The 288,358-nt window shown below is 38.9% G+C and overlaps 4 protein-coding genes across 9 annotated transcripts; 2 read left to right on the forward strand and 2 right to left on the reverse strand.

The window, feature by feature from the left end:
• The first annotated feature begins 48,941 nt into the window (after positions 1 to 48,941).
• TRIM59 (tripartite motif containing 59) lies at positions 48,942 to 61,808 on the forward strand. The gene is made up of 3 exons (XM_022573352.2): positions 48,942 to 49,126; positions 50,092 to 50,162; positions 56,839 to 61,808. Exon 3 carries the CDS (start codon positions 56,842 to 56,844, stop codon positions 58,045 to 58,047), a length of 1,206 nt encoding a protein of 401 aa, XP_022429060.1. The 5' UTR covers positions 48,942 to 49,126; positions 50,092 to 50,162; positions 56,839 to 56,841; the 3' UTR covers positions 58,048 to 61,808.
• SMC4 (structural maintenance of chromosomes 4) lies at positions 60,546 to 95,146 on the reverse strand. Of its 3 annotated transcripts, none has more exons than XM_022573380.3 (24): positions 95,023 to 95,146; positions 93,749 to 93,892; positions 92,685 to 92,863; positions 92,121 to 92,312; positions 90,379 to 90,555; positions 83,124 to 83,288; positions 82,723 to 82,850; positions 82,110 to 82,250; positions 81,301 to 81,451; positions 79,389 to 79,553; positions 77,638 to 77,871; positions 75,646 to 75,831; positions 74,526 to 74,687; positions 72,131 to 72,356; positions 71,965 to 72,044; positions 70,962 to 71,114; positions 69,478 to 69,604; positions 65,637 to 65,826; positions 64,335 to 64,479; positions 63,885 to 64,058; positions 63,267 to 63,449; positions 62,897 to 63,129; positions 62,201 to 62,384; positions 60,546 to 61,726 (listed from the first exon to the last, which is right to left on the reverse strand). In XM_022573380.3, exons 2-24 carry the CDS (start codon positions 93,885 to 93,887, stop codon positions 61,574 to 61,576), a joined length of 3,867 nt encoding a protein of 1,288 aa, XP_022429088.2. In that variant the 5' UTR covers positions 93,888 to 93,892; positions 95,023 to 95,146; the 3' UTR covers positions 60,546 to 61,573. The 3 variants fall into 3 exon arrangements, with proteins under 3 accessions (XP_022429088.2, XP_089767077.1, XP_022429097.2); XM_089910951.1 differs by lacking the exon at positions 95,023 to 95,146 and adding an exon at positions 93,532 to 93,615 and having other exon boundaries at positions 93,749 to 94,979; XM_022573389.3 differs by lacking the exon at positions 95,023 to 95,146 and adding an exon at positions 94,384 to 94,978.
• Positions 95,147 to 95,490: 344 nt separating this feature from the next.
• IFT80 (intraflagellar transport 80) lies at positions 95,491 to 202,831 on the forward strand. Of its 4 annotated transcripts, XM_089910955.1 has the most exons (21): positions 108,052 to 111,189; positions 120,437 to 120,547; positions 122,071 to 122,139; positions 131,916 to 132,025; positions 135,527 to 135,616; positions 136,579 to 136,720; positions 138,094 to 138,118; positions 144,759 to 144,768; positions 147,209 to 147,295; positions 158,314 to 158,493; positions 168,365 to 168,483; positions 172,258 to 172,332; positions 176,267 to 176,430; positions 181,554 to 181,618; positions 183,249 to 183,384; positions 183,836 to 183,983; positions 185,341 to 185,512; positions 186,440 to 186,529; positions 186,617 to 186,789; positions 195,261 to 195,384; positions 202,311 to 202,831. In XM_089910955.1, the coding sequence occupies exons 1-21, from the start codon at positions 110,667 to 110,669 to the stop codon at positions 202,419 to 202,421; spliced, it is 2,724 nt and encodes a 907-aa protein (XP_089767081.1). In that variant the 5' UTR covers positions 108,052 to 110,666; the 3' UTR covers positions 202,422 to 202,831. The 4 variants fall into 4 exon arrangements, with proteins under 4 accessions (XP_089767079.1, XP_089767081.1, XP_089767078.1 ...); XM_089910953.1 differs by lacking the exons at positions 138,094 to 138,118; positions 144,759 to 144,768; positions 147,209 to 147,295 and adding an exon at positions 95,491 to 95,642 and having other exon boundaries at positions 108,048 to 108,130; positions 110,967 to 111,189; positions 136,579 to 136,716; positions 202,311 to 202,822; XM_089910952.1 differs by lacking the exons at positions 138,094 to 138,118; positions 144,759 to 144,768; positions 147,209 to 147,295 and having other exon boundaries at positions 136,579 to 136,716; positions 202,311 to 202,822.
• An 18,704-nt stretch (positions 202,832 to 221,535) lies between these two features.
• C4H3orf80 (chromosome 4 C3orf80 homolog) lies at positions 221,536 to 224,799 on the reverse strand. Its single transcript, XM_089910957.1, has one exon. The coding sequence runs from the start codon at positions 224,738 to 224,740 to the stop codon at positions 224,003 to 224,005; it is 738 nt and encodes a 245-aa protein (XP_089767083.1). The 5' UTR covers positions 224,741 to 224,799; the 3' UTR covers positions 221,536 to 224,002.
• Positions 224,800 to 288,358: the final 63,559 nt, after the last annotated feature.

A 288,358-nucleotide genomic window follows, 5' to 3' on the forward strand; every position in this document is an offset into this window, starting at 1 on the left:
TGGGGCACGAACCCGTGTCCCCTGCATTGGCAGGTGGACTCTCAATCACTGCGCCACCAGGGAAGCCCTATAATCTCCCTTTTGATTGACCCAAAGCCAAACTGATTAGTACCTTAATTATACCTGCAACATCCCTTCCTCTTTGCCTTATACCATAGCCTAATCACAGAATGATATCCATCATATTCACGTATCCTGCCAACACTTGAGTAAAGGGGATTATAAAGGGTATGTACACCAGGGAATCTTGAGAGCCATCTTAGAGTTCCTATACCACAAAGAAATACTAGTATTTAGAGCTGGAGCAGTTTAGAAGTGATCAGTAATATATTGCAAACTTATTTTTAGATGAAGTTTACCTGTGAGAATCTATTGAGAACTTTGGACCGGCTTCCTTCCAAAATGCATATACATACAGTTTTAGGGGTTCTGTGGGAGTCTGAATTTCAGAATATGAATGAACTGTCCCAGTCCCCCGCTTCAGATGATAGAGTTGTGAAGAAGTGACTTGATCAAGGCCAGACAGCTACTAAGGGCTAGAGAAGACCCAGATTGTACCTCCCATACCATTGGAAGCTATGCTTTCAATTACTGTTCTAAAACTGAGTTCATTTAAATTTGTGAGCCAATGCAAAAAAATGTTTATGCAGCTTTTCATATCTGTATTTTGAGGAACGGCTAACACTAATTCTTATAGAAGCTTGTGAGTTTTGAAATTACAGTTGACCCTTGAACAGTATGGACTTTGCAGGCCCACTTAAATGCCAATTTTTTTTTTTCACTAAATACTACAGGGTCAACTGTACTTTAAATCATCTTTAGATTACTTGTGATACCTAATACAGTGTAAATGCCATGTAAATAATTGTTAAGTACAATCTAAGTGCTGTGTAGCTAGTCCCTTGAACAAAGCTGGGGTTAGGGGTGCCGGCCCTCTGCACAGTCAAAAATCGAAAATCCTCATATCCGTGGTTCCACATCCAAGGATTCAGCCAGCCACAGATCATGTAGTACTGTAGTGCATGTTTAGTGAAAAAAGTCCATGTATAAGTGAACCCAAGCAGTTCAAACCCATGTTGTTCAAGGGTCCACTGTATTTGATTTCTTTGAGTTTCCAAAAATTGATCTTTCATTATGGATATTAAGAAGGTGAACTACAAACAGGCCAATTTAGCTTGAATCAAAAAAAGTTACCAGTTAACTCCTGAGGTGTAATGGATTATTTACTTCTTAAACTTGACATTTTAAACATTTAAAGAGAAAATGGTTTTTCTTTTTAACAAACACATTAATGAAGTGTATACTCTTTAAAAATATAAGTAATGAAATTATGCACATATGCCTTTAAATAAAATCAAAGTGCACATTTATAGTCTTATTGTAATGAGTTAATTCCTAAGTTAAAGGAAGACGGAAAAAACGAAGATTTGTAAAGCCTATATTCCAGTGTGATCAGAAGCAACTGAACTGTAGTGTCACATTGCATATTAACTATCATGTCAGTAATATACAGGAAGGCAGATTGAATGTTTTTTCTGAAGATACAACTAAGCAGTTCCATTAATTTTGAATATTCTGAATTCAGGCCCTTTAGGTGACAAATTTGGTTCAGGATGTCCATGCCAGGATGTACTGTTTATAAAATTGACTTGGCGTATAAGAGCAGCTGAGTGTGGAGGAAAGTAAATACCGCCCTGCACATTTCTGATTTACCTCTTGCCACAGCCCTGCACTCCTGTCTTTTTTTCTTTTTTTTTAAAATTAATTAATTTATCTTTGGCTGCGTTGGGTCTTCGTTGCTGGGCGCAGGCTTTCTCTAGTTGTGGCAAGCGGGGGATACTCTTAGTTGTGGTGCGCGGGCTTCTCATTGCGGTGGCTTCTCATTGCAGAGCACGGGGTCTAGGTATGCGGGCTCAGTAGTTGTGGCATGCGGGCTCAGTAGTTGTGGCACGTGGGCTTCAGTAGTTGTGGCATGCGGGCTCAGTAGTTGTGGCACATGGGCTCAGTAGTTATGGCACGTGGGTTTCAGTAGTTGTGGCACACGGGCTCAGTAGTTGTGGCTTGTGGGCTCTAGAGCGCAGGCTCAGTAGTTGTGGCGCACGGGCCTAGTTGCTCCGCGGCATGTGGGATCTTCCTGGACCAGGGCTCAAACCCGTGTCCCCTGCATTGGCAGGTGGATTCTTAACCACTGCGCCACCAGGGAAGTCCCTGCACTCCTCTCTTGTCACTTACATTGTTGGCCCAATTTCCACCTTCTCTCCACAAGTTTTGCATCTTAGCAGCTCTAACTATGCTTATTCCAGGTTAACTTAGTTTTTCCAGACTGTCAGTTCTTCCAGTTTTATTCTTCATGAAGAAAATTTTTTATAACCTTTTCATTTCTTTCTGTTATTCTTCAAGCATGAATCCTGCTTCCATATCATTCATTCAGTGTCCCATCCTCTCTAGTCCTCTGGTTTTTGAGCATTCTGAGCCACCTTTCCCCCATACTTTCTACATGGTTACCTTTTTACTGATTTTGTAATTGGATACTATAATGCTAATATCCAACACTTGGACTCAGCTTAGGAGGGTATTTCTCTTATCTTAAAAAAAACAAAAACAGGGAAACCGCTGGCGGTCCAGTGGTTAAGACTCCACGCTTCCACTGCAGGGCGCACAGGTTCCGTTCCCAGCCGGAGCACTAAGATCCCACATGCCACACAGCCAAAAGTCATTTTGGCTCATAGTTGTGGGGTTGGGAAGAAATCGACATACCCTTAGTCTCTCCTACCTTACTGCCGTACTTCTTGTTTCTCAGGGGTTGTCCCCTCTGTTCAACTCATTAACGTAAAATTTATCTATTACCTATTACGGGTATTTTCTATCTCCAACCATTTCCCTTTGTACTTGCCAGTGTGCTCCCTCCATAAACAAATTACATACTGCCTCAAATCTAGTAGCTCCCAGTGTGATCTACAAGATGCCCAGCCTATGTAACCATATAACTGATGCAGAGAAACTGGTTTTTATCTTTTTTTTCCCCCCCTTTGAACCTGTTTAAGATGGTTATAGGAAAGCTGTTAAGGAGCTGTGAAGGTACCTAAATAGTAACTTTGTTCCAGTTTGAGTCAACTAGTGATGTACTGAAAAGTTTGTTTCCCTGTTTTCTCTATCCCCGGGTAACTCTTTTTTGCCATTCTTCCCAGCTGCAGAGAGTAAAAAAAGCTAGAGGTAGCAGATAGGAAGTGTCTTGTTTGGATCCTGAATTCTCAACGACTTTACATACCTTGAACATTCCAGATATCTGTCTCCTTCAGGAAGCCAAATATATACAGTACTGTCTACTACCCTTGCCATCCCCATTAGCTCTCACTTTGCAGTGTGTGTTTTACACCGATGGTAATTTTTCAGTCTGTAGAGTCACTGCTCTATCACATCTGCATTTTAGTCTTTCCACTAAATTGTAAGCTTCTTAAGGGCCAAAGTCAGCAAATAAACAAAGCTCTGTAAACCCCATGAAAGTGCCATGAGTTCTGTAGACAAAGGTTTGTGATTACAATACAACCTCTCACATGAACTGATAGTAGTGACTATTTCTAAAACTCTTCAATTTGGAATTTTTCAGTTTGCCTCATTGCATCTGAAGTTTAGAATGCCTTCTGTGGGAAGGCATTCATTGCCAGATGAATGCTCATTTCTTTATTTTCTTTTTTCACTTTTGATATTTACGCAATGTCAGATCTGGATATCTGACACTCACAGGAATTGCAATGCATCGTCATGTGTCTTTCAAATACCAGCCTTCCATAATATAAAGCAGGGGGTAACCTAATATATAATACTATTGATGCAATTAATTTTTGAAATGTGTGATTTATTGAAATATCTGTATCATAATAGTGTTTTTACAAAGGAAGTATCCAAACCATAAAGGTAACTGATTACTGTTTTAGTCTATAGTATGAAATTATTAGAATGCTTTTTGATTATTGATGTTGCAGTGTTCTTTGATTAAAATAATTACATAAGCTTTCTTCTACCAGACTAGTAATTATACAAATTTTTAGGTGCTAGAAATAATTAGGAACAAGCCCAAGGAACTCCCTCAGTTTTATCTAGTCCTGATCTAAACAGTTCTGATAATCACCATGGTGTTTACTCATTTTTTCCTGTTCAGTGTTGCAGAGGCTTTAAGAGCAAATTCATACAGTGGCCCCTTTGATAGAGTTTCTGGCTTCATATCCTAGCTCTGCCACTTAACTCCTATGGAACCTTGTAAAGTTACTTCAGGTGCTTCTGGTTCTTCATCTGAAAAAATGTAGTAATGCCTACCCAGTGGGTTATTTTGTGGTTTAAATGAGTTAATTCATGTAAAGCACTCAGAATAATCCTACGTAAATAATAAGCACAGCAGCTAGGAGAATTTCCCTTTAACTTTTGCTGGAAATAAAGGCAGAAGCCTTATTTTTTACATTTAACAAATACCTGAGAACCCATGTTGGGCTAGGCATTAAATCAGGAGTTAGAGTATGAAGCCAATTAAAATGTGTACTTGCCCTCAATTTAATTTACTGAGGGGAGGACAGTCAAATGGATACATTAAAAGTAGTAAGTACAGTGACAGGTGTACGTGGTACCTTTGGTAAACCCCACTGTTTGGGGACTGCATCAGAGCATTTGATGGAGCATACAAAAAATTTAGACTTACTATCTCTAAATTCATTATCTCCAACTTAAGACTTTGTTTGGCTATTCAGACTTTAATTTTTTTTCAAATCCTAACCCTCTATTTCTCCCTCATTCTTAGTAGATTACCCTTCCTATTTTAGGGGCGGGGAGGTGGCAAAGAGAAACTATATGAGAGAAACTCCCTCAGCTCACTTCCAGCTTAGAGACTTACATTAGAGGAGATAGATAGCTTTCCTCATAACTAAGGCAGTCCCATTATCTTCAATCCTATCTCCTGCTACTTCTCAGGAATCTCACACTATGAATTATGGCTTTTCTCTCCTTTGTGTTCAACTGTTCCCCTTCAGTGTGATCCTTCCCATTAACATTTGAACATGCAACAAATACTTCCCAACATAAAAATGAAAGTGGAGCCTCCCTCCCGTTCCAGCTCCATCCTCCCCTTACCACCACAGCCAAAGTTCTTTTAAGAAGTTTGCTTCTTCCAATTGCTCAAGCCTCATTCTCAAGCCATTAGTCTTTCATTTGCCCTCATCACTCCATAAAGCCCTTGAAAAATCACCAGTGCCTATATGTCACTAGATTAAATGGGCAATTGTCTGTCTTTATCTTGACTCAGAAAAACTAGACACTTGACCACTCCCGTCTAGATTTTCACAAATTCACATTATTTTTCCTCCTCTGACCATTGCTACCTCCTTCCCTCTCTCTCTCCCCTTCCCCACCAAACTCCTAGCCAGCATTTTATCTCCTTTCTAGCACATGCTTTACCCTGTCATTAAATGTTTAAGGGGTTTAACTCTCAACCCAGGGTTCTCCTCTCACACCAAGCTTCCTTTAATCTATGCAAAGATAATCACACTTCAAGAATCAGCTATGACATGCCACTGATTTCCAACTTAGTATCAGCTTTCTCTAAAATCTCCATACTGCTTCCTTGAAATTCCCACGTATATACCTGAAAGGCAACCACAACTCTAGCTTGTCCAAGCCTATGATCTTCCTCTCCTACCACCAAGCATGTCCTCTTGGATTGTTCCCTATCTCAGTGAGTATCAGCTCCTCTGAGTTCTACAAAATGGCTCTTGCATCCTTTCACTTATCCCCATTTCTACCTCCTTAGTCCAACCATCATCTCTTTTCTTGAACCATTGCAAAAGTCTATTAAAATGGTTTCCTCTGGCCACTGTGGCTCCCTTTCAATCTGATCTCTGCATTAAAGCCAAGAGTGATGTTTCTAAAATTGAAATCTGAGTGTGCCAGTGTTGTTACCTAGGACACTTCATATCTTCTCACTGCTCTTAGAATAAAAAGCAACATTCTTTTTTCTCTTGTTATTGGAAATTTTATTATTTTAAAAATTTATTTATTTATTTATGGTTGTGTTGGGTCTTTGTTGCTGCACGTGGGCTTTCTCTAGTTGCAGCAAGTGGGGGCTACCCTTCGTTGCGGTGCGCGGGTTTCTCATTGCGGTGGCTTCTCGTGGAGCATGGGCTCTAGGTGTGTGGGCTTCAGTAGTTGTGGCACACGGGCTCAGTAGTTGTGGCACACGGGCTCAGTAGTTGTGGCACACGGCTTAGTTGCTACACGGCGTGTGGGATCTTCCCGGACCAGGGCTTGAACCCATGTATCCTGCATTGGCAGGTGGATTCTTAACCAATGTGCCACGCGGGAAGTCCCAGAAATTTTAATCATGTGCAAGAGTAGAGTAAAATAATAAACCCTCATGTACCCGTCACCCAGCTTCAACCATCATCAACACATAGTCTTTTTTTTTTTTTTCTGCACCTCGCTGCTTGCAGGATCTTAGTTCAACCAGGGATCAAACCCGTGCCCCCTGCAATGGAAGTGTGGAGTCCTAACCACTGGACCGCCAGGGAAGTCCCGACACATGGTCAATCTTGTTTCATCTCTGGCCCACCAACTTTTCCTATCTCCCTTGAATTATTTTGAAGCAAATCCTAGGCATTTCATTATGTATCTCTAAAAAATTAAGAACTTCTTAACATAACCACAGCAGTATCACATCTTTAAAAAATTAACACTTCCTTCATAGTATCTAGTCCATGTTCAAATGTCCTTGACTTAGCCAAAATCATTAACATGGCCACAGCCTTTCATTTTCTGGCCCCTGCCTGTTTCTCTAGCCATTTTTTTCATGCACACCACTCTTTTCTGTGCTTTGACTCCACTGGCTTTTCAGATCCTCCTCTCGTGAGGCCTTTGATTTTGTTTTCTCTGCTAGAATATCCCCTTCCCCACTTTCCTTGTTCATCTCTTAGCTTAAGCATCACTTTCTAAGAGAAACTGGCACTTACTGCCCAACTTAAATTCCTTTATTAAAAGCTCTCATAGAACTCCATTCCTTTTGTTTAGCACACCTTGAAGTTCACAATTAAGATTCATACAATACTAGACTATAGCAGGAACCATGTAGCACATTGCCTGGAACATAGAGCACAAATTCTTCCTTCCTTCCTTCCTTCCTTCCTTCCTTCCTTCCTTCCTTCCTTCCTTCCTTCCTTTTCTTTCTCTTTTTCTTTCTCTCTCTCGCTCTCTTTCTCTCTCTCTCTCTCTCTCTCTCTGTCCCTCCTCTTTCTCTCTCTCTCTCTCTCTTCTCTCTGTCACACACACACATCTGGTCTTAGTTGCGGCACAGGCTCTTTGTTGCAGCACTTGGGGTTCTCTGTAGTTGTGGTGCATGGGCCCTAGACTGCGCAGGCTCAGTGGTTGCAGCACGTGGGCTTAGTTGCCCCGCAGCATGTGGAATCTTAGTTTCCCGACCAGGGATCGAACCAGCGTCCCCTGCATTGGAAGGCAGTCAGGGGAGGCTTCTTGGAGGAAGTAGGGCCCTCCTGACTGACTCAAGAGTTAGCCAGATGAAGTGGGGGGGCAAGGGCCTTCCCCAGTGAGCAATGTCAGGGATGGGGAAAACGGAATCATTTTTAGTCTAAAAGTTGACATCAGGGTTGGTGGGAAGGGACCAGAACAAGCAACGCATAATATGCTTTATTTAGGAGGAGAGACTTAGGGATTTTAAGTGGGAGAGTGTCATTGTCAAATTTGAACTTTTAAGTAAATCACTGTGTCAACTTTGTTGAACATGGATTTCAGGAAGATAAGAATAAAGGCAGGAAGACCAATTGGGAAGCTCTTAGAGCAATTGGGCATGAGAAAAGGAGGTACTGAACAGGGCAGTACACAGTAGAAATAGAGAAGAGGGAATGGCCTAAAAAATATTTAGAGGTATATCCGTTACCAGTTGTCTTTCAGCTCCAAGTCCACCCTTCCTTGCCCTACTTTATGACACTGCAGCTGGCTGGTGTAAATGTTTTTCCATTACCAGCTAGCACAATGTTTGGCTTTGTCAATAGAGAGCCCGGGAGTAACACCACAAGACCATTGTGGCAGGATGACACTTTTGGATGCAATTGTCCATTTTTATTATTCACCACTAGAGCCCAGAGACCCTAAGGGACCAGTTTGTGCTCTGCCTTCCGGCCATGCTCTCTCAGCATGGCAGCTGCCTCAGAGCAGCTCCAACAGGATACTTCCACAGTAGTGTATATATGTGTGTATCATACAGGAGATATGATGAAAATATATGTATAGTTGAAATTTTATCCAAAGAATAACTTTATAAGAAGTGTGCCAGATTAAGGTAAAGAAAACTTTAAATGCCACTGCAGGAAATCGATGTAATCTCAAACTGTATAAAAGCTCACAACTCAATGATAAGAAAATAACCCAATTTAAAATGAGGGGACTTCCCTGGTGGTGCAGTGGTTAAGAATCCGCCTACTAATGCAGGGGACATGGGTTCGAGCCCTGGTCCGGGAAGATCCCACATGCCGCGGAGCAACTAAGCCTGTGCGCGTAATCTGGAGCCCGCGAGCCACAACTACTGAGCCCACGTGCCTAGAGCCCCTGCTCCGCAATGTGAGGAGCCACCGCAATGAGACACCCGTGCACCGCAGCGAAGAGTAGCCCCCTCTTGCCACAACTAGTGAAAGCTCGTGCACAGCAACGAAGACCTAACGCAGCCAAAAATAAATAAATTTTAAAAAAAGGAAAAATTTGCAGACATTTCATGAAAAGTGATGTGTTTTTTAAAACATCTTTGTTGGAGTATAATTGCTTTACAATGGTGTGTTAGTTTCTGCTTTATAACAAAGTGAATCAGCTATACATATATCCCCATATCTACTCCCTATCCCACCCGTCTAGGTGGTCACAAAGCACCGAGCTGATCTCCCTGTGCTGTGCAGCTGCTTCCCACTAGCCATCTATTTTACATTTGGTAGCATATATATAAGTCCATGCCACTCTCTCACTTCATCCCAGCTTACCCTTCCCCCTCCCCGTGTCCTCAAGTCCGTTCTCTACGTCTGCGTCTTTATTCTTGTCCTGCCCCTAGGTTCTTCAGAACCTTTTTTTTTTAGATTCCATATATATGTGTTAGCATACGGTATTTGTTTTTCTTTCTGACTTACTTCACTCTGTTTGACAGACTCTAGATCCATCCACCTCACTACAAATAACTCAATTTCGTTTCTTTTTATGGCTGAGTAATATTCCATTGTATATATGTGCCACAATCTTCTTTATCCATTCATCTGTCAATGGACACTTGGGTTGCTTCAATGTCCTGGCTGTTGTAAATAGAGCTTCAATGAACATTGCAGTACATGACTCTTTGAACTATGGTTTTCTCAGGGTATATGCCCAGTAGTGGGATTGCTGGGTCGTATGGTAGTTCTATTTTTAGTTTTTTAAGGAACCTCCATACTGTTCTCCATAGTGGCTGTATCAATTTACATTCCCACCAACAGTGCAAGAAGGTTCCCTTTTCTCCACACCCTCTCCAGTATTTATTGTTTGTAGATTTTTTGATGATGGCCATTCTGACTGGTGTGAGGTGATACCTCATTGTAGTTTCGATTTGCATTTCTCTAATGATTAGTGATGTTGGGCATCCTTTCATGTGTTTGTTGGCAATCTGTATATCTTCTTTGGAGAAATGTCTATTTAGGTCTTCTGCCCATTTTTGGATTGGGTTGTTTGTTTTTTTGTTATTGAGCTGCATGAGCTGCTTGTAAATTTTGGAGACTTTGTCAGTTGCTTCATTTGCAAATATTTTCTCCCATTCTGAGGGTTGTCTTTTCATCTTGTTTATGGTTTCCTTTGCTGTGCAAAAGCTTTTAAGTTTCATTACGTCCCATTTGTTTATTTTTGTTTTTATTTCCATTTCTCTAGGAGGTGGGTCAAAAAGGATCTTGCTGTGATGTGTATGTCATAGAATGTTCTGCCTATGTTTTCCTCTAAGAGTTTTATAGTGTCTAGACTTACATTTAGGTCTTTAATCCATTTTGAGTTTATTTTTGTGTATGGTGTTAGGGAGTGTTCTAATTTCACTCTTTTACATGTAGATGTCCAGTTTTCCCAGCACCACTTATTGAAGAGGCTGACTTTTCTCCATCATATATTCTTTTTTTTTTTTTTTTTGTGGTACGCGGGCCTCTCACCATTGTGGCCTCTCCCGCCACGGAGCACAGGCTCCGGACGCGCAGGCTCAGCGGCCATGGCTCACGGGCCCAGCCGCTCCGCGGCATGTGGAATCCTCCCGGACCGGGGCACGAACCTGCGTCCCCTGCATCGGCAGGCAGACTCTCAACCACTGCGCCACCAGGGAAGCCCCATCATATATTCTTGAAAAGTGATATGTGGATAGCAAACACATGAAAAGCTGGTCAACATCATTAATAATGAGAGAAATGTAAATAAAGACTGCAAGATACCACTACACTCATATTAGAATGGTTAAAATTTAAAAAACAAAACCAAGGCCAAAAAACTGACAACACCAAATGCTGACAAGGATGCAAAGCAACTGGCGCTCTCCTGCATTCCTGGTGAGAATGCAAAATGGCCTGGTCACTTCAGAAAACCATTTGGAAGTTTCTTATAAAGTTAAACATACAATTTACCCTACAACCAGCAATCCCGCTCCTAGGTATTTACTAAAGTGAAATGAAAACTTGATTCACAGGAAAACCTGCATATGAATGTTTCTAGCTGCATTATTCATAATCACCCAGTACTGGAAACAACTCCCCAAATTCCTTCAACTGGTGAATGAATAAATGAGTACATCCATATAATGGATTATTAGTCATCAATATAAAGAAAGAAACTGTTACAACAACATGAATGAATTTCAAATGCACTATGCTAAGTGAAAGCCAGATTCAAAGGCTTATACCATCTGATTCCAATTATATGACAATCTGGAACAGGCAAACTATAAGGATAAAACATTGGGTCATTGGTTTCCCAGGACTAGGTGGGAGAGAAATTGACTATAAAGGGACACAAGAGAAATTTTGAGAGTGATGGAAAAGTGCTATATCTTGATTGTAATGGCAGTTACACAACTGTATTCATTTGTCAAAATTCATAGAACTGCCCACTAAAAAGGATGAAATTTACTCTCTATAAAATATACCTCAATTTTTTAAAAAAATGCTACTGCTTGCTGAACACAAATGGAGATTTGAATTAAAAGTCATAAATTTCTTATATAAGAATCATAAATATGTCACTCCCTCCAAGTTGATCTTTTAAAAGAAAAAAATATGAAGAGAAATATGAAAATTCTGAAACGGAGTACTTACTAGCTCTGCCAGATTGTGAAATATAAATTTTTAATTAAAACAGTATAGAACTGGCTTATTAATAATAGTTTACTAGAGACAAATTTTCTGAAAATCCAGAAATAGACCTAAACACATTTAGAACATAGTGCTATATATTAAAAGCAGTATCTCGGGGCTTCCATGGTGGCACAGTGGTTAAGAATCCACCTGCCAATGCAGGGGACACGGGTTTAGTCCCTGGTCTGAGAAGATCCTACGTGCCGCAGAGCAACTAAGCCCCTGCACCACAACTACTGATTCTGCTCTCTAGAGCCCACGAGCCACAACTAATGAGTCCGTGTGCTGCAACTACTGAAGCACGCGTGCCTAGAGCCTGTGCTCCACAACAAGAGAAGCCACCACAAGGAGAAGCCTGTGTACCACAACGAAGAGTAGCCCCCGCTCTCCACAACTAGAGAAAGCCCACGCGCATTAATGAAGACCCAACGCAGCCAAAAAATAAATGAATAAATAAAATACTTTAAAAAAAAAGCAGTATCTCAAATAAATGGGGAAAAATGAATTATTCAATAAATAGTAATAGAAAACTGAGTAACCATCCAGAAAGAAAGTTAGCTTTATATTTCACACTACATACCAGGAAAAATCCAAATGAATAAAAGTAAAAACAACTCACTATAGAAGTACTAGTGGAAAGCCATGGGAGGATTATTTTATAAATGTAAAGGGAGGATTTTTTCGAATGTAATATGAAAACTCAGAAGCACCATAAACAAGAAATTGATTAATTTACTTACATAAAAATCTCTGCAGGAAAATCTTCATAAGAAAGAAAACTTCAATAGAAAAACAACTAAGAAAAATATTTCTAATCATCTTAGAGAAAGGACCAATTTTTCTAACATGAGAAGATCCTACAAATCAGTTTTTAAATGTTCAATGGAAAATGGATAAAATACATAAAGTTTAAGAAAATATAAATGGCTCTGTTTTAACTTGAATTGTGTCCTCCTAAAATTCATATGGTGAAGTCTAACACTTAGTACCTCAGCATGTGACCTTATTTAGAGATAGGGTCTATAAAGAGGTAATTAAGGGGACTTCCCTGGTGGTCCAGTGGTTGGGACTGCACTGCAGGGGGCACAGGTTCAATCCTTGGTGGAGGAACTAGGATCCTACATGCCTTGCAGCATGGCCAGAAAAAAAAAAAAAAAAAGAAAGGTAATTAAGTTAAAATGAAGTCATTAGGGTGGGCCCTAATCCAATATGATTGGTGTCCTTGTAAAAAGAGAAAATATGGACACAGGCATGTACACAGGGAGAACACCGTGTGAAAACTAAGACAGCGATATGCTTCTCCAAGCCAAGGAACGCCGAGGATTGCCAGCAACCCACCAAAAGATAGGGGAGGTGCCTGAAACAGATCCTTCCTCACAGCCCTCAGAAGGGACAAACCCTGCTGAAACATTGATCTCAGACTACTAGTTTCCAGAATAAGACAATACATTTCTGTTGTTTACATCACCGACTCTGTGGTCTTTTGTTACAGCAGCCCTAGCAAACTAATACAGGCTGGTAAACATATGAAAATTTATTCAGTCTCACCCATAATAAGTGAAATTAAAAGTAAAACTGCAAGAAACCATTTGTGGTCTAGGTTGTTAAAGATCAAAAGAGTCTGGATAGGGCTTCCCTGGTGGCGCAGTGGTTAAGAATCTGCCTGCCAATGCAGAGGACACGGGTTCGAGCCCTGGTCTGGGAAGATCCCACATGCCGCAGAGCAACTAAGCCCATGAGCCACAAATACTGATTCTGCTCTCTAGAGTCCGCGAGCCACAACTAGAGAAAGCCTGTGCACAGCAACAAAGACCCAACGCAGCCAAAAATAAGTAAATAAATTAAAAAAAAAAGAGTCTGGATAACACCTAATATGTTGTCATTGGTGTTCAGAAAACAGTACACTCATGCCTTGCTGTTTGGAGGAGAAACTAGTACAAACTCAGTGGAGGGGAATTTGACAAAATCTCTCAAAATTATAAATACATGTACCCTTTCCAAATGTGAGAAATGCCATCATACAAATTTATTTATGGCAGCATCATGTGAAAAATCAAAAGATTAGAATTAACCATCAATCAACATTCATATAATGGAATATTTTACACCTACTAATAAAATTAAGGAAGACTCTTTGTGTATTGATATAGAAAAATCTCCAAAATATTGAAAGACTGAAAAAGCAAAATATATAACTGTATAGTATTCTTCGTGTGTGTATGTTTACATATAAATTTGTTTGCTTGAATACGCTTAAAATATCTCTGGAAGAATAGGCACAAAAAAATTAACATTGGATTCTCTATGGAGAGGAACTGGGTTTATGAAGGACACGGTTGGAGAGACACTTTTTTAACACATGATGCTTTAAAAAAATTTTTTTTGAATTTTGAACCATGTGTAAAATATATAAATATATTTCTACGTAAATACAATTTTACTTTTTTCTGCCACAAGATGGCAGTGTTAAAAAGGCTTTATGGAAGAGCACAGTATTTTGAAATTGGTCTCATGACAAATTTTTATTTGGCTTGTAATTTTCAAGGATCTAATCGAGGATTGAAAATGTATAAAATGTATTTTAAGGCAAGACAGCATATTTTGGGAGCCATGTAAATATTTTTTTCTTTAGTTCCCTAGTTTTTCATAGTCAATTTTGTTCTCTTTTTGCTTTAATCAAAGCACTATAGGCCCCTGGTACAACAAAACAAACAAACAAATAGTACAAAAGGGCTTTTAATGAAACATCACAGTCTTTCTCTCCATCCCATTTTCATTCCCCAGAGGCAGCTACCTTTTATTATAATTGGGGTTACACGCAAAACTTTGAATAATATGCATATACCTCTAGTTTTTATTTTACCAACTTTAGATAGTATGTGCTCCCTATATATGAAAGACAGACTTAACTCACTCATATTACCTCCACTTCTATTCTTTTCTTACCAGTTTTTGATAAATTATTTTTGAATGCTTCTAGTGGTTACCTTTATACTTTAAATTGTTCATTTAAGCCTCCAGTTCTTATTCTGTCGGTTTTCAACATTACCTCTTAACCACCTGATATGTTAGATAAGGGTGTTACCATCTCAACTCTTCTCTTCTCCTCTCTGCCCCTCCCGTCCACCTCCCAACTTTTGTAACCTTTACTTTTTATTTTTTTTAAAAAAAGCTTGATTGAGATATAATTTACAATCCATAAAGTTTACCCATTTAAAATGTACAATTCAATGGTTTTTTGTGTATTTAAAGAGTTGTTCAACCATCACCATAATCTAACTTTAGAACATTTTCTTTACCCCCCCAAAAACAAACCCCATTCCCATAAGCTGTCCCTCCCCAATTCTGCACAACCTTACACAACCACTAACCTGCTTTCTGTCTTCATAGATTTACCTATTCTGGACACTTCGTGGAAGTGGAATCATACAATATGTGGTCTTTTGTGACTAGCTTCTTTCACTTTGCATAATGTTTTTGAGGTTCATCGGTGTTTTAGCATGTGTTTTATTCCTTTTTATTGCCGAATAATACCTCATTGTATGGATATACCACATTTTGTTTTTTCATCTTAGGTGACACACATTTTGGTCTTTTCTACTTTTCTTTTCTTGCTATTATGAATAATGTTACTGTAAACAGTTAGATTTATTGTTCATTTTATTCTGTAACTGTATTCTATAATCATTTTTTCTGTCTTTAACCATATTTTATAATCGTCTTCTCTGTCTTGATTATGGTTTGGTTCTAAAAGTTGAAAAATACCTAATTTGATTACCTTATTGTGTACATGTTGCTCACTACAAGAGCCAAATAGTGCACTGGGATTATATTTACTTCTCTGCAAAAGTGACATCATGGTCTCCTTTTCTCCCCTGTGGCATCTCTTCCAGAGCCTTCCACTTTCTGCCCCGATGTAAACTCATCACAAGAGGTAATCTGGGGATTGATAATTCCTGGGTGGATCCCATGTCTTTCTCTTTTTTGTTGATTCCTTTTGTTTTAAGGACATTCATCCTCAGGTAACTTCCTCAGAAATAGTTCATGGAGGTAACTTTCTGACGTATTTGTACATCTGAAAATATCTTTATTTTACCTTCACATTAATTTGGCCAGGTATAAAATTCTTCATTCAAATCTAGAATTCTCAGAGCCTTGAAGAAATTACTTTATTGTCTTCTGGTACCTAATATCACTGATGATAATTCTTGTGACAATTGGGTTCTCATTCCCTTGTTGGTAGTCTGTTTATCCCCCTTCCCCCTCTGAATCTTTTTATGATCTCTTTATACTTGGTGTTCTGAAACTTCATGATGATGGTGTCTACCATGAATCTTGCTTCATTTATCACGTTAGACTCATGTCTTTCTTCAGATCTTGGAAATGTTTTGTCCTTTTTATAAAAAAATAATTTCTTCTCCATTTTCTCACTTCCCTTCTTTTTGAGGACATAAATGTTGAATCTTAGATGCTCCTTTTCATCCCTTTGTCTTTTTTTTTTTTTTTTGCTTAACATTCTAGGAGGTTTTTTGACTCTATCTACCAGTCTTTTAATTAATTTTCTTTTTTTTTTTCCGGTACGCGGGCCTCTCACCGTCGCGGCGTCTCCCGTTGCGGAGCACAGGCTCCTGACACGCAGGCCCAGCGGCCATGGCCCACGGGCCCAACTGCTCTGCGGCATGTGGAATCCTCCCGGACCAGGGCACGAACCCATGTCCCCTGCATCGGCAGCCACGTGGACTCCCAACCACTGCGCCACCAGGGGAGCCCCTAATTTTCTTTTTTAACTTCGGCAATTTTTGTTTTTAACTTTCAGCAGCTTCATTTGTATTCCTGAATGTGCCTTCTTCTTTGCATTCTATTCTTGTTTTATGGGTAACTGACTTCTTAAATCTCTCTAAGTATTAATTAGAAGGTTCTTTACCCCTCTATTCCCCAAATTATATTTGTTTTTTCTGTGATCAGGTGTTTTGCTTATCTGGACCCTTATCTTTCTTGCCACTGGTATTCATAAATGCAGTGATCCTGGGTTTTCTGTTCATCTTCAAAACTGAAGGATCAGGTTGATTGTTCTAGGTTGCTAGCTTGAGTCTTCTCTGGCATTGCATTGTAGGTCTTTTTCCCCAAGAGGCCTCTTCTTAAACTGATAAGGCTGAGAACTTTGCATGCTTTGGGTAGTTCATGTTGTCTGCAGACTGCTTTAAAGTGTGTGGACAGGATGCTGATCATCAGACTGAGAGCCTGAACATTTCAGATTATAGAAGAGGGAGCCTTAGTTCTTCCCAAGCAGATCAATTTCTTTGGGTAAGAGCCCACTTGTTTTTCTTTTCATTTTGTTGCACTCAAGATTTCAATGGTTTTACACATATATATGGGTAGGGAGGCATTTAAGGGGCCAAATGTTAAGCTTCAGTGTATCCTTGTTTTCAGAGCCCCCTCATCTCTCCATCCACCAGCCCCCTCCTGGCCTAGAACCTCCCCAGCTTTCCACCCCTAAGAGTGGCTCTCACCTCCACTTCAGTCTCTTCAGACTTGGACTATGGACTTCCTCCACTCTGATTAACCTGCTGCTGCTTCCTGAAATCACTTGACACCTCTCTTCTGATGACTCATCCTTTCATTTATTCTCCTTACCTTTAAGGGTTTATTTCTTTTCACTCTTTCACATGGTCATTTTCATTTCAGCATTTCAACAGGTTCTCATATGGGAACACACATGTTCCATTACCATATTGAACTGGAATACTCTGGTGATGGTTCTTAGTTCTGCTTTTTTTCTCTTTTCCCCAGATCGTGTGTGTGTGTGTGTGTATGTGTGTGTGTGTGTGTGTGTGTTTATAGCAGTAGTTTGCAACCCTAATACATGTCACCATATAAAATTTGGAAATATGGGAAAATGAGAAATGTCTATTGCTCACCCAATAGAAATAATTACTGTTACCATTACAGTGTATTTATTTTCAGTCTTTTCAATATGCATATGATGTATTTTTAAAAACAAACAATATTATACCAAGTAAAATTTTGTATCCTGCTCTATTCACTTATATCATGAACAATTTCTCAAGTCACAAAATCATCATCTCCGACATGATTTTTTAATGTCTACATAGTATTTCACAATAGGGATAGACCATCATTCACTTACTAATTCTCCTTTTGTTGGCCATTTTGCTTGGTCCCAGGTTTTACTTTGTTTTTGAGTTCTACCAGTTTCTCTCTCTCTCTTTTTTTTTTAATTTAATTTTATTTATTTTTTATACAGCAGGTTCTTATTAGTTATCCATTTTATACATATTAGTGTATACATGTTAATCCCAATATCCCAATTCATCCCATCACCACCACCACCCCCAGAATTCCCCCGTTGGTGTCCATACGTTTGTTCCCTACATTTGTGTCTCTATTTCTGCCCTGCAAACTGGTTCATCTGTACCATTTTCCTAGGTTCCACATATGCATTAATATATGATGTTTGTTTTTCTCTTTCTGAGTTACTTCACTCCGTATGACAGTCTCTAGCTCCATCCATATCTCTACAAATGACTCAATTTCATTCCTTTTTATGGGTGAGTAATATTCCATTATATATATGTACCACAACTTCTTTATCCATTCATCTATTGATGGGCATTTAGGTTCCTTCCATGTCCTGGCTATTGTAAATAGTGCTGTAATTAACATTGGGATGCATGTGTCTTTTTGAATTATGCTTTTCTCAGGGTATATGCCCAGTAGTGGGATTGCTGGGTCATATGATAATTCTATTTTTAGTTTTTTAGGGAACCTCCATACTGTTCTCCATAGTGGCTGTATCAATTTACATTCCCATCAACAGTGCAAGAGGGTTCCCTTTTCTCCACACCCTCTCCAGCATTTGTTGTTTGTAGATTTTCTGATGATGCCCATTCTAACTGGTGTAAGGTGATACCTCATTGTAGTTTTGATTTGCATTTCTCTAATAATTAGTGATGTTGCCCATCTGTATGTTTTCTTTGGAGAAATGTCTATTTAGTTCTTCTGCCCATTTTTGGATTGGGTGTTTGTGTTTTTAATATTGAACTTCATGAGTTGTTTATATATTTTGGAAATTAATCCTTTGTCCGTTGATTCATCTGCATATATTTTATCCCATTCTGAGGGTTGTCTTTTCGTCTTGTTTATGGTTTCCTTTGCTGTGCAAAAGCTTTTAAGTTTCGTTAGGTCCCATTTGTTTATTTCTGTTTTTATTGCCATTACTCTAGGAGGTGGATCAAAAAAGATCTTGTTGTGATTTGTGTCAAAGAGTGTTCTTCCTATGTTTTTCTCTAAGAGTTTTATAGTCTCTGGTCTTACATTTAGCTCTCTAATCCATTTTGAGTTTATTTTTGTATATGGTGTTAGGAAGTGTTCTAATTTCATTCTTTTACATGTAGCTGTCCAGTTTTCCCAGAACCACTTATTGAAGAGACTGTCTTTTCTCCATGGTATATCCTTGCCTCTTTTATCATAGATTAGTTGACCATAGGTGCATGGGTTTATCTCTGGGCTTTCTATCCTGTTCCATTGATCTATGTTTCTGTTTTTGTGCCAATACCATATTCTCTTGATTACTGTAGCTTTGTAGTATAGTCTGAAGTCAGGGAGTCTGATTCCTCCAGCTCCATTTTTTTCCCTCAAGACTGCTTTGGCTATTCGGGGTCTTTGTGTCTCTATACAAATTTTAAGATTTTTTGTTCTAGTTCCATAAAAAATGCCATTGGTAATTTGATAGGGATTGCATTGAATCTGTAGATTGCTTTGGGTAGTATAGTCATTTTCACAATATTGATTCTTCCAGCCCAAGAACATGGTATATCTCTCCAACTGTTGGTATCATCTTTAATTTCTTTCAGCAGTGCCTTATAGTTTTGTGCATACAGATCTTTAGTCTCCCTAGGTAGGTTTATTCCTAGGTATTTTCTTCTTTTTGTTGCAAAGGTAAACAGGAGTGTTTCCTTAATATCTCTTTCAGATTTTTCATCATTAGTGTATAGGAATGCAAGAGATTTCCATGCATTAATTTTGTATCCTGCTACTTTGCCAGATTCATTGATTAGCTCTAGGAGTTTTCTGGTGGCATCTTTAGGATTCTCTATGTATAGTATCATGTCATCTGCAAACAGTGACAGTTTTACTTCTTTTCCAGTTTGTATTCCTTTTATTTCTTTTTCTTCTCTGATTGCTGTGGCTAGGACTTCCAAAACTATGTTGAATAATAGTGGTGAGAGTGGACATCCTTGTCTTGTTCCTGCTCTTAGAAGAAATGCTTTCAGTTTTTCACCATTGAGAATGATGTTTGCTGTGGGTTTGTCATATATGGCCTTTATTATGTTGAGGTAGGTTCCCTCTATGCCCACTTTCTGGAGAGTTTTTATCATAACTTGGTGTTGAATTTTTTCAAAAGCTTTTCCTGCATCTATTGAGATGATCATATGGTTTTTCTTCTTAAATTTGTTAATATGGTGTATCACATTGATTGATTTGTGTATATTGAAGAATCCTTGCATCCCTGGGATAAATCCCACTTGATCATGGCGTATGATCCTTTTAATGTGTTGTTGGATTCTGTTTGCTAGTGTTTTGTTGAGGATTTTTGCATCTATATTCATCAGTAATATTGGTCTGTAATTTTCTTTTTTTTGTAGTATCTTTGTCTGGTTTTGGTATAAGGGTGATGGTGGACTCATAGAATGAGTTTGGGAGTGTTCCTTCCTCTGCAATTTTTTGGAAGAGTTTGAGAAGGATGGGTGTTAGCTCTTCTCTAACTGTTTGATAGAATTCACCTGTGAAGCCATCTGGTCCTGGACTTTGGTTTGTTGGAAGATTTTTAATCACAGTTTCAATTTCATTACTTGTGATTAGTGTGTTCATATTTTCTATTTCTTCCTGGTTCAGTCTTGGAAGTTGTACCTTTCCAAGAATTTGTCCTTTTCTTCCAGGTTGTCCATTTTATTGCCATAGAGTTGCTTGTAGTAATCTCTCATGATCCTTTGTATTTCTGTGGTGTCTCTTGTAACTTCTCCTTTTTCATTTCTAATTTTATTGATTTGAGTCCTCTCCCTCTTTTTCTTCATGAGTCTGGCTAATGGTTTATCAATTTTGTTTATCTTCTCAAAGAAACAGCTTTTAGTTTTATTGATCTTTGCTATTGTTTTCTTTGTTTCTATTTCACTTATTTCTGCTCTGATCTTTATGATTTCTTTCCTTCTACTAACTTTGGGTTTTGTTTGTTCTTCTTTCTCTAGTTCCTTTAGGTGAAAGGTTAGGTTGTTTATTTGAGATGTTTGTTGTTTCTTGAGGTAGGATTGTATTGCTATAAACTTCCCTCTTAGAATTGCTTTTGCTGCATCCCATAGGTTTTGGATTGCTGTGTTTTCATTGTCATCTGTCTGTAGGTATTTTTTGATTTCCTCTTTGATTTCTTCAGGGATCTCTTGGTTATTTAGTAATGTATTCTTTAGACTCCATGTGTTAGTGTTTTTCACGTTTTTTTCCCTGTAATTCATTTCTAATCTCATAGCATTGTAGTCAGAAAAGATGCTTGATATGATTTCAATTTTCTTAAATTTAGTGAGACTTGATTTGTGACCCAAGATGTGATCTGTCCTGGAGAATGTTCTGTGTACACTTGAGAAGAAAGTGTAATCTGCTGTTTTTGGATGGAATGTCCTATAAATATCAATTAGATCTATCTGGTCTATTGTGTCATTTAAAGCTTCTGTTTCCTTATTAACTTTCTGTTTGGATGATCTGTGCATTGGTGTAAGGGAGGTGTTAAAGTCCCCCACTATTATTGTGTTACTGTCAATTTCCTCTTTTAGAGCTGTTAGCAGTTGCCTTATGTATTGAGGTGCTCCTATTTTGGGTGCATATATATTTATAATTGTTATATCTTCTTCTTGGATTGATCCCTTTATCATTATGTAGTGTCCTTCCTTGTCTCTTGCAACATTCTTTATTTTAAAGTCTGTTGCATTGCATTTTAAAGTCTGGGTGGCTAAAGCTGAGTATTGCTACTTCAGCTTTCTTTTGATTTCCATTTGCATGGTATATCTTTTTCCATCCCCTCACATTCAGTCTGTATGTGTCCCTAGGTCTGAAGTGTGTCTCTTGTAGACAGCATGTATATGGGTCTTGTTTTTTTATCCATTCAGTGAGCCTGTGTCTTTGGTTGGAGCATTTATCCCTTCACATTTAAGGTAATTATCGATATGTATGCTCCTATTACCATTTTCTTAATCGTTTTTGGTTTGTTTTTGTAGGTCCTTTTCTTCTCTTGTGTTTCCCACTTAGAGACATTCCTTTAGCATTTGTTGTAGAGCTGGTTTGGTGGTGCTGAATTCTCTTAGCTTTTGCTTGTCTGTAAAGCTTCCAATTTCTCCATCAAATCTGAATGAGATCCTTGCTAGGTAGAGTAATCTTTGTTGTAGGTTCTTCTCTTTCATCACTTTAAATATGTCATGCCACTCCCTTCTGGCTTGTAGAGTTTCTGCTGAGAAATCAGCTGTTAACCTTATGGGAGTTCCCTTGTATGTTATTTGTCGTTTTTCCCTTGCTGCTTTCAATAATTTTTCTTTGTCTTTAATTTTTGCCAATTTGATTACTATGTGTCTCGGCGTGTTTCTCCTTGGGTTTATCCTGTATGGGACTCTCTGCACTTGCTGGACTTGGGTGGCTATTTCCTTTTCCATGTTAGGGAAGTTTTCGACTCTAATCTCTTCAAATATTTTCTCTGGTCCTTTCTCTCTTCTCCTTCTGGGACCCCTATAACGTGAATGTTGTTGCGTTTAATGTTGTCCCAGGGGTCTCTTAGGCTGTCTTCATTTCTCTTCATTCTTTTTTCTTTATTCTGTTCCACAGCTGCGAATTCCACCATTCTGTCTTCCAGGTCACTTATCCATTCTTCTGCCTCAGTTATTCTGCTATTGATTCCTTCTAATGTAGTTTTCATTTCAGTTATTGTATTGTTCATCTCTGTTTGTTTGTTCTTTAATTCTTCTAGTTCTTTGTGAAACATTTCTTGCAACTTCTCAATCTTCACCTCCATTCTTTTTCCGAGGTCCTGGATCATCTTCACTGTCTTTATTCTGAATTCTTTTTCTGGAAGGTTGCCTCTCTCCACTTCATTTAGTTGTTTTTCTGGGGTTTTATCTTGTTCCTTCATGTGGTACATAGCCCTCTGCCTTTTCATCTTATCTATCTTTCTGTGAATGTGTTTTTTTTTTTTGCACAGGCTGCAGGATTGTAGTTCTTCTTGCTTCTGCTGTCTGCCCTCTGGTGTCTGAGGCTATCTAAGAGGCTTGTGCAAGTTTCCTGATGGGAGGGACTAGTGGTGGGTAGAGCTGGCTGTTGCTCTGGTGGGCAGAGCTCAGTAAAACTTTAATCCACTTGTCTGCTGATGGGTGGGGCTGGGTTCCCTTCCTTTTGGCTATTTGGCCTAAGGCGACCCAACACTGGAACCTACCTGGTCTCTTTGATGGGGCTAATGGCAGACTCTGGGAGGGCTCACACCAAGGAGTACCTCCCAGAACTTCTGCTGCCAGTGTCCTTGTCCTCACGGTGAGACACAGCCACCCCCCGCCTCTGCTGGAGACCCTCCAACACTAGCAGGTAGGTCTGGTTCAGTCTCCTACGGGGTCACTGCTCCTTCCTCTGGGTCCCGACGTGCACACTACTTTGTGTGTGCCCTCCAAGAGTGGAGTCTCTGTTTCTCCCAGTCCTGTCGAAGTCCTGCAATCAAATCCTGCTAGCCTTCAAAGTCTGATTCTCTAGGAATTCCTCATCCCATTGCCAGATCCTCAGGTTGAGAAGCCTGACGTGGGGCTCAGAACCTTCACTCCAGTGGTTGGACTTCCGTGGTATAAGTGTTCTCCAGTTTGTGAGTCACCCACCCAGCAGTTATGGGATTTTATTTTATTGTGATTGTGCCCCTCCTACCAACTCATTGTGGCTTCTCCTTTGTCTTTGGATGTGGGGTATCTTTTTGGGTGAGTTCCAGTGTCTTCCTGTCAATGGTTGTTCAGCAGTTAGTTGTGATTCTGGTTGGTCCCAGGTTTTTTTTTTTGTTTGTTTCTTAATTTGTTGTCATAGAACATATCTATCACCTCTGGCCTTTCTTCTGTGCTTTTATACTAGTCTTTTTTTTTTTTTTTTTTTTTTTTGGCTGCACCATGTGGCATGCAGGCTATTAGTTTTGTGACCAGGGATCAAACCTGTGCCCCCTGCAATGGAAGTGCGGAGTCTTAACCACTAGACTGCCAGGGAAGTCTCTATACTAGTCGTAATGGCGGTTCAGAACTGTACTCTGTTTGTTTTACGCAATAAGGAATTTATTGAAAGGAGAGCAGATAGCCCACAAAATTACTACAAATCACCTGGAACTTATGTTTTATTAATGTGTATATGCACAAGTTCAGGTAAGGGCTTCTCTTTTCTTAGTCAGGGGGAAGAACTCATCTCCTGTTGCCTTCCTGCAGGCTCTGAGAGGTCCACTTTACCCGCTGCGTGGAGCTCACTGCACAGCATTTCTCCTAGATGTTCCCTTTTCATTCCACTCCCCTCCTTCTTCCCCTTCCCTATCCTTTCTGGTCAGACGTGCCCCTGATATTTGTCAGGCCTGGGGCAAAAGTACAAATTTGAATCAATACTATTATATCTAAATATTTAAATGTTACAAATTAACTTAAAATTAAAAAAAAAAGTTGTGTTCTATCTTCCTCCTTCACCTTCATAGTAACCTGGAAGGCTGAGTTCTAATTTAGAATTCATGTTCTGTGCCAGGATGTGATGATACAGGAAGAGCCAGCCGCTGGTCCTCAGCCTCAGGCTCTTGGTCCACCCTGCTTCTTTTCCACCTTCTACTCAATCCTTCACCTGTCTGTGGCTGCCAGGAGACGAGACCCTGGAAAGGGGCTCAGTGTTTGGCCAGAATTCTGGGGTCCCAGTACACAGAGCATGGCCCAGAAGAGGGGGATGCAATTCCCTACACTCCTCACTCTTGTTGGGAAGTGTGACCAAAGAAGGAGTGGAGGGGGTCCTTCCACACTGGGTCCAGGGTGGAGCTATTTGGTCCACCTCAGACTATAATTCTTCCTGAAGCCTCCTTTGTCTCTTAGAGTTCACAGTGACCTCACCTTTGCCTTTCATGCTCCCAGAGCATTCACCATTGATATCACTCATTTGAGCATTTAATCAGTATTCACTGTGTTGGCACTTAGCTATTTCCTTACAGTGTAGGTTTCCTGGCTCCCCAACTAAGAAGACCTGCTTTCATATAAGTGGCAAATATTTCAGTCATCACAACTGATGCTTTATAAATACTTGATAAATCAAATGGCCAAAAACAAAAACCCACCGTAGACTAAACCAATGTTAATAACTTTGTTCTCAACTTAATGTCTTATTTGATATTTCAAATGTGACCATTTATGTTTTTGCCATAATTGCAGGATTACATCTTTTGATTGTGGGAAACACACATACACATAAACACACACACCCTGGAAAAGCATCTTTTAATAGGTGGAAACTAGCATTGTGATAAAACTTTTTATATATCTAAAGTATGGGTCCAAAATGTAACTATTACACGGAAAAATTTTAAGTAAGCCAATACACTAGAATTACTGCCTTCAGTATAGGGCATGCTGAGAAAAGAGTTTCAGCATAGCATAAAATAATCAGTTAATCAGGCCACAAATATTTCCTAAACATCTTCCATTTACTAAATACTGTACAAAGTTCTAGGTCCTAGGAGTATTTGGTAGTAAATAAAATAAGACAAAGTCCCTTATCTCATGGAGCTTATATTCAAACATTATAGCAGAAGACTGTTTTATATATATATATAATTTATATATAATATTAAAATTTTATATAAAATTTATAAATGGTGTAATGATAAATGTATCAGATACATTTATCATTAGGCACTGCAGTTGCGACTCTAAACCCGAATCCAGGCCAATAAGTGTGCAGGGGTCTGAGAAAGAACTTGACAGGATCAGTGTGGAGTCATTGCTTACACAGTAGCTACATCCTTCCTGCTGTTCTGAATTTGCTATAAACACCAAGAGGATAACAGGAAGAGTGGCACCACCTCAGGACAACCTGCTCACCTCTCTTCATGTTCCATCTTCTTTCCTTAGGACTGTAGTTCCAATTTTACCAATGACTATTTAGATTACACAATGAAATTCTGTGTTGTCTTGGGTTTGATTTTGAAAACCCTAATTAAGGCTCCTTAACGTTCCTCCCTAGCAATTTGCCTAAAAGCTTTTTAGGGACCACTGAGAACAAAGTTAGTTTCCTGGCTGCTCTGAATGGTCTTTATTATTCCTGCTCTTCCCTAAATCTTTCAAGTGGAAACAGAAAGGAAATAGGAAGGAGGAGGAGGAAGGACACACAACTTTGTTCAGGCTCTTGGAAAGCACCACCTCCCAGGCTGCCCCACGCCAGCAAGGGAGCTTCTGTATCAGAGAAGTGATGCAATATGGTTACCTCAAGTTTTGCTGCCTGAGGCACCGACAGCTCCCATGGGGTGCAGACCCTGAATTGGTAGCGGAATGTTTACCCTGAGGCCCAGTGAGGCAACCCACCCAGAGGCTGGGGTAGAGAACAGGCAGAGAGACTGCAAAGAGGATATGGCAGAGACTCGGGGGTCTGCAGGCAGCAGGAGTTGGGGAAAGCCAAGCAGCCAGGGGAGCCCCATTGGGAGCACTGCCCGCTGGAAAGAGCCCAGTCACCACTCACACCAGCCTCAGACTTGAGCCACGAATTCCAGAAGCACAGAGAGGCTGAGTGGACAATGGATTTTGCACAGCTTCCAGGTACAAAACCAAAAACTGAACATGGCTCCAAGGACCTTGCCTTACCCCAACAAGTTGCACAAAATCACAGAGGAACAACTGTCTCCCCATCATCCAGACCCACCTTAAGGAGAGGAGGACCTCAAGAGACTGAGTATTACCTAAAGAAACTTTTTAAAGTATAAGATTGAACTAAGCTTTAAATTGGCATTTCTTTCTTTCTTTTTTTTTTTTTTTGCAGTATGCGGGCCTCTCACTGTTGTGGCCTCTCCCGTTGCGGAGCACAGGCTCCGGACGTACAGGCTCAGCGGCCATGACTCACGGGCCTAGCCGCTCCGCGGCATGTGGGATCTTCCCAGACCGGGGCACAAACCCGTATCCCCTGCATCGGCAGGTGGACTCTCAACCACTGCGCCACCAGGGAAGCCTGATCATATGGTTTTTATCCTTCAGTTTGTTAATATGGTGTATCCCATTAATTGATTTGTGTATATTGAAGAATCCTTGCATTACTGGGGTAAACCCCACTTGATCATGGTGTATGATCCTTTTAATGTGCTGTTGGATTCTGTTTGCTAGTATTCTGTTGAGGATTTTTGTTCTATGTTCATCAGTGATATTGGCCTGTAGTTTCCTTTCTTTGTGACATCTTTCTCTGCTTTTGGTATCAGGGTGATGGTGCCCTTGTAGAATGAGTTTGGGAGTGTTCCTCCCTCTGCTATATTTTGGAAGAGTTTGAGAAGGATAGGTGTTAGCTCTTCTCTAAATGTTTGATAGAATTTGCCTGTGAAGCCATCTGGTCCTGGAAAGCTATGGCTTTTGAGCATAGCATGGCTACCAAGAATGACCATAGTTAATCCTCTCACAAAATCCTTCTTAGCAAGCTCTGTTTCCTTTATGTCTCAAATATTACCACTAAAGTTATCTTCTGTATTTTCCATTTTTATTTCCCTTTTTAATCTCTTTCTCCTTCTTTTGGACAGCATGGGCCTTAAGGTTTTTAGGAAATTGAGCAGGGGAGAATAATTGGGCTTAAAAATCCTTCTGCATGTAGAATTACTGAAAAATAGAATATTCCTAGTTAGTTCAACTTTTTTTTTTAGTAGCTTAAAACAACACACATTTATTATCTCACAGTTTCTGTGATTCAGTCTAGCCCTGGTTTAGCTGGGTTCTCTGCTTCACGATCTCGCCAGACTACAACCAAGGTGTTAGTTAGGCTGTATTCTCATCTTGAAGTTTGACTGTGGAAGGGTCCACTTTGAGGCTCACTCAGGTTGTTGTTCCTTGAAGCTGTAGGCCCTTAGCTCCTACAGGCTACCTGCAGATCCTTGCCATGTGGGTCCCTTCACAGGCAGTTCATAGCATGGGTGTTTGCTTCTTCAAAGTCAGCAGGGGAGTGAGGGCAAGACAGCCAGCAAGATGGAATCTTATAAGCATAACATAATCATGGGAGTGACATTCATCACCTTTACCATAATCTATTGGTTTGAAGCAAGTCACAGGTCCTATCCACACTCAGGGGAGGGGATCATATGAGAGGGTGAACACCAGAAGGTGGGAATCATAGGGTCACTAGAATTTCAACTTTTAAACTTGTTCTCACAGATGATTTCCTTCCTCCCTTATGGATTCCTCAAGAATCAGTTTTTAAATTGTGAATTAATAATAATGGTTTGCCTTAAACCTTTTGTGAAATGAGATGGGATGTCCACACAGCTAAAAAGAATCAAAATAATTTGCTCTTCGTGTATTGAGGCAGCTGAGACTATTCATTCAAGGGGATGTATACTTCGAGCTATTTCTCAGTCACCTTCATGCTTTTTACTGCTGGCTTCCCTTTATCACAGGCACAGTTCAGAAGTACTATGGCTATAAAAGCAAACAAATTTCTGTATAATGAGCATCAGGTAGTTATCAACCCCCTGGCCTCTTAGTACCAAGATTTCGTTTATCCAAAATTAAATCCACAGCTATTAATATTTAGTATACTAAATATTTAGCTATACTAAAATTAAAATCCACTTGTAAACATTTATCTAGTTCACAGCTCCTTCAATACTGGCAAATAGTGTATAGACAGGAGTGATAGAATTATTCATTAGATTTTTTTCCTGCACATAAAACTACATACAGTGACTCCCTAATAACCTTGGATTTGCTTTCATGAGGAATCTAATCACTGCTTTTCTACTTGTGTGTGAAGGAAAAGGAAGAAAACATTACCTGTTAAATAAGCCAACGTGCTGCCATTAAATAACTAGAGTGATGACTAGCATGATTGTTTAGTTTTTCTAAATGTTATTCTTATAATTCTTATAATTCTCACCCGGAATGGTGAGAGAGAACTGTGAATTGAGAGTCATTTAAGGTAGATGGATCTGTCTACTCCTTCCACTGTGTATTTGTCTTAAAAGATTAGGTTTTAATATAAATGATGAATGATAGTTTATGAGACGCTAAACAACTTTTAATATTTGCCTTTGAAATAAAGTTAATTTAGAACAAAATTTCATTTAAAATAAAGATGGTTCCATTAAAAAAATCCTTTTATTCATTGGAAGATAACCTAATTTAAATAGCTCTAGGGTGCAAAAAAGCTTCCCAGGTGTATTCTGAGGCTATGTAGGTTAAAAGAAGCACAAAGAGTGTCTGAGATCTGTGTATATAAATAGAGGTTACCTGTCTCTCTCTAGGTAGAGTCAAAATATGGTGGTAGAGATATTCCTCTAGCCTGAGTCAGAAAGTTCCTTTCCATAAAAGTAAGACTTCTGTTGCACCCTAAAGGAGAAGAAGGATGGATTGTGCCAAAAATAAATGAGGGGGGGCTATTCATAGATGAAGAAGATTCTGGGCAATGCGTGGAACTAGAGAAGAGATTCTATATGAAGGTTAATCACACTGGAGATCAGAATGGTTAACTGGACCGCGTATGCAGTGATGACCAAGGGACACAAACCTGAGGTATAAAAGACTTTTGTATGAAAGCAGATGGCCACACACTGTCTCACGGAGGAGGTGGCTACCCAGCCTGCCCCCTCCACACACCCCTGCCCCCCTGCCCCCACCAAGGCCCTTACTTTGGAAAGTAATCAAGCTGTTGTGTGCTCTGTGACCTACCCTGAGAATTGCTCTCACTCTTCCCTTGTTTCCTTTCTTTTCCTCAAATTCCATAGCAGGGTGCTTCCCTGGTGGCGCAGTGGTTGAGAGTCCGCCTGCCAATGCAGGGAACACGGGTTCGTGCCCCGGTCCGGGAAGATTCCACATGCCGCGGAGCGGCTGGGCCCGTGAGCCATGGCCGCTGAGCCTGCGCGTCCGCAGCCTGTGCTCCGCAAGGGGAGAGGCCACGGCGGTGAGAGGCCAGCGTACCGCAAAAAAAAAAAAAAAATTCCAAAGCAGGAGTTGTAATGCCAACTAGTACAAATACCTAGAGACGCACTTTTTTTCCCGTGATGTTCCTCTTCCTCATTTCTCTAGTTCTTGCCACACCTGTGGGAAAGCACATTTTGAATTCCAAACAGTTTAAAAGCAAACATCTGAAATATGCCAATTTGGAAGACGAGAATTTTCTCCCTAGGCTCAAGGAACTCATATTATTATTTATTTTAGTATATCTTTATCCATCTTTTTACACCTGCATTTACTAGGTATTGAATGCATGAAAAAATAGAAAGAATTAATACACTTCCTAGTAAATACACATATATTATTCTTATTTATTTATTATTCTTATAGACCTGGGGCTATAAATTCCATCAGGACAATCACCTCACAGGTATAATATCAAGGACCCAGTTGAGAAGATTTTTTAAAAATTTTGTTTAAAGTTATTTTACAATTACTTACTTTCAAACAGAATTATAATAATTGATCTATTACCCCTTCCCAAAAAAGACTGAGGAAGAGAGAACACGCAGAAATTCAGGGCAATGTTTTACTGTTTCTAATGTTTCTGTCTTCGTCACAGTGAGTGGTTTCACTGCGACTTAATCACCGGATACATGGGGGAGATTTCTCCAGAGAGAGAAGGTGAAGGAGAGGTAACGGCTTCTGACTGACCCCAAGTAGCCAACGCAGGGTCCAGGTGGCCACGGCGATCTCTTCAGAGGTTAATCCCCTTTTTTCTCTTTTAATCAGAATGGTAATCACCTGTGATAAAAACCAAACCAACTCCACACTGCTTCCTCTCCAGCTCTACCTCTATCCGCAGTCAGCCAGAGGTTTGACTCTTCAAATAGGATGTTTGCAGTGAGACAGGCAAGAAGCCCCCAAAACTTTAACTCTCTAAATTCCTGAAGATGGGCTTTCACATGAACCGAAGGATTTTAAAGCGTGTAAGTCTTCTCCCTCCCCATTTGCCGGACACCTCAGGGCCACCCTGTTTGCAAGGGTCTGGCCAGGAAAAGCACTCATGTCCACTCTGTCCGGATGGCCATTGCTGCTGTCGTGTCTCACTGGCACTCGGCGTCTTTTTTTGAGGCTGGCCTTCCATTATCACAGGTGGTTACTGTTGTCCATTGAGTGTGCCCACAGACCAGGTGGGGCACAAGCCTGAAGTGATCCTTTTAATCAGGACTCTCCTTCCCTCAATGCCAGGCTTAGCCAAGAAGGACCCTCAGTGGGGTGAGCCCCGTGCAGGACATCCCCACCCTGGAAGCTCTATGTCACCGCTGGTCCTGGCATTCACCCCTCGGGGACCAAAACCACTGTCCCCACTCCCTCTCAGGCTGGTCAGTTTCTTCTTTCCAACTCTTGAAGCACAGGGGACTGATGACCCCACTCCCTAGGACATAGAGCTCTGGACTTATCTCCTGCAGGCAGCCACCCTGGGAGGCAGGTGTATCCAGACCGCCCTGGCATCTCTCACTCTAAAATTCAAAAAGACACATGCACCCCAATGTTCACTGCAGCACTATTTACAACAGCCAGGTCATGGAAGCAACCTAAATGCCCATTGACAGACGAATGGATAAAGAAGATGTGGTACATATATACAGTGGAATATTACTCAGCCATAAAAAGGAGCAAAATAGGGTCATTTATCAAGATGTGGATGGATCTAGAGACTGTCATACAGAGTGAAGTAAGTCAGAAAGAGAAAAACAAATATTGTTTATTAACGCATGTATGTAGAACCTAGAAAAATGGTACAGATGAACCCGTTTGCAGGGCAGAAGTTGAGACACAGATGTAGAGAACAAATGTATGGACACCAAGGGGGGAACGTGGCAGGAGGTGGGGATGGTGGTGTGCTGAATTGGGAGATTGGGGTTGTATACACTGATGTGTATAAAATTGATGACTAATAAGAACCTGCTGTATAAAAAAATAAATAAAATTAAATTAAAAAATTAAAAAAAGAAAAAAGAGTTTGATCAGAAGGGAACAGTGAGAAAAGCAGGAAGCCAGTGTAGTATAATGGATATGGAATGCGGTAAGAGAGGGACATATTTATTCCCTCAGTAGCTGGTGTGAGATTCCTCTTTTGGTGTGTGAGGTGCTTCTCTGTTCGTAGAATTACTTCAGAGGCAGATGTGGGGTAGAATTTAAGCCCTGGATCTGAGTGCAGAAGTTCTTAAACTTTAGCAGGCATCAAAACCCCTGGGGGGCTTGTTAAAACCTGGATTGCTGGGCCCCTTGCCCCAGAGTTTCTGATTTAGTAGACCTGGGGTAGGACCTGAGAGTCTGTGTTTCTAACACGTTCCTGGGTGGTGCGGTGCTGCTGTTTTGGAGACCAAATTTTGGAAACCAGTAGCTTACAAGAAACAGGAGACTGCCTGGTTAACTGAAGAGAAAGAATTTGGGGCTGGGGGAAGGGAGATCAGGAGGAAAGGAGAGAAGAGGGAGGCAAAGGAGATGGTGGAAGCCTGGGTGCTGTGTGATGCAATCCTCCAAAGTCTGCTAAAGACCTTTCAAATATAACATGTTTGGGGTGAAGAGATTTCTTGTGGAAACTGGAAATGAGGTTGAGTTCTGCATTTTGGGATGAAAATAGGGTGAAATAGAGACATCACCCATGGGCCAAGAGGACTTTAAATCCATGGCAGGTTTCAGAAATCTCAGAGGAACCCTTGAGACTCTCAGGTGTTAGAAATTGAGGGTGAGAGGTGGTTTAAAGGAATTTCATTTTAAAACTCAAGGGATGGATAAACAAAGAAATACATGAAATTCAAGGGATGGGGTGGGGGTTTTTTCACACCCCACTGACATCTACACTGCGTGTCTTCTAGGAAGTAGTACTCACTGGGGAGAAAGAAAGTTTCTGGGAGGAGACAGCGTTACACATTATCTGTCCCTGAGGAGAATGTGATAAAGACAACGTTCACAATCCATCAGCTGTTAGCAAATACATAGAACACTGGGAGAATACAGAAGCTGCTCCACTTATGAATAAGAAAGGATTCAAAAGACTTTTAACAAGGTCATGTGTTCATTAAGTCCAAGGTGACATTACTATGCAGGTGTCCACTAACTTCATCCCTTGGGGACTGGGAGGGACAATGACGTTTTTACTCTGATGCAACTTTCCCCCATATTTGTTGAAGTTTGAAAGTAGAGGCGACTTTTTACATTGTTACATTACAACTTACCACATTGTTAATAGTGGCTCTCTAAAAGGTGAGATTATTACATTTTCCACTTTCTCCATTTCTGTACCCATTTTTTAAAAAATAGGGAGTTGTATTACATTTGTGAATATTTTTAGAAAGCAGATTTATTTCATACTTTAGTCTTCAACTGTTCATGAACCTAGAGATTATTTTCTCACTTGAAAAGGGAAAAAGCATAAAACAGCTTTATCGTAATGATGTAATTGAAATAAAATTTAACTTCACCGTGTTGATACTCAACAGATATAGATGATGCCTTGCAAGTGTGTTTTCTGAAACTGAACTGAACTAACCTGTCTGGTAACAAGTTTATTTTAACAAGCTTCCGACAGAAACTTGTGATGAATGTGGCCGTGTGGGCACACAGACTGCCCTTCTAGCAGGGGATTTCACTCCACAGCCCACAGATGGACTTCCCCTCATTGGGACACAGGTCAGGGCTGACTGCTAACAAAGACTGGCATTTTAGTAACATTCAGAACTATCAATGTAGTTGAACACCAGACAGTTATCCTACACAGATCCAGTTCAAGCAGGGACTAATGCTGACTTTGCTCTTCGTATTTCCACCTCCTTCAAATTGACGTTCTCAAAGTTGTATTATAAGTCACAACATTTGTTTCATAACATATTTAGTTTCTTTATCAGAAGTCCAGATAACATCTCATTCATAGAGTAAATAGCCTTCTTTCGAGAATCACTGTTATTCATTGCATTTGTAGGATATATTTTTGTATATATATTTTTAAAAACTCAACTTTGGCAGGGCTATTGGGGCCCATCCCAGCCCACTTGAGGTAATTCTGGCTAAGAAGACATGCACAGAAGAACACTGAGGAGTTTCTGGAAGAGTTTTCTCTCCTGATAAAAGGGACAGCCATGGCTGGCACCTTCCTTCCTCCCTTCTTCCTTTTCTAAAATGCAGGCAGACATTACGTCTGGAGCCTAAGGCACCTTCCTGCCGCCCAGAGGGAGAGGCTGAGAGAACTGCTGAGAGAGGTGCCGGTACTGATATCCCTGAGATGCTGAACGAACACAGGGGATGACCACTCCCCTCAGATTTCCGGTTATGTGAGAAAACAAAACCCTTATTTGTCTAACACTTGTTTATCCTTACTGGGGAGCTGTTTTCTCTTACTTGCAACCAAAATAATTCCTTATTTATTTAGAATCCCATCTGGGTATCATGTCAGTGAGACTAGAAATGGGCAATAAATGCAGATCTAGGCAGGCTGGGCATTGGTACCAGGAGGGAGAGTAGCAGGGTGTCTGCCACAGGATGGAAGCTCAAGGGGAGTCACCAGGTAGGAAGCAGAATTTCTCTGCTGAACTGGAACCCTGATGTGTTATCAAGCCGGGGCTTCAGGGTAAAAAAAAAAAAAAAAAAAAGTGCTCATGGGCCTAATCACAGGCATAAGTTGCTAGAGTGAGAACAAGAGGAAAACTCACTTCATGACAAGATCCTGGATTCGAGTTCTCTTTAAGTTCTCCAGGACTTAGAGGAGGACTGACAGTAGATCATCAACTCTGGATAATTGGAAGAATGTAGGAGTTGACTGTTCCATTCATTAGTCAGGTCTAGTTCCTGGCCCAGGATCTGATAACCCCCAACAAACTGTTTGTGGACTGCTTAGCTACATTGTAATGATCATGGCTTAGCCATTTTCTTTCAGCAGTTCTAGTTTCTTATATTGTGTTTTGGACACGGTTGGTATTCAAGGATAAGGAGGATTATTTATGACATTTGTTACCCCACTGATTTTAGAGTTATTTTGTGTTCAGGATTCATTTGGTTGCAAGTGACAGGAACTCTACTCAGACCAGCTCAGGGGGGAAAAATAAAAGTAAAATGATTGGGTTTTGTAACTGACTGACAGACAGATAGATGCAGTTCAAGAACAGCTGGATCCAAAGATTCAAATAATGTCATTCCTTCTCTCTCCCCATCTTCCCATTCTACTTTCTTTTGTATAGATTTCATTTCTCATGGACTATCTCCAATAGAGGTAGAGAGGGCTGCATGTAGCTCAAGACTCATATCACACCAGTGGTGGGGGGATGGATAGGATTTTTTTTCTTATAGCTCTGGCACAAGGGACAAAGTCTGGGGAGGATTCTTTTTTTTTTTTTTTTTGCGGTACGCGGGCCTCTCACCGTTGTGGCCTCTCCCGCCGCAGAGCACAGGCTCCGGACGCGCAGGCTCAGCGGCCATGGCTCACGGGCCCAGCCGCTCCACGGCATGTGGGATCTTCCCGGACCAGGGCACGAACCCGAGTCCCCTGCATCGGCAGGTGGACTCTCAACCACTGCGCCACCAGGGAAGCCCAGGATTCTTTTTTTTTTTGATAAATTTATTTATTTATTTATTTTTGGCTGCGTTGGGTCTTTGTTGCTGCTCACGGGCTTTCTCTAGTTGTGAGAGCGGGGACTACTCTTCATTGCAGTGTGCGGGCTTCTCATTGTGGTGGCTTCTCTTTGCTGCAGAGCACGGGCTCTAGGCACGCGGTTTTCAGTAGTTGTGGCTTGCAGGCTCAGTAGTTGTGGATCGCGGGCTCTGGAGTGCAGGATCAGTGGCTGTGGTGCACGGGCTTAGTTGTTCCGCGGTGTGTGGGATCTTCCCGGACCAGGGCTTGAACCTGTGTCTCCTGCATTGGCAGGCAGATTCTTAACCACTGCACCACCAGGGAAGTCCTGGGGAGGATTCTGATTGAACTGACTTGGATCGTGGGCCTGTACTTGAACTAATTAGTATGATCTAAGTGACAGAGGATGGAATGCTCAGCTTGAGTAGGGCTGGGTCACAAATCTATTCTTCTAGCACAAGTGGGAGTTGCCATTTATATTAGCATTAGGAGGGAAAACAAAAACACAACTCATGGACTCACTCATTCTGTATTTAATTATGAATTGTCCTTGCTTCCATCTATTTCCTTTATCCTTTTTTTTTAGAGCTTTACTGATTCATAATTAACATACAATAAACTGCACATATTTAAAGGATACAGTTTGATAAGTTTTAACATGTATGCACCTATGAAACTAGCACCACAATCACGATAAGGAATATTAAGTTGTCCTGTCTTCTTAGTCTCCTCCAATCGGAAACAATTTCTCAGTCTTTGTTTTTCATGACGTTGACATATTTTTAACTTTTTATCTTATTTTATTTTATTTTTTGGCCATGCTGCACAGCATGTAGGATCTTAGTTCCCCAACCAGGGATTGAACCTGTGCCCCCTGCAGTGGAAGCACGGAGTCTTAACTGCTGGACTGCCAGGGAAGTCCCTAACTTTTTATTTTTGAGTTAATTTTAGACTTACAGACAAGTTGCAAATGTAGTTGAAAAAGTGTCCATATATCCCTTACCCAGCTTTTTCTCCTAATGTTAACATATTTGCATGACCATGGTACAATGATCAAAACCAGGAAACTGGAGCTTCCCTGGTGGCACAGTTGTTGGGAACCCACCTGCCAATGCAGGGGGCACAGGTTTGATCCCTTGTCCTGGAAGATCCCATGTGCCACGGAGCAGCTAAGCCCATGAGCCACAACTACTGAGCCTGCGCTCTAGAGCCCAGGAGCCACAACTACGGAGCTTGCGAGCCACAACTACTGAGCCCACATGCCTAGAGCCCCTGCTCTGTAACAAAGAGAGGCCACCGCAATGAGAAGCCTGCGCACCGCAAAAAAGAGGAGCCTCCACTCGCTGCAACTAGAGGAAGCCCGCGCGCAGCGATGAAGACCCAACACAGCCAATAAATAAATAAAATCTATTAAAAAAAGAAAACAGGAAATTAATGTGGGTATTAACTGTTAACTAAAGCCCTTATTCAAGTTTCCCCATTCTTCCCACGACTGTTCTCTTTTTGTCCCAGGATCCCACATTGCTTTCGGCCTGCCTTCTCTAATTGTTCCTCAGTCTTTCCTTATAACCTTGACTTTTGAAAAGTACAGTAGAGTTATTATGCATATTGTCTGTCAATTTGAGTTTGTCTGAAGTTTTCTCTTTTTGGCAAGATTAACACAGAGTGATGCTGTGCCCTTCTCAGTGGATTGCGTCCTGAGGGCCATCATGTTGCTATGTCTCATTACTGGTGATGTTAACTTTGATCACTGGGTTAATAATATCTGCTAGATTTCTCCACTGTAAATTTACTTTCAGACTGGAAAAATATCCTCTTTCTCATCGTATTTCCACTTGAATTTTAGCAGACCTCGATGGCTTTTGCCTGCAGCAATTTTTCCTGTGGTGTTTGCCAAATGGTGATTTTCTTTTTCCGTCATTCCTACTCCATTTATGAGTTGGAATTCTACAGTATTGAAGAGCTAGTGCTTCTTTTCTATTTACTTAATTATTCGATTGTTTTATATCAGTATGGGTATATCCCAAATATACAAAGAACTCATACAACTCAATATTAAAAATTAAAAACCTGATTTAAAAATGGGCAGAAGGGGGCTTCCCTGGTGGCGCAGTGGTTGAGAGTCCGCCTGCTGATGCAGGGGACACGGGTTCGTGCCCCGGTCTGGGAAGATCCCACATGCTGCGGAGCGGCTGGGCCCGTGAGCCATGGCCGCTGAGCCTGCGCGTCCGGAGCCTGTGCTCCGCAACGGGAGAGGCCACAGCAGTGAGAGGCCCGCGTACTGCAAAAAAGAAAAAAAAAAAAATGGGCAGAGGATCTGAATAAACATTTTTTCCTAAGAAGGCATACAGATGACCAACAGGCACATGAAAAGATGTTCAACATCACTAATCCTGAGGGAAATGCAAATCCAAACAGCAATGAGATACCACCTCACACTGTCATTATGGCTATTATCAAAAAGGCAACAAATAACAAGTATTGGCAAGGATGTGGAGAAGAGGGAACACTTGTGCACTGTTGGTGGGAATGTAGATTGGTGCAGCCTCTATGGAAAACAGTATGGAGAATCCTCAAAAAATTAAAAATAGAACTACCATATGATCCAGCAATTCCACTCCTGGGTACTATCAGTAGAAAATGAAAACACTAATTTGAAAAGATACATGTGCCCCAATATTCACTGCAGCCTTACTTACAATAGCCAAGACACAGAAGCAACCTAAGTGCCCATCAATAGATGAATGGATAGAGAAGATGTGGCATGTATATACATTGGAATATTAGCCATAAAAAGAATGAAACCTTGGCATCTGCAACAACATGGATGGACCTAGAGGGTATTATGCTGAGTGAAATAAGTCAGAGAAAGACAAATGCTGTATGGTTTCACTTACATGTGGAATCTAAAAAACAAAACAAATGAACACATATAACAAAATAGAAACAGAGAACAAACTGGTAGATGCCAGAGGGGAGAGGAAAGAAATAAGTGAGAGAGATTTAAGAGTTACAAACTTCCAGTTGCAAAATAAATGAGTCACAGGTATGAAATGTAAAGTGTGGGGAATATAGTCAATAACTATGTAATATTTTTTTAAAAATGAAGTGAAAAATATTTTGCTGAGAAAATATTTTGAAAGTTATAATAACGTTTGAGAAAATTCGAAATATTCTGGAATATTACAATGTGAACTAGGAACTGTTTCAGTAGGTAATTTTTTCCCCGTGGTAACTCTCTTGTCAATTGCAAATGATTCTTCATAATCTAGGATCACTAGACTTATAAAAATGACACTGTCAACCATTTCTGACTGAGCAGAATATTCTTCAGCTGAATAATTTTATTTTTTAAAATTTAAAAAGTTTTATTTATTTATTGGCTGCGTTGGGTCTTCATTGCTGCATGCGGGCTTTCTCTAATTGCAGCGAGCGGGGGCTACTCTTCATTGCGGTGTGCAGGCTTCTCATTGAGGTGGCTTCTCTTGCTGCAGAGCAGGGGCTCTAGGCACGTGGGCTCAGTAGTTGTGGCACACAGGCTCAGTAGTTGTGGCGCATGGGCTTAGTTGCTCCGCGGCATGTGGGATCTTCCCGGACCAGGGCTCGAACCCGTGACCCCTACATTGGCAGGCAGATTCTTAACCACTGCGCCACCTGGGAAGTCCCTGAATAATTTTAAATAATAGAAAGCTTCCCAGCTTTATGAAACATGGACCCTTGTCTTATTGGAAATGTCATCAAATAAATTAGTGTTGGTAACAGGTCACTAACCTGGCACTACCTACTTCTGTCAATCCTACAACTGGACTGAGTAAACTTTGTGAACAAGAGTTCAGAAGTTGTGAGTAAATTTGAAGCTTATAACTCCCTAATAACTGCTAGGAACCAGAAGCATTGAACTTTAGTCAAGCAAAGTCTCACCACACATGTGAATTTCATGGTTTTGACAGCTACATAATTTTTGCCTAAAAGATTATCTTTCTAAATGCACACAGCATGTTATCTTTATAAGTGCACAGCTCATTTTGGTTGCTATAAAATGGGTGTGGAATGAAAAACGTAATATCTCTTCAGTGGATGCCAGAATTGCTAGTAGAGAAAGAACGTTTTATTCGTTTTAGGAAAAATAAGTTGACCCTGTGAGTAGGGAAGTCAGAAGCTTATTAATAAGAAATGGCTAACCTGCTCTACATGGGAACGTGAATAGACTGTATTGCTGCTGGGAGAGGGCAATCAGAAGACAGGGTCCGTGAAATGAGGGAGGCAATGGTGAACAGTGGCCGTCTGCTTAAGCTGTCACAAGCTGGTACCCATCTCTGCCAACACTGTCCCACATAACAAACATCTTTTTGTTTAAGAGTAATAGATCTCCAATTGTTCATGACAGGCAGTGGAGATTGGGACTTTTGTTTTCGACGCAATATAATTGGTAATTTGAATAAGAACATGTCAGCTCCAGAGCAACTTTAATTCTGTTCTTCAATGGTTCCTTTAAAATGTACTCCATGGGGCAAGTTCTTCCCCTGATCCTGCATGAATATGCCAGGAGGCTTGACTTTTCTGGTCACTGCTGGGGAACACAACAAAGCCCCGAGGCTCCTTCAAATTGCAAAATACAGTCTCATTTCAGAAATTAGTCCCACTGTCTAAGCTTCTAAGTTCACTTGAAACTGCAGCTCCTCCCTCACTCTCAGCCAGCTACAGGAGGGCTGCCGACTCCTGGGGAAGGCACGAGGTTGGCTCATTTCTGAATTACTTCCTCCCTGCCCCCCCATCCCGACTACTTCAGTCTCTCCTGTCTCTAGTCCCTCCTGCACTGGGGCAGAAGGTGGAGAAGAAAGTTCTCACTTGACTGACGCTCTGGGAGCCTGGATGGCATTCCCTGGGCCTGGGTGATGTTCGAAGCTGATTCTCTTCTCCTGAGGCTCTTTGTGCACTTTGGGGTTCTTTCACAGGTTCTCTGGAGTCTATCCTTGGGGATGTCTCACCTGAGTTTGCTTGGGCTGGTGGATATGCTCCCCTCAGCTCCTTATTCACTCTTTCTGCAGCCTGTAGGAGGACCTGGGACACTTTCAGGGTTTCTCCACTGAAGCTTGCTTTCCCCTCTAGTTGGTTCATTTGGGCAGGGCCTTAGGGAAACCCACACTGCTCATGTGATCCTTGGAGAGCACTCATGCTTCCCCAGTGCCCACCAGCTTGGGAGAGGCAGGCCAGTCCCCATGCAGCAGCAATTCTCCTTCATTCTGGGTGTCACCTCTTAGACTTCCCATGTGTTTAGTAGATGCCAGTGCACTCAATCCCTCCAACACAGGGTAGACATAGCCGAGCCCTTCTCTCCAGGCTTGAGGTGAGGGGCAGACGCTCAGGGAGGGAGGTGGGACTGATAGTGCCCCCCACAAGCCTTTCCAGAGGGAGTCCTCCTCACAGACCCTCTCCACAACCCTGCACACCTTCCCTGAAGCTGAGAGGGAGGTAAAGACTCCGAGCCCCCGTATTCCATAACTTCCCCAGAGTGGTCTGCCTCACGGTTCACTTCAGTGTCTGATATCTTGTATCTTGAAGCTGCAACTGAAATGTCTAATACAAAAGCTATCTGAGGAAAAGTAATTTATTTGGCCTAGAGAGGAGGAAATCGGTCCAGTTCTAAGATTTAGACATAATACCGTACATATAGCAGTTGGCCACAAATAGATATAATTATGTAGCTTTCATAGCTATGTGAAGCTTAGTCTAGCTGTGAAAAAAAAAAGTTTTTCCTGGCCCTGAGATCTGAGAGAAATTTGTCACAGAGACATACGGATAATTATTATTATCATGATTCTTCGACAGATGAAAAACACTGTTAACCACACAATGACATATGTTAGTCATTCTCTGGTCATGTGAAGTGGCCTTTGGATAGGGCATCAGGGAGTTTAAGCGGGGCCTTGGATCTGTGATGCACTTGCTATGTTACCTTGAGCGAGAGGCACCTCTCCTTTGGGTGCCTCTGCATTCACCCTGCTGAAAATGAGGAGGTGATCTCTGGGATTCACTCTCTATCTAGTTCTCTGTGAGTCTGTGAAGCCCTGAACACTGTATAAGTGACAACTACAACCGTCAGAGGTCTCATTAGGAACGTACAGTGGGTTAAATGGTGGTTCCCCCCAAAGGTATGTCCACATCCCCGGACCCTGTGAACGTGACCTTATTGGCAAAGGGTCTTTGCAGATGTAGTTAAGAATCTTGGAGAAAAAAAAAAGATCTTGAAATGAGATAATTCTGGACTACCCCGGTTGACACTAAATCCAATGACAAGTGTCTTTATATGACACAGAAAAGGAGAAGGCCACGTGAAGCAGAGGATGAGATTGGAGTTATGCAGCTAGAGCTGATCTGGAAGGTCAGGCAAGGAAGTTCTGGAGCCAGAGCTGAAAGAGATGAGGACAGATTTTTATCTGGGGCCTTCAGAGGGAGTGTAACTGCTAACAACTTGATTTTAGACTTCGGTCTCCAAAACTGCAAGAGAATAAATTTCTGGTTTCAATTCACCAAATTTGTGTTGATTTCTTACAGCAACCCTAAGAAAGCAATTCAGAAGGTGTGGAAGAAAATGAAAGCGTACAGCCTGGCATGAAGAGCACCTGCTTTGGGATTAGAGAACCGCGCTGCCTAGCCCTGAGGGAGCTATTTCAACTTGCTGGCATTTAATTCCCTCCTCTGTAAAATTAGGATAAAAATAGAGACACTGTTTTTTTTATACTTCATTTAAAAGTTTAAAAAATAGTAACATTTATAGAATGGTTGTGAGGACTGAGATAATGAATTACTTAGCACAGTGCCTGGTTCATAGTAAATGATTAATAAAGGTTAGCCATTGTAATTAAGGTTATTGCATATGTGAGATGACAATCTCTTCCTCTTTCGAATGCTGTCTCTAAAACTTGCTTGGTGTTTACTCATATATTGCTAGAAGAATCTCAAAAATGAGACAGGCTACAAGAAAAATCATACCATATGCTTCTGTCTCCAAATCTGCCTAAACGTTAAAAAAAAGGGCGAATTCTGGTTATTATGAGTGTTAGGAGCATCCTCAAAAAGGAAAGAAAAGGCACTATATATTATCATCCACATAAGCTATTTCAGGGCCTTATCACACACGTGTATTCAGCATTTGCCCCCTGAATATACAGGATGACATGTACATTGTCATGTGCCAAGTAAGAGGGACTTGGTAACTAGAAAGACCCTAATCTTTCTCCTTTAAAAGAGTATGGGGCAGTGTCTCAGCAGAGGATTTAAACAACACAGGTGTTTTATTCCCCTGGCTCCAAAACTTAAAAGTTGAATGTTTCTTTCTTTCTTTTTTTTTATTGAAGCGTAGTTGATTGACAATGCTGTGCCCATCTCTGCTGTGCAGCAAAGTGACTCAGTTATACACATATAGACATTCTTTTTTAATATTCTTTTCTATTGTGGTTTATCCCAGGATATTGAATGTAGTCCCCTGTGCTATTCATTAGGACCTTGTTGCTTATCCATTCTAAATGCAATAGTTTGTATCTGCTAATCCCAAACTCCCAGTCCGTCCCTCTCCCTCTCCCCTCCCCCTTGGCAACTACAAATCTGTTCTCTGTGTCTATGAGTCTGTTTCTGTTTTGTAGGTAGGTTCATTTGTGCCATATTTTAGATTCCACATATAGGTGATATCGTATGGTATTTGTCTTTCTCTTTCTGACTTACTTCACTTAGTATGATAATCTTTAGTTGCATCCATGTTGCTGCAAATGGCATTGTTTCATTCTTTTTATGGCTGAGTAGTATTCCATTGTATATATGTACCACATCTTCTTTATCCATTCATCTGTCAATGGACATTTGTTTCCACGTTTTGGCTATTGTAAATAGTGCTGCTATGAACATAGGGGTGCATGTATCTTTTTGAATTATAGTTTTGTCCAGGTATATTCCCAGGAGTGGGATTGCTGGGTCATATGGTAATTCTATTTTTAGTTTTCTGAGGAACCTCCATACTGTTCTCCATAGTGGCTGTACCAACTTACATTCCCACCAACAGTGTAGGAGGGTTCCCTTTTCTCCACACCCTCTCCAGCATTTATTTTTTTTATTAATTATTTATTAATTTTGGCTGCATTGGGTCTTCATTGTTGTGCATGGGCTTTCTCTAGTTGCAGTGAGCAGGGGCCACTCCTCGTTGCGGTGCGCAGGCTTCTCGTTGTGGTGACCTCCCCTGTTGGGAAGCATGGGCTCTAGGGTGCGCAGGCTTCAGTAGTTGTGGCTCGCGGGCTCTAGAGAGCAGGCTCAGTAGTTGTGGCGCACAGGCTTAGTTGCTCCGCAGCATGTGGCATCCGGACCAGGGCTCGAACCCATGCCCCCTGCATTGGCAGGCTGATTCCCAACCACTGCACCACCAGAGAAGTCCCAGCATTTATTGTTTGTAGACTTTTTAATGATGGTCATTCTGACTGGGATGAGGTGATACCTCATTGTAGTTTTGATTTGCATTTCTCTAATAATTAGCGATGTTGAGCATCTTTTCATGTGCCTACTGGCCATCTGTATGTCTTCTTTGAAGAAATGTCTATTGTCTTCTGCCCATTTTTCAGTTGGGTGTTTTTTGTTGTTGTTGAGTTGTATGAGCTGTTTGTATATTTTAGAAATTAAGCCCTTGTCAGTTGCATCATTTGCAAATATTCTCTTCCATTCCGTAGGTTGTCTTTTCGTTTTGTTTTCCTTTGCTGTGCAAAATCTTGTAAGTTTGATTAGGTCCCATTTGCCTATTTTTGTTTTTATTTCTATTGCCTTGGGAGACTGACCTAAGAAAACATTGGTACGATTTATGTCACAGAATGTTTTGCCTATGCTCTCTTCTAGGAGTTTTATGGTGTCATGTCTCATGTTTAAGTCTTTAAGCCATTTTGAGTTTATTTTTGTGCATGGCGTGAGGGTGTGTTCTAACTGAACGAATGTTTCTTGATTTTTCAACTGTGATGCCAACCAGGCTTGGGAAGATATTAGCCACTCTCAGACTTGTCTTTCTTGCTGCAAATCCAACCATTCTAAATAGAGGAGATAGAGACCATAACCTGAAAATGTGGTGTAGTACAGATATGACCAATGAGGTTCTAATTTTGAGGTGGGCAGACACTCTGATTTGTATCTACTATAGAAACCTCTCTATGGACCTCAAAACAGGTGAAGGTCACCTATGTGCAGCTCCAGCTACCAGGTCACCAGTCACAGCAGTCTGGGGAATTCCACACTTCAGATCTAGACTCCTTGTCCCAGTTTGCTGTACAATCACTCTAGACTACAGTTTATCTGATATTATCATTTAAAAGTACTATATCTGAGTGTTAGCTCACTTAGAAAAGCAACTTGAGTACAGGACCTATGTTCTTTGTATCTTTCATGTTGTGCATTTATTAGGCAAAAACAAAATATTGGTTTGATGAAATAGATTAGAGAATTAAATGTATCAAAATTAAAATTCTGTGAATGACATATAAGAAAAAATTCTTGAAATTCAAAATGTTTGGATAATTAAAATAAATGTGATGATGGCATAACAGTTACACAGAATGTTCTAGAAAATTGAATATTAAGTGCCTAAATTAAGAGATCTCCAAATTTATTTAAGGTTAAAGCCACCCATAAAACTGAACATTTAAAAAAACTTGTGGCATATGATCCCACAAATTCCACTTCTGGTATTTATTTGAAGGAAACAAAAAAACTACCTTGAAAAGGTATCTGCACCCCCTTGTTCATTGCAGGATTATTTACAATAGCCAAGACATGAAAGGAACCTAAGAGTTGATTGATGGATAAATGGATAAAGAAGCCGTGATATATATAAAAAGAAGGAAATCTTGCCATTTGTGATGACATGGATGGACCTTAACAGCATTACGCTAAGTGACAGAGAAAGACAAATACTGAAAGATCTGTTATATGTGGAATCTACCCCCCTGCCAAAAAAAACGCACAAAACTCATTGATACAGAGAACAGATTGGTGGTTGCCAGAGGCAATGGCGTGGGGAGTGGTTGAAATGGGTGAAGGTTTCAAAAGGTACAAACTTCCAGTTATAAAATAAGCAAGTCACTGGGGCTGTAATGTACAGCATGATGACTATAGTTAATGATTCTGCATTATATATTTGAAAGTTGTTAAAAGAGTAGATCTTAAAAGTTCTAAACACAAGAAAAAAATTGTAACTGTGGCGATGGATGTTAACTAGACTTATTGTGGTGATCATTTTGCAATATATACAAATATCAAATCATTATGTTGTACACCTGAAACAAATATGTTATGTGTCAATTATATCTTAATAAAAAAAACAGTTAGTGGCTCCCCACTCAAAAAAAAGTTAGCAGCGGACTTCCCTGGTGGCGCAGTGGTTAAGAATCCACCTGCCAATGCAGGGGACATTGGTCCAGGAAGATCCCACATGCCGCGGAGCAACTAAGCACCACAACTACTGAGCCTGCTCTCTAGAGCCTGCGAGCCACAACTACCGAACCCATGTCTGCAACTACTGAAGCCCGCAACTACTGAAGCCCGCATGCCTAGAGCCCGTGCTCCGCAACGAGAGAAGCCACCACAACGAGAAGCCCGCGCACCACAATCAAGAGTAGCCCCCGCTCACCACAACTAGAGAAAGCCCGTGCGCAGCAATGAAGACCCAACGCAGCCAAAAAAAAAAAAAGTTAGCAGCATTTGAAATAAAATGATTCTTAAAAAAATAAATAAAATTATTCTTAATGATAGACAATAAATGAAAGGGAAACTAGTTAGGAGGCAAACTACTGTTGAACAGAAGACATCCTTTTAGTTTTCCAAGCTGCATTCAGAGATACAGCTGAAAAGGACTGTGTGAAAATAAATTCTATGTAATATATTCTAATGTTTAAAACTGTGTAGTTTATATAATTTTAGGTACTAATATCAAACTTGGGCTCAAACTCAGGTTATTTAAGGCAATGCCAACATGGTCGGTAGGCTTTTCTCTTCTGAAGATGAGGTTTTTCTAGATTGCTTCTAAGATCTCTTCCAATTCCAAATCCCTGAGTCTGTGAACTCTACTGCATCATGCTGAGTGCTTTTTTTCCCGGATAAAATGACCTTCTCAGAACTGTTAGGTAAATCCTCCTAGCTCATTGTCCCTGACTCACTGCCACTGTAATCATGGCACCAGTTGTGGCTGTGCTTTCTTTGAAGTTCTAGAGATGAACCATGGGTGCCTTATAATTTGGAAAATCGCATGTTCTCTTTACTATAATTCTGTAAGGCCAATGTGATGGGAGACAACAGAGAGGTATTTAAACTCAGTAGCTATTAAAACCCCAAATCAGAAAGTGTTTTAGCTTGCCTACAGGGCACCTCTCTGTGACTGAGGCCTCCTGTTTTGGCTCTTGAGACAGAAGTAGAGAGTCTGACCTAAGCACCAAAGTTTGTCATAAAATTCATGTTTTATTGCCTCCTCTTCGTATGATCTGTTAATAACCACAAAAAATTTCTCATCTTTTATCCTTTTCCTGTATTCCAGCAAAAGGAGATTGGTGCAAGTATACAGGCAGAGACCCAGAGCAGCTGAGCTTTCTCCCTCCTCACTTTTTTTTTTTTGGGTGGCTGAGCACCTTAGCACCTCAGAGTTTCAAGCTTATGGATTTTAAGCATGTACTTCTACATCTGAGTGTTACTCTTGTCTAGTCTTTCCAGGCCAACATTATCTTCTGGAGAGTGCATGAATCACAGTCCACGAACCCATGTATGCCAAGAGTTGACTGTTATTGCTGAGGCCGCCATTGTTTTTGTAGGCTTCTGTAGCTCTCTGCCACTTCCTGGTCATGCTGGGTTATAGAAATCTTTGGTAGAGTTGGGAATCCATGGGCCTCTAAGCCAGTCTCCCTGTGGGAACAGATGTAGCCCTTCCTTTTAGGTGTCATAGCTTCCCTCCACTAGGTCCGATTAATCTCTATTTGGGAGCTTCTCTCTTTTTACTTTTCCCAAACATTCAGCCTCTTCCCTTCAATGTTATTTATCTCAATGGATTGAGGAGATTGAGGCTTTTTGGAAAACAAATGCCAGTTAAGTCTAGTGAAAGGTACTTCTGCTTTCTTGCTACATACGTAAACTCTTTAGGTAAGGAAGTGCAGGGGGAAAACACAGGTGGGAAAAATTATAGCTCAAGGCATTATTCAGCAATATTCATGCATTCTAGAGGCAATTACACTTAAAATTAAAAAAAATATTAAGACTTTATCTTATTTTTAGAGAAATTTTAGGTTCACAGCAAAATTGAGGGGAAGGTACAGAGATTTCCCATATATTTCCTGCCCTACTCCCCATGCATAGTCTCCCACATTATCAACATCCTCCACTAGAGTGATACCTTTGTTACAAGTGATGCATCTACATGGACACATCATAATCATTCAAAGTCCATTGTTAACATCCGCCTTATACTTTTTTTTAAAAAAGAATATTTTTTAGAAGTATACTGCATTTATTGCTATGGAAAGAGTCACAACATATTGTTTTGACAGCAAGTTAAAAAACTGTTTATCAGGATGACTACAATGTTTAAATAGAAAACCTATGTGCATAATAAAATCTAAATGGATATATGCCACCGTGTTAACAGTGGATATCTTGGATATCACTGGAATCCACACATCATAAGCAAACTCTTCAGCAGCTGAATTGGTGAAGACATCTGAGATGGACTCAGGACTCATTGATATTACTTTTATTCTGTTTACTATTTTTCTGTAACTTACTGTATAAGAAACTAAGACCTGAAAGTACCGGCAATACACAGTATACAGAGGCTCATAGCTTTATTTAGCACAGCTGTAAATGACCTCTAACTCCATTTTAGACAGGGAAGCTGTGATGAAAGTGTCTTGCCATACAGCTGGATAAAGTCTCTGAAGAAAAAGAAACTGCGAAGGGACAACTGAACTGTTTGCTTTCTAATTCTAAGGGTTAAGAAGGTGAAATAGGGACTTGGAGGAAAAATTGAACTGGAAGTCAGGACTTCTTTGCAACAGTCGTTGCCAGGCAATAATTTCATAACGTGGAAAGAGGGGGCAGAGGTGGGAGGAAGAATAGGGAGAGACAGAGGGAGATAGTCCTAAATGAGTCCTAAGGTCCTAGTAGCCCGCAGAGATAGGTCTCCTTAAGTACAAGAGAATTCTCAATAATCAGAAGCCCTCTCCTCCTATGCTGAACCAATTACTCTGCTGGGTTTATGTCTCCAGATACCGTAAACAAAAGGAAACCCGGTCTTAGGGGAGGACGGCGCTTGCCCACTGGGGTGCGTTTGCGCTACAGGAAGCCTCAGGGAACCTATTAAGTCACAATGCAAGACGCTGCGCTTTAAAGTCTACAATCAGGACGTGCCGGCTTGGCTCAAGGTTAAAAAAAAAATAGCCCTACGAATCCTTTTTGTAAATATCGTCTGCCTCCGCCAGACCCCGTCTTTCCCGGGACGCCATCCCGCGGCCCCAAGAGGGACTCCAGGCCAGGGTCACGGCTGCAAGAAGCACCCCAGCACACTGAAGCGCCCCCTGCGGCGCGCCTCTGGAGCTCCGGAGCGGCAGCCCACGCCTAGTGCGCAGGCACAGAAAACTCGCCGCGGGCCTCGTGCCAAGTCCTAGAGATCACGCCCCCGCCTCGGCCCCAGGGGTCGGCGGTTTACTTTCGAACAGCGGCCCCGCGCTCTTTCTATTGGCTGATGCTACGCAGTTGAAGGTTGCCGGGAGACTGCGCCTGCGTCTTGAGGCTCTCAAGCCCCGCCTCATCTGGGAACCTGAAGGCCCTCAGGGCAGAGGAGGGAGGGCGGGAATTCGAGTAGCTCTCTGCGTCAGCCCGCAGGCTGTGGAGCTGTGTTTCTGCTGGTGGAGTTGCCTGGTTTTCCCTTCCCCACGGTGAGTTTATAAGGAGCTTCTCTTCGGTCCGACAAGGCGGCTCTTGGTCCCTCTCCTTTCCCTGTAGCGCAGGCTGGTGTACTGCGTGTGTTTGGGGCTTGGTGATGGAGAGGGCTAGCTTGGGCCCCGCGTCTTGGGTCCCTCTTGTCCCAGGTGGAGAGTTTGGGGGACCTCGTTTTCCTCCCGCCAATAAGGAACTGCATTTCCTTGAGGGAGAAGGCCCTCTGTGGTGGGGAGGCGGAGAGAAGCTGGACTCCGCCGAGCTGGGCGGCCTCGCGGCGGCTCGGAAAGGATAGCGCCGAGGCGCGTTGGGAGAGAGGCCCGGGAGGATTTGTCATAAACCTTCGGGAAGGGGAAGGGCAAGGGCACTGCTGTTTCGAGCCCCTTCTCTGGGAGGCGTTCTCATTGGACTTAACCGCGTAGGTGTAGTTATGCCCATTTTACAGATGTGAAACGTCAGTTCTGAGGGGCACTAGGTAAAACTGACCCAGGGTCTGTCAGCATTTAAATGGCAGAATTGAGAGATGAACAGACGTATTAATGGGTATAACCTAAATCAAGATTTATAATTTTAAGCTGGCAAAATATTTCACTCTCATGGGTGCTACTTGTCTTCCAGTTAACTTTCAGCAGTCTAAAATGACGGTGAATGTTTGCTCCGTTATCACGATTGTTGGCTAATATTTTCAAGAGCTCATAAGATACTTGACGCTATAAAAAGAGGTCCTTTGTGGCAATTTATTTGGTCACAGACTTGGGATTTTCAAGGTACAGGTGATACCTATCCTGCTGAACCACAGCTGTTGATATTTGTCGCTACTTTTAAAAAAACACAGTGACGCTTAGGGAAGGTAAACGTCAAAGACAGTGAAATTACCACGATATCATTCCCTATGATATCATACTTAACATACGTTTTGAGAATATAAGTCTAGAACATTAAGATAAAATTATTTTTATTTTAGAATAAAAATAAAAGAATCTGAAAAAGTTGAAGATACATATTCAATCTGCAAACCAGAAGGTCAACAAAGTGGTAAGTTCTGGGAGATTAAGTAAATACCAAAGAAATTTTCAGTAAATTTTTACTGAGCGTGTGATTTAAAATGTAAGGGGAAAGTTTTAAATCTTTTGAAAAAAGGTGTGTATGTTGGTGGTGTATAAAATTCAAACCATATAGAAGGATCATAAAGTGAAAAGTAAACAACTCCCTTATCTGACCTATATCTTAAAGTTAGTCACTGTTAACTCTTGTTTACTCTTCTAGAAATCTTACAAGGATGTGTGTATCTTAATACAGACACACACATTTAACACATACAGATCTGCAAGTTGAATTTATTAAGTTATCTGGATACCTTTTTACCATATATTTTCGTATTGGTCTGCATTCCATTTTAATGACCAAGTAGCTATCCTTTAAAGTAAGGTACCATACTTTATTCTGGCAAGACGAAATTTTAGTTTTGGGTGATATTAGTTGTTTTTTTTTTTTTTAAATAAATTTATTTATTTATTTTTGGCTGCACTGGGTCTTCATTGCTGCGTGCGGGCCTTTCTCTAGTTGCGTCGAGCGGGGGCTACTCTTCGTTGCAGTGTGTGGGCTTCTCACTGCGGTGGCTCCTCTGGTTGATGAGCATGGGCTCTAGATGGGTGGGCTTCAGTAGTTATGCCATGCAGGCTCAGTAGTTGTGGCTCACGGGCTTAGTTGCTCCACGGCATGTGGAATCTTCCTGGACCAGGGCTCGAACCCGTGTCCCCTGCATTGGCAGGCGGACTCTCAACCTCTGTGCCACCAGGGAAGTCCAGTGATGTTAGTTTTAACATTTCTTTTCAGCAAACATATTGCTGAATTTTTCCCACCAAATATATATGTATTTTTCACTTTCAAAAATATTTTAAAAAAGCAAAGAAAATCTTAACTGCTCGTATCAGTTCCTGGTTAAATTGCATTAATAGTTTCTTTTTTAGTTTGGGGAAACAGGTTGATGTCAAAATGCAGGAAAACAGTGCAAATGGGCAGAGTTAAAATCAGATCGGACCATAGGATTTTGTTTTGAAAGAGTTAGGTGATCCTTCATTATTTTTGTACATTTATATGTACAAAAGTATTTTAAAAATCTTGCCCCATATTTATAGATGGCACAAATGTAGTATTTCTAAAGTAAGTCTTGAATTGCATAAAATGTGCTTTTTATTAGGTAGGGCCACAAAGATGTGAGACCCAGCCTGGGAAGTGGCACCTCTTGAATTTTCCCAGACTTATAGCTGACTCACTCTAAGTCCTAGAGCAAGTCATCTAACTATAATGTGGCAAATTTCTCTTCAGAAGGTGTAAAATGTAATGAATGTTTTATAACCATTCATGTTTAGAGATGAAAGGCAATAATGCATTAGGGAATTAAAACTTAAAGAATAGTTTACACAGGAGAATGGGTAATGATATTTTTGGTACTGCCCAGTTCTCCATCATCTGCTGTCAGTGCTGACCATCCATAATATGCTGGTTAGACATTATGGAGTCTCCATAGGAAATCGGCCCTCTGGAGAAAGACTGCATAAAAAGTTTAGAAATTCAGTAATGTGTTTGTTTTTGACACTTAAGCACAAGAAATTTGTGAAATAATTTATACGTAGATGATTTAGCTTCAGGTTTATTTCCGAAAAGATTTCTTTTTTACGTTCATATTTCTTGGTGACTTTTTTTTTTTTTTTTTCGGTACGTGGGCCTCTCACTGTTGTGGCCTCTCCCGTTGCGGAGCACAGGCTCCGGACGCGCAGGCTCAGCGGCCATGGCTCACGGGCCCAGCTGCTCCGCAGCACGTGGCATCTCCCCGGACCAGGGCACAAACCCATGTCCCCTGCATTGGCAGGCGGACTCCCAACCACTGCGCCACCAGGGAAGCCCCATTTTAACCGTTTTAAAGTGTGTAGTCAGTGGCATTAAGCACATTCCACATTGTTGTGCAACCATCACCATCTATCTTCCGAACTTTTTCACGTTTCCAAAGTGAAACTGTGCACTCATTAAATAACAACTTTCCCAAGCCCCCTGTAGCCCCTGGCTTCTTTATTTATAAAGCCAGCTCTTGGGTTTATCAACTCTAACAATTTTCTATATTCTAATTCATGGTTTTCATCATGCATTAGAATTTTCTTCTGCTTTTCCTAGGTTCATTTTCTTTTCTCTTTTTTTTTTTTTTTAGATAAATCCTTTTTATACTACTTCTGTTTGATAATGAAAGTATATGGCTTCAGCTCTGCCATGTAGAACTTTTTTTTAAACCTGTAGATTTTGCCAAGGAGTATTTTTATTATTTCATATGGATAAATTACATCTTGGCTGGGTATAGAATTCTTAGGTCATATCCTTTTCCTTCCAGATCCTTGTGGATATTGATTGCTACATGTCTTTTAGCATTCCTAGTTACTCTGGAGGTGTTCTGGTTATCTACTGCTGTGTAACAAACGTCTGATGGTTTGGATGGCTGCATGTCCAAGATGGCTTTTTCACTCACATGTCTGGCACCTCATTGCTTCTCCTTTTGGCCTCTCTCATCAGCAGAGTAGCCTAGACTTTTCGCATAGCGAAGAGGCAGCAATCTGCTAGGCTAGCTAAGGGCTATACCCAGAACTGTCATAGTGTCATTTGTACTGTATCAGATTGGTCAGAGCAGTCACATGTCCTGTCCAGATCTTTTTTTTTTTTTTTTTTTTAACTATTTATTTATTTATTTGGCTGCATGGGGTCTTAGTTGCGGCATGCGGGATCTTCGTCGCGGCATGCAGGCTTCTCTCTAGTTGTGGTGCAGGCTCCACAGCACATGGGCTTACTTGCCCCACAGCATGTGGGATCTTAGTTCCCTGACCAGGGATCTAATCCGCCTCCTGTGCATTGGAAGGCAGATTCTTAACCACTGGACCACCAGGGAAGCCCCAAGCCCAGATCTTTTTGAGGGGAGAATAGATTTTCATCTCTTGATAGGAGAATACCAGCAAAGTCACATCACAGAACAACATGTGGGATTTAATTGTTGTGGCCATCTTTGGAAATTATAGTCTCCCAGAGAATTCTGAGACTATTATGTATTGTTTTCCTTTTTTGGGTATCTTACTTTTCTTCCTGGATGCATGTGGGATTGTCTTTATTTCTTTATTTAAAATTTTAATATTTTTACTTGAATGTTAATAGTTGAAAGTAAAACAGAACTTAGGCTTATAATGAAAAACAGCAGCCTCCTGCCCTCACTCTCCCCACTCTTGATTCCTGCTTTCCAGAAGCAGTCACTTCATTTCTTTTAAATATTTCTTTTGGTATTGCTTCTTTATTCATAAATAATTTGCTTTTAATGTGACTTCTTGATTTTTCACTTTTAGGCATGTATTGACTTCTTATAAGAGAAGATTAAGATAAGTTCTTAAACTTTGTTTCCTTCCCTTATTCCCTCCTCCCAACATAATTTTGTCAGTTTCTTAGTTTGGGCTGTTATAACAAAAATACCATAGACTAGGTGGCTTAAACAACAGTCATTTATATTTTTGCAGTTTTGGAGGCTGGGAAGTCCAGGATCAGGATGCTGGCAAAGTTGGGTTTTGGAGAAAGCTCTCTTCCTGCTTTGCAGGTGGCCATCTTCCTGCTGTGTCTTCACATGGCCAAGAGCAGAGAAAGAGAGGCAGCAAGCCCTGTATCTCTTCTTCCTATAAGGGCCTAATCTCATTCATGAGGGCTCTACTCGGATGACCTAATTACCTCCCAAAGGCTCTACCTCATTAATACCATCACATTAAGGGTTACGATTTCAACTTACGAGTTTGGGGAGACACGTTCAATCCTTAACAGTCATGCTTTTTGGTAAAATCAATATTTAATATTTAAAATATTATAACAAATAGGACAATTGAGCTATATAATGTGTTGTAGTATTTCCTCTTTTCATGATTCCATCACTTTTCCCTAAATTTAGTTTTCTCATTACCTCTCAATATGTTCAGACACGTGAAATATTGTCAGTTCCATTTATTTACTTAAAAGCATTCCTTCTGGATTTGTCTTCTTCCTCCAGACTACTATGTCTCTAGGCTTGCTGCAGTTATCCAGGACTTCATTTCATAGTTATCCTGGTGAGAATTATTGTTTTTCTTTTCTTCCTGCAGCAGCTTCTTTAGAAAGGGTGGGTGATGGGTGGTTCAGTTTTGAGACCTCTTGTGTTAAACTATCTTTAGACTATCTACAAAATTTATTTACTTTGTCTGAGTATAGAATTTTAGGTTGGAAGCCATGTTTTCCTGAGAATATTGAAGAATTGCTTCATTGTCTTCTAGTTTCCAGTGTTGTTACATACACACAGCATAGCTAAATCCAAGATGTTCATACCAGAAAATATTCATAGGAAAATTTTTTTGCTCCTTTATTCCCCCTCAGGAGTCTAGGCTGGTTATGGAAAATTTCTGATGCATAAAATTTCATACTAGTTTCTGTAAGAACTAGCCCCTAAGCATGACAGCCACCTTTGTCTTCTGTTTCTCAGGCAGCAACCAGTTAGAAAGTTCCTGGCCTTACGTAGTTATTTTCAACCAGGCTTACTTCTATTAGCCAGTTCTGACTTACAAATTTGTTGCCTAAAATCCGTTTTTCAAAAATCAGCTAGAAGAGGGTAGTCTTAGATTTGATTTCTGTATCTTCAAGTTATCTACACGTTTCTGATTAAATTTTGTTAAAAATTTTATGTGCTATGGAAGTAACTTTTGAGACCAGGATATTTGCTTCCACTTTATGTAAGTTTAAGAGATGATATTTTCTTTACAATATTGTTATTGAATATCTTCATTCTAAAGAAAGTTGAGCTTTTGGGTCCTTAAATGAGTTCCCAGGGAAAATGATTTCTAACTTTTTGACAAATATAGGACTTTGGAGGGAAAGGTTGGGTTCTGTTTTAGAGTTGATTTTTGGTACTTACATTAAATAACTCTAATATTAAATCTAAATTGAATATATGTCCAATGCTCACATTTTATTCCTTTGCAAAGTGCTATTCTGTTTATTCCTTCATTATGAATTCTGACATCACTGAAATAAACTGAGAAACGTTTTTCTTGGGTGGTTTTTCTATTTCAGAGCTCTCTGTAGGTAAAGGGTAGTCATAAGGGCTTCCCAACATGTAGGCACTTAAATTTATCTGCAGTGAATGTCGTCTTCTGTTGTCCAGTTATTTTTGTTTCCTGGAATGCCTCACAGTTCAGGCTTATTAGTCTCTCACATCTTGGCTCATTACGGTTCTTAATATTGTCAGTCTGAATGGAGTATTTTCTATTTTCTGATGGACTCTTGATAAAAGCTTTTCCTAAGCAGAGATTTTGCTATTTAAAGAAAAAAAAAAAACCCCCAAAACTAAGGTCTGGCATTTTATTAACATTGGTCTCTTAAGGGGCAGTGTTTATTCAACCAACATTGAGTGAATGCCTACTGTGTGTCAACTTCTGTGCTTAGATACAACTCCTGCCCTTATTGCAGGCTTATATTCTAATGTATTGAAAAATGTTACAAAATTCTTTATTTTTTTGACTGCGCTACGCAGCTTGTGGGATATTAGTTCCCTGACCAGGCATCGAACCCAGGCCCCGGTAGTGAAAGTGCTGAGTCCTAACCACTGGACCTGCAGGAATTCCGACAAAATTCTTTTAAATAAACTCCATCTAAGTGCTCGCTATAAAGTAGAAGTGCAGTGTTCAGTGAGATTAGGGGACCTAAGCTGGGGGAGGAGGTGGGACTCAGCTTGAGACTTGAAGAATGAATGAGTTGGGTTTTGCAATTGGTGAAGATGAGGTGCATAAGAGCTGTGAAAAAAAGTCTGAAGAGGTTTTTGTTTCTTGAAAGTACAATTAGTTATTTGTAGATACTTCTAACAGTTTTTACAGGCGAGGATTTGGTAAGCTTTAGATTTTGCATGAATGGCACGTGGAAGGCTTGTTGGAAATATCAGTAATAGCTTGCTTGCCAAGACGTCAAGTTACTTGTGTCAGAGAGGGTCTCTGAACTGTTGCTGGATTTCTTTCATGAAGGAAAGATGACTAGTGATGTTCTTTACCATTAATGCTGTAGTGGTCCGTAATTCATAATTACCACAATCAACACTTCATCTTTCAAACTTTTTTATCGCAAGGACTAATTCAGAAATATTACTCCCTTCCAAATCTTAAAATTAACATTACTTGATACTATTACACTGTGCTGATTCAGGGCTTTAAGCATACACGCTAATACTCCAAAATTCAAGAAGCTTGAAATTTATAGAACAGTTAGAAATTTAATAACTTACTTTAGAAACTGTGGTTGAGCCAACTGAGAGTGTGAATTGAAGAATGTAATTTTGTTAAGAATTAACTTTTTATTTCATAGAAATATTTAGTCTTACCTATTCATGATTTGTGTATAGTTTTGATTTTAGCATCTTAGAATGTAAAAAGTTGCACAGACTAGTTATAATCATTAAATAGACTTCAACAGAACACCCCAAAGTAAATAAGCTCTTAAAGGTGATCAATTATTCAGTGTTAGGAATTGCATTATATAGAAAGCTAATTTTAAAAATCTTACTCTTTTAAATGACAAGTACAGTATATTAACAATTTGGAGGTTAACACCTAAAACTTTACATAATATGTGCATGTGTCTTTGTTATATGTAGAATTAAAATACTTTTTTCTCTTGACAGGAAATGCACAATTTTGAGGATGAGTTAACATGTCCTATTTGTTACAGTATTTTTGAAGATCCTCGTGTACTACCATGCTCTCATACATTTTGTAGAAATTGCTTGGAAAATGTTCTACAGGCATCTGGTAACTTTTATATATGGAGACCTTTACGCATTCCACTCAAGTGCCCTAACTGCAGAAGTATTATTGAAATTGCTCCAACTGGTATTGAGTCTTTACCTGTTAATTTTGCGTTAAGGGCTATTATTGAAAAGTACCAGCAAGAAGACCATCCAGATATTGTCACCTGCCCTGAACATTACAGGCAGCCGTTAAATGTTTACTGTCTCCTGGATAAAAAATTAGTTTGTGGTCATTGCCTTACCATAGGTCAACATCATGGTCATCCTATAGATGACCTTCAAAGTGCCTATATGAAAGAAAAGGACACGCCTGAAAAACTGCTTGAACAGTTAACTGACACACACTGGACAGATCTTACTCGTCTTATTGAAAAGCTGGAAGAACAAAAATCTCTTTCAGAGAAAATGGTCCAAGGTGATAAGGAAGTTGTTCTCCAGTATTTTAAGGAGCTTAGTGATACATTAGAACAAAAAAAAAATTTTTTCCTAACTGCTCTTTGTGATGTTGGCAATCTGATTAATCTAGAATATACTCCACAAATTGAAAGAATGAAAGAAATAAGAGAGCAGCAGCGTGAATTAGTGACACTGACAACATCTTTACAAGAAGAGCCTCCACTTAAATTTCTTGAAAAAGTTGATGATGTCCGACAACGTGTGCAGGTCTTGAAACAAAGACCACTCCCTGAGGTTCAGCCTGTTGAAATTTATCCTCAAGTAAGCCAAGTACTGAAAGAAGAATGGAGCAGAACAGAAATTGGACAGATTAAGAAACTTCTCATTCCTGAAATGAAAATTTCTTCAAAAAGGATGCCATGTTCCTGGCCTGATAAGGAGGAAAAAGAAGTTGAATTTTTAAAGATTCTAAACATTGTTATAGTTACACTAATTTCAGTGATGCTGACGCTGATCCTCTTTTTTAACCAACACATAATGACCTTTTTAAATGAAATCACCTCATGTTTTTCTGAAGCCTCTCTATCTGTTTACCAAAGTTTATATAAGAATGTGCATGATTTAAAGAATATACTGTGTCACACTTTATATTTACTGAAGGAATTCATGTGGAAAATAATTTGTTGAAAATTCAAATCTGAATTGTTTAAGTAGGCTTATTCTGTACAGCAGAGACTAATCACCATTGCTAAATGGAGCAATAGGGGTAGCATGGATAAATAAAATAGCAAGCTAAAGTTTATTAGAGTTGCAACAAATATAATCCCTTTCATGCTTTTGTTGAATAGAAAATGTGTCATCAAAAGTTAGAAATGAGACAATGTCTCTCGTTTTCTGAAAACCAGAACAAAATCTAGTAATTACTTGATTTTGAGTATTATCCCATTTCTATTGGTTTGAGAGGTTGACTTAATATCACTGTGATATTTAAATATTCTTGTACCAATATTATCTTTTAGCATTATATACTGCAGTGGTTGGCTCTGCAGTTCTTTGTGTATACGTAGCTTTTAATTAAAAGATGGCAAAATCCCGAAAGGTATAAGCTTGACACTTTTGAATGGACAAATGATGGTGAGAAGAGGTTTTAAATTCAAGTAGCAAAGTCTCATAGTGAGAGTGGATTGCTTACATTAAACTATCAAATGTACATGATCCACACACAATGTGTTTTAGGTAGATTTAAGAGCTCTAAAATGTTTATATCAGCATTCACTCCTAATAAAACTATTGCTTTGGGAACGCTAAAGTGCCATTAGGGACCAAACAGTAACATTCCCTAGTACTTATTATTCTGTGGTTTGTGTAAATTTATTTTAGGATTGTATTTAACTTTTGTGTAGTCTTAGTCGTGTCAGTCAAATCAGTTCTTGGCTAAAAACTCTAAAACATGTTACTAGAATGGAATATTATTGATATATCCCACCCTCATCATATTTGAATGGCATCATGTTAACTGTTAGGTCTAAAATTGTCTAAAATTTTCTGTTGAACTTTCTCTTACGCTAATGCCAAAGTACCAATAATTTGATCTTATTTTCTTGAATTGTGTTATAAAGGGAGGCTACTTAGTCATTAAGTCAAATCCCTTTGATTTAGTTTCCTTTTTATTAACAGGGGCTGAACCGTGGTGCTTGTGGTAGGGCTCTTAGCCCTTTTGTCCTTGTAACCGTAAGTACAAGCTCACTCACTTTCCAGAAATTCCAAATTGGCTCTTGGATCACATATTTAAGGAGCCTTACTTAGTTCACACATTTTCCGGGTCAGATTAGGTCCTATAGCTGTGACTGTACTCAGGGCACTAGTTCTAAAATACTCCTTAGTGTCTTATCTACTGAGAACAAGTCTGAACACTAAGATGGCTGGCTGTATTGTCAATTTATGATCAGAATCAGAATATCAGAATCAGAATAGCACGACTAACTATTGTGTGGGCAAAGAACATCTGGAGGTGGAGGAGGTATATATTCAGCTTACCAACTAACTTTAGACTGAAGTTGCATCGACTTAAGTAATAGTTACAACACAAAAATGCCACATACTTTTTGGAATACGTGTAAATATTAGCACTGAAATGTTAGGTATGTGTCAAAATTGTAATCTCATATTTCTCGTGTGTATTAATCCTCACTTTCGTAGATTAGGAAACAGACACAAAAGTGAATTGCCCAAGGCCATGTATCTAGTATATGAGACTCCATGTATTTTCAGAGTTCATCTGTCGTGCTACCTTTTTAAAGGATTTAAGCCAAGATTTTTAAATCTGATATATGTCTATGAATCACAGCTAAAAACTGAAGCATTTTAAGTTTGACCTTAATAGTTTTTGTAACTTGCCAGTTTTTAGTAGAACTTTACTGTTGGATAAATTTTATGTAGTGTGCATGAATATAATCAAATATACAAATAACTGAGTCTTATACATGCTCTTCTTTTTGTATTTTTATCAGGATGAGACTGTAAAATTTAAAGTATGTAATCCTGAAATATTTCTAAGCTTATGTATAACAAAAGTATATATTTTAATAAACTCATTTTGATATAAGCATTGAGTGGCTTAATAGGGCAGTCAAACTCGGGAGTGGTTGCTTTGGAATTTTCATATGGACTTACGGGCACTATCTACTTTAACTCTTTAAAAGTTAGTACTGGGCGCTTCCCTTGGTGGTGCAGTGGTTAAGAATCCGCCTGCCAACGCAGGGGACACAGGTTCGAGCCCTGGTCTGGGAAGATCCCACATGCCGTGGAGCAACTAAGCCCGTGCGCCACAACTACTGAGCCTACACTCTAGATCCAGTGTGCCACAATTACTGCCCACGTGCCTAGAGCCCGTACTCCGCAACAAGCCACCGCAATGAGAAGCCTGCGCACCACAACAAAGAGTAGCCCCTGCTCTCAGCAACTAGAGAAAACCCACGTGCAGCAGTGAAGACCCAATGCAGCCCCAAATTAAATAAATGGATAAAATAAAAAGTACTAAGCTTTACTACTCCATTGGTTATTAAAATATAAAAATATTAAATTCCATTCACCTCTGTTCTCACCAATGAAAAAGCCCTTATGTTGATACTTTTTTCTAGTTACTTTTCCCTTGTATAATCTTGATTTAAAACAAATGACCATACTTGAGTTATAGATCTTGCTTTATTTAAGTCCATGCTAATGTATTTACACTTTTAATGGTTATGATACAGACTGTCTTTGTTGGGTTTTAGTACCTAAACAATACTGCATTGAACAACATGGTAATTTAATTTTAATTCCTCAGGATCAATATTCTAGAAACTGAATAGCTAGGGCAGACTTTTGATTCAATACCAAAATTTCTTTTGAAAACCAAGTGGTTGCTGGCTTCCAGTAGCATTATAATATTCTTGGGCCAATACAGTGTAACACAACAACAAAAAACCCTTGACAACTTGATGGGCAAACAGCACTCCATCTTAATTGCCATTTATACTAAGGAAATTAGTCCTTATACACTTTATTCTTTTTCTGAAGTGGGTATTTTTCCTTTTCAACTAATGAGATAGCCAAGTTATTTCAGACATATTTGCTGACCCTTTTTGCAAGTGTTTTAAACAGTCAAGCATATCAAGTTTTAGAAAAGAACACAGTATTTAAATTCTCATCCTTATAATTCAGAATGACAGTTAAAAAAAAAATGTTCCTAGTATTTGGGTAATAGTGACTATCTAAATTACTAAGTGAAATACCTTAAAAATTTTACTATAGTAGCAGTTGATAGGCTTCTCCAGCATAGGTCAAAGGTCCATGAGAGTATGCTGTGTCTTGGTAACATGATCTAGTTTAGAACTGTACTGTTCACTTTTAACTCTGCAGGTAGCAGTTTGGGGCTAAGGGTAAGTCACCTGACCCCCGCCCCCCGCCCCAGGCATCTTATTTTCTCCATAGTCTGCTGCTTATAAAGTTGTCAGTTTCTTACAATCTCCTAGAAGCAGGTATAGAGAATATTTTATTACACTTGTAACATGTCTCTTAAGTAACAGCATAAAATAGAAACTAGTTATATGATCCAGTTTAAGAATATGTATTTTATATAATTTATAACCCTTTACAAACAGAAAGTCAGTAAATACAGTACACTGAATCTGCGGTGATTCAATCTGAGCAATCTTCAGTATAAACAAGTTTAGCAAAGTCCTTTAGATGCAATTTCTTTTGGGTTTACTGCAACACTTTTTGTTATATTGTATGTCTTGTAAATTCCAATAAGTCTATCTGAAATCTCAAACATATTATTTCGAAGAGAAATTATTATGAACTGGGCATTTTTTGTTTGTTCCTAAAGAGAAAGAAAGAATAAATTAGAAAAATTATACATATATTATAAATATATAAATTATATAATAAACATCTAAGCTTTACTTCCCTGAAATATTTCTTGACAGTAAATTCAACATGACATCGATAATTAATTAACATGAATGACAACATGGATAATTCAAGAAACAGTATTTGGGTTTGAGAAGAATTCGGGTATTTGGAAGGATGGTTGCCTAGAATTCTTCTAGTAGAAAAAAGATATAGAAAAAACATTTCTAGCTGTGTTTCTGCTACTAATTTACATTATCCATTTATATTTCACTTTTCCAAAATGGAACTATTTGGCTGAAATAAAGGATGTGGTCTCCTTTAATACCATGGGATGTGGGATTAGAGAACAGGGAAAAAAGCTCAAAAGAAATAAGTCAAAGAATTTCATCTGTTAGGGAACCCATAAAATTTTCAGAATGAAAAGCTCTAAATGATTACTTACATATATATAAAATGCAACAATGGAAACATTTTTGAAATCAAGGGCTGCATCAATCTCATCCATGAAGTACAGGGGAGTGGGTTTGTAGTGGTGAAGAGCAAATACTAAAGCCAATGAACTAAGTGTTTTCTCTCCTCCTGAAAGGTTGAAGATCTTCTTCCAACTTTTCTTAGGTGGTCGGACACTGTAAGAAAATCTCGTCAGTCAAATTACTTGTAAAGCTAAATTAAGACTTCGTGATTTGTTTCCCATAACTGGCTTCTACCACCTTCCTTGGGAATCTCTAATTTCCTTTTCACGAATATCAACTTCTGAGGGGTTCTTTTATAAACATGTCATTGGAGGATGAACACATAGGAACACCTGACAAAAATTTAAGATTTAAACAGCAAGCTAATAAGTAATTCTTGGTATTTTCCCTCTGTTTCCAAAGCACTTTTTGCTTTGCAATTTTAAAATACATGTTAGATTGAAATGCCTCGAAAATCAGACAAATATTTTGTAAAATCAAGTATTTACTGTTTGCCTAGAATTTATGCTGTAAACTAATATCTAGGCAAACTAGTATTTATGAAATAAAACAAGTTGTACATCTAACCTTCACATCCCACCCCTAAAAAAAATACTGAGTTTGGAGAATATGTAGAGAGAGATAACAGAAGAATCCGAAACTCAGTATACAGCATAATTACAAACCTGAACATGATTCCTTCAGAGAAAGGATCCAAGCTGTCTACAAGCTCCAGCTCAGCATCACCTCCCAAAGTAAGCATTTGGTAATTTTCCTTTAATTTATTTGTTATTATATAAAAACCTGCCATGAATTCATTAAGCCTTTGTTTCCGAAGATCTTCATATGCCTGTCTAAAATTATCCCTTTCATAAGTAATTTTGTCCAATTCTGCTACCCGCTGTAAATATAATTCTTCCTATGAAAAGAATGAGAAAAACATCAATTCAGTTATACATTTGAGATGAGAAATAACACTGCTAATTATATAAAATAAAGGCCACAATTTAGGCTAAGGTGTAGAGACTTCCTGACTATTATACAGTTTATTTGTACCTTCTTTTTATACTCTGCAATGGCACCAAGGTTTGGTTTCATTTCATGACACTGGGCTTCCAAGAGTGCAATTTGATTTGTTATGGAATCTGGGTTCTTGATTGCTTCAAGATCTTCTGGGCTTAGAAGTGGAATCTCTTCAACAGGATTATCTTCTATGGGATGCAATGATATTTTTGAAATCTAAAAGTTAAGTTAGATCAGTGTTAGAAAAGGCATAGTATTATAATTCATTGTTAAACCTCACAAATTAATATGACAAACTGCCTATCAAAACAACATATACTAAGGAGTGGTAACTAATTTGTGTATCAACTATGTTTCAAAGGACTTCAAGAAAAATAGTTGTAGTGTTCCAGGTGTTCATGTAGCCATTTGTTAAATCTCCGTTATCAGCCCTGGGGTGAAAATGTTGACTAATTCTGACCATTATGCATATTTTTCTGTATATAATAACTCCTATATACTGTTCATTTTGCCCCTATAAACCTGAGAAGTGATTATACACCATGAAATTAAGAATCACAACATACCTCAAAAACACAAAAACATAAACCCTAACCTTTTTTCACAAAGGATATCTTAAAGTTACATTTAACTATCCATAACAATTCTCACCTCTTTTTGCCAGTATTTTATTTTAGAATTATGTTCACCAATATGACCATCTACTTGTTCAAGTTTCAACTTAATACTAAGTGCATCTTTTTGAAGAGCATGTTCATTTTCCTGAATTACTTTTAGTTCTTTAAGTAGGTTACGATGTTCTTTCTGGATCTCTGGTAAGGACTCCTAAAAACCAAGAAGAAATGCTACAGATATGATCTTCTCAAACAGAACAGGGATTTTCACATTACAAAGATGAAAAAGCAAGCAATCTCTCCCCACGCCCCTTCCACTTTAAATGAAAATTTTTATTTACAGAAAAGTTACAATACAGTACTCATTTTTACTGTACAGATGAAAGTTAATATAAGTTTAACTTATTGAGTGCTTACTAGGCAAGGTATTGACATCTATAAATCTTAATTGCTTGAAATACCATCCTCTCCCCTCTCCATGTCTTACCTCTGCAGCATTTGCATTCTTTACGACCTCTGCTGCTTTGTCTTCAAGACTTTTTAGCTCTGCTGTTAAGTCATCTACTTCTTTCTCAGTATCTTTTATTTCTTTCTCTGTGCGAAAGACAGAGTCTTGTGCTTTTTTAAGATTTCTAAACAAGCAAAATCATATATTAAAAATGTGGTAATGTGTGATTTGTTATTCTGCTTCTGAAAACCTACCAAAGAACTTTTCATGACATCAATGTAACATTTTTTTCATCATAGATTTTAAAATTTATGATTTACTAAAATCCTTGAATTGGTTTTTTATGTTTATACATACACTTGTGGGATATTGTATATTTTATTAAACTCTCAGTATAAATTAATAAAACTTCCTTATATAAGCTTTTAGACTTAGACTATGAAGCACAATTGTCCATTGGATTATTATATTCTTGTCATTTTCTTGTCAGATTGGAGATTCTTAAATCTTTACACCCATGAAGCTATACCATCAAGTAAATAAATACGCCCTGGTTCAAATCAGGGCAAACAAGTGTTTTTGGCAGGGTGGAGCGGGGAGGAAACTGGACACATGACAACACACACACACACACACACACACACACACAGAGACTACTTTTTCCCTTAATGAAGTTACTTCTATTTTGACTGATAATTGTGTTTAGGCAAAACATATGGCTTATTAGCACCTTATCTTTGAACAAAAGACATTGTAATAGCGGAATAACCAGATAATCAAATGTGACTCATGTTATAATTTTAAGACAAAAGAAACAGCTGTTTACATTTCAACATTTTTATACATATTTATTAGCTTTAATTATTTTAGAAATACTTTAATACTCTGAAAATTAATTTAAAAACAAGATCTATGTTATGAACGTATTAAAAACTTTTTGGGACAATGGAATCTAGTTAATTAAATTAATCTAGTTAATTAAAAATTTAAGTTATTAAAACAATTTTGCTAAGAAATCTCAACCTTCTTATTCTCCTAAAACCTAGATCTATTTCAGTGAATCACCCTCTACTCCCTTTAAGCCAGAGAAATGAAACTCTGACTTCTATGTCCTCACAAACTTGGGAATTATATAACCACATTTTGCCAAAGCATACCCGTTTATGTTTTTAAAAACTAGTCATATGATGTTTATTATAGGTGCCCACCAAAACTCCTATTAGGTAACAACATGTCAGAAGGGCTTAATAAGTAACAGTAACAGAAACATTTAATGGACATTAAGTTTAAATATTAATGGGATGTAGGGAAGAGGAAGACAGGGTAGTATGCATACTCTACCTGTCAGCAGTCTTGATTGCTACTTGGGCTTTAGTAATAGCAGAAGCACATTCATCTAATTGTTTGTTTATTTTATCAAGTTTATCTTGTTGGGCCTTGAGTTTATGGTTATTAATTTCTACGATAATATTGTGTAACCTTTTAACCTCAGCTTCCACTTTACCAGCTCTCTCAGCCACATTGTTATACTCTGGGAAAAAAAAAAAAAGTGAAATTAATTTGTGTTTCTACGCTAATGAGCATCACTTGTTAGATGTAAATCTCTTCAGTCAATATGACTTAACCTGATGCATGCCCAAGAAATTTTAGACATTTAAGGAAAAGTACCTCAAAAAAAAACAAACCCCAAAACACAAAACCAGAATGCCCAAGTCAAAACAAATGGTGTTATATAACAACACATGGTTAAATTCTCTGGCTCAGCTGTGAACATAACCCACTTCTCTCTTACTGGCTTCATGCCCTGAAGCTCTTTTCAAAAGTTTTTAGGGTACTTTCTTGACTATTGGTCTCATAATGATTTTTACCCTTAGATAGACTATGTGCCTGACTACTGCCCGGGGTGAAGAAAATTGTGGTTGTTTTATTCAATCAAAAAAAATTCACACAATTTGGATAGCAAACCTGATGAGTTGAGCATGTTTCTGCTGGCAGTCATGGAAAAGTCTGAATTTTCTTGGTGGTGTTAGAGGCTCTGGTGTCCTGTCAAAAGCTTTGTGAATATTGACAGGCATTGGCATTAACTTTGACAGTGTAGATTATAGTAGGTACAATGTGCTTCTGTTGTTGGCAGTTGTAGTGTCATCTTCCCAATTTGGTATTTATTTATTTATTTGGCTGTGCCAGGTCTTTAGTTACGGTATGCGAACTCTTAGTTGCGGCATGTGAGATCTAGTTCCCTGATCAGGGATCGAACCCAGGCCCCCTGCACTGGGGGCGTGGAGTCTTAGCCACTGGACCACCAGGGAAGTCCCTCATCTTCCCCATTTGAGAGATGACTTTCCAGTTGTAGAAGAGGCAGTATAGTTCCTTTCATGGTTCTACAGAGTAGCTCTGGAAATTATTCTTCATGTTCAACCTAGAATTTCTTAAGCCATCACAGTGATTCTGTAAATAATCTTTTACTCTGTTAAACACACACCCACACCCCAAATCATATCTGTACTAACCAGAGTGGATTCTGTTCTCCATATTTGAATCCTAATCACTATACAATATAGGAAGGATGAAAGGTGGCAAAAAGGTAAGGAGTTCAAGCTTTCAATATCTATGTCTAGAAAAGCAAGCAGAAACAGAGCCAACTTATGGAAGGAGACTCCCATAAAGCTCCTATGGGAGGAGTGTATCAATACATTTAGCATAGGGGAAAGGAGGTAGGATGTGCTAAGAGGAAAAGATTAGATAAAGACTTAACTGTTGTTCCTCTAGATTGTCTCTTCTCTCCTGTTAGGTAGATTGGAATTTCAATATTCTCCAAATCTCACAACTTAGTATTCATCTTTTTGTCCTACATTATCAGAGAATTCTTTAGTCTGATCTTTCAAACTCATCTAGTGAGTTTAACTCCAACCTCTATTCTTTATATTTCTGAGATCACCACTTGGCTTTTTAAAAAAACAAAGCAAAACAAAACCCTGCCCTTTTTTTGTCTTCTGAATCCCCTTAGGATACTAAAATAATGTATTTATTGAAGGAATTCTTTTGCTCAAAGTGGTGATGTTCTCTGTAGTTTAAGTTCCATTAGGCTGTCTGTATGCTTAGCTCCCTTGTGGGGTAGAGTACCAGCTGCTGTGGGGTCTGGCATCATGACTTATACTGGGGGATGGGCCAGGTATGCAACTGGGAAGGGTTCCACCCTTCAGAACATCTTCCTTATTTTCAAGTACCTAACATGCATTAAAAATTCTTTTCCCTATCTACAGTAGCATGTCTATTAGAAGTAGGAGGGGAAAACTAACATCAGATAGTCTATAATTTTGAAGTCACTATTTTATACCACCTTGCTCCCCTTACTCTATTCTCTACACAACAGCCAGAGATTTAAAAAATATAAATTAATGTAAAATAAAATATATAATCTTAAAGATATGCTTGCAGAAATGGGCTTCCATATTAGATATTAACAGAGTCTACTAATAATAGCCAGCGTTTCCATGAGAGGAAATATATATGGGGCTCCTAAAAAAGTCAAGGATTTCCTTTCAAACAAGCATACAGATTCCTGTAGTCTGTGAAAGTGCTGCTATAAATGACAAAGATACACATTTTTTGTTTTAATTGACCATTAGGTTCCATCAAAGCAAACACAACAAATATTGTAGGTATTCTGGGGAAGGAGGGGTAGGGTGAAGTCCCTGTGTCTCCAAGGACAAAATATATACCCAAAATAAATGCAAGAAAAAAAGAGTCCTGTCAGATTATATCACTTCCTTGTATATGACTTTCCAACGGCTTTTAATTTCACATGGAGGCAGGGCTTAAAAGGCTCTACATTATCTGGATTCTTCCATCGTTTAACTCTAGCCACTCTGGCTTCCTAGTGTTCCTAGAAACTTCTGGCATAGTCCTTCCTGCCCCAGGGCCTCTACTTACTCCTCTACATTCTTCCTGAAATGTTCTTCTCCCAAATATCCACATGTCCACTCATACTTCCACTGGGTCTCTGCTCAAGTATCTCTGGCAGTGGCCTGTCTAACCACTGTGTCTATCTGAATCCCCATCCCATCCTGTTTTCCTGGTTTTACTTTTATCACCTAGCACCACCTGATACAGTATGCAATGTATTTATTATCTTCCCCATCTTTTAAGTGTGAGTTCCTTGAAAAGAGGGACTTTATTTTGTTCACTGCTTGATCAACAGCACCTAAAACAAAGCTTGGCCAGTAGCAGATGCTATCTGAGTGAATGCCTCAATATTAAAAATGTAGATAAATATGACCACAAAAATTAATACAGCTATATATTAATATTCAATATGCCCAGTGGACATCTATCTGCTTACAATCTTTTTACCTCTTTTTCTTTGGGAAGAAAACTCAACCTCATTTTTTGAACATTTGGATAATTGCTCCAATTCCAGTCCATCTAGTTCTTTCAGATGAACAATCAGTATTTGCCTTCCTTTGCTCATGAACCAGACTGTAACAAGGGTCTTTCTTGAAGACATGATGAAGGCTCACTGTGTTTGTTGGTGTCCCTAAGATACTGTGTAACTCACCATTACCTCCTTGTGCAATAAGATGCACATCTACCTATGTTTAATTGAAGCCAACATGGAAATAGAAGCAGGGCTGCTCAAGTGCATGATCAGAGGATTTTAATGTCAAAGTCAATTCTGACTATGAGCCTATGAACTAATTCCCTTTCTTGCTGAAAGCTTTTGGAAGAACACTTATATGTTTATATACAAGAAGAAAAAGTTCTGGAAGGAAAAATGTGTTTTCTCTAAGCTCTCAAACAAATAAAATAACTATTATCTTGAAGGGTCCTTAGGAAGACTGGGCCAAAGTATACAAAATATAAAATTAAAAGCATGGGTATCAGAATCAGACTGCCTTGTTCCTGAATTCCTATACCACCACCATATGCTATGCGACCTTGGGCAAATTGTATAAACCATTCTGTGCCTCAGTTTTCTTATCTGTCAAATGAAGTACTTAATAGTACTTTATAACCTTCTGAGAAATAAAAACAAAAATCATAAAACAGAGTGGTCACTTGTCTATAATATATGAAATCTGCTACTTTTTATTCTACAAACTGCTATCTTAAACATTCCAAATATTACAAACCTGTTTTTGACCACACAGGGGGAAAAAAAAGTGTATATCCTTAAACATACCTGTCTTGAAAGCAGTAACATTTTCTTCTAGCAATTTCTGCTTTTTTTGGTCGGGGGCTGTAGCAAGTACATTAGCTTCAAGTTCCTTAACTTGGACATTCAAATATTCTTCTTGCTCTGATAAACGCTACAGAAATGTTTTAACATTCAAAGCTGTTAGTATTTTAAACTTATTAACAATAACATTTGCTTTAAACATTCTAAAAAAAAAAAAGGTACTTAAAATCTTTAAGAGAAAGACAAAAACAAGAAAGGGCAGAAAACACGAACAATTAATATAGAAATCGAAAATGGCCAACAAAACGCATGAAATGTATACACTCATTATGAAGATAAGTTAAAATGCTATTTTTTAGTATTTACATCAGATTAGCAAACTTACAACAAACTGAAGAGTACCTAGTGTTCAAAGACTTGGAAAAATTATTTGCATATGCTACTATTAGTAAATGAATTAGAACCGTCTTTTCGAGAACAATTTGGCATTATGCAACAAACGCTTAAAACACTGTACAGGGCTTCCCTGGTGGTGCAGTGGTTGAGAGTCCGCCTGCTGATGCAGGGGACACGGGGTCGTGCCCCGGTCCGGGAAGATCCCACATGCCGCAAAGCGGCGGGGCCCGTGAGCCATGGCCGCTGAGCCTGCGCGTCCGGAGCCTGTGTTCCGCAACGGGAGAGGCCACAGCAGTGAGAGGCCCGCGTACCACAGAAAACCCCCCCCAAAAAACCCAAAAACAACACTGTACACACATACTGGGTAATAATTATAGTTTTAGACCTCTAACCTAAGGAAATAATTGGATGAGTGTATTAAGGTGTGCCTAAGAAGGATATTTAAAACACAGCAGTGTACATAGTCAACACAGAAAAATATTTATCAAATCGTGATACGAACAAAATATGCCAATACAATTGCACACAAAATAAATGTACATTGGCTTGGAAAGAAAATCATAATTAATAAGTGAAGAAAAGTTAATAAGACTCATTAAAAATTCATATGCAAATTTAATATGTATATCAATATCTACCATATACATAAACACATACATGCAAACTAGACACACTAAAAGTTGAAAGACATACATAAAAATTTAAGGTGATAATCTTTTGAGTATTTCCTAAAAACTGTTTTCTGATTTTGTTTTTTAAAAGAGACTGGGCATGTATTGCTTTTTCATAATTAAGAAAACATTTCACTTTGAGAAGAGAATGAAATAAAGGGTCACATAGTTGCTAAGGGAAGACACATTTCTATGGAGTACAAATGGAAGCCAGAAATAGCTGTGGCTGGAGCAAACACTGTGACAGGGCGTTTATCCATTAGTACTCGGGGAAACAAAATCAACAGATGCGCCTTACACCTAGAGACCCAGCCTCCTCCTCCCCCCTTATATTTTAAAATTATAAGCAAACAGCAAAATGCTTCTGCCAAATTGCTGTTGAATTCCAATAGTTTCAGCTAATATTGATTAAAAAAGTACCTGGATGCTTGCAGTAAACTTTTCTAGTGTATTCCTCATTTCTCGTTCACTATGCCTTAACTTAACTACTGCTTCTTCCAGTTGTACTTTCTGTTCCTGAATTTGCACTGCTTTTTGAGAGTCTCTCTGCAACTGTGATTCCATTTTATTTACCTATAAAGAAGAATACCAGTGAAATAAGTTTATTCCAAGAGTCATTTCAGATTAACAGCAATTTATGAATGAAGAAAACCCAAATTTCTGATCTTAAAGACTAGAAACAAAGCAAACAACCCAGGTCCAATTCCAAAACCTAAAGCTTAGGAGATGGTCAACTAATTTCTGCATCATAGAATCAGATGAAAAGACAATTTTAAGTGTTGTATAGTCAACTACTATTACAATGAAGGTATACTACACAAATATTTAAGTGGAAAAATATAAACTATTTCAAAATATGAAAAAAAATCAAGCCACAACTCTTCAGAAAAAGTTAGGTATCCAGGACATCTAAGTACATATTTTTAAGGAAGAAAAAAGTATAGTGTTCCGAGGGTGATAATGGAACAGAGCAGTATTTCCTGAGCATTTTGACATTCCTCTTATACTTCTGGACATATAAAATTTGGAAACATGTATCAGAAGTCTTTGCTATATTTACAACTTAAAGAATTATGTCAAAATAGAAAAGCTAATTATATAATACATCAGTAACTATGTGAAGAAACAAATTAAATGTCAAACAGTAAGTAAATGGTTAAATAAATTATGATATGATCCAAATGTCATAACAGAGAAAGATATATATGTCGAGCATATATTTTTAAATTAACATACTTTTAGAACTTTAACAAGTTTCATATAAAATCCCACAGCTTATATACTAGTCATTTAGAGAAAATTCAATCTGTTAATTGAAAATTTGATTACAGTACATTTAAAATAGCAGAATTTTACAGTATGTTACTTATCAGTAAAGCTGCTTTAACAAAAATGTCTTGACCATAATTTTGTACATGCTGACCTCTTCTTCTGAGATTTCAACAACAACTGATGAACCCATCCTTCCTTTCATTACTTTGCTTCCACCACCAGTCATTGTACCTGGAGAACAGAGGAGAGAAGTCAGACTTAGATGTCTCCCCCAACAAGATTAAATAAACTCAATGGCAGAGAAAAAAAAACATTACCTGACTGTTCTATGATTTGCCCCTGTAATGTTACCACTCTCCATCTTCTATCTTTCTGATATGCTACTCTTGTGGCTTGATCTAAGTTGTCAGCTACTAAGGTATCCCGTAAGGCAAAGTAAAAAGCTTGGCGAATTTCCTCATCTTTTACTTTTACTAAATCAAATAATCGAGGAGTATTTTCAGGAGTTTGAATTTTGGTCATTTTCTTTGCCCACACTGCCATCTAAACATAAAAAAGAAAAATAATATATATATAAAGATCATTTCTGTTAGGTATAATTTATAGAATACACATGTATTAAACATAAGGACATGTATACAAAGTTCTGAGTATCTACATAATTGAGTATTACTTTACTGTTTTTTTGCCGTACGCGGGCCTCTCACTGTTGTGGCCTCTCCCTTTGCGGAGCACAGGCTCCGGACGCGCAGGCTCAGCGGCCATGGCTCACGGGCCCAGCCGCTCTGCGGCATGTGGGATCTTCCCGGACCGGGGCACGAACCCGTGTCCCCTGCATCGGCAGGCGGACTCTCAACCACTGCGCCACCAGGGAAGCCCTACTTTACTGTTATTTTAAAAAAGAAGTTATTGTAAAACTATCTCTATTCACAGATGACATGATCTTATACGTATTAAAATCCCAAGGAATCCATACATTAAAAAACTATTAGAACTAACATGAATTCAGCAAAGTTGCAGAATACAAGATCAATATGCAGAAATTAATTGTATTTCTATACACTAGCAATGAATAATCTGAAAATGAGATTAAGAAAATTCCATTTACAATATACTAAAAACAAAACAAAAACCCTAGGACACTCCTGATATTAAAGAACAAAATGAAAGGACTCCTGATTTTAAAGCTTACTACAAAGCTATAGTAATCAAGACAGTGTGATATCAGTGTAAGGACAGACACAGATAAATGAAGAGTCCAGAAATAAACCCTTACATTTATGATCAGTTGATTTTTGATAAGGGTGCCAAGAAAATTCAACAGGGAAAGAATACAAATGGTGCTGGAACAACCCGATATCCAAAAGAGTAGAGTTGGACCCCTACTTTACACTGTATTATAAAATTAACTTAATATGGATTAAAAAACTAAATTTAGAACCTAAAGCTGTAAAAGTCTTAGAAAACAGAGGTAAATCACCCTGCCATTGGATTACACAGTAGTTTCTTAGATATGACACCCAAAATACAAGGAACTAAAAATAAACTGGACTTCTATCTAAATTTTTTGCTTCAGAGGACATCATCAAGAATGTGAAAAGAGAGCCCACAGAATGGGAGAAAACATTTGCAAATTACATACCTGACAAGAGACTTGTATCCAGAATATATAAAGAATTCTTACAACTCAACAGTAAGACAAACCAATTAACAAATGGGCAAAGAATGTGAACAGATTTTTCTCCAAAGATAAACATATGGCCAATAAATAAGCACATGAAAAGATGTCGTACAAAAACCTGTGTACAGGAATGTTCATGGCAGCATTAACCATAATACCCAAAACATGGAAACAACCCAAATGTCCATCAATTGATGAATAAACAAACTGTGCTACATCATATAATGGAATATCATTTGGCAGTAAAAAGGAATGAAGTGCTGATACACATGTATTAGCCCCACCCCCTGCAAAGAGAAGAGAGGAAACTTATTTATTTATTTATTTTTTGCCACACCATGCGGCGTGCAGGATCTTAGTTCCCTGACCAGGGACTGAACACGCCCCCCACAGTGGAAGTGTGGAGTCTTAACCACTGGACCGCCAGGGAAGTCTCAACATGGATGACCTTTGAAAAGTAAGTTAAAGAAGCCATACACAAAAGGCTACATATTATATGATTTCATTTATACAAAATGTCCATAATATGTAAATCTAGAGACAAAAAGTAGATTAAAGGTTGCAGGGGGATGGAGGGGTGGGAGAACAGGGGTAGTGACTCCTAATGTGTATGGGGTTCCTCTTTTGGGGTGATGAAAATATTGTGGAATTAGACAGTGGTCATGACTAACAATCCAGACCATGTGAATGTACTAAAACCTGCTGAACTACGTATTTTAAAATAATGAATTTTATGGTTGTGAATTGTATCTCAGTAAGTGTTCCTTTTTCTTTTTTCTTTTTTTTAAAGTAGTTATTGACGATGGAAGTTAGAAATGCAAACTACCAATCACTGTAACATTGGAATGTATATTCCTTTAGGGGAGGCAGTAGAGGATTTTTTTTCACAACCATGTAACCCCAGAGCCTAATATAATCCTCAAAACCTATCAGGTGTTCACTTAAATAACTATGAAAAAAAAGCCAGGATTCAAAATCAAAAAACACTTGGCACTTAAAAAGTAAATTACAGGTAGATTATGAATACCCACCTTATCCAAACCTATAAAGGTTGCAACTCCAATATTTTGTCTTTTAAGGAAGTTTACACATTCTTGGGCCGTATCGATAGAATCAACAACAATGTAGTCTAATGCATGACAACAGGATGAAATAGCAATATCATATTTTTCATCAATTGCTCCTAAGTCCCCCTAATAATTGAGAAGAGGGGGGAAAAAATCAATGCACAATCAGCAAGGAATTAGGCACAGGATCATTTTATTAGTAATTCATATAGATTTTTCAAGTTGTGTTTAACTGAACTATACCTACGTATGGCTTTAAACAGTACAAAAAGGGTACACAGTGAAAAATTTAAGTGTTCCTCACATTCAACCTTTCTCTTCTGCAAAGGCAATCACTACTAGAATTTTTAATCTACCTTAAAAAAAAACTTATGGATATACAGAGTTTGAATTTTTAATGAGCACAAAATGAGAGAACTGTTTTCACTGCATGTAAATAAAAATGTATAGTGTGAAGATTTGAAACCTAAAAGTATTATAAGCAAAATAACTTATAGAATAATAAAACTCTGAATTATTGAAGGCCATTTAAGATTATGTAAATCTGCTTCTCAGTCTATTAATAAATAAGCTATCCCCATTTCCTTCCAGCCACCTTCTAGCTGGCCACAGCTCCCTTCCTTCTTCAGGCTCAGGAGCTCAGGCTTCAGGTACCCACTATCCCTAGCCTTGGGTTTTGACATCATCCCTTGTTGATTTTCCTAAACTCTAGCCACAACCTTTAGTATAATGGTATAAAACCCAGAATATAATTTATCAAGTTCTTATTTTTTTAAAAAAAGAAAAAAGGAGTTTGTTAAGTTTATCACTAGAGTTGGATCACTTTCTTAAAATGACTATAATTATACAAAATTAAAAAAAAAACCCAAAACTATCTGTAACATGAACAAATACATACCACAAAGAATTTTATCATGCCTGAGTGTAAGAGCAAAATGTTTAAAAATGAATGTCCTTTAAAAGAAACAAAAGTAAATGTTATTTTATGTACAGAGACACTTAATATACAGTTCTTTAAGTCAAGGTAAGAAAATTATAACATCTGAGAAAAATGTATAGTCATTTACAAATAAATTTACTTTACCAATCTTCCATATATTCCTGGAATTCTGCCAGATTTTTTTTCTTGAATTATTGCATCAAGGACTTTCCCCCTACTTCGATTCATTGCTAAGGAACTCTTCGCTTCTTCAACTTTTTGGAAAAGATCACGAACCAAACTTTTGAAATTTATTTCTTCTTGTGTAAGTTTTTGAAGTTGTTTTTCTTTCTAAAGGTGAAAATAAAGAAAATGAATCCCAGAAGGTTACACCCTATCACAGTATAGAATTAGTTGTAATACCTAAAAAAAGAAGGAAAGGCCAATAATCAACACTTGAACAAGGACTAAGCTGTCACATTGCAACCGTTGGTTTGATTTTGAAAAATATGGATGGGTTTTCTGTTTTAAAGGGGGCATAAATTATTTGGGTCAATAATAAGGAATATAAACACAATATAGACCTAGGAGCAGTGCACTGACTGCTAGAGCTAGAGGAGTTAGGGTTGTGGAAATCCCAATTTGGCACCACACAGTTAGGCATAAATGTGTCCTAATTCTTATATTCTTACACTAATCAAAAACAGACCTCAATACAGGACTCTAGTTATGGGTGACCGGGCAGGACTATGATTACACTGTGCCTTGCTTTTTAAATAAAAGGAGATTTATTATATAGTATTATATAGCATATATTATTATATCTAATTAAATAAAGGAAAACAAAGAACAAAAAAAGCATAGCTCTGAAATGAAGGAGAGCATGATGAGTGAACACTACTACTGCTAAACAAAAATGTCAGGCTGCGAAGAAGAGGAACCACACACATGCACACAAAAAGCCTAATTCTCAGTTTCTCAATCTCCAAGTTAGTGCAGCCATTTTTCTGACATTCTCCTTCACTTCCTGGCTTTAAATTATTACCTCTATTACCAGTCAAACTGGTTTAAAGTATTGATAAAAGCTCAAGTTACAGATGTAATTTATCCAAAAATAAACTGAATCATGAGGAAGATAGAAGTAGTCACTGAATATAACTTAAGTTTACATTTAAATTCTATACGGCCATTAAGTTCTCTGATGACCAAGCGGTGTGCATTTACTAAAATGAAAAAGACTTCATTTTCAGTGTAATTTCTCTCCAAGCAGCATTTTCTATTGCCATCTTGCCTAATGATGCTTTTGAGATTAAAGTTATGAAATTCCTTAGATGTCTAATTCACTCAAGGATAGCAGAGGACGTGGATGAGCTAATAAGCCAGATGTCTTGATTAGTTTAACAACTTGCAGTCCCAACAAAGAAAACTACATTCATAAATTCAAAAACAGAAAAAAATACACTAAGATAGTTGACTTGCATATCTGTTCACACACACACTTACACTTATTTGTGATTTTCCTTTACCATTGCCGAAGTTGTCTACACTTAGATTTAGGGAAACAAAAAACTTTCTTCTGTTTAAATTTTTATAATGGGAAATAATGGTGGCGGCAGTGATATTATTTGCTGTTTGACACTTGAAGGGAGAACGCAGCTTCTTGATAGTCTTGATTCGTATCAGATAGAATACTGAAATATTAACCCCATTATTTTCGGAAAGATTACACTAAACAATAACAAGAAAAATATCTATGTACCAGTCACTTAAGATGTTGAGATCAGGACTTCCCTGGTGGCGCAGTGGTTAAGAATCCGCCTGCTAATGCAGGGGACACGGGTTCGAGCCCTGGTCAGGGAAGATCCCACATGCCACGGAGCAACTAAGCCCGTGCACCACAACTACTGAAGCCCACACGCCTAGAGTCTGTGCTCCGCAACAAGAGAAGCCACTGCAATGAGAAGCCCGTGCACCGCAACGTAGAGGAGCCCCCACTCGCAGCAACTAGAGAAGGCCTGTGCGCAGCAACAAAGACTCAGTGCAGCCAAAAAGAAAAAAAAAAAGGTGTTGAGATTTAAAAAAATATATGTAAATATAAAAATAAATAAAACTAGGGTTCATAAACAATGTTCACATGAAATACAGAAGAAGATTTACCTCCTTTAGTTCATGTTCAACTTGAGGGAGTTTTGCCTGTATATCTCCAATTGCAGCTTTCCTTTCTTTGAGAGTCTCAGAAGCTGCCATTAGAGCTTCATTGGCCTTACTTAATTGAGACACTGCGGTATTATGACGACTGAGATAGATATCAAGTTCTGATTGGGCTACATCCATCTTTGAACGTGCTTCATTTACTGATTTGCTGAAATCCATAAGTTCTTTCTCTCGACTCTGTTAAAATATGATAGACCCCATTAAATCCGAAATATACGTGTTTTCAAACCTAAACTGAAATGGAAACCATACATTTTGAATTTAACTTAATAGATTCTACAAGCACAATATACAGAAATAAATCTCACAAGTGGAATGGACTAACAGTTTTTGCCTAGTTGTGAATGTTCATGGTATAGTCTTTTCCCAACTGATTTCACAAGAGCTTAACAAGGTAGATATCATACTAATATCTAATATCTCAATTTAGAGATTAAAATGACAAAGAAGGAGTGGTTGAAAGAGAACAAAAATGTGGATCTGAAATCTAGATTCCATGGTCTTTCCACATTACCTTACCTAAAATGGTAAGGTGTAAGGACTACTCAGCAGAAAGTTTCCTCAAGTATATTTATGTTGGAAATCTTTTTAAGTTTTGAGGTAAGGTGAGGTAATCCCCAACACAAGTCATAATTTGATGAGTGAGTAGAAATTTTGGACTACTGTAGTTGACTGTGTAGAAAGGACCTACTTATTAGAATAATGGAATAAGAAAAGCCCTTACAAAAGCCTAACCCTTTTATTTCACATACAAAGCATTGGCCCAGTAATATAGTATGATATTAGAACATGCCCATATTTCAAAACAGAATCAATTTAGTCCGTAAAGAAACTCCAAAACACTTCATGGAGGTATAATTAACAAAGGTCTTATGTAACTGACTTAAGTAACGTTAAGTCAATTCAACTCAATTACTGTCATCTATTAAATATCTATTTAACATGCTCAGTGTTGTCTAAAAGGCTGTGGTGAATATAAACAAAGATAGCTAAACTCTGTGCTTATACTCTTGCTGGGGAGACAAGACATATCAATGAGACAATCTCACACTCTTGCTTTAGGGAAGTGCTAACATAATGTAGTAGCTAATATTTATTAATTCCTTACTTTCTAGGCACTTTATGTAAGTAAACACACGTTTTATTTTCACAAAGATTCACAAGATGGGTAATATTTTCTTCCTCATTTTGAGGAAGATAACTTGGAGACATAACCTGAGTTCAGAGATAATAAGGGATTGACCTAGGATTTGAGCCAAGAACTGACACATGAGCCATGGTTAAAACTATTACAGAAGAGCTACAGAAGCAAAGAAAGGAGATGTCATCTATGGTTAGTGTGGTCCCAAGCATTTATATGTAGTAACGAATACATTACCAAGAAAATAATTTAAGAGAAGATGAAAAAGAAAATTTGATGATTAAGTCAATGTGTAACGAAGAACTGCACATAAAGTATTTGATGAGTATTTTCTTCTACCACTATAAGTTCTCGTTAACTTTTTTTTAAAATGAGAAAGCAAACAACAAAAAAGGGAAAGAGTCTAGGCTAACCATCTTTAGGAATGGTAGATATTAAAAGTCCAAACTTTTTCTTCTAACAGTTCATTTTTTAATATTACTATAAAAACAATCTTCAAGATTAACAAAAAAAAAGCCAGCAAAATATATGCCAACTGATAAAGAAATCTTACTTCTTTTTCTTTCTGAAGCCCTTGTGTTTCCTGTTTAAGGCTATCCATAACTTCCTTTAATTTTTTTTCTTCTTTTTCTTTTTCTTTCTCAAGGGCATTATTTCTAGTTGTTGTCTCAGTTATGATATTCTCACTCTTGGCAGGTATACTTTTAAATTCTTCAACCTAAGATTATAAAACAAATTAAAGTTACTAGAAGCATGTACCTTTAGGCTATCCAACACCATCAATATTTGGCTTATCTAAAAGCATTTCTCAGGATCTTCCAGATCTTTGCGGTTTTCACTGTAATTAAGTTTAAAGCAGCTAGTTCTAGCAAGTACTTCCTTAATCGTCTGCTGCAATTTCTATGTTCTCTCAGTCTAATGGTAAAACTAATTCTACGAATTCCTGATTCCTTATGGAGGACAACTCTTCCTCGCTGAGCAGTAGATCTTCCTTCTGCTCCAACTTTAGGCTGTAATTATCCTTCTTCACCTGTGAATATGGTCTGAGTACATGGAATTCCCTAAAGTACCCTTCAAAGTACATTACAACTTACCACAAATTACCCATACACCCCTAGTTTCCCTCAAATCTCAAGATCTTTCCTAACTTTACCCTTCCAGAGTCACCACATAGGACTAGTATTTTATTCCATTAATACCTTCCAGTAGTTATCACTTTTCCACAGTTGATTCCTAAAGGCTAATTATCTCTACTACAGTTACATTTGGCTTAATCTGCCCAATTCAGGGGTTTCTATCAAATCCATGTTATTTTGTTTATTCTGATTATCTATTACCAGAGAAATTAAACATTTCCCAAAATGGTGTCCCTCAAACACTGATTCACATAGATGTGTTACTGTACTGAGCATAAAGCATTTTGTGAACAAATGCATTCAGAAAATGCTTACAAGTTGAAGCAGAGCCTGTCTTATAATTACCATGTAATTATATGGTACAAAACTTTTTTTTTTTTTAATAAATTTATTTTATTTTTGGCTGCGTTGGGTCTTCGTTGCTGCACGTGGGCTTTCTCTAGTTGTGGCGATCGGGGGGCTACTCTTTGTTGTGGTGCGCGGGCTTCTCATTGCAGTGGCTTCTCTTGTTGCAAAGCTGGGCTCTAGGCGCGTGGGCTTCAGTAGTTGCAGCACGTGGGCTCAGTAGTTGTGGCTCACGGGCTCTAGAGCACAGGCTCAGTAGCTATGGCACACGGGCTTAGTTGTTCCACGGCATGTGGGATCTTCCTGGACCAGGGCTCGAACCCGTGTCTCCTGCACTGGCAGGCGGATTCTCAACCACTGCGCCACCAGGGAAGCCCGGTACAAAACTTTTTTGAGGGGAGAGGCTTTATGTGTCTCATCTATTAATATCTGATTAAACTATGAATATAGTTTGAAACACCCCAAATTAATTGATTTATTAGTCTGGCTCCTAGCAAGTTAGGCATTCTGGTCTAAACCTCATCTTTCTTTTTTTGAAACCTCAGTCTAGCTAATCCACCACTTGCTGTAAATTATGAACTTCCCCTTCCCTCCTTTTTAAGGGAAAACTCCTGCTGATACTCTTAACTTGATTTCTGCAGACAAAGGTACTATTTTTAAAAATCTATGATATGTAGCCAAAAACATCTCTTTAAATCATACACTCTAGGAAGAAGAAAATTGTCACCAAAACAGAATTGCTGATTTGGTAAATATTTTGCCAACAATGTATATCAGAAACATAAGCTCTAAAACTCAAAGTCAATGGATACAGGATTTCCCTTTGGGGAAAAATCAGGTTGAGATAATTCCTGAAACACTTAACATTCAGAATCCCAACTCATTCTCTTAGGTAGTATGGGCCAAGAACATTCATGAAAAATAATAAAAACTACATGTGATATTCAGACCTGAAATTTTAAGAATTTCTCCCCTATAACTTACCTTTTCTTTATCTTTTTGAAGTTGTTTTTCCAGTTTTCTGGCTTTACTTGTAGCATGCTTTAATTTTTCCCTAACTTGAACATCTTCTAAATCTAGTTTTGTAAATTTTTCTTTGTTCTCCTCAATAAATTTTGTAATTTTGTTCAGCTTCCTAGCAAAGTAAGAAAATTCAGTCACTATTTTGGATATTCTGATATTTTAAAGCCACCTTATATACCTTGCCTGGTTATAAATGTATCCAAGTTCTTATAAGGTAGGATCCTGTTTCAAGCTGACCCTCTCCTCCACCCATATTTGAAGGAGCTGTTAAAATGTGTGACTATAGGAGTTATTTTGTCCTTCTAAGCTGGATTGGAAATAATCACTATGATGTCTAGGTATAGAAAAATTTGACCATAAAAAATAAGCAAAACTCATTTTAAAGAATAAAAAAGAAAACTGCATAGGTAAGGGATATTGGTGTCATTGAGGATTAATATGAGAAAGGTAATGAGAAAACTTTAAGACAACTAACCTGTCAGGTTAAATGCTTGTTTGCTATGATGTTTTGTGTTATTATGTTCTGCCACTAGGGGGTAGCAGCCTGCATTATTTTAAGACCAGTGTTGGGCAGTCAAATCTGTGATAATCATCAACTAGATGTAAGTCAATTAAGTTTTTTGTCTGCAAAAGGAGACCATTTTATATGCTGGCAAATGTATTACACGCATGTGCTGGCAGTAAGTTTATATACAGACACACACACATACATGCAATAAAATGTAACTAAATAATCTAAATACTTTTAGTACTTTCCAAAAGATTATTACTTCTCTACATCTTTTACATCTTTATTCTTAGCTTTCATTTCGTTTGACAGTATATTGCTCTTCTCATTAATTTCTTTGGTATCTTCATGAATTTTTTCCTTTTGAGTCTCCATTTCAGCAATTCGTTTCTGCAGATCATAACTAGAGAGAGGAAAAAAAAGATATCAGAGATCCTAAAATACCATTTCTAAAATTCTCTATTTTAGTAAAATCAGCTGTTTCTAAAGTATTTTTAACCACAGTCAATTAACAATTACCTAGGATTACTGACAGGGAAGGGGGAACCAACCTAGGGTCAAGGCTAGAATTAGGAATAAAAATAGGCTCCACATAAACAAAATTAGATCTGCTATTATATGAATTCAAACGAATGTATATGTAAAACTATTAAGCATAGTAATACTTGTGAACCCACCTCCCAACTTAAAGTAGGATACTTAAAAGTCAACTTCAATACTATGGTAAACAACCCTAATTTAATGAATTCATCACATAAAGCAACTTTTAGAATTTTTTTAACTTCAGTCTTCACATTTCTCTAATATGGGAAAAGAGAAGGGCTTAGACTTACTGCCAGAAACTAATACAAAAATTGATAAATTAAGGTACTTACATGTAATATTGACAAACATGATTCTTTTTTCTAAATATTTCATTTTCCAAGGTAAGAAATTCAATGGCTATGTTTTTCTCTCCTTCTAAGGCGTCCTTTTCCTTTTCCACCATCTTAACTCTGTTTAACTACAAAAGTTAAAAGTGTAGAGATTGTTCATATGAAGTGTATTTGAGCAATTTGAATTTAAAATATGCCAACATTAGATAAAAAACATATAAACTACATTAATATAACAATGATCCTCTGAAATGCCAATAAGAAAAATATAAAATTCAACCTAAAACACTAAACTCTGCCTGAATAATTATGACTATAACTTGAATATCTAGCTCAGTAAAATTAGTTAATACAGAAAACATTCTGGTTTACAATACAACTAAAGTCTACAGAAGATTCACCTTCTCTCCTCTGTGTTCATTTAATATTTCAAATCTCCGACACAAGACTTTAATAGGTTCATTTAGCCGTCCACAACCAATTATATCTTCTAAATATTCAAGCATACCCTCATCATGTTCAGTCTGGCCTTTTGGTTTCATCATAGCAATTTGTTCAACTTCACCCTTTAAAAAAAGTAATATTTCACACTCATTGCATATGTTTAGCAACATCAACCTTAAGTGAGAACTAGAAACAATGAACAAATCCAACAGTAATGAACAACTAAATGATTTAAATCAGTGTTTAAAGACATTTCATAAAAGTAAAAATGTTCTCTCCACTGATACTCTTAAGAGTTTTAAGCAAAATTCAGCAAAGTATTCATACAATCTACAATTAAATCACTGTGGCAACACTTTCAACTATTAACAGAATTATAGCTCCTATTCTAAAACAAAGAATTTTCAAAAAGACCCTTCATGGTTAAACTGTAGGAATCCTGTCCCAAGATGGTTAGTATCATTAAGGTTTCTCTATAAACCTGGTGTTATGAGTTCCTCAGCAAGCGCTGGGCTTCGTAAGAATGTCTCAAACTTAATGCTGTAACTTTCTAAAAACAAGACCATTAAATGAAAAAGGAAATATTACTATTTCTCATGGTAATAATATTAATAGAAGAAATCCAACTGACTGGAAACTAAAGATCCTGGTACATACAACATTGGAAAACTTTTGCTTGCAATCGTTATTACAACTTTTGAACTATAATTAAAATTTTAGATTAACATTATATATTTGTATTTACGCAGTTTAATTACAAAGAGAAAAGAAGAAAAAAATTCACAATCAGTAACTTTCAAGGCTGATTGCCAGGCAGCCATTTAGTTTGATGGGGAAGAAAATTTTGTCTGAACAATGCTCAGGCAAATTGCTGCTACTTTACTTCACACCAGTAGCCTGCTTGTACTCTATATTATTGCAACAGAAGAAAAGGGACAAATAGAAAAAAAAATACCCCTTTATTTCTGCAAGATAGCAAAGACTGAAAGAAATTTTTTAAAATTATATATTAAAAAAGCATATAGTCTTTCTCAATTTAAATATCTACAATATGTATTTGTGAATGAACCTTAAAAATCTGGGGTAAAACTTGCTAATGACAAAGCATCATATTTACCAAAATCCTCAACATAATTACACAAGGTAAAAAAATTTTAAGATAAAAGAAAAGATAAAACAGCTCATTTTAAAATCTACTCATTAGGGACTTCGCTGGCGGTCCAGTGGTTAGGGTTCCACACTTCAACTGCAGGGGGCATGGGTTCGATCCCTGGTCAGGGAACTAAGATTCCGTATAAAAAAAAAAATCTACTCATTAAAGGGCATAATTTTAAACATTTTTTACAGATGATCACTTTTCTGTACTTTGACAACAGGACATGATTATAAAATACAAACTGAAATGTTATCCTAAGAGCCTGTTATTTTTTAGATTTCTCTGCAACCGTGGGTATGTATCAATTAGTTTTAACTAAATATTAGCGTTTAAAATATGTAGCTATTTATATAAAATGTTTTATTCTGCTTTCAATTATCAGTTTTTTCCAAATATTTTCATAACAATTTTAAGTTTCAGACAGGATTTAAGCCTGGAAGAGTGTCCAAAGCTTTAGATTACAACGGGGACTCCAGCCACTGAAGAAGCCAAGAGACTTATTCAGTTGTTATCTAGACAGGGTTTATCAACAGCAACATTACTGACATTTTGGGCTGAATACTCTTTGTTGTGGGGAGCTATGCTGGGTATCACAGCATGTTTAATAACATCTCTGACCTCTACCCACTAGATGTCAGCAGCATCAGGCTTCCCCCAGCTGTAACAGCCCAAACTATCTCCAGACAATGCTAAATGTACTGGGGGTGAGGATGCAAAACTACCCCCAGCTGAGAATCACTGATCTGGAGGTAGTCAGTTTAACTTTTTTGTATTAGTGTTTAACAGTCCAAATATCTGACACCTGATAGTCTAATATTCTACCAAATTCAATTTGAATATCTGAACACTTATTTTAAGAAAAATGGAAAACCATGCCAAGAGAACTTACATGTCCGAGTCAAATCACTATAAGGTATTATTTATGTATACACTTTTCAGATAGCCAGAAGTTATGATTTGGTGTAAGAATGATAAAAATATTCCTAAAGGCATCACACTTTTCCTGGCCAAATTACTTATTGAAGAGATGGATTACCACCATTAGGAGACTGCCTAGCTTTGAATAAAGCATAGTGGTTGCTTGTTTTTGGTTACTTGTTCCTCCCTTTCCAATTAAAATGAAGGATATACAGCTCTGATTTCTTTTCATTCTAACAAGGTTGCCCAGCAGAAAAAAACATTTTCAAGTGAAAGACAAGGACGTTTATGAATCAACATAGTTGCACCTCAAGTCCCATATAACATTCAGTTTTATTATATGGTATTCATTAAAAACAAAAAACAAACAAAAAACCAGTTATTATCAGATTAGCACTATTGAATCAACAGGTTATTAGAACATTTAGCCTTCTACCTGTCATGTGACAATTAGGACTGTTGTGGTATTTCAATGACAACCTGGGACCTTTCTTGTGGTTCTGTTCCTTGATGTCCTCTGCCTTACTACCTGCTACTATTTGTTTTCTTCGTTCTTTTTCCATTTTGTGTCATTTCATGTATAATCTGTGGGTAGACAGTCTGCTTAGAGGACCACTCATATTTCAGAAAATGTACCTATTCCATGTGAAATTATAGAATATAGTTTTAGGGAAATATCTTCAACACATTTCAGAAATAATTTTAAAGCATCAACCTGAATTTATAGTCACCTTACCACTCAAAGCTCCAAATCACAAGTAGTGGTAGCATGATGAGACAAAAAAAAAAAGTTTCAAGTTGCTATATGCTACCATCTGAAGCTGGCAAAGTTTTGTAGGCCCCACCACGGTTATTTCTATTTTCTGTAGCTTAAGTATACTAAACAAGGTTTTAAACAATTTTTTTCACTGTTGTTTACTAGTAACTTCCTATGTTTTAATTTATATTCACACTATATCAGAGATACTAGGCAACTGTGGAAATACCATCTGTGGTTTTGTTTTTTTAAAAAATAATTTATTTATTTTTGGCTGCATTGGGTCTTCATTGCTGTGTGCTGGCTTCTACTCTTTGTTGCAGTGCACAGGTTTCTCATTGTGGTGGCTTCTCTTCTTGTGGAGCATGGGCTCTAGGCGCGCAGGCTTCAGTAGTTGTGGCACGTAGGCTCGGTAGTTGTGGCTCGTGGGCTCTAGAGTGCAGGCTCAGTAGTTGTGGCGCACGGGCCTAGTTGCTCTGTGTCATGTGGGATCTTCCCGGACCAGGGCTCGAACCCATGTCCCCTGCATTGGCAGGTGGATTCTTAACCACTGCACCACCAGGGAAGCCCCATCTGTGGTTTTTTAAAGTAACATAAAAATAGCAAACGTATTTCAAGAGGATATTTATAACATCCAAGGCCTAATCCATACCGTATTGAAGTGGATGGCAAACCAGGGTACTGTGATTCATTTATAGCATTCCTCAATAATCTAATTTACAAGAATGCAGCTTAAAAATCTAAGAGGAGGGCTTCCCTGGTGGCGCAGTGGTTGACAGTCCGCCTGCCGATGCAGGGGACACGGGTTCGTGCCCCGGTCCAGGAAGATCCCGTATGCTGCAGAGCGGCTGGGCCCGTGAGCCATGGCTGCTGAGCCTGCGCGTCCGGAGCCTGTGCTCCGCAACGGGAGAGGCCACAACAGTGAGAGGCCTGCGTACTTCAAAAAATAAAAAATAAAAAAATAAAATAAAATCTAAGAGGAATGAATAGGTATGATGCTTTTTTATCTTTATTGAAACAGAATCCAAATTTTAGCAAGCAAGAACCACAGGACACTGAAGTATAGTATATAGCTATAACAAAGCTTTTTTCCTAATAAGACCTGAAGGTTTAAGGTAAATATGGGTGTTTGCATCAAAATTAAATGGCCCAGATTTACTAGGCTTTGAAATTTTATTTTGCCTTGGCAATATTTTTATTTTCTCCATTTTCCACTGTAATGTAAGTTATTGTTCTTTCTCTTATTCTGATAAATTTTATTCTAATTGCTCTTTGTGAACTAACAGAGGGCAAGAAACCAAATGACTGAGGTTAGTGTCTGTCTAAATTAAGTGCATAAACAGAAAGGACAATGCTTTAGGAGGTAGGCTGCTGGCTATCTATTTTGGATGCTTAGGGGTAGTTTCCTATTTTCTTTCATACAGTTGAGGCAGTTCAACAAGACACTTTTGGATAACTAAAGTACTATTGATAAAGCTAAAATTCTTTTGATATAGCACAGACTTATTTCTACAGGCTAAAAGACCAGAATCCAAATAAGTTTATATGTCATGCCAGGCTTAGAAGTATACTGAAAAGAAAAAGGGAGAGATGACTAGGTAACAACTCAGATCTCAGTTAATCCAATCTCCAAATTACTAAACAATAAGAAAAAAAATTTGGTTGTTTTAAATTTTAGTTTAGATTTTATAATATGAAGACAAAAAGCATATGAAGTTGAAAATTGTGACAAAACTAGCTACCCATGAAATGCTACACAGAGCTAAAAAAACCCTACTTGTTTACACTTATAGTTACAACAATGGGACAACAGCTCCCTAACAAGGTATATATAAACAGGGAAATGTACAAACATAAAAAGCACAACAGCCAATTATAATCTAACACTTTTGGAAGGCATGTGTATTAAGTGCCTCTAAGGACAAGAAACGGAATTCTACCATTTTTGTATCATTTATAGCATCTCAGCATAGTGACTCACTAGGAATTCATTCAAATAGTCAACGATGAAATTTTAAATGACTTCAAATACTAGAAATGCCTACTTGAAGACCCTACTATACCATTATAAATACTTAAAAAAAAAAAAGTTTACCCTTATGGACTTCTAAACTTTAGTGCTTTTTAGTCTTAAAAATAAGTTTTCACTTTAGCTGGATTTATATTACTTAGGTTGTTAATCACTACCACTGGCCAAACAGCCTATACATTTTATTCAAAGTAATCACTTATGTCTTAGATGATGATATTCTGATGTCTCCAAGTTCCCAGCCTCCCAAACCACAGCTAGTTTTTAAGATGTTATTTAGTGGGAGATAAGGTAATGAAAACTGCATTCTTACTTACCTTCAAATGCTTTAAATCTCTAGTGCAGGAGTCTAAGATTTTGATAAGGAACTAAATAAAAATCCATAGAAACCACTGCCACTTTCCCTCAAACTTTTAAATAGGGCATCATTAGTTCTATCTAGTCCAATCCCTGTTTCTTCTTCCTAACAGGTGAGTTTCTAAGGCTCTTATCTGTAAATTTAATCAAATGGAATTCAATTTGTTAACGTGGAAAGTTCATCTCAGTATTAAAAATGATTTAAACAACATAACTATTATGATGACATAAAAAGGTTGAGATTATTATGAGGACAAATGGCTTAAGCATCCTGGGCACTTAAGAAGCACATATTTAATATAAAGTTTACAATTTAAAAACTACTCTTATTTACATCTTTGGGAAGTTACTTTATTTAGCTCCCTTTATTAACTGAATTATGTATACAGAGGCAGTATCAAGGGAAAAAAAATCACCCTTTCAAGGGTTAAAATGCAGCCTATTTTGATGAGTCTATGCACAGGTGTAAAACTTTGATTACCCCTGCGTGACAGTAAATAAACAGCAAATAAGATAAACACAATGACAGGTTCCTGCAAAATGGTATCACTATCAAATTTAGTATTCTAAAGGGGCATCTTTAATCCATAATTAACCAAATCAAATCCCAGAATACAAAAAGTCCATAAAAGTTAAATCTGATTAAAACACACACACACACAGCTTTAATCCCACATTTATGTAAATTCAAATCTTATTTAGAAATATATCTGCTGATGATTTCCCAACATCCATTTTAAAATAAGTTTGGGTTATAAAAGTATTACAAATGAACTGAAGATATTAATATAAGTCATCCCAGAATATTTCTTTACCTTCTACATACACTATGTACATCTAAACGTAACATTTTTTAAAAAAAAGCAGTTGAAGAATATAGACTAAAATGGAAACAGAGGCTAACACTTTATAAGTTTCTTACTGGGAACACTCAGTCATACTAATCAAACTTTTAGTATCAAACCAAAATTCCCAAGTTAGTTTAAAATCAGTAGTACAGGACACTAAAGAATATTAGCAGCTATTTCTATATCACAATATAGTTTTCCTCTTATTATTATGCTCTTGGTGATTGTAGGTAGGACAAAGGAAAAGAAGATAGCCTCAAATCAAAAGGGAATTTTAATATGTCTGACAAAGCCATGTTTTAAACTAAGAACTTTTTTGAAAGGTAAGACATAGAGAAGATAAGGAATTTTTCTTACCAAGCAACACTGGTAGAAAATATCTTTACTCAGATAAAGAATACAGGGTTTCTAATAAAAATCAGCTTAACACCAGGTACTTCATTTTATACCCCTTTAAAAAGACTTTAAAAGTTGTGATACTTAAGAATGAAATATCAGTTACTTTCTGATCTTCCAGTATAAGTGGTTCAAGTAGGCCATTTGAAACAAAACAAAGAGCTTGAATAAGCTTTTAATTGACCATTCTAAGCATTAAAAAAAAAAAAAAGTTAAATCAGTTAGGTGCTCAGGTAAATTTGTGAAATACCAAGTATATAGTTTTTTCTTTTGAGTATATAATATTAGTAGAGATGACAAAGAACAAAAGTAAAGGAAAAGAACTATTAAAAGATAACAAATCTCATTTAAAATGTTATCTTAAAGAGAAATACAAACAGAAATGATAAATAGCTGCTATGTCCCTGTCACGCTAAAGCAGCACAATAATATTGGTGTTTAATATTTATTTTACTACGCCAATATTTACGTGCTGCTAGAGCGGAACAAGTATGTCAGTCCATCCAAACATAAAATGAGCATATGATGATGAAATTACAGTTCTGAATGAATTTCCTTAAATTTCTAGAGCAGCAAATAATGATTCGCATCTTGACTGTAGTATGTAAACCATGATGTGCTGCTACAGTACTTTAAGGCCTCAAAAATACAGGATTCATCCAATAGGGAAAAATTCCTTACACTTTATTTTAAAAAAAAAGGGGGGAAAAAAAAAGAACGAGAGAACCTCTAATATCTTTAATAAATTTACCTGTAAGATTAAAAATCTATTATGGTCCAAGTCAATTCCATGGCTTCGAAGAAGATTTCCAACATCCTTAAATGTTTTCTTCTTCCCACTTATGTGATAAACAGAAGTATTATCTCTGTATGCCGTTCTGGATACATAAAAGTTACTGTTAGGAACTACTTCATAATCATCCCCTTCCTGTTTTGAGGAAAAACAAAACCAGAAAACAATTGTTGGTATTAAGTCAGAGGTTTGCTCCAAATTTCACTCACTTCATACTGAAACCAATTCTATGGCTTAAGAACTTCAACTGAATATGCACATAAACTGACAACAGTCCTTAGAATTAATCTTAGCTAAGATTAGAAATAATTTTTCAAGTTCTTTGATTCCTTCCTCTTAGATCACAAAAACCAAAAAGTCAATGCAACCAAACAAACAAAAAAGAAAACACCCCACCTTCAAGCCTAAAAACATATTCGACTGAGAAAAGAATTGATGAAGGGGCACAAGAAACCCACTGTATCCAAAACAAACTCACCCAAATTATTAAACCATGTTGACAGATTACTAGTCCATTAAAAAAAAGCTGCAAGAGATGATTTGAGGAAAATGGAAGGGAAGTATAGTAGTTGGATGATACAGCTTAGTTTTTTTCCTTTTTTGGGTGAAGAATATGTCATTAATTGAAGGTAAAAAAAATTGCAAAGAATTGACAACTACATTCTCCTATTTTTTTAATCAAACAAATTTAAAAAATGAAGTGCAAATCTGCTTTAACATTAAAACTTGCTTTCCTTTAAAATCTATGTCATTTTGAAATCATGGTTTTTAAAATTTACACAAATCAAGTGTAATTAATAAGCAATGGAATCAAATCTGATTTACTGGCAATCTACTTTCCAACCCAAACTGTACAATAGAAAAGCACTAAGAAACAAAATTAAAATATATACCACCATGTAGATTTAAAGCTGTTTATATTAAAATTAAAAACAAAACAAAACAAAACCAAAACAAGACCTAGAGGCCAAATCACAACCTCATTTCATTATGTAATTAGTTTTCTACTGGTGATGCTTGGGTGTCATTTTTAGGTTCCAGTCAGTCATTTTTGAACCACGTATTTCAAAAGTTAATTATTAAATAGAAGAGAAAAAAAATCCCAATACCAACAGAGCCAAGTGAATAATCTAAATAGGCATTTTACCTATAATTGTCTCCTCTTCTAGAAAACAAACATGTTACCTTACCCTTTCCTGTTTTAAAAGGGTAGTTTACTTCAAACTGAAGCAAAGCTCTTTCGTACCACCTATACAGATGACTACTAGTAACATTAAATTTAATGCGAAATGAAATAAGGGAGATGGTAAACTTAGTCAAACTGTTAACATTTTCAAGTTTACGTAACTTATCTGAAAGCAATAAAAACGAATCCAAAATTTATAGTAAAAGAATGCTTACTTGGTACTCGGGATACTAAAACTGCTCAACGTTTTACACCAAAAAGGTAAGCATTATTATTAGCTACTTATAATTCATTTCCCTGGCTAAAAATTTTAATATTTTAAGTTTAACAGCCACTACCACCAATACTCAAAAAGAAAATATGGTCATGGAGGTAATGAAATAAATATTGGTTCTGCTTTAACCATATACTAATTTTTACGAGCCAATTTAAGCCAAAAATAATAAAATGTGCAACATTGAAATCCTTTGTGCTCCTTACTTGAAGTTGCAAATAATTAAACAAAGTCCCTTACCTTATCAATTATCTTTTGAAAATGAACTTCTACAGTACAATTGTGAATATCCTTGTGTTCATCAGAATTGTGTATTAGAACTGAGAGTTTTTTAGATCTTATTTTTTGTGCTCGATAGCCAAACACAAAAAGCATAGAATCAATAACATTGGATTTGCCACTGCCATTTGGCCCAATAATACAGGAAAAGCGCTGCATAAAAACAGGAAAAAAAAAAAGTTAAAGATAGCTGTTTTCATATATCATGTCTCATATCACAAGCTTCAACACTTTAAATAACACCATATTCTAATTTTAACTCAGACTTTTTACAAAATTCATTCTTAGAATTAAAGAGAAAATACTCTTTTCAAACATAAAACCCACCAATTCTATTCAGTGTGGAAAACTTTATAAAGAGAGGTACCAAAAGATAACCAAACAAAAGCTAATTTCAGTTGTTAAAAGCATAGGAAACATACCGTATTTTTAATCAATCAGCATAAATACAATAACTACAAAATTGAAACATTTTATAATAAAGACGCATTACCTTACAACAGTTATTTTAAAAAGGTCAAATACCTTATGGAAAGGTCCCAGAATTTTTTCCCCAGCATAGGATTTGAAGTTCTGGTTTACAATATGAGTTATCATAAGACGAGGAGCCCCAGCTTCATTGGTCATTGCTGGAGGTGGGGGAGGAGGGATGCTATTCAAAATCTCTTCTAAACTTCTATTATCTATTTCCTCACTTGGAGTCTCTAAGTCAGTCAAAGGAAAGGGAAAACAAGGGGAAAAAAGCCTGCATTAGTGCAATTAGTTCGGAGGACTACTGCCTGCTCATCTCTGGAGAGATGTTATTTATGAAACCTAGGAATCTGTATTTTCACTCAAATATAGTATTATCCTAAACTCACAGGGGATGAGAATCTTTTGGTTTGGTTTTATCAAAAAAGAAATTCTTGAAAGAAATGCGACCAGTCACAAAATCCTATAGAAATATACCTTTTAGGAGCCGAAACACTACATCGTCATGCAAATCTGGGAAATCCACAACCACTTGATTCCCTGCTCCCTGTCTAAACAGGTGGTTAAATCCTAAGGCTCTAGATCCAACTCTCTCCGTATCTGTGAGCACCTGGAACCTTAACTTTGGACACTCGCGAGCTCTAGAGACACTGTCACAGGGGTTTCATGTCATTCAGTTCCTGGACTCACAAAAGCTACGGTAGTTTCGAGTAAATTATCATCTTCTCTTAGCAATTTAAGACCACGAAGGTGAAGTTACAGGGTCAAGAAACTTTTCATCATTATTATTACAGCCAGGCTGACTCTGTCTGAAAAACAGTCCACTAGCTCCTGGCTGACCGTGTCGATTTCCGTGGAAATAGAAGACAATGAACAGAAATTCAGAATTGAAGCTATTTACTCGCCCCCATCCCCTCCGGCACCGTTACACCGATTGCACATTGTCTAATCTGTGAAAATCGCCAAATCGCTTTCTTGAGCGGCTCTACCTGACATTCAGATGTCAACCCCGCAGCCCCTCTTGTCCGCGCCCAAGAACACCAGCCAGTACTGGGTTGGGCGCGGATGCACCCGGGTCTCCCCCGCGCTTGCCCGCGACGTCGCGAAAGGCTACTCACCTGCGGTGGCAGGCGCGAGGCTCCCAGCGCGGCCGGGAGGCGGCTCGGGCTCCGCGTCGCTGCTGGCGCCGTCCGGGGACTGCGGCGGCCCTTGCTCTCTGCGCCGGGCGGTGGAGGGCTGGGTGCCTTTACGGGGCATGGTCGCTGGGGCCGAGGGAGAGCCGGGAGCAAGTCGGGCCGCGGGCCAGTGCCGGTACGTTCCCCCCACCCCCACTCCCGGTGAGACGGGCTCAGCTCCCCACCCCGTCCCATTCGGGGAAAACTCCGTCCACCCGTTTTCCAGAGCCCCGTCGTCAAACCCCGCTCAACGCCAGCGGGTCCTCGAGAAAGAAGGCACAAAAAACTCAAGTGCCAAGAAGGCGGGATTCTTTTTCTTAAGTCCTAAGCAAGTGGGAAAACCTAGACGTGCTTGGGGATCAAGCAAGAACAGAGCAACTGCTTAGGTTCTTTTTACTTTTTAATGGCTCCCCCGCCGTCCGCCCACAGTATAAGTGTGAAAGACTATTCTAACGTAATTTCTAAACGAAGCAATTCCCATACGCTAGCATTTGCGGACATTCCCACGCTCTCTGGGCTAGGGATGCAAGCGCACAGATTCTGAGAGACAAGAGTTCGTTTGGAGGGCTATCTATCACCTCTTCCCAGAGCAGCGAAGAACCAACTGGCGGCGAGCTGCCCACTTTCCTCTCCCCGCCATTTAGCCCTCGGCGCAGCGGACGGCCCGGGGTCTTTGAGGTCTGCTGTCTACAGTCCGGCCGGGTCCGACCACTCGCGATTTTCAAATCGGAAGCCGGCAGCGCCGGCTCCGGTTCAATAGCCTTGAGATGGCAGGGGTCTGTCTCTCCGGGGTCCGCGGCAGAATCCCGTTGGACAATAAACTACGAAAGGTCACCAGTTAAGGGCTCAGACCCGGTGGTTAGTCCCTTGCGGGAAGTGAGACGGGCAGGGGGCCACGCTACAGTCCGACCAAGACCGAGATTTCTGAGAAGAGGTCCGCGAGGCCGAGAGGCTCCCCCCAACCACCCCCCCCGGGCCCCCAGTCTCCTGAGCAACGCTTATGTAGCTCAGAGAAGTGGCGCCCGGGAGAAGCGCGCGGGAGCCTCGACTGCCGGGGAGCGGCCGAGGGGGGAGGGGTGACAGCGAGAGAAATCTCCCGGCGGCAGCCTCAGCCTAGACTTCGGCTGCTCCAACTCAAGGCCTCTACTTTCCAGGAGCCCGCGGACGGGACAGGAAGTAAGAGTGTGACAACCTGATGAGGAAAAGAAGTACTTTACCTGCCGGATAGTCCACTCAGACCAAGGTTGGAAACGGTTGCATAACCCCCCTCTCCTACCGGTGTTTCGGCTGCGGGTCCTTCACTCGAAAATGGCGCCTAAAATACAAACTCGAACGGAAATTCGTTACAAATGCGCGCAATGCTTTCTGGGAACCACTAATTTGAAAAAAATGCGGCGATTATCGCCGCCATCTTCTGGTGGCTTACGCGCATGCGCGAACTGCTGGCGGGACACAGGCGGCAGGGGACGTTTTCTATTAAGTGAATAAGAAAAGCGAAACAATGTTTTCCGTGGGCCTACGGCAATAGCACTCTTATAAAAAATATTTTTTAAAAAACCTTGAGAATTTTGAAAAAGATAAAAAAAATAGAGTGGGGCTCCGCCCACAGCTAAAGTCAAGGCTCAGTCGTCCAATGACGCCCCTTAAGGAGAGGGCGAGCTCGCTGAGGGGCGGGGTCTAGGGCCTGCTCGGGTGACGCCCGGCTGGGAAGTATCGCGGGAAGATGGAGTGAACTTAGCTCTTAGGAGTCGCTATGGTGACAAGAGAGGCCCGAGGCTTCTTGGTAACTGGTCCCACTTCTGTGAGTACGATCGCCACCGCTTTCCTGCCACTTAAGGTAAATCTCTTTACTTCTAGGCGAGAGGTTAGGAAAGGGTTTGGAAGTTGTAGCCATTACTGGATCCACCTTCCCTGCTATGAGGGTGTGTGCGGAGTGGAGCATCAGTTATTTTCCGTCTCCCTGGGGGCGGTGCGGCTCTGGACGTAGCTTTTGGGATGCAAAGGAGGAAGCCCTGAGTTTGGAGGGAGTAGAGGGGTAACAAGGAGAAGAGAAAACCTGGATTGGTGAATGATCGTGTAGTGAAAAGCAAAATAATGATTTCGAATTATTGGTGTTAGGTCATTAATGTCACTAGTGAAAGGGGGTTTCGCGTTTTTAAAATCATTTGTCTGAAAGACTCTGTAATGGAAGAAACGATTTGCTGGTGTCTGGGTATGAGAAAATTTTTGATCAGCAAATATTTCTTAAGTAGCTTTTGTATACATTGCACTGTCAGGCATAATCAGGATTATTAAGCAAGTATACCTGTTCCCAGAGAATCTAGTTTTGCTAGTAGGTTTTTAGTTTTGCTAGTAGGTTTTTAACCAGGAGTTTGTGGATCTGGTGGTAGGTGATTGGAATTCAGAGGAGTTCATACCACCTCTTCTCCACTTCCCCCGCCCCCGAAATCGTATACAAAATTCTGGGTGCTTGTGAATTTTTCTGAGGAGTTAGTTTTCCCAGAACTTTGATCAGATTCTCAAACGTGATCCTAATCCCTCACAATGTTAACCATTAATCGATTTGACTATGTCCAACAAGCATTTATTCAGCGACTCTTAAGTACTTGACATTGAGAACTGGGAGCCTCTTTTATTCCCCCTTTTAACTTTTGTAGACTTAGGACTTGGCATACTCAAGCCCCAGTATATCTGCTTTATGAATGAATTTACATTGTCATTCTAAGTAAGTAAGTATGACTCTTGCCCTGAGGAGCATATTCAGGTTCAGTGTTTCTCAAGAGGAAGTGTGGAGGACACTCCCCTCAAGTGTAAGAATTTGGTGAGGTTGGGAGACTGGTGTGATTTGAATAAACATTGACTTGATATTGTAATATACCTTTATATTTGAGATAATATAAGTTGAAAAAAATTATTGTTTTCATAAGACAAACTACAGACAATAAAGCTTAGTGCAAAAAAAATTTGGCTGGTAGGTGTACAAGAAAATGTAGCAATCAGTTCTCTTTGAAAACATCTGGAATCTTTTGGAATTTTGCAGTCTGTAAAACACTATTACAACTGAGTTGGAGAGATATTAACCATGAAAAAAGCAAAGACTAGACCAAATTGAGTTATGTATATGGGAGACAGCATGATGTAGTAGAAAGATGTAACAGATAACAAGAGTCGCAAATCTCATCATTTTTTTAGCTACATGCTTAGACAGTTTACTCAATTTATCAATCTCTGAGATTTTTTATTGTAAAACCAGCATATAATACCTACCTCATAGGATTGTTTATGATTGTCTAGCACACACACTATATGCATTTGGTACTGCTGTGTTTATGACATTGACCTTATTAGGGTATGTGCTAAGGATGAATAATGGGATGTCAAGTTAGAAGATTAGTTTATGAAGGGTTTTGAAAGCCAGGTCAAGGATGTTTTCAAAATATTAGAAAAATTTTAAGCTAAGGAATGACTTGGTAAAAAAAAAAATTAACAGTAGTTAAGTGGGATGTGTAAAAAGGGAAAGAGACTGAGATCAGGCATGACTTAGTTGGATTCTTACTGTCCAGTCCTCCATGTAGGAGGTGCCTACGCAGTAGAAAGGTAAAAATCTGGACACATTTTGGGGGAAAATCTATAGCTTTTGTAGATTTTAATGGTTAAGAGTCTGAACCCTTAAAGTTAGTCAGATTCTATTTTTTATGAATCCCTGGATTAGTGATGAGGGGATAAGAAAGATAAGTCACAAATAAATCCTAGTTTTACTGCCTTTGATGGTTGCTTTAAATAATGATTGGTCTTAGTGACTGATAAGAAATGTAATTTCAGTAAATCAATAAAGTGACCAATAGCTTTAGATTTAGTTGAACCTAACCATGCTCCACTCAGAATAAATATTTTTTAAGCAGACTTAAACCAGGTTGTATAACATAGGAAAGAAATTCATAACAAACAGCTACAGTGGAGACAAATCTAGAGTGAAAGTAGGGCACTCAGAGAAAGTGAAGAAGTGATTTGAGAAGAGATTAGGATCACAAGAAATAAAGACTTGATTGATCCCTGCCAGTACTTTGGATAAAAAGAAGCTGGTCCAATTGGGATGGACTAGGTTACAATGATCTTGGAAAGTATAACCAAGTCTCATCTTTCTGGTCCAAAATCATCTACTAACAACCATTATCTATAATTTCAGGCAGTCTGAGAAGAGAACGCTTACTTTTTATATTTCAAAAAGTTGTACCCCACAGGAAGAAATAAGAATAAGTTCAAGGGGAAAAATTGGAATAGAATTAAAATTAACATTTGCAATTCTTTAAGTGCATAGTTAGATTTTGTCATCATTATAATAATATGTGTTTTGTCTACCTTCTAATGTGGTTACAGCATTTCTGATGTGGTTACAGCATTTCATAAAGTCTGAAATTAGATTTGTGGGTAAATGTTTAAAATATTAACAAAGTTTGTAATTAATTGTGAATATTTGGATTAATTAGACATTAAATAATAGATCAAAATGAATAAACATGAATTTATGTAAGTAATGTATAAATACTTAGAGAATATTGTTCAAGGTGAATAAATTGGATATAGAGACAGGAGAGATAGTAATGAATATTCCTCTTGATAATATAAGCCCCCTAGAACACTAGTCTTGTTGAAACTCTCACCTATCTTAACATAGAAAAAAATGGGAAGTGAGGAAATGGGGCAGTTTTGGGGGATGGACTGTTTTGAAAAATGAGTTTGTTTTTATTCATATAGGTTGAGATTAGGAAGGGTATACAGTGGGCATTAGAGGTGGAGAATATAGTTCAGGAGAGAAAATAGGGTGAGATAGAGTTACAAGAATAGTTGGGACACTAAAAATAGATTAGATTTTTAAGGTTGTGAGTAGAGAGAGGATAGCACTAGAGAATGTACATTCTTAGAATATAGGAAGAAGAAATAATTATAGTAATGTCTCAGAGAGGACTTTGTAGATTACAAGTGACAGAAAATCCAATCCAAATTGTCTTGAGAAAAAAAAATTAACTTCCATAACCAAAAAGTTAGGTGAGTATAACTGGATTCAGTGTTCAAACAAAGACACTAGGATTGTGTTTCTTTCTTTGTTCTGCTTTGCATTTCCTTGTCTTGGCATTATTCTCAGGCTTCACGTAGTGGTCTCTGACACCTCCAGGCTCTCCCCTTGCCATGGTAAGGTGTTACAGTAACTCTAGCCTCAAATTTCCTAAACTTAAAGACCTGGGGGTTAAGAAGTGTCTTTCTTCCCCATCTTTTAGTTAAATAAAAGTTTCTATTGGAGATCTCTAATTGACTTAAGCCTAGGTCTCATGCTAGCTCCATTGAAGCCATATGGCTAAGAGTGAGGAAGTGGTGCTCCAAGAAGAAATTCTTTGTAGTTAGGAAAAGAGTGAATATATGCAGGGTGACAAAAACACCAATTTTCACTATAAATAGCTAACAATTATTAAGTTCTTACTATGTTTCAGGCACTCTACTGGACATTTGTAAGATGCCTTTTTTTTTTTTAACCTCATGTCTACTTTATCTCATTTAATCATCATGACCAACCTGTGAGGTAGGCATTATTAACCCCATTTTGTATACAGAAGAAAACAACGTGCAGTATTTGGAAGATCTCTAGCTGAGAGTTTCAGTAAGAAGTGGGTCAAATGCAGTAGAAACTGCGAAGAGAATGAGAATGGTATAGATATGAGAATGAGAATGTATAGATAAAATATTATGAACATGATAAAAACATCAAACAGTATAGAAACATATAAAATGAAAATTAAAAGAGTCCCTTCTCACCCCAGTGTCCCTAACCTCATGAAGGTCTCCGTTAAGTGTCTTGCATATCTTCCAAGAAGAATGTTTTAGTATCCAATAACTTGAATATATATTCCTCCCTTTTTTTAACACAAAAGGGATTGAGTTATATAATACTGCTTTATACTTTGTTTTTGTCATTTAACATATTATAGACATCTTTCTGTATGAATACATATAGATTCATCTCATTTTTTAAATAGTTGTACAGCACTCTAGTTTATCAGTTGAGTGTAATTTTTTTCTATGCTAGTTGATGAATTAAAAGGATGAATTAAAGACGACTACTTATTTTTAAATTTGTGAATAACATGGTTTATTGGCTAGAATTTATTAGGCCGTCCTGCAAAAGGATTATAAATATAACCAATGTGAATAATATTAAAGTATGGTTGGCAAGAGCTAGCTCTAATTTAGCTAAAATTGCAAGGAAATGTAAATACCACTGCATATATCAATACATACACTTCAGATACCTACAGGAAGTGGAGTGGCATGGAGGTTGGAGGTCTTTAGTAAGTGAACTATACTGCCATTCGTAAGCCTGTTCCATTGCTTGTTAGTTGTTTGAATAACCTGTCCCTGGAAATGGTGAACCTGCTGCTGCCTTCCCTGCCGTATAAGAGATCTCAGCTCTAGTCTTCAAGTGGTTTTATGATGGGACCAATGTGCATAAAAGATCTGCTTCTCTCTCCCTCCTCTCTTTACTGGAAAAGAGACACAGGAGTCTAATCAGAGCTATCAATTTGGAAAATTGTTGATAAAAATTGTACTTCTAAAAATAGGGTCTTGGGTAGTCATCAGCAAACCATTAATTTCAACTGTTAATATCAACACCCAAGGGTTAGACAATATGCAAATGACCCAAACAGAACTTGGTATAAATGCACTTGTGATCTAGCTCTTGGATTTCTTATCTCTCCTTCACATTCTTGTTTACTTCATAGGCTTTCTGCTACCTCTTATCTATAGGTATATTCTTGTTGACAAGTCATACCTTCCCTCTTTCCTGCCTAAAATTTTTCTCATTTTGTTAGTGCTTTTACGTTTTAGTTTTATTTCTTAAATCTAATTCATTTCTTTTTTCTTTTTTTGTAAACCATCTTAACCACTTTTAAGTGTACAGTTCAGTGGCATTAAGTACATTCATATTGTTGTGCTACTGTCACCTCCATCCATCTGCAGAACTCTTTTCATCTTGCAGAACTGAATCTCTGTACCCATTAGATAGAAACTCCCTGTTCCTCCTTCCATCCAGGCAACCACCATTCTACTTTTTGTATCTATGAATTTGACTACTTTATGTACTTCATATAAGGGAAATTATATAGTATCTGCCCTTTTGTGACTGACTTCTTTCATTTAGCATAATGTTAAGTCTAATCCTTAACATTAATTCTTAATTCTATTTTCTTGGTTCTAATTCTGTTCCATGTTGTAAATACTTATATCTGGAACATGCGTGTATAATCTATGATGAATATTTAAATTTCTAGTTTTTGATAGTACTGTATAGAGTTCTGTAATAAATAGGCTTGTATAGTTTGTATATGTATCTTGGTGTACATTTATATGTATATGACAAATTCCTATGACTAGGAATTCCTCCCAGGGTAGATTCCTTATATATACTTCTTTTGAATCAGTAGTTTCTAACTCAAAATATGACAGATGTGTCAGATTGGCAAAGCCTAGGTAATTTACCTATGTCCTAGCTGTAAGGAGGTCTAGAGAGGAAATAATTTGTTTTTTATTTATAAGGTAGGAAATTCCCCAAAGGTAGAAAATGTAGTCAAAAGTGTTGGTGGGGGGCGGAACAAAAGAATCAATGACCGTTAGCACCAGTTTTCCTGCTCTTCAATAATGTATGTGACTAACTCTTTCTCTGTATGCCAGGGCTGGGTTCTGGCTGGGTTTTTGTATTTGGCCACTTTGACAACAGAAAAATGGTATCTAGTTGTTTTCATTTGCATTTCTTTAATTAAAATTGAGGCTGTGACTTATTTCATGTTTTTGATTGCCCGCTGACCATCTGTATTTATGTTTCTGTGAACTGTCAATTTATATGTGTTTACAAAAAGAAGTACCCCATTATCAGTGTCCTTGATCAAATGACTTCATAGGGAACCATGCTGTCTTAGTTATCTTCTGTTTCTATAGTACTGCCAATCAATCCCTGTCCACTGGTTCCTTCTCCTTTGCCCCCAAACATACTTCTTACATAGTATGTAAGAAGAAAAACGCAGAGCCTAGTGTGCCTGGAGCAGTTTGAGTGAAAAGAGAGAGGAAACAGGAGATGAGGTCAGAGAAATGATGTTGTCTATTAGGGCTCTCCAGAGAAAGAAGAGTTAATGTTGAAGTCATTAGTCTTAGGGCTGGAAACTCAGGCAAAATTTCTGTGTTGTAGTCTGGCAGCAGAATTCCTTCTTCTTTGGGAAATCTTGGTTTTTGCTCTTAAGGCCTTCAACTGATTGGATGAGGCCCACCCAAATTATGCAGGGTGATGTGCTTTACTTACTTCAACTGATTGTCAGTTTTAATCACCTCTAAAAAATAGTTTTTGGTTTTTTTTTTTCTTTTTTGCGGTACACAGGCCTCTCACTGTTGTGGCCTCTCCTGTTGCGGAGCACAGGCTCCGGACGCGCAGGCTCAGCGGCCATGGCTCACGGGCCCAGCCACTCCGCGGCATGTGGAAATCTTCCCAGACTGGGGCACGAACCCGTGTCCCCTGCATCGGCAGGCGGACTCTCAACCACTGCGCCACCAGGGAAACCCTAAAAAATAGTTTTATAGTAACGTTTAGTCTTGTGTTTGCCCAAATAACGGCACCATCTTGCAGCCAAGCTGACACATAAGATTAACCATCGCGATACGAGTCCAGATCAATAAAGGCTTTGAACACCATTGTAAGACCTTTGTTTCAGGGGCTTCCCTGGTGGTGCAGTGGTTAAGAATCCGCCTGCCAATGCAGGGGACATGGGTTCGAGCCCTGGTCTGGGAAGATCCCACATGCCGTGGAGCAACTAAGCCCATGCGCCACAACTACTGAGCCTGCACTCTAGAGCCTGCCAGACACAACAACTGAGCCCGTGTGCCACAACTACTGAAGCCTACGTGCCTAGAGCCCGTGCTCTGCAACAAGAGAAGCCACTGCAATGAGAAGCCTGGAAACCGCAGTGAAGAATATCCCCTGCTCGCTGCAATTAGAGAAAACCTGTGCACAGCAACGAAGACCCAATGCAGCCAAAACAAAACAAAACAAAAAAACACCTTTGTTTTAACTCTGAGTGAGACAGGAAGCCATTGGAGAGTTTTGAGTGGAGAAGCACCATGACCTATTTTAAAATTCACTTTGGCTGCTATGGTGAGCATAGATTGTGAGGGGTTAGGAGGTCAACTAGGAGGCTATTATAGTTCAGGTTAACAGGTGATGGCACCTTGGACTGGAGCCATAGTAGTGGGGGTCATGAAAGTCAGGTATTTTGAAGATAGATCATACAGGTTTTGTTTTTTACAAATTGGATTTGGAATGTGAGAGAAGAGTCAGTGATGATTCCAAGGTTTTTGGCCTGTGCAACTGGAAGGATGGAATTGCCATTTACTGAGATGGGTAAGGCTGTGGGAGGAGCAAAGTTGGAGGAAAGATCAGGGGTTTGATTTGGATCTTAAGTTTTTAGGTGTCACACATTCAAATAGAGTTGTCAAATAATCAGTTAGCTAAAAAATCTGGGATTCAGTGCAGAGGTCTGAACTGGAGATATGAAATTGGGAGTTGTCACTAGGTAGTCAATAAATTTAATCTTATATTAAGCCATGAAACTGGGTGAGATCACCATGGCAGTGAGTATAGATACAGCAGAGGTACAAGGATGAGTGCACAGTTTAAGGTTAGGGAAATTAGGAGAAAAGGTTGGGGATATTTATTCCCTCTATAACTCTGCAATTCCTTTCCCTCCCTAAACTGCCTATTAAAGTAAATCCTAACAACCTTATTAGCAGGATTGAAAAGGAATTCCCACAGAGTTACATGTGGTCCTAGCAAGACTGCCCTTTCCTGTCTTATAAAACTCTTCATCAACACTACAAACCACCTAAGAGAACAGTTCAGGAAGAAGGCTACAATTTAAATTGATTATACACCTTCCTTTATTCGACGATTGGGACTATTCCATCATACCTTACAACCCTGTTTCCCTCCGTCTCTACATTCAAGGCTCTTAATTCCCTGCATTAGTTCATTATTAGATTTAGCTGTTGATGACAGTAACTTAAACATGATAAAACTTTATTTTCTATCACTTAAAAGGCTAAATAGGACTGATAGGACTCTCTACAAGGTCAAGAATCTTGGTTCCTTCTATCTTGTTGCTGCTATATATATGGTCTTGATGGCATGGCAGGGAGAGGGTTACTCTTAAATTCCAAGTTTTTATTTGCCAATAATGCTGATTTATATAACTTTTATAAGAGGTAGTAGTGTGGATTTTATAAGAGGTAACTCATTTACTTTTCATATTACCACTGTGGGTAACCAATACTGTTGGGTAGAGTTATCTACCCCCCTCAAGATATAAGTTCCAGATTGGGCCACGAGGTTGATGGTGTTGTAATATCCCCATTGGGTTTAAGAATTGTTCATGTCCTATGTGGCTACACCCAGTTTCAAGGGCAGTTGAGAAATGTAATCTTTATTCTGGATGGCCAGGTATGCAGCAAAAATTCAGATTCTTCTACCACAGAAATAGAGATGAATGAAAGAGAACAGCTGGCTGTTTTTACCATCTCCCACCATCTGTCCCAAACTCTTAGCTCTTCACCATTTAAATCCTACTACTCTACCTTTTGGAACTCACAGTATGTCATTGGCCAATTCTGTGTTCTCAACCTTTACTCTAAAACTTCGTAGTTTTACCCTTTAACTTCACAGTCTAACTTAAATCTGGTTGTTTCCTAAGGAAACTGCTTTCCTCTTGGCTGTTTCAAATGGAGGCTGTTTTGCCTTCCAGACTCCCATGTGTCAGAAGGCCTTGTTTCTCATTAGTGTTTCTGCACAACTGACTGTCTTCCCCTTTCCTCTCTACAATCCCTTAGTCCCTTTGAGATACGTCTTGTGAGATCAAACCGTTATCTACTCTACCTTTTTGTAGTCATCTACAGATCTCTTCTTTTTTCCTCGTTCAATGAATAGTATTTTAGCACCTGGGTAACTGTGTCTATCTCCACCACTATTCTTGTCATTATTCTCAGTGATTTAACATCCTGAAATCAATTCTTCTATCCCCTGGCCTCTCAGTTACCTTGACCTTGGCCACCCACTTTGACAGGCTTAACCTGCTTCATCCTTACCAATATCTATACTCTCCCCCAAAATCTGTTTTAAGCATCTCATTGTATATCTCCACTTGTCTTTCTCTAGTTTACTTCCTCTAGAAGCTTAATGCTGACAATTCTTCAGGCTTCAGTAGGACTTCTAGGCCATTGAAGCTACTACCTTTTCAAGTTCTGCTGGGTAGTCTCATCCCATGGCTTTGAACATGATCTTTGTGCTGATAACCCTCAAACTGACATCTCAATGATATCACCAGCTCTGACCTCTTGCTTGACTCCAGACTCGTATATCCAATTTCTCCTTGAATTCTTCATTTGGATATCTAATAGGCACCTTAAACTTAGCATACCCAAAACAGAATTTTTATATCATCCCTTTCAACCTGTTCCTCCCTTAGTTTTCTTCATTTCAGTAAATGGCAACTCTTTTGTACCTGTTGAAACTTTAGAGTCATTTTTGACTCCTCTTTCTCTTAAACTGAATTCATCAACAAATCCTGTGGAATCTTCTTTCAAAATATATTCAGAATATGACTGCTTCATATTATTTGCACCACTACTGCCTTCCTCATCAATCCACTTTCATTTCTCTTCTGGATCATTGAAATCCTAACTGGCCTCGCTGCTTCCAGTGTTGCTCATGTTTGCTTGTTTTTGGTCATACCATCCATAGTGTCATCCATAGTGACACTTTAAAAAATGTAAGTCAGATATTATCATTCTACTGGCTTCTCCATTCATTTAGAAGAAAAAAAATGAAGCTTTTATTGTGGTTTTCCCACCTCTATGTGATCTGTGTCCCTCCCTCCTCTTCCCCAATTTCCTGCCATCCCCTTCACTCACTCTGTATTGGCCATACTGGCCTTCGTGATCTGACTTAGCATTAATGATTTAAAAGCATAACTAGCTACTGTATTTAGAAGAGTTTGAAGGGTAAATGTAGGAACAGGAAGATCAGTTCTGGACCTACTGAAATAATTGAGGATGATGGTGGCTTTAGACTTATGATGGCGGTACTGAGAAGTGGCCAGATTTGGAGTATATTTTGGTAGTTTGGTGATCGGATTTCCTGGGCATATTTTTTCCTCTTAAGCGCCATGAATGTTAACCCACGCTGGACCAAAGACAACTTATAAATGATTTTTAGTAGCAAAGGCATAGTTGGTCCTGTCTTCTCCCTATATAAAGTTGCAAAATAGATTTTTCAATACTCTAGAAATTTTCTTTTATTCCCCCTCCCACCCCACCTACCACTGACTAGTCAGATCCTTGGTGACCAAGGCTTTTGGGCAGATAAAAACACCTCAGTGCATCCCCAGGCAGCTCTGCACTTCCCTGAATTGGCTGTGCTCTAATACTACTTCTCCTTTATTCCTCTATTCAGTCTCACATCAGAATGCCCATATCCTTCATGCAGATGATCTCAGCTAAATAGGATGTATGGGGAAGAGCTTTCTGAGCAAAAGAGAATCTTCCCAATGTTAGGATGCCAGCCTCCTCTTTCTCTGATTCCTTGGCACCACGTTTCTGAATAGTTGCGGATTACTTTCTCATGAAAAACATACTGCATTTACGACTTATATGGGATAATGATTTCTTTTGGTGAGGAATGATTCCTAATTATTATGGATTTCAGCACTTTGAGGTATTTTGATATAGGCTACATCATGCCTTTAAAGTTTCTGAATGTAGTTGTATATTCAGACTATATATATATATTTTTTCTTGTCCAGAATCAACAAGTTATCTGCCTTTATTCTTTTAAAATCCTTATAAGCTGGGTGAATTTGAATTATTGTGAAAAAGCAGCATGTATTTACCTTTTTCCCCCCTCTAATTGAAGGAGGTCTGATAGAAGGAAGGAGTTTTGAGAAAGGTGCTAAAACTCCTAAGGACGAAAAGTGAGCCTTAGAAGTGTGCCTAGGAGAAATTGTTTTCTTGCTCTGGACGCTATACACAGATTCATACTTTTAAAGTTGAACATAAATCTTGTTAAATGAACTGGAGGAGAGAGGTTTCTGACCTTAGCTGCATATTGACTGGATAGAAAACTTCAGATTTTTTTCTGTGGTCTTAACAATTTTCTCCCCATTCTCACAAATTTATGAGTACAATAAGTGAAAAAGGTGCTTTGAGATAAAGCTGTATTTAGCACCTTGCCAATCTAAAAGTCTTCTGGATTTGAGAGAATGAGAAATTATCTAAGGTAGGCCCACTGAATTCTTATCTATAACTCACACCTTCTTTGATGTAGTTAGCAGTAATTTTCTACTTGGTGAAGAGGATTTTTTTCTTTTAATTACACTTTCATTTATTTTTTTCTCTAGGCTAGTGATATTACTCAGAAAGAATCCCACAACTATAAATTGGATTCAGACAATTTAGCATTTTCTTGATTTGTATCTTTTGATAGCATGATTATTTGAGAGAGTGTTACTCTTGTTTTTCTAAATTTTTGTTTGCCATTTACATTGTGATTTTTATATAGCTTTTATAATAGGTTTATTACCTCTCTTTTAAATAACTCGCTTATTTTTCACTTTGCCACCATGGCAACCATAACTGTTGGGCAGTGTATCTACCTCCAACAGAATGTAAATCTCAGATTGGATCACTAGGTTGATGATGTCATAGTATTCCCATGTGGGTTCTATAACTAAAGCTCAAAATATGTATCTTAGCCCTCGATCAGACCTTTGGAATTTATTTTATTGTGTATCCATTCAACAGGACCAACATTGATCTGCCATTGAACAGTTCCCAGTTTAAAAAATCTTTTGATTAGGTCTCAGGACAGCCCTTGGAAATTATTTACCTGGCCAGATTTAGTGGCGTTCTGTACTTGTAGGACTGTTTTAGGCAGGTTGTAGAGGACTTCTGGCATCCAACCCAAGGCCTCCAGTCACTCACTTGCCAGAATTAGCACACTGACTAGTTTTCTTCCTCTTTCCATGTATTTGTTGCCAGCAGGATTGAAAGTGTTTTGGTGTCCTTGGGGTGCTAAGATGTTTTGTTTACTTTTAATTTTTTGTGTATATATGTTTGTTTTTAATGCAGATTCTATATTTTCCCCCTTTTATTTTTACAGTGAGTACAATCAAGTGGCATTTTAAAATTTTGCTGGAAGGTGGAGACATGAGACTGAAGATATCTCTTTTAAAAGAACCAAAGCATATCCTTTTAATACTTATAAACCTTATTGTGATCACCTTACTATAGTATTATTAAAAGTTTTCTTCTATTTTTGTAGTCTAGTTGGATAATGGATTTTTTTCATTCCTTTATTGGTAGTTTTGCTAAATTGTTTCTGAAATATTTGAGGTCTTGTTTTGCAGGTAATTCTCCAATGCAAACTATTTGCTCTAAATCTTACTTTCAAATTTTTATTGACATTTTTCTTACTCTACTTAAGTACTACTACTATACTTAAGTACATAAAAAACAGTTTTTGTTTAGTCTAATAAAATCTTAAAGAGAAGTTTTTAAAAAATCAAATAATTTATCTGTTGGTATGATCTAGTATGTTTTCATTGAGTTCTGCTCTATTTCTTCTTACTCACAATAAAGTGGAGGGTAAGCTGGGGAAATCTGAGCAGTTAGACCTTTAGTATTTCACGTGGGAAGGGGGCAATTATAAATATTTCTCAAACGTATGACCTTATATTTTGTCAGCAAGAACTCCCAGTTATGTGTCAGGAATATATGATAGGCCCCTTTACCTTCATTCTTAGTTATTTAGGCCAGTGCTTCTAAAAGTATCATCTGTGGACTTTATTGCAGGTCTGTGAAGGGATAAGTAAAGAAATTGAAGGTAAGAAGGAAGAAATTTTTGTAGCAATTTGATAGTCACAACATCCAAATATAAGATCATTTTTCTAGTAATTCATTTTTATTTTATCTTAGAAAATGTTGATCTGTAACAGATTTGAAATAAAGAAAAATAGGATCCTTCAGAGATAGAGAAGCACTGTTTTAGACATTTGATCAAACGCTTTGAATTAATATTGTCTTGTCTGCTTCTTTTACCGTTTGAGTGAAGATATAATTCCTTTTATTTCTCCTTAAATCATTTTTATTCTCTTTTAAAAGTGTGCCCCCAGGAGTTCATGCTGCTTACAATCTTTTAGATTTTGACTATGTCTATTGTCTGCTTTTACCTTTTGAAGCTGAAGAATAGCAGTCTTTTTAGACTTTCTTATTCTGACAGTCCTCTCATTTCTCCTGTAATTTTAGTTAACTTATTAGTTTGAAGACATGTCACATATGTCTGATGTGTACTTACATCAGTTTTTATGAGGATAAGCTTAGTATTTTTTGTTTTGGGGCGTGTGTGTATGTGTGTTTTCTTTCTTTCTAGATTACGCCTGACACTCTCCCTTTTTAAAGGTTTTACCTAACATTGTTTAAGCTATAGCAATTATACTGGAAGAATTTTTTTCAGTAATGGTCTAATGGGACATCCAGATCCTTTTGTTTAGATTCTACTTTGAATTCTGAGTATTCCAATGCCACTTTATTACCTATTTGTGCAGTCTCTTAAGAACTCTCCATAATTTCTTTTTTACCTTTTTGGTTATTTTGCTTAATCTATCATATTTTGAAGTATTAAAAAAAATCTTAGAACATCCCAGAATAATTTGGCACATAGTCTCTTTCTTTTTCCTTAGAGTTTACTGATTGCTTGGATGAGCCAGTAGAAAGCATTGGTGAGAAGAGAAGGCAGTAAAATGATTATATAATAACAACAAAAGAGCAAACAACCCAACCAGGATAATGTGGTAATATACAAATCCACATATAAGCAGGAGAAAGCATCTCAAAAATGACAAACTGAAGTGCCTTCTTTAGATACACAACTCTGCTAGGGTAAGCAATCTGTTCTGATGGTGGAAGTGAGGGCTACTTGAACACCTCAGTTTATAGAAATCCACTTGATAAATCAGAGACTGAAAAAATAGGTTAAAGTAAGAATTTTAGGGTTCATATCTTATCCATATTACCTTGTAGGTACAGTAAATTGTAATTGAATTACTTCCTGAATTTAATGTCAGGAAATTTGGTAGGATTTTAGTTTCAGCTGTTAAGTTGTACATTTTTTCCTAGGTGAATTATTATAATGTGTCATTTAAGCAGGTATTTTACTGTTAGATTTCAGTCTTTTTTTCTTTTTTCTTTTTTTTTATAAATTTACTTATTTATTTATTTTTGGCTGTGTTGGGTCTTCATTGCTGCTCACAGGCTTTCTCTAGTTGTGGCGAGCGGGGGCTACTCTTCATTGCAGTGTGCGGGCTTCTCATTGTGGTGGCTTCTCCCGTTGAGGAGCACAGGCTCTAGGCGTGCAGGCTTCAGTAGTTGTGGCTTGCGGGCTCTAGAGCACAGGCTCAGCAGTTGTGGCGCACGGGCTTAGTTGCTCTGCGGCATGTGGGATCTTCCCGGACCAGGGCTCGAACCCGTGTCCCCTGCACTGGGAGGCAGATTCTCAACCACTGCGCCACTAGGGAAGTCCCGTCAGTCTTATTTTAACACTTGATTTTTGAAAACTTTTATCAAAATAATACATGCTTATTCTAATAACTTAAATGAAACAGATATATGTAAATAAAAAAAGCATAGTCCCCTTTTCTCCCCACTTATTCCCCAATGGGTTAGAGTCGATCCTTTCATTCCTTTTGTTCTGTTAGATGTTTTTGTATCTTTTGCCTTGTTTATGGAATACTTTGTAACACAATTTAACATTTTTCATATAGTCAAATCTTTCTTTTTTTCTCTTTTGGCACCTGGGTTTCTTATCTTGCTTTCCATTCTTCTTACAACTGTTTTGATAGATGCTTATTTTCCTTTCCTTATATGGAAAAAATATGAAAGTCATAAAATGAAAAATAGGCTTAGAAGCTTGAAACCTTTGGCCCTATTTTATACTCTTCTTATAATCTGCATCTGCAAAATATTGTATTTATTAAGACTGAAGACTTTTGTGTGTGTTTTATATCTCCTTAACATGGTGACACATCAAGAATTAGTAAGCTGTGTGGGCTGGAATACTGCTGAAGAACTGTATTCATGTAGTGATGATCACCAGATAGTGAAGTGGAACTTGTTAACTAGTGAAACAAGTCAAATAGTAAAGCTGCCTGATGATATTTACCCAATAGATCTTCACTGGTTTCCGAAAAGTTTAGGCATAAAGAAACAAACTCAAGCAGAAACCTTTGTTCTCACAAGTTCTGATGGTAAGTTTTAAATAAACGTTATATGCTAATCTTTATACTTAAAAGACATAACATTTTAGTATGACATGTTTTGAGTTGTTTATCCATTTCCTATGTAGTCGGTTTGTCTGTGTATAGGCTATAAAACTATTGTCATAGAAGAAGGTGAATTAAACTGGCATATACTGGGATTGAATCTGAACCTCTGGCTTTACTTTTTCTGTGCTCGCAGGTATTGTTAGGCTTTTATCAGTTTTGGTTTCTAATTTTGTCAAATTTAACTGTATAACATAACCACACTAAAAATAGATGGTACAACACACACTCATTTAGTAAGCTATCAAATATAGTCTTTATTTTCTAGTACATGTTAATTTCTACTTACAGAGCTGGAGATTAATTTGACCATAGTTTTATTATTGGTGAGTAAAAAGCATGATTATTCTATTTTTTAAGGAAATGTTTTAATTTTCCTAGAAATAACTTGAACTGTTTTTCATCTGTATTACACTTTACCTACTATATCAGTTAAGAGTACATTCATCAAAAGTAACAGAAACTTACTTGGCTAACTTATTCACAGATGGAGTTTTCTGGTTTACCTAGCTCCAGAGGTAGATCTTTAAGCACAGCTGCATGAGACCCCTATTCTTTTTTTTTTTTAAATAACACATACACAACCCCTTGAGATTTTATTTATTTATTTATTTTTTATTTATTTTGCTGCATTAGGTCTTAGTTGTGGCATGTGGGATCATTGTTGCGGCACGCGGGATCTTGCGGCATGCGGGATCTTTCATTGCGGTGTGTGGGCTTCTCTCTAGTTGTGGTGTGCAGGCTCTTTAGTAGTGGCGTGCAGGCTCCAGAGTGCGCAGGCTCAGTAGTTGCAGCACGTGGGCTCTCTAGTTGTGGCGCACAGGCTCTACAGCGCGTGGGCTTAGTTGCCCCACAGCATGTGGGAACTTTGTTCCCTGACCAGGGATCAAACCCGCATCCCCTGCATTGGAAGGTGGATTCTTAACCACTGGACCACCAGGGAAGTTCCCAGGCCCCTATTCTTGCCATCTCTTGGATAGACTGGCCCCAAAAGGTGAGCATGATGGCAGCCAGCAGCCCAAGGCTTACCCTACAGGAAAAGAAAAGTCAGCAGAGAGAGTGCTTCTTCCTCAATATCACTTGCAGTCAACATGCAGAGAGGTCCTGGACAAGCTTGGGTCACGTGCCCGTCACTGAGTGAATCATTTTAGTCAAGGTACTGGGACACTGATTGACAGAGCATGGCAGGCCTTAGGCCACCGTGGAAAGGGAAAGAGAAGAGGGCTTTTGTAGCCAGAATAGGAAAGGGATGTTATGGCAAACAATCACATCAGATTCTAATTCTTTTACATGTAATTTTTAAACTTAGTTTTCTGAATATTGATTAAATGAGATACTGTGTGAAAGTATTCGGTACAGTGCCTAGCGCTTACAAGATTGACTCTGAGCACAGCTAGAATTTAGTTTACCTCTTATGATAAAATGAAGGGTTGACTTTAAAAAAAGCTTTTAATTTTATTATAATTTCACATTTATAGAAAGGTTGCAAGAATTGTACAAATAACTGCTGCATATCCTTTATCTAGATTCACTAGTTGTTAACATTTTGTCCCATATACTTTATCATTGCTGGTCTTTTCTCTCTCTTTCTCTCTTTCTCTCTCTCTCCCCCCTGCCTCCCCCCCCCCACATATACTTTTTTCTGAAACATTTGAGAGTAATTTATAGATATGCTACCTTAACCGTAAATACTTCAATGCATTTCCTAAGAATAAGGATTTTCTGTTACTTAACCACAATACATTGATCAAAATCAGGAAATTTAACATTGATGTAATACTGTTATCTAATCTACAGTTTATATTCAAATTTTAACAATTGTCCTAATGATATCTTTTATAGAAATTTGTTTTTTTCTGGTACAGAATAACACATTATTTTGTCATATCTCTCGAGCCTCCTTTAATCTGGAGCAACCCCTCAGTTTTTCTTTTATGATCTCCACTGTTTTGAAGAATACAGGCCTGTTATTTTTACAGAATGTCCTTCAATTCATGTTTGTCTGATGTTTCTTCATGATTAAATCCAGTTACACATTTTTAGCAGCAGTACTCAGGGCATCAGATTGGAAGATTCATGATGCTGATTTGACCCATTATTGGTGACTTTAACTTTGATTATTTTGAAAGGTTGTGTTCACTAAATTAATCTAGTGTAAAGTTAATGTTTTTCCCTTTTAATAAATAATTTCTGAAAGGATACTTTCAGACTATATAAAAATATTCTCTTCCTCCTCAGATTTCCTCCCACTGTCTTGGCATCTATTGATGTCTCTTGGCTGAATCATTTATTACTAAGATTGTTGCCAAATGGTGATTTTTTTTAACTCCATAATTTCTTTTATATTGATTTGTTGGTATTTTACTGCAAGGAAGAGCCTTCTGTCTCCTGCCCATTTATTTATTTGTTTACTTAGATTAGACTCATAGATTCTTATTTTATTTCTTGAGCATCCTATTACTACCATTTAAAATTTTTGATGTTACAATTGTCCCAGATTTGGCCAGTGGGAGCTCCGTGAAGCCAGCTCAAATGAATTTTCTTTTTACCTGGGGGGTATGTTTCCCCACCATCTTTTGAGCACTTCTTTGCTGGCACAAGATGTTCCAGGCTCATTTTGTGCTTTCCCAGTCCCAGCTTCCAAATCAGCTGTTTCTCCAAGGAGACTTGTTCTTTTCTGGGTGCTTAATGGTATTTAAAAGCCAAGATGAGTGTGCCAGGTATGCTTATTTCAATGGGATGTGTTTACTTCAAGGCCCTTTCACAGGACAGAGCTAAGAAATATGAATAGAAATGTGTATTAAAATATACAAATCTACAGCAATTTCTTCCTCCCTCCCTCCCTCTCTTCCTTTGCTTCCTTCCCCTTTCTCCCTTCCTTCCTTTCCATGATAAAAATCATGAGTTCATTCTGATACTGCCAATTCTAATTCAGCACCACAGGGTTAATTCTAGTCTTTTTTCCCCATACTTGGAAACAGTGAGGAAGCTTGGCTCCCATTACTCTCAATATATTTACTTACTTGTTTAATTCTACAATACACAGCAGGTTGTTTCAGAATTGCTAATCCATACTATTGCAAAAAAAAAATAGAGTTTAATATTTTACTGTTGTTTTTATCTTTACACTGAGGATATAGAGTCAAGGATATAGAGTCAAAGTCTTGTGTTCAAAGTTACTTGGCATTTCCCCCTTACTAGTGTTGTTGCTATTCATTTAAAATATAGTTAAGTGTATTTATTTCTGTTTGTTTTCCATTTAAGGTCTCATCTCCCCATCCTTGTTGATTTGATTATTTTTTAAATATGTAAAATATTACATGGATGGTTCCACAAAGTCAAAACTATATAAAAAAATATACTCAGCAATGTCACTACTCCTACCCACCCAATCCCATACACCCTATTTTTATTTATTCCCTGTATGTAACCAATCCCTTTGGTTCTGGTTTATCCTTTCTTGTTTCTTTTAGCAAAAAGAAACAAAAACATGTATATTTTCTCATTTCACCTTTTTTTTATTACATAGAAGGTGGCATACCATATATTTTCTTTTTTTTTTAACTTTTTATTTATTTTTGGCTGCGTTGGGTCTTTGTTGCTGCACGCGGGCTTTCTCTAGTTGCAGCGAGCGGGGACTATTCTTTATTGTGGTCCACGGGCTTCTTATGGTGGCTTCTCTTGTTGCAGAGCACGGGCTCTAGGCCCGCAGGCTTCAGTAGTTGCAGCATGTGGGCTCAGCAGTTGTGGCATGCAGGCCCTAGAGGACGCGGGCTTCAGTAGTTGCAGGGCATGGGCTCAGTAGTTGTGGCGCTTGGTCTCTAGGGCACGCAGACTTCAGTAGCTGTGGCGCTCAGTAGTTGTGGTGCACGGGCTTAGTTGCTCTCTGGCATGTGGGATCTTCCCGGACCAGGGATTGAACCCGTGTCCCCTGCACTGGCAGGTGGATTCTTAACCACCGAGCCACCAGGGAAGTCTACCATATATTTTCCTTTCATTTTCCTTTTTAAAGTCAATAGTGTATGAAGATTGACCTGTATCTGATGAATATGGACAGTAAATATAGTTAGTCTTGATAATTTCTGTTATCTGAGTGTTTCCCTGATTTATTAAGACTACTTAGGTACACTTAACTAAAGAATAGCTGTTTGGGTCTCTATTTCACATTGGCTTTAGGTAAAATTCTGATAGGGAAAAAAGTCTAAAGTAAGACAAATATCATTTAAAGATAAATTTGCAAGATTAAAAGTGGAAAAATATATTATGACTCTTGAGAAACTATAGTGTTTACTTTTTTTAGGTTTACTACAAAAACAAACAAACAAACAAACAAATAAGGTAACATAACATGCTACAACTAGATGTAGGAAGAAGAGAGAACCAAAGCAGGGTAGTTGAGTGTTTTCTCTTAGGCTGGGATGAGGAATATCTGGGATCTTGTGAAAGTGAAGGCAAAGGATGATAGTTCAAAGAAAAGAAGTAGAAGAGTAAGACAAGAAACAGAATCCAGAAATGTTCAAAAAAACAGAAAAAGAGGGCTTCCCTGTTGGCGCAGTGGTTGAGAGTCCGCCTGCCGATGCAGGGGACGTGGGTTCATGCCCCGGTCCGGGAAGATCCCACATGCCGCGGAGCGGCTGGGCCCCTGAGCCATGGCCACTGAGCCTGCGCGTCCGGAGCCTGTGCTCCGCAACAGGAGAGGCCACGGCAGTGAGAGGCCCGTGTACGGAAAAACAAACAAACAAAAAAACAGAAAAAGAAATGTTCAAAAAAAAAAGAAAGTGGATGCTATTGAAAGGTGGTCAGTCAAGGTGTTTCTTGCCAGATAAACATCTGAGATCATTTTATGTATCAATGCTGTATTCTCTGTTAATCAAATACTATAAAAAATATTATTTTGGTTTAAAAAATATATGAGATCCACCCTCTTAATAAATTTTTAAGTGTACAGTGCAATATTTAATAATATAATTTTTGTGTAAGCACAATATTGTATAACAGATCACTAGGACTTTTTCATTTTGTATGATGTTAACCCAGTACTTAAAAAATTCTTTTTCAAAATTTAGTTCTTTGTCTAAGAGGTTCCCTCTTCTAGTTGGCACCAACTCTCTTCTCTTGATTTTTCTCCCCCAAGGCTGGCAAAAATGGTTACGGCTTTTGAGTTTGTTCATCACTCCTCCAGTGTTCCCTTTGTCATACCCACTCCATCTTCTGTGTTAGTGGTAACATTCAAAAAAGATCCATGGGATTTGGGCACAGGTCCTGAAATACATAAAGCAGACTTTTGCCAAGTATTTTGTCTCACCAATAATTCTCTCTTCAACATTATTACTTCTTTTTGAATATTTCATGCAGCTGTATCCTACTTTTTAGAGGAGATATTTCTTTCTTTGACAATGTATTGCAAGATTTACATTTAAAAAAGAATGATTTAAAATGCATTAGGGGAGCTGCTATGTAAAGGAATTCTGGTATAAAATCTTTTGTAAAGCCAGTAGATACTCCTTAAGTTATATTTAGTGAAAGTTGAATATTTTTATACATTGTATTAGGTATCTTAAAGTAATCCTCATATTCTCTTATTAGTTAATATGTACATTTAAAATCCCACTTTAAAAAGCATTTATGTGTTCATTTCTTTCTGTCAGAAGTTAGTGGTTACCGATCTCTGGCTTTTTGCAACCATCTGCCAAAACTTTTCTGCTATTAAGCAGTCTGCAAAAGTGCTCGTGTGACCTTTTTCCTAGCACCCTATTTCAAGCCTTCTCATGTTTCCATAGACATTTCTTAAGGCATTTCTAACTTTAAGAAATGTGTTTCGTGTAATTTTAATCTACTTACTCTGTTCTTTTTCCCTTTTATAACTTTGCGGTACGCGGGCCTCTCACTGTTGTGGCCTCTCCCGTTGCGGAGCACAGGCTCCGGATGCGCAGGCTCAGCGGCCATGGCTCACGGGCCCAGCCGCTCCGCGGCATGTGGGATCTTCCCGGACCAGGGCACGAACCCGCGTCTCCTGCATCGGCAGGCGGACTCTCAACCACTGCGCCACCAGGGAAGCCCTGGTCTAGAATTTTTAAAAGGTTATAGAAAAGCTGGAGAGAAGAACCAAAATAGTTAAAAGGATAACTGTGTTTTTTAAAATTTTTGATATATTTAGTTTTATATTTATGCTTTACTCTGGGGGTGCTAGTCAAGCAATTTGTAACAATCAAACTACAAAGACCAAAGATTTATTGAGTGTCAAATCTGTGCAAAGAGTTGGCCTTAGTTGTTCCAGTATGTGTCTTCTGTGAGGTCATGGGAAGCAAGAATAATTTCAGCACTTGTCAGAAATTCAGTATTCGATGTTTTAGGATAAGAAATATCGGTGATCAAAAATACATAAAATTTCTAAAATACAAAGAAAAGAAAATTTTTCGGACCCTTCATTTCAGGTTCAGGAGCTATTTGGTTAATCTCTTTGGTGATAGATTCATTCGTTACATGCAACAATTTAGTATGTGGATGTTTTGTGCTAGGCGATATGCTAATATTTAGTGAAACAGGTTTGGATAAAGTAAATAATGGCCACTCAGTATATGTCATCTTTATAGTTTCCTCTTGAGATTTTTTCCCCTTGTATTTTCTTTCTAAAGCAATGCATTAAAAAAAGTATATCCAAATTAATTTTAGGTTAGTATCATAAAGAGTGTAATAGCACAGTTGAATTCAAAGTAATCTTGTTAGGGCTTCCCTGGTGGTGCAGTGGTTGAGAGTCCGCCTGCCGATGCAGGGGACACGGGTTCGTGCCCCGGTCTGGGAAGATCCCACATGCCGCGGAGCTGCTGGGCCCGTGAGCCATGGCCGCTGGACCTGCGCGTCCGGAGCCTGTGCTCCGCAACAGGAGAGGCCACAACAGTGAGAGGCCCACGTACCGCAAAAAAAAAATAATAATAATAATCTTGTTACATTGAAAAATAACCCAGAGGTAAATATAAAATTAAAAGGAAGATATGAGGAAAAGTAGATGGCGCTAGTGGGTGGTTAGATGAAGGAAAGGGGCAGTTTATTGATGAGGGCCTAGAAAATGAATGATGGGAAAAGACAGCTCTCAGATTGAATGAGAAAGAAAAGAATGTCAAAGTAGTCTTTTTTTTTAAGTTGCTAAGTATGGTTACTGAGTTGGTAAATTTAACAAATGCTGCTTACGTAAAGCACTATTGCAAATAAAAATATGACTAAGACATGGCCTTCTGAAAAGAATCACAGTCCAATAAAAAAATGCTGCAACAGAGCTACAAATATTGTGCAATGTGTGTAAAAAGGGAGAATGACTTTATTGATGGGAATAGGTTGGTGGTCAGTGAAATAGCCACAGGGTGCTAAGTGTAAAATATTTTAAAGCCATCTGTATTAGAGCTCTCCAGAGAAATGTTTTAAAGCCATCTAAAGCATCTGACTTATTACATATGTATTTTTAATGGATTGTTAATATTCGTCCAGAATCTTGAAAAGCCTTAAGTTAAAAATGAATTCAAACAAAATAAATCCTCTGAGGCAAAATTTGATTAAGCAAGCCACATTCTTTTGCTACAAAAAATATATACTTTTTTTTGATTTGGGGAAAAGTTTCTAATTTTACTGTACAGTTGTCCCTCTGTATCCAAGGGGGTTTGGTTCCAGGACCCCTGTAGATACTAAAATCCACAGATGCTCAAGTCCTTTATATAAAATGGCATAGTATTTGCACATAACGTACACACATCCTCCCACATATTTTAAATCATCTCTAGACTACTTATAATACCTAATACAGTATAAATGTTGTGTAAATAGTTGTAAATACAATGTAAATGCTATGTAAATAGTTGCTGGTACAGGGTAAATTCAAGTTCTGCTTTTGGAGCTTTCTGGTTTTTTGTTTTTATTTATTTATGTATTTTTTAAATCAATTAGTTGAGTCCAAGAATGCAGAACCCTTGGATGTGGAGGACCAACTGTACTTAATTATTTCATTACAAACTATATATTATTAGACTTCATGATCATTCAAAACCACACTGATTATTTTTTTGGCTTCCTGTAGCACTTATTCTTTGTACAGTTGATTTGTTCCCTTGACATCTCTTATATAGTTTGCTTAGGTCCTTTGAAGTTGTAAGCCTTTTGCTGTTTGCCTATGTATGTGTGAACTTTTTGAGAACAGCAACTAAGTAACTTGCTTCTTTTTGTCTACCTGTTGCCTGGTACAGTGTAAAATCAAATAAGGCAAGAATTTGAAAATTTGGGATTATCAGTTATTAAATTAGTTAAACAAGGAGGCCTTTAGACTTGAGGTGACTCTAATGCTGTATACCTCTGCAAACCAAAATCTAAGCCTGTAAATGAATGCTTCAAGATTATGAAATTGAAACCTAAGGGCAACCAATCACAAACAGCCAACCAGGCTTTAAGTTGTAGTCAATCAATAGTATCCTTACTTTACTTCTGCCTTTTCTCTATAGAAGTCTCTCCCTGAGCTCCTGTCAGTGGAACGTTCCTAACCACTTAAAGTTTGGCACTGCTGGATTGGAATTGATTTCTGCACAAAGTCCAGTTTTTGTTTTTGTTTTGTTTTTTTGCCAGCGTGGCTTTTGGGATCTTAGTTCCCCTACCAGGGATCGAACCTGGGCCCCCTGCAGTGGAAGAGAGGAGCCCTAACCAGTGGACCACCAGGGAATTCCCCCAAACTCAATATTTTTTAATATGCCTCAGTTTATCTTTTAACACCATTTAACTATCTTGGTTCCTCTCCTCTACACCTTTCCTAACTTTTCTATAGCCTGTTTTTAAGAAAAAAAAAAAAAAAAAGAAAGACTGCAAAGTTCTGCTTAAATAGAAGGCTTTCTTGACATTCCTCTTGGCCCTCTTTGACCATATCCCAGCAGAATTTTATTGTCCCTCTGAACTATCATAGTATCATATATATATTTCTGTCACACCACTTGTTTCAAGGTTGTATATTTTTGTTTTTGTGCCTGTTTCCCAATGGATTTGAGTGTCCCTTGAGAGTAAGAATAATTATATTATTTGCCCTGGTATCTCCCATGCCTAGCACTATGCTAACTAGTCTACTAGTAGATACTCAACAGATGTTTGTTGATTGGATAAATTAATTTAATAAAATAGATTTCTCAAGTTTAATTTCTTTTAGGCAAATTTCATCTGATTTCTAAGTTAGGAAGAGTGGAAAAAAGTGTGGAAGCTCACTGTGGAGCAGTACTTGCTGGACGATGGAATTATGAAGGAACAGCATTAGTTACAGGTAGGTTATCTGCAAAAATGACATTTAAAATGAAATTTTTAAAGAAAAATTTCCAAAGGAACAGAATATTTTCATTTAGCAATAGTGTCTTTCATTGTCTAATAGCAAATAATTGGCACAGTATTGATCTAGACTGCTATATAATGTTATCATTCAGAGTGTCATATTAGTTTTCCTATATGGCTTATGAAGAATGTTCTGTCAAGAAGGTTTTGGAATGGTCAAGTGTGGGGTAAATAAAACTTTTAATTCTTTAAAATTCTAAAATTCAAAATATTTTCATTTAACTTTACCCCCCTTCCATCTCTTTTCCATCTCCTGCCCTACTGCAGGGATTCTTATCTTCACCTATCATATTAGTTATCTATTATTATATAACAAGTTATCCCAAAAGTTAGTGACTTAAAATAGTAAACATGTATTATCTCACAGTTTCTGTGAGACAGGGAACAGTTTAGTTGGGTGGTTCTGTCTCAGAATCAAGAAGTTGGATGGGGCTGCAGTTATATGAAGCCCCATTGGGGCTGGAGGATCTGCTTCCAAGATGGCTCACTCACATGGCTGTTGGCAAGAGGTCTTACTTCCTCTATGACTGTTGCAGGAAGCCTTACTTAGCTCCTTACAACATGGGCCTCTCCATAGGGCTGCTTGAGTGTTCTAACAACGTGACAGCTGGAGCTTCTCCCTGAGTGAGTGATCCAAGAGAGAGCAAGATGGAAGACACAATATATTTTATGACCCACCATTGGAAGTCATACTCCATCATTTCCACCATATTCTATTAGAAGCAAGTCACTAAGTATAGACCAAACTGAAGGAGAAAGGAGAGAGAAGTTAAGCTTCACTTCTTAAAAGAAGGAATAACAAAGAATTTGTGGATATATTTTAAAACCACCACACCTATCCCCTGGGCCTTCTGTAGGACTTTTATCAGTGAGTTTCTCTTCTCTTGCCTGTTTTTTCGACTTCTCCTTTTCCAGTGTTTTTTTCTTTCCCTTTTTTTTTTCAGCATATAAATGTGTTCAGATGTCATTCATCTTGAAAATTGAGAAAAAAGAAATAAAAATCCCTCCTTTAACAAATAATTCTAGCTACAACTTCCTCTTTCTTTCTTTCCCATCAGGCAAACTGTTCAAAAGAGTAGTTTATTACTTCACCCCATTCAGTCCCCAACTCACTGGAATTTGGCTGTAACTCTTCTAATTACACTGAAAACACTTTTCTTAGAATTCTAGGATGGAGACGTCAGTGAAAATGAAAGCATTATTTGAATAATATACTCATAAGTCTTCTAAGATTAAAGGAAAAAATAATTTTGTCATTGAAGTCAGGCTACTTTGATAAAATTGTTTCAAAGTAATTTCAGTTAAATTTTATATTTAGGAAGCAGTGATATCTAAGTAGAGTAACTCGTGTCTGAATTTTAAATGTGCATTAGTGTAGATACTGCTGATTTTTATATGTAAATTTAATGTTTGCATTTATTTCCTATAGATAAAAAATCAATTCTTTTCTCTTTATAGTTGGAGAAGATGGACAAATAAAAATCTGGTCAAAGACTGGAATGCTAAGATCAACTTTAGCTCAGCAAGGTATGTATTATAATCAATTAAATGTCTTTGCATTTTCCTGTAAAAATAGTCTAATATAGTTAGTCTAATATAGTTCCTCAGGCTGATTTTGGTCAGGTTCAAAACCTGAAATCTCTTATTTCTATTTACACTTTTTCCTCTTACTTTCATTTTGCCTGATGGGCCATGGTAACTGTATTGTTTGAGCCAAGAAATATAAGACCCACTCAAACGCTTTTTCTTTGTTAGTGAATCTATATAAATGGAGTTATAGGCTAATGATTCTTTTTAAAATAATTCTGAAGCATCATGAGCATATCCTATCTAGAACAGGATTGGGTGTCTAGTTAAGTAAATAATAATAATAGAAAACACTGAGTATCTCCTTACTTAAAAAGTTCTAATTATATCATAATAATAGCACCCTTTCTAAATTATGTTGTACATCTATACTAATGGAGGGGAACAGATACTCTTATGATTCAAAACTTGGTAAACTACAACTACTTAGAGCAGCAGCTTGGTTTTCCATGTTCATTGGGAAGAAGTGCCCATAAAGTCAATCCAGTGGTCCTACCTGTTGGGATTTAGATGACATATGATTTTTTTCCATGTAGCAGATTTATTTTCCAAATTAGGTTTACTTAGGAACAATAAAGCAGTTTTAATGTTGTCCTGAGCCCATATCAGCTGATCTTCAGAGACAGGCTGCCAAAAAGTTTGCAGATTATTCTTCAGAAGTATATGATAAAGTCATTTTGTGAAGCATCTCTAACAACTGACTTCCAAAAATTTCCAGATTTCATTTTTTAGCTCATGTTTACTCTTAGGATATGTTAAAATAGTTACATTTCTTTAGCTACACATCAACCAAATGTTAGCAAAGGTAGCCATAAGTAATAGGTAGTGGTTATCTCCTGAGGTTAAATCTTTGGTACAGATGGTCTCCAAATAGAATATTTATCCGTGAGTGGAAAATTTAGAGTTCATAGAAACATTCATCAGTAAATTTGTTAGGGAAAGATGTCAATTTATTGTTGCTTTAGTAATGAAGTATACCTTTAGAGAATAAATTTTATTTTAATCTTCTAGTAGGCATGGGCATTTACTTTTGGCTTTAAAATTTTTGTTAGAGCTAATTATTTGGCATTCTTACCTTTTGATGTCTGATTTATGAGAAGCTACACAATTCGTTTAGAGATCATCACCACCCTCTTGGAGATGGGGCTGCAGTTCTTTTCAGCTGTTGCTGCTACTGAGACATATCCTTTTTTCCTTTCTTTTCTCTTTTGCTAAATATGTTGTCTATAGAAGACACAGATCTTCAGAGAAATTTTGAAAGCTTATCTCATTACCCATTATAATAATCTGAATTCTTGCCTAAGATCCTTCACCACTGTCCCCGTACAGCTCCTTCTCTTTCTTTAAATTCTTCCCAATCATCTCCTTCCCTTTTATTACCCCTTGGATCTACCATTTTGGACTTTACAAAGTCTAAAGTTGAAACTTAGAATAAGTTGTTTAACATAAACATTGTTAATCATAGAGGGTAGATGACATAGTGCTGTTGGTTCAGTACTATAGTTTACCTGTATAATAGGTCTGGAAACCAGATTGCTACTTATTTTACTCTTATAGAGAAAATGCATTTAGAATTCCCAAACGTGCAGAGGCAGTTTGGAAGCCCAATATATTCATAAATTAAGGACTTTTTATACATCAGAAATCACCAGATGGCCCGTGGGCTGAATCTGCCCCACTAGCATGGTGCAGGCCCAACATTAAAAATTAGGATATTTTACATACATATTTGGATTTCTGGTGTCTTGAAAAATTGGAAGAACTGGCAACATTAAGTCTGCTTTCCAGAACAAATACAGTCGGCTGGAGTTCAGTAGTGGCTGCTCCATTTTTAGTTGGATTTTAAGCTTCTCTTATTTTTCTTGCACTCTACATACTTCACTCATTTATATTACATGGTAGGACACAACATAAATCTCTGAAGGAATTTGAGTTTGCAACTCATATTTTCAATAATAGTGATCATAAAATTTTGATTGTTAGTATGTGCCTTGCAGGGAGCACTTACATCTTTTTAAGTATTAATTTTTAATAGATACTACATTCACATGGTTCAGAATTTAAAGCATAAAGAAGGGTATAAAGTTATCTATTAAATACTACCCATGTCTCTCGTATTACCCCTGTCTTCCAGCCACCCAGCAAACATTCCCAGAGGCAACTGGTGTTACCATTTTCTTGTGTAGGAAATTTCGTTTTATATGTTCTTTTTTTTCCCTTTTATAAACAAGTGGTTGCATATTGTATCTACTCTAATATGCTCCTTGCTTTTTTTCACTTGAATTGTGAACTGTCTTGGAGGTGGTTTCATATCAGTGAATTAAAATCTTCTTCAAGTTGTTTTCCAAAGTGAATATACCATTTTACATTCCCAGTAGAAATATATGAAGGTTCCAGTTTCTTCAAATCTTCAACACTTGTTACTGTCTTTTTTATTACAATCATCCTAGTGACTGTAAAGTGGTATCTCACTGTAGTTTTGGTTTGCATTTTCCTGATGACTAATAATATTGAGCCTCTTTTCATGTGCTTTTTGGCCATTTGTAGGTCTTCTTTGGAGAAATATCTGTTAAAATCCTTTGCATATTTTTTAATTGGGTTGTCTTTTTATTGTTGAGTTGTAAGAGTTCTTTATATATATTCTGGTCAATAGACTCTTATTGGATATATGATTTGCAACTTGGATATGCAACTTCCCAATTCTGTGGGTTTCCTTTTCATTTTCTTGATGATAGCTTTTGAAGCACAAAAGTTTTGATGAAATTCAGTTTATCTATTTTTTTCTTTGATTGTTTCTACTTTTGGTGTTAGATCTAAGAAACTATTGCCTAATCCAAAGTCATGGAGACTTACATCTATATTTTCTTCTAAGAGTTTTATAGTTTTAGTGCTTACGCTAAATGTGTGATCTTTTTTTGGTCTATGATCGATTTTGAGTTAGTTTTTGTTCATAGTATTTATTTTGGAGAGGGATGGGTGGTGCTCTTTTTAATTTTTTCTTCCTCTCAAATAGATGGATAAATAGGATTTTCTTAAAAGCTAAAGTACATATTATGTCTTATAAGATAGGTAATTTTATTATGTATTCATTGGATCATGTAATGGTATTTTACATCAACATTCCAAATAGCTGTAATTTCCTTAACATCAAATGGCTGTGAAACTGCTGATCATTTTTATCCTATTTGAATCTTATTCTTCTCACTCAAGGTTTATGTTAATTATGAGATTAATGAACAAAACTAAATTAGGTAGATTTTATTTTAGTTAACTTACTGGTATTTCAACTGAATAATCTGATATCTTTTTCTAGATTAAGAATTATAAATTCACTATAGAACTATGCTTTTAATTTTTGAATTTTTTAAAATGAATTCATTTTTGGTTGTGTTGGGTCTTTGTTGCTACACACGGGCTTTCTCTAGTTGCAGGGTGTGGAGGCTACTCTTTGTTGTGGTGTGCAGGCTTCTCATTGTGGTGGCTTCTCTTGTTGTGGATCACGGGCTCTAGGTGCGTGGGCTTCAGTAGTTGTGGCACATGGACCCAGTAGTTGTGGCCCGCGGGCTCTAGAGCGCAGGCTCAGTAGTTGTGGTGCATGACCTTTGTTGCTCCACAGCATGTGGGATCTTCCTGGACCAGGGCTCAAACCTGTGTCCCCGGCATTGGCAGGCGGATTCTTAACCACTGTGCCACTAGCGAAGTCCCTAATTTTGGAATTTTTGATCATTGTTGCCACCCACACTTTCCTAATAAGGCATAGATAGACTTTGCCTGTTTTATCTCTGGGAAAAATCATTAGAGAAGTTAAGTTATAATCACATTAACCCTGAAAGAAAAATCCCTAGTTATTTATAAGGTTTGATATATTATAGGCTACAAGTTTCAAGGGTGATTATAAATCTGACCTACTGAGAGCTAAATGCTAAAGGTTCAAGTAAAAAGACCAAGGGAGGTAGAGGTCGGGGACTCCTGGCTTCTTTGAGGAGAAAAACTGTAAATTTTGGCACAAAAATGAAATAACGTAAGCCTGAATTACTGTAAGACTCAGAATTATGTAAACAATGTTGAAAGCATCCTGTGATTTTTACTACATGTTTATGTTAATTGTACTTTTCCCTTGATGAGTAGAAAAATTCCCAAATTCATTTCTTGATGATTGGGGCAGATATAAAGATAGAAAAGTCATGGTCATCACCTTCTCTTCCAATACAGAAAAAGCATTAATCTTGGTTTTTTTTGAGCGGGGGGTGGGGCAGGGGGTGGAATTTGACTTTGTTTAAAAACTATTCTTACTGGTGCCTATCAGAAATTATTTTTCCTTATTAGAGAAAAATAATGTGTAAGCCGAGGATAATTATAATGAAGCCCTATCTTGTGTTACATTGTATATTTTAATTATAGGTTAAAATTGAAGAGAGTAATACTGCAAACCTTTAAGGACATTTCCCTTATACTATATTCAAATAGAAGAAGGAGATGACAAAACATGGAACCTGTTTATAATGAATTTGGTAAAGGAAATATAAATAACTGTAACACAAGGCAGAATGTACTCGTTTCTTTAAGGCATTGTGGGAGGACAGGAAAGCAGAAATGAATGCTTTGTGGGGGAGAGAAAGTATCAGAAAAGCTTCCTGGCAAATACTGCAGCATCTTTTAATTAGGCTTCGAAGGATAAAGAAATTAGGTAGGATAAATAAATGAGCTTGTTGGCAATGAAGTGGAGCTATGGAAGAAATTAGATGATCAGAGGCACAGAGGCAGAATGGCGTGAGGCGTGGAAGTCAGGTGAGCAACCCCCTTGGGCCAGGGTGTAGGCTCTGTGAGGGATGGTACTGCCAGAGGGACCAAGACACTGATATTCGCAGATGCTAAATGAAGGGGGTTGGAGTTTATTCTATAAGCATATAAAATCTTTAAAAAAAAATGAGCAGGAGGGAAGAGATAAAGTCTGCCTTTTTAGGAAGATTACCTTAGCAGTAATATGTAGGATAAATTAGAAGAGACAGAGGTTAAATTGGGGTCGCTGGTATAGAGGTTACTGAAATGTTTTATGCTATTGTGCAGTAAGACTTGAACAGAGTCAGTGATGAGGGTAGTTGAAAAAAGTGAATAGTTCTCAGTGGCCAAGAGGAATGGATAATCCTGTAAGAGGTGAAGAATTCAGAGGAAGAAGTGAGGGGATATGTGTGGAGGGATGATATATGAATATGTAGAGTTTGAAGTTCTGGCATGTCTTTGGGGCAAGTGGAAATGTGTTAGAGCTCAGAGGTAAAGGCTGAAATATTATTGTGTGTCAGTTACAGAAAGGTGAAAGGTGAAGCTATGGAGGAAGTTGAGATCCCCAAGGGAGAGCTGACTGAGGCTAGAAACTAAAGAAACAAATGCCTTCATTTCAGCTTTTTTCTCTGTATTGACCCAGTGGCATACACAACCAAAAAGTTGTTTTTTTGAGGAATAAATCCCACTCGATATTACTTATTTGTTAATACATGTCCCTACAAATAGAATGAAAGGGAAATAATTCTTTGTTTTTGAATTCTTAATGATTTGACAACCAAAATACTTGAGTGTCTACTCCCATGCACAACACAATAACAAATGGTTGCTTATTGCATTACAAAGTAGTAGTGGTAGTAGCTAACAGGTCGTGCTTATAGAGTGCCAAACTCTGCTCTAAGTTCTTTACTTATACTCACAAGGTGTAGACCTATACTGCACTCAAGGCAAAGGTAGCTAATGCTTCATTGTAATAGTGAGAGTTTGTTTCAAAATCATTCTTAAAAGCATGCAAAAACAACATTTTTTAGGGGATACCTTTTAGTATGAATGTGAAAAACATGGTATATTTGACCATGTACTTCCTTAAAACAATTGAAATACATTTTTGCCTCCTTTTCTGTGGTTTAAAATGCCTTCAACAAGTTGAAAGAATTTAGATAATTTGTTTTACAGAGAGATAAGGGTCTGACATTTAACACAACCCCAGGTGCATGTGGTTTCTTAAAAAATGTCAAAAAGGTCACATGATCTTAGTGTACAAAGTCAGAAAAACAAGATCTTTTTGAGTGTCTTAACTGAAATGGAGCATAAATAAAAATTCCCAATATAAAAAACAAGAAATTAATTATTATAAAACTACTTTTGTTTTTTGTCCATTTTTGTTAATAAAGAAATTAATAACATCTTATCATATAATTTGCTAAACTTTTTGTTGTAAAGTTTTTTAACCTGAAGGCTATATTATTATTTCCATACTGACTTTGCAAAGTGAAGTGTAGCATTGGGAGTAATTCAGTGCTTTAATAAATACGTTTTTTAAAAACATTTTAAATATTAAAGATTTGTTTCAAATGCTAGTGAGATGAATTTTTTATAATAGAAATCATTTTCTCTGTGAAGCTAATTCATCCACTTTCAATATGGCCTTCTCCAAAACCACCCAAATCAGAAGTTGTATAGCGATAAAAACATATATACAGGAGTTTCACACTTAACGTTTTATTATAAATATAAAGAATGAATATAAGGAAGAGTTCTCTTAGTTCTTGATGTTATATTCATTTATTCATTCATTCATTTATTGATTGATTGATTATTTTTGGCTGCATTGGGTCTTCATTGCTGCGCAGGCTTTCTCTAGTTGTGGTGAGTGGGGGCTACTCTTCGTTGTGGTGCATGGGTTTCTCATTGCGGTGGCTTCTCTTGTTGTGGAGCATGGGCTCTAGGTGTGCAGGCCTCAGTAGTTGTGGCGTGCGGGCTCAGTAGTTGTGACTCACGGGCTCTAGAGCGCAGGCTCAGTAGTTGTGACGTATGGGCTTATTTGCTCCACGGCATGTGGGATCTTCCCGGACCAGGGTTCGAACCTGTGTCCCCTGCACTGGCAGGCGGATTCTTAACCACTGCGCCACCAGGGAAGTCTGTTATATTCATTTTGAATATTGGTGGTTAGGAAGCTGGAACTTCTTTAGCTATTGATCTTATTTAGGATTGCTTATTTATCATAAGTAACTCTATATTTGTTTTTTGATTGAAGGAATGTGGTTAAAAACCACATGCTGTAACAAAAGAATTACTTAAATTTTCCTCTATAAGCCTATTTCATTTTATTCTATAAATTACTATACCTGTTTCTTTAACAGCATTATTATTTAAAAAATTGTTTTATAAGCAGGAAATGAATAATCTCCATGTCCTAACAGGAGAGATAAGTATTCTGAAGATTTATAAGGTTTATAAACAAGGAAATGGTGACACAGTTGACTTAATGGGGCCACAAATTCAATGTGAAAGAAGACATAAGAGTCCCTAACTCCTCATCCTATACCCCAAACCATGCCTTTTACCACAACTAAAGGACTAGAGTCACATCCTGTATAACTCAATGGGAGCTGTGTTTACTGAATTATTTCCTTGGGGGTAGATGTTTGTCATAGTTTTGTATACACTCAGGAAAGTGTTATTTTACTGAGTGTATTCATGAAGATTTGATAGTCTATAATTAAAATACATAAATTTACTTTTTTTGCACAATACTTACAACTATAATAATGGAAATAAAGAAGGCACCTATAATTCTACCACTGTATCAAGTAAGCTTTCCTCTATTATTCCCTTACTGTCCTCACCAAGAATCATGTTTGGAATATCTGAAATTTTGATTTACATTTTCTGGGGAGTTTATTAGACTTGAACTCTGTTCATTTGGAGATTTACTTTGAAGCCCAGGTCAGCTCCTGGCTACTCCCAGAGAATGTTTCAAGAGAATATACTTACTAAGTTTAGAAGAAGTACCCTCTGAGGTCAGCCATCTCATTGCTCATCTGTAGGTTCCTCTGATACAGGACAATCCTAGATGTCACCGACTGAACAGGATGTTTAGACCCAATATAATATCTAACCTACACCATGAAAGGAATGCTTCAGGAGTTTTTTGGACTAGGTGTAAATCAGATTTGTAAGTCCTGTAAACCATTGAGACTTGCTCACAGTTGAATTACGTTCTGGTTGGGAAAAAAATGGCACTAAAGGAGTAGGGTGCCACTTAAACACAGCATTTATCTTTCTGAAATTTACTCCCTGTTGATTACTGATTACTCCCTGTTGATTAGCATCAGTTGGGTTTTCCATTTAAATAAACATCTTACTGATTGCTTGTAAATCCTCAGATTCAGATTTCATTTTACTGAGAATGTAAATTACTGAAAGATTTATTCAATCATTCACATAAAGTCAACTGCTACAATTGTCTGACTTAGGAATCCTAGACAATTTTTAAAAGCTTTGTTTTATAAATATAAATAGGTTAATATTTCATAGATTAATTATATAAACTTGATTCACTTCCCTAATGAACAGGTTCTAATGAATAGGTAACTGGGTCAGACAGTGGAGCACAGATAATTTAATGCTCTCAATTGATATGATATTCATTATTTATTTAAAAAAATAATTTGTTTTTAATTTTCCCCATTTTTATTGAAGTATAATTCATGTACAGTGAAATAACAGCTCTTTTTTAAAAAATAAATTTACTTATTTTATTTTTGGCTGCATTGGATCTTAGTTGCAGCATGCAGGATCTTTTTTTATTTGCGGCATGCAGACTTCTTAGTTGCGGCATGAATGCGGGATCTAGTTACCCAACCAGGGATCAAACTCGGGCCCCCTGCATTGGGAGCACGGAGTCTTACCCACTGGACCACCAGGGAAGTCCCCAGAATAATGTCTCTTAAGAAGCCAACAAAGAAATATTCTCCAAACCAATGATAATAAAGAAGTCCAAATTTAGTTGAGGTGTACCTTTTTACCAGTTGGTTCTCAGGAGAGTTAGCTTAGTCAACCACAAGCTGAAGGCACAAAAGCAAAAGTCGAATGTTGCCGCTGGAGCACACTGCTAGGGAAGAAGACTCAAGTGTTGACCGGGTGAATGATCTTGGTGGGGCCGCTGCAGTGTTTTCACTGTTGCTGGTAAAGGGTCTTACCCTTGCAGGAAGCTAATGCCCCAGGGTCTTCAGAGACCTATTTTGATGAACAGAGTCACCTTGCTGAGGCCAGACATTCTCAGATAGTCCTCAGGATTCTGGATATTTATAGTCTAAATGTCTCCTCGCCATAGTTGCTTATTCATTTGTTCTTATTGATCAGCCGCCAGTGGCGCCCCTCAGCAGCTGAGCTACAGAGCGCTTCATCAGCAGCCTCAAATGTCCATGATGATCTCCTGACACAACACCTTCACTCTTATAGCAAAACGGCTTTCCTTATAAAAACAACTTCATTCTTAGATCAAAACAACTTCATTTTTTCGTGAACGAGTGGATTTGAAATCATATCAAATCACGACACAAGAGTTGTTGATGATGGGAAATGATAAATCATGACTTTTCTGATACCTTTTTATATCTTAACATAATGAAGTATATTTATTTTACGTTTTTCCATAGCACACTCTCGAAGTCCTAAAAGCTCCGTATTTTCTCAGCAAGGTCAAAATTAGTAAAAAATATAGTTTATCAGTTGCTCACAGTAGATTTTCAACAGTCAATCTTAACCTGGTCTATGTTTCAGTATCAGGCTTATACTGCAGTTTGGATGGGCCATTGAATGAGGAAATGAAATGACACCCCAAATTGCTTTTTTGATTTTCCTAACAATCTCCCTTTTATAAAGCATAATAATTTAAGTTTATCAGGTTTTTTTTCTTTTCCTTTTTACAGGAACACCAGTGTATTCGGTAGCATGGGGCCCTGATTCGGAAAAGGTTCTTTACACAGCAGGCAAACAGCTGATCATTAAACCTCTTCAGCCAAATGCTAAAGTTTTACAGGTACTTCTCAGGCATTTGTAAATTGTTATTGGGGTCTGCCAGACTGCTAAGTGAGAGGTCACTTTCTTAGGAGTCCCTTTTTTCTGGGTGGTCTTGTTATAGTTGAAGCTCTTAAGTGTGTGGTTTTATCGGCCTTTGTTACAGAACAGGGGATATCTGGTTATGTTTCCAACGAGGTTCACTTCCCCCTTTTTCCAACTCACATTATACCAGTAAGTCATAAATGTGTTCTGAGTTACTAAATTATCACATGATTTGGCATAATAGCCATCTTTAAATTTAAGAGAGTCAACCTAACATGTATAGATTTGAGACAAAACAGGACTAAATCATAAAACTTTAAGAGGTTGTTTAGACTGTATTTTTTATCATCACCTCTAGCGTCTTCCTCCTCATTGTTTGTTCAGTACCCTTGAGCTTTCTCTAAGACCCTAGAATTCTTTTAGTATTTTTAGAGTGGAGGGGGCGTCAATGTAATGTTTAGAACAATTGGGTATATATAATTTTACCAATTATAGGGAAGCAAAACAATAGTGGCAGTTAAGACAGGTCAGGGGAGGACAAATAAATGAAAAACCTTTAAGCCTATATCCAGGATTTTGATGTTTGATTTCAGTGCCAAGAGGCAGAATCATTTTCTTCATATTTTGATGATGACACAGTGTAGTGTGGGTAATAAGATTACAGGCTTTGGAGTTAGTCACCTGGGTTCAAATGTTCACTTACTTATATGTGACTTTAGGCAAGTTATAAAATGTCTTAGAGCCTCAGTGTTCTCATCTCTTAGATGTGATGCTAATACCTACTTGATAGGAATGTTGTGAGGATTAAATGAGTTAAATTGCAAAGTGCATGGGACAGTGCATATAATCAAAATATTGAGTGCACACAATGAAGAGTAGTTGTTGATATTGCGGTGTTATTCTATCATCTCTACCTTTTAGTCAGCCCTTAATAAATTAGAGCCATGGAGGCCAGTTAAAAGGTATAGAATGACCACGTCCTGGGTAAGGGATTTGGTGCTGGAGATTGACTGGCTACAGCAGGTATAAAAAGTGTTTTAAGAAGAAGCATTAGGTTTAACAGTGAGTAGATGTAGAATTTGGAGAGTAAGGATATAGAAATGGCTTTGAGATTCCATATTAATCACTTCTGTGTAGATTATGCTATACATATTCCACACAGTCATCATGCATTTACATTTTTACTACATGCAGAACACTCTGCTAAGAACTGTGGAACAACAGAAAGAGAAGAATTTGGGGAAGAGGAATAAGCTAGGAAAGAGGACTGGCTCTGACTGCCTTTAGTCAAAGTCCTTCTAATACCACTTATATTCTGAAAATGTGCTTTGAAATCATACAGCAAAAGCAGGCCAGATGAATCTTTTAGTTTATAGTTATGTGATTTGTTAAGATACCTGTAATTAGGCATATGTAAGTGAAACTCAGGAAGATGCTTAAATCACCATTGATAAATTATCGTTTTGTGGCTCGGTAAAACCTTTGGCCCAGGAGGTAGTGGAGGGAAAGAAAAGTATCCATTGCCAAAATTCAGCTAGAGTGGAGAAGGGGTTAAAGTATAATTAGTAACTTCGTGCAAACCTTCTATTCCTTTTGGAAAACTAAAGCTGCAGCAATTCTCCTTGGGCATAAACACATACTCAAATTTGAATTATTCACAAAAAAGAATGCTTATTTAATTCTTGTTTGTAGAATACAGTTCAAAAGTATATATTTCATTTCCTTTAAGAGCTTTAGGGACTCTTCTAGAGACCCAGAACTTGGTTTCAGAGTGAGGAGACTTCTGTTTATTTAGTCATTCAGTGGGAATGTAGTGCATACTTACTATATCCTAGGCGCTATGCTGGGGTGTAAGGTATTAAAAGTGAAACAGAACATAGTTCCTGCCTTCTGTGAGGACCTCACGATTCAAAGGAATTTTACAAAATGCCTAATACATTAAGAAATTATTGAAAAATGTCTATGCATTATATGTAATATGTGAATATATGTAATATATAATTGATATTCTAAATTATAGTATAAGGAAAATTTAAACCATATTTTGTTCCTAACTTTTGAATATGGAAAATTTTATTTTTGTAGTTTTAAAATGAAACTCTTGAGAATCTCTGCACGTGTATATCTCTATATATCTATATTTTGTTATTTTTGTCTTTGCAGTTTATTTTAGGACATTGGATTAATTTAGCAGTAAATTGTGAAAATTATTGCTTTATCAAAACATTTGTTTTTTTTTTTGTTTGGTTTTTTTTTTGCGGTACGCGGGCCTCTCACTATTGTGGCCTCTCCCGTTGCGGAGCACAGGCTCCGGACGCGCAGGCTTAGTGGCCATGGCTCACGGGCCCAGCCGCTCCGCGGCATGTGGGATCTTTCCGGACTGGGGCACGAACCCGTGTCCCCTGCATCGGCAGGTGGACTCTCAACCACTGCGCCACCAGGGAAGCCCAAAACATTTGTTTTTGATAGAGTGTATTTTTATGTATCTTGAATAAAACAAGCTATGAATTATTGCTTATTCTTAGGGCTTATTTGACCCTAATTTGATGTTTTTTTCTGTATACATTAAGAATAATAGATTTTCCCGGGAAGGCTCTGTAGAGAGAAAACCCTTAAAATCAGTCACTCTTTGAAACAAAGTTAGTTGGTTCAGACATTAAAATGTACCTTATAGTCTTCAAGAAAAATTAATTCTTTTTCAGTTATATTATTCTGCTTAAACCTAGTGAAAGATTAATGGCTTTTAATTATGTGCGTGGTTAATAGCTAAATGAGCACATAAATTATATTTAAGATCAAGAAGACATCCACGCTTAATTTCTAGATCGCCAATTTTTGGGTGACTTAGATATATACACAAATATGTACGCATTCTATATATGTGTAGAGTATATATCTGTGGGAAACCTTTTGTTATATGGTAAATGCAGCAGAATTTTCTCAGAGTAGTTAGTGACTACTCCAGGGACATGAAGGTAAAGAGAATGAAGCTTAGGGGAATGTACAGAAGAGAATGAAGAGAGTACTAAAGAGGATGTGCATGTAGTAGAAGTTTTTTTAAAAAATAAAAGAATTAGTAAACAAGAATGAAGGCAGTATCAGTAATGGGATCAACTGTGCAAAGGGAGCAAAATTTGGATTCAAGTAAGTTTTGGAGTACATAACATATTCATTCCATTATTATCACACAGATGTCAAGCTTGGAATAGTTCAACAGCAAGTGATTTTCCATCTGGAGTCCAGGCAATTGAGGAAATTAATAAGGATGTGAGTTATATAGTGGATGTCATAGTGCAAGGTGCTTTTCATTAGTTTAAATTGGAAATGAAACCAGCATAATGGTTATGAAAGGAAGATAGGAGTCTTCTCCAAGAAGAGGACAAAAGAATCATTAGAAAGAGGCAAAATGCCTTTTCTTATTTAAAAAACTTTTCAGTGCTCTTGAAGTTATAATAAATATCTTATTTTTTTCTCATAGTGGAAAGCTCATGATGGCATTATTTTAAAAGTAGACTGGAACTCAGTCAATGATTTAATTTTATCTGCTGGCGAAGACTGTAAATATAAGGTATGTAATGTTTGAATAATGTTTGAATTTATCACCTGGTTGAAAGAATCAAATTTCGGTGAAAAGTATTTAGCATATAAGAGTATTCTTTTAGTCCTTCTCTTTAGCCATATCTTTTAACTCTAATAATTTAGCAAATTGTTATTTTATAATTTTCAGTGGCATTTTGAAGTGTTGCCTTTCTAATTTGGCCTATTTCATTGACCTATAGAATTTTTTTTAATTTACCATTTTAACCATTAAAAAATATATATTTATTTGGTCACACGGGGTCTTAGTTGTGGTAGGCAGGCTCCTTAGTTGCGGCACGCATGTGGGATCTAGTTCCCTGACCAGGGATCAAACCCGGGCCCCCTGTATTGAGTGCGTGCAGTCTTATCCACTGCACCACTAGGGAAGTCCCTGACCTATAGAATTTGATTTAATGAGTAGCAACATGAAAACAACTCCTAGTTTTAGTGACTCTTTAAATCAATTTAAGTTTGTTTTTTTTTTTTTGCGGCACGCGGACCTCTCACTGTTGTGGCCTCTCCTGTTGCGGAGCACAGGCTCCGGACGCGCAGGTCCAGCGGCAATGGCTCATAGGCCCAGCTGCTCCGCGGCATGTGGGATCCTCCCAGACCGGGGCACGAACCCGTGTCCCCTGCATCGGCAGGCGGACTCTCAACCACTGCGCCACCAGGGAAGCCCTAAACTGGGTAGTTTTTATGATTAATTAAAGAGTTAGTAAACTCTGAAATTATCATGATGATACCATAACATTTTTGGGGGAGATATTTAGGTTTCCAGGAATACAGCTTCCCTACCCCCACCTTGCCTTGTTGGATAGTAAAGACATGTAATTGCTAATATTATAAAGTGATGACTTCTAAATCTTTACCTGATACTTTACTAGAAGATACAAACTTGTTTGTAATAACGTGGTGACTTATAAAAGAATTTTTAAAATTTGCTTTTTGTAGGTATGGGATAGCTACGGCCGCCCTCTGTACAGTTCACAACCTCATGAGCATCCTATTACCTCAGTTGCCTGGGCTCCAGATGGAGAATTATTTGCTGTTGGATCATTTCATACTTTACGCTTGTGTGATAAAACTGGGGTAAGTTATAGTGGTAAGCAATCACAGATGTGCTGTCATAATGCACAACACACCTGGTTCTCAATCTTTAAAAAACATTTTCAGTGATGCATTTGACTGCATCTTTCTGGTTTGTCTTCTTAATATACTGGTTCAATCAATTCCAGATTTATGGGACCATACAAGCTCTTTAAGTTCAATCTGAAGATTGGGTATGTTCTCTACTGTCTTTCTGGAAATACTTATTTTAAGCATGGTTGTGAAAGATGGTAAAGTGTTAAAATTTATGCCCAATCAATATAGAGAGTTCAGTTTTGAACCTTTTTTTTTTTTTTTTTTTTTTTGTGGTACGCGGGCTTCTCACCATTGTGGCCTCTCCTGCTGCAGAGCAGAGGTTCCTGACGCACAGGCTCAGCAGCCATGGCTCACGGGCCCAGCCGCTCCGCGGCATGTGGGATCCTCCTGGACCGGGGCACGAACCCGTGTCCCCTGCATCGGCAGGCGGACTCTCAACCACTGCACCACCAGGGAAGCCCCCTTTTTTTTAATTTTAACTGTCAATATGTTTCATACAAAAGTTTTGGTTGCATATTTTTGGTAAGGAATTGATACTAAATTTTTTAAATGGTCATTTTAAAACCAAAGAATTCATATTTGAATGTGTGTGAGATTTTTCTCTCACAAGAGAATATGCCCTCTATACAAATTCTGTTTAGAACTTAGGCAAACAGCCAAGCTCAGCAGTATTTACCCACTGTACTTGAAGAATGAATTGTTTCATCAAAGTGCTCCAGAGGTGGCAGCATTATATGAGTGGGGCTATTCCATACCGTTCCTAACTATGAGGAAATCACATAATTTTTCTGTGGCTTATTTTCCTTAAATGCAAAACAGGACAGTTAATTTAGAATTCTTAGAGCTTTTTAAATGACCTATTAAGTTTTCTGGTTGCTTGTTTTTTATCATATGAAATATAAAGTCCTCTGCCTGACTTTGAAGCTGTCTGAAACCTGGTGCCATAAAACCTCTTGTCTTTTCTCCCCATTACTCTCTAATTTGTATGTGTTCAAATCAGACTCATGAATCTTCTCTGCCCCTCACTAACGTCCTCATCTTCTCTTTTCATGGAATGCTCTCATCTCTTACACTTAATGAGTTCTTCCTATTTTTTAAGGCTCACTTCATATTTGACTTCTTTTCATGATACCTTACATAGATAAAGTTTATTTATCTATTTTTCTAACTTCCTCTCACCTAGATCTCTTTTCTTAGTTTTAACATAAGGATGTTAAGTTAGACCATCTCATTTTCATCTGATTTTCTATCAATGATTCTCAGCCTATAGAATATATATTCTCATTTTCACAGTGTATTATACTCTTATATCATCCATTTTAGTTTTATGTATATTGTTTTTGACTCCGTAGATAGTTTATAAGATCCTATAGTTTAATGATTCTCTATTATCTGTACAATGCAGTAGATATTCAGTAATTCACTAATAAGTCCATTTAAGCATAATAATTTAAGTTTGCCATTTTGATGAAAATATTTAAAGATTTTAAAATCTTGGGGCATTGAATTGATCTGAATAACTGAATTAAAGATTTACTTAATTAAACACCAAACCTATTTTTAGAATGTTAACTATTCGGGAAAAGTAAATTTTCTAAAAGAATTTTGTTCTTACCTTGTTCAACTGAATAGACTGAATATATTGTAATAATTTTTTAAGACTTGAGATTGACATTTTAAATATATTTTCTTTTATTCAATAGATATCATATATATACTAGTCATCAGAGAGTATTTTGGAAACTGGGGATGGGAAGATGTAAAGATTTTCACTCAAGTTGTTGACAGTCTAGTGGAGAATCAGACTATAAGACTGTGTAAATGCTATACATGAGGTTGCTGTGTGCAAGCACAATAGAGGAGTGGCAGAGCCTAACTCTGCCTGTGGGACACTGACTGAGAGCTGAGGCTTGAAGAATTAGTAGTTCTTCAAGGAGACATGGTGGGAGAAGAGAGTTGTAGGCAGAAGGAACCTCTTGTGCATCAAAGTATGGTGCTTTTTGTGCAATGTCAATAAGATTTTGCATGGGATGGTACCAGGAGATAATACAGAAAAGGTTCTCAGACCAGATCTGTGTTTGCCATCTAAAAGAGTCTAGATTTTACTATTTTAAAATCTAGTTATTTTATGTGGAGCCCCCTTAGGGGTTACTGTGGGGTAGAAAAGAGGTGAGGAGGTTGAGCCCCTGGTACTCCTCCACCCAGAAAAGCTCTACATGAATCAGCTTTGATATATATATATATATATATATTTTTTTTTTTGCGGTACGCGGGCCTCTCACTGTTGTGGCCTCTCCCGTTGCGGAGCAAAGGCTCCGGACGCGCAGGCTCAGCGGCCATGGCTCACGGGCCCAGCCGCTCCGCGGCGTGTGGGATCTTCCCGGACCCGGGCACGAACCCGTGTCCCCTTCATCGGCAGGCGGACTCTCAACCACTGCGCCACCAGGGAAGCCCTGTTATATAGTTATTAAAAGTGATAATCTGCTTTCATAATGCCATGAAGAGATTTTTTAAGATATATAGTCAGAAAAAAATTACAAATTTTATCTATAGGATGGTCTTATTTGTGTAAAGATATGTGTCTGTATATGAATAGAAAAACAGTCTGACAATACAACACATTTTAACAATTGTTATCCCTGGAGTTTGAAGTGATAGGTGATTTTTTTTCATAACTGCATTTTCTAAAATTTTCAAATAAAAAACATGCTTTGTATAATTTTTGAAGAGGGAAAAAACTAGATTTATCCTTTAATTTTATTTTGCCTGCAAAATTCATTGGATTCTCTAATCATGTAATTCAGTTTTCTTTCCTTTTTAAACAAATATTGAGTTTTGAAGCTATTTAATTTATATGTATATATAATTAAAACATGGAAAATTGTTTTTAAGGTGATATAGAATATATACATCTTTATTGGGAAGTAATTCTGTTCACTAAGATATAAATGCTATAAGCATTTTGAGTCAAAACCAAATTACCTACTGCACAATTACTTCCTGCACATCTTTTTTAAAAATGCCAAGCAGACATTCCCCTTGTGGAGTTTACTTTCTTGTTGCTAAGACAGGTATTAAATAATTAATTACCCACTCAGTTATTTAATTACAGTTGTAATAAATTTTACAAGGAGGTACAGGCTGTTCCTCATAATGAGAACTAATCTATTTGGAGGGTCAAGGCAAGTTCGTATGGTGAAAGGTAAGAAGGGCAATGCTTATTGAGATTCTTCACCTTTTCTACTTACTGAGTAAGTGGTGTCAAGTTAGAGCCAAAAATTTAAGTCAGCTGGTGCTGCATACTTTTCTCACACAGTTGTTTATCTGTTGAAAAAAACTTATTAAGGCTTCTTTTAAGAAGTAAGTACATGTTTTCTTCAACCTAGAAATGTCACACTTAAATGTAGCTCCTTGCTTCTTTTGTTTTCCTCAAAATCTGCAACTTAAAGCTGTATAATTAATAGTAGTAATCATTTATCCAGGGCCAGATTCTGTGGAATAATTTCAATATTAGATATTATAAAAATCTGGTCCTGAGGAAGGATTTGCTACAAATTTATCAGATTTCTATCTTGAGAGCTCTGTTTTGAGAGCTCTTCACAGATTTTTAGTTGAGTGCAGTGTTTTTAATCAACATTTTAAAAATTCTTATCTAGGCTTCCTTGACAGAAATTGGACAGTAATTTTTTAATATAAGGCTTAAAGAATGATGTTGGTGTAAACTTTCAGGTTATCTGTGAAATAATAAGCCTAGAAAAATGTGATTTTTGTAAATATTTTCTTTTAATGTTTTTCAAGAAATATTTCTAGTGGGAGAAAAAACCTCAAATGCTTGGAGGCTGTAACTAAGAGGTTTTGTTTGAATATATTCCTTACTATGCATGTATGTAAATGGACTGATGAGAAGAATATTTGAAAAAGCAGAAATTTTTATATTTTTGTATAGGTACGTTACTCCAACTCAGTTGTTATATAGTAAACCTAATATTCCCATTAACTTTCATCCTAAAATTGGAATTTTCTAAAAAGACCCTCAATAGGCTGATACAAAACTCCTGTTCCCATTTACATCTTCTATTTAAGCAGGCAAGTTACCTGTGTTGGTTCAGAACTCACATCCTGGCTCACTTTTGTGGATTGTTGTTCAAATATCAATTTCATTTTCAAAGCCATTTTAGGTGGTATTCCATAGTCCAGTTAGTTGTCATGGTTTTACTGTGTTGATTCAAGTCAGCTGTGTGAATAGACTGCTTGATGGTGTTCCAAGGGCTTTATACATAGACTTAAAGAATACCGTTCTCCAGTTCCCTCCTCTCCATAATCCTACCCCAACTCTTGTAGCGAGGGGGTTGGGTGCTGCCTCTTTGCTGTCATTAGTGCAAATCAGGCATGGTAGATGGGGGCCCCACTGGGCAGCCTTCACAGTGCTCACTGGAGAGGGCCACTGCTTTGGCATTGCAGGGCTGGAATGGTCTGAGGGGCTCTGTCTCTACAGCACCACACGGGGAGGTGGAAAGGTGCTACCTCTGCTCACTTGAGTGCAGAGCGGGAATGTTCCACAGGGCTCCATCCCACTGTTTCCGCAGCACACAGTGCCTGGTGGGACGAGTGCCATGGTTTCTTTCATGGTGTGTGTTTGGAGAAGGGTAGTTATGTCCAAAGGGTTCCGTCCTGCATTGCAACCCCTCTACCTGGCCCCTTGACCAGAGAATGAGCATTACTTGGTGCTTGTTTTGTCTCACATACTACTTGAAGTTAATATAATACCATTTCATGTAAAATATACGAACCTTGCATCCATGTTATTCCATTTACCCACCTTTCCTTTATGCTATAATTATATTACATCTATCACAATATGATACAGTTTTTGCTGTTAAAAGTCATATTCACTTTAAAGAAATTAAGGAAGAAAGAAATGTTTAGCATTTCTAGTGCTCTCATTTCTTCCTAAAGATACTAATTTCCATCTGATACAATTTTCCTTCAACCTATAAATCTTCTTTTAGGCATATCTCATAGTGTATAACTGCTGGTGATGAATTTTCTTTCTTTTTGTATATTTGAAAATGTTTTTTATTTTTCTCTTTGCTGGATTTACAATTCTGGGTTGACAGAGTTGTTTTTCCTTTCTTTCAGCACTTTAAAGATATTGTTCTACTCTCTTTTGGTCTTTATTGTTTTTCTTTGCATTTTTTTTTTTTTTTTAACCGGTATACGGGCCTCTCACTGTTGTGGCCTCTCTGTTGCGGAGCAGAGGCTCCGGACGCGCAGGCTCAGCAGCCATGGCTCACAGGCCCAGCTGCTCCGCAGTATGTGGGATCTTCCAGGACCGGGGCGCGAACCCGTGTCCCCTGCATCGGCAGGCGGACTCTCAACCACTGCACCACCAAGGAAGCCCGGTCTTTATTGTTTTTGATGAGAAATAAGTGACTGTTGGTATCATTGCTCTCCTGAATGTAAAGTGGCCTTTACCTCTGGCTGCTTTGAAGATTTTCTCTTTGTCTTTGGTTTTCAATAGTTTGATAGTGTATGACTTTCTTTGTATTTGTCTTGTTTGGGATTCTTTATACTTCTTGAATATGTAAATTTACGATTTCACCAAACTGGGGGAAATTTTGGCCATTATTTTTTCAAATTTTTTCTGCCCCATTCCCTTCCCTGCTGGAAGTCCAATTACAAATTTTTTAGACCTTTGATGTTGTCCCACAGGTCAACAAGGCTCTATTCTTATTTCTTCAGTCTTTTTTCCCCTCATTTCTATGAATTTACTCTAAAGATCATTGGACAAGTACACAAAGATGTATGCATAACAATTTCATCACAGTATTATAATGGTAAAAATCAGAAATAAAGTGTCCACAAGTGGGAGGCTGATTAGGTTAATATTCTATATATCTAAAATGGAATACCCTCAAGTCATTAAAAGTGGGGAAGAGGGATTATGTTTAATAACCTGGAAAGCTATCTATAGTAAGTTATTTAGTAAAAAGACCAGGTTTTATTCTGTGATCTCACTTGTATAAAATTGTACACTCATAACTCTAACTACCTCTAACTACTAACTATTGTGGCTAAAGGTACACCCAATACTATATTTGGGTGATCTTTTGCTTCTTTATATGATTTTGTGTAGTGTGAACCTTTTTTAATGACTGTGTATCAATGGTACAGATGCAGTAAAGGTCTTTAAAAAATTCTTCAATAAAAATAAAAAGAAGTGATGTTGCAGAAAATGGTAGAGTAGGGAGCTCCAAGAATTGGTCCCTCCACTCAAGCAGCCATTAACTGGCAAAAAAAAAAACATATCAGAATCAACTTTTTCAGCGCTCTGGAATCTAATTCAAAACTTTGTAGCCGGGCTTCCCTGGTGGCGCAGTGGTTGAGAGTCCACCTGCCGATGCAGGGGACGCGGGTTCGTGCCCTGTCTGGGAGGATCCCACATGCCGCGGAGCGGCTGGGCCCGTGAGCCATGGCTGCTGAGCCTGCGCGTCCGGAGCCTGTGCTCCACAACAGGAGAGGCCACAACAGTGAGAGGCCCGCGTACCGCAAAAAAAAAAAACAAAACTTTGTAGCAACCAGGGAAATGCTTAATGAAGAAAGAAAGAGGGTGCTAAATTTTGGTAAGAAAGCATTGTGGCGTTTTTTGCTTACCTGCCTACCATCCCCCATTCCCAGCTTGGCAGTGGCCACAGGAATGGCAGCCTGAGTTCTGATGTAGCTTGTTGGTGCCAGGGGAACAATATGGACCATGTTCTCAGAAAACTGTAGTTATGCTTTTTGGTTCCCCTGAGACACCTGCACAGAGGCTTGTCTTTGTTTTGCCTTCCTTGGAAATCTCTCAGAGCTGGAATAGCTTCCCAGGTGGCATCTGTTGAAAGCATGTAAAGGCATACTACCCATAACCACTTGGGGCAAGGGATGGTGAATGGGGCAAGCTGCAGGTAGACCAAAAAAGCCTGGGAAGGAAGAGGCTGAGGAGGAAGATGTATGGAAAAATAACGGCTTTGGAGAGCTGTCACATATACTGAGGAATTCAGTGTGCAACACACATGCTCAGGGTCAGCCACACAGTAAAGACTTTAGAGGAGTATTACTGGCAGGTCTTTGGGCTCTGCACAGGCAGGAGGTGAAGGCTAAGGCCGAATTATAGGTGGCCTGGCTAAGTGTTGAAGGAGTGCCCCAGCTCAGAGCCCATTGGCAGAGTGGGAGAGTATTTTTTTCTTTGTTTTTGGCTCTGTCAGGTTGCTAGCTGACCACTGAGATAACAGAATGAAGACTTCAGTGGCCATCCATGAAAGGAATACTGTCTTTGCAAAAATAATTTGGAAAAGTCACTAAATAAACAGATGACTGTATCCCTCAAAAAGAAACAACATCAAGCCCTGGTGAGAGGGGAATAATTTGATTTCCAGAGTTTACCACATAATAATATTCAAAACGTCCACTTTTTAACAAAAAACTACAAGTATACAAAGTATGGCCCATTCATAGGAAAAAAAGAAATAGAAACTCCCTCCAGAGCCCATCATTGGACTTACTATACAAAGACTTTAAATCAGTGGTCTTATAGAAATTATAAAAAAGAACCACATAGAAAATCTTTAACTGAAAAAAAAAATGAGCAAAGGATAAAAGAAGTGTATTGTAAATGCCTCCAGAACCCCCAAGTATGTTCAGTTTCTTCAGTAATGGGTTCATTTTTTCTAACACCATTTCCCACTCATCAGAAAATGGGAAAATGGGCCTCCTCATAAAGTGTTGAAGTACAGCTTTTCTCAAGCATAATTTGGCAAGGTCTATCAGGATCCTTGAAGTCTTTGACACAGCTATTATACTTTCAAGGAAGCTTAAAAATGCACTGCATATTCATTTGTTCATTTATTTTCATATTAATTTCTTTGCAAATGTTTATTGAGAGTCTATTATGTGCCAGGCACTTGCCCTAGGTGTTAAAGAAGCAGCAGTAAATGGGACTTCCCTGGTAGTCCCATTTGGGTCCAGTGGTAAAGAATCCGCCTTCCAATGCAGGGGACACGTGTTCGATCCCTGGTCGGGGAACTAAGATCCCACATGCCATGGGGCAACTAAGCCCACATGCCACAACTGCTGAGCTCGGGTGCCTCAATGAGAGAGCCCAAGTGCAGAGTGCTGCAAACTACAGAACCGACGTGCCCTGGAGCCTGCGTACCACAACTAGAGAGAGAAATCCCACACACCACAACTAGAGAGAAGCCCGTGCGCCTCAGTGAAGGATCCCACGTGCCGCAACTAAGACCCGACGCAGCCAAAAATAATAATAATAATGATAATAAAAAGAGGACTTCCCTGGTGGCTCAGTGGTTAAGAATCCACCTGCCAATGCAGGGGACACGGGTTCGAGCCCTGGTCCAGGAAGATCCTACATGCCTTGGAGCAACTAAGCCCGTGTGTCACAACTACTGAGCCTGTGCTCTAGAGCCTGAGAGCCACAACTACTGAAGACCACGTGCCACAACTACTGAAGCCCATGCGCCTAGAGCCCATGCTCTGTAACAAGAGAAGCCACCTCAATGAGAAGCCTGCGCACTGCAACAAAGAGTAGCCCCCACTCACTGCAACTAGAGAAAGCCCGCGCACAGCAATGAAGACCCAACGCAACCAAAAATAAATAATAAAAAGAAAAAATAATAATGAAAAGAAAAAAAAAGAAACAGCAGTAAACAAAAATAAATTCCCTGCTCTTGAGCGTTTTTATTCCAGCAGACAAAAGACTATAAACAAACAGAATGAATACATGATACGTTAAGTGGTAATAAATGCTATAAAAAAATAAAGGTAGGTATGGGAGATGGCATTATTCTAGGAGAAGTGGTCAGGGAATATCAGACAAAAACTAAAATTTTCCCCTGGATTCCATAATACATTTTATTTTTACCTTTGATTTTTTTAAATGCATGATTCAAATATGTAAGGTAAAAACTTTAAAATTAACATAGTTATTATAAATAAATACACAGAATATATTAATGAATTGCATTATATTACATTAAGTGGAACAGAATTCAAGGGAAAAGATCTGAATATATAAAGTACCTTTGGCCAGATTTTAAATTAACTGACGTCTTTCCTTTTGTTTATCAGCAGGTGGTGCTATTGCTTATGTAAGAGAGAACTTTTTTCATTTTCTCTGTTCTTGAATATCAGTTAGTCATTATAATAAAAAGTCTTCCCTCCATTCATTCTTCCATTCAGTTAAAATAATTACAATGATTCATCATCTGCAGTAGCTGGTCATACGGCTACACGTCACTTTTCATTGTCAATTATGTATGTCAACATGTAATTTAAGACAGCCTGCAATTTGCTAATTCCTGGTATATTAGAGAGAATATTGATCTTAAAAATCGTTAGTGTACCTTAAAGAAAAATAAGAAACTTTGCGTCTGTTTTCTTTTCCTCCTAAACTTAATTTGTGAATGCACAATTTCATGAATTGAATTAATCCAACTTGGCTAAAGATATGCTTTTGAGGATCCTTTTACTCTAGTGTATTTATATAGAAGTAGTAAAGAGAAGAGTGAAGTTGACATTTAGGAGGTACTTTTAAAAGTTGTTATAATCAAGTTATGTTTTTTAGTTTAAATAGCTCTCATTTCCTTGCTGGGAATTTGACAGAATACAGAGGAAAAAAATGGTATCCTAAGCAATTTGACAGAATACAGGGGAAAAAAATGGTATCCTCCCTCAAAGAGATGTAATATCCTTTAATACGTCAACAATTTGAAGACAAATTCTCAATTGTTCTCTGCATTGTGCTGTCCAGTATGATTGCTTATTTTATTTTATTTTATTTTAACGTAGGAATAGTATTGATATGTTTGTAGAGCCCTGGAGTCAAGGCTCCAGTGGTAAATTTACAAAGTTAAAGGCTTCTTCTGGACCTTCAGGTTCTTCATCTATAAAATAGATAATCTGGGCTAAGTGATCGCCTCTCTCCTTTCAACTCCACAGTTCTATGATGCCTTTTCCATGGGCACTGGACATATTGCTTGCTTCCTTTCCTGAGTAGTATTAGTGTGGTGCTTCTTTGTTTTTTAATATAAGGTTTGTAGAGGAGGAAGTAGTACTCTACATGATGTGCCAGAAGTGGGAAGAACTGAGGTAGTGCTAGAGAAGTGTGGCTGATCCTAGAACTTCAGACTTATCCTACATTTTATTATAGTTGGGTGCAAGTAACAGAAACCATTAAGCAAAAGAGAGCAATTTGCTCTATAATTACAGGGTTATCTTCTAGAAGCCAGAGCAAGGATGTAGCTAGGCCTCAGGAATCAGAAACTGAAATGCTAAGAAAACACACAAAGTGGTTCCTTTGTGCCTTTTGCCTCTGCTTTTCTCTCTGCATATCCCTCCTCTTTTTCCTTTCCCAGCAAACTGACCCCTCCCCAACCCTCCCCAGTTTACCTGCTGGAAAGTGACAAATGTCAACAGTTCTCAAGTATACATCTCTACTCAGGAGAGTAGCCAGACTGAAATAAGAATCTTAGTCCTAGTTTTAAATACCCTCAGGGAAGGGGTCACTGGCTCAACCTTGGTTAAGAACTCATGCCTGGTCAGTCAGGTTGGGGTATGTTGTATAAACATGGCCATCAGGACTCTAATGCAGTAACCATAGGGATTGCTGGGGAGGGCCAGGTCCTAGAAAATGGAGGAGGTTGCCATTTGTGTTCCAAAACCTCCTTAGCCATATTTGCCAAAAATTTTCAGTTTAATTCTCTGAGAGTTTTTCTTTCTACATGAATAAATTTCTGTCTTTATAATGAAAATTAGAATTGTATTTTCAGATTTGCTATAAAACCAACTTTGATAGAAACCATAAAATATAAACATGAAGTAAGGGAACTGGGCTGGCTTTACAGTAATAAGACCCTGTTGTCCAGAACTGAGAAACTTAGCAAGCAATACAACATCAGAGTTCTATTACAGAATTTACTTTTAATCTTTTTTAAATCAACACTTAAGGGCTTCCCTGGTGATGCAGTGGTTAAGAATCACATGACAATGCAGGGGACACGGGTTCTAGCCTTGGTCTGGGAAGATCCCGCATGCTGCAGAGCAACTAAGCCCGTGCGCCACAACTACTGAGCCCTCATGCCACAACTACTGAAGCCCACGCGCCTAGAGCCTGTGCTCTGCGACAAGAGAAGCCACAGCAATGAGAAGCCCGCGCACCACAACGAAGAGTAGCCCCTGCTCGCCGCAACTAGAGAAAGCCCGTGCACAGCAACGAAGACCCACTGCAGCCCAAAATAAAATAAATAAATTTATTTTTAAAACACCACTTAACATATAGATGTTCCATAAATGTTGCATTAAAAAAAATAATTAATTTTTTTTTGGCTGTGTTGGGTCTTCGTTGCTGCACGCAGGCTTTCTCTAGTTGCGGTGCACAGGCTTCTCATTGTGGTGGCTTCTCTTGTTGCAGAGCACAGGCTCTAGGCGTGCAGGCTTCAGTAGTTGTGGCACATGGGCTCAGTAGTTGTGGTGCACGGGCTTAGTTGTTCCACGGCATGTGGGATCTTCCCGGACCAGGGCTTGAACCCGTGTCCTCTGCATTGACAGGTGGATTCTTAACCACTGTGCTACCAAGGAAGTCCAAATGTTGCGTTTTAACGCATCATTGTACAGACAAAATATATTGTTTTGGTTTTTAATGACTTACATTAACTCAACTGATGTAACTTAATTAATGACTTCCATTGTAGCATTTTGACTAGTTTTACTAGAGTTGATCCATTTAGTCAGTTTGGTTGATGTTTTTGAGATGGCTAGTTTAAAATTTGTAAATCTTTGGCTTTTAATTTCCTCCTTGGATTTTTTTAAATTTTAAAAGTCGTGTTTGGTTGAAGTCCTGGTTAAGCTCTGGGAAGGAAGGCTTGCTTAAAGACACAGGCACATTCATTCATCCATTCAACAAATATTTGTGTGTGTTAAGTTCTGTGTGATACTCTCACTATTCAAGGAATAACATCCATACCTGTACTCGAGGAGTAGCTCACCTCTTTTGAGAGTACTAATATGTAAACAGATAATGTAATATCATACTTATTTAATGGCAAAGGTTATAATTGTGGAAGAATGAATAAAGAACAGAATAATGGTAAATTTTCAGATATGTCTGTACTTATTTCGGATGAGGCTAAATTGGTTAAAGTAAACTTCCTCTCTGGTGGAGTAACTTAAAAACATTAAAAAACCTTTTTTTAAATGAACAACAAAACATGTGTTGTTGTTTTTTTTCACCAAGAAGCACAAATATGAATTTGCTTTTTTCTGATTTTGGTACATATTGTTATTTTTTTATAAATTATTTTCACTTATCCAAGTCAAAAGTAATTTATGTATACTTTTTCATATTCTGTATTCTAAGAAAACCGTGTTAGCTACAATTTATTGCTTGGAATTATGAAAAAAAATAGAAAACCTTACCATTATTGTGTAAGCACAAATAGTAATTAGTATTAAATAGTTTAATTAAATACACAAGACAGCTTATATATTGAAGAAGTTTATGGCAAAAAACAGTATAACAAAAATAATGATAGCAAAAAATAGAAAAAATAATACCCATAACCATAGCATACAAAAAAATCAAATATTTTCATTTTCTGTGTGCCTTACAAGTCATTGAGCAGACATCTTTACATGATTATGATTACTATAAATATATATATTTTTTATATATCCTTTTTTTTTTTAGTATTGACATTTACTTATTTTAGATCAATATTATGTCTCAAAATATGAAAACAAAGTATAATTTCAGGGGCTTCCCTGGTGGCGCAATGGTTGAGAGTCCGCCTGCCGATGCAGGGGACACGGGTTCATGCCCCAGTCCGGGAAGATCCCACATGCCGCAGAGCGGCTGGGCCCGTGAGCTATGGCCACTGGGCCTGCGCGTCCGGAGCCTGTGCTCCTCAACGGGAGAGGCCACAGCAGTGAGAGGCCCGCGTACCACAAAAAAAAACAAAAAACAAAAACAAAACAAAACAAAACAAAAAAAGTATAATTTCAATAAAATAGGTTGGGGGAATGATAATGGCAGAGGCAGCATTTTTTTTTTAATTGAGATAAAACATATACAGTATCTTATGTGTACAGCTCAGTATTATTTATATATACAAGTACCAAAGAAACCATCGCCCATATTGATATAGAACATTATCAACAACCCAGAAATTTCCTTTGTGCCTCCCCCCATCAGTTACCCCTCCACAGTAATTACTATTCTGACTTCTGTCATCACAGATCAGTTTTGATTGTTTTAACCTTTATATAAATGAAATCATATGATATTTACACTTTTGTCTGACTTTTTCCATTCAACCATGTATCTGTGAGATTTATCCATGTTGTTGGGTATAGTGGCATAGTTTCTCAATCCTCTCAAATCTCCTCATAAAACAGAGAAAGGAAAAGACTATAACCAAAACCTACAGATAGCAACTTCAGCAAAAGTGGGTGGTACTCTATCCCTACAAAACCCTAAATACAAGCGATTTTCCCAGAAGTACCATTGACAGGTATACATGGTAACAGCATCTGTGTATGAGGAAGCAGAGCAAAGGTAGCCAGGTTTCTAAGACCACAAGAAAAGAACTCCCAAATCACCAACAAATACCTGAAAGTGAGACAGACCAATCTGAGAACAGCAGCTGAAACTGGAAAGAAATTTCTGTAGAATCCAATTCGGAGTAAGTGCGAGGGGATCATGACAGGATCTGACAGTGCTGGAGATGTCTGGGTCGAATGTACTCTTCAAACTAACAAATCAAGCTTCCTTTTGGGACAAAGCCCTGTACTGCAGAAATTGCTGAGATTAAAATCCAGTTTGATTAGAACAGACACAATTGAGCAAAGATGAGAATAGATCCAAATAAAATTGGAGAAGAAGCAGAGAATGCTAGTCTCAAAAAATGGAGGCTTTTTTTTTTTTTTTTTTAATCACTGTGAGAAAACAACAGAAGAGAGAGCTCTAGAGCTATCCTTCTGGAACATCCCTTCCTCCCCAAAGTACAGCAAAACCCATTTCACTTAAAAATGAGCAGAAGATCAGGATCACAGTCAAATCACATAATGTTGCCAAAGACAACAAAACCATGCCATAAACAGACAAGCACTGCAACCAGTTAATTCAAAAGAAGTTGAAGGATGTTTTAAAACCATGACAAAAACTATTAAATAACCATATAAATCAGAATTAGAAAAACTAGGAAATGAGGTGACGGGAGAATGGGAGACTTTTAAGGAGAGGTGACGGAACTCAGGAGGGAATTATTTAAAAAAGGAAAAATTATTACAGAAATGAAGACCAAACTAGAAGGAATATAAGAGCCAATGAACACAGTGGATGATGCCTTAAAATAAATAGAATGTAAAATGGAAGCAAGGAAATGGCAAAAGACATATAAAGTTTGATAGAAAGTGATAGATACAGAAGATTGGCAGAGAAAATCTGAAGTACATATAATAGGAATCTTTAAAGGAGAAGTCCAAGGCAATGAACAGAAAAATACTAAAAGCCACTATTCAAGAAAGATTTTCTCAGACCTAAGGGATCTGAAATTGATATTGAAAAGGCATACCAGATACCTAGGAAAATTGACCCAGATGGCCAACACCCAGATATACACTAATAAAACTGTAGGAGTTTAAAGAAGAAATAAGTCCTGTGGGCATCCAAGGAAAAGAACAAGTCACTCATAAAGGGGGGAAAATCAGAATGCTGTCAGATTTTAATAGTGTCACTGTACAATGCTTAACATAGGATACTACAGCTATTCTGGCTTTTAAATATAAAGGTCATAAGCATACTGGTATAAACATGCAAGAATTCAAGGAATATTATTCCCATGAGTCTTTCAAGGAGTCTACTGGAGAATTTTAGCTTCAGCTATAGCAATCTGGAAGTCACATGTATGGATATACAGAGTATGTAAAAACATATTGATCATACTATCAATAGCTATAAAAGGATATGTATATCCATATACTACAATAGATAATGTCTTCATATTGGACGTATTTGTACCACTACTCCTACGCCTTTCTTAGATAAATGCTGGTGCGTGCACACACACACAGAGACACACACACAGCTGTGCACATACACACTTAGAATGAAGGAAGATATAAGGATAAAACATAAAATTAAAAAATAATTATCAATATTGAGAAGGAGAGAATAGGAGAGAAAAGGGATAGAGGTTAGACTTCTTTGATTATACTTTGTTTTATATACTTTTTGGGTAAATTTAATTTTGATACCCTGTAAATATTTTACATAATTATAAAACAAAATTAAATTTTTAGAAAGCAATTCCTAAAACCAAAGTAAATGAAAAAAATGAACCTAATTGTGTATTCAGTCATTTGTATACCTACCCGGAGAGGAGCTAATCCAAATGACTTTAAATGATTTGATTGTCTGTTCCTTGTGCTTACAGTAGAGACTCAACAGAAAATTATCCTAAGACTTTGGAAAACATTTTGGCAGTTCCTCAAAATGTTAAACATAGAGTTACCACAGACACAGCAATTCCACTCCTAGGTATGTATACAAGAGAATTGAAAACATGTCCACACAGTAACCTATACACAGATGTTCATAGCAGCATTATTCATAATAGTAAAAAAAAGTTGAAAAACTCAAATGCCCATCAAATGATGAATGGAGAAACAAAATATGGTATATCCATACAATACTATATTACTTGACTATAAAAAATAATGACATACTGATGCATGCTACAACATGGATGAACCTTGAAAGCATTATGCTAAGTGAAAGAAGCCAGTCACAAAAGGCCACATAGTGTATTATTTCATTTACATGAAATGGCCAGAATAGAAAATGAAAGTAGATTAGTGGTTACCAGGAGCTTGGGGGTGAGGGTGGGGGGAATGGGAGTGTCTGCTAATGGGCATGTGTTTCTTTTTGTGGTGATAAACATGTTCTGAAAATAGTAGTGGTGATGGTTGCACAACTCTGACTACACTGAAAAAACTACTGAATTCTATACGTTAAAAGGGTGAATTTTGTAACGTGAAATATATCTCAATAAAGTTGTCATTTTTAAAAAAAGGGAAATAAGCTTAAGGGCAAAAGAATGAAAAAATTTTTTTAACTCTTTTGTAACTATTTGCTTGTGGTGTTGATGTTGTTATTCTGAGTATTTATATTGATGCTCTTAAGAGCTGGGATTTTTGGCTAAGTGAAAGCAGATACTGAGGTAAGATTGGAGAGGGTAAATAAAAATCCTACAGTTCCTGGATTTGAATTGGAAGTATCAGTTTGAGTTATTGAAAAAATTTCCTAGTTCTGTCTATTAAAAAGGCCTAGAAAAGGCTTTAATGATCAGCTCAGTAACAGCGAGAACCCTTAGCACTTGTGGGTTTTTTTTCAGTACCATTTTCCGTATTTCCATAAAGTGCACCATGACTCACTGAAGAAAAGACTGATGCCAGGTGTGGGTCAGGAAATATAAAAATGAGACTGGAACATTTTGTCATTGTACAAAGCCGGGGAAGTGATCAAAGACTACAGGGTTCTGTCAAAAAGATTAAAGAACCAACTGAAAGGGGATTCCACTGGCTAAAATTGGGCTAATTGGAGCACTGTATTTATAAAAACACATCAAATATGTTAAAATTAATGAGTTCTTGATACTAAACAGTAACATTTCTTGGTTACATTTGGAAGTTACAAGGGAACCAACTGGTATAATGAATCTTTATTTACCCATTACCCAATAATTATTAACTAATGGCTAATTCGTATCTCATCTATACCACCACCTACTTCTCCATGGCTCAGATCATTTAGAGCAAATCCCTGACATTACATCTTTTCATCACTAAATATTTCAGTATATATCACTAACACAAAGACTTCTTTTTTAACCTAACCTCAATACCATTATTAAACCTAAAAACAGTTAACAGTACTTTCTTAATATTATCAATTATCTACTGATAATATTGTCACTATTCAAATTTATATTTTTGAAAACTAATAATTAAGGGGAAATAATCAAGAATTTATTCTGCCTTTGATATATGAACTGTATCCCAGGGTAACCAAATAGTTGAGGAGATGTTTCTTTTTGTAGCACTATTACAGTTAGTAAATGAAGAAAGAAGGATTGGAATATTACCATTTTGCAACTGTAAGTGAATTAGTCCTCCTAGGCAATGATTATCATTTGCTAACAGCATAAGACATTCGGACATTAAACGCTTCCTGCTGGAAGTACACAACATCACTTACGAAGTTTTCTTGCCAAAAAAATCAAACCTGAATCTGATCAAGACTCTAGATCTAACTATCAATTAACAGGAAATAAAGGGGACAGACTAACATGTTAACACCATGAGAGTACAGATGGTAAAATCCAGACTATGGGAAACAACAGGACATAACCCAGTTTCTTCAACCACAGAAAATTTCAAGAGAAAAGAACGTGTAAGGGAAACTTAAAGATCAAAAGAAATCTAAGAGACTTCGCAACCAATCAAAATGATTGTACCTTATTTGTATCTTAATTCCAACAAACTGAAGACAAAAAAGGACAATTGGAAAAAATTTGAACAGTGACTAGATACTGTGATAATATTTACTAATATTTATTATAATATTTATTAACAGATAATATTTATTAACAGTTACTGTTAATTGTTTTTATGTTTAATAATGGTATTGAGGTTGGGTTAGAAAATCTTTGTGTTTTTAGTGATATATGCCGACGTATTTTGTGATGAAATGATATGATGTGAGGGACTGCTCAAAATGATCTGGGCTGTGGTGGTAGTACACATGAGATAAGAATTACCTATTAGTTGATAATTGTTGGAAACTGGGTAATGGGGCTTCATTATACCAGCCATTCTCAAAGTGTGGTTGCTGGACCAGAAGCTTGTGCACCACCTGGGAACTTGTTAGAATGCAAACACTTTGGCCCCCACCCTAGATCTACTAAATCAGAGAAACTGGAGCCCAGCCATTTATTTTAACAATCCCTCTAGGTAATTCTAATACACATTAAAGTTTGAGAACCACTGCTTTATGTTATTCTTCCTATTATACTTTATGTTTGAAATTCTAATAAAAAGTTTCAAAGAAAAAAATTAGCTTGATGAATGTAAGAAAAATTTATACATAACAAAGAGAAGCTGGATTAGTGGATAAAACAAGGGTCGTGTAATCTCAAGTGTTAGCAAATTCATTGGCTTGGTATTAACAGTGAGTCAGCAGCTAATGATAGTCTTAAAGCGAATCACAGATTTTGCTTTTCTCTTAGAACAGTGGTTCTACATTAAAATCACCTAGAGAACTTTTTTTTAAAATTAATTAATTTATTTTTGGCTGCGTTGGGTCTTCATTGCTGTACACGGGCTTTCTCTAGTTGCAGTAAGCGGGGGCTACTCTTCTTTGCCGTGCGCGGGCTTCTCATTGAGGTGGCTTTTCTTGTTGCATGGACTCTAGGCACGTGGGCTCAGTAGTTGTGGCTAATGGGCTCTAGAGCGCAGGCTCAGTAGTTGTGGCGTGCAGGCTTAGTTGCTCCATGGTACGTGGGATCTTCCCGGACCAGGGCTCGAACCCGTGTCCCCTGCATTGGCAGGTGGATTCTTAACCACTGCGCCACCAGGGAAGCCCCCAGAGAACTTTTAAGAACATATCCAGACCCCACCCCAAGAAATTCTGGATTTATTTGGTTGTATTCCTGGCTTTTGGTAATTTTTTTGAAAAAAGCTTCCCAGATGATTCTAATGTACAGAGTTGAGGACGAGTGTCCTAACTTTATGATGCTTAAGAATCTCCTGAAGAGCTCATTAAAAGTTTCCTGAACAACCTAAATGTCCATTGATAGATGAATGGATAAAGAAGATGTGGTATATATATATGCAATGGAATACTACTCAACCATAAAAAAGAACTAAGTAATGCCATTTGCAGCAACATGGATGCAACTAGAGATTATTATACTAATTGAAGTATGTCAGAAAGAGACAAATACCATATGAAATCACTTGTATGTGGAATCTAAAATACTGTATGACACAAATGAACCTATCTACGAAACAGAAATAGACTCATGGACATAGAGAACAGACTTGTGGTGGCCAAGGTGGTGGTGGCGGGGGGTTGGGGGAGGGATGGAGTGAGAGTTTGGGGTTAGCAGATGTAAGCTATTATATACAGGGTGGATAAACAGCAAGGTCCTACTGTATAGCACAGAGAACTATATTCAATATCCTATGATAAACAATAATGGAAAAGAATATTTTAAAAAATATTTATATGTATAACTGAATCACTTTCCTGTACAGCATAAATTAACACAAGATTGTAAATCAACTATACTTCAATAAAAAAATTTTTAAAAAACAACAGGCTAACAACAGCAAAACGTTTCCTGGTCCTCATCCACTAGAGGGTCAGATTCAATAGGATGGTGCGGGGCCTATTAATTTGCATTTCTAACAAGATCACAAGTGATATAGATGGTGCTGGCCTGAGCACATTTTGAGTAACACTACCTTAAACAAAGGGATAGTTTGGTCAAAGAGATTAGCATAAGTGAGAGGGATAGGTAAAAATTCATCTTCAGAGTTCTTGCTGCTAGCACCACTAAATTACATCCAGGGAGGCTGTTTCATTTCTTTCTAGTGGTTGGAAATGCAAATGTGAATCCAGTGTTCCATGGCTTATTTGGAGAAGAAAAGAGACTTGGAGCATTAAAAGTCTCTTTAAAAGCACAAATGGTAAGCACAGGGAATGTAGCCAGCATTTTATAATAACTTTAAATGGAGTATAATCTAAAAAAATTTTGAATCTCTATGTTGTACACCTGCAACTAATATAATGTCGTAAATCAACTATACCTCAATTTTAAAAAAAAGGACAAATGATAAATCTTTTTGATTTGCCAATAAAAATTATTAACTTTACTGATTGGACAAAATATAACCCTGTCCCCTCAAATTTAGCAACTATTCAAGACTCCTTCTCTGATGATTTGCTTGTGCTTGTATTTTTTTTTTTTTTATTACTAGAGTAATTGCAAAGAGGAAGAAATCATTTAATTTTTTAGAAGGTAAGAATTTAATATAACTTGGGTATCATGGTTCATGTGGACTCTGAAAGAAGTCAGAGGAATATAGGGTGATGATAATATCTAAAATTTCTTTTCATTTTCTCTTCTAGGATCAGGCATGAGTTCTTAGATAAATATTTGTATGTTTAATTTTAGTAAGATTTTTCTGGGTGATTCGGTTCTTTGGGTATTTTTAAATCATGCTTTACAGTAAATAGTTTAAAAATATGAATTTTATGTATATATATTTATGCTGCTGATGAAGCAAAGCTTACAGTTTGTTCATTACCTTCATAGTAACATTATCATAGAGCCTTTTACTTAAGCAATAGCTAGAGATTTGAAGGGGGATGGGAAGGAGTTGAAAAAAAGTGTCATTGGGTAGTAAGAGTCATACAGCCTTTTTATTGGATATGTGAACTTTTATTGGGAATTTAAAGTCTTGTTTTATAGTAGTGTGGATTAGTGAATTTTTTCTATATTTTTTCTATTTTCTCCAAATTTTATGTCAGTGAGCCCATAGCTGATAACAAATATTAAAACGAACAAATAAAAAACCAATGTACAAAAATAAATGCCCACCCAAGGGCAACAACAACAAAAAATCAAGACTTAATTTGACTGTAGTCTGTAAGGTTAAAAGAATGGAAAGAGACTATAAATAAATTTAGTCAAATAAATAAATCATCCTTCTAGTAAATATGTATGTTTCATCTGAAAGAATGAAAGAAAATGCATATAATACCATCTTTGAAAAAGTTTTTTTTTTTCTTACTGTCTTATTTGCACACACACACAAGAATCTCCTTTTTCCAGGTGTTGCTTATTGATATTGCTAGATTGCTTTCTCAAACATATAGATTCTAGAAGAGGTTAACTGCACTGTGAGAAAAAGAAAAAAGGAAACTATCTATTTACTTGTACTTTCATGGTTTAAGATATGTGTTTTAGAGGTGTTTTAGTTACATTGTGTGTTTAGTTTCAATTTTTAGTGACACTATTGAAATATTGTAACAAATTTTTAGATGTGTGGACTGTAGAGATTCTTATGAATTAATAGTAAGATGTCGGTTTTTTTCCTACATAATCTTTGTATTTACCCGTTTAGTATTAACTGCTTAAAATTAAATGATGTAAATCAAAATGGTGTGGGTGTTTTGCAGTTCTTGAGCGATTTCATTCTCTTTTATCATATTATGTATTCTACTGTATACTTTAAAAATCACATCTATATCTTCTGTTTCAGTATGCTATCATTTTATTAAGAAAAATATTTCTAAATAATTCTAAAATAAAGATACATTCTTTAAAAAAAAATCATCCTAGTATGTTAACATATGTTCAATTTGAAACTTCTTTAAAATGTTTTTGAAATAAATTGATTCTATTCTTGTTCTTTCTTCCCCAGTGGTCATATGCTTTAGAAAAGCCCAACACTGGCAGCATATTTAATATCACATGGTCAATTGATGGCACCCAGATCGCTGGAGCCTGTGGAAATGGACATGTTGTTTTTGCACATGTGGTGGAGCAACGTTGGGAGTGGAAAGATTTTCAAGTAACATTAACTAAAAGAAGGACCATGCAGGTATGATTATGTTTCAGGTTGATTAAATCTTCTTCTTTTCACATTAGTTTACAATACAGAAAATGGAATTATCTTCATTGATTATATTTAAATCAGGTTTATAAAGATTCAGTCATACTAGAAATATTTTAACTATACTATTAGTGACTTTTTCATGACATAAAATAAGAACCTTTCACTGACGTAGAATATGAGTGCCCACAGGTACTGAAATTATGGTGTTGAGCCAGGGATGAAATTGAGGCCCCCTAAGCCCGAGTTTCTCTGCCAAGTTTATGGTTAACCTCTCTATCCAAAACATTATTCGCTTTCTTGTCCCTCACCTGTTCCCCTCAAGGTTCAGGAGTATCAAAGAAAAGAGGAGATTGAAACTGAGCAGGACCCTGTGGGGCCCTCCCTGGTACAAAAGCCCATATCTTTGAGTTGTTCTACAGAAACTAGGACCCCAACCCAGCTGGAGGATGGTGACTACATGCTTGACCACAAGCATGTAGACCCCAGACTGGTTGGAACCAGAAGGTTGAGATTTCAGAAACGTCACCCTGTTACCTCACCACCAACCAATCAGAAGAAAATCACATACCCTGCAGCCCTCACCCCAAATCTTACCTTTAAAAACTCTTCCCCCAAAACTGTCAGGGAGTTTGGGCCTTTTGAGCATGAGTTGCCCTTTCTCCTTGCTTAGCCCTTGCAATAAACCTTTCTGTGCTCCAGACTTCAATGTCTTGGTTTGTTTGGCCTCACTGTGCCTCCGGCACATGAACTTGGGTTTGACAACAGGGATAGTGAAACTTGAAGCATTGAGGGAATATGTGGATTCAGTTGAGGAAGAAGGAAGGAAGCTGTAACAAGTTAGATTTAACTGCTGGAGCTGACCTCAAGGCAGACGTAATAACCTGCTGATCACTATCAGGGTTACATTATTTTATTTATTTATAATTGTATGAGTTTATTTAACCTGATTAAAAAATATTTTTTTCCCCTTTTAAGAATTACCTAAGACAAGCTAAAATGGGAAAAAGTTAGTTGATGAAAGTTAGGAGGAGTGGCCAAAGACAATGTGTTGATGGCAAACTCTCTCCCAAAGGAAAGGGAACTCTATCTTCTTTCTTTCTTTCTCCTGTCCATAGCAGTTGCCTCTATCTTCAGTATTCTGAATTCAGATGATTATAATTACTATAAAAATTTGAGGGACTTTCCTGGCAGTCCAGTGGCTAAGATTTCGCCTTCCATTGTGGGGGGGTGAGGGTTCCATCCCTGGTTGGGCGTGGGGAGCTAAGATCCCACATGCCTTGTGGCCAAAAAACCAAAACATAAAACAGAAGCAGTATTGTAACAAATTCAATAAAGATGCTAAAAATGATCCACATCAAAAAAAAAAATCTTTGAAAAAAAATTTGGAAGCATGTATCTTGTGATTTCTTGGATGTGTCTGTTCAGGTATTCTTTAGACTGAGTATCCAGATTTTCACAGACAATCTGGATAATGGTCACCAGACTGATAATAATTAGGTACCTTATACATTTTCTTTGTTCTACTTTTTTTAAAAAAAATTTTGGCGGCACCTTGTAGCATGCAGGATCTTATTTCCCCGACCAGGGATCGAACCTGGGCCCCCTGCAGTGTGCGGAGTCTTAACTACTGGCCAACCAGGGAAGTCCCTCTACTTTCTTATTTAAAAAATTTTAAACTTATTATGGATAATTTAAGCCACACAAAAAGAGACAGAATAGTATAATGAATCTCTATGTACTCATCTCCCAGCCCTAACAGCCGTCAACCCATGATCAAACCTGCCCCATCCATGTCCATATCTACTTTCCCCCTCCCCCAGTTATTTTGAAGCAAATTCAGGTATCATTTCAGCTGTGAAGTTTTCAATATATACAGCTAAAAGATAAGGACTCTTTTTAACATACCCACAATACCATTGTCATACATTAAAAATGATAATAATTCCTTAATGTTATCAAATATCCAAGAAGTGTTCAAATTTTCGATTGTTTCCGCCATGTCACATTTTTTAAAGCTTGTTTGTTTGAATCAGAATCCAGAATGGTTTACATGTTGCAATTGATTGACATATCTTTTAAGTCTCTTTTAGTCTGTAGATTCCCCTTCCATCTCTATTTTACCCCCTGCGGTTTATTTGTTGAAACCAAATTGTTTGTCCAGCCCCATAGTGTGGACATTGCTAATTGCATCCCCATGGTGTGGTTTGACATACTTCTCTGTCTTTTGTATTTCTTGTAAATGAGTGTTTGGATCTAGGTGATAGTGTATATATATACTTTTGTTAGTCAACCTGAGAACCAAAACATTATTTATAGTATTGTGTCTATGACAAAGAATGCATTGTGAGTTCTAATCAGCTGATTTGGGGACACACTTTTACTCATGTAGTGCTTGGTGGCTAGCTAATATAGTATTGCCTTAATTTTAGAAATGCCCCAAGATGAGAATATATTTAAAAAGAGAAGTTTTTCTTTCATAATAAAAAGGAATCATCCTAGAATTAGAGGATTTTTACATAAGATAAGATGAACAGTGGAGGTTTTTAAATAGCTTATCTAATCCAAATTGTCTTTATACTTAAAGTAATGTTTGCAAATAATCTTTCAAAATTTTAGGACTAGAATAGTATTTTTATTTTTGTAAAGAGGTCTTACTCTCTCAGTGATTATAAGACATTTGTATTGCATTTTTGCTAAGCTGGGTCTATTCATAGTTTTTTCTTAGAACAATTTCATTTATTCAATGCCCTACTTGCCAGGCATTGAGCTAGGCAATGGGAAGTACAGCTGTGAATAAGACAGGTTTGGTTCCTGTTCTCATGGGACCTCCTAGATTAATATGTTGAAAATCTTTTGTTTTTTCATAAAGTCATCTCAAATTAATTGAATGAAGGTAAAGAATAAAGAAACAAAAGAAATTTATTGGTCCATGTGAAGTCAAGAGGTGGGACTGATGAGGCTGTACTGGATCCAGAGGCTTAAATAAGATCAACAGGAGTTCCATCATATCTCTTCCTCAACGGTCCTTTTTTCTGTATTGGCTTCATTTTCACAAATGCTGTCTCTCTTTTGAGGCCTTGGTAGCTCCAGGCTTACATTCTACCAACTTCAAGTCCAACAGAAAGAGTGCTTTCCCCTCCAGCCCCTTAGTAATTACAGCAGAGGTCTCAGCATTGGATCTCATGTGCCAAGCCTGGGTCAAGTATGTTTCGTTGGGAGGTGGAGGGAATGATGAGTCAACCCCATGTAAACCACTTAGTCACTTAGAATAATAGGGGGAATGGTTTCCCAAAGGAAAACCAAAGCATATTTACCAGAAAAGATAGCATTTGATTCTGGGCAGACAGAAACCAACAGATATCCACTATAGTCTATCTTTTTCGGCTGTTTAGCAACCATAACTGTATTAGTTACCGATGGCTGCATAATAAATCACCTGAAAACTTAGTGACTTAAAACAGCAACATTTATTATCTCTCAGTTTCTGTGGGCCAAGAATCCAGGCGTGGCTTAGCTGGAGTTTCTGGCTCATAGTTTCTCACAAGGCTGCAATCAAGGTGTTGGCCAGGGCTTAGTGGCACCTGAAGGCTCAGCTGGGGAGGATTTGCTTCCAAGCTCACTGATAAGGTTGTTGGCAAGATTCCATTTATCAACGTCTGTTGAATTGAGGGCAGTTGACTGGAGGCCACCCTCAGTTCCTTGCATGTAGCCTCTTCACAGGGCAGCTCACAACTTGGCAGCTTTGTCAGAGCAGTTACGAAGGGCACAGAGAGTGTGAGCAAGACGTAAGTCACAGTCTTTTATAACCTGAACTCAGAAGTGTTATCTCATCATTTTAGCCTATTTCTGTTCACTGGAAGCAAGCTACAAGGTCCAGTCTACACACAGTGGAGAGACTTACATAAGGATGTGAATATGAGGATATAGAAATCACTAATCCCCTTACAATCTACTCACCACGCATACTTTCCCTTATTCACATGTATGTATAATTCAGAAATGCACTACTTAACTTTGCAGCTATTCTATATGCAACTGAAAACAAACCCATCCCCTCTCTAAAAGATGATAACCTAGACTAATCCAGTCATTCCAGCTCCAACTCTCTGGTCTGGAAAACTATAAATAAATTCGAATTTTAATATTCTTCTCTCCCCCATATTCCCAGTTTATAATGACGAAGGGAAAACAGGGCAGCTGCGATGAAAACAATTTGGAAAATGGGAGAAGGGAAAACAACGCACTGTGATTACCAGGTTCCTAGCAAAAACCCAGCTGGCCAGGAATATCTTGAGAACTCTTTTTCTTAGCAATAAAGTTAGTTGCTTGGTTAATTTGGCAACTCTAGATTGCCTTTCTGGGAAGATTTCCCACTTGGGAGGATTCCCTTACTGGGGTCCGTACATTTTAGCAGCCCACTTAACGTTGTTGTGAGGTGGAGCCACAGATTGCTATAGGGACAGCAATCACAACTTTTTGTTTGCCTGGTTTAGAGTTTTCTCAGAAGCTTGGTAGACTTGGTTGATTTGTGTTTTGTTAACTCAGAAACCAGAGATCATGTTGAGTCCTAATTATTAAATCCAGACCTTGACCTGGCAGCTGCTACCTGGCAATAGGCTTCATTGCCCTACCTGTCTCTCTGGACCTCAGCTTTTATATGATACAGTAACCTAGAGTGAGACGGTTTCTTAAGTTGTCCCTTGTCTCCAGGCTGAATCCCAGTGGATGATCCTTTCCAAAAGGGATAGTTGATGTCTTTGCTGGGAGGAAGTGCCTAGGAGGGAGAGGGTACAGGTGGAGGAGATGAGGCATTCCTCAGGTCTCAAGTTTACCGTTTTCTCTTTCCTGCCTCTCTCACTTTAGCATGGGGCACAGCTTTGGCTTTTAATCGTTGCCATAATTCAAGATTATTTGATTCTTAGTCACTCTATCTCCTGTAAAGATAAGAGTTAAAGCAAGAGTGATTTTGATGATTAAATGAGATAATGTATGTAAAGCAAAGATAAATGGTAACTATTGCTATGGCTGTATCTATGTTTAGGATTAAACGAGTATTTGGAAGTGTAGAAACAGAATTTTTGGACTTATGTTAGCCTGAGAAGTCTAAATATTGTGGTCAGATAGAAGTATTAGGTGATACAAGTATGAACAGGTTAGTCCTGAAGCTGCCCTGAGTAAATGGGTGCATTTTAAAATTCAGCACAGGACATTTCTGATGTTGGATTCACCATAGCTTTGAAATTATAACAGCAATTATCAGTGTGTCTTTTGTTTATTATCATGGCCAGGATGTTTTATTCCTGTTCTAGTGTTCCAGATTCACAAAAAATAGAATTCCCCCATGTGAAGCTTTAGGCCAATATGAATTTTAAGAAGTCTGCCTATAATTTGAGTAATGACAGAGGATTATACATCGTATTTTTTAAATATTGAATTTTCCTAAACCTGTGTTAACAGCCAGTTTATTTCACTGGGTATCATGTTGCTATAAAGAAACGACCATATAACTTCCTTTAGAAAATTCTATTTCATTCCATTAGCTTTAAAATGCTTCTGGGAGAGGATGGCATTTTGGACCTCTTAAAAAGTCTCTGGGAGCTCAGACTTCTGGTGAAAATGGTATCATAAGTTCATACTTGGAAGGATGAGACATACATTTGGCTCTAAAGAGATCAATAATTTATGAAATGCATTTTTAAAAGAGACTTATCTGGATTCAAAAATAGGATAAACATCTCTGTGGACCAGAAATGGAACAAAAATGCAGTGTGGAGGGAAGCCTCCAACCTGCTTGACTCCTGGTCCAGAAGCAGGGAGGCAAAGGCAACGCAGAGAGGGGCTCCTATAGGCTGATGGACCTGAAAGGACTTGAAGTGAGACAAGTGGCCTGATCCAGTCTCTGTCTGAAATCAGAGCATGGGGTCTGTGGTGTAGCTCTCTTCTCCCCTCCCTGAAAGACAAACCTAGAACAGCCTAGGATTTAAAGAGAGACTCACAGGTTCACCACCTACAGTCATGGTTTGCTCAATCCTAGGGGGCCCATCACTTAGACCTAGAGTTGTGCAGTGCACAACCTGCAGCATGTACCTGTGGCCTTGCAGACAGAGCTCAGCCTTATCACTGAAAGTACACTTCACATTTTTATGAAAAAAAAGTAAAAAACCTGCTGACTCCTGAGACCAGTGTTTCTCCTACAGCCTTCTTAAGTAGAGGTGTTTTTCTTCTTTATGTCAAGTATTACTGGGTCTGGGGGTCAGGTAGTTGTCTCCTTACCCCTCATTGCTGATTCCAGACCACAATAACTTCTTCTTCCCTAAAGAACTCCAGCTCCTTTGAAGCACCTGCCATCGGACTACTGCCCTTCTGCAGTCATTTCCCCCACTCTTGGAAGAATGAAGCAAACCTATCAGTGTCTTTTTCTTTACCACTAGTCCTGGCAACACTCTTTTTGATTAAGACTTAAAAAAAAAGTCTAAAAGGTAGGAACTATTTTTATTTTAACATAATCATAGTGATATTTCACATTTCTCCAGTTGTCTCCTTAGTCTGTCTACAGTAACAGGTCCCATTTCTCCCATTATTTTCCCTCTCTCTCTCTCTCTCTCTATATATATATATATATTTTTTTTTTAAACATCTTTATTGGAGTATAATTGCTTTACAATGGTGTGTTAGTTTCTGCTGTATAACAAAGTGAATCAGCTATACATATATCCCCATATCTCCTCCCTCTTGCGTCTCCCTCCCACACTCCCTATCCCACCCCTCTAGGTGGTCACAAGCCACCAAGCTGATCTCCCTGCGCTATGCGGCTGCTTCCCACTAGCCATCCATTTTACATTTGGAAGTGTGTATATGTCAATGCTACTCTCTCACTTCGTCCCAGCTTACCCTTTCCCCCTCCCCGTGTCCTCAAGTCCATTCTCTACATCTGTGTCTTTATTCCTGTCCGGCCCCTAGGTTCTTCAGAACCTTTTTTTTTTTTTTAGATTCCATATATATGTGTTAGCATACGGTATTTGTTTTTCTCTTTCTGACTTACTTCACTCTGTATGACAGACTTTAGGTCCATCCACCTCACTACAAATAACTCAATTTCGTTTCTTTTTATGGCTGAGTAATATTCCATTGTATATATGTGCCACATCTTCTTTATCCATTCATCTGTCGATGGACTCTTAGGTTGCTTCCATGTCCTGGAGATTGTAAATAGAGCTGCAATGAACATTGTGGTACATGTCAATATATATTTTTATAGTTAGTTGGTTTGTACCAGGAACAAAGTCCCATATTGCATTTAATTTGTCTCTTCAATCTTTTAAAATCTGGAACAATTCCTCCTCCTTATTTATTTATTTGTTTGTTTACAAAACCAGGTCATTTGTTCTGTTGAATTTCCTACATTTTCCTGTTTGCATCCCTGTGGTATGATTACATTTAACATGTACATCTAGCCCCTGTATTTCCTGTAGACTGCTTATTAGATATAGAGCCTTGATAAATATAAAGAATACTTTGTGGGTGATGCTGTACACTTCCTGTTGCGAGACACATGTCTGCTTATCTCTCTTTTAATGATGAGATTTATCAGTGTGTTCAGGTGTTATAAGTCTGATTCATATGTCAGATAGTTTCCCATTAGGCTTTTACTTTAATATTTTTAGCAGCCATGGATGGTACTTGTTTAAAACCATGTTTCATCAGGAGTTGCATCTTGTAATTCTATCATTCCTTCTGCATTTATTAGCTAGAATTCTGTAAAAGACTTTGCCTAATCAACTATTTGTTATTCTGAAGTGAGACAAATTCTGAATTATTTTCCTTTATTTACCAGTTTTCAAATGGCGAATTGGTTTCCTGGTATGCCCAATGAGTTTCTTTGTTGTTGTTATCATTATAAACTTGCAGATTTTAACATTTTTGATATATTTCAATCCATTGCAGTCTTTATTCTTTCTAATGCTCCAATGGTTCCATCTTTGGCCATTTGACTCCTGTGTTCTTTTGAGATGATTTCAACAGCTTGCTTGCATTTCTGACAAGATGTTCCAGGTGTCTTATATTGATACATTTCCTGTCCCAGACTTGAAATCCACCATTTTTCCAAGAAGGCCTCTTTCCTTTTGGAGGGGAATGTTATTTAGAGACCATGATCCAGGTTCTAGGTGTGCTCATTGCTACTGGTTTGATCATTACTTCTAGATAAAATGTATTTATTTTTTAAATAAAAAATAAAATGTATTTTATTAAGATAAAATGTATTTGTTTTTGACAGATAAAAATATGAGTGTATACTGAGGTTTCAAGTTCAGAATTCAAGATTATGGAATTTTACTCTTGATTTTTTTATTTGCAGTTCTTTTCTTTTACAAGAAAATTTTTGTTCTTAAAGACATTAATATATCCTAGAATATATCCTAAAATATAGTTTAAAATAACAATCTCAATATTATTCTAATAATATATTATTGAATACTGTTTTACAATTTTTGTTTTTTTAATATAAACAAATCCATATATCTTCATTTCCTTCCCTTTATAAGATAAAAGGTATAATACTATGCACACTGTTTTGCATCTTGCCTTTTTTTGTTTTACAATATATCGTAGAGGTTGCTCCATAGATCTTACTCAGTCCTCTTTATAGCTGTATATTATTCTATTTTGTGAATGTAGTTTATTCAACCTATCCCCTGTTGATAGATATTTGGGCTGTTTCCAGTCTTTTGCTGTTACCAATAGTGCTGTATGTAGTAATAGCCTGTGTATATGTTATTTCATAGTTTTGCTTGTTTATTTTGGTATAGAATTCTAGAAGTAAGATTGCTGGGTCAAGGATTAGATGTGTATATAATTCTGCTATCTCTTGTCATGGCAATAATAGTTTGGTGGGGATAGGAGTTGGGGAACAGGTAATAAAAATATAATATGCCTTGTAGGTATATTTGAAGAAGTACTTAGAAGAAGTTTGACTTTATCTTCCTCTTTTTCCTTCCATACCCTTTTATTCTTCATTAATACTATAATTGTCATGCTAATTTAGAAAGATGATAACATTTTGAGGGGAATTTAAAGAAACACTAACTTCTAAGTAAAATTAATCTCTTTTTCTCTAATTTTCACCTCTTACTATAATGTATTACCCATTCTGGTAATACATAAAAACTTCAAAAAACTTTAAAAAATAAAAACTTTATCAGTTAACAAACTTTTATAATAATTTTGACTATCATAGGCAAGTCGCCACTTGTTACTTGGTGCTTAGCTTTTTTATATATTATCCCTGTGTTTTTATGCATGGAAATACTTTCCACCCCTCTGCACACCTTGGCTTCTTCACTATGTAGTTGGTTTCTTTACTAACACCTCCTACTCCACTTTTGATTTTTAAAGTTATTATATCTCTTTCCTTAGAACTTAAATTTTAAAGTAAGATCTAACCCTAAAAACCCTAAAATTTTAAAAATATATTTCATAAATTATTGATCTCTTACTGTTTTGGGCAGAAATCATATAGTCTCTTTCCAGCTCCTATGTGCCATACTCCTTTGACTATATATCTCACTGTTACAGCAGTTTTCACCTTGTTGCTCCACTGCCACATCATACAGATTGGCTTTCATGTTAGAAATCTCTATACGTAGATCTTTTTCTACTTATTTCTAAGTTTTCTGTGTCTGTAGTTTTGTTGGATGATTTTATGCCCAAATCTTATGCCTGGTTCCTATTGAATTCTTCTTCTTTTTATGATTAGATAATCAAGAATGCATAGAAATTTTTGTGTTTGCTAACCTATCTAATTAAAATTTGATGTATTTTAATGTTGTTTGTCGGTATTTCATTTTCCCTTGTTTAGGTTCGTAATGTTCTTAATGATGCAGTGGATTTACTGGAATTCCGTGATAGAGTCATTAAAGCCTCTTTGAACTATGCACACTTAGTTGTTTCAACGTCTCTTCAGTGTTATGTGTTCTCGTAAGCATCTTGCATTTCTTTAAAATCCAGAGTTTTGTCTGTGAGGAGGAATTTATTTTCAAGCTTTCATATCAACATGGTTTGGTTTAAACTTAACTTTCTCAAAGCCTTGCCTTCTTGAACTTACTACCAACCAAGAAGTGATAAAAAGTAAGCTATGAGTAAGGAAAGTAGATCTAATAAAGTTTGTGCATCAACGGTTAATAATCACTTTTATAATACAAAATACCTTCTCCGAGATAATGTTTACTCTTACTTTACTCATAGCTCTAAGGACTTCATCGTAATTTGATTTCAAAGCCCAGAGAAGGTTAGGAGCATCTGATAAATGATGGGAAAAGGAACCACCTAACCACTGGCAGCGGGGACAGCTAGCAGCCTGACAGCAGGCTGAAAGATGTTCAGTAAGGACACAAGGAGGTGTTCAGGCTTAATATCATAGTCCAGGGTAATCATAAATGTTCCTATTGATAATCCAGAGTTGTCCAGAAATGATGAAAGAAAATATGTTCAGTATACTTTGTATTAAAAAGCAGGAAATGACTCAATACATCCAAGAAACTTGCACCTAAAACTTTAAAAACTTACTTGGTATTTTTATGTAACTCAGTGTGTGCTGACAAATATTGAACTGGCTTTCTGGAAACCAACCAACCAACCAAACAACCTGATTTGCAGTGTTAGCTCATTTCTCTTATATAAATACTTCTACCATGGCCAATTTCAAGCTACCAATATGATGTCACAGAATTAAGAAGAGATGCACAGTGGCAAACCATTATATAGAATTGCCACCATATAGATAACAATAGGTGTAAATAATCTCAAGTGCATAGATAATAGTAAAATGTAATAAAATAAACTGGAAGTGATCAGTTTGAGTATTATCTTTGTTTTGAATATAATTTGCTTAATTATGTTTATATATTTTAATTTTAAATAATGGCTTTATCTAACAGTTGGCTTGCAAAATTCCTGAAAATATAACAGTCGGTACAAACTAGCTCTAGTTTGCCACCAGTTGACTTCTCAACTATCCAGAAAACTCAAGGAACCACTATGACACTTTCAAGAGTTGTGAATAAAGATTTTTTTTTTTACATTTTGTGCTTATATTTATAACATTATGTGGTTATAGTTTAATCATTGAATAGAAAATTGAGGGTAGAGTATGTATGTGTCTTATTCACCACTGTATACCCAGTACATGTAGTAAGTACTTAAATAAATAAATATTTTGGGATGAATAAATGAATTGAAAAACATAAAGTAGACTGTTGTCTTGGTAAGCTAAAGCTCAGTAATACACAACACAAAGGTATCCTAAAATTTAATTAACAGTATCACTTGCTACAAGTATATATTACAAATTGTCACTCACTTATGTGGAAATCTGCTACTAATCAGAATCTGCAACTTAGAATAACAGCCAAGCCTGGAGTAATGAAATGGGACAAGCAAAGGAGAAAGGGCATAAAGAAATAAGCAGCTCAATTTTACATGAAATTTTTTTTCTTACGTGAAAGAGAAGGGAGGCTTTGGGTAAAGTCAAGAAAGCTACCAAGTTAAACCATTGAGGTATAGGAAAGGGACTATAGAATATGAGGAATCTCACAATCACTTAGTGCACATGGGTTTTGAATAATTTTCATGGGGTTGAGGAAAACAGAGAAGATTTCCTCAGTTTAGGGTTTGGTTGAAGAAAGGTAGGGCTCTTAACTTAACTGCCCTAAACGAGGGATTTATTCTACTAATTTTAATGGCAAGGACATAATGTTTGAATCTGTAGGATTGGTATCATTATGTGTTACTTGTATTAAAGAGGTTGCTTTTTAAAATACTTACCAAAAGTTTAGAAGCTGTTATTTAATTTTTTTGTCACTGTACCTTTCTCATACCAGGTAGTATGTGTCAAAATATTAAATTGCTTTTTTTCTTTTCTGATTTAACATTACCTCCCTTCTCTTGTTGTCAAGACATTTATGAAGGTACAAAATATTTATTAAGGTGAAATACCAGGGAGCAGTAGTGGGAATGAAGTAATGCTGAGACCCATCATACTGAAATATAGTTCATTAAATTAAAAATACCTAGTATTTTAGATAATAACAACTATTATTTACTGAGCTCTATTATACTATCTTTTATGTTCATGATCTAATTTACTCTGTGTGTTGGATATTATTATTATTATTCCCATTTTACAAAATGAAGAAACTAAAGGACGCAGAGGTAATTAAGTAACTTACCCTGGGTGAAATTACTTAACTTCTTTACTAAAGGAAGAGCTGGAATTTGAATCCAAGTTCCTAATAACTGTTGCCCCTTTTTTAGTAATAAAAATATAATTTTAAAAACAAACATGCAAGCCATATACTGGTTTATATGAAAAGAAGTTCCAGACAAAGAAAATCATATATGAGCATTCTATGTTAAATTTTCATTTGATTTTTCAAATAGTTGTATAGAAAATTCTCTTGTTCTGATTTAGGGAGTTATTATTTCCATGTCATATATATATATGTATATATATCAGTTGTCATAAACCTCAGATATTTTGTAAGGGGACATTAAAAAAACCTCATACTCACTATTCGTATCAGCTCTCTCGACAAAGAATGAACGTTAATTCTGATGACTGCATAAATGAGCACGCTGTGATATTTTTTCTAAAGTACAAAAGTACATAGCTTTATCGTACCTGTGAACCTCAGACTTACTAATTATTAGTAGTGATTTACTCACTGTTTGGCTTTATGCATGCATTTACTTATTGAAATGGGTATCAGGCTCTGCATTAGCCAAGATTAATTTCCCCCAATTTACTGCAACCTTCCCCTTCCCCCCATCTCCTGGATCAATATGAGATTTAATCTGATTTAAAGAATTGGTTCTGAGAAAGTAATTGAGAGAAATTCAGAATATATAGGAGTAATAAAACATTTTAAACTATGAAACACCTTTGATTATTTGGGGATGGGTTTTTCAGTTTGTAAATGTTCTCTCCACCCATCCTTATCTTTGAATCATATTACATCATAAAAATCATAGGAGTTATTTTTTCATTCATTCATCTGTTTATTCAGTAGGCATAGTCATAGCTTACATTAATACAGTATTTTACAGTTTACAGAATGTTTCACAGAAATCTTCATTCAGCTCAACATTTACACTGGGAGACCTGTAGGAAAAATTGTTCATCATGTTATTGTTAGTACAGTGTTTGTTTGTTCAGTATCTGCTATGCAGTAGGCAGTTAGCTAGATGCTTTAGGTAAGTCATCATTATCTCCATTTTAAAAATAAGAAAACTGTTCTTTAGGTCAAGCTTATTAAGATCATATGGCCGACAGGTGGTGAAACCAGATTTCTAATCCTGATTTGTCTAGCCAAAACCCCATCCTCTTTTCACTATACTATGCTGCTACTATTTTTCAAAAGAGAAACATTAGATGACATGCCCAATCATAGAGCTAATAAGTGACAGAACTTGAACTTATGATTCCTCAATTTGCATATTGTGGCTCCTAGAATAAACATTTATTGAGTACTTACTATGTGCCAGGTGCTAGGGACACAGAGTCCGCTTTCTAGTCAGGGATACAGACACGTTAAGTGAATAATTTCAGAACAATGCACCAAGTGCTGTAATAGAAATATATACAGAGTTACTGTGAAACTAAAGATACTTCATTTCAAATGAGTACCCATCTGCTTATTAAAAAGTATTTGGTATTTTAAGTGTTAATAAATATCCATTTTATTTGTCTTTCAGTACGAAGAACTGGAATACACCACTTATATTTGATCTCAAAGAAGGAACTGTTAGTTTAATTCTGCAGGCAGAAAGGTAATTTGTTTATCATGTTTCACTATTTAATTAGGGGTTAAAATATTTTAAACTGCAGTAAAGCACTCTTTAAATCATGCCATTTACAGAATGGTACATTTGTCACTTGGAATCAATCTGTTTCTTTATTTTAAAAGAAAAAAAAGTAAGAGAATAAGCTCTTAGGTCAGTGGTTCTGAAACTTTTTGGTCTCAGAATTTCTTTACATTCTTCTTTTTTTTTTTTTTTTTTTTTGCGGTACGCGGTCCTCTCACTGTTGTGGCCTCTCCCGTTGCGGAGCACAGGCTCCGGACGCGCAGGCTCAGCGGCCATGGCTCACAGGCCCAGCCGCTCCGCGGCATGTGGGATCCTCCCGGACTGGGGCACGAACCCGTGTCCCCTGGATCGGCAGGCGGACTCTTAACCACTGCGCCAGCAGGGAAGCCCTCTTTACATTCTTAAAAAGTTATTGAGGGCTATATGTGGGTTATATATATTGACATTTACTATACTAGAAATTAAAATTGAGAGATTTAAAAGGTCTTAATTTATTTAAAAATGATGAGAATAAACTTATTACAAGTAAACAGAGTAATGATGAGAGAATGAGTGAAACAGGCCAATTACTATAAGATGGTTTTGACCCCATTGTTCCTGTATTTTCTATTCTCTTCCGTTTTTGTTTTTAAATACTGGTTGAAACTCATTAATTTTATGAGCTACTACTAGGCTGTGATCTGAAGTTTGAAAAATAATATTCTCGACCAAGACTTTGTGTATACAGGACTAAGAAACTCTGGGTCAATTAACTGGAGTAAAGTAGGAATAGCTATTACTCAGGAACCCACACTTTTCCATGAAAGTTATCAGTCTGTCAAGTACAGTGATACCCTACTGGATCAGAGATCAGAGTTAGATAACTACAACTCAATAAAACCAGGAATAAAGTATGAAAATATAATCAGCAATTATCTAAGATAGCTACCCATGAAATCTTTTCACTAAAACAATTTACTTTATTCCTCATCCCTTTACTCACCACCTAGGCAGCTCTTAATAGCGTTATTATCAGGTTTTCTAGCCCATAGTCTTTTTTTAAAAAATAAATAAATTTGTTTATTTATTTATGGCTGTGTTGGGTCTTCGTTGCTGCACGTGGGCTTTCTCTAGTTGCGGCGAGCAGGGGCTACTGTTCGTTGCGGTTCGCAGGCTTCTCATTGTGGTGGCTTCTCTTGTTGTGGAGCACAGGCTCTAGGTGCACAGGCTTCAGTAGTTGTGGCTCGCGGGCTTAATTGTTCTGCGGCATATGGGATCTTTGTGGACCAGGGCTCGAACCCGTGTCCCATGCATAGGCAGGCGATTCTTAACCACTGTGCCACCAGGGAAGTCCCCCATAGTCTTTTATAAATAGCAAACCAGAAGAGGAATACTGGTGAGTTGTTAGAGGTTGGCACAATGACAGGAAGAAAAGTGACCGCCTGGCAAGGGAGCATGAGAAAACTAAAAGCAGAGAACCGTGTAGCTGAATAGCATAATTATTCTGATGCACCATCAGATTCTCGTGAGTATCAAAGCTATCAGTTACATAGTTACTGAAGAGTATGATCATCATATTGATGACCTTGAGTGATCAAAAAAATAATTGTGTCAAATTTTCTATCAGCTGTTTAATGAAGTTGAACCAGAGATTTATTTATTTTTGAAATTCTTTTTACTTGAAACAGTTCCAAACCAATTTATTTCTTTATGTATTATATATAAAGGTATGTTCAATATGCTCTTAATTAGTAAAGGCATATGTTAATGGCATAAATGATTAAGTAATTAAAGAATATTTTATTTACTGCTCATTGCTGGTCTTATTTGTACATTTAGAAATGTTTGCCCCTTGAAACAGTGTTTACTCACAAGGAAGTTAAAGCTTTAGTATCTTGTTTAGAAGAGAAAATGCTTTTAGTACTGAGACAAAGAAAGAATATATACTAATATGATGTGTCACTTGTCAACATTAGCAAATACTGTTTTCATACACTAATGTGTAAGGGCCAAACCCTTCAATTAAATAAGCTACACACCAATACTCAAGTATTAATTTAATTCAAGTGTACATATTTGGTATTCATTATATATTAAGTTTCTGTTTGTTTTGATGTTTATTTTCTATTTGTTTCCATAGCAAAAAAGAACAATTAGCAATTCTTGAATCAAGAAATAGTTCTGGGGAATCCCCTGGAGGTCCAGTGGTTAGGACTCTGTGCTTTCACCACCGAGGGCCCTGTTCAATCCCTGGTTGGGGAACTAAGATCCCACAAGCCACCTGGCGTGGCCAAAAAAAAAGTTCTGAATCAAGGATATTAAAGTCTTGAACATAAGATTTTAAAAAGTAATAATGTGGGGGCTTCCCTGGTGGCGCAGTGGTTGAGGGTCTGCCTGCCAATGCAGGGGACACGGGTTTGTGCCCCGGTCCAGGAGGATCCCATATGCCGCGGAGCGGCTGGGCCTGTGAGCCATGGCCGCTGAGCCTGCGCGTCCGGAGCCTGTGCTCTGCAGCGGGAGAGGCCACAACAGTGAGAGGCCCGCATACCATGAAAAAAGATAAGTAAATAAAAATAAAGTGGAAACTTTCTTTTAAAAAAAAGTAATAATGTGTCCAGCATTGAGGAAACAGGCTCTCCAATATAGCAGTAGTATGAGTGTAAATCAATACAACCTTTCAAGGGGCAGTTTAACAATATATGTTAAATTTTTAAAAGTATATGCCCTTTGATCGAATTATTGCATTTTTAGAAGTTATATTGTACTAAGGAAATAAGTAATGTAAACATACAGAGATGTGTATATACTTTAGACATTCTTTAAAGCAGTGAATAATTTGAAATAAAATAAGTGTCCATCAGGAATGAGTTAAGTAAAGTTAAGGTGTGTCCATACTTTGCCATAAGTTATCTCTATGGAAGTAGGAAGATTGCAGGAGATCTTTTGCTTTCTCTGTATTGTTTGAATTATTTTTTGCAATGTTCATAAATTTTGAAAGAAAAAAAATAGCAGCCATAAAATATTTACATTTTGACTTAATAAAAAATAAACTATACAGGACCCTATGCCTTGAATAGAGCGGTCAACACAGCAAATGAACCAAAGTCCCTGATACAAAAAATGTGTTTTTAGATATGAACACATTTACTGATGGTTACCATATTGTTTTAAAGTCAAAACATCTTATTTTAATAAATGCTGGCTCTGATGTTAATTTTTGCGTAATTTTCACTGTTTAGGACTTTAACAAGTATTTAATCTAATTTAGTACTGTAATTTAATTTTAATGATCCTTACCATAATCTTTTTTTTTTTTTTTTTTGCGGTACGCGGGCCTCTCACTATTGTGGCCTCTCCCGTTGTGGAGCACAGGCTCCGGACGCGCAGGCTCAGCGGCCATGGCTCATGGGCCTAGCCGCTCCGCGGCATGAGGGATCCTCCCGGACCGGGGCACGAACCCGCGTCCGCTGCATCGGCAGGCGGACTCTCAACCACTGCACCACCAGGGAACCCCTTTACCATAATCTTTAACTGTGAAATATGTACTAATACTGTTACATGAAACAAATAGCATCTGGCATTAAAAAAATCACTGAATTGTAAATTACATGATTTTTTTATTGCCATTGTATAGAGATGCTTCTTTAGGAAAGGAAATGAATTACAAATTATAATATTAATGGGCCTTTTCATTTTTCCTTCTCCTACCTCCATGAAAAAACAAAAACCTAGAAAACAAACCAAACAACCAATGTTGACTTTTCAGGTTGTTTTATATTTCATTCTTTATATATTTATGTTTTACTATTGTTTTAATTGTAAGATTTAGATTTTCCAAAGCATAAACTATTTTCTAATATAAAAATGAAATTATAGTAAACTCCTATTTGAAAATATATTTTTATTCTTTATTTTTTAGACATTTTCTTCTTGTAGATGGTGGTGGTATCTATTTATATTCTTATGACGGGCGCTTCCTTTCCTCTCCAAAATTTCCTGGAATGAGAACAGATATTCTAAATGCACAGACGGTCTCTCTGAGTAATGATACCATAGCAATAAAAGACAAAGCTGATGAAAAAAGTAAGTGCATTTTTATAATTTTCCATGAAATTTGTTAACACTGTAAAATTTTCATCAATTAACTTTCATTTTCTCATCTATTATTATGTTAACTTTATATGAAAGAATTATGGGCTTCCTAATTTTTCCTAAGTATGAATCGATTAAAGAACTAAAGTTGTCGTATTATTCCCAACTGATGGAACAAATAGATATTGTCACAGCATCAAAGCTTAGTTGTAAGGAATAAATCTTATATATTCAGTAGCTGTTGGTATAGAGTTTGAATTCAAGACTGTGTGTCCTAAAAATGTATGTTAATTTTTAAGTTTATTGATCTTTTAAACTATTTCATTTTTCTTTATTTAGTAACATAGTAAATATTGTGCTTCATTTTACTATTTATTTTGCTTATATATATTCATATTTTTATGTTTACATATTTTTAAACTAATGAAGTAGAAGAAAGTTATGAATAATTTTAAATTTTCATATAAAAATGTAGGCCACATTAGTGTTTATAAATAAATATGAATGTGTCAGGTGTTTTGGAATTCCATAGTAGAGTGAAACCATTTTTTTAAGGCAATGCTGTATCAGAACATGTATCCAACAAATAGTATTGAGTGCTAACTGTATGCCAAGTACTTTTCTAGAAGTTGAGGATACAATAGTGCATAAGACCACAAATCAAACAAATATAGTCAGCCACTGATACATGCTGTGAAGAAAATTAATGCAGGATGAGGGAATGGAGAATTCTAGAGGTGGGGGAGGGGAATGACCATAGGACAAGCAGGTGCAAATGGGAATTGTTGGCACATAAAAGGAACTGCCAGGGGCTTCCCTGGTGGTGCAGTGGTTAAGAATCCACCTGCCACTGCAGGGGACACAGGTTCGAGCCCTGGTCCGGGAAGATCCCACATGCCGTGGAGCAACTAAGCCCATGCGCCACAAATACTGAGCCTGCATGCCACAACTACTGAAGCCTACGTGCCTAGAGCCTGTGCTCCACAACAAGAAAAGCCACTGCAATGAGAAGCCTGCACACCGCAGTGAAGAGTAGCCCCCACTCGCTGCAACTAGAGAAAGGCCTGCATGCTGCCACGAAGACCCAATGCAGCCAAAAATAAATAAATAAATTAAATAAATTAAAAAAAAAAAAAAAAAAGGAACTGCTGGAGGGCCATGGGACTTAGGTCAACACAAGCAAAGCTGAGAGTGGTAGGAGAAGACAGAGAGATAGATAAGTAGGAACCAGATCATGTAAAGACTTGGCCATGGTAAAGATGTTGGCATGAGAGAGTGGAGGCAAGCATATTACCCTAGGGTCTTTCCTGGATGAATGAAATGAAAGATGGGGAACGAGGAAGTTTAGAGGAGGTCCACAAACCCGGAGAGTTCTGTTTTGGTCATGGTAAGTTTAAATGCTTCTTAGACATCCAAGCAGGGTTGGAGAGGAAACAACAGGATAAAGTCCAGGGCTCAGGAGAGAGTTGGGGACGAGATATAAATGTGAGAGTCATTGGTGTGTAGATGGTGCCACGATACTACATGAAATCACCTAGGAAGTGAGTATAGACAGAGAAGAGGACCAGTGACTGAGCACATCAATATTTAGAGATGGGTAAAAGGAGGAGGAGCCAATGAGGTAAGAGTGAGAGTGAGATATCCCTGAAGCCTAGTGGAAAGATAGTAAATAATTGTTATTCTCTGTTAATAAATATTGCTGAACAAACATTGTTCATTACTGTGACATGTTACAAAAAAAAAAGTCTGACCTGATTATTAATTTTGTGAGGTCATGCCATGGAAGACCTAATTCAGGAGCTAGAAAACTGTCCCACTTTTTAATTTTCAGTGCTTTCAGATAGCATCACCTCTCATACTGGTAGGAAATATAATTCTCCTAAGTAGAGCTATTCTCTCTCTTTATGCCTTAGGCTTTCTCTGAGAGAGGACATTTGGTAATTGTTTTGTTTTTAAATGACTTCCTTTCTGGCTAAATGAGAGGAAAGAGAATGAAATGAAATACAGTAGTATCTAGATAGTGGACAGATTCAAGATGGCTGTGTAATCGTTAATAATAATAATTTGGAAGTCAGATTTTTGTCTTCAGTAAACTTAAATTTGAAAATCCCAGTGATCACTATGAACTTTCTATACTTTTCTTATTCAACACCACATATTTTATTTTTATTTACTTATTTATTTAAAAAAACATTTATTTATCTATTTATTTATTTATTTGGGTTGCACCAGGTCTTAGCTGTGGCAGGCAGGCTCCTTAGTTGCAGCTCCAGGGCTCCTTAGTTGTGGGTCGCCGGCTCCTTAGTTGTGGCATGCGAACTCTTAGTTGTGGCATGTATGTGGGATCTAGTTTCCTGACCAGGGATCAAACCCGGGCCCCCTGCATTGGGAGCTCGGAGTCTTATCCACTGCGCCAGCAGGGAAGTCCCAACACCACATATTTTAGATAGAAACTATAATAAAGTATGTACGTTTCCAACTGAATATACCTTATTCTGAATTTTTCTACAGTTAATTCACATCTGAAACATATTTCATTAATATTTAATCCTTTCCTAATTCATAGAATTTTAGAACCAGAAAGAATTATGAACATTTTCAGAAATATAGATTTACCTGCAGATAAATTATGGTTTACTTACATAAACTTTGATTGTTTAACAAAATAGTTATGTAATTCCATCCTGCCATAAACAGAAAATTTTAAAAACTAAAATAAAATTATTGTAGAACTGATACAAAATGAGAAGGAAAATATTTTCCTTACGTTTAAAGAAACTGATAATTATTGAAGGCTAGGTAGAGGTATATGTTAACAATAGAAAGAACAATTGAAGTACCTGGAATCTTTAACCTGTAAAATTTTCTTTCAAGGGGACCATCCATATATGAAATTAGTGGTTCCTTCCTAACTTGGGAGTTCCTTTACAGGCAGGATTCTTTGTACCAAGCACAGTACTCTTATAATATAGTAGGTGCTCCATAAATACATGTTAAATGGATTTGAATACCCCTTACAATGATTGATTAAGTAGTAGAGGTACTGCTTTTGACTTCCTTCTTCTCCCCATCCACCTTGCACAGATGCTCTATGATGTTAGTGTGGGTGATTTGAAACAAATATCTGGGTATAGTGGGGGAGGAGAAGTCAGAGAGCAGTTACTTATGCTTAGAAGCAACTCTTTCCGCTTCCATCTCCTTAGTTGTCCTTTCTGCCAGTTTCAGTTACATATTAAAATTAAAATACAGGTTCAGCCTCCCATAGATCAGGGCCACTTACAGTTGTGGAAATTAGATAAGTTCATCCATATACCTCTGGCTCTTTATAATATGTGCAGTCAACAAAAGGACGGAAGGCTTTTATTTTTTTTTAAAGTTAGTTTATATAGCTATTAAAATAACTGGGCTTAGTCATGCCCAAAGCATTTTTTAAAATGGAAGCAAAATTTTTCTAATTTTTAATTCTATACTTAATTAAAAATTCTGTGACTATTATTCTATTTCATTTCTTTCAGCAAAATTGGCGATTTTAGAACATAACTTATTATGAAGACATGATTTCCTCTGTGAATATAGCCAGTGACCTCAAACTTAACATCCTAAGGTTTACTAACAGCTATAAATCAATATACTAAAAGTGTGATCCTCTGGAATTTAAATATCATGTTATACATATATTAGCATTTTTATGATCTGTATAAATTGTCCGATTTTTTGCTGACTACACGTGTCACTTCTGTCTTTTCAGTTTTGTAATTCTATGTGTGTGTTCAGTCATATGAAATTACTCTATTTGGCATGAATCTTGAGCTGGAGTAGTTTGGGAATTACTTAAAGAGAATCACCAAAGCACTAACAGTCTTTTCAAAAGAGCAAAGAACAGCTGGCAATATGGCTGTCATTTATGAGACTAGGAGAAGCCTTTGGTGAAACAGAGAAAGGGACAGAGACAGTTTTTGTTCCTGGCTTCTTCAATACAATATCTACTGTAATTTTTACAACTTGGCCTACTCAGAATATCTAACATGGGGTTGGAAACAGAGAACTTTGAATTATCATTTTTTAGATAATGATTGATGTCATGAAAATAATCCAGGAAAGTATATAGCATGAAAATGTGACCTAAAACAAAACCTAGGAAAAAGGATCACCAAATGAGGAGGAACTAGCAAAAGAGAATTAGGGATGGTCCAAAATAGGAGAGAATCAAGAGAAAACAGTGTTTTTTGTAGCCCACATAAGAGTTTCAAGAAGAGTTTCAAGAAAGAGGATGGTCAGGACTATCCAGTGCTGCTGGGAGGTCAAGACTAGAAGTAGATTCTTGAAGAGTGAAAATAGACTCTTTGATGAGGCAACATAGGGGTCATTGGTGATCCATGCAAGAGCCTTTGCATCAGTGTAGTGAGGCTGAACATCAAGTTGTAATAGGTCGAAGAGTGGCTACATGATTGAACTCAATTTCCAGCTCCCCTCCCATTTCAGGGAGCTGAAAGTCCAAACTCTATAATCACAGTGCTTGGTCTTTCAGGTGACCAGCCCCTATCCTGAAGCTATCTAGGGTATCACCAAGAGTCTCTCGGTTAGCATAACAAAGACACTCCTATCACTCAGAAAATTCCAAGGGTTGACGAAGACCTGTGTCAGGAACCCAGGACAAAGACCACACAAATCAGTTATTACACATTAGTGTACCGACCACAGGGAACTGAAGAGTACATAACACATTGCGTGGTGGTATGGTATGCACTCAACATATTTTTCCTTTGTAAAATGATTGTCTGGGTTGTTATGTTGGTCTAAATCAGAGTTATGAAAATTACAAACTACATCCAGATTTGGACTTGCCACTGTTGATCCTATGGTGCGGTGATGCCATACCATTAATAACAATTCTAATTAGGGAATGTATGTTTTAGGAAGACGTATTCAGTTCCACTGAGAAATATGACCTCATTACTAAGTAGGAATTTGAGTCTGCTGCTCTTCTGTGCTGATAGGTATGCTGTGGTCTGAAGAGCTAAATAATTTCTCATTAGGATTATGATAACTCCATAGAAATTTACTAATAAAAATTCTAATGTAATACATCAACTAATGCTTTACTTTTTTTCAAGTAATCTTCCTCTTTGAGGCATCAACTGGAAAACCACTGGGAGATGGGAAGTTTCTTTCTCATAAGGTAATGGATATTAGCTATTTTTAATGTAAATAGCCATTTACTTTTTTTTTAATTAATGTTTTCATTTTAAGGAGGAAAACATGGAAATTAGTTTTATATTTAAAATCAGAGTGTGTTCTATATAGAGTATTTTGCCTAAAATATCATAAAGACTAAACACGAGTAAATTCTGTAATAGAAAGCTATATTTGCAAATTAACTGAATAAAAGAATCTGACATGTTTTTTGTTCAGGCTCTTCACTGCTTTTCAATAAAATGTTCTATCTTGATTAAACTTTTAGGACCTATAGAATCAGTAAATAAAAATGTGTTTATACTTCAAAACAGCTTGTAGTTTTCCCATTAACCTGTTCTTTTTTTAAAAAAATAAATTTATTTATTTATGTATTTTTATTTGGGGCTGCATTGGATCTTCCTTGCTGAGCATGGGCTGTCTCTAGTTGCAGTGAGCGGGGGCTATTCTTCATTTTGGTTCACGGGCTTCTCATTGCGGTGGCTTCTCTTGTAGCGGAACACGGGCTCTAGGCACATGGGCTTCAGTAGTTGTGGCTCGTGGGTCTAGAGCGCAGGCTCAGTAGTTGTGGCACATGGGTTTGGTTGCTCTGCGGCATGTGGGATCTTTCTGGACCAGGGCTCGAACCTGTGTCCCCCGCATTGGCAGGCGGATTCTTAACCACTGTGCCACCACCAAGTCCCCATTGACCTGTTCTTAGCCAACATTTTCTTTAGATTTTAAGACTGTAGTTAAACTGAAAAAAAAAAATCTATAGAAATACAAAAAGACGCTGAATTGTGAACTGTTTATTGGTTTCTGATTTTTAGCCTTAAAATAAACAAATGAGCACATTTTATTGAGTTATCCTTCTAATAAATGATGTATTAGGGTTTAAAGATGCTTTTAACTTTATTGTTCAGTGCTACCAGTGAAGTGTTACCCTATCTTTTATTTTCTTCTTTTTGTAATTATTAGTTTTAAATAGTTAAATAACAAATATATTCAATGGTTCAGAAACAGAAAAGCATAAAGTGCTTTTCAAGCATAAAGTGAAAACGTATGCCTGCTATACCTGTCAATACAGTTCCTTTCCCTCAAATAAGTAACTATCACTATTAATCTCCTTATATCCTTCCAGGAATTTTTAGTGCATACACAGACAAAACTGATATATGTTCTTTTCTCCTTCTTTTACAAAATTATAACATATATATCTGCACTTTGCTTTTCTCACACAACACTCTGTTTCTGGAGATATTTTCATATCAATACATAAAGTGCTTTCCCAATCCTTTTTCTTCCCACCATATAGTATAACATTTTATGGATGTATCAGAATTTGTTTAACTTGTGCCCAAGTGATGGACGCACATGGAAATGTGTTTCAGCTTACAGAATTTCAAAATATACATTATTTTATAGTGCTTTAACAGGCATCTTTCCCTTGTAAATTAAAAAAAAAGTAACGATACTTTAGCTTTTGAATTATTAGTATATTAGCGGTTAAATTATTTAACAGGGACATTTTATCATTATGAGTAGGTAATAAACAAATGTTCTTATAATTAAACAATTAAAACAATCTAATGTCAAGCACTAAAACCAGAATTTTATTTTTTTCTTTTTAATTTTAGAATGAAATTTTGGAAATTGCTCTAGATCAAAAGGGACTTACCAATGATAGAAAAATTGCTTTCATTGATAAAAATAGAGATCTCTGTATCACTTCAGTGAAACGATTTGGGAAGGAAGAACAAATTATCAAACTTGGTAAAATAATTGTAATACATTTAAATTTTTGATTACTTTCAGTTGTCTTAGATCTACTCTGTTGTATATTATACTAAATCGCTTACTTGCTTGAATGAATCTATGAATAATGCTTTGGTCTCATAACATTTCTTACGAAATGTTACTTCATAAGTATGTTCTTATGAAATGCTACTTAATTCCATTTTAACAGCAAGTCTTTAGCTGCTACAGCTAACTTGGCATTGAAAGAAAGACATGCAGATTAAAAATATAATGGATCTGGGTAAAATATTCAAATTTATTTCCATAAATTTTTATGTGAATTTTTGTACGTTTTCACCATTATATGATCAGAAAATAGTCATACCTACAAGCAGTTAGTTAGGGTCTTGTACATCTGCTGATTTTAAAGGTGTATTTTTAATACGTAATGGAACTAATAGTACATTAACATTCTTTTTAAAATAAGGAACAATGGTGCATACTCTGGCGTGGAGTGATACATGCAACATCCTCTGTGGACTTCAAGATACTCGATTTACAGTGTGGTATTACCCCAATACGGTTTATGTGGACAGAGACATTTTGCCTAAGACATTATATGAAAGGGATGCAAGGTAACATTTTACTGCATAGGATTGTTTATTGTTGTAAATAAAACTAACAGAGTATTGTGTTTCTGCCTCTAATTTAAGTCCTGCAAGATGTCTTTCACTTTACTTAGTCAACCAAATAAAACCGTTCAGCTAGGGCTTCCCTTGTGGCACAGTGGTTGAGAGTCCGACTGCCGATGCAGGGGACACGGGTTCGTGCCCCGGTGCGGGAAGATCTCACATGCCGCGGAGTGGCTGGGCCCGTGAGCTATGGCCGCTGAGCCTGTGCATCCGGAGCCTGTGCTCCGCAACGAGAGAGGCCACAACAGTGAGAGGCCCACGTAACGCAAAAAAAAAAAGAAACAAAAAAACAAAACAAACAAACAAAAAAACTGTTCAGCTAAAACTAGTTTAATGAGATTTAAGTGATGGAATCAAGTTGAAAGGGTCAGATAATACTATTTTATTTATTTATTCCTTAAATGAATATAATTTTTCCTTATATGGATATAATTTTCAGGTTTACTGTTGTTTAAGGGTAACTCAGGTCGTTTTTTCAGTGTGGTTTAGTTATTTTAATATAGGCACTCTTAAGATTTTTCTGTGATATATGACTTTGTGACAACCTTTACTCTTTCCCAGATTATCATTGACCTTGAGACTTTCAGGAATGTATGTCTTTCTAGAATTGAATTCTTAAATTAATATTAAATATAGAAAAAATGTATACTGAAAAGCTTTTAAAATTTTTTATATTCTTCAGAAAATCAAATGCATTTGTATTCCTAAATTCTCTAAGAAATAGCAAGGAGGTCTCTCACTCTTGACAAACTAGGTATACAAAGGCTTCTCAACTCCAAATCTTAGCTTAATTTTCAAATCTATTTTGAGTTCATTTTTAATATTCAAGCTCACAACATTAGCAAAACCAGAGAGGTATCCTATAAAAAATTTTTTAACTAATGAAGAGAAGTTAGTCTCTTTAAAGTTCACCTCTTGTTATTATGAGAAAATAATCTTGGAATCAGCTTAATTTTTAATGTTTATACTTTTAAAAGCCGAAGCTAAGTGCTTTAATCATTTGTGTGATTTACCTTAAGACTTAGAAAAAATCACTTCAAATGCTTTTAGGCATAGTTCTCAAATATGTAATAATTTTTTGCCATGTTAAAATGTTTGTATATTTTGCTTTAAGTGTGTATAGCTAGTTAGATTCAAATATTTGTTTAATATACATACATTCTCCCTGGAGTTTACTTTTTTGGGAGTGCATTTTGGAGGTTGGAGATTTCATATGTATGTCAGGGGTCAACTCCCCAAATTTAATATATATGAAAAATTTTGCTCAGAATATAAATTGCACTTTTCCTTTTTTCAACAGTGAATTTAGTAAAAATCCCCATATCGTGAGTTTTGTTGGAAATCAGGTAACTATAAGAAGAGCTGATGGCTCACTGATTCACATCAGCATATCACCATATCCTGCTATTCTCCACGAATACGTAAGCAGTTCAAAATGGGAAGATGCTGTAAGACTTTGTCGTTTTGTTAAGGTACTTTACATTTCAGATCCATAGTTGTGTATATATTGTATATTAGTTTATATAATATCTTTGTGCAAAATGAGAAATGGTAAGAGCTAAGGGCGGGAAAAATTGCAAATGGGATCACATCTTTTTTTTAATAAGTGAAGACATGGGTGATACAGAGAGATAGGTGTTGTGTGATTTATTCTCTGAAGAAGCTATACTTTAAGTGAGTAGTTTCTTCTTACTGGTACATATAAAAACCTCTTATGGAACTTTTTTTTAAAAGTCAGATTCCCAAGTTCTACCTCCCACAGAGATTCTAATTTATTAGATCCAGTGAGCCTGGGCATACTTTTAAGTTCCTCAGATTATTTGTACAGCTAAGGTTAAGAACCACTCACTACTTTAGATCAGCATTTCCCAGCCTGGTTGAATCAAGTATTTTCCAAGCATATTTGACCGCAGAACTGTTTTATTTTACATTGGTTAATTCCCTTAGACTACACTTTTGTGAAGACTTTTAGATGCTTTTCCTTACAATGGGTTGTTGGTGGCAATCTGCTATAATAGCGTTGTCTGAGAAACTCACTGTTTCTCTGGTTCCCTGTAGTTGCATTCTTTGACATCTCATCAAAAAGACTGGAGGGCTTATAACCTTGAATTATGGTAAAAGTATATTGTCAGTTCAAAATAAACCTTTGATCATTAGAAATGAACATTTTCAAAAAACTTTATTCAAAACATTCTCTATGTGTTATTAATATATTTTAACAAAGTAGCCACAATGAAATTTCCACATCATTAACCTATTAAATTATTGGTTTTTCAGTGCCATGCTCAGTGATTTTTTATTTTTCATTAAAATATAACTTTATTCTATTTTAATTCACTGTTTATTTTAAGGCAGTTCAGCCCTGTAGTTGAAATAATTGTTCTCATTTTTCACTTTAGGAGCAAACCATGTGGGCTTGCCTAGCTGCTATGGCAGTCGCTAATCGAGATATGACTACTGCAGAAATAGCCTACGCAGCAATTGGTGAAGTAAATAATGTTTACTTACGTGTATGTGTTTGTGTGTTTTTCTTACCGTAATTTACTATTCACTTCAAATATTTTCCTTTTTTTTAGATTGATAAGGTTCAATACATCAATTCTATAAAAAATCTTCCATCTAAAGAATCAAAAATGGCCCACATATTAATGTTTAGTGGGAACATACAGGAGGCTGAAATGGTACTTCTTCAGGCTGGCCTTGTTTATCAAGCGATTCAGATCAATATTAATCTCTACAACTGGGAAAGGTAATAAAAATGTTTTTCATCAATTCCAAAACCTGATTGATCTTAGTGTATTCTTCTACCGACCACTTAGTAAATTACATCTTCCACTGTACTTGTTTCCTAGTATCATGTAAGAATTTATTCACATTTATATTTGTGAGTAGTTTGCCATTAAAGATTTTTGCCTTCTCTGAATCATGATTGATTAGAAGTTGTCTGTGAAGAAGAAAAGAGAGTCTAGGATGTCTCCAGAATTTCTGATTTCAGTAACTGGATAGATGGTGGTAAGAATATTAGCAGATTTGGAAGAGATGTTAGATTTGAAATATTTGTGAAGAGATAAGTGATAATAGTTGATTATTGGACCTGGAGCTCAAGAAAGATTTGAACTAGAGATGTCGATTTAGGAGTCATCAGCAAATGAATGGAAGCTAGAAGAATGGATGCAGTTGCCTGGGGAATGTGAGGAGTGAGAAGACATAAACTATTTTTATGGGATGGGTGAAAAAAAAGAGAAATCCGCTGAAAGATTGGCGTAAAGCAGTCAGACAGGCAGAGAGAGGAGCCAAGGAAGATTTGTGAAGCTAAGGAAGAGATACCAAAGGATTTGTAACGAGGAGTGGTCAGTAACCTTCCCTGCTGCCTTAGGCTTTGGGACAGGTTGCTTTCTGAGGCTGAGTGGCAGGCTGCTCTTCTCTATGACATATTAGGTTTCTCTACTCATTCTCTCAGGTATGTCTCTCTCAGTGAACAAGGTTGTAGTGCTTATATGCACCTGAAGTTACTGTGTTACAAAGCTGGCATGTTGACTTTTCCAGGTTTGAAATGTCTTTCATCATCTTCGTCTCTCTCTGTGCTCAAAAATAACCCATAAATCTTTCAATTACTGGCCCCTTACTTATAATCCCCTCAGATTAGAATTTTTATAGTCCTATCTCTATCTTCCCCTTGAATAGAAGTAACGAAATGGCTAAAAAAGTAACAAAAGGTAGTTAATTTTGTTATGGACATACTATAGTCTCTTTATTTAATTTATACATTAATTATCTACACTCTTCATACAATTCAGCCACCCTGTTTCTATCCTTTATTTTCACAAATTTGTTGTCATTGTTTGGCTATACAAAGGATCATGAAAGATGTTTTAGGCTCTACAAATATGAATAGGCCATTGTTCTTATCCTCAATTTATTCATAATTCACAAATATTAAAGTAACTATTTTGGAAAGAGACAGTATGAATAATTTTTTAAAACCCTGTATTAAAGAACTAACAGAAAATTGTATATACCATTACTAAGCCATGAGTTCCATGAGAAATAGGGAAGAATGGTGTTCACAGCATATTTTCAACTGATACTTTTGAGAAAATGTTTATGTTGATAAATGTTAGGCATTACTATTTATATAGCACTCTGAACACCATATAGTATAACAGATATTTTAAAAATCATCCTTATATTAAAAAGCTTGCAACCTACTTAGGAATTCCATTTTATTGTCATTAATAATAGTGAGGCTTCTATTTATTGAGTGCTTATCATGTGCCAAGAATTGTGTTAAACACTTTCCTTATATCATCTTATTTGGTCATCACAACATTATACAAATGAGGAAGTTGAGGGTTACTCATAAGTAGCTGGCTGATCTAGGATTTGAACCTAAGTCTTCCAGTATCAAAGAGGACCTGAATTTTCTGCTATTACCACAATAAAATATATACTGCTGATACTACTACTTACATTGTTTTATAGGATTGATGTTTACCTCTTTTGTTATTTATCTTTGTAAATTTTATGTCACCTTTCACCTTTCAGATTATACACTTCTAGGATAGAAACATTTTATCATTTTATATTATCTTTATACATAGTAGGTACTTAATATTCATGCTCTTAATCTTTATGCAATACTCTTAATCATTTTGCCTTGCACTTCCTCTACAAACATTGGGTGTAGATACATACAGTATATAAATATCAGAGCAGGTCCGTGAAGCATTTGCCTCTGATGGCTTCTATTGATGGCCTATAATACAGCCCTTTGAACATTTCTCATACCTCCTTGACCTAAGTGAAAATTACCTCTTTCCAGAGGACACTCCTTCCCTACCAGTCCTCTCAGATGGAGTCAGTTTATTCTCTCTGACTCCACATTCCTTATGTCTGGGTGTGAGTGCAGTTGGTGTCCTTTTTGCCTCCCCCATCTTTACTTCTCTTGTAAAATCTCTGATCCTTTGAGACTTAGGTCATGTGACTATACTTATTCTCTGCTAACTTCACATCTTCCCTACTATCCCTACATCCTGCTATCTGTGCCGCCTCTTCCCCTCCTCCAGTTTTCAGCAAATGACTCTGCCTTAAGATATTAGATCTCAGGGAGAGGGAAAACAAGAGGGACAAAGAGATATAATGGGGAAAGAGAACGAATGCTGGGTGCTCCTCCGTTCCCCCTATCTACCTGGCATCTCCTTTTCTTATGCTTTGTGTTTTTCATCTAAACTATAAACCAATGGGTTGGTCAAATGCTGGTAGAACTTTATGCCTGCCTGGCAAGTCAATAAACGTCAAGGAGCGTTGTTCAAGGCTCCTGATTACTATTTACACACTTAAGACTCCCAAATATGCATCTTTCTTCTAGCCCTCTGTCCTGCCCATGTTTGCTTCCAGAACCCAGTTATCCATCTGCCTATTCAGCATTTCCATTGACTGTCTCATATGTTTGAGTTCAAATTTATATTTATTCCCTCATAAACTTGGTTCTCTTCCAGAGTAATCTATCTTATCTTTTCAGTCTACCCAAAGCTGGAAATTTAGGAGTTACTTTTGACATTTTCCTTACCCTCTTTCCCCCATACTCCAATTACCAACCATTTTCCCTCTCAAATACCTCTGGCACTCATCCACTTTACTACCAGCACCCTTATCTAAGCTGATCCAAGTTTTTCTTTTTTTTTTTTTTTTTTTTTGGCCACACCGTGCGAGCATCTTAGTTCCCTGACCAGGGCTTGAATCCACACCCCATGCAGTGAAAGTGTGGAGTTTTAACCACTGGACCTCCAGGGAATTCCCTGATCCAAGTTTTTCTTAATAAAACATCATCATTGGTCTCTCTGCACCTACCTTGTCCTTTTCCTATCCATCCTTCATACTGTAGTCATAGTGATCTTTTCACAGTGGAAATCATCATGTCACTCTTGACCCCTGACTCACTTAAATGAAACCCATAGTTTCCCATCACTTTTAGCATAAATATCAAAGACTGGATAAGAATGACTTTAGATAATCAGCAGAAGTAATTTATAAGTGCTAAGAAACTCTTAAAAATCTTATGTATTGTCTTCATTTCCAAATTCTGCAGATATTTCTGAAACCAGTTGGAATATTTCTTCCTAATGCATATTCATTCATTCAGCAGACATTTATTGAATGTCTGCCATACCAGACATATTTAGATATAACATGGAGATCTGCTTAAAACAACAACAGCAGTCTTTTGGTGAAATGTCTGGTCATTTTTTTAAAAAAGTATTTATTTATGTTTTAATTTGTTTGTTTGCTCCGGCTCCTTAGTTGCAGCACGTGGGCTCCTTAGTTGCGGCATGCTAACTCTTAGTTGTGACATGCATGTGGGATCTAGTTCCCAGACCAGGGATCGAACCTGGACCCCGTGCATTGGGAGCACAGAGTCTTAACCACTGAGCCACCAGGGAAGTCCCACGTCTGGTCATTTTTAATGACTTGTTCAAAAGGACTGCTGAATGGTACAAAGACAAATGTAGTGGTTAAGAATGGGGCCTTTGAAATAAGACCTGGGTTTGATTTCTGGTTCTGCACTTACTAGTCCTGTGATCTTGGACAGATTAGTGAGGCTCTGTAAGCCTCTGTTTCCTTGTGTTTAAAATGGTGATGATAACAAAAACCACATGTTTGTTGTCGGGATTAAGTAAAATAGCATGTGAAAATCTCTTAGCATACTGCCTGATACATAGTAAGCCTTCAATAAATGGTAGCTACTATTCATTCTTTAATTATTTATTGAATGTCTCTAGTGTGCCAGGTTTTAGGCATGGGGGGATATAGCAATGAACAAAACTGACAAAGTTCTGTGATGACAATTTTGATTCTAAATGATATAGCTAATATAAAAAAATAGAGGGATAAATACTTGGATCCAATATAGGAATCAGCTTATAACAACATAATCCAAAGAATGGCTTGCTTAGAGAGTAGAATAATCCCCATCTGCGAAGGTATTCAAACATAGGACGATGATAAAATTATGTGACTGATTGATTAGTTAATAATAGACTTCTTGCATGCCTATCTATGTAGATGGTGTTCTTTTAAAAATGATCTTATTTTTTCTCCACATGTATTACCCTCTTCTGGGAGTGAGTAAATAATTGTTCTCATAAACTAAGACTTCCAGAACTGGTTTATGTTATCAAATAGTGTTTCGAGTTTTAAAAAAATTTTTGAGTGTTGTGTATATTCCAGGAAAGTCTGGCAGGGCTTTAATTTGTCTGTGTCTTTCATCAGGAGGGTAAGCCCACATTTGGTATCTGTGTAGAACCGAAGCTGTACTGGATGGTAAATTTTTGTTTTGGGGTGAGTGGGGAGGGCGGGGTGGTGACTAAGCTGTCTAACAATTTGGATTTGTTGAGTTTTAGTTACCTTTGTGTATCCAGTTCATGAGGTCCAGCAGGAGTGGGATATACAGGTGTGAAGTTGAGGGGAGGTCCTAGACATTGGGGGAAAGACACTGAGGGAATTATCAGCCTTTGGAGTAGCTGCGGCCATGAGTGTGGCTCAAGAATTTAAAGAAGGAAAAAGAAAAGAGGGCAGGGCTTCCCTGGTGGCGCAGTGGTTGAGAGTCCGCCTGCCGATGCAGGGGACACGGGTTCGTGCCCCGGTCCGCGAAGATCCCACATGCCGCGGAGCGGCTGGGCCCGTGAGCCGTGGCCGCTGAGCCTGTGCTCCGCAACGGGAGAGGCTACAACAGTGAGAGGCCCGCGTACCACAAAAAAACAAAAAAAAGAAAAGAGGGCAGCAGGCAGATTTCCCCTGAAATTCAACACTTAATGATCTGGTTGAAGAGGAGGATTCAGCGAAAGAGATCAGGACGGACCAAAAAAGATGGAATTTAAAAACTATTTATTATGGAAAATTTCAAATGTATACAAAAGTAAAGAGAATAGTGTAATAAATCTCCATGTACCCATCACTCAGCTTCAACAGTTACCAATTTGTGAATAATCTCTACTCCTCCTCTATCCCTCCCCACAATTTTTAAAAGCAAATCCCAGTCATAGTATCATTTTATCTATGAATATCTCAGTATGTATCTTAAAGATTTTTTTAATCCAGCCACAGTATCATGATCACACTTTTAAAAGTTAACAATAATTCTATTCAGTGTGCTTATTTCTCTGATTATCTCATAAATGTTTTGTTTTATGGTTTGTTTGATTCAGGATTCATAAAATATTCATACATTTTGATTGGTTGATACATTCTTAGGTTTCTTTTCATCTATAGGTTCTCCTATTTCTTTTTTGTGTTTTCTTGCTATTTTCCCAACTGGGCCTGTAGAATTCTGGAAGGATAGAATTTAAGTATTGGATGATAAATATATTAGATTGCTTTTAGGATTCCTGAATTTCTATATTTGTTTAAATCCTTTAGAAGGGAACAGATTTTACTTTGTTAATATGGGTTATTCTATTTGAGAAGCATAGTCTTGCTGCTTTGTGCTTCCGTCATTTATATTTGAACTTGAAAATTGCCTACAACCTAATAAGATGCAGCCCTTGAGGAGTAGTACATATGCAAGTTATCTATTTGACATTCACTTTGGACATTTGGTGGTAGTCTGTTTTCAAACACTGAAGTTAAGAGAGGTAGAAACTAGAAGCTCCAGGTATGCATATTGATCCTTTATGTAAGTATTAATAAAAATAGTTTTTCTACTTATACCAGTTATATAAAGTGATTTTGCTTCGTTCAAGTTATGCAAAAAAATTATATTTTGAAGTTATAACATCTTTTAATGTAACTTCCTTCTGTTTAAAATCAGAGAGGATACATGGAGTTTTTCCAGCCCCATAATCTAATGTTACATTTGTTTGGTTGCTGAATAACCATTTTAAAGCTAGAGACATACTGTTCCCATAACTCTTAGATAATTTGGAGTAAATTCCCTCCTAAATGTGGTAGAGAAACATTTTTTACCCAGTGTGTGCTTTTAGAGAACATTTAAAATAGCACATATCATTTGAATGTTTAACTTTAGCTATTGCTTTTCAATCAGATAATTAATATGTATTTTATAATAATAATAATGACTGTAATAGCAGATAAGTCTTAGCATCTAAATGCAGGATTAGAAACTTCCCTGGCGGTCCAGTGGTTAAGACTTTGCCTTCCAATGCAGGGGGTGTGGGTTCTATCCCTGTTCGGGGAGCTAAGATCCCACATGCCTCGCAGCCAAAAAACCCAGAACATAAAACAGAAGCAATATTGTAACAAATTCAATAAAGACTTTAAAAATGGTCCACATAAAAAAATCTTTAAAAAAAAATAAATGCAGGATTAGACATCATAGTCTATCCTTTCTACATAATTAAACGTGTTGATGTTCCATAACAAAGTCTCTCTTTGGAATTTTTGAAAAGCCCCAACCCAGAATAGATGCTTATGTATTCCCCACTTAGAACACCTCCAGTTTTGCAAAGTCGAGAACTCCTTCCCCCATCATGTACAATCATAAAGAAAGAATGGGAACTGGAACTTCTGAGGTGCCGGCGAGGTTGTTCACCAGAGTCTCCACTCACACATACAACACGGGAATCAGAGCCTTAGGGATGAAGAGGGGGCTGATGTGAGAGAGGGCTAGAAGAATTAAGGCATCTTTACTTCTGTTTCTCATCTTTTGAGCCTCTATAGATCGTTTCTTGCCTTCTCTTCTTTTCTACTTTTGTTCCTCTGTATCCTAATACCTCTGCATTTTTTCCATGTGTCTTTCTCTGAAAGACAGAAAGTCACAGAGGAATGAGGGAACTTTGTGAGGAGTTTGTGATGGGTAGCAAATATCCTTGGATTTAGCAATATTGTTTATGCCAATATATTTTTGTAAGAAATCATTGTACTGAACTTTGACATTATCATTTGTATTATACATGACTTACATTCATAATTTATCATATTGTCTTTAATATCTCAATTGTCTATCATTTGTCAATTAATACATACATAATATCTAAAATACTTTTTAAAGTGACAATTTAGTTTACATCAAACCAAAGCATGCTAAGAATCAAACAAATTTTCCTACTAAACAGTCACACATTGCAAAAATTCTAGTCAGTAGTCAGTTTTGTCTAAAACAACAAGTTCGTAATAGTTGGCTCTGATAAACCATCACTGGCCTATTCAGAAATCATGTGTTATATTAGAAAGCAAGAGAACTTGAGAAATATTGTACTTTGACTATTATGATGACTGTTTCCCATACTTTAAAACAGGATAACAATGAACAGTGTAGGAGAGCTATATTCTACTAGATTGTTCCTGGCTCAGCTAATATGAGTTATGCATAGGATCACGGGCTGAGTTGCTGTCCAAAACCTACAAGCAAAAATAGGCCTGGAACTGAAGAATAATCTTTTCATCTCCCTCCAAATTATCAATATATAGATTTTATGCCTTTGGTGTTATAACAGTGAATTTAGCAGTTCATTTAGCTCTTGTCTGCTATTTAAATAAAATATTACCTTAAAATAACTTGGTTACATAGATAGATATTAATTAACTTATAAAATTTAAATGGCTATTAGCTTTTTCTAAGAATCAAATGGCAAAAGGCATTTTGTCAGACTTTTATTATCCTCAAATTTTATTTTCATAATATTTTTAATTTACTGTACTAATAATAAGGATAAGTAAGGGTATCAGTATTTATTGAATATTGAACAGAATAAATTCATTACTGACTTAAAAAATGGTCAAATAGTTGAACCACTTACATTAGGGGAGTTCATTCACTTGAATTTTATTATGATTTCAATGAATTTTTCAATGAACATTTATGATACATACACTCTGTAGTACTCACCAAAGAGAAATGAAACCCAGATCTCCCTTCAATAAATGTGTAGGTTAGTGGAAGGAACAGATTCATAATAGTTACAATACACTGTAAGCAGAGCTGAAATAATAGTATGTATAAAATGTTCTGTAGCACAGATAAGATATAATGGTCATTTATTTCTACAAGGAGAGCTGGTCAGGGAGAAGAGATCATGTTTGGTCTGGACCCTGAAGTATAAGTAGGAATTTGCAAGATGGATAAGGTAGGGAATGACGTGCCTTTCATATTGAGGGAGGAGTGGAGGGATCAATATAGACTTTCCCACCCTTTCACCCCGAAACTCCACTGCCCGTAGAGGCTAACACAGCAATGCGGATAATCTGTTTTCTTTCTCATTGTAGGGCACTTGAATTAGCTGTTAAATACAAAACACATGTTGATACAGTGCTGGCCTACCGACAAAAGTTTCTGGAGACATTTGGTAAACAGGAAACTAATAAACGATACCTGCAGTATGCAGAAGGTGTAAGTATTATGCAGTATTTGATAATAATGTATATGTTTTATAAGTATGTATTATTCATCCTAATGCGACAAAATTTGAATAATTCTTACCATAATCTCTAAAAAAAAACTACTTTTTGCCTTTCAATGTTAGTCTTATTTTGACTATGTAATTATATTACTGAATATTTTTCTGGACTCTTATAGCCATGTTTTGATTAACTCAAGTCTGGTTTTATAATATTCAATTTGTGTTAAGGTTGTGTGCTAACTGATATTTTTAGATAAACTATAAATGGCAAGGATGAAGGCTTCTAGCTCCTGAATTTTGTCTTCTACCAGCTGCCCTTTCTGCTCCAGGGGACATACATAAGCACAGAGGGCACTGGCCAGAAAATGGATACTTTGCCACTTTGCAGATTCTATCTAGGGAGCTCAGTTGCACTTCAAAAGGTGCCTGGCCTGGGTAGAGTTCACCGCCTAGAACAAAAGAATGCTAACCCTTTGCCTCTCAAGTTCCTACCAGAATATAAGGTTTTATAAACCCAATTAGAAAAAAGCCATTCCAGTACATATCAGCACACAGGAGAGCCAGAACAAGGACGTTTGTCCCAGCGCCTAGAGCAGAAAAGATTGTGGCCACCTGCCCAGATCCTTCTATACTCAAATGGCAGAAATAGAGCTCACCTGTAGCCATGCAGATTCAAGAGACTTGTAATCCCAAAACAGGGCCAACCTTGCTCCCAGCTCTGTGAACTAGTTGATTCCTTTAGCCTTTTAGTCATTCATTTATTCAAAAAATGTTTATGAGTACTAACTCCAGGCCAGGCACTATGCTATGTGTTGAAACAGATATGGCTTCTGTCTTCATGGAGCTTATAGACCGTGGGAGTGCCCCTCCTTGGGGATAGAATAAAATGGAATGTTCTGATTTATCGTAGGGGGCAGAATATATAAGAGGAAGCTTGGGAAGAGGAAAGAAGATGTAGAGAGAAGGCACCTACTAAAGGCAACATTATCCATTTGCCGTATTTAGAATATTGAGTGTCATGAACCACATTTTTGGACTTCAGACCAGTTTTCAGGGTAATGAAGCCTTTGGGGCCATTTTTAGTTCTGCAGTGCAACTTTATCATCTGGATCCAGGATAGACACAAGTTGTGGGTTTCTTGGTGGAAAGGGATGTATTTTATAGAAGCTCCACGAAATTTTTTTTGTTTGATTCAGAACTGTTTACTACTGAAATGGATCCTTCGGGAGTTTGGGCTATGAGGGCTTCCCTGGGAGCTCTGAGGGCTATACTCTCAATTCACAGAATATGACAGCAGCCACCAGCACTGAGTGCTAAGCAGCCCAGAGATTCAGTAGTCACCTCATCTTTTTTGTCTCAGTTTTGAAAATATGACAGTATGTTAAAAATGAGCACCCACCTTAAATTTACTTCATTGTATAATTTTTAAGCAGATTAATACTACTCTGCTTCCTCTTCGTCATCATTACTGACAATATTATTTTCACTGTGTTCACATTAGGTGCTTTTGAGGACATAAAAAATATAGTTTTTACCCTCAAGGAAATTATATTTCAGATATTAAAAACTTAACATTCATATCTTCTTTTTCATTATATACGTATTCACCTATAACTAACATATGATACTTCAGTCACAAGAGTAGTAGAAATGTTCAAAGTGGGAGAATCAGAACAACACGGCTTTTTTTGGTATTTTGGTTTCTTTTCATCCTGAAACTATATAGGTTACTTTGAGTCTCTATGGCGCTATGTTCTAGTTTCCTACTTTTCTTCTTCACAGATGTAATTTGGAAGTTAACTAGAAATCATAAAGCAGTATTTTAAGATGAAAATTATCTTTGACTTAAAAATTATCTTAGCCAAAATTGTGATTATATAAACTCTTTATTTCAGTGCTAAGAATTGAATAGGAAAAGATCATTCTTAAAAAGAAATTTATTCTCCCTATCTGGTGAACTCAAATGGGCTCACAACGCATAGCGTAAAAGTTTATAAGAAGTGGAGTTTGACATACATTCATATTTATGAGCCCTGAAATGTTATTTGGGCCTTTCTAGTTTAAAATATGGAAATCTGAGATCCATACACGGTGTACTATCTTCTAAGAACCCCATTAGAGCCATTATACCTGCTCTACAAGGGTGTTCAGTAAGTATTTGTAAAATAATTTATGAGTCTGGCAAATAAAGTCCACTTGAGGAATGCATTCAATCTACTGAATACATACTCTGTGCAGGAAGAGAAGTAGAAGAGACAGGAAATGTTTAAAGCATTATGCTAGGAGAAAGAAAAAAAGAGGGAAAAACAGGAGAGAAAATAACGAGAGATTGTTAAGTGATAGCTCATTTGCTGGATAATTAGTTACCTTTTATTCATTCAGTATTTACTGAGCACCTCCTGCAGGCAATGTACTCTCCTTGGTGGTTGGGATATAATAGTAAACCTGGCAAACACTGACCCTCGTGAAACTTATATTCAAATGGAGGTGATAGTTAATGATACAGTTAATTGTTCATTTCAGTTGTGATAAACACCTCGAAGGTAGTGTACATAGTGCTGTAAGACTTTATGAATGACAGGCCTGACCTGGGGTGGGGGGGATCAGCAGATTTTTCTAAGCAAAGCAATTGCTATTTGAGCTGAGCTGTAAAGAATGGATAGTAGAAGCTGACTGAGGGTGTGGGGGGAGGGTGTGGCGATGGCCGTGTTCTAGGCAGAGGGAAGGCTCTGAAGTGGGAAAGAGTGACGAGCAAAAGGGAGATTGACCCGAGGGTTTCATAGGGCAAGTTCGGCATATTGGATTTACCCTAAGATTAATGTAAAGATACTGAATGGAAGTGACGTGATCACTTTTCCCTTTTAAAATCCCAGTTCCTAAGTGGAAACGGAAACTTGGAATTTTCCACCAAAGTATCCTTTTTTCCCCTTTGGAAATTGTATACTTTGTATTTGTTAGTTTTCATTTTTAAAATTTATTTATTTATTCCATGGAATTATCTTGAGTAGGATTTTGTCAGTCAGTTAAAGGATATGATAATAAGAGCAAATGCATGGGATCTTGAAAGAATGGTGCAGGAGTACAGAGTGACTGCCCTGGGTCCTGGGTGCTGGGTCCTGGGTGGCTGGAATATTGATGGGACCAGACATTAAAGAGTCTTAACACTGTGATAATAGACCTTATAATGGAGGCAGTGCAAAGACTTGGAGGTTTGTAATCAAGAAAATGACCTGAAAGATAACTTCTGATGTGGAAGATGGATTAGAGGTAAGGGCGGTGACAAGGAGACCAGTTAGGAGGTTACTGTAATAATCTCAGCAGGAGATGGAGACTGTAGGATTAATGTAAGAAAAAGTAGCAGTAAAATTAATAGAACATTGTGGTTGGGGGTGGGAGGAGAGGTGGTGAGGTAAGGCAAGACATTTGAGAACAACTTCAACATTCCTAGTTGGTGACTGGTAGAGGAACATGAGCATATATGAGATTTGGACCTTTTGAGTTTGAATACATGAAAATAGGCCATTGTTTTGAGTTTGAAGTCCCTGTGGGGTGGCCCCTATCTAGGCAGAGATGTCTAGTGGGCAGTTGGAAATACCAATGTGAACATCAAAGGGTGTTGATAAAGGAAGAATCAGGGCTAGATAAATAAATTTATGGTCATGACCATTTAGGAATAGTTGAAGCTATGAGAGTTGAGGAGATCTCCTAGGGAAAGTATGAAAAAGCTGTGGTTGGAACCCCAGTGAATACTAACAGTGAAGAGGTTACTGAGGGGAAGGATATAGGAGAAAAAGAAAAACAAAAGACTGAGGACATTTAGAAAAGAGAGCAGAAACCAGAAGAGAACAATATTGTACTGAGAGAGATATTTCAAAGAGCGGTGGTCAGCCAGGTCCAGGGGCTGCTCCTACATCAGGACCTTTTTCTTCCCTCTGTCTGTTAGTATGCTGTTCCCCAGATACACCCAGAGAGTCACTCACTCATCATCAGGTCTTCACGTCAGCTTCTCAGGGAGGCCTTCTCTGATCACTCTGTTTGAAATACAACACCCATCCCCCCCCAACTCCACCCCGGCGCTATCTCCCTCCCCTGTTTCCAAAACTTTTACCACTATTACTTGTCTTTGTTTATCTTTCTATGAAGACAGTGATTTTTATCTTTTTGTTCACTGCTAAATCCTTGCTCCTAGAGCGATCCTGGGCATAGAGTGAGCATTAAATATTCGTTGAATGAGCAATTGAGTCGTATAGAGAAGGTGTACAGGATGAGGGATTAAAACACTTAATGGTGGCGTTAGTGAAAAGCTTCTGAGGTGTAGTGGGAACACAGTCGTACTACAGTGGTCTGGGGAGAGGATGAGAGTCAGGAGTGAAAAGAAGAATGAAGGTGGTAGCTTGTAGGGAGACGGAATACAGAGGGAAGGATGATGAGGGGCAGCCAGTGAAGAGAAGGAAATTGAAATATGTAGGTAATAATTGAAGGCCGATGTCCTAGAGGAGTCAAAGAAGACGAGATCAGGGACTTATGTGAAGAGGTTGCCCTGAGACAGAAGGGAACGAGATAAGGATGGATACCCTACTTTTATGAGAGGAAGGAAATTAAGTGAATTCATGCCTGATGGCCACTATATTCTCTGTAAAGTAGGAAGCTGATTTTCGGCTGAGAGTAAGAGAGATGGGGTAGAAGATGGAGAGCCATTTGCTATGATTTTAAAATTATTATTATGTGAATAAGAAGAATTGACCAACTAGGGACTAGAATAAGAAGTGCCAAGTAGTATTAACACTCCCTAGACTAGAAAAGGATGTGTTTCAGTGTAGAAGTCACTTGACAGCTGTCATGAGTACATCCTTATCTAAAACTCACTATTAAAAATACTCTATTCCAGAGACTAAATTATCAGGAGAACATTGTTCTAAAACTGGACAAATGCCAGAGTGAAAGTGAAACGTTTATTTTCAGTAGGATAGCTGTCAACTGACACCCTCATTTGTACTATAACAAGTAACTAATATAGATGTCATCAATCTGCTTGATGCACTTCTGGTGCAGCTGAGCAACAGTTGTTGAGTGTATCATCAATACATGGTTTTATTGTGATTGATCTGAAGAACATATGTAAGTCAATTTAAGCCTGGAAGAAGGCCAAGGCATTCATCAAGTTTTGTCTTTCTCTTTGCAAATGTTTTCTTAGACGAGTTGTTTTGCCATTTAAAAACATCAAGTTCTGACCTGATTGAAAAATGAGTCTTTCAAATAACCTAACATTTGCTCTGCCTTTTGATAAGCTGTCACTTGCATCTGAGCACAGACTTTCATCTTCTATGAGTAAAGGGATTCTTTTAATTCATCAATTTTATGTATTATAGACAAGTATATGGAATGATTATCTAAAATATATCCATAAATTACTTCACAGGAATTTAGAGAAAGGATATTGGAATAAAAAAGAACCAAATACTTAATTCTACCTACTTCCAACACAAAATAAAAGAGGCGTGAAGTCCTGTTAAGGTTAAATTAGTCTCAGTTACTTAAGGTAAATCTGTTCAGGCAGCAAGTAGTAACGCAGTCTGCTTTAATACTGCTTATTCCACTCAGCTCCCCTACATGGAGGTGAAAACCTATTCACTTTGGGCTCAGTCTCAGGAGTTTGGGTTTATTTCAAAGTAAATCAGAGTTAGTTTTAGGTAGGACCCAGTTTTTCCCATGTCTTGCCTGAGAGGACACACATTCCTTAATTAGTGATCTCCAAAGTTTTAAAAATAGTAGAAGGCTTTTTCCCAAAGAAATTGTTTATTGAATTCAGAGCAGAGTCCATTCCTAACACTATGTCTGTTGATTTAGTGGAGGGGCAGGGCTGGATTTTGGGGGGGTCTGGTGGTTGGCTGAAAACAGATAAAAATATTATCACTTTTCAGTTATTCTTTTTATGTGTCTTTCAGCCTTGCTTTCCCACTTCTTCCTCTAATATCTTTTCATCATTTTCTTTTTTTCCATAAATTTATTTATTTTAATTTTGGCTGCGTTGGGTGTTCGTTGCTGTGCGCGGGCTTTCTCTAGTTGCAGTGAGCGGGGGCTACTCTTTGTTGTGGTGCGCGGGCTACTCATTGTGGTGGCTTCTCTTGTTGCGGAGCACGGGCTCTAGGCGCACGGGCTTCAGTAGTTGTGGCGTGCAGGCTCAGTAGTTGTGGCTCACGGGCTCTAGAGCACAGGCTTGGCAGTTGTGGCGCACGGGCTTAGTTGCTCTGCGGTATGTGGGATCTTCCTGGACCAGGGTTTGAACCCGTGTCCCCTGCATTGGCAGGCGGATTCTTAACCACTGCGCCACCAGGGAAGCCCTCGTCATTTTCTTACCACCAAGTCTTCATATTATTTTAAGAGTTGTGAAGGAGCCCCTTTTGCAGAGTATGCTCTGGGAAAGCAGATGCTCCCCTTTCTTTCTCCATAGGTAGGCTCCTAATGGAAACGTCAGTATAAAAGCAGTGAAGAGTTGACCCATTTGAAACATGGCCTACTGTTTCAAAAATGGAGCCCGGTCCATTCTCCCCCTTGTTTGGAGGAGAGCAGTCCATCTTCACTCGCTCCTACCCCCTCAAACCTGAGGCACCGGAGCAGAATCCCAAGGCTCCATGGGACAGTTTAGATGTGCCTTTTATAAATAGCTACAACCAGATTTTGGTCTTTGGTATCACAATGAGAGTCTTTGCTTTTTATTGTGATAATTGTTCTATTAGGTCTTATTCTTAACGCTATTTCATTTTTTGGGGAGCATTATCTCTTCTTAACTTTTCTTTCCTGCCCTCTTTTTTCTCAAATGTTTTGGAAGTCTGTTTTTGTTTACTCTTAGTTACTTTGCATTAAACAAAAATGTCTTATACTATATATGCATGTTTCTTCTTTTCTTCTACTGCAGCTTGAAATAGATTGGGAGAAAATCAAAGCCAAAATTGAGATGGAAATTACTAAAGAACGAGAGCGATCCTCAAGCAGCCAGCCCAGCAAGAATATTGGTCTTATGCACTAAATGCCATGCTTACCTTTAAGAAGTTTTACCTTTTGAAACTGATTCTGATTAACCAAGGATAAGCTTGTTTTCCTTGCTTAAAAAAAGGCAGAATCTCTAAATATAAGCGCTCGCTGTGTATTTAATACCAAAAGGATATTCAGAAAGACTAAGCACAAAATAATTGATGTAATTTCATCTTTTATATTTTTAGTCCAATAATTAGCAAAACAGCCTATATATTTACGATGCATCTATGTAGTATTGCTTACATTCCAGTTTTCTGTCCATTATTTTATCCCTGAATCTTCAGTATGAACAATATTAATGCTGATAATAAAACATTGGACTCTTTCAAATGTATGTCATCATTAATTTCTATTTGATCTCAATTGTAAAGTGCTCCAAAAGTTTATTTATACAACAACAAAAAATGAAGCTTGACTTATGAAAGTATAAAATAATACATATACTTGTATACCAATGTTCATAGCAGCAGTATTCACAATAGCAAAATGGTGGGCAAAAAAAGACGGTCATCAACAGATGAATGGATAAACAATATGCGGTATTTACACACAGTGGAATATTATCCAGCCTTTAAAGAGAATGAAATTCTGATACGTGCTACAACATGGACGAACCTTGAAAATACTATGCTAAGTGAAATAAGCCAGACACAAAAGGTCACACATTGTATGATCCCACTGACATGAGATACCAAAAATAGGCGAGTTCACTGAGTCAGAAAGGTGAATGAATAGTAGTTGCCAGGGACTGTGGGAGGGAAAATTGGGGAGCTATTGTTTAATAAGTTCAGAATTCCTGTCTGGCGTGAATGAGCTGTGGAAATGGATAGTGGTGATGGTTGCCCAACATTGGAAATGTACTTAATGCCACTGAATTATACACTTGAAAATGGTTAAAATGGTAAATTTTGTTATATATATTTACCATAATTTTAGAAATATATCTAGAATGGGCAAGAAATATTTTCCTCATTCCTTTTCTGACTCGAGAATGTTTAGGCACTAGGCCCTAGAGTCTGAATTTGTGAAAATCTCCTTAAATGATCAATCTGTTTGACTAGCCTTAATTCAGCATGTCCCCAAACTATTATTACCACAAAGCCTTTTAACGTTGACACAAATAATCCTTAGAAATTCTTCCAGGAAGCCATTTTTGGAAATGGTGTATTATAGAGTGGGCGTAGGCATATGCATGGGAAAGTGATTACCTCTCTCACCCCCATTTTAATTAACATATCTAGTTTTTTTTTAATGAAAACGTTCCTATGTTTTCAACATATTCCTTTTTCTTTCTGGAATGTTGGAATGTTCTGTTCTTCATCCAGATGCTGGGTACAAAGGTGTGTCAGTTTGTGAAATATGATTGAGCGGTTTACTTATAAGTTGTACTTATACATGTTTTCTATATTATGTTATATGACAATAGAAAGTTTAAAAAAAGATGGTCAAAAGAGTAAACTTTATATTATGTTTATTTTACTACAATTTAAAAACAATATATAAAATATAATTTTATATATAAATTTTATATATATATATAAAATATAAAACAATATATACTACATATATACATATACAATATATACTACAATATAAAAACAATATAATGAAGTGTGTCTGCATTCTACCAATTCTCTGATAACCAGCTAGGTGCCCTACCATTCAATTCAATTCTGACACTACCCAGAGTTAGTGTAGGTCGCACAAGTTAAAGGGAAAAATCCCCAGCTAGACTGCCCTTATTTCAGTTGCCAGTCGCTAGTGGGGACCCCAGGATACCCACATCTCTCCGACTTGGCTCCAAATTTGTGGGTTCTTACCACCCCCTTTAGGTTTGATAATTCACTAGAATGATTCACCAAACTCACTGAAACATTTTCTATTACAATTTTATTGTAAAAGATACAACTTAGGAACAGCCAAATGGAAGAGATGCATAGAGCAAGGTCTAGGAGGAAGGAGAGATCTGGGGGGAAGTGGGATACACAGAGCTTCCATGCCGTCTCCTCCTCGTGGAACCCCGGCACGTCATCCGCCCAGCACATCAATATGTTCACCAACTAGGAGGCTCCCTCAGGACTTGGCTGTCCTGAATTTTGTATCAAGAGTTTTATTATGTAGGCACAGTTGATTAAATCACTGGCTATGAGATTGAACTCAATGGCCAGTTCCCTTCCTCTCCCTGGAGGTCAGGTGGCTAAAAGTTTTAGCCCTCTAATCATGTGGTGACCAGCCCTCATCCTGAAGTTCTGTAGCCACCCCCACTCATTAGCATAACAAAGATACTCCTCTCACTCTGGAAATTCCAAGGGTTTAGGAAGCTCTTTACCAGCCCCCCTCCCCAAGACCAGATACATCCTTTATATACCATAGGCTACTCCCTGGTCTTTGATCATGGGATCTTTTATAGCAAAAGGAACATACCTGACTGAGCATAACAGATACAGCAACACTTGGAGGAGTCAATGTGGAGTAAGGATAGGAAGCTATTAAACTCAATTTCCCAATACATTTTTTTTTTTTTTTTTTTCGGTACGCGGGCCTCTCACTGCTGTGGCCTCTCCCGTTGCGGAGCACAGGCTCCGGACGCACAGGCTCAGCGGCCATGGCTCACGGGCCCAGCCGCTCCACGGCATGTGGGATCCTCCCGGACCGGGGCACGAACCCGTGTCCCCTGCATCGGCAGGCGGACCTCTTAACCACTGAGCCACCAGGGAAGCCCCGCTAATACATTTGATGATCAATATTGGCATTATCTTTTCAATAATGCCAGTGTTATAACACATCACATTATGGTAGATGTAACCTGAAAAATAAGAATCAAAGATACTGACACATTTACTGGAGTCTCATCCAGTCTCAGATAAGCAGCCCAATCCATCGTCATATCATATGATGGGATGTCTCAGGGTTTCCACTCCATCTTGTCAGGTTCAAAAGCAGGAGTGGTCTCAGCAATATATGACTTCACACTTTCAGGCATTTGGTATAATTGGACTTAAGAGACTATATCATTTCTTGCTCTGAGCTTCCTTCCAAGCATTACCATTGGAATTCTCTCATTGCATAACTCAGTTATTATTCATTTACCCTTGGCTACTTACTATTTCTTCTCTTTGTACCCAAACCTTTTCACCTTGGAAGGAACATTAGGTTCAGCCACTGTGCTGGTCTAGATCACAGGCAGCAGTAAGAGTCTAGCCAAACAGCATGTTCCGCTCTGTCCACTCCCATCCACGTAAGATAGGGTTACATAGGTACAGGGTTAGTGGGCTATTTCTTCCAATAGGCAATGTAACTGTATTCACTGTTAGCCCCAGTATTGCCCGATGGAACGAAAGTGCAACCCACCCCGTCAGGCCCTTAGGAAAAAAAGGATCTCGTTGCTCAGGAATCATCCCTGCTTCCAGCAACATAGTTGCATCCTTGGTCCAGGGACCACTGCCTCAAGTAGGCAGAAGAAAGGTAAGGTGATACAGGAAAGAGAGAAAGCAGTAGAGTTGTCACACCAGCACCCTCACCCACCCCCTCATCCCCACATTCAGAAAAGCAGAGGAATTTGTCCAGTGAGGACAGTCCCTCAGCCCCGCTCACGTTGACTGTGAGCACAGATTCGTGAGGACACGTAAACCAGACTTTCATGCCTTTCTCTCCTCCCATTTTTTGTTTATAAATGTCTGGGGTTTTTTTTTGCTGTTTCTTTGGTTTTTTTTCTTTATTGGCCGCACTGCTCAGCTTGTGGGATCTTAGTTCCCCGACTAGGGATCGAACCCGGGCCCCTGGCAGTGAAAGCGCCAAGTCTCAACCACTGGACCGCCAGGGAATTCCCTATCTCCCGCCTTTTAGACAATCAATGTTTTGATTGCTCATTCTAATTCTTTACCAAACTGTTACTCCGAGGAAGATATCTCTCTGCCTGTTGTTGGACACAATGGTCTGTAAATAGCGTTCCTTGGTCTGAAGAAATGTGACGCAGTGGTCCAAATCAGTGCAATATCTCTGTTCCAGTTCTTTTGCAGTACTCCGATCATTTGCATCTACCCCTGGGTAAGCAAAGCCCAGTCCAGAGTCAGAGTTATTCTTGTCAGGATCCACTTGCCGTCCCCCAGGGCTACCGGCATCAGCCTGACTTGCCAGCTTTGGGCAAGGACTCCCCCTCGGGAATCTGCCCCAGAGCCAGCTGTAGTCTCTGTGTCTCTTGTTGGCAGACAGGACGGTTCTTGTTGGCATTTTGTGACTCAGAGGATACCAGAGGAATACGTCTAGATTGAGCCCCTCTCTGCATTGCTGCAGCCCACACCCCAAGTGTCCACCCGTTTCACAGACCCAGGTGGCTACATCAAGGGAGCACACTAGGGTATCTGCTTGTCGATTCTAATCGCCTTCTGATGGCGTTGACGTGGCCTACTTTAATGCACCCCTCAAATTCCTATAATGATTTCCATAGAGCCATGCCCTGTTTCCATTGGCCTCCCAATAGGCCAATCTTCCATTGTCCTTCTGCCTGACCACATGGCCAGGTCATTGGCCACTGCCCATGAGTTGGTGAAGACCCAAGCATAAGGGTAAACAGCATGCAGTGAAGTTCACCAAGCTGATTTGTTTTTATCTTTTTCCATCAGAGTCGTGGCCTTCCAAACAGAATGTTGTCTGTTCATGTTGAAACTGCCATCCATAAACCAAGCAGCTCTTTGTTGGTCAGTTGAGAGCTGTTTATAGGGCACTGTCCAAGTGATCATAGAATCTGGCAGCTCCTCACATGGTTCCAAAGTCAGTCCTGGGGAAGAGAGTCTACCCACTCGTGGATACACTTCACACTTCATTCCCCCGTAGCATGTTCCTGTACAAACCATGTCTATTTTATTATAGAACTCTTCTGAGCACTGCCTTCTTCATTAGAGCATTTCTCTGACATCACCAGACATCATGGGTATTTCAGGTTGCAAGATTATTTTATGCCTTTCAGTCACATGGGCATTTCCAGTTAATGTCTGGTGGCAAGCTAGTAATTGCCCCTCAGATGGAAATTTTCTAGTCCACAATTCCAGTAGTCATTGCTGGGAGGTGCTTACAGGCTTTTGCCATAAACCACAGTTACACTCCACACACAGCTATTGTACAGAGGATTTGTCCAGACAAGCACTCCAGCTTCTATGAAGTGTGGGCTCGGGCAATCTTATTCATTCCCATTTAGCATGTGACTTGAAGGAAGGGTTTACATGTCTTCTGTTTTACAATACTACGTAGGGGAAATATTCCCCAGTCAGATGCAATATCCATCCCCATAATACATTCAGGTAAAAAAGTCATAACCACTTCATATAAACTCGTTCACCTGATGGGATTAAAGTACTGCATTTCGGTATCCTCTCAGTATACTTTGCCTCCCATTAGAACTTTACCAACAGATTTTGGTACTATAGTGCACAGGGCTCCCAGGTCAAGTGTCCCCGAAACCTCCCCACCTTCTAACCATTTTACTCACGTGCATAAGGCTTTTGGTCCGCAGTGAAGGGTTGAGCCAAGGGACTGAGGCCCTTTTATCAATCTTTATGTTGATTAATCTCCCTATTACTTCAGGTATTTTCAGGATGAGTTCCTCATTGTAATCTTTGCCTTGCAGTTTTACAAATTCCTCCAAATTGCGAAAAATAAAGCAGGCTTTGGGAGGACCTTTAATGTTGAAAGTCTAGCAGGAGGTCCTCCCAAATTTCAGTAGTGCTGTATTAAGACTTTTGTTTCGATTCCATCTATGTCCATTTTATTCTTCCCATTTCTTAAGAACCATGAAAAGATTTCCACCCCAATGGAGTATTTCCACGCCACTGGAGTGAGTCCCTCGATTCTCCCATCTGTCTTTCCCACTTTCTTTTTTCTTTTTTTTTTTTGCGGTACGCGGGCCTCTCACTGTTGTGGCCTCTCCCGTTGCGGAGCACAGGCTCCAGACGCGCAGGCTCAGCGGCCATGGCTCACGGGCACAGCCGCTCGGCGGCATGTGGGATCTTCCCGGACCGGGGCATGAACCCGTGTCCCCTGCATCGGCAGGCAGAGTCTCAGCCACTGCGCCACCAGGGAAGCCCGATTTCCCACTTTCTTTAATGTTTTTGGTATGTGTAAGACGCACGTGAGCAAGCTGAGGAAGCAAACCTGATAAGGCTTCTCAGACTGTTGTTCAGTTTTGCAGCAGTAAGATGACATGCAGTGGCCATGGAAAAGGGGCCCCCTTAATCACAGCATTTACCATGATGTGGGTGGATGAATAGTCCCATCATCACAAAGCCAGTTCCACACAGTTTGTATGTAAAGTATTTCAGCTGCTTTATCTGGGGTATTCTACTTGGCATTTATTTGGGAAGCTGGAAAGTCCTCCTTTTCAGGGTAAACACACTTGACAGCAGTTTTATTTAGTCCACTAGGCTGGCTGTTCCCTTGGGAATAACCTGCTGTGGGTCTGCGTCATGTATAGCCATCTATGACTGTCCCATACTGAGCTGTGGGTCCTGTATCCACCCTAATGTGCTTGTTCACTCTGCAGTATTCAAAACCAAAGATACTGCCCCTAAACTTGTCACTCTCACAATCCGTTTTAGCAAAGCTTCTGCAGGGAGCCGATGATAACTATCCACAAAATGAGAAAACTCCTTCACACCGTACCTTCAAATTTCAATAGTTTCTTGGTTTTGCCCTCCCGCTACATGGGCTACTTTCTTGGTGACCAGAGGTGTTGGAGGTACTTTCCATTGTCCCACCATAATTTTTCCTTTGGGGGCAGGTTTGAGGCTAGTGACCATAGTCCTGAGCTTGGTTCTCAATCAAGATTCACCCCAGCATTCTCTTTTATTCTCATTTTAGCAGTTACAGATAACAATACCCAAGAGATTGTATGTTTAGTATAGTTCTTTTTTTTTTTTTTTCTTTTTTGCAGTACGCGGGCCTCTCACTGTTGTGGCCTCTCCCGTTGCGGAGCACAGGCTCCGGACGCGCAGGCTCAGCGGCCATGGCTCACGGGCACAGCCGCTCCGCAGCTTGTGGGATCTTCCCGGACCGGGGCACGAACCCGTGTCCCCTGCATCAGCAGGCAGACTCTCAATCACTGCGCCACCAGGGAAGCCCCTAGTATATTTCTTATTTTGCCTTTCCTTAAGTATCCACATGTCTAGCGTTAAATGCTAGAATGTAATCAAATAGAGATTAAGTAATATTTACAATGTGCTAGAGAATTAAATTAGAATTTTTATATACCCATAATAGTAGAATCTACTGCCAATTTTCCTGTGTTTTCTCCCCTGCCTTTCAATATCTGCCATTAACATAATATTAATTTCTCTTCGTTTTCTGTGTTTTTAATGTAGATGAAAATATGCACAATGAAATGCACAAAATGTAATTTTTTTCTGTACCTGCTACCGGTTCTGATTAGCTATCTGTGTCACAAAATGTAATCCTAAACAGGATAATCTGAATGGATTCAGGACTATAATGAATTTGTCTTTGACTTAAAAGAAAATACTAGATAGTATTTGCAATGAAACTAAAATTTTTATCTTTTAAGTCCAGTGACATTATTCAGTCAAAACTGTTAGAAAAATAGTTATAATTTAAAAATTGTAATTGAGTCAACAAAATTCCTTTTTGTGGCACTTGTCTTCCCAGAATAAAAATCTTTTTTCCCCATTCTTGATGACTCCCTGCATTTTAAATGGCAAAATTCATTTATTAAACAAATCACTCTTGAGCACCTACTGTGGCCTGGGCACTGTTCTAGCTGACAGAGGCCTTGTAACAAGCAAAACAGAGAAATATTCCTGCCCTCTGGTGAAGCTGACATTTTGATGGGAAGGAGACAGACCGTAAGCAAATAAGCAAAAAACATACAGTATTTTAGATATAAATGAGTAGAGACAAAGCACAAAGGAGATAAAAATGATGGGGGGGCGGGGATGTGATTTTCAATAGAGTGTATGAGAAGGTGTCACTGAGAAGGTGCCATTTGCGCAAACACTACAAGGAAAGTGATGCTCAATTTCGATTTCTGCTAAATAACATACAGGAAAATCACCAAATAAAATTCCTATTAAATGAGCTTATGTCATCCCTCTTTAACCCAATTTAAAATGTGCTCATCGACAAAAGTAGTTCTACATGTTTTGACATTAATAGTCATCATCGCTCAGAATATGGCTTACTTGTGAATAGAATTTATTTACGTAGTCATAAAAATGTAAACACTGAATATTCATCTAACCAAATTATAATTATTCAGGTCCACAACCCCATATCTGAAACCCTTGGGCCAAATGTTTCAGAATTCAAATTTGTTTACAAAATATAGTGGCTATTAAATTTTTTTTTTTTTTTTGGTAATACAGTTCATAGATCATTTATTACAGAACAACCCCAGAAGGGTCTCAGCTAACACTTCCTAATCAAACATATTCCTGCAGTGCAGCATAGGGACATTTACATTAAACAATATGAATAAAGATTAGAAGTAGTTTCTCACCAGGTTTTGCTGCCAGATGAGTTCAGTTTGGGTCAATTATGAAACATTTTTTGGATTTAGAATTGTGGAATGAGATCGTAGATTTGTTTTGGAGGGATTGGGGTGCATATGTTGGATGGGGATAGACGAAAGGTTGAAAAAAGAACTAAATCATCATTTTTCATAGTGTAAAGGCAATAGATAGTGCTTAAAAAAAACCCAAATCAGCAAATAATAAACAGTTTATTTAGTGAGATGGCAGTAAAAACTAAAAGAGCCAGCTAAAAGGGCTGAAAGTTGTTGCTTTTGGGGAGAGGGAAATTGAGAAGGAGTCCATTCCCACTGTTTTTCACAACAAGCCTCAGAGAGCTATTTGCTTACTTAAATATGGGCATGTATCACTTTGGTAAAAACAAAAATTGACTCTTAAAAAGTGACTGAGTGGAAAAAAATACGCAAACCACATATCTGACAAAGGACTTGCACTAGAATATGTAAAGAATTGTCAAATCCGAACAGTAAAAAACAATCCAATTAGAAAATGGGCAAGAGACACGAACAGACATTTTACCAAAGAGGATATGCAGGTGGAAAATTATGCACGTGAAAAGACGTTCAAAATCTTAGCCAATAGGGAATTGCAAATTAAAGCTACAACAATCAGAATAGCTAAAATAGAAATTGGTGATAACACCAAATGCTGGCAAGGATGCAGACAAACTGGATCACTCATATATTGCCCATGGGAATGTAAAAATGGTATAGCCACTAATGAAAGGAGTATGGCAGTTTCTTGCAAAACTAATCATGCATGAACCGTACGACTCTAGTTGCGGCGAGTGGGGGATACTCTTTCTCATTGCGGTGGCTTCTCTTGTTGCGGAGAACGGGCTCTAGAGCACAGGCTCAACAGTTGTGGCACACAGGCTTAGTTGCTCTTAGGCATGTGGCATCTTCTCGGACCAGGGCTCGAACCCATGTCCCCTGCATTGGCAGGCGGATTCTTAACCACTGTGCCACCAGGGAAGTCCCTGTGGTACATTTATATCATGGAAAGCTATTCAGTTGTTAAAAGAAAACTAATGCTACACACAACTTGAGTAGATCTCTAGAGAATTATGCTAGGTGAAAAAAAAACAATCTCAAAAGGTTATATACTGTATGCTTCCATTTATATAACATTCTTTTTTTTTTTTTTTTTTTTTGCGGTACGCGGGCCTCTCACTGTTGCGGCCTCTCCCGTTGCGGAGCACAGGCTCTGGACGCGCAGGCTCAGCGGCCGTGGCTCACGCGCCCAGACGCTCCGTGGCATGTGGAATCTTCCCGGACCGGGGCACGAACCCGTGTCCCCTGCCTCGGCAGGCAGACTCTCAATCACTGTGCCACCAGGGAAGCCCTATATAACATTCTTGAAATAACAAAATACAGATATGCAGAACAGATTAACAGATGTCAGGGGTTAAGGATTAGTGAGAGGGAGGGGGTGTGTGGCTATAGGGCTATAAAGGGTGGCACCAGAAAGTTCTGAGGTGATGGCACAGTTCTCTATCTTGATTGTAGTGGTGGTTACACGAAGCCACACATGTGATAAAATTGCATAGAAACAAAAACAGTAAGCGCAAAATAGTACTATATATATATTTACTATGAATACATCTATGTGTAGTAAAAATACACAGAGAATATTCTGAAAAGATATTGGAGGAGTGAGCTGGGAATTGAGAGAGCAGGGGTGTTAGAGGGGACTTTGCCATAACATTTTCTTTTCTTTTTTAAAAAAGAACATGTATTTGTTATTACTGGAGTAACTGAACATTTAAGCAAAAAATGCTGGAAGTTTCTATACATTTGTTGGCATATCTCAGTGTAATGGCATAAAAGATGGATTTTAAAACTGAATTTCCTGGAATTCCCTGGTGGTCCAGTGGTTAGGACTTGGCGCTTTCACAGCCGGAGCCCGGGTTAGATCCCTGGTCGAGGGAGTATGATTCCACAAGCCACGTGGTGAGGCCAAAAAATAAAATATTAAGAAAAAACAAACCTGAATTTTCTCCAGTGTGTGTGTGTTTATATTATTTTATTGCTAGTTCTTTTCACTTAATGACATATATCATAAACATATGCCCATATTAATACATGTCTTATCACATCATTTTAAAGGTGGAAGAATATCTCTTTGTATGAATGGAGCATAGTTTATTTAATCAGTGTCCTACTATTGGATAATTAGGTAATTTTCAATACTTCACCATTAGACCAGTGCTTTGACGGATATCTCTGTAATCCTATTTTGCACAGGGCCTTGATTGTTTCCATGGGATAGATTCCCAGTGGGGGAATTGCCGAATCAAAGCTACGTACATTTTAGGGCTTTTGACACATTCTGGAATTCAGAGGCTCCTGAATTCTGCTAAAGGTCTGCTTCTGACACATTCTGGAATTCAGAGGCTCCTCAAAGCTCAGTGAAGAAAACTTTTTTCATGGCTGCCAAGTCAAGCTTGACCTTTCCTCTCTCTCAAATCCATTCACAGTGGTAACACCAACCACCTCATATGTAGTCTTCACTGGGTGCCAGACTCTAAGAGCTTTACCCTCTGATGTATTACTTTTAGCTTCCTTTTCAGAAGTAGAATTCGAGGGACAGAGAGGTTAAGCAATTCAGTTGGAAACACATCCCTAATAAACTTTGGATCTGGGGTCAGAAGCCTCGAGAACCTGGTCCTAGAATCTATGCCACCCACTGCTTCTTGGGAAATGCATTTTTTTCCCATTTGAAATATATTGACATATAACGTTATATTAGGTTTAGGTGTACAGCATAATGCTTTGATATCTGTATATATTGTGAAAAAATCACCACAATAAGTCTAGGTCACAGCCATCACCACACATAGCAACTTTAAATTATAAAGCACAGTATTGCTAACTATAGTCACCATGCTGTACATTAGATCCCCAGGGCTTATTTAAGTTATAAATGGAAGTTTGTATCTTTAACCACCTTCACCCACTCTACCACCCCACCCCGGCCTCTCTCTGGCAATCACCAATCTGTTCTCTGTATTGATGAGTTTGACCTTTTTAGATTCCACATATGAGTGAGAACATGCAGTATCTTTCTCTGTCATACAGTGTCTGTATTTCATTTAGCATAATGCCTTCAAGATCCATCCATATTATCACAAACAGGAAGATTTCCTTCTTTTTATGGTTGAATAATATTCCATTATATATATATATATATAAATATATATATTCCATTATATATATATAAATAAATAAATAAATGGAATATATTAATATATATTATATATATATTCCATTATATATATAATATTCCATTATATTATATATATATAAAAATATATATATATATAAATTTATAAAATATATAATAAATAAAATGGAATATATATAATATTCCATTATATATATATAAATAAATAAAATGGAATATATATAAATATATATCACAATTGTTTTATCCATTCATCTGTTTTTTGTTTTTCGGTACGCGGGCCTCTCACTGTTGTGGCCTCTTCCGTTGCGGAGCACAGGCCCCGGACGCGCAGGCTCAGCGGCCATGGCTCCCGGGCCCAGCCACTCCGCGGCATGTGGGATCTTCCCGGACCGGGGCATGAACCCGCGTCCCCTGCATCGGCAGGCGGACTCTCAACCACTGCGCCACCAGGGAAGCCCCTCTCCGTCCTCTCTTACTGCTCCCACCCAGGCTTTCACCCACAGTGTATCATCTCAACCAAAACCAGTCATTAAGACCGGCAGTTTTGTTTTTCTTTTTAAAGGTAATTTCTGTTTTTCTTTAAAATGTTTCTATACTTTTTTTTTTTTTTTTTACTGAGGACTAGTTGATTTACAATGTTTCAGATATACAGCAAAGTGATATATATGTATGTATATATTCTTTTTCAGATTCTTTTCCATTATAGGGTATTACAAGATATTGAATATAGTTCCTTGTGCTATACAGTAGGAACTTGTTTATTTACTTTATATATAGTAGTTTGTATCTGCTAATCCCAGACTCCTAATTTATCCCACATCCCCCTTCCCCTTTGGTAACCATAAGTTTGTTTTCTATGCCTGTGAGTCTGTTTCTGTTTTGTAAATAAGTTCATTTGGATCATTTTTTAGATTCCACATATAAGTGATATATGATATTTGTCTTTCTCTGTCTGACTTACTCCACTTAGTATGATCATCTCTAGCTCCATCCTAAATGTTTCCATTCTCAATTCAAATCATTAATGTCCATGATTAACTAGAAAAGTTTTTGAATTTCCACAAGTTTATCAACAACCCAGTGTCAACCAATATGTGTGCACTGGCACCTGCATACATTTTTATGGCCCAGGCACAGTGTTAAGTGCTTTCTATACATTACCTTAATATTCATTACAACCATCTCTCCCCACTTTACAGATGAGAAAATAGGCTTAGAGAAGGTAAGCAGCTTGCTCACAGTCACATAACTAGTAAATCTAGAGTCCAGCGAGTCACCCAGGCAGTCACACTCTAAACCACTGTTATTCTTCATGAAGTCTTAACAATCATACTCTACCACAAGAACACAAACAAAATCTTCATTTAGGAAGCTATTTTTGTCCCTGTTTTGATATTAGCGGGCACTGGGTACTTAGTTGTAATGTTAGCCTCTATGGTTCTCATTTTATGCTGAGCATACAAAAATCTGTTTCTTTTTCTAAATATTGGAAACAATTTACCAGCTGTTTTAAAGAAGTGTTTTTGAATTTTTAAAGTTAGTGAAGCCAGACCAGAAAGGAGGCACACTTGCCACTGAAGGAACTGGCTGAATGAAATGGAAAAAACTGGTATCTGAGTTGCTTTTGTTGACCGTTTTCAGGTTTTATCCATGAAACATTTCTGCATGCCCACAAATAATTGTTGAGTCATTAAAGATTCCCGGCCCAGATTCTACTGTATTTTTAATAATCATTCTTTTTTTTTTTTTTTTTTTTTTGCGGTACGCGGGCCTCTCACTGTTGTGGCCTCTCCCGTTGCGGAGCACAAGCTCTGGACGCGCAGGCTCAGCGGCCATGGCTCGCGGGCTCAGCCGCTCCGCGGCATGTGGGATCTTCCCGGACCGGGGCACGAACCCGTGTCCCCTGCATCGGCAGGCGGACTCTCAACCACTGCGCCACCTGGGAAGCCCCAATAATAACTCTTTTAAACAGCAAATAACAGTAGCTACTTATTCACTTGTGAAAAGAAGAAAGTGATGCCATATGATGCTATGCAGCTAAGCCATAGCTCTAACGATAAGATATTCCACAGGGTTAAGAGCATGCTGGGAAGTTTAATGGTTGAGAGTCCCAGCTCTGGAGTCAGACAGGCTGGATCTGCCCCCTGGATCTTCCACATATCAGCCATGTGACTTTGGACACACCACTCAGCCTCTCTGGGCTGCACCTTCCTCATCTGTGAAATGGAACTAATAATCCTTAGTTACTCCTTTTATGAATTTCAAATGAGATAATACACATAAAATGCCTAGCACAGTGCTTGGCATATGGAACCATTCAATGAATTACAGTTATTACTGTGATAATCATCATGATAGCAAATGAAAACTGTCACCCTCAAAGCAACTGCCAAGCTTATATCTAAAGCTGTGTACATGCTTACATTTTATTCTTTGGAAGAAAGGCTACAATGTGAATTGCTACCAAATTTTAAAACAGAGCTTGCTAGAAATAATGATATGTAACTTATCAAGATGAATTGCCGGAACTCAAACATAGCACTATAAATTTCAGGAATTAACTTATGAAATGATTAATTATAGACCGATGACAGATGTGTGTCCACAAAAAGCTTAGGTGCACTCCGGAGCAGGATCGGGAACCTCTGGAAATGCTAGCAGTCCTCAGGATACTGCTGAAAGCGCGTGAAGAAAAGGCAGAACCTGCGGAAGACTCGGCAGGTGTCCGAGAGCTCCCGCACACACCAAAAGAAACAGGGACAAATAAATAGAGGTAATGTCCACAGAAGGCTTAGGAGCACGCCAAAGCATACATTAGACCCAGCAAACACCCTCAGCATCCTCACGGGAGTGCTGAGGACATCTAAAATACAACAAGAATTCATGAAAGACCCGGCAGCTCTCAGAGGGTGCCTGTAAACACCAAAAGAACCAGAGGAATAAATAAATGGTGGTGATGTTCACAAAATGCTTAGAAACACTCCAAAGCACAAACCAGAACCAGTAGAACATCTAAGAATGTTCAGGAGACCACTGGGAACAACTGAGGGAAAATGCAGATTCCGTGGAAGAAGATCTATCTGATAGGCACCAAGAGTTTACACAAACACCAAAGGTGCAATACAACCAGAGAGTGAAAGCAACAGGAACTCCCTATCCCCCCGGTGGAAATGTAGAAAAGGTGAAAATGTCACAGGTTAAAAAAAAATAAAAAAAAAAAAGATTGTTTAGGATGCTTAAAGAAAGGGCAGAACCAGTGGAAGACCCAACAGGAACCTACAGCCCTATGAAAACTTCACAGCAAATTGTGGACCCAGAAGATAAGACAATAAGAAATTCGGGACAGTTCCCAGGGAGAAACGTGAATCAGCTGAACTCCTGATAACAATCAAGAAATTTCTGAGAACTTCTGTGGAAAAGACTGAACCCATGGAAAACCCAACAGGCACCAACAGACAAAACTCCTAAAGAAAAGGGAAACCAAGTAGAAGACTTGACAGGTGTTCTACAATTTGCAAAACTGTAATACAGTGCGACTCTTCTCACTAACCTCAGGACAACTCCAAAGCAGATATGTGAATGGACAGGTTCCATTCACAGTCTACAGGCATGTTCCATTCTACAGGCATGAAGAAAACTCCTAAGGCACATGCAGTAGAAAATCTGGCAGACATTACAATACTTAGGGAAACCCCAAATTTTAAAATCTTGTTCACAGGAAACCCTTAGGAAGGAGTCAGATATACCAGGGGAATTACAAGGAAAACCAAAACATCTGTAGGTTTTTAGATGTGAAAAATACTACTCAAGAAAACCGAGTAATAGAAAGAATATTAGAACATACAGAGTGTACATGTTTTTCAATCAAAAGAAAATGTAGAAGGCCATACAAAACTTTTTCTTAAAACACCAAAAGAGGGACTTCCCTGGTGGTCCGGTGGGTAAGACTCTGTGCTCCCAATACAGGGGGCGCGGGTTCGATCCCTGGTCAGGGAACTAGATCCCTCATGCATGCCACAACTAAGAGTCTGCATGCCACAACTAAGACCCGGTGCAGCCAAAATAAATAGATAGATAATATATTTTTTAAAAAATAATAAAACATCAAAAGAAAACCTGGAGCCAATAGTTATCAGTACTTGATTGAAAACATCAAGAAAAAAGAAAAATGCAGTTGAAGACTTCTTGGAATGCAAACACTTATGGCAGAATCCAAGCAGAAGACACGCTGTTTGGAAGTGGACTATAGTGGATTTGAAGAAATGTTTGATTCAGTGAACAAAAATAAGGCTGGACCAGGAGATCTCAGTCAAGAAAACTCCTCTTGTAAGCCTTGTGAATATGAACCTAAAACTAATGCCTCTGAAACTGAAGACATGTAGCCAAAGAACATTCAAGATAGTTAGTCAAAGAACAAGATCTATCCTATGAAACAAAAAAGATTAAAAAAAACTAAACATTTGCCTAGTCAAAAGAGAATGTACAAAGAGAGATGAATGTAAAGAAATATGAGCTTAATTTTCAAGAAAAGCTGAGTCAGGGAATGTCCCTATATCCCAGACACAGATATAGAACTGATACAGAACTCAAGTCTCAGTTGCTTATATTAACAGAAAAGATTCAGATAGGGCTTCCCTGGTGGCGCAGTGGTTGAGAACCTGCCTGCTAATGCAGGGGACACGGGTTCGAGCCCTGGTCTGGGAGGATCCCACATGCCGCGGAGCATCTAGGCCCGTGAGCCACAACTACTGAGCTTGCGCGTCTGGAGCCTGTGCTCCGTAACAAGAGAGGCCACGATAGTGAGAGGCCCGCGCACCGCGATGAAGAGTGGCCGCTGCTTGCCACAGCTAGAGAAAGCCCTTGCACAGAAACGAAGACGCAACACAGCAAAAATAAATAAATTAATTAATAAACTCCTACCCCCAACATCTTCTTAAAAAAAAAAAAAAAAAGATCCAGATAAAGAAAGATGAAAAGAATACTGTGAAGTTTCCAAGAGAAAAACTCTGAAGATGGAGCTACGAAACAAAAGACAGAGACTGTAACATCAGAGGAAGAAGTAAAACTGGTGTAAATTTACAGGAATCTGATAGCTTGGCCATTTCAACAAGGGTTATGCACGTGCTGACAAACCAGTGAAGAGTTTGCAAGAGAAAAGTGAAATCTAGAATGAAGACAAGATACTTTTAAGACCCAGGAAAATAATCAAAAATTAATTTTGATATGGTAAAATCTTTGGTCAATACAGAAGAGAAAATTCACACAAACCAAAATAAAACAGGAGCAAATCTGCAAGATTCTAATCCTTTGTCTGATGAAACAAATGTAGCCAACAAAGAGGCAGCAATAAGACAAAGAGGTAAATAAAGATTTATTGTGTTTGAAATCTGGAAAAATTAGTCTTTGCTAAAAAGATGCAAAGATTTGATCTCTGCCCCAGTGTGACAGAGAAAATTCTGTAGATGAGAACAAAGAGATATGTTTACAGTCATTTAGTGGATAAAAAGGAAAAATTACCTCATTCAAAACTGGAAAACTACAGAAGTCACATGCAAATAGAACACAAAATAAACACTTTGGAAAATACTGTTTTACCAAAAGAAGAAACTTTGTGCAAAAAGCCAAGGCATAACCAGAGTGATATTAAATTCCAGCAAAGATTAACCTGGAGTTCTAAACGATGAGTTTGGGAGAAAACATCTACTGAAAATCCAAAGCAGGATAAGAACAACACACAAAGAAAGAAAATAAGAACTAGAAGATATCAAGACAATGAAGGTGCTTAGCTAGGAGGGATAAAAAGTGATAATCTTTAGTTTAATGGCAAGCCTAAATATCCTCCATAGGATAATTTTTGCCATAAAATTAAAAGTGAATTCTGTAGGTAAAAGAGAATAAATAAATAAAATGAGGTTCTATATGTATTTAAGTATAATCAAAGTATTGGTTTTATTTGACATTTAATTATTTTATAGGCAAAATTTTAAAAACATAATGAAGACATCCTTTCTACCCCTATGGAAGAAAAGATGTCTTAATTTCTTGCAATTAGCTGGTTACTTGATTTAATCTTTGGTTGACAAAATACTTTCCCTTAGCCTACCACTTATTAGCCTTTTCACCAATGGATGAAAGGAGAGTGAATGAAAAAATAAATTGTAAACCAGTGAGGTCAGACATAAACTTGTCAAATATTCTATTATTGATTGGTTGTCTGTAACTTACACTTTTGGAGAGATGGTTACTGCTGGGTTGTTCAAAATAAAACAACTCATTGTTTCTCTTAGTGTGGAAATCCAAATTAATTATGATTCACAAAATTTTTACAAGTCAATACAGAATATAGTATAAATCTCAACACCACCTCATGTTTATAACATATCAGTTTCAGCTCTGGATTGTTTCCTTTATTAATTCCGCTTGAGAGAAACTATATACAAAAAGTACAACATTAAGATACTTACCATATTGCTTTTTAAACTGTTGAGGCCATTTCCTTAATGTTCCCTTTGGCCTTCACAATTGAATCTTGTTTTCCTTATATAGTACACCTCATGCCCTTTGGCATAATTGCCAATGCCATTTTCCATGGCTGAAGCACACCCACATTTGCAGAATGTGGCAATTAATGGCCTCTTAAAACTATCATTATATCTTAAGAAGACATTTTCCTCTTGGTTATGATACTGAACAACACCATTACAAATTGCTTTTAAGCAACTGGTGATTATATATATATACACACACGATTTAGAAAATCAATCATGTTTTCTCTCATTCCAGATGGATTCTTAACATATCCAGGGCCATTACTTCCCTACTCATGAGAAGTCAATGAAAATAAAAATGTTTGAAATGTTTTAGTACGTGAATTAGTTTGATAACTGAAAACCAGGAGCGAAAGTTCGTTAGTACTGGAGAACCTGGCATTTCCAGGTGGCTTTGTTTAAGATATGGTATGTAGCAGCCCTGCAAAAGATATCAGTCACAGACTATAAATCTATATAGATATGTCTGTATCCATATAGCTATATCTGCATTCTATACTATATATAGAATATTAAAAATAAGTAAAATCAGCATCTCATCATGATTTATTTTCAGGTGAAAGAATAAAACTATTATCTACATTTCTATTTTCTACTAGTTCTATGTAATAAATAACTTCCAGGTGAAATCTATAAAACTGACCACCAAGATATTGCCGTTAGTGCTTTAAAAATGTTTCTATCCAGGTATTCTAGTGTTGTGAACACATGGGTTCTGTGTGTATTAATATGGTATGTTACATATGTGTGTGTATTGCCTTGAGATATGTTAATTTATCACTAATAAAAATAGCTTTTCAGGATTCCGCCCCCCCCCCGACAAAATTATGCCTGAACAGAATCATGCTTGGTAAATCAATGAATTACAAGAAAAAAACCAAAGTAAACTCATTTTTTATTGAACTGGGGGATGTGAATAAAAGCTTGTGTGATGTGTAGGAAAAAAACAAGTGTAAAACTTGTTGTAACTTTAAAATTTAGTAGAATTTCATTGCATGATTGGTGTCACATTATAGACATTCTGAATTTTAGGGAGAGAAGTGTTCCATAGCTGGTACAAGGAAAACATCTTGGTTCATATTTTAAGTGTATTTTCACAAGATTTTGTTGTACACTTCTAGATGTTGGTAGTAACAACATAGAGGATATACTTTATATACTGGTACTTGGATATTCAGTTAGATGTTTCAGATATGGGTGAGTTTTTAAAAGTGTCTAAAACAGTGTACCCTCAAAGAATAAATCATTTAAAGGAATAAGGCAACTTTCCGGTTTGTCTGAACAGTGGGTGGTACTGACAGCCACATGTAATTAAAATGTAGTGTTTGAGTAACATTAACATTTGTGATTATTCAATATAATGTGATTTCATTAAATCCTGTACCATTCTCAAAAAAGTTGATATAGTCTCAACTGCTGATGCTTTCGCCAATTCACAGCTTAAAATTGCTTTTAAATGATAAAGACACACATTTCATATTTTAATACATTACCATATAGTCACACATCAAATACAATTTGCACAGAGAAAGATTTTAATGTTTCCTGTTTTAATACACTTCAAATGATTCTCTTTAATGACAGGGTCATTAGCTTTTAGAAGTTTAGAGTAAACCATTCTCTTCTCTTACAATTCAGACATCTTAAGATTTCTTAGAACTGTCAGACTTTTTCAATCAGCTTTCAAAAGTTTAAAGTAATCAAATCATTTTCTTCTAATACAATTCAGATATTTTAAGATTTCTCAGGATTGTCAGAACTTTTCAATCGTAAGAACAACTTGTCTAGATACACGTGTGAGGTCCACTGTGTAATTTTTCTCAGTGTAATACTCATCCTTCCCCAAGAGAAACCTTTTGTATTTGTTTTCCTTCTTTTTCTTTCTTGATAATCACAAACTGGAATAATTATATGATATACAATGTGTTTACTGTACACAGACGATATGCATATGTACATTATACATAATGCATTTTAATATATTACTTTATATTACCATTTGCTTAAAGGACATTTCACAGAATGGTAGAACTGATACAACGACATGTTTTTTTCTTTAGATAGGTTGAATCCTTCTGTAGTACCTTACTGCACAATTATGGCTTTAAACAAAAGTCACAAGTCACAACAAATTATGCTTTGTATAATGCTGTGAAGTGTATTCCAAATGGAAAATGGAGGGAAAAGTGCGTGACATCATGCTTCGTGGTATGGCATACATATATCAATGCTTTTTACATATAACTATGACCTTGACTACATACATAATGTATGGTTATTATAAAAAGTTATATATTATGCCACAGTACTAAAAATAAAATATATTCTTCTCAAATAGTGAAAATAAGGTATGCTTCATGTTTTTAATCACATATGTTTTCTCGTTTGACCATGCCTCTTCTTTTTCCCATTGTAAATGAAATAATGTCCAACATTTTATTAAACAGTAATGATAGAGTGTAGACAATTTCTGGGCCATTAAGGCCTAAAAAAGGTGCTAAGATGATTATCTTGTCATTAACTGTGGAGATACCCTCCGAATGCGTTTATTTAATACATGGTAAAAATATAAAAATAAAGGACAAATAAATATAAATATCTTCTCAGTTATTGAAAAATCAAAAGTTCAACTGTACCTTATTACGAGTATGGTCCTGGATATGCGTAATTGCTGCATAAGTACGGCAACTAACCGGATATCACGGCTCTCCCCCCACCAATCTGTGAACTGTGGCTATGCTTGGCCAGGAAGACACGGAAGGGTTTTCTTGGGTTCTCCGCAAGGGAGGGATTCGACCATACCCAGGTGCTGCTCTCCCAGACCCGCGCGCATCAGTCTCCAGTCATGGCTCACCTCCTCGCCCTCCGCCCATCCTGGGAGACCTTGACCTGTCCAGGCGAGAGGGAAAGGAGTGGAACTGCGTCCCTCTCGCTTCATCCCTAAAGGTTACTGCCCTTCCCCCGAAGCCCATATGTTCTCTGATTCGGGAAGCAGGCACTTACAAGTGAACTCAAGCCGAGGCGAGGCTTAGGGCGGGGACGTCCTCCAAAGTTGCGCTCTGGCCTCGTCTGCTGCTATCGCCCCCGCCGCGCTTGCCTAACGTTTCCTTGAACCGAATGAAACGTAGGGAAACTTAACATCCCGGGGGAGGCGGGGGTGGGAATGGCCCCAACCCAGTCTCCGGGCGACAGGCGGGGTCTGAGACAACTGGCGGCGGCGGCCGCGGCCACCCCGGCCTTGCGTCCCACCCGTAGCCCCCGGCCTGGTTCTGTCCGCGTGGTCCTCGCGAGGCCCCGGGCGCTCAGATGAGCGGGAAGCGGCCCTCGCCGCCGCCGTCGGACTGCCCGGCGCCTCCACCTCGCGGGCGGCCGAGCACCGACACGGGCAACACGACCTCCCCGGGACTGAACTGCTGCAGCCGCATGGACTCCTCGTAGGTTGGCAGGTACTTGACCTCCTCGTAGCTGGGCAGCTGCAGGAAGACCGGCGAGACTACGCGCAGCTCGTGCTCCGAGGCGCAGGAAGGGGCCGAGCGCCCGCCGCCTGCCCGGCCCCGGCCACCGCCTCCACTGTCCAGCAGCGAGTCTTGAGAGCCGGCGGCCGCCTCGTCCCGCAGCAGCGCGGGCGAGTCGTCGTCGCCGTCGTCGGGCGGCCCCGCGGCCCCCGGCTGCCCGGCGCCCCCCGGTGGCCCCGGCCGCGCCTGCCCGCGCGGGTACCTGCGTGGGCTGGGGCAGATGATGCGCTGCAAGAAGTAGCCGATGGCGAAGAGCACCAGCAGGATGAGCAGCCCGGAGAGCTTGCGGACGAACCAGCCCACGTTGTCGAGGAAAGCGTGCAGCGGCAGCTTGCAGCAGCGCACCGCGGTGGCGTTGGCCGCGTCGCAGCAGCGCTCCCGCTCGCCGCACGCCAGCTCCGCGCAGCCTCCGCCGCCCCGCGAGGGCGCCACCAGCGCCAGCGCCAGCAGTAGCAGCAGCGGCAGCAGCGGTGGCGGCGCCGGCGCCACCGACAGGCCCTCGGCCGTGACCCCGGGTCCCCACATGGCCCGCGCGTACCGTTGCTAAGGTCCGGGGGCGCGGGGGTATCCGTCTGTCCGCGTGTCCGTCAGTCCCTCCCCGGGCGCTCCGCTCGGGTCCCGCGCGCCGCCTGCCTTGCCTCTGCTACCTGCGGCCGGAGCAGTCCTCACTTGGCCACGCTTGGGCGGAAGGAGGAGCCCGAGGCGCGCCGAGGCTGCGGGAGGCGGCCGCTTCCCGCGCCTGAACAGCCTCCTGAGCTTCTGACCTTAACCCCGCGCGCCCAGCCGCCCAGGCCGGGCGCAGGGCGTCCGGAACCGCCCAAGATGGCAGGGGCAGCCTGCGTGGGACTGCCGTGGGCATCTTGGCCCCGGCCGGCCGCGCTCTTCCAAGCCCCCCTTGGCACCCTCCGGGGCTGGAAGGGTTAACGCTCTGCGCTAAGGCTGGGAGCCCCCTGATCTTGATTAAGTCGACCGTCTCGCTCTTCCCCGCCACTAGGGCGGGGGCTCTTGCTCGCGTAGGTGTTTCAGTTTTAAGTGATTGGATTTCCCCAGGAATGTTATTTAAATTGACTTGCGACTGGGATTCGCTTACCATCCTTCTTGTGATCTTTCTGATTAAAAATGGATGATGGCCATTAATGGCTAGCGCAGCCCCGCAGCAGTCCCAGAGCTTGGGGGGGTTGGAGACCGCCGGGTGGTTCTGCTTTCAGGCAGATCCAGGGGGCTGAAATCCGGTACCCACAGGAGACCTCCAGAACAGATAGAGAATTCTCCGGAGAGGCTAAGGTCACAACACCACGGAAGTATTCCCAGAGGGGCAGGGAGGACTCCCCCAAAGTGACCCGAGTTGACGAAGGAGAGAAGGTGTGCATATTTCCCCAGGGGCTCATCCGACAAGACCCCACTGAGCTCAAGGGACAGCAGGGATTTGGGTTTGGGGTAGAAGGAGGCCTCTTCTCCAGCATAAGTAACACATCTGTGAAGTGTCAAAGGGGAGTGTAAGTGGTTGGCAACGTTCCTGAGCATTGATCTGCGTCTAAAGGGTCTTTTTCAAGGTTACTCTTGGTTGCAAAGTTTGCCTTAAAGGGAATCTGTGCTCCCATTTAGCACAGGGAGGCAAGTAGTCACCGCTCTGTGGTTAAGCTCCTTGGCACACATGGGAGGGATGGCAGTTACGCGGTCCCTGACACAGGCGCATCTGCTGGGTGGTGGCCTTAGAGCACCAGGAACCTTTGCTTTTATTAAGGCAGACTGAAACAGTCATCTTTGTAGGATTAGGATTTATTAATTCCCTCACCCCTTAAACGCTTGACCAAATGGGAAATTCCATAGTCACAGAGAGAAAAAAGTAAAAGCAAAGGAATGATACAGAGACACACAAGGCTCAACGGTAGGTCAGGTTAAAGGCAAAGATTTCTCTCAGAGGAAGTCACACTGTATTTCCCTAATAGCCTTATGGAACAAGGTTAGGGGTGCTGGTTTGATTTAGACAGGTCATTGCCCCGCCTGAATGAAAACATTTGAAATATTTCTGCTGCTGGGAGCTCCTGACTTTGCCTCACACTCCAAAATAATCCTTTCTCCTCCTGGAGAATCTCCAAAGTGTCACTCAGACAAAACTACTTCACGTGAAGCTTAGTTGAGCACAGGTCCTTCTTTCTAAGCTCTCCTAAAGCCACAATATTTCTCTGTGCCATCATCTGTTTCTCTGTAGGGAGGCCTAAAAGCTATTTTGTAAAGACTGACTGACAAGGGGTTTCAAACTGTAGTAAGATAACAGGGTGGAAATGATGCATTTTAAAACAATGAAAATTGTATTATTCTTTCATTCACCCATTCTTTTGCCAAATTTGCATTGAACATTTTCTATATTCAAGGAACTCTGCTAGGTGCTCAGCATTATGGAGAAATAAATGATTCCTCCCGAGCATGGGATAAACCCAGGTCTGCAGTCCTAGCCACTGCTAAATGGAGTACGGTAAAGGAGAGATTCCACAGAGGGAAAGAAATGACAGTTTCCTCTGTGATCATGGCTTGTTCTTACTTTACCAAAGGAGGAATAAAATTAATGGGTTTCAAACAGTCTCAAAGATGAAAGCAGTTCACAGATTGAGATGGACTTTGAGTATGAAATTGAAAAAAATGTGAAGACCTCTTTGGGTTTTTATTGTCTGATCTTTTAGGATTTCTGCTAGTCATAGTAGGAGCAATGGCGAAAGTAAAGGGGAAGTTGTACAGTTGATGATGCATAAGTGAAAGTGTCCTGCTTATTGCTATTTTGAAGTTACTTAACAAACAGCATTTAATTTGTTTAATTTCTGTTTGCCTTTAAGAGAGTTAGAATTTGTTTGCAGACCATTAGGACACAGTAGAAAAACAGTATAGATCTTATATAAAATAAAACATTGGCAGAGTTATTTATATGAAAACAAAGAAAAGGATGAGGTCTGCAAAATGAGTATGGAATGGATTTTTATTTGATTTTTTTTCTTTCCAAATTGGTCGTCCCAAAGCATCATCCATTAAAGACCCTCTACAGAAACTGGCGTCTCTTTGTTTCTTCTCTGATCTCTCAGTCTCACTTAATTCATTTTTATTTGCAATGTAATTTATTGTGTACAACCTTTTGGAGGAAAGAAAAGAAACTCTATAGCCTTAAAAGCCCCAGAAAAGACATGATATTCACTACTCAGCGTCCTTATTCTTTATATTTGTTTAACACAAAAATAAATGTGTTAGCTCTCAGGAAGTCATAAATTCAAGCCACTTAGTGAGGAAGATGGTATTTAATGCTATGTTCCATAGAATAATTGAAAGATATAGGAAGATCACAATGTAAAAATTTAAAAAAAACCTTATTTTGTTGAAAATTGGCACTAAATTGTGTGTAAATAAGTGTGTGCAAGAGTAAAAAAACAGATGGAAGGGGGATGGGGACTGACTTTTATCCAAAAAGCATGGTCGCTTGGAGCACAACTTGATAAAAATTAAGAACAATTAATTGCTTTATCTTGCTGTGGTGCTTGAAGAATTTTTTTTTTTTTTTTTTTCGGAACGCGGGCCTCTCACTGTTGTGGCCTCTCCCGTTGTGGAGCACAGGCTCCGGACGCGCAGGCTCAGCGGCCATGGCTCACGGGCCCAGCCACTCTGCGGCATGCGGGATCTTCCCGGACTGGGGCACGAACCTGTGTCCCCAGCATCGGCAGGCAGACTCTCAACCACTGCGCCACCAGGGAAGCCCTGAAGAATATTTTTTGAAAAATGTATCTTCCTTGTTATTTACATTCATGTGAATGAATGCCTAATGAGCTATACTTTTCAACATTTTAGAACAGAAGAAAGTAAACAGAACACAACCAAACTGGCTGCTGTTTCACCTGTGCTTCTGGAAGCTGTCCTGATAGCTTGAGAAAGTGTGGGTGGCCCCATCATGCAACTTTCTGTTCTGTCACATGGTGCCTGGTACAGAAGGGAGTTTCTCTCTGATGTCTGCTGACTGGGACTTCGTGCTTTCAAACCTGGGAAGCAATAGCTCTGCCCTGTTCTCGTCCCTCCTTAAGGTCTAAACGTGGGCAGTTAGGACCTTGTAAACCATCCGGTCTCTAAGAACCCCCTTTTCGGGTGTGCAGCATTTTTCCTTCCTACTAACTTGCCTGCTCATTTTACGGTCTCCCTCAACTTGCAGTATGGTCTCCCTGTGCAACAGTAAATTGAGGGTTTTATGATAAATAGTGTATATTTGCATAAATGGGCCTACCTAGAAATGATTTGTGATCTGAAATATTCTGCTTTGAAGTTCTCTTCAAATCATATTTCTTTCATCACTCATTTAGTAAATATTTATTGAGGGCCCATTCTGAACTGGGCATTCTGCTCTGTTCTGGTGACACTATGAAATCAAAGGGTTCCCTGTTTTCAGGGGGCTTGCTGGGGGGAGGGGAGAGAGAAAAACAGACTGCTAATCAGTCAAATTAATGAATCACTAATTCCAGGCGAAGATCAATGATTATAAAGGAGAAATGCAGGGGCTCTGAGTTTTTACGCTGGATGGGGTCCAGACTGGGGTGGGGGTGTCAGCCGGAAAGGTCTCCCTAAGAAAGACCTCCTTAGGAAAGGACAAGGCTAAGAGAAACGATGTGCTCCAGGCAGAGGAAACTTCATGGGGACCAGTTCCCCAGCTGGGAGGACGCTTCACACGTCATCTCTTATGCTTGGGACAAAGCCTGTGTAATTTCTACCTCCACAGTTGAGACCCTCTCATAAGAAGAGTCAAGCCATGCCCTCACTGTTGTTCAGTTGTAAGCCAAATCCGGTTCCCTGCAGGGTCTGTAACCGGTTGTGTGAATACAGTTACCTCTGCAGTCCTGCTCAGTCTTTTGCTGGAGACCAGGAAAGTTCCAGCACTCTTCTCTGTTTTCTCCACCTCTACTCGCCAGACTTGGAGTGCAGTCTGGCTTTCCTTTCAACTCTATGGGTTGGCAGCTTGCTGACAAAAGGCTTTCTTGAAGCCAAATGCTTGAAATAGGAGAAAAGTCAAAGTGAGATGGTTTGTACCTTTTGTTCAATTTAGGCACAAAAGAAAACAGAAATCTTTCTCCCATGCTTGAAGTTAGAAACAAAAGATTGAGTATATTCAGGCTCTTAGGAAATAATAACATCTATGTTTGTATTTGGCCTTTCAGCTTTCGGAGTACTTGCCCATGCATTGTTTTGTTTTCTCCTTCCTACATTCCTGTGAAATGGGTTGAAGTTATTCTTATCCCTTTTTCCAGGTGAAGAGAGGTTAAAAACATCCCAATCACAGAGTAAGTTGGTGGCTGCGCTAAAGGTGGGATCCAAGGCTTGTGAATCCAAGTCTGGTTAAAAAGGGTGGGAAGGGCTTCCCTGGTGGCGCAGTGGTTGAGAGTCTGCCTGCCGATGCAGGGGACACGGGTTCGTGCCCCGGTCCGGGAAGATCCCATGCCGCGGAGCAGCTAGGCCTGTGAGCCATGGCCGCTGAGCCTGCACGTCTGGAGCCTGTGCTCCACAATGGGAGAGGCCACAACAGTGAGAGGCCCGCATACCGCAAAAAAAAAAAAAGGGTGGGAAGACTCTCACTGACTTGGTCCGGGCCAAAATGACCCCTGGGGTGAGGCACTTGTGTTCCCTCTGACAACTTCGGGTGCATTAAGAGGCCATTTACAAGGAAAATAGAGCTAGACTCTATTCCAGACCATGAATACGAGATTCTTCTGAGGACGTAAAGCTTTTATTTCTGTCACTTTTGTGGCCACTTTCTGTAACCCGTTAGTAACGGTTTAGGTAATAATGTGATAGGTCAGCTATTTTTGTAAGCATTTCTGAAAACAAAAAGATAAATTCCCTTCATTATTTTACATTCTTTACACATGAACTAAGCCATCTAATGCGCATCAATATGCTAATGGTACATGCTGGAGAAAATAAGTATATACTGGGCTCTAAAACGCAAAATGAATATATGACATTATTTATCAATGACCTAACTTTCTCTATTTAATTTTGCTTTATTACAATTTATCAGTTAATTTCTCATGGCAAACGTTCCTTTTTATTGCTGGAAATATAAAAATCAGACCATAAATGTCGTGAGAGATATTTAATGAGGCCAAGAAGATCTGAAATTAGAATTGCAGTTATATCAGCTGAATGAATTTCTTTCTCACTCATACTTTTTAAAATGGTCACATTGTTAAAGTTAGAATATATCTGTCAGTAGACTGATGTACCAGCCAAATGCTCGCACTGGCAGACAAATCACATAGCATGAAATTATTTCATAATGAAATAATTTCATCAGGATGAAGTAATTTCATAAGGTGAAACATTTTTATGCTCCATTATTTTAACTCGAAACTAGTAATATACTCTGCCTCCCTTTCATTACAAAGAAAAATTAGTTGTTAATACCTCCTTCTGAATATTCTCTGTAGAACTGGATGGAACGTGAGATGCCTGTTGGTCCTGCCCAGGACCACACAGTTACAGGGCAACAGGACCAGGCGCACTGACTCTGCACTGCCCGTTAGTCCCCGGGCAGGGCTGTGGTCCGTCTACCCACTACCCTGCTTCGAATGTTAAATGGCATGGAATAACTGTCTTCCAAGACACTTGCCTTAAAAGATTGTGAATATAGCCCAATATCCAAAATTTCCCTTAACAATTTTCATTTATGCAGATCTACATTTATGTAGATTTATGCAATGATGAATTTTTAAACAGCCTTTTGGGTATAATCTTAAATTTCCTTTTCATTTTGATTTTCTACTTCTTTCCTTCCTACATCCTTTACTTCAATAAATGACTACCCGAGACAGCGGCCAAGCTCCCTGCTTTAGAGATGTTATCTTTTTTTTTTTTTTTGGATGCCAATAAAACTTTATTTGTAAAAACAGGCACCGGTCCTAATTTGGCCCAAGGGTCATATTTTGCAGACCTCCATCCTAAAGCATATGTAAAAAATCTCTATATTTACTCTCCTCCAAAATCATAGAGCAGCCTTAGAAAGCTTTAAACCTGATCACCCCTCTTGGCTTCCCATGCTACTGTTGTCTGGTATCTTTTCCCTTTGGCTGTGCCCTCCACCAGGAATTCTCTTTTCCCACCTCTGTAGGTCAAAACCATGTAAGAAACAGCTCCAGTGTCACTTCCTCTCCAAAATGTATACTACTCATCCCCAAATCCACTGTCCCCAGCTAGAAGTTATCTCTTTCTTCTCAGAATCCCTAACATCATCTCTCATTTGTGGCAATTCTCATTTTCTACCTCATATTTCAGGTGGTTGTGTATATATCTTAATCCTGGGGTTTCTAGAAATCCATTCACGGCAGTAAGCTTTGTGTCTGGGCCCCTACAGAATAGTGGTTTCCATCTCTCTGTGGACTGGCACCATTTTGACTAGTACTTTGGGAAGCTCACCTGGAGGGTTCCCCGGCTCACACACTACCTTCTCCCCATTGCTATGTTGTCTGAATGTTAACTCCTGCCTGCTTTCCTGTGCACTATTAGAAATTCATGAAGCGATGTTCTCAAATGTTCCTGTCAGCACACCATCTTCCTATAGTCCCGATTTGCTGTTAGGTCACTCTTCTTACTTCCTGCAGCAAGGTTTATCCTGCTGACCACAAGTCACAGCACCCTCTCTGTTCATCATTCCCTGGGACAGGCATCACCATGCACGCGTGGTGCTCAGCTGGGACAAAATGGATCAATCAGAGTTGGGAGCATATCTATGAAGAGCTTACAGCGCTCCAGAATGCCATGGCCACACCATTTAGGAATCTCTGCCTTGGCAACTTGAACATCATAGGTGCTAAATGCATTTTTATGGAATTATTATTTATTTTTTTTTGCGGTACACTGGCCTCTCGCTGCTGTGGCCTCTCCCGTTGCGGAGCACAGGCTCCGGACGCGCAGGCTCAGCGGCCATGGCTCACGGGCCCAGCCGCTCCGCGGCATGTGGGATCCTCCTGGACCGGGGCACGAACCCGTGTCCCCTGCATCGGCAGGTGGACTCTCAACCACTGCGCACCAGGCAAGCCCTTATGGAATTAATTTACCTAAGTGTATGACTTCATATTTTCAACATGTAGCCCTCTCTTGAGTAACAATACCATGGTTTTGCTACCTGCAGAATGAAGTATTTTACTTACGTATTCTTTCAAGCAGAAAGAGGATTTTCCCCTTGTTAGAGTGACCAGAGATTTAGAGAACAAGCTTTTATTTACCCAGTGATTTGCCTCTTGAAGCCCATTAGCTCCAGCTACTGGAAGACACAATTTTCACATTTTAAGTGTTAATACCTGGGCCAGTCTTGGGCATTTTAACTTTTAGATCCATTCTTCAACAGTTACAGCTCTGCCCTGTATCATAGAAGGGCTGATCCCTAGAGGGTACCTTTCCCTGTTATTGGGATTCTGGCAGGGTTCAGCCAGTGGGAGGTTGGAGGGGGGATAAAGGGAAAAGCTAGTGGAGGGGGCTCTGGCAGCTCTTTCAAGGCTCCCATAGGTCTGTGGAGGGCAACCCCAGCCCCCAGGGTGCCGTAAGAACACTTCCCGTTTCCCACTGTTGCTCATGCCCGGGCTGCGCTACCATCTCCTGGGGGTTTCTTAGCTCTTGCTGTGTAACCGGTCACTTGTATTTAATTCCTTCTGTTTTAAGTGCTCAGAATGGTTTGTTTTTCTGGTTGGACCTTGACTGGTACAGTGCCCCTGAACCACCTTCTCCAGCTCTAGGGACGCAAAGATGACAAATTACATGATTCCTCTGATTGTATAGACTGAAGGGAGTAGTGTTTGCCACTCTGTTGCCTAAGACTGGCACCCATCCATGTGGAAAAGTTGGCCTCAATTGCAAGTGACAGTAGACAGCGTTAGTACTGCTCTGTGACCTTGGGCACCTAACCCCTGGGTCTGCATTTCCTCATCTGCAAAATAAAGGGTATAATAATACCGACCTCACAAAGTTGTGAGGGTTAAATGAACGAACACATAGAGTGCTTAGAACGCCGCTTGGCACACAGAAAGCTCTGTATAAGTGCTAACTATTATTACTTACTAAAAAGAGCTCATTATCTTTTCTTGCCTGTTAGTTTAATTCTGAAAATGGTGAAGTACAAAGCTAATTTGTTTTAGGGTTATCATGAGTTTGTTAGATTTGTAACTTGTCTTCCTGAATCAGCCAAAGACAAATGGAACCCATTAACTTGGCAGAGTTTAATATTTGGCCTGAGCCTTATCGTTGGCAACGCTATAAGAATTAGCCACATAAATTTGTTACTGCATTTGAAAATGGTTGGAAGCATTGTGTCGCCTATGAAGTTCTCCCTTTTGAATGATTTCATTTAGAATTCAGTCCAAAAAAAAGCTTTGTTTCCTTATGAACTTGTCAAAGCTTTCTCCTTTTTCATCATGGTTATCATGCAAATGGCCATGAATCGCTTTTGGTTTTGGTTGCTGGAGAGTTCAGAACTGAATTTAAAGTTTAGTTCTAACATTTGTGCTGGTTCCCGCCTCCTCATATTTATGTTTCTACTGTAATATGGCCTCGGTTTTCTAATTCAACTTATTTTTTGTTTGATTCCATTCATATTTCGCCGTTTGTATAAGTGTTATGAGTTATAGCAAACTCTTTGTGGAATAAGAAGTGACATAAATAAATAACACTAAATTTAAGTTAACACAACATTGTAAATCAACTATACTTCAATAAAATAAATTTTAAAAAAAGAAATTAATCTTAAGGTAAAAAATTATATTCGTAGGTAGCTGTACTTCTCAGCGCGGCCCGTCTTGGGAAGTTGAAGTGGTTTGGTCACATGCCTCAGTCATTTGTATTTCAGAATCAATTACAATAGACTGCCAAAGTCTTACAGAGCATGAATTCTATGGCATGTTATTGTCATTTGGAAAAAGGATTTTGTGGTCAAGTAAGTTTGAGAAATGCCCAGTCACAGAAAATCATGTGAGTTTCACTGCTTATAGGATTTTTCAGAGCCTTTAATTTGTTAAGGTACGTTGTGATTCTCTAAGAGGAAGCAATATAAAGTAGCATTTTCCCAACTTGCGTGATCAAGGAACTCTCTCCACCCTCCTAAGCTGCCATTTTTTTTTTCTTTAGTTGAAACTCCAGTTAATATTTTGAGGAGTTAGGGTTCTCTTATATAGACTAATTTCCCATAGACTGGGTTTTCCCTGCATAATTTAGGCAAGTACCACTTTTTAAATAAGTCTACAAGAAAATAGAGCTGTTCACCGTCAACTAAGAGCATTCCTTAGAATCAGGAATCTTGAAGATTTCTTAAAAATTCATCTTATTGTAATAATAAAAGCAGATTCTTTGGAAGTAAATGCACATTTTTATTGCTGGGGCCTTGATGTTTCTGCTTAAAATCTACTAGTTTGGACAGAAATATAAAATCAATGACCATGTCACTAATGTGACATATAAACTGTTCAATATCATGGAGCCATAATTTAGTTTTAGACAGAGTCAGTTTAAAAATAAGTCTAAGAGGGACTTCCCTGGTGGTCCAGTGGTTAAGACTCCATGCTACCAATGCAGAGGGCGCAGGTTTGATCCCTGGTCAGGGAACTAAGATCCCACATGCCATGTGGCATGGCCAAAAAAAAAAAAAAACCTAAAAATGAGTCTAAGAATAGAGTTAAAAGGATCAAGCTGTGAATATAAGAATTTTTTAAATGACATGCTTGGGATATAAAAGTAATTACTTTTTTTTAAACATCTTTATTGGAGTATAATTGCTTTACAATGGTGTGTTAGTTTCTGCTTTACAACAAAGTGAATCAGCTATACTTATAAATATATCCCCATATCCCCTCCCTCTTGCGACTCCCTCCCACACTCCCTATCCCACCCCTCTAGGTGGTCACAAAGCACCAAGCTGATCTCCCTGTGCTATGCGGCTGCTTCCCACTAGCTATCTATTTTACATTTGGTAGTGCATATATGTCCATGCCACTCTCTCACTTCGTCCCAGCTTACCCTTCCCCCTCCCCGTGTCCTCAAGTCCATTCTCTATGTCTGTGTCTTTATTCCTGTCCTGCTCCTAAAAAGTAATTGCTTTTGAGCACTTTTCCATATACAAACCTCAAACACAAGGCATAATTTTATTAAGATTGACAAGGCTAATCTATAATTAAAGTAGTTCAGAAAGACATTTAACAGTGATTTACTTTTTCTTAAAGCTGAACAAAACGGATTCTGTTAAGTGGAACAATCTAATAATACAGGATTCTGGCTGCCTGTCTTTGGTTCCAGAGAGTATAGTGGCGCTGGCTCCAGAATTCTACATTCCTCTGTTTATGTGGATGTTTATTCCCAGAGAGCCCCTCTTCCAGCACGGTTTTCCTACCATAACCAGAGTCAAAAAGCTAACAGAAATACAACAGCATTTGTTTCATGCTTAACTTTTACAAAATGCTTGCACATATATCATCTTGTTCATTTTAACAGGATGGATCAGAAAAGTGTTAGTAGGGACAATTATGCTGCATGGTTAGGAATTTAAGCCACGCAATCAGACAGACCTGCTTTTAAATCTGGCTCTACCACTAGTTCTGGAACCTCGGGCAAGTCACCTAATCGCTCCAAGCCTCAGTTTCCTCCTCTATAAAATGGGAGTAATAATAGAATCTAATTTCTAAGGTTATGTGATGCTTAAATGAGTTAATCCAAAGTGCTTAGTGCAGAGTAAATGCTCATTAAGGACATTATTTTAGATAATGTAGAAGAAAGTGAGATTCAAGAGAGTGACTTGTTCAAAGTTGCAGAAAAAGGAAGAGCTACGGTTTAAACTCTGATCTTGTTATTCCTAGGAGGGAAACCAGAAGAGCTCTGTGCTTGCAGATGGCTGCCTGTCTGGTGAGCTCTTTGCTGCCCTTAACAAGGCTCTGGCACATGACCTACCATAGCGTTAGTAGACAGGGTGTGTGGGGTGGTTGAAAGTGCACGCGTTTTAGAATTAGGCAGACAGGAGTTCAAATCCAAGTGCTGCCACTGGTTTGCCCAATTAGCTCAGTGAAATTGTGATAATGATACCTCTTTTCAGGATCATTGTGAGAATTCAGTGAGATGATGTATATAAAGTGGCTGGTACATGATAAGCTCTCGATAGAGGTTGGTCATTGTTCAGAAGTGATGTGGGGTTTTGGAGGGGGCAGGGGGGAGCTCTGCATCAATCTGGAAAGAATAAGAATGGCCCCAGTCCTCGCCCAAAGGGGTGGAGATATAAACGTGAATTTTATTCCCTCTACTCAGATATAAAGAAAGAGATAGAAAGCCTTTTCATCCCCATTATTCTTTAACAATCTTGTTTATAAACTTTATCTGCATAATCCAAAGTAAAATATTAAAGCCCCTTAACAGGCTCTTAGAAGTAACATTTTGGCAAGCTTTTCTGAGCATGTCTCTGCATCTTGGGTTTTGTATTACAGTAAGTCAATATATACTTCTAGATATAATTTAAAGTTTACACTTAAATACTAGATGCTTAAAAGAACATCAGAGAGTGGAATATTAAATATTGCCCCACTGATGTTTGATATTAACTACTGTCACTGGAGTAATATAAGCATTTAGGTGTTACAAAAGTGATATCTTGAATTCTGTGAGCCTGACAAGGAGGTTAAGGAGCAGAAGCAGGATGTACTCCCCTGGGGAGAAGGGGACAGCTTTACTAAAGAGGGGAGATGTAAGCTGAAGCTTGAAGGAGGAGTTGGGACAGAAAAAGACACTGAGAACTGTGGTTCATTATAACGTAAATTGTGTATAACAGTTCTTATAGTCTAATGATTTAGAACAAATGCATGTGTAATGGATTAAGTGTTTGTGTCACCCCCAAATTCATATGCTGAAATCCTAACCTCCAGTGTGTGTGAAGATATCTGGAGACAAAGCCTTTGGGAGGTAGTTAGGTCATGAGGGTGGAGCCCTCATGAATGGGATTAGTGCCCTTTTAAAAGGGACCTCAGGGAGCTCTCTGCTCTCCTTCTGCCATGTGAGGATAAAATGAGAAGGCAATCTGCAACTCTGAAGAGGGCCTTCATCAGAACCTGAGCATGCTGGCACCCTGATCTTGGACTTCCCAGCTTCTGGAACTGTAAGAAATAAATTTCTGTTGTTTATAATATACCCAGGCTATAGTACTTTGTTATAGCAGCCCAAACTGACTAAGAGAGCAAGAGCCTGAGAATACATATAACTATAAAATTGATAGGTAATTCAATTTTCCCCGGGTCTATGGCAATAATCATGTTTCCCTGCCTCTCGCCTCTCCTCCCCTCCTCCACCCCCTGGTATAAAAATAAGGCATCCAGGGGCTTCCCTGGTGGCGCAGTGGTTTAGAGTACGCCTGCCGATTCAGGGGACATGGGTTCGTGCCCTGGTCTGGGAAGATCCCACATGCCATGGAGCGGCTGGGCCCATGAGCCATGGCCGCTGAGCCTGCGCATCCAGAGCCTGTGCTCTGCAACGGGAGAGGCCACAACAGTGAGAGGCCCACGTACCGAAAAAAAAAAAAAATGTAAGGCATCCAAATTCTTTCAACATTGTGGTAGATTTTATTTTCCAAAGACAAGTGAACCGATATGTGACATTAACATGCTTCCATCAAGATGTGCGGTATACGGTCCCTCCCCTTGAACCAACAGAACACAGCAGAGGTGGCTCTGGATGATTTCCAAGGCTAGGTCATAAAAGGTAACATGGCTCCACCCAGCTCTATCTCTTGCAACGCTCACTCTTGGAACCATGCTCAGGCCACCTGGAGAAGCATCGTGTGGATGCTCCAGCTGACTGTCCTAGCAGAGCCCACAGCAGCAGCAGCATCAACCACCAGACATGTGAAGGAGTGAGGCTTTAGTGATTCTAGTTCCCGGCCTTTGCGTCTCCAGCCAAGGCTCTGGACTTCGAGGAGCAGAACCAAGCCAGCCTTGCTGTGCCCCATTTGAATTTCTGATCTGTAGGAACTATAGGAGATAATAAATGCTTATTGTTGTCCTAAGCCTCTGAGTTTTGGGATGATTTACTCCACGGCCATACTAATCAGAGCAAATATCTCTCCCCAGTTATTTCTGTGAATCCCTGGGGGTGTTTCCGTTGTGTCATGAACAGTTCTTCTCAGGCTGTTCAGCTATGTTTCCTGGGCAAAGGTTGCTGCTCAAGAAGCTGTGCAAAGCATGATGCCTCACTATTGTCACTACTGCTAGGGCGCTGGTGTGATTAGACCAGGGTAGGCTCATTTTGGAAACTTCACATGGAGCTGGAGAATCTTGATTAGTTGTTTGAAATTGGTGGAGAGAAGATGAAAAACCATTACCTGAAAGAGGAATAACATGTGCCGTGATTTGGCGGTTTAGGCATGTATGTATAAGTGCTCTTCTGTGTACTTTTGGATACGTAATTGGTTGCGTGCTGGAGGTGGGGTAGGGGAATTCAGTTGCAGTGGGAGGCTGGTGAAGTTCCACTTAGGGGTACAAACCACAGGCAATGTTATCCTTTTGGCAGGTGCCCATTCAGTCACCGGATCTTAGCCTGCATACTCCACAGTCCCCATCCTTCTGGGGACCCTCCAGGGAAACTCTAGAGAATGTGCTTTGAGTTACAAAAGGAGCCAGAAGATCCAATATACGTTTTAGCAAGAGGAGCTAGGAATCTACCACCGCTTCTGTAATAGACTGATTCAAAGGGGAAACACCTAGAATTTTGACTGTAAGTAATAGGAAACCTGAAGAAATGGTGGCTTAAACAAATAAGTGTTGTTGCTCTTATTTATTACCTCATGTAAAAGAAATCCCGTGGGAGGCAGCACAGAGCTGATATGCAGTCCTGTGATGTTATCCTGTTGCCTCATGGTTACAAACATCAACTCCGCCTCCAGACATCACTTCTGAGTTCCAGGCGGGAGGAAAAAGAAGGGCAAAACATAAAAAATATATGCAAATAAAGAAAAATAAAGTATATTCTAGCTGTGGCTGCTATTGCCTTAAGGAGCTTTCCTAGAAGCTCTACCTGAACAATTCTATTTATACCACATTGGTGAGGATGAGTTATGTATCCATCCACCCCTAGTTGGAAGGGATCTGGGATATACAGTTGAGTAGTTGGGTACATTCTGCTCAAACCAAAATTGGGGGCCTGGTGGTTTTAAAAAGTGTCTAGGGCTTCCCTGGTGGCACAGTGGTTAAGAATCCGCCTGCCAATGCAGGGGACACAGGTTTGAGCCCTGGTCTGGGAAGATCCCACATGCTGCGGAGCAACTAAGCCCGTGCACCACAACTACTGGGCCCGCGCTCTAGAGCCCATGCTCTGCAACAAGAGAAGCCACTGCAATAAGAAGCCCGCACACCGCAACGAAGAGTAGCCCCCACTCGCCACATCTAGAGAAAGCCTGCATGCAACAATGAAGACCCAACACAGCCAAAAATAAATAAGTAAATAAATAAACAAATTTATTTTAAAAGAAAGCGTCTATCACATGGGGTTTGCAGTCTCCCGAGTATGTCACATTCCTGGGGCAGATGTTAGAGAGGCTACATGGTATGCTAGAAAAAAGCATTGGCCTGGGGTCCAAAGGACTTAAACCAGGCACTGCTGTGTGATATTGGGTAAAAGACTCACTTTCTCCGGGCCTCATTGTCCCTACCTTTAAGAGTTACATATCATTGGGGAGGGGATATATGTATACATATAGCTGATTCACTTCATTGTACAGCAGAAACTAACACAACTTTGTAAAACAATTATACTCCAATTAAAAATAAATAAATAAAATAAATGTAAAATGTAAAATGTCCAGTACAACAGCTGGACGTAAGACACTTGCAAAAAAATTAGTTCCTCTTTATTTCCCCTTCCTCACAAGGGTCTCTAAAGGATCTTAGTGAGGACCTTCAGAGCCCAGACCAGTCAGACTCTCCCAAGTTGCTCAGGTCCTTTTGCACAAGCAGGGAGTAAACCTCCCAACCTCCCTCGACCAGAATGAGGGCCCCAGGGAGCCTGAACACCACCCCTCCCCCACCCCATGCCAGGAGAGACTTGCAGCCGGACTACAGATATCACTGCATTGACTGTTCTGCCACCCCTTTTCTGAAGAAGTCCAAGCATGTGCAGGCATTTTGGGGGTGCCCCATGAACAGTTCTGTGTACAAAGAGGCGCTTAACTTAGATGGTTAACATCTTTCCTTAGTCCTAGGATGCGGGCTACGTGGAATACAGGGTAAGAGTGGTCAGTTGGTGAGAGGTTACAGGCCTTGAAGAGTTTCTTATGACAATGGAAGCCATTTACGTGATGATATGATTAGATGGGTGCTTGAGTGATTTGGGAACCCAGGCTCCTTTCACCTTAGGTTCCTTCACCCTCACTTTACCTGCTTATTTGCCTAAAGCTAGTGGTGGGGGAAAGAGCTGGAAGATCCTGTGTGGGTGGTTCTTGTGGGCCAGCCCTGGAAGTAATGTACATTCGTTGACTAGCAATCAGTTGCATGGCTACGTCTTACTGCAAGAGAGGCTGGGAAGTGCAATCCAGCTGTGTACACTGGATTGACAGGAGGAAATGGTGATCACCTAGTCGGTATCTGCCATGGAGATGAGAACAAAGACCAGGTCAAAGAGATAGCTATTTTTTTTTTAAGGTGGTGGGTTTTTAAAAAATTAATTAATTAATTAATTAATTAATTTTTGGCTGCATTGGGTCTTCGTTGCTGAGCACGGGCTTTCTTTTTAGTTGCGGCAAGTGGGAGCTACTCTTTGTTGTGGTGGCTTCTCTTGTTGCGGAGCTCGGGCTTTAGACATGCAGACTTCAGTTGTTGTGGCATGCGGGCTCAGTAGCTGTGGCTCACGGGCTTAGTTGTTCCGCGGCATGTGGGGTCTTCCCGGACCAGGGATCGAACCCATGTCCCCTGCATTGGCAGGTGGATTCTTAACCACTGCACCACCAGGGAAGTCCAAAGAGATAGCTTTTGACTAATAAAACCTTAGGGCCAGAATGGATTCTTAAAGTCATGTAGACCATTCCCCTTATTTTGAACTTAGCTCCATTACAAATCAAGGCAACAAGCTTTAGACACTGTGGGAGACCCAAAGAGGAACACGATGCCCCTGTCCCTGCCCTGAAGGAGCACACAGTGTGGGTAGAGGAAGAGGCAGTGGCAAGTGTGTTTATATGATATATAAGGCAGATGGATGGTGCCAGATGACAGAGAGCCTTTCAGAGTGGTTAAGTCAAGGGTTAGTGATATATATGTGTGAAGGTGGTACTATAAAGCTAGGAGCAGTTAATAAACATGAGCTTTATTTATTTATTTATTTTATCGAAGCATAGTTGATTTACAATGTTGTGTTAGTTTCTGCTGTACAGCAAAGTGACTCAGTTATATATATATATGTGTGCATTCTTTTTTTATATATTCTTTTCTATTATGGTTTATCATAGGATACTGAATATAGTTCTCTGTTCTATACAGTAGGTAGGACCTTGTCTATCCATTCCATGTATAAAAGCTTACATCTGCTAACCCCATCCTCCCACTCCATCCCTCCCCCTTCCCCTTTCCCCTTGGCAACCACAAGTCTGTTCTCTGTGTCCGTAAACATGAGCTTTAGACACATGGTTCTTAAAGCATGGTCCCTGGACCAATAGCATCAGGCTTAGTTGGGAACCTATTAGAATTGCAAATTCTTAGGCCCCTTTCCAGATCTACTGACTGAGGAACCTGCGGGGTGGGGCCCAGCAACCTGTGTTTTACCAAGCCCTCCACGTGATTCTAATACATAAAGTTTGCAAACCAGTGCTTTAGAGCATATCAGCTCTGCAGAGTTTTTTTTTTGATGTTCAGACCTGTAAAACATCCTAGACTATGAAGGTTTTACCCATTCTTCCCAAGTTTATTCCAACTGCGTAAGAGCATTTCATAATCAAATATCAATAGCATCTGAAACCTGAAGAAATTCCATAAAGTTATATGGGTGTATTTTCAACAAGTTTTCAAACTGTTATTTATTATTAGAATGGTATTTTGGGGGGTCATGAAAGCATGTAAATCTAAATATCAGTGCTTAATTGCATGATTGGTCCTTGATGGTTTGTACACTTGCTATCTCATTTGGAATGAGCCATGGCTCATAGACTCTTCACTGTGTGCAATAGCAGTGGTAGCAGGGAAACAGCTAACCATCCATCGACCTTGGTCACTGTTTGAGGTCAGAAGGGCCCATTTCTTCAATGGGTTTCACTGCACATCACACCCTTGCCCAAATTTATTGTCAGAACAGAGGTCAGAGGGCAGTGCCATGGGGGGGGGCTGCTGAGTCTTTGGTGGGGAGGTGCTAACAGCATTGCTGGATTGGGGGAAGTGGTAGCTTTTCTGAGAGGCAAGGAGGTGCTGGGAGCTATGAGAACCTCGCTTCTCAGTCCCACTTCTGCCACCACTAACTCTGAGACACTGCTGGTTTCCATTTCTATAAAATGAGAGAGCCAGGTTTGTCTGTGTTTCTTAACTTCTTTGGAGCCATGGTCCCCTTGGGAATCTCTGGAAGCTAGGACTCTTCTTCCCAGAAATATGTCCATGTACATATATACCCCCAGGTCCACAGGCAAACCCTGGATTAGATGGTCTTTCCAAGCCATTCCAGCCCTAGTCTTGTTGAAAGTTCTGATGCTTCTATGAACTATGTGGAAAGGAAAAGTCCATTACTTAAATTCTGGAGATTAAGAAATTTTGCCATCCTTCGTGACTCTGTGGCTGCTTAAGTCACATGCTGTAAAGAGCACCTTTAATCTAATTTAATTAATCTAGTTAATTAAATTACCCTGATTTGGTAAATGGTTGGTCTCCAGGTAGAGAAATGAGCAACTCATTCTCAGCCTCTGGGTTCCAAAAAAGGCCAAGAGTTCATTCTTTATTTAGAAAGTTAAAATAAAAGTTTTACATTTTAAGTTTTCATTTTTGACAGTGTTAGATAGGAAGCAGCCAATCAGAACTCTGGAGCTATCTGGCAGTAATTATCCTTCATCTGCTAATTTCTAAGCAGGAAAAATATGATTGAAATGAGTTTCCACACAGCTGTTGATTAGGCATAATGGCAAAGTAATCATCGTAAAGCTAATAATCAGAGCAGAGCTAACATTTGGAAAGTTATTGTTGAGTAACCAGAAGGCTATAAAAGCCAAAGATGACATCCAACTAACTAGAAAATTACACAAACTGCCACACACTTTTTTGTCTGTAATTCAACATCAGTTAAACAGAGAAAACTAAAATCAGTTAATTACATCAATTTTGGGGTCAACTTGCAACAGCTCAAAGCTCCATGATAAACAAACCACAATATTGAAAGCTTTTTTGAAAAATCAATCAATAAACAGCCATCATACTAGGAAAAGCGGCAACACATTTAACAGCACGTCAATAAATTCTAAACAAGCCTTGTACTTTGATGAGCTCAAGCCCCCTGTTACCTGCCCTCCATGCCCCCTAACATGCATTCCCATTCCACTCAGGCAAGTGTGCCTGTGGCTTGGTGATGCTGCCGTTGGACAGCTATTATAGACCTCTGCTGAGCAGTTCTTTGTAATTGTACAGCTCCCACTGGAAAACAGAGATTAATGAGCTCACAAATGGGACAGCATGTAATTTCAGATCTTGGGGATGATGACGAAGCCATTTAGGATGCTTGGTAACAGAATCACTTTCTTAAGTTTGTCATCCAGAAATCTAAAGTCAGTGGCATAAGTGGGAAGTTGGGCTAACGTGGAGGTACTCCAAACAGAGTAAGAGCAAATGGGGGTCTTGGCTTGTCTTTCGTTGTGACCCTGATTGAAGACCATTGGACAAGATCTGTTAGGATTCTAACCGCAATCCATTGGAAATCATTGGAGAGCCAAGGGTGAACAAAGATAAATGTATATACCAGGGAGGAATGGTTAGATGCCCAGTGGTGGAGGAAACTGTGGCCCAAGGGTATACATGTTTAGGGTTACAACACCCGTTGTTGTTTTCTTTCTACTTTCACCTTCCCTTACTTTTTTTTTTTTATGACAAATTCCTTAGACTTCTCTCTCACCATCCTGGGTGGAAGCACTGGATTTCGTCCACAAGTGAACTAGGATATTTCCTGTAATGTCAAGTCATCCAGGCAAATTTTTTCAACAGAACCACCCCTACATTCCAACATCCTCCTTTTAATTTTTTCCTTTAGAAATAAATGTGCACTTTCAAAAGCCACTCAGCCTCCAGTAGTCTGGTCATCCACTGCTTTGAGGCCATCCAGATGCTCTCACACAAGATTTTATATGTTAATGGAAGAAGGCTGAATATAGATTGCAAAATTATCTATCCCCTTTCCCATCATAAGAACATGACAACTCATTACTCTTAATTCCTCAATAAATAGCAGTCTTCTCATGTGGATAAAATTCCATAATGTTAAAGTCACTGCTTTGCAAAGGCATGCATCACAAGACTCTCATTCCAGGGAAACTCTAAATTTCTAGTCCTGTGAATGTTGGTCACTTTGATGGGAAAAGAGGCCTGGTCCAATGTTTGAAATTTGCATTGAGATGTAGAAGCTCTGACTGTGAAAGTGGGAGCGTGAGGACGCCACTGAGAGAAGCATAAACAGAGGTGACAAGATGAGGGGAATTACAGTGGGCGCTCAGTTAGCAAGAGATAGGCACGGGCTTTCTTGAACAATGTTGGTCAGTGTTTCCCCTCAGTTCTGCACACAAGCTGTGGGCCTCATAGCCTTTCCTCTGGGTGACATTTGAAGCCAAGAATCATGGTTCTCCAGGACCAGATGGATGTTCAGACCCCTCCCCATTCTTAGTTCCAGAAAGATGGTGCACAATGCCTACTCACCCCCTCTTTGGAGATGGCTGTGCTTCCCTGCCTGGTGTGGGATTCCCAGCAGTGTTCCAAGAGGTATTCCTGGAAAATTTCATAGGGTCTAAACTAGGGGAAAACTTCACTCCCCATTTCCCCCTAGTTTCTTCCCAACATCCTACAGTCCCACCCCCATATTTTAGGACATCTCCATTAATGTCATTGTGTAGAATGGACTGAGGCTAACTAAGATAAAGTTACGATAATCTTGGGATGTTAAGATTATTGTTTCTATTGTAAGTCTTTTAGAAGCACTGGAAACTTTGCCAAAGAGTATCCAGAGACCTCAGAACCGATCTTTGCTTCTCTCAGTCACCTTATTTCAGGATCTGGGTGGCCTCATTTTGACTTCACTGAATTTCCCAAATTTCACCTGCTGTAGCCTGAATTAGACTCTCTGCCTCTCCTTCCCTTTCCATCACCAGGATAAGGATAGGAACAGGTGATGCTGAGGTTTAGGGGAGAAATTGAATGAACTTAACTTGATTTAGTATGGGAAAATAACTCCATGCCCATTCTCTGTGTGAGTCGGTATTAGACAATTAAGACAGTTGGATAGATTGATCAGATCTCACAACCTAGGCCGAGGAGACCAAAGCCAATCATTATGCCAGTCATCAAAAGCCTGCCAGCAGGTCATGAACAAGGCCGGCCCGTGGAGGCAAAGAGGAAAAGAGGAAGAGAGTCATGGTGGGTTTGTATCAGTTCCTCTTTCTCAGCCTTCTATGCCCTTATCTCTACTATTATTCTCAGCTGAGGATCTCACTTCCTACTTTATTAGGAAAATAGAAGCAAGGATTACAAGTCTACTGACATAGGGCCCGTCTCAGCCCCTGTGTCAGTGGAGGAAGTGCCCTGTCTCCTCTCCAAGGTCAACCCTCCACTCATGCCCTGACTCGGGCCCCTATCACCTTCTCAAAGGGACCTTGTCCCTTTGTTTCTCCTCTCTCTCTTCTGAATCTTCAGCCTCTCCCTCTTTACTAGATTACTGCCATCAGCAGACAGACATATCCTTAAAAACAAAAAGTCACCTCCCTCAACCCATAAGTCTCTCCTGCTACTTTCCCATTTCTCTTTCTTAACCCCAGCTCCAGGGTGGGAAAGGCAGTAGGGCGACCCGGAGGAGGTAGTAAGAGCAGAAGCCATAATTTAGTAACTAGAACGGGTTGGATTTCTCACTGCACAGGAAGGGGGCATGGTGGTGGGTACACGTACAGGAGTGTGAACAGATGGCGAGGACGACTGTTTGCTCATTTAGTGAACACCTACTATCTGCCAGATACTCTGCTAGGTGCCGGTGATATAAAGGCGGCCAACACTTCATCTCTTCACTGTGAGTGTGGAATGTGGGTACAGAAAGGAGATTTAGAGAAGTGCGAATGTCAAGGCGGCAAGAGGAGCGAATTGCTCCACCCTCACCCCAGCCCCAGAGACAAAGTTATAAATCACTGCTAAGATCATGTCCTCTGAGGTCACCTCTCTTTAGAAAGCTCCTGAGGTTTGTTGAGCCCCTGTCCTACACCACTCTGTTTTCAGCTTCCTACCCTTGCGCCCTTGAGCCCATCAGGCCTTTTACCTAGCCAGCCTTGGTGAGGCTGACTGGGGTCAGGATGGTAGTTAAGTGTTAGCACAGTTATCCAAGAGCCATACCTTAATCAAGTAGCAAGTCTCCAGATGGTTCTGTCAAAGTGCAGGCCCTTTGGGGAGCCTCCTACAGCAATAAAAACACACGGCTTCTCCTGGGTTAAAAGTAAGGGTAGCTTAGGTGTAATGACCATTTTTAAACTAAGGAAAATGCCTCTCACTCTGGGTCCATGCTATACAGTTGAGGAAACCTTGAGACAGTGAAGCATTTCTTGTTACCACCTTTCCTGTTCTGAATCACTTAAGGATAACGTTGAGCTTCATACAAGAGGAAATGGGATTGACAGTGGCCAAAATAAAACGATTACTTATTTTAAGCATCAAGGAGTTCCAGGGTAGGTAGCAGGGCAGATATCACAGGTCATGGAAAGCTCGAGGATCCAGGCACCTTCCCTTTTCCTGCTCTGCCACCTTTACGTTAGCATTTGGTTCTCATCCACTTCATTGTAATACGGCTGCTACAGCTCCAGGCATGACATCTATATCACAGGAAGGAAAAAGAAAAGAAAGCAAAGGGCAAGAGGCTGGAGGGCATGCCAGCCAGGTCAGGCTCCCTTCAAAAGCTTCCTGGATTCTCCACCCAGTGAATTCTACTTCCATCTCATTGGTCAGAACTAGGCCACATGGGCCTCTTAGCTGCAAAGGAGTCTGGGGAGGAAAGAATTCTACCTTTCTAGTTTTTTAATGAGAAGACAAGGCATTGAGCATGAATGACTTTGGGGTAGCTAACAGTGTCTGTGGCACACCTGAGGTAAATTTCTCCCTGAAGCAGAGGTTCTCAGCTTGGATGTGCACTAGTATCCCTGGGGAGCTTTTGAAATTAAAGCCTGGGCTACCCTCAGAACAATTAAATTAGGATCTCTGGGTGGGATCCAACATTGGTAATTGTCAAAGCTCCTCAGGTGATTCCCATGTGTAGCCAAGGTCTGGAACCAGTGCTACGTTTCTACCTTACCTACTCTAGAGGCAGCCGGGAGTGTTAATTTTGACCTGATTCTCATTAGAAACAAGCAACAGATTATAACATGTTAGAGATGGGCAGGACCTTAGTGGTCACAAAACAAGATTTTCTCAAGGTCAAATACGTAGTCAGTGAAGAGTTTGGGGTGGGATCACTAGATCCCCCCCATGTCCCCCTGCTGCAATGAGCAGTAGCCCTGATCAAGTTTACCATTGCATCCAGTCAAATGCAACGTGAATTATGTGGCTGTCTGGGAGAATTTAACCTTGATCCAATTAGCACTGAGGGTTGAGGAGAGCAGGTGACCTTAGGCTGCAGCTGTCTCTCCTCCACTCCAGTAATGACGCTCAGCCTGAAATCCAATTTGGGTTGAGTGTGTAATTTCAATGTTTATTTAATCCAGAGCCACTTCTCAGTAAATAGGATGCTTAAAGGCTTGAATTACTAAAGCTTTCTCTATCCAAGGCGCCCTTACTAATCTGCTCCTAGCACTGTTCACTGGGTATGCGATTGCCAAAAAGCCCAATGGTAAATGTTCCATTGTTCATCTGGAGGGTCTGTCTTCTGAAGCCGAACAGCTGGTCTGTCTGAATCACTGGTGGGTGTTGATTGACATGGAGTTTTGTAGACTGTTAGCACTGGAGGCAGCTTTACAGATCATCTATCCAAGCTGAAGCTTGGGGAGGTGGAGTGACTTGCCCAAGGTCACCCAACCTCTTGGTTGCAGGTTACGACATTAGCATCAGCCTTTAGGTTAAATTGATTAGACGTTTTTATATAGCAGAAACGTAACAAATGTGACCAAAGATACATTGGTACTTAATTATTGCCCTTCAACTTTTCAGCATAAATCTTTAAATAATTCAGGACCCAAAATACCCCATCTTGCGGGAATAACCCAGCCAGTGGAGGGAAAAACAAATGCGTATTTCTATATGCATTTCCTGAATCGGCTCAATGATGCAGGACGCCCCTGCCAGCACCCAGCACATGCCTGGTCTGTGTAGGTTCTCTAGATGTCTGTTGGTCTGAATTGATCCCTGCAAGCCCTTCGCTTTGCTACCCATTATTTAGAACGCCTCTGCAGGGCCACATTATCACTAGCTGTTACATTTAGAGCAAAGCAGCAAGAAATCAACTATCTTTGGGATTTCTGTGAAAAAGACTTGTAGCTGGAAGTCATACATAGACTGATGAGTGTTTTACGGTAATGTGCTCTCAAGTTCAATTTCTTAACTCCTCTAGGTGATGCAAAATGATTGATTCTGAAAATAAATGCTGAAGCAATAAATTGATTCCTTTGAAGTAAGCGGACCATTAATTCTTGACCTTAAAATCTCTAAACTGTTTTAAAAGGAGTTGACTTAGCAGTTACTGCATTTTATGGAATTCACTCTTTTTTCTTCTTTTGTTAATATATTATCTTACTGGGGCTTATCCACAAGCTTCATTCTAGAAAAATAGGATGGAGCTGGCAATATGCCATAAAATTCCCTAATGCCTTACTTTAAACACACATGCGGTCAATGGCTAAAGGCAGAGCGGGAGGAATTAAATCCATGGAAAAGCTCAAAGCTGCCTTCTAGGCCACCTTAGAAAATTATTTTTGCTACAGTTCTAATTTGATCTCATTAGTAAGGCTGATTCCGTCCTACAGCAATCCCCAGGGCACCTGATTCGACCCACCATGGCACTAGCTCTGCACTGGGGCTGTGCACATCCAGACTGACTCAGGGTCAGCTTTAGTCTGCAAAACTGCTCCCGGCTGCCACTGTAGAAGCTCTGGTGTATGGACCTAAACTTTGTTCATTCATTCGTTCATTCCTTTATACATTTATTTAGTTGATGTTTACTGGTGGCAAACCTGCCCCTGACATTTGTCAGGCTGTAGGTGACAGAGTAATTGGAGGCCCACATACCATATGTCTAAATTTCAAGTTATAAATCCAACTAACAAACTGTTTAATGATATACCCTCACAACAACATGGAAGAACAGGTTCAAATGCAGTTCTAGGGCTCCTTGGAGTTCTGCATGTAGGGGCCCTCCCCACCTCCAGCCCTCCAGCCCTCAGCCCGACACTCCCCTTTTTCCCCACCCCCCCACCCCGTCTGCCCGGTGTTTTGAGGGGCCTCCACTGCACGTGTTGCTCCTGGGCCCGCCTCAAGCCTCGAGCCTCGCAGCAGTGGTGTGATCTGCCTTTGAGAAGACGAGGCCCATGCAGGCCTTGGAAGAGGGTTTAGCGCCATGCGACCAGGGAATACACAGTTTCTGGGTAACCCCAGTGTAGTCTAGAGGGGAGGTGGTGGGCTCTGGGTGGGCACATCTTTGGCCCTGTGGACTCTTCACTCCATGGGGAGGGCACAGCTGCAGGGGCCCAAGGCAAGCCCTCTGGGCATTCATTCCATGTACAAGGGTCTCAACTGCCAGGGCTGAGGATAACGCTGAGTGATAAATGTTGGGAGGCAGAAGTGAACACAATTCTTGAGGCTCTTGCCTTAATGAGGGAGACAAAAATTTAAAAAGATGACTGGGGTAAGCCATGCGAAGGCATTGAGCCGGGGGATGAGATGCAGAGCGACCGGTGAATGCTACTTTAGCATGACCAGGGAAGGCCTCTCGGAGATGGTGACACATACACTGAGACCCAATGACGTGGAAATGCCAAGCCGAGGGAACACAGGGAGTGCAAAGGCCTAGTGGGAGAAAAGGGCAGGTTTGTCTGAGGAGGGCTGGTGGCAGTGGGAAGTGAGCTACGTGTGTGGAGTCAGCAGGGGCCAGGCCATGCAGGGCCTGGAGGAAGGAGAAATGGCCTGAGACGAAGAAAAACGACTTGAGGCTCAGGTACTCGGCTTACTCACTGGCTGAATCTGAGCAAAGCTCATCCCCTGGCCTCCGTCACCTCACCTGTGAACTCTAGATGCCTCATAACTCTCCCGTCTCCCTCAGAGCACTGCGGGAGGACCAGATGGGATGTTGCTGCTTTAGATCTTGGGCCTGAAGTAACTAAGCAGCAAGGAGCAGTGACAAGCTCCCTTGAGCTGTCCCAGGGGCTGTTGCTGGGGAATGATTAATAGTCACAGGGAGGGTCTTGTTGGGCTGTAATGGGGGATTGTTTTCCAGGCAGACTCAAGGCCACCCCTCCCCTCCACTCCCAGATAGGCTTTGAAGCCCATCTTGTGTTCCCTGTGCCTTGGGAGAGAGCAGAGGATGCCAGCAGGCCATGGGGCTGACGCCGTCTGTGCAAAGTGGCTCTTCTGCAGCGCCTTCTCCCAAGTAAAACCCAACCTTCCCCAGAACAAAAGGCCAGGAGCTTGAGCAACGACTAAAACTCAGCCCCTGGGGCTCTGAACCAAGATGCCCGCTCAGCACAAGGGCAGCAGGGCCGCACCCCACCTCCGAATGCTGACTGGCCAGGACCAGCACTGGGACGGCTTGCCCAACCCCTCCCAGCTAAGGATGCTGCTTAGTAAGAGGAACAAGGGACCGACATTAGACGCACATGTTTCTTTTACGGGCCATCGTCTATACTTTGTCTTGTGAGTCATCTATTATCAGCACAGACCGTGAGTTCCACATTCCCAAAAGATCCTTTTGCCATCTCTACAAGGTCTCAAGTTAAAGAATCCCTTGAGGACTGTGTAACGATAATGATTTCAACCAGAACGATAGCTACTCTTTGTTGACGGCTTACCAAATGCCAGGACCACATGGAGCACTTTAGTCTCACAACCATCATGACAGGGAGGCATTCATTATCATCCCATTTTACAGATGAGGAAACAGAACCTTAAAGAGATTGAGTAACTTCCTCAAGGTCATACCTCTGGGATTTGAACCTAAGTTTGCTTGACTCAAAGGTGCCACTCTTAATCCCAGTACTGTAAAATGGTCATCATCTTCAACATCCTGATACATTTTTAGCAGAGTTTTGCACACATTAGGTTATTTACTCTTTACAATAACCCTAAGAGGTAGGAATTACTAGTATCCCCATTTTGCAGAAGAGGAAACTGGAGTACAGAAATTTGACACTTAAGTCTCGTTGCTCAGAGATAGTTTTTGAAATAAACATCTATCACCTGAGGGGTCAGCTGGGTGAGATGAAACATCTTCTCCAAGGTCACATGACCTGTAAGTGGCAAAGTGGGGATTGAAACTGAGGTTCATCTGTCTCTAGACTTGAGCCGCCTAGACAAGGAGCCCCCAGTCCACATTCCAGTGCTGGAGAGGGAACACCTGGCCAGGGGTGCCAGAGTTATTTTCCTGGGCTCCCTCCTCCTGGATGAGCGGCGTGTTGCTCGAGCACTTTGGGGAACCCAAAGTTCCGTTATCTTTGCCCAGGTCCTCCTTGTGGAGGGAATTTTAAGAAGTATCACTGAAGGACAGGTGAGGGGAGAAGAAAGGAAAGCCCAGGAGCTGAATGATAAACTGGATAGTTAGATTTTGACTGTCAGAATTGACGCTACTTGAGAACCACCTGGCGAGGGCCTCCTGCTGGTTATAATACCGAACTGAGAGTTGGACCGAAAGTAAGATGGCTAATTTTAACTCAATTCCAGTGTTTGGGCACAACCATCTTCTAAAAAATACGTATTTTCCAAAGGGAAGGGACAAACGTAGCATTTTTTTCCCCCAACAAATTTGAATAATTTAGATAGCGCAACTGAAGATTTTGGTGCATCAATAATAGGAACCATGACACTGTTCCACTTTGCCTTACAGTGACGATCATGATGAAAGGTGTGGGGGTGGATAGAGACCACTTGTTCATGTCCTGAATGCCATAGGCTTAGATTAAGTGTTTACCTGGTATGGCAAGCCGAGTTAGGCGGTAAAAAGCCATGTCCGCTTGGCTTTATATTCCAGTGGAGGAGTAGACATCAACCAAACAGTACACAAGTAACTTTCAAATTTTGAAGAATCACAAGAGCTGGAAGGGACATGTGAGTCTCTGAGGGGGACCTTACACAGAATGGAGGGCCAGGAATGACACTCTGGTGAGATGGAGGAATAAAGGGAATTAGCAAGAGGTGGGAGGTAGGGGAAGGGTGCAAGCAGGCTGGGGCCATGTTTGCAGACTCCCTGAGAAAAGGAGCTGGGGTGTTGGAGGGCACAGAGAAGGCCGGTGTGGCCGGGATGCAGGGAGCAGGGAGGCAAAGGCCTGGAGTTAAGTAAGAGCCGTGGAAGGCAGGTTAAAAATTTTAAATTTAAGTCTAATAGTAAACCCAGAGGTGCAGAGATGTGTTATTAGCAGGATCAGTCCCAGACAAAGGCAAAGCAGGACAGATTTGCGGAGACTGGGATGTCTCCGTTGCTCTTTCCTCAAACTTCCCCTCCGCCCAGTGTCTGAAATTCCACCATTAAGCACAATCCCTTTACCCGCTCCCACAATTTCCTGTTGAAATTCAGAAAATACTCCGGTACTGCTGGGAATGGGGGAGGACTGCCAATACTGAAGCGAGTGTAGCTGTGGTGCTTGGAGAAAGCGGGGTGGCACCGGGTGTCTGAGTGAGGTGTCGCAGAGGGAACAGCAAGGGAGGGGCAGGGCTCTGGGCCCATTGTATTCCCCAGGGCAGCCTTGACTGACAGCTGCACTCATTGCGGGTTACAGGGCTGATCCATTTATCCATAGGGCTGAACTGATAATGTTTGGGCGGCTAAAGATTTTATGACTAAAGACTTCCAAGGTGAAGGCAACCAATTAGGAAATATGACAGAAAACCCCTGGAAGCATATTCTCTTGCTCTCTTTGTGAGCTCGGATGTGTGTGGGTCACAAGTCTGTACCAGAGCCCTGCTCAGCACTGCGTGAAACCCCCTCCCAGCCCCCATCTCACTCCAGCTCTGACCTGCCTCTCCCCGGGGGTCTTTTGGTGGAACTTCTCTCCCTTCCTGCCCCTCAAAGCCTCATGCTCTGCCCTGAAACCACTGCCAGTCCTGTCTAAAAGTCTTTATTTGCAACAAACCCTTTTTAACCCCAGATGCATAGATTCCTCTGTGCACTCCATGGCACTAAAGTGTCATTCATCCATTCGCTCATTTATTCAAACAAATAGCACTCATTAAATGCCCCTGTATCTGCTAAAACAACACCCACCACAGGACCCACTGATTTCACTCCTGGGTATTTACTCAAGAGAACTGAGTGCCATGTGTTTACAAAAAACATACAATGTGAATGTGTATAGCAGCTTTCTTCATAATTGCCCCAAACTGGAAACCAGCTCAAACGGCCATCAAGGTGAACAGACACACAAATTGTATACTCCCACAGTGGAGTACCACTCAGCAAGGAAAAGGAGCAAACCACTGGTACACGCAACAATGAGGATGAAACTCAGAGACATCATGTTGAGCAAAACAAGTCAGATGCTAAAGAGGACCTACAGTATGGTTCTATGTACTATAAGGAGTCCAAAAACAGGCGAAACACACCTGTGGTGTTCAAAGTCAGAATGCTGGTTACCTTTGCGGGAGGAGGTTACTGCCTGGGAAGGGGCATGGGGAAGTCTTCTGGGGTGATGTAATTTTTTTTTTTTAACATCTTTATTATAATCGCTTTACAACATTGTGTTAGTTTCTGCTCTACAACAAAGTGAATCAGCTATACATATACATATATCCCCATATCTCCTCCCTCTTGTGTCTCCCTCGCATACTCCCTATCCCACCCCTCTAGGTTGTCACAAAGCACTGAGCTGATCTCCCTGTGCTATACAGCGGCTTCCCACTTGCTATCTATTTTACACATGGTAGTGTATATATGTTAATGCTACTCTCCTAATTAATCCCAGCTTCCCCTTCCTTTGGGGGAGTAGGTCACTGGCTGGGAAGGGGCATGGGGAAACCTTCTGGGGTGTTGTAATTTAAAAAAAAATCTTGACCTAGGTAGTGGTTACATCGGTGTATACCTACATAAACATCCATCCGGCTGTACACATGTTCTGTACACTTTACTGTAGATAAGTTATATCTCAGTTTTATAAAAATGTCTGCTAGCAGGGCTCTGTGCTGAGCTGGCCCAGCTATTCCAGGCTAACATGGCTGAGAAGAGTCAGTGGCCTGGATGGGGTTCTGGAGCGGCCCTTCCCAGAAGGTCCCTCAGGGAAGTGAGCAAGTCCTTGAGTGGCAGCGCTAACTCAGGGGCTCGGGATACTCGAGGGAAAAAGTTGTTGAGATAAAAAGAAGATGCTTCTGGTGGTAACTGCTAAGGGCCTACGGGGAAAACTGATCCAGTGTGGAATGGAGCGGGGGCCTGGGAGGACCCCGAGGCAGAAAAGAACCTCATTTCATCTGTGGTCAGTGACATGGGAGCCGGCAGGACCTTCGCAGCCAAGGACAGGCCAGGAGGCAACTACCCCGGAGCTGCGATGAAGGGGGTGTACCAGGAAGGGGACACGTGGAGGAGCAAACAGCAAAAAGCATGTTCTTTTTATTTTGAATGTGTACAGACATGATTTCATGTAAGCCTTGTAACTGTATGACATAGGATAAGGGCTGTGAGACCCAGGACCTGCACCCATCTGGCAAGTGCAGCATTCAGCTCAGGGCTGTGAGACCCAGGACCTGCACCCCAATGCCAGTTAAGTGTGTAACCAGTTTAGTGATTGGTTATTCAACCTGTGCGGGTGCATACGTGAAATGGCTTTACTTTCCCAATGTCTGTTCCCATCTATGCCCTGCTGCCAGATCAAGGGCTTCCTTAATACCATCTCAGTCCAACTCTATAAATCTGCATCATTTCAGTTATTAAAATGATGTGGCCCAGTTATTAACACTCAGTCCTGTTCATTTTAAAACTCCACCCTCACACTTGATTCAAATCTTTCCTCCTTTCCTGAGTTCAGGGTTGCCTTGTGGCTGTAGGAGCCTGCAGAGGTGGCAGTAGGTGATCTACTCCCTTCGCCACTCACCTCTTTCTCCCGTGCTTTGTAGAGGAGGGAAGCCGTTTCCTTAAGCAAGAGGTGCATGGAGGTTTGGTCCCCTTTCCAATGGCTGTAACCACTGACCCAGTTCCACTGTCAGCAGCCCCTTGCTCCCAAGGCACTTGATCAACCCATGGCTTTGGTGGCACCTGGGAGACACCTCCCATGTTCCTCAGCTGTGTAGACCGTCATGCTCCAAGTTCAGCAATCTGGTATCCCTGCAGCTCCAGTCTCCTCTTCCTTCCCTAGCCTCCCAAACTGGGGCCTGAGGGCTTGGATCAGATCTTTCTTGTCCCCCCCACCCCATCCCATCTACCATGCCACCTCTCCCCAGTGCTCTTTGCTCAATCTGCAAGCACTTGGGCAGGCTGGGGTCCCAGCAACCAAGACCGTCAGTTTTTCCTCCTGGAATAATGCCCAAACTTTATGAGAAAGTGTTTGGGGGACCTCCTTTCTTTTTTTCTTTTTTTTTGCGATACATGGGCCTCTCACTGTTGGGGCCTCTCCCGTTGCGGAGCACAGGCTCCGGACGCGCAGGCTCAGCGGCCATGGCTCACGGGCCTAGCCGCTCCGCGGCATGTGGGATCTTCCCGGACCGGGGCACGAACCCGTGTCCTCTGCATCGGCAGGCGGACTCTCAACCACTGCGCCACGAGGGAAGCCCGGAACCTCCTTTCTTAACTTCAATTTTTAACCAGAAGTCCCTAAGGAACGGTAACGAACCAGTAGCCACTCTCTTTGTCATCGAGGCTGGGGAGGAAAAATGGCTTATCCTCATGAACGCTAGCCTCCTCCTCCTCACTCCCAGTCTTCTCTGCTCTCTCCAGGATGAAAGCCCCAAAGCCAGGGCAGCCACTGGGCGTGTCTCCTGCCTAGAAGTAGGCCTTCGTTAAACTAAGTCCTGGAGAATTTAGTAATTTTGTTATCAGCAGTGCCTCTACCCACCTGAGAGGTTATCTCTGAACTCTTAGGTAACCTCCAGGGGCAGGAAAACAGTTCAGTCCAAACCAGCTCATAGTCACAAGTTTGTTACTGAAAGCCTTCTGCGTGGGAGCCCACATTCCTATCTGAGGTAAGGGAAGCGGTTTGTTTCCTCTTAATTCGCTGTTCATCATGCTGCATTGCTTAGGAAAGATCAGTGCTCCAGGAGATACATCCTGGCAGAAACGCCGCCTCTCCAGCCTCTGGCATCTCGGAGTCCAGCGACGGCCGGTGAAAGAACTCTGCGCCACCAGACAATACACATCCGCTAAAAGCACCAAAGATGCGTCGCTGTACCGTGGAAATACTGATTCTTTCTAGTGAGTGACCGATTATTTGAGGTGCTTTACAGTGTCAATAATAGGAATTGTTGTCCAGTCTTGTTTTCCAAGTGTACTGTGTGTACAGAGGGGAAAACTTCCACGGACTACTTGTTGCAGTACGTTAAGCTCTGTCTCAGGGATAGAGCCATCACAGGATCCGGGGCAAATTTCTAGCTTCATGATTCCCCAATGAAAAGGGGAAATAACCCTCAGGACATTATTTCGAATGTCTCTAGTGGGATAGGAACTGTCTGAATCTCTTGGTCCCCTTGTGTGTGGTGATCAGAAGGGGACCATCCATGAGGGTCCACAGACCTGGGGCTAGAGCACAGAACATCTCCCTCTGAATCTCATTGCCAAAACTAGAATGGTGCAGTTGAGCCAGAAAAGAAATGAGGTCAAAGCAACCATATGGGGGCTCTAGAGAAGAGGAGAGAACGATGCATTAAAGCTGGGATTGAGCCAGGAGTCTGGGAGACAAAGACGAATGAGTTTGGGAGGAAATGGAAGAAAGATCCAAAACTGTGCTATCCAGCATGGTGGCCACTAGCCACCTGTGGCTATTTAAATTTAAATTAGTTAAAATAAAATTTAAAAATTCAGTTCCTCAGTTACATTAGCCACATTGTAAGTGCTGCATGTAGCACAGATTCTGGAACATTTACAACATCATAGAAAGTTCTATTGGGAGGTACTGACTCTAGAACAACTACCTATATCAGCTTGTGTCAGGAACCAGCCTTAGCATGATGGGGGTCGGGGGTAGGGGGTGGAAGGGGGGCATGGAGATGGCCAGCTGAAGATAAAGGACCAAGAGGGGATTCGATTTTCCAAAACAAGCCAGAGCCATTTGGAGTCAAGTCATACAGTGGATCCAGTGCACGCTCGACACATTTTTGTTGAATTAACGAGTAAGTGAGCTGGGCAGCATTCGTTGGTGGGGGCAGAGGGTGGGGAAGAAGACAGAAGGCATCTACAAAATAGAAGAGCTAAATTTTCTTGTGTTAGCTGCTCATTAACTAAATGAGAGACATTCTAAAAATGGAATTTCAGAGATGCTCTGAGTACTGTCAGCAAGACTGGAATAAGTATAAAGCCTCTCAAGGTAACTGCTTTGAAAGCGACCACGTTCAACTAGCGCATTGTGTGACTGTGATTAAGAGCCCTAACCACTCCCGGCTTCAGTTTCCTCAACTGTAAAACAAAGACTCAGGGCCAAAGTGTGTCTTTCTGTGTGTCTACGATTTGGATGTATAAACTCCATTATTATCTGCATTAAAAGAGCTTTCTTGTCAGACCTCAGAGTTGCCACGAAAACTGAAAAAAAAATCAGGAAGAGCAAATAGACTTCACCTCATGAGCCGGGTTTGACTAACTGGTAGTGCTCACTTGGAAAACTCTGTGGGGAAGAGTTTCGAGGCCACCTCCAAGCTTGTTTGATTAGCAATGTCTGCCACGGGGATGGAGCCGTGGAGCACACGCTGACACCTGCCGTCCAGGGTTTCTGGACTGCCCAGCCCAACACCCATTCGAAGCACTTCCTCCCCTTCCCAGGTATATAAATACTGGAAAATTTAAACATTTGCTTTCCCAGCCTTCCTTGCAGTGAGGGGTGGCCTGTAATACAGTTCCTGTCTGGATATGTGTTTGCAGCTATGGCAGCCATTTTGTGACCAGGAGATGGTGTGAGAGAGTTACAGAGAAGCTGCCTCTGACCTTGTGGAGCTGCTAAGCCACTGCCAGCAGCTGCCTATCTCCAGACACCTTGTCAGGTGAGAAAAATACCCTCATATTCATTTCAGGTCTCAAAGCTTGGATTTCTGTTACTTCCAGCTGAACACTTCTCTAATGCATCCTGGATATCACATCTGCCTTTCCAGGAGCAGATACAAATTGTCTTTGCTAATTTTCAGTACTCTTCTTTCTCATTCAACTTCCTACTGTTGAGGGGTGTTGCCCTGCCCCTTCTGTGAGATTTTGGATTTTTGACATTCTGGTTGCTGAAGCCCCAGAGACTTACTCCTTCATCCACAATACTCTGTGAATATTAAAAGCCTGAGTGATGGAAAGAACACTGATGAGAATATCAGGAGATGCAAATTCCAGCACGAGTACTGCCAGTACTCACTGTGTGTACTCAGGCAAGTCACTCGGTCATTCTGGACCTCAACTGCACATCTGAAAAAAAAGAACTGGATTAGGAAATCTCCAAGGTCTCTTTTAGGTGTAACTCCTATGCATGCTGATGGGAATGGATACAGACATTTTTTTCCCCCTTTTGTTTTAAGCTGATCCCTGGGTACCTGACGTATTTTGACATCAATAAACTCCAATAAATACATGTTGTCAGAATCCATTCTTGTTGGTGAAGTATAGCTCTTTCTTCATGTGGAAGCAATAGTTTTTTGGCTAAGAATAACCCAAGAGTCTTGGGATGAGACAATCCTTGGATCAGACACAGGGCTCCATCTCAGAACTACAACCCTGACACATCTCTTTGCTTCTGTTCTGCCCTTTGCCTGTCTCACATTGGATATGTAAGCTATCCTACAACTTGGATTTGGGAACCTCACCCCTGTTTTGGATTTCTGCACACCAGACTTGTCTTGCTGCCTTCCACCAACTCCTTTCCCATTTCTTTTCTTCTCTGATTAACCCCTTCCCTTAGTGCTCAACAACTCTCCACCTGGAATCTGTAGGGTGAGCCCTGCTCTAACGGCAGGCCCCAGTGACAGAAGGAAACAACGCTATTGCCCACATACAGAGGCTGAGCTCTGTGTCTGTAAATGCTCCCTCGGCTTTTCCCCTTATCCTCAGTATTAGGAGCTCCAGTCTCCTTGCTATCATGAGCAAGCACCAGCATGCCAGTAACGTCAGTTTTCTCCCTACCCAGGTTCTCAGAGGTGGCTAGACACATGCAGTCTGATCCATTAAGTAGCTGCCTTGTAAACATGCAGCAAACCAAAGAAAGGCCTTTTAATCGTGCTTCCTGTGGACTTTGAAATTCAAGTTCTATTAGACACACAGATGATCTCAGCAATATGATCATATTTCTATAGCAACCTCCTCAGGCTTATGCAAGGCAAGCACACAGGCACCAGGGTTCCACCTCTGAGGTGTGGGGTCAGGTGCTTATCTCCTGACATTTAAACACATCGACTGTCCCCAAGCATCTTTCAGTTTGCTCATTTGCTACTAACCAAGGAAGAGAACTGAGCTTAGGAAATCATAGGCGAATGGCCATAATGCATGATCCAATATATCCTGGTAACAAAATTCATTTAGGTGATCATAAGTCTACTTGGCAGTCAAAGGATCACAGACTTTGAGTGGGCGATTTCCCATTTTTCCTGGGGAGTGTATAGGAGACCTTCCCTCAGAATTAGATTTACAGCCCCTGCTCTAGTCCCGTGGGTCTTGGTTCATACCTACCTGCCCTGGCTTTCAAACGTTTACTGCTTAACTTCTAGTACCTGACTTCCCTTTAAATGATGAATTAACTACCTGGGTTTCTGATCTCCTCTGTTACCTGGTTTTTAACATCAGCATGCTCTTTTATGCGTGTGTACTTTTAACTCTGACCTCCTGCATGTTGTGGCTCTGATAATTTATATTTTCATCATATTGCCGGTTTTTTTCTAACATTACTAACATTTCCCTGTAGTAGCCCTGCTCACTATAACCCATTTCCCAGGATAAAAGCCATATATGTACAGTTATATATACTATACAATTGTATGTGTGTATTGTATATCTATATATGTAAATGTTCAATAACAGGTTAGTAAATATTTATCGCAGATGTTGGTTAACATTTCAGAATATAATGTAAACTTCCACATTAACTCAAACACAAAGTAATTCGCTTTCCTTTAGCTTGGATTAGCTAAATCAATCTTGAAGAATAGAACATAAAAGTGGAAGGAGTTCATTCACACTTGAATGGGTCCACCTCAGCTGTCCTTTCACCCTTTCCCTGCAGCATTCTCAGAACATCCGTACAGAAGGGACGGAAGTTATTTATTAACACTGTGCATAATTATTAGAATAACTCCTGTGGAGTCTTCAAATGGATGCTAAGTCTTGCTAAATATATCTGACGGAAACAAAAAGTTTTAGAATGCAGTTACACAATCAGCCCTTGGGGTTCAATTCTAAAAAGGTAAATACATATTCAAAAACAAGAGGAATTTCTTTCTGGCCTGGAAACCTCCCATCTCCAGCTCTGAAACCATTTTAGAAGCAAGATGACTCTGCAAGTTGGAACCAAATAAAAGGGATGTGAAACATTCGGCTGTGAGCAAGTATTTCTTTTTAAGCTACGAAGAAAGGCGATTTCAGCACTTACACAAAATTGTGATACTTTCCTTTTCCAGATTAGGTGATTTCTTCTGCTAACAAGTTAGATAATGTCCAAAAGCGAACTAAATTACTTTTAACTTCATTGAATCTCGAAAAATACTGCAACAAAATCATTTCAATGCCTTGGGTATTGTCCGAGTTCTCAGATTCTGGTCTTGGACATGGTATTTAATGCCTTTATTAATGTGTGTAAGAATAATAATGATGGTAATTGGAACCTAATAATATTCTACCATACAATAACTGGTTAGTGTTTAAAATAATAAACATGTCTTCACACCTTGCTGCCAAAGATAACGAGAATCCACCTCAATCCAGAGCAACGCACCAAAGGATAGCCTGAGTTGCTCTTCCTAACACATGATACATATTAAAAACCATACCTCTTGAATCGCTGGAATGTGCAAAACCAATTATTACACTTGTAAGCCTGGAAAATTTCAGGACGATGACCTGATGTAATAATAACAATAGAAAAGCATTTGTTTTACAATGAACAGGTTTTCCAAACCTGTTTTGGTAGGGGGTTTGGTTTTAAGTAGGGACATTTCTCAGGCAGCAGTAATGCTATTGCCATGGATCTTCCAGAGAACATTTCACTTCACCGTTATTTATAGCTTAGCTCAGCCTCTTTCTATTATTTATATTTAAATATAGAAAGAAATCTTTTCCCATTCCTCTTTCTTTGGATTTTTCTCTTCAACACCCACACAAATCCATGAGGCATAAATGAGACTATGAAGATGAGTGGTCCCCATTGCACAAGAACACTCTTAGGCTACACATGTGAATTTAGGTAATATAATTGTCAAAGTAAGTTCAAAAAACAAATGAAACAATGTCTATGGGAATTCCATTCAGAAAAAACAGAAATGATGAAGTTAGCACGTTGTCTTTATGTTCTAATATAACAAAACAGATTTTATATACAAACACACCCTTTTCTGAACTCTCACGTACATACTGGAAAATATGTATAACTGGGTGGAAGGGATTGTAGGAACCCAGCTTCTAATCTCAGCTCTCTGCGTCCTGGTTGGGGGATTTAACTATGACCGTGTGTGAAACAGACATAATAATGTCTCTCTTGCCTCCCCTACAGGGTTGCTAAGAGGGTTGAACGTGATAAAATATGTAGAAGTGTGAAGCAAACTGTAATGTGCCATCACAATGTTAAGATATGTTTATTACGTTTCTTCAGCTAAATTAATTGTATAGGAGAATGACGAGGCTGTGGAATGAATTGACAGGCAGGTTATGAATTTGCTGCTGCAAACATATTTAATGCTAAACTTAGTCCCCAAGGATCCTATAATGCATTTGGTCCTGTAATACAAAATGACACAATTGATCGCCATAAGCCAAGTCCAATTCAACCTAAATGATCCAATGATCAGTAAGTAACAAACGTCCGGTACAAAGAGATCTATTGCTTTTGCAGCTGAACTTAGTTTACTACTATCCAAGGGTGAGCCTTCCCTGCAAAACTCCATCTCAATGATTCTGCGTCTTACAAAATCTTAAAAATGTTATTCTGTCAGTCTTCATAATAATAGCTCTGTATTAGAGGTGGAAAAATTGGAGCCTTCAAACAACAATCTTATTTAACTATGTATTAAAATTTGGTCAGAGTTCTTATTGTATTTCATTGTTATTGTATTTGGACAAAAGTAGTTGAAGTATTTGAATTCCATTTTAAAAAAACTTATCAACTTAGATATGGTTTACCAAACGTAGGGGTAAATCTGTAAAACGTGAAAATTTTTTTCAATGGATGATAATATACATGGTAAACATTCCAACAGTATTAAAGAATATATACTGAAGAGTTAGCATCCCTACCAGGGCAAACTTCCAGGTACCTAATTCCCTTCCCTAAAAGGACACACTCTTACCAGTCTGGAGTATCTGTGCTTAGATACTTAAGCATATACAGCATTTATGTATATATTCTTTTAAAGACAAAATACAAAGGGTAGCATAATAATATGCTGTTCCTCATATATTTTTTTACTTAATATATCTTGTAAGTAGCTCCACATCAATTCCTACAGATTTTGCTCCACATTTTTAATAACTACATAGTAATTTATTCCACTTTTGGGTGTATAATAATTTATTTAACCAGTTCCCTATTTATGAACAATATTTTTTTGCTACCCACAAGACTGAAATCCTTGTACATACATCCATCTGCATAATATTTTAAAAGGAAAGGATGAATTGGTACTCGCAGATGTCATGAAATACAAGTACATCATATGTAAAATAGAAAAAAAGGATTATCCATAAATGTTGTAAGACTGGACAAAAGCTCTGAATTGCTTTTTTAGCCAAATGAGAAAAACTGGATTGAATGTCATGGTTTAAGTAAATTTGACCCTATGTGAATTAACATTTGGATGTCACGTCTGACCACCCCAAAGTAAATTATTCTGCAGCCAACTTCAAGTGAAACTCTAGTGTTTAGACAATAGCAAACTTCCATAGAAAGTAAACAAACCAAGGTCACTTTCAGCAAGCAGAGGGGAAATAAGTAAGATGGTAGTCAGCTTTGCTAAATAAGAAATTTGGAATTTTGCTATTTGGACTTGCTTTGGGGGCTCTTTTGTGGCAAGCCTTGGGACATTTAATTTTATAAAAATGATGCCATGCATGTCATTTTCTCTGAAGTGGCTCAACCCATGTTAGTAAATTTAGCAAGTTGCGTGACTGTCACCACAATCCAGTTTTAGTCCATTTTCATCACCTCGAAGAGATCACTTGTGCCTGCTTACGGTTGATTCTCACTTCCACCCCATCCCGCCGTTAATCTACCTCTGGTCTCTGGACATTTGGCTATTCTAGACGTTTAATATAAATGGAATCCTACACTATGCGGTCTTTTGTGACTAGCTTCTTTCACTTAACATGATGTTTTTGAGGTTCATTCATGTTGTAGCATTATCATTCTTTTTTTTTTTTTTTTTTTTTTTTTCGGTACGCGGACCTCTCACTGTTGTGGCCTCTCCCGTTGCGGAGCACAGGCTCCGGACGTGCAGGCTCAGCGGCCATGTGGCTCACGGGCCCAGCCGCTCCGCGGCACGTGGGATCTTCCTGGACCAGGGCACGAACTCGTGTCCCCTGCATCAGCAGGCGGACTCTCAACCACCGCGCCACCAGGGAAGCCCTCAAAATCTTGCTCATAGATTTTGCCTATGGAGGAATCTGGTCTCCATTCATTAAGACAGCATGTCTCAGTATCTCTGTTTTCAGGTTGTCCCAGTTGCTAGTGGAAAGAAATCATTAAGAAAACCTGGGTTCACGTTGGAGCAGTAGATTCAGTACAATTTTTATTATTGTTTTCAAACTGACTGTCTATGCATTGATGCCTTAGTTGGGAATGTTGGCAAGGGAAAAGCCTTCCTCTGTAAAGAGCCCACCAAGGACTTGAGAATAAAATATATTTTTCTAGTTTTTAAAAACTAAAGTTTTGTATCTATAATAAGGCATTAAAATTATTGAGACAATGCTGTCTTAAAATATGATACCCAGCTATTTTGCAAACTCCTTGAATCATTTCTCTCTCGACCTTACTTTATCAATCTATTTAGTCCTTCTACCTTCTTTGGCTTAATAGAGTAATGAACTCGGCTCTATGTGAAAAAGGAAGGAAGGGTGGTGAATTAGAAAAAGGACAGTGGTGAGATTTGTGCTCATACATAAAATGGGAATGAAAATGAGGTGTGGGCTCGTCTCAAGTCCTCACTCCTTTCCATTTTGAGGTCTGAAGTTGGTGTTGAGAAAAGGTGAATTTTACTTTTGGTTTTGTCACAGAATCACCTTGAGAAACTTGCATAATGATTTTTCATCTTAATTTTTGCCTTTGTGAAATAAAATTGGCCTCCAGAGGTCATGGTGGCAGCCTCTTGGCCCCCAGGAGAGGAGGACACAGCCCTCTAAATGAGACGGGGTGGAGAGGGGCTGCTTTCCCAGTGTCCCCATTCTCCTCACTGCAGTCGGGTCCATTTTGGTGGTGGCATGGTTGACATGGAGGCAGAATAGAGAGGGCACAATGCCAAGTGCCCACAGGACTGAGACCCTCCACAGCATTGTCACCATACCCAAATGTACTCTGAACCGCTCTCTAAGATCCAGGGGAAGCCAGGCTGACCAGTGTACCACCTTACCTATGGCTTCATTCATGGTCTCAGTTTCCCTTGCACGTTCTGCATTATCTGTTATCAGCCTTTCTTCTTTGATGGAGGCGTTGTTTATCTAGGTCTTCAGGAAGAGATACATTTGCTTAGAAGTGAATAGTACTCATGATTCTAGCAAATTCCAGGATGATCTTCTTTGCTAGTGGATGTGAGACATCCTGGGTTCTGGTTCCCCTGGATCACTTACTAGTGGCCTCCTCTTCTGAAAAACCTGCTTCCCAGAGTTTTTGGAAAGGGAAGACACACAATGTGATGTAAGATAGGTGTGAAAGGCTGAAATTTGTGGATCACTGTTAAAATGCTAGCTATTCTTGCTGTTATTTATCTTATCTCCATTGCTTTTATGGTTATGTAGGTTCGGAGGCCTGACGGGAAGGGAGTTCTCTAAAGATGAACTGCACTTAAGTCTCTCCTTTTTTCCAGAGCCAGACCAGTGTGATTTCATAATGATCCTAATTCCTTTCAATGGCTTAATGGCCGCATTTCCTACCATGGATGGAGGCTCGGGGCATGGATGTTTTTTATGGATTTTTCCCTTAGGCCATATTTCCAAGCTGAATGCCCCTTACGCTTTTGTTAGAGTTCTCTCAAGCAAGATTTCTAATGTCCCTGCTTGCCAATGTCCTGTTGGCAAGAGAATGCATTGAGAGCCAGCCCGTCATAAAACTGCTGCCAGGAAATGAAGCAGCAGTTAACAGGCCAGAGAATGAGAGCTGTAGCTTTCCCTGCTCCATTTCTGACAGGCTTTGCCTCTCTGCCTACTTAAACAATACATTGTTTTCTTCTGATATCAAAAGTGAATAAGTGCTTGTAAATAATTCAAACGCTCCAGAAATGTATAATTTAGAAAGTCAAAAGCTGTCTGTTATTCCTTCCTTGCAAAGACTGTTAAGGGATTTGTTGCTTATTTCTCTAGATTTTGTTCTATGCATATACTAAAATTTGCATTCATTTTCAAAAGTGGAATCAAATCAGACACAGAGTTCTGCATGCTTTTTCATGTTTTTTCACTTAACATTACATATGAGAATTTTTCCTCATCTTTAAATCCATCTCGTCCTTGTTAAGAGCTCTGCAGTGTTGAATGGCTGTACCACACTTTAATTAAACTACTACTAAAGGCTTGTTTCTAATATTTGAATATTATAAAAAGCACTACAATAAATATTTTTGTTCATCTTTCTTTGCAGCCTTGAGTAAGTGTTTTTGTTGTATACATTCTTAGACATTTCTGCCTCCTCTTGAATAATGGTAAATTTTTAACTGCAAAATGAGACAAGTAAGTTTCTTTTTTTTATAGAGTAATAACTGGTGAGTGAAGGAAATTTGGTCAAACTAAAGCATGTCAATAAAATGTGTGGATCATTTTTCAAGCCTCTTGCCAGCTCTCATCTTTGTTGAGGACGTAACAATTCCTAACTCTACTGTCTTACTTCCTGGATTCCTTGTTAATAAGGGAAATGGATCTGAGATAACGGATGGATCTGGTCCCGGGCCTGGCGTGATTCTATCCACTATGAGAGAGTCAACGTGGCTCAGTGAATGGAAAGCAGGACTCTGTGGCCAGTCTGCCTCATCTCACATCCTAGCTCTGCTGCTTGCTAACCTTTGTGTTCTCATTTGTGAAACTAGAGGCAATGAAAACGTCTACTTCCTAAGATGAGGTGGGGATTCGGTGAATTAATACCTATTAAGCACTTAGACCTGTACTGGGCACATGGTAAGTGTTCCATACATGGTAACTATCAATGTAATTAGTACCAAAAATAGCCAACCATTTACTGAGCCTACATTCTGTTCCATGCATGGAGTAAGCACCTCACTTACATATTGTCAACTTTAATCCTCCCCAAACTCCAAAAGCTAGGTATTACCACCCTCACTTTGCATATGAGGAAACTGAGACTTTGAAAAGTTTAAATAATCTACTAGTTTCTCTCCACCAGTTGATGGAGGAGTTTCCCATCTCTGGTGGATGAGAGCATCCACTGTATGTAATGTGGTCAAGAAATGCAGGGATTGTAAATGAGAACAAGAAGAGGATTCCACACTAAATTCTCCAGGGCCAACCAATGACATATTTAGAGATAGGAACAGAAACTGTGGTCATCCTCCAGTAGCTGTTGGTTAAGAGTGCTATCAAGAAACTTTAGCCCCAAATATTTAGGAGAAGACCTTATTTGTGTATGATGTTGGCTGTAGTGAATATAAGAGTTTTGTGAAATGATAGTGCAAATTCATCTCTCCCTGTTTTCATTCACATTGTTTCCTCAGGCTGGAGTGATATCCTTTCTCTCTCTACGAATCCTTCACCTCCCTTCTTCATCTTTGAAGGTCCAGTAGACGCCACCTGCTCTGGGAAGCCTCATCATTGAGAATGTGCTGCTTCTTCCTCAAAGTTCTTATATTCATGAAATGACAGTTCATGTGGTGCTATTTGTAATCTGGTGAATGCTTCACCCATCTTTGGATTTGATCACCTTGAGGAAAGAGTCCATTGCTCACCATTTTTATTAAGCCTATGCTAAATGCCAGTCCATTTGTGCACTTGATCCTACCTCCTCCTGCATGTGCAAAGGCTTTGCAATTGTCTTTTTTCTCTCCCACACCTTTGATTTCTCCCCTCGCTACAGGAGCCACACCATCATGCAAGCATACTACAGTCTCTCTCCTGCAAACAAAATAACAAACAAAAAAGCTTCCTTACCATCAAGTTTGCCTCAGGCTACAACCCCATTTCTCTGCTCTGCTTTGTTGAAATGCCCTCCAGAAGAGACATCTGTATTGATGTTCTACTTCCTTACCTCCCAGGCCCTCTTTTTTTTTTTTTTTTTTTTTTTTTGCGATAAGCGGGCCACTCACTGTTGTGGCCTCTCCCGTTGCTGAGCACAGGCGCTGGACGCGCAGGCTCAGTGGCCATGGCTCACGGGCCCAGCCGCTCCGCGGCATGTGGGATCTTCCCGGACCGGGGCACAAACCCGTGTCCCCTGCATCGGCAGGCGGACTCTCAACCACTGCGCCACCAGGGAAGCCCAACAGGTGTGTTTTTTATAAAACACAGATGAATTAGCCAGAAATTATTTAAAATTGTTCCATCTAGGGTGTAGGAGTAAACAGAGTGGAGGGAAAAATTATGAGAATAAGATTTGTCTGAGTATACCTTTTTCAGTAGTTAAAACTTCTTAAATGTTTTACATATTCAAAAAATAAACTTAAGGGTGTAATAAACAAACACTAAGATTAAATAAAAACAGAAACGAATGAATCTAATTGCTTATCAAATTGACAACTTGGGAAAGAAAAAATAAATTCAAGTAACTTTTGAGGACAGCACTATGACTGCATGTTCTTAGTTGGGTGTATTCTAAGAACAAGAAGAATAGCACAGAAATTTTGGACTTTACAGTAGCTTTGTAGTTAGTAGTGGTATCGGTGATGTAATTCTGAAACAATTTTGTGTGTATTATGGGATAGATCAAATTAATAGCCATATTAGTGTTTTGTGAACCAGAGTTTTCATTATGGGTAAAGACGGAGATACAAACAAACAAACAAACGCTAAACATATTAGTGTTTTGTGAGGGAAGGCTGGGGAGTGCGGTGCTCTTGGACTTAAACTGGAAGTATCAAATAAGCCTCTGTGTGCGTGTGTGTGTGTGTGTGTTTCCTAATAGGTACACTGAAAAGGCTTAGAAACAAGGACATACACCTGTAGAAATAAGCACACCTAGAGCCCAGATCCTGGTTTCTGAATACCATTCCCCTCTAAAAAGAAACAGCGTTCCTTGGGAAAATGGCTGACTCCATGTCAGGGGCAGAGAAAATACAAAGCAAGCCTGAAAAATTCTGTTGTGTCAGAAAGTAAGAAAGGCTAATATAATGTCAAAAAAAAAAAAAAAAAGCCCATCTTGAAGGGGTCCGTAAGCCAAATCTGACAGTAGGAGCATCAAAGGGAACAATGGCAGTAGCAGGTGATAACATATTGCATATGAAAATGTATGAGAGTATAATGATAATACACAAATAAGAAAAAGGGGAAAAAGAAGGGGAAGCTTTTCTCTAGAGTAGAATGCCAGCTAATAAATGAAAAACAATCAAATTATAAACTCAGCTTGCAACCTCTGATTTAATAATTGTGTGAAAGAGTGTTGGGAAACAGAATATTCACATGGTCTCACAGTATCACCACAGTTACTTATTAATTCCAAAGGGGAAAAGTATCTTTACAAAGAAGAGATCTGGCAACAACCTTAACCAAATGAGCAAACTTAGTTCCACAAATAGTGAACAACCCAGCAGAAACGCAGTGTTATGCTCTTCCTGATATGATGGGATAAGAGGTACATAATGTCACCTGTGGCCTATTCCTGTCAAGGTCGTTTAATCTGAATGTAATCATGAGGAAACAGAGTAATCCAGAACATGAGACCTTCTACAAGACAACCAGACTCTTAAAGAAAATCAACGTCTTGAAAAGCAAAATAGGGCAGGGAGATTGTTCTAAAATAAAAGAAACTAAAGAGATATGGCAGTTAAAAAACTGCTGTAAAAATTTTTTTGGAGACAACTGGGGAAATTTGAATATGGACAGTATATTAGATATACCACTGAACTAAAATTAATTTTCTGGGAGGAAGGGGAAGTGGAGAGTTGTTTAATGAGTATAGAGTTTCAGTTTGCAAGATGGAAAAGTTCTGGAGGTCTGTTCCACACCAATGTGCATATACTTAACACGACTGAACTGTAACACTTCGACAGTGTTACAATGGCAAATTTTATGTTATGTGTTTTTTTAGCAAAGTTGGAAAAACTTTTAATCCTTAAAAATTAATTTTCTGAGATGTGATAATGTTATTTTGGTTATATAGAGAAACGTCCTCTATAAGATGCATGTTGAAGTATTTAGGGATGAAACATCAGGCTAACTGCAGCTTACTTTCAAGTGGTTTACAGGAAAAGAAAAGTCGGGGTGTGTGTCTGTGTGTTGAAAGAAAGATGAGTAAGCAGCAAAATGTTAACAAATGTTGAATCTAGATGATGGGTGTACAGATGTTCATTACTGTCTTCTGTCCACTTTTCTATAACTTTGAAAATGGTCCAACTAAAATTTTGAAAACCAAAAACAAGCACAATACCCAAAACTGTATCGTATTTTAACTGTCATTTCTTTCATGAGTTTCCTCATGATGATTTATTTATTCTCATTTTAATTATGTGGCCGGTCTGATACAACCCTTCACTCTTCAGTGGGGTCTTAACTGTTTCTTACCTACTTACATAAGCTCTTTGTAGATATAGATATTAAAACTCTGAGCCATAGTAGTGCAAATATCTTTTGCTCAGACTGTTTTCTTAATATCTGGGTCTTCTCTCTGCACTCCTCCCTGAGTAATTTTACTTAGTCCCACAGCTTTATGGATCATCTATATGCTAACAATTTCCAGTTTTATAACTGTAACCATGACCTGTCTTCTGTCTTTCAGCAACATCCCAGGGGCAATGACCACCTAGTGCCCAGACATTGATTTCTAAATACCACTTCTGACTAAAAGGAGCTAGGGTTCCTTGGAAAAATGGCTTATTCCATGGCAGAAGCAGGAAAGGCCTAGAAAATCCTGTTATACCAGAAAGCAAGGAAGGGTTCAAAGAACAATGGAAACCTGTCAAAAGGACACAGGAGCCAGTTTGAAGGGGCTTCCAATGGCCAAATCTAGGCCAATTAGAGAATCAAAGTAAATAATGATAGTAATGGAATAAAATAAGAATCCACAAGTTCACATGATATAAATTAGGAGTTGGCTTTTCCTCTAAAAGGTCAAGTACTAAATATTTTAGGCTTAAGGAGCTATGCAGTTTCTGTCACAGCTGTTCAACTCTGCCATTGTAGCACAAAAGTAGCCATGGACAATACATTAATGAATGAGTGTCTCTGTTCCAATAAAACTTTATTTATAAAAACAGACAGCAGGCTGGACTGGCCCATGAATCATAGTTTATCTATCTCTGCATCTAAATAAATAAATGAATAAACAAATGGGCAGAAGAGAAAGCTCTTCATCATAATAGAATGCCAACTAATAATCACAGAAGGAATCACGGAGATAAAAAAATTACAGTGTGGCAGCCATCATAGTAATTGTTAATTCAGACAAGGAACATCAATGGATGCTAAAAATTGTGTGCCAAAGAATGACAAGGAATGGATTGTTCACACAGTTGTAAAATAGCTCCTAATCAAATACTTATTTTTTAATTACTTTTTAAAATTTATCTATTTATTTATTTTTGGCTGCGTTGGGTCTTCAAAGCTGTGCGCGGGCTTTCTCTAGTTGTGGAGCATGGGTTCTAGGCGTGTGGGCTTCAGTAGTTGTGGCATGCAGTCTTAGTAGTTGTGGGTCGTGGGCTCCAGAGCACAGGCTCAGTAGTTGTGGCGCACGGGCTTCGTTGCTCTGCGGCATGTGGGATCTTCCCCTACCAGGGCTCAAACCCATGTGCCCTTCATTGGCAGGCGGATTCTTAACCACTGTGCCACCAGGGAAGTCCCAAATAACTTATTAATTACAAAGGAGACAAAAGTATCTTTACAGTGAAGAGATCTGCAGACACCCTCTTAATCAAATGATCAATGTTAATACCACAAGTAACAGGGTGGATGAACATCATTTGCCACCTGACACGATGCAATGAGAAAATCACAACATCACTTCTGTGACATTCCTGCCTGATATTCCATAATTTGGGTCTAAACATGAGGATACATTAGACAAACCCAATAGAGGGACACTTAAAGTGAGGGGGTTTGGGGGTTGATCAAGGAAAAAGATATGATCACAGAGTGGCAGCAGCACACACAGGCTTTACTGGATGACACTTTGACAGATTTTCATGTGGGGAAAGTCCCTCCCAGAATGAGACTGTCCAGTAGGTCACTACCCAGAAGGGGAGGAGGACAAGGGAACGCCCTGAGGAAAGGGGGATTGAAAAGGGCCTTTCGTGGCACATATATACAATGGAATATTACTCAGCCATAAAAAGAAATGAAATTGAGTTATTTGTAGTGAGGTGGATGGACCTGGAGTGAAGTAAGTCAGAAAGAGAAAGACAAATACCGTATGCTAACACATATATATGGAATCTAAAAAAAAAAAAAAGGTCATGAAGAACCTAGGAATAAAGAAGAACCTAGGAATAAAGAACCTAGGAAAAAAGAACGGGAATAAAGATGCAGACCTACTGGAAAATGGACTTGAGGATATGGGGAGGGGGAAGGGGAAGCTGTGACAAAGCGAGAGAGAGGCATGGACATATATACACTACCAAACGTAAGGTAGATAGCTAGTGGGAAGCAGCCACATAGCACAGGGAGATCAGCTCAGTGGTTTGTGACCACCTAGAGAGGTGGGATAGGGAGGGTGGGAGGGAGGGAGATGCAAGAGGGAAGAGATATGGGAACATATGTATATCCATAACTGATTCACTTTGTTATAAAGCAGAAACTAACACAACATTGTAAAGCAATTATACTCCAATAAAGATGTTAAAAAAAAAAAGAAAAGGGCCTTTCATGTCAAGGACAGCAGTGGGTTGTTGGGGTCTTTTATATCTACAGAGTTTATTTTATTTATGGCTAGTAGATTTGGGGTGCAAGTTCACAGGGTATGCAAAGCAGGCAGGGTCTAAACAGCTAAAATCCTGCTTATTGGGCTATGTTGAAAACAGTTGCATGTGTAAAAGTTTGAGTTTGGCGTCAGTGGGCTTTTGAGATTCCTGTCTGCTACTAAGAAATAAACAACTATCTTTGGCTCACTTATATAACAGACACTCTACAAAATGACTGCCCTGTAACTGCCAAAATGTCAGTGGTGTGAAACTCAAGGAAAGACTGAAGAATAATTCTAGATTATAGGTGCCTGGAGAGACACAACTGTGATCCTGGATTGTACCCTTGTGCTATAAAGGGCATCACTGGGACAACTGGCCAATTTGAATGTAATCTCTAGGTGAATGAACATTTTGGATTCCTTCGTTTTATTCAAATTAAAATTGCAGAAACCAGGGCTTCCCTGGTGGCGCAGTGGTTGAGAGTCCACCTGCCGATGCAGGGGACGTGGGTTCGTGCCCCAGTCCGGGAGGGTCCCGCGTGCCGCGGAGCGGCTGCGCCCGTGGGCCATGGCCGCTGGGCCTGCGCGTCCGGAGCCTGTGCTCCGCGGCGGGAGATGCCACAGCGGTGAGAGGCCCGCGTACCGCAAAAAAATTTACAGAAACCATTTTTTCAAAAATACAAACAAGGGTGCCTCTGTCACTTGGGATCCAGTGTTTAATGCTGACACAGTGCAGCCTGTAACGTTAAGCTCGGACTCTGATGCTTAACACTTTATTACGATAAAGGGATAGAACATATTTTATTTTGAAGTTTGTCATCTTGATTTGTAACTTTGAATTATTTAGGCATATGGAATGTGAACCTTCATTTGTTTTCCTGATCCAGGTACCCCAAATGTTTAGGGCTGGCTTGGGCTGGGGAATACATGTAATTGGGGAAACATTTTTTCCCCTCGGTCCTTGGAATATGGGACACATGCTGGGAAGTTTCAGGAGTCGCGCCTTGTCAGTCTTGGAGATGGACACTGGTTTGTCATGCAGGAGGTTTCAAGTAGCAAAAACATTTTGGTCAGAAAAAAAAAATTAACTTCCTTACAGATAGCCCGGATACAGTAGATTCTTGTGTGACAAAGTATTTTCAAATACATAGAATGTTTTCTTGCTTCTGTTCAAGTTCCAATTTTTGGTCACAAAGGTACTCATGCATTAATATGGGTTGCAATCGTCACTCACAGTAGCTGAGGAACATTTTGCAATTTAAAACAATTCTCTCTGTTTACACTGCAGGGAGCATGGGTTTGATTCCTGTTCGGGGAACTAAGATCCTGCATGCCACATGGCATGGCCAAAAACAAAACAAAACAAAACAATTCATATTACTCTTAAATTTGTAAACGTATATATTTGTGTGTGTACATGTGTGTGTTTGTATATTATATAAAATTATATATGTGTATATATTTTGTATGTTATATATATAAATCTTTAGATCTAAGATACATGAACCGGACTTCCCTGGTGGTGCAGTAGTTAAGAATCCACTTGCCAATGCAGGGGACACGGGTTTGAGCCCTGTTCCAGGAAGATCTCATATGCCGCAGAGCAACTAAGTCTGTGCGTCACAACTACTGAGCCCACGCACTGTAACTACTGAGCCCGTGTGTTGCAACTACTGAAGCCCACGTGCCTAGAGCCCATGCTCCGCAATAAGAGAAGCCACCACAATGAGAAGCCTGTGCACCTCAACGAAGTGTAGCCCCTGCTCACCACAACTAGAGAAAGCCCGTGTGCAGCAACGAAAACCTAAAGCAGCCAAAAAAAAAAAAAACTATGATACTCTACATTGGCAGGTAGATGCATTTGAGTGCTAGCGTTGCAAATTTTTAGTAAAAATAATAAATAATATTTTATTGGATCATCAAGAAATTAAATAAAATTTCATTTCATATAAATATTATTTTAAAATATTTGTTAACTTTAATTTGTATGTAGTCTTCTAATTTAATAGATAATGAGAATAACTTTTTTGCAATAATATGAAAAATAATTTTGATTTTATGTGTTTTATATTTAATTTATATTTTTATAAAATATATTCAAATTTTGACTACTTTGAATATAGTTACATTTTGCTTTTTAATTTGTTAAATCTTTACTGTTGATGGAGCATGAATTATGTGGTCTTAAGTATAAAACATAATTAGTGATTAAAAAATTTTTTTCTAGGTTTATTGAGGCATTATTTACACATAATTAATGATTTTGTTGAAATAAAGGCACTAGTAAATTTTATGAAAAAATCATATAATACTTTATGAACTACTTATTTATTTTATTCATTCAAATATTGCTGACACACCCACAGAACATCCAGGCTTATGCAATAATAATTAAATGCAGCAATCTTTGATATTTTGCCAAATTTCAGCATATTAAAACCATAGTTTTCTACATATCTTTTAAATTTTGTCATTGTGGCATTTTATTTGTCATGGTAAGTAGATGGAATATATTTTATTTTATAATTTGTCATCTTGCCTTATAAATTCTAATTATTTAGACAGTGATATATGGACCTCCATTTGTAATATTGATCCATGCTCCAAATTTTAGGGGCTGTCCTGGGTTGGGGAACACTTTGTATTCCATTGACTTCAGAAAAACAAAGAATAAAGAGCATCAATGATTTACTTAAGATTAGATCTGTGTATGTTCTGTTTCTTGTTATGATAAATAAGAATTTTTGCCTTTAAAATTTTCTTAAAGAAGGTCAAAAAGATCTTTAAGGTATTCAACAATTAATGACAAAAGATTTTTGTGAATCTCCCAACAATATAACCATTAACCATGACCCTGCAATGTCCACAAAGCTTATAAAATATGTTTGTTATAGAAGATGGTATGTGTTAGAATCTATTTGCTATAGGACATTGAGTTGCTCACTTGAGCAGTCCACAAACTCACTACTGTGGTAGTGAGGAGGCATTGTCTGGGGAAGGATGTGGTTAAGGTACGGTATGTTCATTTTGTACTTTTTCAGTTTTAGGACATGTGAAAGCCCAGTACGTGATGGCCTATGCTGAGCTTATGAGGGGAGTCTGAACTGGAGATTTAGGTTCATGACTCATCTGCACTCAAGAGATAAAGAGGAGGGGTTTGTGCAGGGAGAAAAGAGTGCGAGGCCCAAGGCTGAGCCCTGAGGGTGACCTTATCAAGAGGTGAGGAACAGGTAGGAGAAGAGTGGTCAAGAAATGAGGCCAAGAAAGCACAGTTAGGGAAGGAGTCAGAAACCCAGGGAAACGGGGTGTTGCAGAAGCAAACAAGGAGTTTCAAGGAGAGGATGATCAATCACTTTATGTGCCAGGGAGAATCAGAGCTGAAAATAAGCCACTGCCTTTGGTAAGTGGGAGGGAATGGAGGGGATGGGAACCGGTAGTTTCAAAAGACTAGTGGGAGCAGCAGCAAGGTCACAGTAGGTCAAAGGGTAAAAGGTGTTAATAAGGGGTAAGTCGTTTTTCAAGAGGGGTGATGGTGAAATGGAGGAACATGATGAGGCAGAAGCCTGAGTCGGGGGGCACAACATGGGGCTGGGGGGGATGTGACTCCTTTTCCTCCCTCCCCCTCCCCTCCCCCTCCCCCTCCCCCTCCCCCTCCCCCTCCCCCTCCCCCTCCCCTCCCCTCTCCCCCTCCCCTCCCCTCTCCCCCTCCCCTCCCCCCTCCCCCTCCCCTCCCCCCCCCACAGTCACAAGAGCCCTGAACTTTGAAGGGCCCCACCCTTGGCTTAATGCTCTGCTGGTGCTATCCAAAAATTCTTAATAATTTTGAGCAAGGGACCCACAAATTATGTAAATGGTCCTGGAGCATTGATCTGATTGTGGCTTGGACTGGTTTTTGGTTTTTTTTGCTTTATTATTCACTTGGCTATGTCAGGTCTTAGTCACGGCATGTGGGATCTTCATTGCAACATGCAGGATCTTTTCTTGAGGAGTGTAGACCTCTCTCTAGTTGTAGCTCGTGGGCTCCAGAGCACGGGGGCTCAGTAGTTGTGGCGTGCAGGCTTAGTTGCCCCACGGCATTGGGATCTTAGTTCCCTGACCAGGGATCAAACCCACGTCTCCTGCATTGGAAGGCGGATTCTTGACCACTGGACCACCAGGGAAGTCCCTGGCTTTGACTGTTGATTCTGACTGAGAAATCTAAACCTCATTGAACAACCAGCTCTTTGAGTGAAAAAAAAAAAGGAAGGAGACTGCCTGACTTGTAATGTTTACCAATTCCCGTGGTGTAAATAGGCCACATGCCCCTGAACTCACCTTGGCTGAGTTCAAGCTTCCGACTTGATATCACTGAACATGGGGTTGGGAGGAGATATACAGTCACATGATGCTATTGATATATGGTATTTCTACCATACAGATACAATACATGTGATAACTTCAGAAGTAGAGATGATCATAAAATATAGTAAAATAATTAGGAAGTGTTAAGTTTTGAGTACTTATTATCATTGTTCTTGATATAATTTATTTAATTGTAAGTTTATATAATTTAATTTTTAAATACTGTTTAACAACTACCTCACAAAATTCCTGAAAAATGAACAACTGGCTCTTGTGAGCCAGTACAAGCCAATTCCAGCACACCACTCTCCACTCTCCCTTTAACAAATTACTTTTCCGTTTAAGTCAGCAAGTGTTGGTTCCTGCTGCTGGCAACTAAGAACCCTGAGGGAGAGGAGCAAGAATCATTAAGGTGGATGCAGGGGAGAACCAGGGAATCATCCACGTGAGACAGGAAAGAGGTGACAAAGCAAGAGGCTGGCATCTTGAACTATGAAGTCCTATAATTCTTGGCCTGCTTAGCATCCCATGGAGATGGGCTTGGCCAAAGAAGAGTGAGTCAGATTTATCACTGAATGAGGGCAGTCCCAGTGCCATGTACTATGCAGTTATGTGTTAAATTCCTGGGTTTACAGTATGATTGCTTCAGAACCTTGGAGATGGGAGAGGCCAGTTCTGGGTAAGACAGTCAAGAAAAGCTTAAGAAAAGATATTGGCTTTGAACTGGCTTTGAAAGAGTGGCAGGGTTTGATAAAATCTTGGCTTCCCATTTACAAACAAGGAGACATCTTGGAACCCAGCTGCCCTGAAAAAGCGTACTCTTGTTAACCAATGAGCATTTTGGGGGGTAATAGAAACCTCAGGAATATAAAAATGTGGGTGAGGAAATTTGGGAAAATCCAAATTTATTGTTTTCCAAGAAGTCCCTGTTATATCAGCCAGATAATCTCAGCTAAGAGTTTTTGATATGAATGATAAATTCTCCTTGTGCAGCAATGCTGTGAGGCTGGGTCTGTTGTTATTTAAATGAGATAAGGTATCTAGAATTGCCTCAAGAGAGCTGTGAACAGATAAGAAACCATGGTCACAGTCACCAATACTTAAATTGTAATGACCATGGACTGAATTGTTTCCCTGCCCCCCAGATTCACATGTGGAAGCTTTAGCTCCCAATGTGACTATATTTGGAGATAGGATTTTTAGGAAGTAGTTAGGGTTAAATGAGGTCATAAGGATTGGGTCCTAATCCAATAACATTAGTGGCCTTCTAAGAAAAGGAAGAGATCTCTCTCTCTCCCCCACTCCCCCCCACCCCCGTCCATGAGCACACACTGAGAAAAGACCAAGTGAACACACAAAGAGAAGACAGCCAGCTGCAAGCCAGGAAGAGGGCTCTCCCCAGAACCCAAGCATAATTGAACCCTGATCTCAGACTTCCAGCCTCCAGAACCGTGAGAAAAGTAATTTTTGTTTTTTAACTACCCCGTCTATGGTATTTGACCCAGCAGACTAAGACATTAATGGAAGGAAAGGCAGCAGCCATCTCGTTATTCTTTTTATAGCTTTTGTTCTGCTGTAGTGTTTGACCAAACATCTGAGTGATGGGCCTCCTACAGGCTTATATTTCCTTCTCCTGCCATGGAAATTTTTTTTTCACACACCACAACTCAAGTTTTAACTTGCCAATTAAGAGCATCACGATCTCTTCCATTTAAAATAACTTTGTTTGGAAGGCTCACTCTGTCTCCTTCAGATAAGTACATGTGAGGAGCTGGGACATTGGCATTCTCCTGCCTTCAGACTCAAACTGAAACATCAGCTCTTCCTGGATCTTGAGGCTAGGCTTTCAGACCAGACCTCACACCATTGGGTCTCCTTGTTCTCAGGCCTTTGGACTCAGACTAGAACTGCACCATCTGTCCTCCTGGGTCTCCAGCCTACAGACTGTAGGTCTCGGGACTTGTCAGCCTCCATAATCGTGTAATCGAATTCCTTATAATAAATCTCTTTGTAGATATATACCTATATCTCCTATTGGTTCTGTTTCTCTGGAGAACCCTAACTAATACAATAAATAAAAGACCTCCCTTCCCCTGACTCTTTTCCAAAATGATATCGGAGAATATGGGAAGCTTAGTTGACCTGGTGGTGAAATGAGGGGAGAAGAGGACCCTAGGTTCACAAGTGTCCTCTACATCCTTGGTGACCTCTGTTGCTGATTGTCTGCTCTGGACAGGTCCGGAGTTTGTGCATGCAGAGGAGCAACTGACCCCATTGGGTCTTCTAGGGCATCATGTTTACACATGCTTGAAGCCTCCGGCTCAGTCATTTGCCTCTAGTTGTAACGTTTTCGAACATGGTGGCTTTCGTCCCAATGCCAGCCTCTGCCAGAGATTAAAGAAAATCTCTACGCTCTGAGTCAACCAGATGTGCTTTGTAGAGATGACCAAGAATGAGGATATATTGACTTAATGTCCCAGAATGTCATTCGTTTTTTGGGTCCTTTCCCCTTCAGCTGTGGGTATGTAGGCAAGCAGGCACACGCAGTCAAAAAGGGTGAGCCAGGGTTCAGCCTCATGAAAACCGAATGACTTGTTGCCTCAGTTTGCAAAAGGCAGGTACTTACGTGGATAGTAATTGTGAAAAAGCATTGTCTGAAGTCTCTGGAGAGGTGAAAGTCTAAAAGAATGAAGAGATACATTACCTGAGATCGTTCTTAGTGGAGCAAGGTATTCGTTTGGCCCAACTGGAGTTCTTAAAGTCAGGATGAAATTAAGAATATAAAAGTAAAAATATAGATGAGGGGAGGGTGGGAGGGAGGCTCAGGAGGGAGGGGATATGGGGACATGTGTGTGCATATGGCTGATTCGCTTTGTTGTGCAACAGAAGCTAACACAGTATTGTGAAACAATTATACTCCAATAAAGACGTATTTTAAAAAAAAATGAAATTAAGGCCAGACCACATCGATTGGCCTCTTGTCAAATCACACCTCAAGCAGGGATCCTGCTGCTCTGGAAGATGCCAATTTGCTAAGGTCAACTGTTTCAGGAGAAAGCAGGAAAAGGATGTGGTAGCGGCATTCAAGAACCTCATCTTACGAAGTTCAGGCTTAAATGCTTGATGGGGAAGGAAAAGTATTTATTGTTCCTGCAGCTGTAACTGATTTTAGAAGGAGAGAAATGGAAAGGGAATGATTCGTTTTCTGTTTTTAGCTTTTGTAATGGACATCTGGATTTATTTACCCACTCAGCTCCCGTTCCCTCTTCAGGTAGCATCACCTTCATTTCCTCTAGGGACAGTCATTCTCCACTGAGTGTCAGAGAGACAGGAAACCGGGTGCCCTGTTCTGTGGGCCAAGGGTTGGGATGGAGGCAGTGGGTCAGGCGGACTCGCCTTTATCCACGTGTGGAAAGTGCAGGGACCGAGAGTGCTGGGGTGGGAGTATAATCTAAAGCAGGGTGGTCAAGAAGGGCCTCACTGAGATTTAAGCTTTGCCTGAGACTGTCTTCCAGAATAAACCCTGCTCTACCCACCCACAGTCTTCCCATCTTAGTTGATGGCATCACTACCCTGTCAGTTGTGCAGACAGAAAAGCAAACAAACCAATACAAATGAACAACATGGAATGACCCCTCTCATTTGCTATCACCCCACACCCAGTCAGTCCCCATATTCCGTTTACCTTTGAAACATATCCAGAACCAGACCATTCTTCAGCACCTGCACAGCTACCAGATTGACTGAAGCCACTGCCATCTCCTGCCTGGATGATTACAACTGCCTCCTGGATGGTCTCCCTGCTCCTGCCCTCACTCCCTGTAGTCTGTTCTCAGCACCACAGCCAGAGGAACCTCTGCAGAGAGAAGTCAGTTGATGCCATGCTTTTCTCAAAACCTTCCAATGGCTCCCCATCTCACTCAGAGGAAAAGCAGTATTAACCATGGCCTACAAACCCTAAATGACCTGGTTAGCTACTGATCATGTTCCCCTTCGCTCATTCCGCTCAGCAGCCTGGGCTTCTTTTATTCTTTAACGTCTCTGTGTATTCTCGTGCCTCAGGGCCTTTGCACATGCTGTTCCTGGGACATTCTTCCTTCAGGGTTCACCCACTCAACTCTGTGAAGTCTTGTGTGTTTTCTCCAGACTCACTCAGCTGTGTGGGCACAGGCAGAGTGGGCCAAATTGAATTGAGATTGGCCATAGAATTTAAACTGGGTAAACAGAGAAATGAGGGGAAGAGGGGGCTGAGGGACAACCAAGTAAAACGTAAGAGGTAGTTGGATTACAAGGAACTGGAAAGAGTGAGATGGAAAGATGGAGGGTGGGGCTGAGAGTAGATGAGGGAGGGTTTGAGGTTGTTGCTTATGACAGGACAGGAATGTGACTCTGGACAGGAGTGGCCAAGGGAGGGCAGGTAACAGGACCACTGGATGAGAAGAAAGGAACTGCGAGACCAGCACTTTGGGAAGATCATCTGAAGGGATGTTGAAATTGCCAAGAATTAAGGCAGGAGCAGGGTTGGAGAGAGCGACAATGAGCTAGGAGCTATAGTCTTCATTGTCCCGGCACTGGTAGATGACAGTAGCAAGGAAAGGTATGGGTGGTCCTGCCCGATGACCTGAGATTCGAAAGCGCTGCGGGGGTGGGGGAAGTGTGGATAGTGAGGAGAGAGGAGGGGGGAGGCACTGTACTAGAGCGGGCTGCAGGGGAGCAGTGCCCTTAGAGGGCAGCGGGGTTCCCGGGAGAGCAAGGCAGTGAAGCTGCTCTAGAGCAGAGGTGGGGAGAGAGGGCTGTGTCCTGAGGACCCAGGGGAAGGCATCAGGAATTTGGGAATGATGGGTCAGGGCCGTGCAGAGCTGCGTGCAATTCAGAGTGTGGGGAAGGGAGGTGACCCGGAGTCCCAGGTTGTTGTGGAGGTGAAGTAAATGGGGACAAAGGCATAATGAGATGAGCAATGGTGATAAAACCTAAGTTCCTTCCACTAGTTCAAACCTGAGGAAGATTTTTAAAAATTCTGTAGCTGGAATGACTCAGCAAATCAATTAGTACAATCAATGGCTACAAATCAATTAGTAGCCTGCTATTACAAACAAAAATACATTTTTAAAAGGTGTTTTTTAAAAATATAAAAGCAATACCAAAAAAAAAGCAATACACGCTCATGGTAAAGAAAAATAATTCAAATAATCTAGAAGAGCATACGTTGAAAAATAAGAGTCCCCCTCCCCCTCCCAGTTCTACTCCCAGTGGTAACAACTATCGACAGCTTCTCAGGCATCCTCTCAGCCACGCGTGTACAAGCATATACCTTATGTAGCTTTTAAACGAATAGATCCTCTCAGCCACGCGTGTACAAGCAGATACCTTATGTAGCTTTTAAACGAATAGATCCTCTCAGCCACACATGTACAAACATATACCTTATGTAGCTTTTAAACAAATAGTGTATTACTGATTTACAGCTTGGTTCTGTCCCTTAGCAATACACTTTTTTTTTGGCTGTGCTGCACAGCTTGCAGGATCTTAGTTCCCTGACCAGAGATTGAACCCGTGCCCCCTCCAGCAGAAGCGCGGAGTCCTAACCACTGGACCACCAGGGGATTCCCGTTTGTTTTTTCCCCTTAGCGATACACTTGATATATTTTTCATACACATATAAATTACCCCACTCTGCTGCATACTATTTGATCATGCCCAATCTATTTAACCAGTTTCCTATTGTTATACATGCAAAAGATTCCCAGTTCTTTTTTTTTTGCTGTATAAACATTGCTTCCATGAACATCCTTGAGCATAAATCTTTGTTTCACTTCTCTTGTTTGAAAGTACAGAACAGATATAATACAGAACCATGTGTACACTACTGGGATTAAATACATGTTAATGTTTTACCATAATTGCTTTCAATCTTCAACTTTACTAGGTACCACTGCCTTGCTCTTCCAAGCAGCTGTACTAATTTATACTCCCACCTGCAATTATACGACTTCCCATTTCCCCACATCTTTGACAACACATGGTATTGTCAGACTTTGTTCTGTCAGTCTATTGGGCAGGAATGGATTGCATTGCTTAATTTTCATTTTCCCAAGTTTCAAAAACTCTTCAAATGTTTCTTGGCCATTTGGGTTTCCTTCTTTATGAATATTCTGCCCTTCAAATATATCCTGGTTCTTCTTGGTGATCTGCTCTTCCAGGAGGATATGGGATTAATTTGCCAAGTTCTATGAAAACCTGTTGTTTTTGCAGCTTTTTAAGCAATAACTCTTTGTATTCTTTTTTTTTTTTTAGTGATTGCTCTAAAGATTATACTCTATAGCCTTAACTTTGCACAGCCTTTCTAGAGTAAATATTGTATCACTTTGTGTAAAATGTAAACATTTCACCATCATAGAGGTCTGTTTACTCCCCTCCATGCTTTTGTTCTAGTGGGTATATGTATCATATCTGTATCTATAAACCCTTACTGTTATAATAAACCTTGTGACTTTTGCTTTAAGTATTGCCGTGTATTTTACAGGAACAAAGGAGCTAAGAGGAGAAAAAGTCTTTTATGTTTACCCACATATTTACTATTTCTAATGCTCCTTATCCCTTCCCAGAAATCCTAGTTTCCATCTCTACCATTTTCTTTTAGTCAGAAGAAATTCCTTTAGCATTTCTTGGAGTAGTGTAGCTGGTGACAAATCGTCTTTTTTTGTTTTCTTTTTAAACCTGAAACTATATTTTGCCTACATTCTTGAAGGATATTTTTCTTGGATATAGAATTCTAGGTTGGTTTTGTTTTCTTTCAATACTTTAAAGATGTTGTTCCACTGCTTTCTGGCCCTCATAATTTATGATTCAAATCCTTAAATCGTTATTCTCCTGAAATGTGCTACTTTTCTTTGTCTACTTTTATCTTTGGTTTCCAGCACTTTCGCTATGATGTGTCTATGTGTAATTTTTTTCATGTTTATCTTTTGTGAGGTTCACTGAAATTATTTAACCTGTTAATTTATGTTTTCCACCCAAATTTAGAAAAATTTTCATCAGTTATATCTTCAAATATTTTTTCTGCCCCATTCTATCCTTTGCTTCTGGGACTCCCAAAGCATGTTTATTTAACTTTTTTATACTGTCCCACAGATTCCTTAGACTTTGTTACCTTTTGAAGTTTTTTTCTGTTCTTCACATTGGATAATTTCTATTGATTTATATCCAAGTTTATTGACTCTTCATTGTCATAATCATTCTGCTGTATATTTTTAGTCTTAATTTAAAATTTTATTTCTGTTAGTGAATTTTTAATATCAGATATTGTTGTTTTGGGTTCCAGAATTTCCCCTAGTTCTTTTTTTAATTTTCAATTAATCTATTATTTTATTGGACTCGAGCTGCAAACTCTGTCTTTTGGTTGGCAGCTCAAATCTCAGTTCAATTCTCTGTCTTTATAGGGGCTATTTAAATCTGCCCCATTCATGCAGATAATGGTATACTTTACACTCAGAATTTGGGGCCTCCTCCACTCAGATTCTCTCTAGATTTCCATCTCAGTTTTCAGTGTCTGCAGTTGCTTTAAACTCTGTCCTTTGGTTCTTCAGTCACAAAGATTGTGGTTTTTTTTCTATCAGAGTTTTAGTTACCCTGTGAGGCACTAACTTAAACCTGATCTCAGGATTAAAGCCATAAAAAGACACTTTGTTATTTCCTTCTTCCAAGTTTCAATTTTCCTTCAGAATACATCAGCTTTTGTTCACTGTCCAGTGTCTTCAGATCTGTGTGTGTGTGTGTGTGTATGTATGTGTGATTTCCTCCAGGGTTTATAGTTGTGGCCTGAGGGAAACTGGGTCCAGAAAATGCTTCCTTGGTCATACTGAAAGCAGAAGCCCTCATCCTTTTATTTTGCATTTTGTATCAGAATGTGGTGGAGCATCCTTTTATATGTTTATTTAAATTCATTTTACTTATTTAAATGAACTAGATATTCATGTCCTTTGGCCATTCTTTCATCCCCTCCCCCGCCTTTTTGCTCTTTTTCTTTGTGAGAGGGCCTAGGTTAAGAATATTAACTGTGTCTGTTATACTTGTCACAGCTATTTCCCGCAGATTGTTATTTGCCTTAACTGTTTATGCTTTGCCCATGAGGAAGTTTAAATTTTGTGTGTAGTTAAGTTTCCTGTCTTCATGGCTTCTGGATTTTGAGGTCATGCTTAGAAATCTCTTCTGCATCAAGAAATATACATATACTATCAATAGTATTTTCATACCTTTTAAATATTTTAACACTCAACCATTTGATTTATTTATAATTTATTTTAGTGTAAGGACTTAGAAGGTGAACCAGCTTGTTTTTCCAATATGTAACTAATTGTCCTAATTTGACTTAACTGATTCATCTTTTCCTCACTGATTTTGCAATGCCAACTGTATCACTTATTAATTTCTTATATTTTTTGGATCTTTTTTTATATACTCTATTCTCACTATTCCAGGGGTGGTATAAAAATGAGCTTAGCGTTATAATAGGTTTACATGCTCTCAGCACCACCAGCAGGCTGGATTTTATCACTGAATAGTTCTTTCTATGAGACTTCATACCTGCTACTTATCTTGAGTTCTTGCATATTTGAGAATGTCTGTCTTTTGCCTCTTCAATGTGAATGACATATGTAGTATGTTTAAAACTCCTAGATCACACTTTCACTCAGAATTCTGTAAACATTGCTCTGTTGTCTTCTGACTCAGGACAGTGCAGGATAGTGTGGGCAAATCTGAGGTCAGCTTGGTTTAGCCCTTTTTGGGTTACGTGCTTTCTCTGCCTGGGTATTCTTATTTTTTATTCACTTCAGATAATTTCTTATTTATATCTCTATCATCTTCCTGTAAGCCATTAATATTCTCTTAAAATTTTTTTTTCCCTGACCGTTTTTATCAGTGTCTATTCTTGTTCCTTTCAATACATCTTTCATTTTTGTAATGTTTACTTCTTTATTTTTCTTTTATGGTCCTAAACTCTACCATCTCATTTTTCAACTAATGTTGTTGTCTTATCAGATCTTATTTGATCCCTCCAATTTCTTCTTTGAGTTTTATTTTTCCCAAAGAGTCCATATCTTCTCTAATTTCTTTGAAAGTTTGGAGAAGTACTTGTCTGACATTTTCTTCTGTTTCTGGAGTGATTCTTCTTCTGCTGTGAGTCCTTAATCTGTATTTTATTATATTCCTTCCTCTAGCCCCCATCTTATCTATTTATCTGATGTCAGATCCCAAGTTACACAGAAGCAGGATCTAATTGAGTGGGTGAGAGTACAGACTCTGGAGCTACACAGATAAAATTCCAACTCTGCCACATACCAGCTCTGTGACTTTGGACAACTAAATTGGTATATTACCTACTCAAAGGGCTCTTGCAAGGATTAAAGTGCTTAATACTGTGCCTGGTACATAGTATCCAATAAATATTAGAGAAAGATAAGTGTGATTATTACTTGAGTATACTTATCTTGAATCCTTTTGGTGTTATCTGAGAAATATCCAGGCCTAACAATGCTAAATCGATTTCTCTGTTTGGTTCGTCCTAGAAAGTTACAAAATACGTTACTGGTGAATTTGTTATTATCTACCAATAAAGAGCTATCCCCATCTGCTGGCCACACTCAGAAATTAAAAATAAAGGGCTGTCCAAATATGGCTGTGCAAGAAATATTTCATTTTGTAGCTACTGTGACTTGTAGAATCTTTTCAGCAGGGAGCATCCCACTTTCCTCTCTCTTACCCACACACTCACAACACACTCCAACAACTACCATCTTGTCACACAGAGCTGGCTAATTGTTGACACACTTACTTAGTTCAGGCAAACATTTCTCTTCAGTGTGGAATTTAGCTTTGTCTTAAAGGCAGGCTGGACATGTTTCCCTTCTTGCTGGCTTGGTTGTCCCATAGGCTTAGCCTTCCTAGTATTGAATCTTTGTCCCAAGAAGGAGACTGTCACTAATGGTTTTCTGTTTTCCTTCTTAAGACTCACTGAAGTCTCCCATAAGAACCAATAGGCATGAACCATAGGTTAGTATGTGACTAACATACATTGTATTCCTAACTCTCATCAATGCTAAACAGGAAAAAAAAAGTATCTTAACTGTCCATTCGATTATTTAACTGCCTGAAGATGTTGTAAGAAGACCTGATAAATGAGATGTTGGGGGGAGCTCTAGTTAACTTCCACCTGGGACTAAGTCATTGCAGACTGAATCACAAAGGCAAATCTAGGTCTTGGCTTTTGAATCGTGAACCTTCTGAGACCAGTGCATTTCACCAGCGCTTTCCTTGGGGTACGGAAAAGTGGCAAACCAGACTCTGCTCTCTGGGGAGCTCTCATCGCCGTGGGCTGCTGGGGGCTGGCTTGCTGCAGGACTCAGGTCAGCGCGGCAAGTGGAGGAGCAAATGATGCTGAGAAAGATCCTGCCTTTGGCATTTCTACATAATCCGTGTCAGCCTGTCTGTCCCCCTTGGCCTTCTTGTTACCAGGGCAACACGGCACTGATTCTGGCTGAGAGGACCCTACCCTCCTCTGCCTTCCAAGAAACTGCCACCTCCCACCCTCACATTCACTGTGGCCTCACCGTGCCCCTGTTTCCCACAGGACCCTTTCCTGAGCCCAGCAATACAACAAAGAAACCCCCTCACTTCTCCGTACCAAAGGATAAGCTCTCCCTACTCCGCTGTCACTCCCCCCCAATCACAGCACTGTCACGCTACCTGCAAACTCTGTCCCTTTGAGTCTGGGACAGTTTCTCTGTCTTTCTTGGTCTTTCATGACCTTGACATTTTTGAAGTGTACTGGCTGGTTATTTTGTAGAATGTCCTTCAGAATGGGTTTGTGTAATGCTCCCTCTTGCTTATGT

This window comes from Delphinapterus leucas, chromosome 4 (assembly GCF_059928025.1).
Source record: "Delphinapterus leucas isolate spDelLeu-1000000601 "Yukka" chromosome 4, BTC_Dleu_Yukka2, whole genome shotgun sequence".
Classification (NCBI taxonomy): domain Eukaryota; kingdom Metazoa; phylum Chordata; class Mammalia; order Artiodactyla; family Monodontidae; genus Delphinapterus; species Delphinapterus leucas.

Coding starts and splice junctions, on each gene's coding strand:
- TRIM59 (XM_022573352.2), top strand. CDS start 56,842: ATGCACAATTTTGAGGATGAGTTAACATGTCCTATTTGTTACAGTATT.
- SMC4 (XM_089910951.1), bottom strand. CDS start 93,887: ATGCCCCGTAAAGGCACCCAGCCCTCCACCGCCCGGCGCAGAGAGCAA. Junction 90,556..92,120: donor TTCAAAAGATAATTGATAAG/GTAAGGGACTTT, acceptor TCCTCAAAACAG/GAAGGGGATGATTATGAAGT. Junction 79,554..81,300: donor TTCAAAAAGATAAAGAAAAG/GTAAGTTATAGG, acceptor TTATAATCTTAG/GTTGAAGAATTTAAAAGTAT.
- IFT80 (XM_089910955.1), top strand. CDS start 110,667: ATGGAATACTTTGTAACACAATTTAACATTTTTCATATAGTCAAATCT. Junction 158,494..168,364: donor CTAAAAGAAGGACCATGCAG/GTATGATTATGT, acceptor TCCCTTGTTTAG/GTTCGTAATGTTCTTAATGA. Junction 183,984..185,340: donor TTATATGAAAGGGATGCAAG/GTAACATTTTAC, acceptor TTTTTTCAACAG/TGAATTTAGTAAAAATCCCC.
- C4H3orf80 (XM_089910957.1), bottom strand. CDS start 224,740: ATGTGGGGACCCGGGGTCACGGCCGAGGGCCTGTCGGTGGCGCCGGCG.